Below are 288,358 nucleotides of genomic sequence, written 5' to 3' on the forward strand. Positions count from 1 at the left end.
GGTACTTAAGGGATAGACACAGTGTTTTTGTAAGGTGGTCAGATTTTATTTCTGTATAATTGTATCTGTGCTTTCATTTCCTCATTACCTTCCTCATAGACACTATGAGGATTCAGTGAGGTAATGCTTGCAAATTAACTAGCGCAGTGCTTGGTATGGTAAGCAGGCAATCGATGTTAATTGTTACTATCGAATTTTATGATATTTTAATGACCATATACTATGGCCAGCCACTTTTAGTTTTTAAAACCTGGGTTCCCCTTATTCAATAATATGGGATATGCTCCAGTCAGATGAACATTCCTAATACTCATGTCTGAACTTGTCTGTTTCATTCATGCAACAAATTCATTTAATGAGTATTATAGGAATTGAACTGGGTCCTGGGAATACAGCTCCCAGATAGGTAAGGTCTCTGCATTCGAAGAGCCCACAAACAGGGAAGACTAACAATAGACAGGTAATTACAATAAGGTGCCAGGAGATGTACAGGATCAATGGGGCAGCATAAAAGGGGGAGCCAACCTAGTCCAGGGGGCAGGTAGGTTTCCTGGAAGAAGTGATGGTAAGGCTGAGACCTGGGGGTAAGTAACAGTTAGCCAGACAGAGGGGGCAGAAGAAGGACAAAAGTGGAAAGATTACCAGAAGGAAACGTATGTGTAATACTAGGAGGGGAAAGAAAATGCTGTTTACTGAGGAACTGAACACAGTCCAGCATGAATGGAGAGGGGAGTAATAGAGAAGGCTGGAGACGTGGGCAGGCACCAGATATCAGAAAGCCTTGGGATTCATGTCAAGGAGTTTGGACTGTGTCCTGCAGTAGCTATGAAACTGTCAGTGGCATATCTTCATCCATCTAATATCATTCACCCTCTTTAACTACATTCTATATGGTTCAGCCCCATGCTTTTTCTGTTGTTGTTTTGGGTTTTTAGATTTTTTTTCTCTCTTTTTTTAAATTGAAGTGTAGTTGATTTACAGTGTTGTGTTTCAGGTGTACAGCAAAATGATTCACACACACACACACACACACGCATATATATATATTATTTTTCAGATTATTTTCCATTATAGTTTATTACAAGATATTGAATATAGTTCCCTATACTGTAGGTCCTTACTGTTCCTCTATTTTATATATAGTAGTGTGTATATGTTAATCCCAAACTCCTAATTTATCCCTCCCCTACTCTTTTCCCCTTCGGTAACTGTAAGTTTGTTTTCTGTGTCTGTGAGTCTATTTCTGTTTTGTAAATAATTTCATTTGTGTCATATTTTAGATTCCACATATAAGCGATATCATATGATATTTGTCTTTCTCTGTCTGGCTTACATCACTTAGTATGATAATCTCTAGGTCCAGCCCCATGATTTTGAAGCCCCTTTCCCATTAGTTCTCCAGCATAACCCTGCCCACTGTCCACATGCCCATGTGTTTGCTTATTTCCTTGACTGAAATGTCCCTCCTCAAAGTCTGCAATTCAGTTCAGGAAGCATTTGCTGAGTAACTGGTGTGTGCCAGGCATTGTGCTCCTTCATCCCTCCAATGTCTTTTCATCCATCCATTCATTTATTTATTCTATAAATATTTATTAAGCACCAACATATAGAGGGAGCCATGCTACGTTTAAATGACACTTCTTCAGTGAAGGCCCCCAGATGCCCTAGCTGGACTAATCTCTTCCACTTTTCTTCATCCTCTGAAATCCTAATATCGTAAATGCATCTCTCCTCTGGCTCTTGGTACTTTTGATACCACATTACAGCTAATTACCTCATGAGTCTGAGTAATGAGTCTTCATTACTCTACAAGATCTCCGTGCTATAGGGCAGGGGTCCCCAACCCCCGGGCAGTGGACCAGTAGCAAGCAGTCCACAGCCTGTTAGGAACTGGGTTGCACAGAAGGAGGTGAGTGGCGGGCGAGTGAGCCAAGCTTCACCTGCCGCTCCCCATCGCTCCCCATCGCTCCCCATCGCTCCCCACCGCTCACATTACCGCCTCAACCATCCCCCACTCCATCCCCGGTCGGTCTGTGGAAAAATTGTCTTCCACAAAACCGGTTCCTGGTGCCAAAAAGTTTGGGGAACACTGCTATAGGGGACAGAGTTCAGGTCCAATTTATCATTGTATTTTCCAGAGCTCATAACTTCACACTATGAGCTGCAGTGTTCATAATAAATACATAAATGAGTGAATACATTTTCTGGAAATGGATACGAATAACCTTATTTTGGTACTTTCTAATGACCCACATTGTCAAGCAGAGCAATTAAATTATTTGTTTCAAAGTGATTAAGCCTAAACCTAGTACAATTCCTCTAAAAAATTAGTTTCTTACAAGAGTCCAAGATTTACATAAATACCTCATAGGTGGATAATATTTTATTAAGGCTTACACGTCTCAAGTATTCAATACTTGAAACTGTATCACCTCTATGATCAGCGCTTATGCTTTTTGGATATTCTTATAATTACATTCAATCAGAAAAGAGGAAAACTAGAGTGGGCTTCTACCCGTTGATTGCTAAAAATAACATTCTTCCTCGCCTTAGCTTTTCAGTTTTAAAGCTCTCTGCATGGATTTACCGCTAGCATTTTTAGTGATTACTGCTGCATTTCCTAAGCACACCCGTTGTAATTCTGGCAGGTTCTGTTATTCACAGTGAATACTGGAGTTGAATCCTGATTGTCTCCCCGGTGAATGCTATAGTTGAGGCTTGATTCTCTCCAGTGTGTTAGTGCTCAGTTTGAATAAAAGGACAAGGAAAAAACACTTAGCCCTAAGGAATTTTAAAGTATCACTGTGGAATCTGTGCTGAAATTCCAAACAGTTTTGAACTAGAGACCCACGATACAGATCTTCAGATACATGGGCCATTTCAGCCAGTTTGTACTTATGAAGACTTGCTAATGCTGTCTGAGCTTTATTTGAAACTGTGTAAAAGGGTTTGAGGACTTTCCTTGTCAGCTGTCAGAGGACATTTCAGATAATCTACTAAAGCCAACATTCAGAGTGTTCTTCAGAGAGGAAGTCTGGGTTAGGGTGGTGGCTCAGCAAGGTACTGTGGACTTAGTTATGGGCTTGGGCAGCCTCAGTCATTCACCTGGTTGCCATACTCCATATTCTGTGATTGGACAATGTTCTTCCAGCTTGAGTAGTGATATCTCAAATAGCTGATATAACAGAGCTGTTGTGAATTGACAGGGAGGAGATTTTCACTTAGGAAATGACTCTTTGTGGGAATGTAAATTGGTGCAGCCACTATGGAGAATAGTATGGAGGTTCCTTGGAAAACTGAGAGTAGAGTTACCATATTATCCAGCAACCCCACTCCTGGGCATATACCCAGGAAAGATGAAAACTCTAGTTCAAAAAGATACACCTGCACCAGCAGCACTATTTACAATAGCCAAGACATGGAAGCAACCTAAATGTCCATCAACAGACGAATGGATAAAGAAGATGTGGTACATATATACAATGGAATATACTCAGCCATAAAAAAGAATGAAATAATGCCATTTGTGGCAATATGGCTGGACCTAGAGATTATCATACTAAGTGAAATAAGTCATACAAAGACAAATATCATATGATATCACTTATATGTGGAATCTAAAAAAATCATGCAAAGGAACTTATTTACAAAACAAAAGTAGACTCACAGACATAGAAAACAAACTTATGGTTACCAAAGGGAACAGGAGGGGGTGGGGGATAAATCAGGGATTTGGAATTAACAGATATACACTACTATATATAAAATAGATAAACAACAAGGACCTATAGTATAGCACATAGAACTGTATTCAATATCTTGTACTAACCTATAATAGAAAGGAAACTGAAGAAGAATATATATATGTATGTATAACTGAATCACTGTGATGTATACCTGAAACATTGTAAATCAACTGTACTTGAATAAAATTTTTTTTAATCTAAAAAATGACTCTTTGGAAATACTCCTGTGCTCCCATTTCTATTTAGTTACTTCCCACTCCTCACCCTGGTTAATAATCCTTGACCAGTTACCAGTTATTGAGTACCTACCTGTGTGCTAGGTACAATACATTCATTATCTAAGTTAATCCACAGGATTACTCTAAGTAAGCACTATTATTATCCTTACATTAAAGATAAGCAGATACTTTTAGAGAAAATAAGTAATAGCTATAATTTCATGCTCTTGGCCACTATACTGTACTCCTGCATTTTGCCAGTGTATATTCAGAGCATGCAGTACCTTTAAGACTAGCTGGTGCATAGCACAGGGAGATCAGCTCAGTTCTTTGTGACCACCTAGAGGGGTGGGATAGGGAGGGTGGGAGGGAGATGCAAGAGGGAGGGGCTATGGGGATATATGTATACATATAGCTGATTCACTTCGTTATACAGCAGAAACTTAGCACACCATTGTAAAGCAATTATACTCCAATAAAGATGTTAAAAAAAAAAAAGACTAGCTGGAACAGAGCTCAGTTGTGAAAGTTAATCTCTTGGGCACATTCTGGAAGCAAACCTCATACTCTGAGCCCCAAATGCAGAAGATTTTGGAACTCATCTTCCATGTAGGATAATTTTCTGCTATGTATGTATTTAGGAAGTTGGGTAGAATTATATATATAATAGAATTATATATATAATATAACATTATATTCTATATATAGAGAGAATATTAAGGAATTCTTTTAGTAATATATGTAATTTTTTTCAGAACCCTGTAGCATGCTGACAACATATGGTATTTTCTTATTCAGCCGGGAAAAATCTAGTAGTCAGGCAAGTAAACTGCTGGGTTCAAGAAATGACCTTCGCACAGTACAGCCACCTACCCCCAGCCTTCTCTGGGTCACTTATTGGAAATCACTGCCTCCCTTTCTCTCACACAATTGGTGGTACTTTGGGGTAAGAGGAAGATGAATATCAGCCTGGCATAAGCCAGGTCATTCGCCCCACAACCAAGGCCTCCTCTCCCCTCCCCCACACCATCATTCCCCTGCTTAAAGATGCTCAGAATCCTACTTGCTTAACTTTATCTGGTAAAGGCAACAGTGGTTAAAAGCATAGCTATCCAGGTAAGTGTTTTTGAGTATTCTGTTCATCATTATTAACTATTATTAGATGAGAAGGAAAAACTTTTAGATATGTTAAGCAGACTGTTGTGCATTTTGCCAGTTCAACTGTTGATTTTCTTATGTGTTTTCATCTTTTATCACAGAAATTTTATTGGTTTAATTTCTAATATTTTCTAAAAATATTCAAAGGGTCACTACTCTGGTTAAATTATGTTCTCTTTCCTGTAAGTACTTACGTTTACTGTTAGTACTGCTAGATAAATTTTTCTGGAAGTTAGATTGCCTGAGTATTTTTCTAAGAACTTGATGCATTTGAGTACAATAAAACTCTTATTTTGTTGGAGTATGAAAGGGCCAGTCTTTCCAGGAGTCTTATAATTGTGCCATGGAGTAGATAGACTCTCTGGGGAAAAAAGTCAGTATTCATACACACAAAGAAATTAGGTTGTCAATTTATCTTATTCTTAAACCTATCAACTTTCCATTTTACCCTTAAATGAGCAGACAAGGGATGCTTCACATACACTCCTGCCCCCAACACACACACACACGCACGTATGCTTATACACACATTCACAGTAATATTTAATTGTTGACTGTTTCTCTTGCTGCAGATGAAAGAATTAAGTTATACAAATGGACTTCATGTTCTTGACCACCAATCTGTGCTTTGAGGAATCCCATTACAGGATGGCTTTATATCATTGTAAAATTTTAACACAGTTGATAAGTTCCTTTTATAAAGCTACAGTTATAAGTTCCTTTTATTTCTTTAATTTGACATATCTCAGTCATGAGTTCATTTACAATTTTAATGTTGCTAAACACTAAGCACAGACTGTCAATCCTAGAAAAGGTGAAGTAAGCCATTCATTAAAGCAATTCATCATGATGAAGCCAGTGAAAGCTATATACTTTGTTTTTGTTTCTTTTTAATTGAAGTATAGTTGATTTCTCATGTTTCAGGTATCATGTACATCATGTGTCATGTACAGCAAAGTGATTCAGTTTTAGATATATATTTTTCAGATCCTTTTCCATTATAGGTTATTATAAGATATTGAATATAGGTCCCTGTGCTAAGTAGGTCCTTGTTCATCTGTTTTATATATAGTAGTGTGTACCTCTTAATCCGTACTTTATCCCCCCCACATTTGCCCTTTTGTAACCATAAGTTTGTTTTCTATATCTGTGAGTCTATTTCTGTTTTGTAAATAAGTTTCTTTGTATCATTGTTTTAGATTCCACAAATAAGTGATATCATATGATATTTGTCTTTCTCTGTCTGACTTACTTCACTTAGTATGATAATCTCTAGGTTCATCCATGTTGCTGCAAATGGCAATATTTAATTGTTTGTTTATGGCTGAGTAATATCCCATTGTATATATGTACCACATCTTCTTTGAAAGATCTATACTTTTGAGTTTTATCTCCTGCCAGGAATCACATTCACGAGAACAGAGGGGCTCCTCTTACCTTTAATGTCTGAGAATTGTGTCATTTTTCTTCTTCTGTTAATGGTGAAGCCATGCTAAAAGGACTTGAGATGAACTCTCAGTCACCATTAACCCCTTTCTTCCTGAACTTCCAGGTCAGGGAGCAATCTGAAGTTGCTTTTGACTCTCATGTTGAAGTCTTCCAAGCCCTGTCAGTTTTCCCAAACCATATTTTACAGTTGTCACAGCTGCCATCAATGGTGTGGCCTTTCTTTGTTTGGTTTCTCTGAAAGAGTAAACACGTAAAATCTTAGAATATGTAGGAGTCCTTATTTTTGTTATACTTCTTGGTAATAAATCTAGGATAAAGACAAGAGAAAATTCTATTAGATGGTGAAATGTTTTGTTTAACACTGTAATGCAGTTATCTAAAATTTTGTGCAATTAAGTCAGTCTGCTTTACATAATCTTTCCATATTTGTAGTCTTACTTAACATCTTTTAAATCGCAACCGTTGGAATCAGATAATATAAGATTGCTGTGCTACAAATGCTGGAAGCTTCTGCTAGGTTGCCTAAATTTTTCTTGCTTTGTATGTTTTCCAAATATAGTCACTTTTTTTTATGTTGCTCAGAAACACTTGTCCAGAATTTAGATGAAAAAAATAAACTTGTCAAAAAGTTAAATGTGGTATAAATCCATTTCCTTTCACTGTCCAAACTGAAAAGATTTTTAAAAAATTACCCAAAGTGGTGGTAAAAGTGTTTATCTAGTTTTGATCCCTTATGAAAAAGTTCATATTGTACCACTTAATGTAGCATTCAAATTTTTTAAATAAGAAAATATGCATATGAAAAATATCTGAAAAATTATTAAAATACAAACCTGTTAATTTTCTTTAAAACATTTCTGTAACTTTACATTAATGCACTAAATTTGTATATATCAATTTAAGGAAAGAAGAATACTAGAAAGAGATTTTATGGGTGTATAATGAGCCATTCTCCAATAGAAGTCCCCCTTGCATAGCTTTAAATGAAGAAACATTTGATGAACTTCACCCTTTCTTCCAACTAGTTCAGGAGCCAAGAACACCACTACCGTTTTATTGCTAGAATACACCGTTGGACAATCGTTCAGACTGGCCCAGTCACCATCGATGAGCCCTCTGTTCAGCTCTTTGTTTTCCAGCTGTACTCATAAAAAGTAAAGTCAATAGTTAAAGTTAAAATAGATGAAAGAGAAATTTAAGGGTAAGAGGTGAATGGCTTTGGAGCCCCAAATTGGCATCTGTTCAACTCCAGGCCTCCACAGTCCTCAAAGTAGGTGATGGCTAAGATGAAGAAGAAAAGAAGCTGGGTGACATATCTGATTCATGGACTAAAACTAAAAAGGATGGAGCAGCAAGGTACAGGAGAAAGGCTGCTAGGAACCTGTCAACACTAGCCAGAATTTAGGGGGATAATTTAATAGCAATTTAATAGCACTGAGAAATCATGCTCAAAACACAAAACACACATTCAGGCAAATCTGGAAAGTATGATTTTTGGCTGGTTGATTTTAAAAAGCCAAATCAGTGTCTGGATTTTGCTTTTATCAAAATCCTTATTAAGTCAAAGTATTAACCCAAGGTGTTATGATCCAGTTGGTACCACCACAGTCAAATCATTCTTGAGAGCATCTATATCTAAAACAGATTGAAAAGTTCAGGAAGCTACAACAATTCATTTCTACAGAGCTCATTTTGTTCTTTTATAAGAGTGATGAGAGGAAAACATTTTCAGCATCTTTGGCGGTCCCTTTCATTCTTAGTATTGGCCAGAATTAAATGAACTATGACAAATACCCCTTCACCCCTGGACCTAAAATTGAGGCCAACTGGACATTTAAGGTAGGATATCTTCCAGGGCTTTGGCTTACCTTGTACCCATTCTTTGGTGTAGATCTCCAAGTCAGCACCTTGAATGGAACTTTGAAGCCTGTAATTTTTCAGTGACCCACTACCATGGCCCCCTTCCTATCCCTTGTGTGTGTGTGTGTGTGTGTGTGTGTGTGTGTCAGAGAGAGAGAGAGACAGAGAGACAGAGAGACTGGAAAGAGATGAAATCAAATATCTTCTAAAGCAGCATTGTCCAATTGAAATATAATGCGAGTCACATATGTAATTTTAAATTGTCTAGTAGCCACATTTAAAAATAGAAACAGGTGAAATTAATATAAATATATTTCACATAACCCAATATATCAAAAATATTATCATTTCAACATGTAAGCAATATAAAAATTTATCAAAAAGATATGATTCATTATTTTTTGTTCTGTATCTTTGGAATCCAGTGTGTATCCTATACTTCCAACACATCTTAATTTGGATGAGGCACATGTGAACTGCTCAATAGCCACAAGTAGCCGGTGGCTATTGGATTGGACAGCCCGAATCTAAAACATGACTCCCTCCTAGCTCAATAGTATCCCCTTTGAAATGCCTAGCTTCTGACATTTCAGCTCTCAATCTGAGTATGTTTTTCTTCACAGAAGAAATCCATATGGATAATATCATAATCCAGGTTCCAATACAGACACACACACATGAACACACACAGGAACTCACATCCGAGCTTTAATGACCTATCCGGATTTCCTTCTAAATAAACCTGAAAAATGAAATATTTCCTCTCTCTAGGGCTTTCTGAAGCAGCATGGGTACCTGTTATCTTGCACATTAATGGGTTACCATATTTAGTGTTGTCAGAGCTGCTGACTCATGGCCCATGCTGCCGCGCTGCCCATGGTGCTTGTTTGACAACATGCCAATGACAGCTGCCTCCAGCTTCTGAAAGGCTGACCTTGTAACAGCATTCACATTCTTTTGGGTGGTTTTGCTGACATACTCTCAACTCAAAAACTGTTTTTAAAACAAAAGTATAATGAAGTATTGAGCTTCTAAAAACAATTGTATTTCAGTTCATTAAATTATCTGAGTGTGTCAAGCAGGGCAAACCACCAAGGAAATGAATACACAGAGGGAACCATCCTTGAAAGTAGACATTTGAGCTAGAGGCATATAATACTTGGGGACAGTGTTTTAAGATAACATGGGCATCCAAGTGAAACAAGGCTGTCACAGGATCTATTTTTCAACTTTCTCAAGAACCTTTATTAGCTCTGTATTACTGAGCTATTTGAAACTCTCTTTAATTTTTTCAAAATTAACTAATTTATCTCATTTCCCACCCTAAAAACTTTTTCCTCAAGTTCAGCTTCTAAACAAGTGGATACAATATGTTCTCCATTAATTAATAAATGCTAAGCTACTATCAAATTCTTAAAACGGGGATCAAATTAGCCAGTAACTACTAGATACAACTCTAGCCAGTGGATAAGATGATCCTTCATACCGTACTCATCTCTACATGTAAAACACAACATATACCTTTCAGCCAGCAGCCTGTACTGCTGGCCCTGCCTTCTGTTGGAGCAAAACTTTTGATTCTTTCCCTGGTGGCTAGGTCTGGAACTCCTGTGCATTATAAGTCTCAAGTTTCTCCTCGAACTGATTTCCCTGTTCCTTCTTTCTGTTGCCTATTATCCCAGAGTCTAATCTGAACTAACAGTAAAATTACCATGTGGTTCACATCTCACACAAAGTAGCCAAAGTCTGCTTTACTGATTTTAGTGAGTTTCCAGTAAATAAACAGAATGGAGTGTTCAGCTAATTGTTTTGGCACTTTGTAGCCACTAGAGGGCGATCAAGGCTCCTCTCTATACTCCCTTTCCACCCTTGCAAACCCAATGAGTGGTGACAGAGATGAGTCAAGGGCACAGTACATTGATCCATGAAATGGAGGGGAAATGAAATTATATCTTTGGAGAAATGCAAAATATGGTAGCCTGCAAACCCTGCCAACATGTTTTGTTTGATCTATCCATTTGTAAATTTGAAGATTTCTTGTAAAAATATGGATTGCCACCCTGGCCATGAAAATAGGAATATATGGCCATACTGGGTCCATGCTTGTACTTGGGACAACCAGAAGGAGCTGCTGTCTTTCACCGGGGCGCACACTCTTCATTTCAATTCCATCTCTAACTCGCTCTATTATTTTTCCAACATTGAGACCAAATGGCATGTGCCACTTATAATCAAGCTTGCATTGTTGATTTCTTGTTGTTAAGAGCTGTTTGGTTTTGGATGTTTTCTGTTCTACTCAGGTCAATATCAAAAATAATAAAAAGAAAAATAGACCAAGTGAACCTCTTATAATTATGAGGAAAATAAGATAGAGCATACGTCTTTGAAGAAGTAAAAAACATTTGTAGGGATAAAATATGCATGCAGAATGTGCCTGGGTCTCCTTGACTTATACCCACCTATTTCCCCCATTTACATCAGTTAGATGGGCGTATAAGCTTAGAGTTTTCCAACACTCAGAATCTCTGCCAAATTCCTGTTGGTGAGAGTGCAACATACATGTATGCACGTGTGTGTGCATACGCACCTCACCCTTTACTGAGGCAAATGCCCTCATTCCCACTTTTTTCCTTAGAGACCATTTCCTTGAATTCAGTTTTCTCCACAAAGTGGTAAAATCTGGAGGACTGAGATTTGGGCAAGAGTAAATGTTGTAGGAAAGACATTTCTCAAGCGTTTGTTCTAGGCCTCAGGCAAATGGTGCCCCTGTGACTCCTTGTAATCTGGCTTTTTGATCAGTGTAACCCACTGGTAATATCCGCTTCCCTCACACGACTGTGGCAGGTGGCAGATCAGGGATTGAGAGATCATGGGTCCCCGTCAAAATCCCATCTCTCACTTGTCATCACCAACTCTAACTACCAAGAAATCTCTCTCGTGATTGACTACATAAGGATTTGCAAAATCAGCCTACAAAGGGCAAACTATCAATCTCTGTACTCAACTTAGTTGGAAAATATATATATATGCATGTAGCTTGTACTCACAGAGGAAATGTAGAACTAAATTTAGATTGGTGTAGCATAAACAGATTGCAACAAACACAGTTGATATTCTGATTTACTCACATCATTGTTTTTTGATCTCAAAAAGAAGTGATAATATAAATGTTATAATCATAGTTAATACTTGTTGAGTTTACTGTGGGTCAGGCACTCTGCTAAGGGATCTCCTTTAATCCTTGGAACAGCTCTGGGTGGTGAAATCTGTTATTATTCCTATTTTAGAGGTGTGGAAAATGGGGCTTGGAGTGTGTAGGTAACTCAATCACTATTACATAAACATTAAATCAAAAGTGGGGTGAGATTTACCACCCCATTTATCACCACTCTGTCCAACCTCAGAGCCTTCACTCAACCACCTTCTTGTATTCCCTTCCTTTTAGGCCAATGGTTCTCAAAGCGAAGTCCCAAAGACATTTTCATGGGGCCCTTGAGGCCAAAACTATTTTAATAATAACCCTAACATATTTGCCATTTTGATTGTGCGAACATTTGCACTGATGATGAAAAAGTAATGGTGGATAAAATTGGTGTAATTGTATTACAAATCAAGGCAGTGGCACCAGACTGTACTGGTTAGTAATTATCTTCTTCACTGTCATGCAAAAACAGTAAAAAACAAAGCAGGCAACGATAACAACAACAAAAATTTTATTCCATCTTGAAACTCTGATGCACATCTTTTTAACATCCTGTGTGAGGCAATGGAAAGCGTAAAGTGCTCTGGAAATATATTGAGGGACGATGAGTGTCTGAGAGTAAGACTGTTTGCTGTGCAAACTGAACTACCCACGTCTTTCACAGAACAACCTGTTTTCTTGAAAGAACAACTGGCAGGCACTACGGTTACTCAGATGTGGTATTTGGTGATGATTTCCTTGAAAATGAATGAAGGGAGCCTGTCACAGCAGAGAAAACCAACAGTATTCTCTGACAATGATAAGATTCAAACTTTGAAGTAAAAATTAGAATTTTGGAAAGCTTACATCTGCCATTGTGAGCCTGACAGCTTCCCAATACCTCAAAGACTTTTCTGATGAGACTGATGGTGACATTAATGAATATGACTCTTTGTTATTGAGAGTGAAATGGGTCAACATTTGGAAGGTCTGCATAACTCAGTGAACCAATACTCCTCAAATGGCCAACTCATGATGTTGGAAAATCATGCATTAGTTAAAAAATCAATACAAATATGAGACAGATCATGAATTTTGGTGTAATGGACTATGCCAAGTTCATTGATGTGGTTTCAGATTCCACATGGCAACTCACCTTTAAGAAACAACACTTGTTGAGTTTCAGAGGCAAATCAAAGAAAAATATCCACAGTCATCTGAAAGTCTATGAAATACTCTACCTTTCTGAACTGCATATCTGTGTAAGTTTGGAGTTTCTTCATATTCTTCAACCAAAACAACATATTGCAATAGGTTAAGTGCAGAAGCAGAAATGAAAACCCAGCTATCTTCTTTCTATGAAGCCAGAAATTAAAGAGTTTTCCAAAAATGTAAAAGCACACCCTACTTCTCACTACATTTTTTGTTTTGGAAAACATTACTATTTTATTTTTAAAAAGATATCATTTAGGGCTTCCCTGGTGGCGCAGTGGTTGGGAGTCCGCCTGCCGATGCAGGTTCGTGCCCCGGTCCGGAAGGAGCCCACATGCCGCGGAGCGGCTGGGCCCGTGAGCCATGGCCGCTGAGCCTGCGCGTCCGGAGCCTGTGCTCCGCAGCGGGAGAGGCCACAGCAGTGAGAGGCCCGCGTACCGCAAAAAAAAAAAAAAAAAGATATCATTTATGTTACATTTAAAAGGTTTATCATTGTTATGTAAATACATTTATAAGTAAATATTTTTTTAAATTTCGAAGTCAATTTCTAATAAGGTAAATATTGATAGATATAACACACATAATCACAAGCTCTATGGGGCCTTCAGAACAAAAGGTTTGCATACCTATGATGTAGGGTATAATATATTTTTTTAACTCCAAAATGGCATGGAAATTACTGATAACAAATTAAATGTATATCTTTTATCTCCATTTTTTTAAAAGACACTCATCTTCTCTGATTCAGATGAAAATAAGTCAGGCTCTCAGTTGTCCTCAGGAGCTACTAGGGTATGGGACATATTCAAGGCCATCAGTCAAGGTCATAGTGCACCACTGAAAGTCAAGGCCCAAACTGGCTCCCAGAATCAGATCCTTCTGTCTCTTTATGATTTCCAGAAGAAACACTTCTTTGTCTAAGAAAACACTCTCCATATTTTGCACATAAATATTTTTTCTGGGGAAACAAGATACATGAGATGTATTACAAACAAAAAAACAAAGTTTGTCACTGAAATTGTGTCCAAATAGCTGCTATTATGCAGACATGCTTTTTAATGAGAGTGAGCTTTCTGGTTAGGTTTTATGTAATATATTAGAGAAGACTAATGTTTAAAAATGTGGAATTCTATCTGCTTAGTACAAAAATTTAAATCAAGATATTTGGAAGAGGTATGGTACTCTGCATGGAAACATTTACTCCCGTATTTATCCATCACTTCGTTAATGTTAAGAATGTAACTGGTTAAGATCCAGAAAATCTTTTTTTAATGTGGCTCCCTGACCCCATATCCAGTTTCATGACTTCTTTCCTTCCTTCCTCCTTCACTCCCTCTTTCCTTCCTTTCTTCTCTCCTTCCTTCCTTTCTTCTTTTCTATTTGCTTTGATCTTTACATCATGGTAAAATCAAACAGAGCATATCAAATCACAAGGCGTGATTAATCTCTAAGAAGTGTGCAGGACTTTAGCAAATGAATGAACATAAATTTGAAGCAGATATTGATGGTCACATATCACCAGGGAAATTTCAGTAGAATCTGTGATATACCAGCCTGTGGCTAATTAAAATTTTGTCTTTTTAAAAATAATTGGATAAATCTTTGACACATTCTGATTTAACACTCAAAGTTCAATTTAATTATCTTTTTGATCAATTTGGCAGGTGTACTGATATACAAGAGACAAAAGGCTGAGCTTGGGTAAATCTTTTTTCTCCTGGTCAGCAAAAAATCTGTTCATCTTCCCACCTTTCTTGGAATTCAGTTCAACATGCAGAGCTTAAAGTTTTAATGAGGTCACCACTAGGGGATAGATTTTGTATGTACTCAGTGTAGGTGCGTATTGTTCATAAAATGAGACAATTCAATTTAGTGATTGTGTAAGTTAATGAGACACTCACTGGTCTCACAGTTGTATTTTTTTAAGCTACAAAATGAAGTAATCACTCTCTCTAAAAGCATATTCTGAAAAAAAAATGGCTCCTGTTTTTCTGATATTTTGGGATACATGGGTTTTGTACAGTAGAGGTTTCTATAACAAAATAATCACTACTATAAAATAAAATGATCTACTGCCTTCTTCTGAAATATAACAGAAATGCGTTCTCTGTGGATGTGAGTGTATACAAAGCACATGAGTAAACTAAAGAAGGATTTGGTGACTTTAGATGCCCCATAACTTCATATGTCATATCCTTTAATTAGCAAGTTTGATAAAATAATTTCATAGCCAGAAAAGAGGAAGTATTCATGCTGAATATGTGTGGCTCACTAATAATAAAAAGGATACAAAAAATAAAACTTGAAATAAAATTATATATAGTTTATAGTCCCTCAATTTCATTAAAAATTATGTGTGTATGCATATATATGTATAGATAATGAGACATAATGTATAGATAATATAGTAAATGTAGAATACCTTCATAGGGATTGCCTCTGGGTAGTGGAATGTGGATGACATTAGTTTTCTTTATAATTTATTATATTTTCCACACTTCTTAAAAGTAGTTACTTTATTTTTTAAAAAAACTCTGTAAGTTTCCAGCCATCTCTGATTCATTTTTTATTAAACCTGCTTCTTCATAAATAGTGGCATATAGCTAATTACTTTTACATTTATTATTATTATTATTTTATTTATTTATTTATTTATTTATTTTCCCTGTGTTGGGTCTTCGTTTCTGTGCGAGGGCTTTCTCTAGCTGCGGCAAGCGGGGGCCACTCTTCATCGCGGTGCGCGGGCCTCTCACTATCGCAGCCTCTCTTGTTGTGGAGCACAGGCTCCAGACGCGCAGGCTCAGTAATTGTGGCACACGGGCCTAGTTGCTCCACGGCATGTGGGATCTTCCCAGACCAGAGCTCGAACCTGTGTCCCCTGCATTGTCAGGCAGATTCTCAACCACTGCACCACCAGGGAAGCCCTACATTTATTATTTTAAAAAAGAAAAAATGATGGACAATCAAGTGAGCTCTCCATGATTGAGCTCCTCTGTGAGGGACACTGCCCAGGTGCAGTGCAAATCATTAAACATATGGGGAGGATGTTCTTTTAAAATGCAAATATCATCTGGGTAAGCAACTGCCTTAGCCTACAGTGAGATGCAGCAGATAGAAACACAAAGGCATTCCCTCTGAAAAGCATGCTGTGCAAGGAACAGAGCTGAGAAATCCTTTATAAACCACCTTCTTCCTTCTCAGCACCTTTAAAACAGCCTGAACTGATGTTGACAAGCATATTTTTTTTTTCTTACGGGTTCCTGAATGTCGGCAGGCCTCTGGCTTTATGCTGGGAAAAAATTCCACATTCACTGCAGAATGTATATGTCCATTCCTCTGACAGCTATTTCATCCAAATAGTGTTGTTCTCTCCACTTTATCTTACTTTAACCTGAGTGATGAAGTATAATTTTTTTATCCCTGTCTGTTGGTGAAATATCAAGAGGAAAACAGGACACTCTGCTACTACCTTTCACTTGCTCAAATATCCTCTTGTGGTCTTGTTATATGTCCTAGGGGGTAGTAAAGTAGGTAACTGAGAGGTGAGGAAGGCAGTGACTCTACTTTCCCTGTGTAGGTATCTAGATTTTTAGAATTGTGAAGCACAGCCCATGTTTCTGCCATCATTGGGCTATATATAATCTGATGGACAGGGATTACACATGCACGTCTCCCTCTGAGATTAGATTCATTTCCCTGATTATTTGGCCAAAGACTTCAAAACTTCACAGAAATGAGGTGTCTGCACAGCAAGAAGCAGATGCAGCCAGTCTCAACAGTAATTCCCTTGGCGCCCAGAATTTCTGCTGGGATTCTGGTGATTCTGCCCTTCTGTGATTGGGTGGATCACACTGGATTGGAGCAGCTAGGCTATCCCAGTGCTACAGCCTCTTTATCCTCGGAGCCTGAAGCAACAATCCATGCCCTTAATAGGAAATATGTGCAGACATCCAAGACCTTCCTGGTTCTCAGACTGAACTCTGTGTCAACAAGAACAAATCTTTGGAACAAAGAGGGTGCCCAAGGATCCATCCCTGTGCACTAATTCTGTCTCCAGCTTTAAAACATCCAGAAAGGCCCATCTCCACAGTCTCCTCTCTGATTCTGACCTAATAACCTTGTGTCTGGGGTGATTCTGATTTTAGTCCAAGGGCCATGATCCCAAATCCACTTCACTGTAGCTTCCTGAGCTACTTTAATGTTCTTAGGCCAGTAACTAATAATCTGGTGAAATGATCTAATAAGTTTACACCACAACTCTGTGTAGGAAAGAGTGAGAAAACACTGACCTTCATGTTTGCTAACTGTTCCACCATCAATTGAACAAACATTTAGTGAGGAGAATTATTCATCATTAAAGATGATGTGCTAAAGACAATGAAGAAATAAACAAGACAGTCCCTGCCAAGTTGCATATATTCTTATACAGAGAAGAAAATGTATAGTGATTGTACATAGTAACATGTGCTACAGAGAAGGAACACAAAGCATGGTGTGCAGACACCAAGGTCCGGGTACGGAGGGGCTAAGAGTAGAGGTGGGAGATGCGGGAGGAGTTTGATGCAGTAGATAGAATTGGAGGAGCTTCCAGCGAGGAATTAGGCTTAACTTGTGTGGCGTCAGAGGTCTGGAGGAGACCAGTGGTAAAATTAGAGAATACTATTAGGACTGAGGGGACTCGAACCATCTGACCAGTGTTTCTTAGCCTCGGCATTGCTGTCACTTAGGACTGATAATTATTTTCTGACGGGAGCTGTCCTGTGCCTGTAAGATGTCCAGCAGCATCCCTGGCCTCTACCTACTAGATGCCAGTCTCACTTACCCTCCCTCCATCATCAGAAATGTCTCTATACATTGCCAACTGTCCCTGGGAGGTGGGGGCGAAATCATCCCTGGTTGAGAAGCACTGGTCTCAACCAATACCCTCATTTTACTAATGTGAAAATGGCAACCCAGTTAAGTATAAATGATTTGCCCAGCTAGTCAGTGGGAGAGACAAAAATAAAACCCAGGCTTCTGATCCTATTCAGCCTCCTTTCTATAACATCAGAAGGTGCTTCAAGGGCCTTTCAGATCTAAGTTTTTCCTCTTCCTCCAGCCTCATTGTTGTTAGGGATCTGACTGATGCTGTGTGTGTGAACAGGGGTAGCCAGAGTCCTGAGCTCGGCCTCAGCACTGGCATGACACCCTAGCATGCCACTGGGTTTTGGTTTTTTAATTTTATTGAAGTATAGTTGATTTACAATGTTGTGTTAATTTCTCCTATATAACAAAGTGATTCAGTTATACATATATATTCTTTTTCATATTCTTTTCCATTATGGTTTATCGCAGGATATTGAATATAGTTCCCTGTGCTATACAGTAAGACCTTGTTGTTTATCCATCCTATATATACTAGTTCCTAGCATGCCATTTGTGACTGTGGCAGCAAAGAGTCACTCGTAAAAATCAGGACCTATTTAAGTTGTTGGGAAATTATCTGAACAAGTAGTTATTGTTTCCCAAGTGACTTTGACCATTCTTAGCCAAATCCCTTAATAACTGCTACAACTCAAGCCAACTGACAGTGTAAAATACCAAAAAAGCCCCACATGCGTGCTTATGAGTGCAGTGCAACTCTCCATCTTTGCATTTTTCTGGGGCGCCCTTTGCAGATCTCTGGTCTTCATCATCTGTAACTGGTCCTCAGAACACTGAACCTGCCCCCTATGACTACAGTGATCTGAAAGTGGTCTCCATCCTAACCTCTGAAGTCTAGAAAGCTGGACTCATAACACTATAGTTTCCCAAGCATAACTAAAAGAGAAGAAAAGGCTACAGAAGAGATACTAGACAAACTCGTCTTCAATCCTCCTTTTCACAGTTAGGCAATCCTAGTTCTACCTAACAAGGCAAGTAGACATAATGCTCACTTGGGTTCTTCATTTTTTTCGGAGTGAATAAAGGCCTTTGAATTTTTCCCATTGTGAGGAAATTATTTTCAGTATGGTGCAAACTCATAGCGGTAAGAAAGAGGAAACTGGATCAAATGTTTATAAGAAAAGAGGACCACAAGGTATATTCATTCATTCATGCAATAAATATTACTGCCTATTTGTTAGGCATTGTTCCAAGCCTCAGGGGTACAATAGTGAACAAAGTTCCTGCCTTCGTGGAGCTTACATCCTAGCGTGAAGTGACAAACAATGAATAAATAATAAATAGTAGAAGTGCTATGTGGGTGAATATATATCAAGGTAAGCAAAAGAGAATGAGGGAGGAGTACTGTTTTAGGTGGGAAGATCAGTAAGGACATGAATGTGAATAAAAATGTGAATAGGGCTTCCCTGGTGGCGCAGTGGTTGAGAGTCCGCCTGCCGATGCAGGGGACACGGGTTCGTGCCCCGGTCCGGGAGGATTCCACATGCTGCGGAGCGGCTGGGCCCGTGAGCCATGGCCGCTGAGCCTGCGTGTCTGGAGCCTGTGCTCCGCAACAAGGAGAGGCCACAACAGTGAGAGGGCCGTGTACCGCAAAAAAAAAAAAAAACAACTGAATATTCACTCCAGTCTTATATTTGGTTTGCTCCCACATAACCTCGTTTGGGAGTGTATGTGCTTGATCAAGTCCCACTACCACCAATGATTATCAAGGCTTTATTTAAATTGATACCATTAATGTAAAGATTACTATCTTTTTTGGTGGTCCATTCTGTTTCTGTGTGCTCTACATTGAGGAGATTATCTTAATAAGAAAAAATCCAACCCCAGCAACTTCCATCCAAACTATAGGACTAAAATATGGCACCCCAGATGAACCAAATACTTCTTTCTCTTGTGGTACTCAGTGGTAAGGTATTGACTCCTAACTCCAATCCGGACACTGACCAAAAGCTCTTCAGGGAGCCAGATGAAAGGAGACAGAGTTTTATTTTATCTCATGACACTAAATTTTAACTTCACATCACACAGTCAAACTAGAATTTGATAGCTGATGTAGAATTAAATAAGTTAAAGAGAGAAAAGTATCATTTTCTCTTCCTAATCAATGTTCCCATGAGACTTCTGCTTTGCAAGTGTCCACTGGGCTGCTGGGAGAATACAGGGGAGGATGGATGCCTTTAATTCAGTGACAGTTTGGGAGGTGGCCACCCTCAGGCTCAAGACTAAAAAGAATTATGAATAATCAGTCTGCATCCTCTGAAGTGGTCTCAGGGGACAGAAGCCAAGAGGGGGAGGGATGGAGCTGCCTACCAGACAGCTGGTTTCGATCACTGCCTATGAGATACAGGCTGAGATGGGGGCCACTTCCTGGTCGAGAAGGAATAGCAAAAACGAAAGCTGGCTCATAATCAAGATATCATCCAAATGGCAACTTTCACTGCAGTCACAGATCCCAGTTAAGGGGTGAAACCTGAACCTCCCTGTGGGTCCTTTCACACAGCATCTCTATCTGAGCTCATCGCCCTCCTAGTCGATTGCAATCTGGGATGACCCAGGGACCTGAGCAAAAACCAAAAATGCAAAACGTGCTTTCTAAAATTGCCAGGCAGAGGAGCACAAGCAGCGGCCTGATCCTAAGAGGTGCCCAAACCTAAGGGATTTCTTGAGTGACTCTACATTGCCAGATATCGCTGGATGTAAGTTTATCTGTATGTGTTAAGATTTATCATATACATATCTAGTCATATAAAATTATATAAGATGGTGTAAGATTGCCATTTTTTTTCCTGTTGCTCTGACTTGGAGAGCTGCATTCGTGAGGGAGGGATAATATTTTTAACGTATAACTTATTCCCAGATGCATAGGTGAAATTTACCCAAACCCCAATTTTTAAAAAATTAATAGCATGTATGTTAAGAAACCAAAAAATATCTGAAAGTGCTACTGTTGTAATAATACATTTAATTCAAAGAATGCCAGTTGTATGCATGTCCCTAGAATCTAAGTACAGTGAAAGACTATTGGGTTCTAATGTGAGAGAACAAGTGTTAATTGTGTCGTGAAAATCTCTTTATGTCCTGTTAAATAAATATAATGCAATCATGAATATATCTGAGAACTTGGATTAGAGGCAGGGGGGAGTTATTGTATAGAATTTTCTCTATGAACCCAAGAGCCTAGGAGGCCTGAAGCCATGAAAGTTAAAAATAATTATGCCCTTGTTTTAGATAACCTGGGCCGAAGAAGACAGTTGGGAGAGGAAAGCAAAGAGTGGGTCTGGAGACAGAGGCCACCTCCCACCAGCCAGAGTCCCTTCCTTTTCTGGCTTTATTGCCATCAGACATCTTCTCTGCTTTATTTGCTGTGATCCCCCTTCTCCCCATTATCTTCCTTCTTCTGAACATGGGATTTCCTGACTTCACATTTCTGCTGCTTCAAGCCACCTAGCACGTGAGATAGTAACATCCAGCCTGTGTGTTGGTGAGAAGAAGAAAGGGGGGAAGGGAAGGGGAAGAAAGAAAGGTGGGAAAGACTAGCTGATGAGAGATGGTGGGTAAAGCATCTGGTCACTTTCATGCAGCAGGACTCATGGGCAAATTGCCGTGTGTGACCTGGAGCCTCTCCTTCCATTCTCATCTGTAAGTTTTCTCAGAAGGCAAAAGATTATAAAAATCATTCCACCTTGTTAGGAAACACCAACAGACCACATTCTGAACTAGTTACTCTCTACGTCATTGCTCTACAACATCATAAAGCGTGCAGATCATTCAATCGTATCAGGGTGCCTCTGCGGTAGCCTACACCTACATCTACCATTGGAGGGGATGCCAGTCTGAGGATTCTGCCTTCAACTGTAGTTTCCTTGGCTTTAGGAGAAATTATGGTGACACAATATTCCAGAAAATTACCAACTTGGGAAACAGAAGATTCCAGGTTTTCCCATTTCTGGGTTTTTAATCAACCAAAAACAAGAGGCAGTGTTAGCAGCCCAAGGTTCAAGGCTACTCTGTTACTAACCAGCTGCTTAATCTTGAACAGTCACTTTACCCCTCTGGTCCTCACCATCCTCCTCTGTAAAACAACTTCTGGCACAAATGTCTATTTTTTCAACATTTCTTAGAGTAAATGAAAACCAAAGTTCTGAGTTGAGTATTACAAATCGTTCTTAGTGGATGAATGGATTTGTAAAACACCATATGTTCTAGATCTGCCCATTCTGTTTCTGTAATAAACATGTAAGTGTGAGTTGCTTAGTTAAATAAAAGTGTATTTTCTCATTGCAGATAAGTGAGATTTACCAGTCCCTGGATGAAACGCTTGGAAAGTCTTTAAATGCCAGAGTTGACTGCCATTTCAAAGAAAAGAAAATAGATGGTTTTGAAAAGTTCATGCTGTTTCTTCATTGAATTTTAGGTGAGTGAGTCTGAGACAAGAAATTTAAGATGGACATTGAACTATTTCCCCTTAAAGTGTTTCTCTTCTTTGCATGAAAAGAAAATGGGGTTCAATATAACCAGCATTTTATACTTTTAATGAGGTGCCACATAGTGAAAGACTTAGTTTCTGTGCCTTTTGTTTATTTTTTTTTATTATCAGAAACCATCTTGAATGATGAGGTGTAAGATACAGAGATGACCTTGACATCTTTTGCTGATTTCTATTAAGCAGATGCGGTAATGCTTCATTCTATTCTACAGGTCATCAAGTTTTTAAATATATAACAGTATTTAACATCAAAGTAATAAGCCAAAATGAGCTAAGACTATGTTTTAATGACATAAATGAGAGAAAAATTTAATGGTGATAATGACAGTTTAATCATTACAGGTCTGGGTGTGAGATAAGGCTAACATTTCAGAGGCTGCCCACTGGGAGATCTCATATTGCTTAATTTAAGGTAGGGCATGGTTTAGGTTAGGTGTGGTTTTCAAACTGCTGTGCACAATTAAGCATGCACATGTGCTCACACACTAAGCTTTGTTTTCCTGATCATGAGATAGATGGATATATATTTTTTACATTACCATACATAATTACCCTTCCATGCTACAAGAGACATGAGCGTACAAATTGGTGCTTTACTATTAGTCTGCAGTACGCCACTGTCATTTCTCAGCAGAACAGAGAGGAATAGAGGAATTGAGTGGTGGTCTTATTGAGGAAATTGTGTGGCTTTTTCCACCTCCTCCTGAGTCCTGTTTTCAAAGTGTGGCTTTATTATCTACTTTAAAGAATGGTGATTTCCAGAACATCAGAATGTACCTCTGTTCACAGTTCTGAATAAAACAATGCAACTGGCAGAGCATTGACCACTGTCTAACTCTAATCCAAAAAGACAGTGATGATTCCTTTCTACCTTTTATTAACTTCAAAGTGAAGGTGGATTATTGTCTCATCATCTTAAGGGTGTGTAAATTTGGTTTATTGAGGTCATATGTGGAACTAAAATGGTGATTTCATTTATTTACAAGATATTTGTTGAATGTAATTCCTAGGAGCTAAACTTAATGCCCTTTAAAAATATCAGTAAATCAATTTGCCTAGTGTAACATTGCTCCGGAAGAGAAAATGAACATGGAAAACTTATTTTCTTAACTTACTTAACTCTCAGCTTTCCACTGTGCCGGTCTGTGCCTGTTTTGAACTTCACGTCCTCTCCTTGCCCTGCTCCTATTCTGCTGATTCCTTGGGAGCTGACCTCTAGAGGCTGGGTTTTCCAGCCCCCAGACCCACCCCCTGTTGCCTCTAGCTTCCCCCAGTGACCTTGAACTCTGAGCTCCAGTAATGTCACCTCTTCCCTCTGTCCCTTGAGACTTGTGGGTAGTGGTGTCTGTGGCTTCCTGCTGGTACTAACCTCCAGGTTGATTTGCTATCCTTAGTTTAGCTTCTCAATTCTTCCATCATCTGTATAACCATTTTCCTGTATTAAATTCCATCTGTTTTAAATATTTAGACTGTTTTCTCTTTCTTGGTTAGATCCTAACCGACCCATCAGTGCTTCATTAATTTCTCCCAAAATTATTAGAAGAAAAATGAACAGGGATTACTTGCTTCTCCCAAGGAAAATAAATGATTCTCAGGAAAGAAAATTTAAATTAAATGTAAAACTGGATATTTTTACACTGAAAAAAACTAACCTAATATATTTAAAGCCATATTCTAAGCTATACAATATTGCAGCATTAACTTGTTAGTGTTAACAGTCTTTGTCAATATTCCTATTTTGCGTATCAAATTAATGGGAAGATTTTTTAAATTCTCAGATATGCACCAAATATGAGTTTTACTTTTCTAATATTCGCATTTCACAAGCTTCTGTATGACCAATATAAGAACTTCATAGGGCATCAGTCTCATTCCTACATTCACATTTAAATCTCAGGCCTCAGATTTATTTTATTATGGATCTGATCACTGTCTTTCAGTAATGGTTGTTTGCTATTTGAAGATCCCTTATGGTCTGAACATTTCCCATGTCCCTTAATAAAAACTGAATATATTGGAAAGCAAAGTGATGAGGATGCCAAAGTCTGTCTTCTTTGACAGGCAAACAATTCACCACTGCCCCACAATCGCACTCACTCTAAAGGGCTTCCTGGATATTAAAGAGGCTTTGTACTTAATCATTTTGGCACTTCACTTGGTTATTTTTTACGCAAGTGCCTCGCTATTTTCATTTCCTTCTCATTTATTTATGTAGACATTTTCCTTTTCAATCTTTTCTCAGAGCTCATGACGACTGCTCATCTGCCCATTTTAATGTATTGTGGGTACACTCACAAGGACATGGTGTCCCTCCTACCAACAAATTTTCATCTGTTCAACCAATGTCAATGTTAAACCTGCAATGCCTAACTGAGAATCCTTTTAGACAATGTGAAAATGAGGTCATGAGCAGAATTTCTTGGACCCCTTCATAACCTAAAATTGGGAGACACAGGGATGTGTAGCTTAATGGTATGGTTTAAAATGCACTATATAACTGGTGTCCTCACATCTTCCTTAGTTTGGTACAACACTGAAAATTCTAATCATTCACATTTCTCTCTTTATGGAAATGAGGCTTTATAAAGTCATATTCAGAAAAAATAGTCTTGGGAAGAGAAATGCACCCATTAATAATTCATACTACATTACACATAAGTCGAATGAATTAGCAAGGAAGAAACTCCTGAGACAGTGATGCAAACACTCAGCTTCTGAGAGTTTGGTACACATGAGTGGGCAGAGACTACTGAAATCATCTCACTAACTTCGTAATACTGCCTGGTGGGTCAAGGGGAACACCCATCATAAAAGGTAACTCAGGCTGAACATACCTTAATGTCATATTGGAGGAGGGGATAGGAGAAGTGGAATTATTAGTCCTGAAACTAATGAGCAACATTATGAATAGATATTTTAAATCACTGGTGCCCAAAGAGTTGTAGAACGTGCTTTAACCAAGATATAGTCGTAGTACTTCTGCTGAACCACAGAATATGATGTTGGAAAAATCAAGTGCTATACATCTGTTAAGAGAAATCATCTGTTATCCTCATCTTTGTGTTACCAAGTCCAAGCTCTTACTGCTCCCTGCACAACAGGCCAATAAATTGAAAGACAAGTTATTGGGACAAGGAATAATGACTTTATTTGGAAAGCTGGCAGACCAAGAAGATGGTAGACTCGTGTCCCAAAGAACTATCTTGCCTGAGTTAGAATTCAGGCTTCTTTTATACTAAAAGGGGAGGCAGTAAAGTCAAACATTTCCTGGTTCTGGTCAGCCAGATGTGTTAATTTCTTCCTCCCTGCAGTCATTCACAGGTGAGCCTAGTCAGGATGTTTCCTGTGAGCCAAACAAAGGCATCTTAGCTTAACACTCATTACCTGGGAAGAAGAGTTCCCAGAAATGGGCCATTGTGTATAATTTAAGCTTATAGACAGCATCCTTTTAGTGATTAACTTGTAATAGTATACAAAAGTTCTTCCCTATTATATTTGCATCCCTGGAAACAAGCACAGTGCTTGGCACACTGTACATAATTTCTAAACAAACAATTGGTGAATAAGGACATAGGCACAAAGCAATTGCTGGTTAATGCTTACTGAGTTCCTACTTTACACCAAACACTGTTTTGTATGAACGTATACTTCATTTCATGTTTAAACAAATCTATAAGTAATATTATCATCTCCTTTCTTAAAGATGAGGAAACTAGGGCGCAGGAAGGTTAAATAACCTGCCTGAGGTTCAGTAAATTGGGGTGAAAATTCAAATCCAGGCAGTCTGGCTTAGAGCCTGAGCACTTAATTATTATGCTGCACTGTCTCTTGTGTAATATAGTCATCAAGTAACTTTAAAACACAGAAGTAACATTGTTTATTATCTTAAAATGTATGTCATTCTAGAATAAACCTGTATTAAGAAATCTTGCTTAAATCTCTAACAGCCTCACTTTGAACACAGATTCCCTCTTTTCAGTGTTCCTAGTCTCCTTTCCTTTTAAAACATGACTGCCTAAATCAACTTCCTAATTGACATTCAGATCTCATCATTTCCATTCTTTAATGGTTTGTCCTGATGTTAATATTTTAAAACCCTATTGCTCTTTCAAGCCATTTGCTTAATGGAAGAATGTATAATCTTGAGCAGCAAGTTACTTAAGCTCTCTGAGCTTCACATTCCCCACCTGAAAAGATATATCTAATTTGTTGTGAAGACTAGAAAATAATATCCATTAAACAACAAAGTACAGTTCCTCGTATGTAATAGGTACCCAGCAGAACAGCAGCTGATCTAGTTAACCTCACCCACTTCAATCTTGAAGCCACTGTTGGCTGCCCCATCAACTGCAGAGCAAAAGCTGCCTGCTGTATTCCTTAGCATGTCATAATAGAAGCACAACAGACCCCCTGAGTCTCAGCACCTGCCTTTGTTCCTCATCAGTTGACCTTTGCTAACATGGGGATGATCTGCCTTCTCTGAGCCTTGTTCTTTTTGCCTTCACTTTTGCTCATGCTGGTTCTTCTGCCTAGACGTTTCTCACATCCATACCCCCCTCTAAATCCCCCCTCACCCACAAGCACACATGCACTCTTCAAAGACTTGGAATATCTTAGTCATCTTTCAAGATCCACCACCTCTATTGCTATTATAGGTTCAGTGAAGTCATTGATGAACTCCTCCTGGCTCAACAGTTATCAGTCCTATCTCTGAATTCACATAGCCCTTTGGGCCATTTCTAGGAGATCAGCTCCTATTGTAGACAAGAGAAAGAAAAACCATCTCATTCAGTCACTCACAGTCTCATGTAATTCCTCATGTTATCTGTCCATCTTCCCTTTGTCAAGGACAAGTACCAAGTTTTTTGGTTAGTATTTGAAACTTCTTTACCAAGCTCAGAGTAGTCCCTTTTGGTTTTGAATGAAGCATGAGAAAAGTTTGAGTGTTTTTAGTGTGGTGAAGATTCTAATACTTCGCCCAGCCATTACAACAAAAGGGGAGCACTCCATCAGGGGAAAGGGGACCTTATAGGGAGGATCTGTACCATTCTGTGCCAAGCACCAAAACAGGTGCTCCACAAACATTATCATTTAATTTTCATAACAACCCTTCAAATTGCCTATTATTTCCCTTCTTATTTAGACAAAAACTAGGATTCCAAGAGTTAAGGTAAATTGTTAATGTCACATTTCTGGTAAGTGGCAGGACAAGAATGTTAAGTCATATCTTTCTACTGAAGCAAATGCCACTCTAAAAGAGCTTTTCAGTTTAATCCTATAAGAAGAATATGTTTGTAACATAATGCTACAATTTTCCATTTAGAATATTCCCTTAGGGTAAGCTATTTATAAGTCCACAAATCTTTTTTTCATGGCAAATAAGTTTATGTTTAGGTTGGTGCTAAAAATAGCACTATTTCTGTTCAACAAGAGTTTAAAAGATATAGCACCTTGCGGTTCTGACACCTATTTGTGCAAATACCTCATTTATTAATGTGAGCATCAGCCTGGAAATGATGTCTAAAGCTGTAGACTGATAGAATTTGGGGGCTAAATGTTATGTCGAATTACCACTAGAACTGGGGACTTTTAAAGGCAAGGATTTCTCTTCCTTTTTCCTCCTTCAGAATATTTATGAAATGAATATTTATAACTAATTACGAAAGGATTTGTATTGAATGCGAAATAAAAATTTCTCTAGACATAAAAACACTATTAGCACTTCTTAAGAGAGTACATAAACTTGTTCTGAATTTTTTTAAATCATATGATTCAAATACCATGTATAATATAAGAATTATAACTGATATGAAATAAAACTCCAAGTTTTCAAAAAATGAAAGACAAATATGATATCACTTATATGTGGAATCTAAAAAATTATACAAATGAACTTATTTACAAAACAGAAATAGATTCACAGACATAGAAAACAAACTTATGGTTACCAAAGGGCAAATGTGGGTAGGGATAAATTAGGAGTTTGGGATTAACATATACACACTACCATATATAAAATAGGTAGAGAACAAGGACATACGGTATAGCACAGGGAAATATATTCAGTATCTTACAATAACCTATAATGGAAAAGAATCTGAAAAAGAATATATATCTACACATATATATGTATATAACTGAATCACTTTGTTGTACACCTGAAACTAGCACAACATTGTAAATCAACTATACTTCAACCAAAAAAAAAAAAGCAATCCTCTGACTTCATTTTAATTGCAAAAATCAGTATCCAGAGAAGGGTTCCTTCTCTTTGTGAAAAATCCTAATGATTGTTATGCCACATTTTTATTCCTATAATGATCATTCATTTATTCATTTGTTCTTTAAATATATATTACACATCTCTTATGCTCTCTGACCCTGCACTAGGAACCTGGTAGCCTGAGACAAATAAGGTATAATTCTTCTGAGTAATATTCTAGTTAGACTTGCCACAGATTATGTCTTAGCACTGTAGAATTTCAGCATCATAGGGGATATTTTAGATTGTCTAACCTAGACCCTTGTTCTTGTCCGTTCAGGCTACAATAACATCATACCAGAGACTATGTAGTTTATTAAAGACAGAAATTTATTTCTCACAGTTCTGCCGTCTGAGAAGTACAAGATCAAGACACCAGCATGGTCAAATTCTGGTGAGGGCCTATTTCCTGCTTCATAGCAGGTGCTTTGTCTCCTGTCCTTATATGCAAATGGGGCTTAGGAGCTCTGTTAGGCCTTTTTTATAAAAGCACTAATCTCATTCACGAGGGCCCCACCCTCATGACCTAATCACCTCCTGAAGTCCCCACATCTAATACCATCACATTGGGCATTAGGATTTCAACATATGAACTTTGGGGGGACACAAACATTCAGACCACAGCAACCCCTTAATTTTACATTGAGGAAGTTGAGACCCAGAAAAGTTAAGTAATACCCCCAATATCAGCAGCAAAGCCACACCTAGGACCTATCTGAGTCTCTTACCACCTAGCTGCTCTCCTCCATGAAACAAACAAGCCAATATTCCTATATTCTTGATCTTATTTTCCCCCAAGAGAGGTTTCCACATGTAAGGAGAGAAGACTGAGGAAATAAGCTTGATTTGGGTTTTATTTATAATACATAGAAGTAGGGTTACTATTCATCAAGGACTTACTGAGAATTAACTAAGTATCAGGAGCTTTGCTAGGTGCTGAACATCTGGCTAAGCAAAACCAGAAATGTCTTCCTGGCCCACATCTTGCTTACTGTCTTGTGTGCATGTGTGTGAAACCGCAGCATAAAAGCCCTAAATTGCCCTTTAATAGGAATCTCAAAACAGTCCAACTGATGGTAGGCATAATGTGATGCCAAAAACTGGCAACTAAAGTGATTGTAACATATTCACAGTAAAACAATGCAGTCCATAAGTACATTATATATAAAAACAAAAAGATACTTTTCTGTGTCTTTGGCTTACTGCTGTTATATGGATAACTTAACATTCCAGAAGTGAAAAATAAGTTTTTAAAAATACGAGCATATGTACTGTGCTGATCTTTGAATAATATAAATATGTAATATCTTAGAAAAAATAAGAATTCTATTCGCATTTCCAGATTATGTCCCTGCCTACTGGGTTATCTTTTGTTGGTTGATTTTCCCAGAAGTTTGCAGAATGCTATTTACCTTTACATAAGTATGATTTGAAAAATTGTGATCATCACAAGAATGGATGGAACAGTGTTTCCCTGTCAAAACACTAAGGATTATGATGTTTACAAAAGTTAATAACAATGTGCTTTAATGCTAGTATATTCTTATGAGTGACTATTTATTGTTTTAGCTTGCATTTTAATCATCAGTTGATTTTTTTGTAGCTTTCAAAATCTGACTTTTAAATCTGTACAGCGTTTATTTTAGCAAAATCTTAAACTGTGAATCTGATATTTCCAAATCATCAAAGCAGTTGAATAAGGTAGTTCTCTATTCTGTCAATTCCTAACAATTCTGTAACCATGAGCTAGAAATTTTACTGTTTATGTATCTAATATGCTTTCAGACTCAGATAAACACTTGCCATAATCTTTCTTCCAATTCTAGGTGCATAGATAAGTAAGGTGGCTGTCTTTTTCTAAAAACATGTTTTATCATTATACCATTCCTTCCTAATATATATAAACAACTCCTAGAACCACATGGTTTCCTTTCTGAAGTTGAATTTCTTCCCAGAGTAGTAGCAGCCACAAAAGGCACATAGGGGGAGAAAAAAGCCTACCACTCTCCAGATAAGACTACATTCTTTTTTTTTTTATAGAAGTGTAGTTGATTTACAATGTGTTACTCTCTGCTGTACTGCAAAGTGACTCAGTTATACACATAGATCCATTCTTTCTTAGGTTCTTTTCCATTATGTTTTATCCCAGGATATTGAATATAGTTCCCTGTGCTATACAGTAGGATCTTGTTGTTTATCCATTCTAACTGTAATAGTTTGCATCTACTAACCCCAAACTCCCAGTCCATCCCTCTCCCTTGACAACCACAAGTCTGATCTCTAGGTCTGTGAGTCTGTCTCTGTTTCATAGATAGGTTCATTTGTGCCATACTTTAGATTCCACATATAAGTGATATCATATGGTATTTTCAGACAAGACTGCATTCTTACCATTCAGCCATAGCAAATGAGCCTCTCATGACCTCAGTTCAATAGGCCCCCTGATTTAGCACCCCCCCCACTTCAATTCATATACCTCCTACACGGCCGACAATGCCACCTTGAGTAATACAAAGCATGCCACCACCTCAAACCCTGCCACATTGCCACAATACTTTGAATTCTCTCTTGGCAAGAAACTTTTGCAGACATTAGTCACAATAATAAGATAACCCTAATATAAAAAGCTTCCTAGTTTCTCCTGGAGTCTCCCTTCCTACATTACAAGGAGTGAAAGGGCCTGAGAAGCAGGCTTTGTAAACCCCTGTCCGAAACTCAGTTCTTAACCGGAATTCCTCCAGCCAATAAAAAGGACTCTGAGATTTTCCATAGCATCCAGCTCTGAGGCTGTGGTGTGTAGGGCTGTCCCCTTGTAAGCATGAAGGCTTTTCAGGAAAATAGTATTAATCCACTTTCTGAAAGATAGTAAAGGCCCTCCTCGTATTTTGCCTTACATAATAACAAAGATAATCGTCTAGTTCAGCTCATGAGTGCCTTCTCATTAAAATACCCAGATCCCTTTCATACTCACATGTAGAGTCCATGCTTAATGTATACTTACTGCAATGAGCTGCGGTTGCCTGGTAACCAGTGCAGGTGTATCCGAGAGTCTGAAGAACATGAATGAATAACTGAACCATTGACATTAGTTTCAGCTGGGTGACCCACACCTTAATTCTGCACTAGCCATCCCAGACATTTCTGATGGGCTGGTGGAACAGTAGCTTTCTCAGAAGTAGCTCATTAAATCATGAAAGTGAGAATTAGCATTTAATGTAACGTTCCTTTCTGTGGTCTGATAGGGGTTGAGAGAATGACCATAGAAGCAAAGAAGCTGGATCCCAACATCTTTGATATAGTTTTTACAGGATACAGAATGAAATGTCTACTAGGGCTCACGCTCTCAAACAGCTTTTTCTGAATGCTTGTGATTCTGTTTGATCAGTTTTGGGAGGAAATTATTTCAGCATTTATTCCATTCTTTGATAATATTACCTTTTCCAAATTGAATTTTTTTCTTATACTTTTTATTTTTTCACCAGCTTTCCTGAGATATGATTGACAAATAAAAATTTTATATATTTAATATACAATATGATTTTTTAAAGATGTACAATATGATGGTTTAATATACATATGTATTGGGAAATGCTTACCACAATCTAGTTAATTAATACATCCATCACCTCACAGAGTTACTGTTTTTTTGTGTGTGTGGTGAGAACACTTAAGATCTGCTCTGTTGGAAACAGATTCACAGACGTAGAGAAGAGACTTATGGTTGCCAAGGGGGAGGGGGTTGAGAGGGGTGGGCTGGGAGTTTGGGATTATTCATCTTATAACTGAAAGTCCAAGTTGAATGTTTAAGGATTCATTTCTCCCCCTGTTGAAAGTCCATTGTTTTAAAAAGCAGCACAGAAGCAAAGGGAAAGTGGACTTTTAGCGGTTGGTGAAATTAACCCATAAGATAAAAAATACCTGATACATTTTGAAGAAAACACCAACAACAACTCAAAGGTCATCCACATAACACCATTCTGTTCCAACTGGGCTGCTTGCTTGTATGCCTGGGGACTTAAACCCCAGGGTAAAATACTGCCCCTTGAGTATTTTACTCAAGTAAATAGGAGAGGGGACATTCCATTTTTATGAAGACAGCAATTACTAAACAACTGAGTTGAAAGCAAAATTAGCATGAATTTTTAAGGGGAAAAATCAGACATCAAGGAAATGCTAGCGTTGGAAAGTGATTCTGCCGTCAGACCCCACCCTCACGTCCTGCTATTCCTTCACCTTCCTGTGCCCATGGAGAGGGAAATCTGAAGTACACCAGACAAGATGCACACTTCAGTGCTTAGAAAGAAGGATTTTTTTTTTTTTTTTTGCCATGGCTCACGGGCCCAGCCGCTCCACGAAATGTGGGATCTTCCCGGACCGGGGCATGAACCAGCGTCCCCTGCATCGGCAGGCGGACTCTCAACCATTGCACCACCAGGGAAGCCCGAAAAAGGGATGATTTTTTACTTAAATAGGAAAAATGTCACTAGTCATAACAAAGCCATTTGTGTGGGCTGTGTCCTATATGTAGACAGGATAAAATCATCTACCTCTGTTTCTGAAGAGGTGTACAAAGACCTGCTCACCTGACTCTAAAGCAATTGTTCTCAGCCAGGGGCCTGACGGTGTGGAGGGCTATTAGCATCTAGTGAGTGGAAGCCAGGATGCAGCCAAATGTGCTACAGTGCTCAGAACAGTCTCTTAAAGGAAAGAATTTATCTGCCCCCAAATGTCAATAATGCCAAGATTGAGAAATATTAAGGGCCACGGTACTGTGTACCAGGCTCCACATTAGGTACTTTCTGTATGTTATCTATTTAATATTCACCACCGTTCCACTAGCTAGATACTAGTATCATCCTCACTTTTAGATGATGAAATTGAGGCTCAGAAGGTTAAGAAAGTTGCTCAAGGCCATGCAGTCAGCAACGAGTGCACCCTGAATTCAAAGTAGACGAGATTCCAAAGATCTGCTCCTCTCAGCCCACTATGCTCCTCTGTTCAGAATACCTACATCAGCCGCCTTCTGTGCTCTGTGTAACTGCGTGTCCAGAGGCTCCCTATTAAAATGCATGTGTGTCATCTGGGCAGGCTGACAAGATGGTGAATCATGGCTATCCGTCCATCCCCACAGTCTACAGTGAATTGCCTGGGTGCTAGGGATGTGGACTGGACCAGAGGAGATGATGATGTTAAAAGGGGAGACAAAAGATTCCTGAAAAAGGAAATTTCACTTTAAAAAGCCTCTCTTTGGAAGATAACTTTGGTGGGGAAGATGGGATCCCAGGACAGAACTTGGGATATAGAAAAGGCCAACTGTGCACTGTAGATCTGACGGTATGAACTAGAGTATCTGAGGAAGCAAGCATCTCGTTCTAAAGGAGATGACAGGCTAATTGCTCCTGTTGTAGAAGCCCCCTGGCCTCCCCCTCAGTGAGTCTGAGCTACCAGAAGAGAAAGGGCAGCCGTTAGGCCGGGGCAGGGCAGCACCCCCAGGAAATGTCAATAATCACCAGACAGGAAGCAAACCATTCACGTTAGCCAGTACTTGGGGAAGAAAGAACCCCATCATCTGTAGCACGTGAAAAGAAAGCACAGTTGGGATTCACAACTCCCTCAACCTAGTCCTTCACACAATCTAGCATCTGCTGCTTTTCTGGCCGTCTGAGTCCTGTACTTTTTCAGGCTCTTCTTGGGCCTTAACTCACCACTCACTCAGCCTGTGCACCAGCCATACAGAATCATTCGCTGTTTCCTCATCCACCAAGTTTTTCTTTTCTCCCTGAGTCTCTTTTTTGAGTGAAGAGACCTTTCCCAGAAACTCCCTTTTTTAGTTTCCTAAGGCTGCTCTAACAAATTACCACCAATGAGGTGGCTTAAAACAACAGAACCTTATTCTCTCGTAGTTCTGGAGGAGAGAACACTGAAGCTGAGGTGCTGGCAGAGCCATGCTCCCTCTGGTCTCTAGGGAAGAATCCTTCCGGGCCTCTTCCTAACTTCTGGTGGCTTCAGCAATCATTGGAATTCCTTGGCTTGTAGTTGTGAGACTCCAACCTCTGCTTCTGTTTTCACATGGTCTTCTGTGTGTGTGTGTCTCTCCATCCTTTCCTCTTCTTTTTTTTTTTTTTAAGAGACAGAGACTGATCATTCATTTATTCAACAAGTATTTATTGAGCGTTTACTATATGACAGCACTCATATAGGAACTTGGGATAAATCATTGAACAAAATGGACACATATCCCTGATTTTGTTGAGTATTCCTTCTAGTGCTGTGTGTTGAAGACAAGATCAAATCTTACTTCAAGACAATCCTGGGCTTCCCAGTTTTGTTTTGATAAATTATTAATTTTGTTTAAATGAGTTTGTATTGTGTTTTATCATTTGGACCTAAAATGACCCTGCCTAACACAGGCAGTAATAGACTTAAAAAATATCTGTGTTGCATGACACGGTACTCTTCCTTCTTTACTAATTGTGCCTAGCTGAAATTTAAGAATATCCATCAATTTCCAAATTCAGACAGGTACGCAATTATTTATCCTTTGTTCCTTCAAAAAATATTTACTGAATAACTACTGGAGCTGGGATGAAATTGGTACACAGTTGACTAACTTCTCTGCAGAGCTTACAGTGTGTCAGATGACAGATATTACACTAATGAATACCAAAATATATTTATGTGTATATAACATTTCAAATCATGATATTGCCATGAGAAAAGTGTCATGAATGAAAAGAATAGTACGTCACAGAGTGCCAGCGGAGAGATTAGCATAGGCATGCTGATCAAGTAAGAACAGGTTAAGGAACACTTAAACCTGGTTTAGTGAACTTGACAGATGATTTTTTTTTCACAACTCACACACACACTGTATTTTATTTTTACAGGAGATAAATAAACTGACACCAAGCATTGTAAATGGATGACCACAACAAAAGCGACAATGATTGCAATTACCAAACACGAAACACACTCATACTATGTCATAATATTGACATTCAGTCCAGGAATCCTCCACTGTAACAGCTCCTTTACTTTGCATTGAATTGATTTGTATATTTTTTGTCTCTGAGTCCTTGTGGGATTTCTTTTTTTTATTCAAACAGAAAGTCACAAAAATTATAATCATCCTCATCAGTTCACTCAGTCCCATGTAATTAATTTTTTTCTTCATCTGGAACTTTTGTTAGCATTTTTATGAATTCATCAGTTTTCCATTAGACTTCTGAAAATGCTTATTCATTCAGTTCAACAGTATAGTCAGTTACCAGAAACCTATACTTGTCAGAGTCTTTTCCATGAATTCCTTGAAGATGAAACCCTTTCATAGGAACATTTTTGCGAAAACATCAGAGTACACCCAGAACTGTCTGTAAATGACAAAAGACTTAAAAATGACCACAGTTAAATATTTGATGAAAGTTAATAATAATGCAATTGACAAGGAAATTTATTTTTGAGTTATACATTTTTAAGTAATAACTAGAATTGTGACATAACATTATACCAGATCATATAAGATTTTTAGAAATTTCATGTAATGTCTGAAACATTTATATTAACATATTTCCATACAAATAACCCAAAGAAAGTTTAGTATTAGTTGTTTTTGGTTTGTTTGTATGTTGTTTTATACTGTAGGTTCATATTAATCATCAATTTTATACACATCAGTGTATACATGTCAATCCCAATCGCCCAATTCAGTACACGACCATCCCCACCCCACCGCGGTTTTCCCCCTTAGTGTCCATATATTTCTTATCTACATCTGTGTCTCAACTTATGCCCTGCAAACCGGTTCATCTGTACCATTTTTCTAGGTTCCACATACATGTGTTAATATACGATATTTGTTTTTCTTTTTCTGACTTCACTCTGTATGACAGTCTCTAGATCCATCCACGTCTCAACAAATGACTCAATTTCGTTCCTTTTTATGGCTGAGTAATATTCCATTGTATATATGTACCACATCTTCTTTATCCATTCGTCTGTTGATGGGCATTTAGGTTGCTTCCATGACCTGGCTATTGTAAATAGTGCTGCAATGAACACTAGGGAGCATTCTTTTTGAATTATGGTTTTCTCTGGGTATATGCCCAGTAGTGGGATTGCTGAATCATATGGTAATTCTATTTTTAGTTTTTTAAGGAACCTCCATACTGTTCTCCATAGTAGCTGTATCAATTTACATTCCCACCAACAGTGCAAGAGGGTTCCCTTTTCTCCACACCCTCTCCAGCATTTGTTGTTTGTAGATTTTCTGAGGATGCCCATTCTAACTGGTGTGAGGTGATACCTCATTGTAGTTTTGATTTGCATTTCTCTTAGTGGTGTAATTAGTGGTGTTGAGCTTTTCATGTGCCTCTTGGCCATCTGTATGTCTTCTTTGGAGAAATGTCTATCTAGGTCTTCTGCCCATTTTTGAATTGGGTTGTTTGTTTCTTTAATATTGAGCTGCATGAGCTGTTTATATATTTGGGAGATTAATCCTTTGTCCGTTGATTCATTTGCGAATATTTTCTCCCACTCTGAGGGTTGTCTTTTCATCTTGTTTATGGTTTCCTTTGCTGTGCAAAAGCTTTGAAGTTTCATTAGGTCCCATTTGTTTATTTTTGTTTTTATTTCCATTACTCTAGGAGGTGGATCAAAAAAGATCTTGCTGTGATTTATGTCAAACAGTGTTCTTCCTATTTTTTCCTCTAAGAGTTTTGTAGTGTCTGGTCTTACATTTAGGTCTCTAATCCATTTTGAGTTTATTTTTGTGTATGGTGTTAGGGAGTGTTCTAATTTCATTCTTTTATATGTAGCTGTCCAGTTTTCCCAGCATCACTTATTGAAGAGACTTTCTTTTCTCCATTATATATCTTTGCCTCCTTTGTCATAGATTAGTTGACCATAGGTGTGTGGGTTTATCTCTGGGCTTTCTATCTTGTTCCATTGATCTATGTTTCTGTTTTTGTGCCAGTGCTGTATTGTCTTGATTACTGTAGCTTTGTAATATAGTCTGAAGTCAGGGAGTCTGATTCCTCCAGCTCCGTTTTTTTCCCTCAGTACTGCTTTGGCTATTCCATACAAATTTTGAGATGATTTGTTCTAGTTCTATAAAAAATGCCATTGGTAATTGGATAGGGATTGAATTGAATCTGTAGATTGCATTGAATCTGTAGATTGCTTTGGGTAGTATAGTCATTTTCACAATGTAGATTCTTCCAATCCAAGGACATCGTATATCTCGCCATCTGTTGGTATCATCTTTAATTTCTTTCATCAGTGTCTTATAGTTTTCTGCATACAGGTCTTTTGTTTCCCTAGGTAGGTTTATTCCTAGCTATTTTATTCTTTTTGTTGCAATGGTAAATGAGAGTGTTTTCATATTTTCTCTTTCAGATTTTTCATCATTAGTGTATAGGAACGCAAGAGATTTCTGTGCATTAATTTTCTATCCTGCAATTTTACCAAATTCGTTCATTAGCTCTAGTAGTTTTCTGGTGGCATCTTTAGGATTCTCTATGTATAGTATCATGTCATCTGCAAACACTGACAGTTTTACTTCTTCTTTTCCAATTTGTATTCCTTTTATTTCTTTTTGTTCTCTGATTGCCGTGGCTAGGACTTCCAAAACTACGTTGAATAATAGTGGTGAGAGTAGACATCTTTGTCTTGTTCCTGATCTTAGAGGAAATGCTTTCAGCTTCTCATCATTGAGAATGATGTTTGCTGTGGGTTTGACATATATGGCCTTTATTATGTTGAGGTAGGTTCCCTCTATGCCCACTTTCTGGAGAGTTTTTATCATAAATGGGTGTTGAATTTTATGAAAAGCTTTTTCTGCATCTACTGAGATGATCATATGGTTTCTATTCTTCAATTTGTTAATATGGTGTATCACATTGATTGATTTGTGTATATTGAAGAATCCTTGCTTCCCTGGGATAACTCCCACCTGGTGATGGCGTATGATCCTTTTAATGTGTTGTTGGATTGTGTTTGCTACTATTTTGTTGAGGATTTTTGCATCTATATTCATCAGTGATATTGGTGTGTAATTTTCTTTTTTTGTAGCATCTTTGTATGGTTTTGGTATCAGGGTGATGGTGGCCCCATAGAATGAGTTTGGGAGTGTTCCTCCCTCTGCAATTGTTTGGAAGAGCTTGAGAAGGATGGGTGTTAGCTCTTCTCTTAATGTTTGATAGAATTCACCTGTGAAGCCATCTGCTCCTGGACTTTTGTGTGTTGGAAGATTTTTAATCACGGTTTCAATTTCATTACTCGTGATTGGTCTGTTCATATTTTCTGTTTTTTCCTGGTTCAGTCTTGGAAGGTTATACCTTTCTAAGAATTTGTCCATTTCTTCCAGGTTGTCCATTTGATAAGCATAGAGTTGCTTATAGTAGTCTCTTAGGATGCTTTGTATTTCTGCTGTGTCTGTTGTAACTTCTCCATTTTCATTTCTAATTTTATTGATTTGAGTCCTCTCCCTCTTTTTCTTGATGAGTCTGGCTAAAGGTTTATCAATTTTGTTTATCTTCTCAAAGAAGCAGCTTTTAGTTTTATTGATCTTTGCTGTTGTTTTCTTTGCTTTTATTTCTGCTCTGATCTTTATGATTTCTTTCCTTCTGCTAACTTTGGGTTTTGTTTGTTCTTTTTCTAGTTCCTTTAGGTGTAAGGTTAGATTGTTTACTTGAGTTTTTTCTTGTTTCTTGAGGTGGGCTTTTACAGCTATAAACTTCCCTCTTAGAACTGCTTTTGCTTCATCCCATAGGTTTTGGATCATCCTGTTTTCATTGTCATTTGTCTGTAGATATTTTTTGATTTCCTCTTTGATTTCTTCAGTGATCTCTTGGGTATTTAGTAATGTATTGTTTAGCCTCCATGTGTTTGTGTTTTTTACATTTTTTCCCCTGTAATTCATTTCTAATCTCATAACATTGTGGTCATAAAAGATGCTTGATATGATTTCAATTTTCTTAAATTTACTGAGGCTTGATTTGTGACCCAAGATGTGATCTATCCTGGAGAATGTTTCGTGCGCACTTGAGAAGAAAGTATAATCTGCTGCTTTTCGATGGAATGTCCTATAAATATCAATTAAATCTATCTGTTCTATTGTGTCATTTAAAGCTTGTGTTTCAATATTACTTTTCTGTTTGGATGATCTGTCCATTGGTGTAAGTGAGGTGTTAAAGTCCCCCACTATTATTATGTTACTGTCGATTTCCTCTTTTAAGGCTGTTAGCAGTTGCCTTATGTATTGAGGTGCTCCTATGTTGGGTTCATGTATAATTGTTATATCTTCTTGGATTGATCCCTTGATCATTATGTAGTGTCCTTCCTTGTCTCTTGTAACATTCTTTATTTTAAAGTCTATTTTATCTGCTATGTGTATTGCTACTCCAGCTTTCTTTTGGTTTCCATTTGCATGGAATATCTCTTTCCATCCCCTCACTTTCAGTCTGTATGTGTCCCTAGGTCTGAAGTGGGTCTCTTGTAGACAGCATATATATGGGTCTTTTTGTGTCCATTCAGCAAGCCTGTATCTTGGTTGGAGCATTTAATCCATTCATGTTTAAGGTAATTATCATTATGTATGTTCCTATTATCATTTTCTTAATTGTTTTGGGTTTGTTTTTGTAGGTCCTTTTCTCCTCTTGTTTTTCCTGCCTAGAGAAGTTCCTTTGGCATTTGTTGTAGAGCTGGTTTGGTGGTGCTGAATTCTCTTAGCTTTTGCTTGTCTGTAAAGCTTTTGATTTCTCTCTCAAATCTGAATGAGATCCTTGCCGGGTAGAGTAATCTTGGTTGTAGGTTCTTCCCTTCATCACTTTAAATATATCATGCCACTCCCTTCTGGCTTGTAGAGTTTCTGCTGAGAAATCAGCTGCTATCCTTCTGGGAGTTCCCTTGTATGTTATTTGTCAATTTTCCCTTACTGCTTTCAATAATTTTTCTTTGTCTTTAATTTTTGTCAGTTTGATTACTGTGTGTCTCAGTGTGTTTCTCCTTGGGTTTATTCTGCCTGGGACTCTCTGTGCTTCCTGGACTTGGGTGACTATTTCTTTTCCCATCTTAGTGAAATTTTCGACTATAATCTCTTCAAATATTTTCTCAGGTCCTTTCTCTCTCTCGTCTCCTTCTGGGATCCCTATAATGCAAATGTTGTTGCATTTAATGTTGTCCCAGAGGTCTCTTAGGCTGTCTTCATTTCTTTTCATTCTTTTTTCTTTATTCTGTTCCACCGCAGTGAATTCCACCATTCTGTCTTCCAGGTCACTTATCCTTTCTTCTGCCTCAGTTATTCTGCTATTGATTCCGTCTAGTGTAGTTTTCATTTCAGTTATTGTATTGTTCATCTCTGTTTGTTTGTTCTTTAGTTCGTCTAGGTCTTTGTTAAACATTTCTTGCATCTTCTCAATCTTTGCCTCCATTGTTTTTCTGAGGTCCTGGATCATCTTCACTATCCTTATTCTGAATTGTTTTTCTGGAAGGTTGCCTATCTCCACTTCATTTAGTTGTTTTTCTGACGTTTTATCTTGTTCCTTCATCTGGTACATAGCCCTCTGCCTTTTCATCTTGTCTATCTTTCTGTGAATGTTGTTTTCGTTCCACAAGCTGCAGGATTGTAGTTCTTCTTGTTTCTGCTCTCTGCCCTCTGGTGGATGAGGCTATCTAAGAGGCCTGATGGGAGGGACTGGTGGTGGTTGAGCTGACTGTTGCTCTGGTGGCAGAGCTCAGTAAAACTTTAATCCACTTGACTGTTGATGGGTGGGGCTAGGTTCCCTCCCTGTTGGTTGTTTGGCTTGAGGCAACCCAACACTGGAGCCTACCTGAGCTCTTTGTTGGGGCTAATGACAGGCTCTGGGAGGGCTCACGCCAAGGAGTGCTTCCCAGAACTTCTGCTGCCAGTCTCCTTGTCCCCATGGTGAACCACAGCCATCCCCCACCTCTGCAGGAGACCCTCCAGCACTAGCAGGTAGATCTGGTTCAGTCTCCCCTGGGGTCACTGCTACTTCCCCTGGGTCCCAATGTGCACACTACTTTGTGCCCTCCAAGAGTGGAGTCTCTGTTTCCCCCAGTCCAGTCAAAGTCCTGCAATCAATTCCCACTAGTCTTCGAAGTCTGATTCTCTAGGAATTCCTCCTCCGGACCCCCAGGTTGGGAACCCTGACATGGGGCTCAGAACCTTCATTCCAGTGGGTGGACTTCTGTGGTATAAGTGTTCTCCAGTCTGTGAGTCACCCACCCAGCAGTTATGGGATTTGATTTTACCGTGATTGCGCCCCTCCTACCATCTCATTGTGGCTTCTCCTTTGTCTTTGGATGTGGGGTATCTTTTTTGGTGAGTTCCAGTGTCTTCCTCTCAATGATTGTCTAGCAGCTAGTTATGATTCTGGTATTCTCGTAAGAAGGAGTGAGAGCATGTCCTTCTACTCCACCATCTTGGTTCCTCTCGACAGATCCCTCTCCTTTTCTTATAAGGATACCAGTCATTGGATTTCGGGCTCACCCACTCTGGTATGACCTCACCTTGGTCCTTAACTCATTACATCTGCAAAGACTCTATTTCCAAATAAGGTGACATTCTCAGTTTCTGGGTAAATGTGATATTTTGAGGGACACTACTTGTATAAGTCAGAGTTCTCACAGAGAAACAGAACCAACAGGATATATAAAGAGATTTATTATAAGGAATTGGCTGACACATTTATAGAGACTAAGTCCCCAGATCTGTAGTCCAAATGCCTGAAAACCAGGAAAGCCGATGGAGTAAGTTTTGTGCCCCAGCTTGAAGAGCATCAGGCAGAGAGAGAAGATTCTCTTTCTTTCTATTTAGGCCTCCAGCAGATTGCATGAGAATCACCCACACTGAGTAGGGCAATCCACTTCACTAAATCTACCCACTCAAATGTTAATCTCATCTAGAAACACCCTCACAGACACACCCAGAATAATGTTGAGTGAAATAGCTGAGCACTTCACAGCCCAGTCAATTTGATACACAAAATTAACCATCACACTACTCAGTCCACTACAGGCACGCCTTGGAGATATTGTGGGTTCAGTTCCAGACCACCACTCTAAAGCGAATAGCCCAATAAAGTGAGTCACATGAAGTTTTTGGTTTCCCGGTGCATATAAAAGTTATGTTTACACTGTACTATAGTCTGTTAAGTGTGCAATAGCATACTGCCTTTAAAAACCATGTACAAATCTTAATTGAAAAATACTTCGTTGCTAAATAATGCCAACCATCCTCTGAGCCTTCGTCAATTCATTGTAGTAACGTCCAAGATCACTGATCATGCACCACCATGGCAAATATAATAATAATGAAAAAGTTTGAAATGTTTCAAGAATTACCAAAATGTGACACAGAGACAAAAAGTGAACAAATGCTGTTGGAACAATAGCACCTGTAGACTTGTACAGTGTAGGGTTACCACACATTGAACAATTTGTGAAGACACAATAAAACGAGGTATGCCTGTACACTCCCCCCTGCAGATTTTCCTTCATATTTTGCTGGCATCACTGGCAAGGTTATTGCAATAGCAGTGATTGACTTAGACCTTTCTGTGGGACCTACAGTGTAGCCATGGATAACAGTCCTGCTAGCAAATAAAAATAGAAGAATGAATATTGGGTAAGTAAACAACAAATCTGTTACATTTCCACACACTTCCTTTTTGTGAAACAGATCCACCCCTATTAGTTTATGCTTCGTCTATCTCTCTGTATGTCAAGGCTAGCTTGACACACAGGGGCAGTCAGACTTCAGAAAAGGTAGATTCAGGGGTTCAGAGGTTATGCACAGGACTCTGTCTCTTTCCCCTTTCTCAGCTCTGTTTTCCTCTAGTGTTGGATTAATATTTAAGCAGGCTCTACCCATGCAATGATGAAGAAAGCCACTGGCACCTCCCAGCATATACAATCTACCCAACCATAGATCACAGAGAAAAGAGCTGAACACTGTTTCTCACATGACTTTGATTGGCTCTGTGTAGGTCACATAAATATCCCTCCTATACCTCTTATCTCCATTCGTGATTACTTCAGTATACCTGTGGATAATCCAATCAATACCTTCCTTATTTATATCTAGGAAAAATCCCTCCATTTGACCTCAGCCATCCACTTCTTAGATGACCACTGGAGCTAGTTACCCAGAAACTGAACCACTTCCACAATCAGTCTCTCTGAACACCATCTCCTACCCTTCTAGCTCTTTTGCTCTGATCCCCACATTTGGAATTCTTTGGGTTCATTGCAGGGTCTTTTGGTCCTAGTTCTTTCTCACTAACAAAAAAATTTCCTCCTGTCTTTACTTCCATCCTTTCTTGCCTAGATTCCATGGTCCAGCCCTTGCACCAACTGCGCTTTTACATACCTTCAACAGCATTGTACATATTCTCTCCCATCACATCCACCAGACAATAGCAGAGCCATGGATGAACCCACTCCCCTGACTTCCCAGACTTTCACCTATTGGTTGAGCCACACAACTGATCACACTGGTGTCATTCTAGACTCATGATCATCCCTTCACATGTGCATGCAGCCCTCCATGACTATCCTACTATTTCTACAGACAGCTCACTCTCCTCCTCTCAAGGACCAGCTCTTTTATCTCCACTTGCATCAAACCCTTTTTCCAGTCTTCATTCTGAGCTGGCAACCTTGCTTCTTAGAAGCAAGAAGATGGAAGCCATGAGACAGGAACTTCCTCTTTCTCTTCCCAAACTTACAAACGTACCTCCATCTGCACCTTCAGTTCCTTCTTCCCTCACATCATGGGGCCATTTCTCTCCACGTGTCCTCTGAATTCATCCCATTTACCTTCTTTAGGACTGAGTACATTAAATCAGTCATTTTCTCTCCCACATCATCAGTCTCTGCCTTTAGTGGACCACTTTCCTCAGCCTGTAAATATTTTCCACAATCTCCTATATTTGAAATATTCTCTTGATTTTATTTGTTTCAGTTGCTACCCTGCTTCTGCTCCCCAACAAATCCAACTTTCTCCCCCCAAAAATTTAGAGAGGTTGACCACTTCCTCATCCTCACCTTCCCCGAAAAATGTTCTTATTAAGATCATTATTATCTTCATATTCCAAAGCTATTGAATGCTTTTTCCATTCTCATCTTAACCTCTCAGAAGCTTTCAACTCAAGCTTTCAACCTGATTACTCCAGCTCTGTTTTTTTCACTCAAAGACCACCCCTTCCTTCCTGGAAAACCCCTGTCTTAAACTCCATTGAAACATAGTCACAAGGCTCCCCCTCTACCTCCCTGACCCACCCCTCTGCCTGGGGGAGGAATCTTGGGCCTGCTTCTCCAGGTATGGTCTCCTTTAACCAGGGCTTTAAAAAAATTGCTTTGTGCCTACAACTCCCACCTGTATATCTCCATCCAAGCCCTATCTTCAGGGTTCCAGGTGTATATAGACACAGCGTATGTGACACCACTGCTTCACTGTCTCAGAGGCACCTCGCATTCAACACTTCCCCTCACACATGCGTTGCCCCACTCTGCATTCCGTCCACTTGCTCCTGCATCTTAGTCAATGACACCTCCTTTTATTTCAGAATGTGGGGAGTTTTCCTTTACACTCTATTCTCACTCATCCTCCCACATTCAGTCTATGAATGACTCCCATCAGTTCTGTCTCCAGAATATACATGTTTCAAATGTGTCCATGTCTCAGTGTCCCCATTGTCAGCGTTTTAGTCCAGAATCATCAGTCGGTGCCCAGACTGGTTTCACTTTATCCACTCTTGCCCCTCTCCTATCCCTTCTCCACATCCTAGTCAGGGTGTTCTTTTAAAAATAAAATTATATTATGTGACTCTCATGTTTGGAGTCCTCCCAAAGCTTCCCACTGCGCTGAGAATAAATTACAGAACACCTGACGTGGCCCACAAAGCCCTGGTCCCTGCCAACCTTTTCACGCCCTGACCTTCCCCCCCCTTCCTTGAGAGCTCAGGCCATGCTGGTCTTCTGGTATTCCTGGAACATGTCAGGCTCTCTCTACCTTGGGGACCTCACCTATGCCTGAAACGCCTCCTTCTCATTCTTCATAGGCTTTGTCTCAAATGTTACTTGCTCAGAGAGGTCTGAGATAGCATGGGATCACCACAGAGAGGACATTCTTTCCTCTTACCTGATTCCAAGCATGGACATGAACTTAATCACTGTGGGACTTAATCACTCACTGTGAAGCTGAGAACCATTCTCAAAGCTTTCCTAAAGTCCTGATGATAACAGAGAGATATTATGAGCCCGATATTAGAATGAATCATCAGCACGGTTATTCCTTAGACTATGGCCACATCCTTCAAAAGGGGTCCCATCTTGCCTCCTTCCTCCTGGGTCACCATGTTTTAGAACCTGCTTCCCCTTCAGCTAGGAGTTCCCTTTGACCTAGACCTTGATCCCCAAGTCCAGAACTCCAACACTCATTTATCCCTGGATCTAGTTCCAAGACCCTTCCCCATTCCAGTTAATAACTCATTATTTTCTAGTTATACCACCCATAATGAACACAGCATTTATGAGCAGCTCAGTTTCTTTACCTTTGCCATTGTCTTCCAGGCTAGGCTATATATATCCAATAGGTCCAGAAAAAAAGAGCAATCTCAAAGATAGTCATGAAGTCTGTATGTGGAATATGGCTATATAGTTTAAAAAGTAAAAAATCCATTTTAAAATCAAGCTGTATATTGTATAACTGAATCACTTTGCTATACAGCAGAAATTAACACAACATTGTAAATCAACTATATGTCAATAAAATAAATTTTTAAAAAGATCAAGCTGTATAGAGGTAGATGCGAATAGGTAAATACAAAAATGTTAACTGTGGTTGGTGGGGTTGTAAGGGATTAGAAAATGTTTTTGCTTACTTTTATTTTTTTAATTCATCTACAGTGTTTACCAAAGATGTCATAAAACCTGAAATAGATCAAACAAATGTGTTTGTGTTTAATTCTTTGGATATTATTGCTACAAGTATGACAATATGGGTGGGCAATCCAAACCACAGGAGCTAACATGTAACTTAGGGTTTCTCTCTGCTTGATGTGTGTGTATAGGAGAATATAAACACATAATTGTGTCTTCACTGGGGTGTCAAGGGTCTTTACATGTGTAACGAATGTGAGTGGCTAATATTCTCCAAACACATTCATCTCTGATGAACAATGTAGAATGCTAGTGCCTTTCTGCTTTGTATTACTTATAAGCCATAATTTTGATATTAAGTCAGGAGGTCCTTCCTGAAGTCTCACCTGGCAAGAGCAGACTGTGGTGGCTTCCATAAAAAAGGGAGAACACCTGCTCACAATTATTTACATGCAGATATGCTTTCAAACGCTTAGATGCCTCCCTCATGGGCTTTTATGCCACCTCGCTTCCTGTGCATTGTTCACCGTTGTGTAATGAATGGTTTCTCCAGTTTTTCCATTTCACGTGTCACTGTGAGGCTCTAAAGGGAATGCAGTGTCCTGATGAAGAACTGACCAGTGTGAAGTATGAGCTGTGGATAGTCCCTCCCAGATGGGCTCCAGTGAATCCCTGGGTATCATATATGAAAACCTCTGAAATGTCAGGTGGATGACCCCTGCCGATGAGGTATTTGCCACCACAGTCACCCAGAAAGGTCCAAACTGTCCGATATCTATACTATGGGTCGATTTATATAAAATGTGTTTAACAACCCGATGAACCTTTTTCATTCATTCCAATCATGGAGTTCATTCAAGTACTTTTTTTTTGAATATTTGAATCTTATTTTATTTTTTTTAACAACAGGTTCTTATTAGTCATCCATTATATACACATCAGTGTATACATGTCAATCCCAATCTCCCAATTCATCCCACCCCCACCCCCACCCTCTGCCCCTTCCCCCTCTTGGTGTCCATACGTTTGTTCTCTACATCTGTGTCTCTATTTCTGCCCTACAAACCGGTACATCTGTACCATTTTTCTAGGTTCCACATACATGCGTTAATATACGATATTTGTTTTTCTTTTTCTGACTAACTTCACTCTGTATGACAGTCTCTAGATCCATCCACATCTCTACGAATGACCCAATTTCATTCCTTTTTATGGCTGAGTAATATTCCATTACATATATGTAACACATCTTCTTTATCCATTCGTCTGTCGATGGGCATTTAGGTTGCTTCCATGACCTGGCTATTGTAAACAGTGCTGCAATGAACATTGGGGTGCATGTGTCCTTTTGAATTATGGATTTCTCTGGGTATATGCCCAGTAGTGGGATTGCTGGGTCATATGGTAATTCTATTTTTAGTTTTTTAAGGAACCTCCATACTGTTTTCCATAGTGGCTCTATCAATTTACATTCCCACCAACAGTGCAAGAGGGTTCCCTTTTCTCCACACCCTCTCCAGCATTTGTTGTTTGTAGATTTTCTGAGGATGCCCATTCTAACTGGTGTGAGGTGATACCTCATTGTACTTTTGGTTTGCATTTCTCTAATAATTAGTGGTGTTGAAAAGCTTTTCATGTGCTTCTTGGCCAACTGTATGTCTTCTTTGGAGAAATGTCTATTTAGGTCTTCTGCCCATTTTTTGATTGGGTTGTTTGTTTTTTTAATATTCAGCTGCATGAGCTCTTTATGTATTTTGGAGATTAATCCTTTGTCCCTTGATTCGTTTGCAAATATTTGCTCCCATTCTGAGGGTTGTCTTTTCATGCTGCTTGTAGTTTCCTTTGCTTTGCAAAAGCGTTTAAGTATCACTAGTCCCATTTGTTTATTTTTGTTTTATTTCCATTACTCTAGGAGGTGGGTCAAAAAAGATCTTGCTGTGATTTATGTCAGAGTGTTCTTCTTATATTTTCCTCTAAGAGTTTTATAGTGTCCGGTCTTACATTTAGGTCTTTAATCCATCTGGAGTTTATTTTTGTGTATGGTTTTAGAGAGTGTTCTAATTTCATTCTTTGACATGTAGCTGTCCAGTTTTCCCAGCACCACTTATTGAAGAGACTGTCTTTTCTCCATTGTATATCCTTGCCTCCTTTGTCATAGATTAGTTGACCATAGGTGCGTGGGTTTATCTCTGAACTTTCTATCCTGTTCCATTCATATATATTTCTGTTTTTGTGCCAGTACCACAGTGTCTTGATTACTGTAGCTTTGTAGTATAGTCTGAAGTCAGGGAGCCTGATTCCTCCAGCTCCGTTTTTCATTCTCAAGATTGCTTTGGCTATTTGGGGTCTTTTGTTTTTCCAAACAAATTTTGAAATTTTTTGTTCTAGTTCTGTGAAAAATGCCAGTGGTAGTTTGATAGGGATTGCATTGAATCTGTAGATTGCTTTGGGTAGTAGAGTCATCTTCACAATATTGATTCTTCCAATCCAGGAACAAGGTATATCTCTCCATCTATGTGTATCATCTTTAATTTCTTTCATCAGTGTCTTATAATTTTCTGCATACAGGTCTTTTGTCTCCTTAGGTAGGTTTATTCCTAGATATTTTATTCTTTTTGTTGCAATGGTAAATGGGAGTGTTTTCTTGATTTCACTTTCAGATTTTTCATTATTAGTGTACAGGAATGCCAGAGATTTCTGTGCATTAATTTTGTATCCTGATACTTTACCAAATTCATTGATTAGCTCTAGTAGTTTTCTGGTAGCATCTTTAGGATTCTCTCTGTATAGTATCATGTCATCTGCAAACAGTGACAGCTTTATTTCTTCTTTTCCAAATTGGATTCCTTTTATTTCCTTTTCTTCTCTGATTGCTGTGGCTAAAACTTCCAAAACTATGTTGAATAAGAGTGGTGAGAGTGGGCAGCCTTGTCTTGTTCCTGATCTTAGTGGAAATGGTTTCAGTTTTTCACCATTGAGGACGATGTTGGCTGTGGGTTTGTCATATATGGCCTTTATTATGTTGAGGAAAGTTCCCTCTATGCCTACTTTCTGCAGGGTTTTTATCATAAATGGGTGTTGAATTTTGTCGAAAGCTTTTTCTGCATCTATTGAGATGATCATATGGTTTTTCTCCTTCAATTTGTTAATATGATGTATCACATTGATTGATTTGCATATATTGAAGAATCCTTGCATTCCTGGAATAAACCCCACTTGGTCATGGTGTATGATCCTTTTAATGTGCTGTTGGATTCTGTTTGCTAGTATTTTGTTGAGGATTTTTGCATCTATGTTGATTAGTGCTATTGGCCTGTAGTTTTCTTTCTTTGTGACATCCTTGTCTGATTTTGGTATCAGGGTGATGCTGGCCTCATAGAAAGTGTTTTGGAGTGTTCCTTCCTCTGAAATGTTTTGGAAGAGTTTGAGAAGGATGGGTGTTAGCTCTTCTCTAAATGTTTGATAGAAGTCACCTGTGAAGCCATCTGGTCCTGGAGTTTTGTTTGTTGGAAGATTTTTAATCAGAGTTTCAATTTCAGTGCTTGTGATTGGTCTCTTCATATTTTCTATTTCTTCCTGTTTCAGTCTTGAAAGGTTATACCTTTCTAAGAATTTGTCCATTTCTTCCAGGTTGTCCATTTTATTGGCATAGAGTTGCTTGTAGTACTCTCTTAGTATGCTCTGTATTTCTGTGGTGTCCATTGTAACTTCTCCCTTTTCATTTCTAATTTGATTGATATGAGTCTTCTTTTTCTTGATGAGTCTGGTTAAAGTTTTATCAATTTTGTTTATCTTCTCAAGGAACCAGCTTTTAGTTTTATTGATCTTTGCTATCGTTTTCTTTGTTTCTATCATTTACTTCTGCTCTGATCTTTATGATTTCTTTCCTTCTGCTAACTTTAGGTTTTGTTTGTTCTTCTTCCTCTAGTTCCTTTAGGTACAAGTTTAGATTGTTTATTTAAGATTTTTCTTGTTTCTTGAGGTAGACTTGTATTGCTATAAACTTCCCTCTTAGAACTGCTTTTGCTGCATCCATAGGTTTTGGATCATCGTATTTTCATTGTAATTTGCCTCTACGTATTGCTTGATTTTCTCTTTGATTTCTTCAGTGATCTCTTGGTTGTTTAGTGACGTATTGTTTAGTCTCCATGTGTTTGTGTTTTTACATTTTTTCCCTATAATTGATTTCTGATCTCATAGTGTTGTGGTTGGAAAACATGCTTGATATGATTTCAATTTTCTTCAATTTATTGAGGCTTGATATGTGACCCAAGATGTGATCTATCCTGGAGAATGTTCCATGTGCACTTGAGAAGAAAGTGTAATCTGCTGTTTTTGGATAGAATGTCCTATAAATATCAATTAAGTCTGTCTAGTCTATTGTGTCATTTAAAGCTTGTGTTTCCTTATTACTTTTCTGTTTGGATGATCTGTCCATTGGTGTAAGTGAGGTGTTAAAGTCCCCCACTATTATCGTGTTACTGTTGATTTCCTCTTTTATAGCTGTTAGCAGTTGCCTTATATATTAAGGTGCTCCTATGTTGGGTGCATATATATTTATAATTGTTATATCTTTTTTTTGGATTGATCCCTTGATCATTATGTAGTGTCCTTCCTTGTCTCGTGTAACATTCTTTATTTTAAAGTCTGTTTTTTCTGATATGAGAATTGCTACTCCAGCTTTCTTTTGATTTCCACTTGCATGGAATATCTTTTTCCATCCCCTCACTTTCAGTCTGTATGTGTCCCTAGGTCTGAAGTGGGTCTCTTGTAGGCAGCATATACATGCGTCTTGCTTTTGTATCTTTTGTATCCATTCAGCGAACCTGTGTCTTTTGGTTGGAGCATTTAATCCATTCACGCTTAAGTTAATAATCGATATGTATATTCCTGTTACCATTTTCTTAATTGTTATGGGTTTGTTTTTGTAGGTCCTTTTCTTCTGTGTGTTTCCCACTTAGAGAAGTTCCTTTAGAATTTGTTATAGAGCTGGTTTGGTGGTGCTGAATTCTCCTATCTTTGCTTGTCTGTAAATGTTTTGATTTCTCCCTCGAATCTGAATGAGATCCTTGCCAGTTAAAGTAATCTTGGTTGTAGATTCTTCCCTTTCATCACTTTAAATATATCATGCCACTCCCTTCTGGCCTGTAGAGTTTCTGCTGAGAAATCAGCCGTTAACCTTCTGGGAGTTCCCTTGTATGTTATTTGTCAATTTTCCCTTGTTGCTTTCAATAATTTTTTGTCTTTAATTTTTGTCAGTTTGATTACTATGTGTCTCAGCATGTTTCTCCTTGGGTTTATTCTGCCTGGGACTCTCTGCGCTTCCTGGACTTGGGTGGCTATTTCTTTTCCCATCTTAGTGAAGTTTTCGACTATAATCTCTTCAAATATTTTCTCAGGTCCTTTCTTTCCCTCTTCTCCTTCTGGGATCCCCAAAATGCGAATGTTCTTGCATTTAATGTTGTCCCAGAGGTCTCTTAGGCCATCTTCATTTATTTTCTTTCTTTTTCCTTTATTCTGTTCTGCAGCAGTGAATTCCACCATTCTGTCTTCCAGGTGACTTATCTGTTCTTCTGCCTCAGTTATTCTGCTATTAATTCCTTCTAGTGTATTTTTCATTGCATTTATTGCATTGTCCATGACTTTTTGTTTGTTCTTTAATTCTTCTAGGTTTTTGTTCTTTAATTCTTGTAGGTCTTTTTTAAACATTTCTTGCATCTTCTTGATCTTTGCCTCCATTCTTTTTCCAAAGTCCTGGATCATCTTCATTTTCATTATTCTGAATTCTTTTTCTGGAAGGTTGCCTATCTCCACTTCATTTAGTTTTTTTTCTTGGGTTTTACCTTGTTCCTTCATCTGGTAGAAAGTCCTCTGCCTTTTCATTTTGTCTATCTTTCTGTGAATGTGGTTTTCCTTCCACAGGCTGCAGGATTGTAGTTCTTGTTGCTTCTGCTGTCTGCCTTCTGGTGGATGAGGCTATCCTCAAGTACTTTTTTTTTTTTTTTTTTTTTTTTTTGGTACATGGGCCTCTCACTGTTGTGGCCTCTCCCATTGCAGAGCACAGGCTCCGGACACGCAGGCTCAGAGGCCATGGCTCACGGGCCTAGCAACTCCGCGGCATGTGGGATCTTCCCAGACCGGGGCACAAACCCGTATCCCCTGCATCGGCAGGCAGACTCTCAACCACTGCGCCACCAGGGAAGCCCTCAAGTACTTTTATAGCATGAAATTTCAGATTAATTTGTTACTCATCTCAGTTTATTCAATTTTCTCTATAGTGGTGTTTCTCTCATATTCTTTTTCTCTTACTTCCTAAGTAACTTTGCTATGTATTCTCTTGAACCACATTTGCTTTTCTTTTTATCTTTCCCCCCAAATCACCTTATATCCCTTTCCAAATCTGTCTGTGTTTTTCTAAAATAATTTACTCACTATAGTCTTGCCATAATTTTTCCCCCCTAACTTGCTTCATTTTCTCATCCCCTTTATTTTTATCATGGTTGTTATCAATAATTAACTTTTCCTCAGTGCCCACAAGGTACAGGACATTGCATTTGCTTCCTGGTCTCTCCATCTCATTACCTATGATATACAGACACACACGCTACTTGAGAGACAGTTCCTGTCCGCCCTCTCCCTGCACCTTGCCACCTATCACTTACTTAATTACTTGTCCTTTTCCAGGGGCACATTACAAGGGAAGGGAGAAACTCAGTAGCCTGTATCACTCCTACATCTATTCTTCATCACTGAATATGCTCTTCAAGTACATCTGGCATCCCTCCATAGAGCTTTAGAATGTCTGTGGGCTGATGTATTCCAAGTCCTAGGCACAAAGTAGAAGAATATGGGAAAGCACACCTAATATCCCAACAATGAGTGCTGTCCAAGCTTATGGCACCCTGAATGGGTGATTTTTGCCCCTAAATGTTCTGTTGAAACTGACCTAATTAAATTACCTGTGTACTCTCAAGTCTGTTAATTATATTTTTTCTCATATATTATATCAACAGCTATATTTTCCTTATCCATATTCTTATCTGCCCTTCTAGGTTGTAGGCCATGTATATTTCTGTGCCTACATCTAGTACACTATGTGCTCTTAGAAGACACTGAATATTTATTAAATTCGAATAAGTCATCTAATTTTAGAATAAGTCACATGGAAGAGATAGAGAAACTATAATCTCTGTGTACAGTGTATTCAGAAAAAGAAAATGAATTCTTTTAAGAGTGAGGTCTCAGGAGTCTGCCTGTTTCCTTGATTTCACAAGTAGACTTGATTTTCAGAAATGTCCTTCCCTTTTTCCTCTAGCCAGGAAATAAAATATCCTGTCAAATGGAGACCTCATCATGGCTGTGCAAGCACACCTGAACTTACAGCATATAGGATTGTCAAGGAGGGTGACCAGACACATATTTATTCCCCTTCCCCCTTGAGCCTCCTGACAATCTGCCACTCACACAATCACACAGCTCTTCTGCTCTCCAAACAGAATACAAGACCGTGAAAGAAGTCAATCCCCATCAAAGAGCACTGCCGAATTTTATATCAATTTGAATTCATAAACTTTATGAGTCCTCACAACTCTTTTGGAATCCTTTTCCAATTTGTTCTCCTCAGGACAGATTTTGGCCTGGGAGACTGTTTGCTTCTTCTCAGTATCCCCTCTGTTTTGCTTTCAGTAGAAGGTGGCTTTAGAGATACTGCCATGTGACTTGGCCCTGACAAAGAAAACCCAGCGTTACCCACCTCCAAATAACTCGCATTCCTGCCTTGGGCTCAGAGCACATTCATGGAGTTTCACAGTTAATACCTGGGAGGGAGCACCCCAGAGATGAAGTGCCATTTGGGTCAGCTTGGTGAAATTACAGAAAGCAAAGTGGACTTACAGAGAAACCCAGTTTCTGTTCTAGCACCAGAAGAATTCATGGAAGGACTTTGAACCAGCCCTTGCACCTTATTGAGCCTCAGTTTTCTCTTCTGTAAAAGGAAGTATTATACTTAATTTTATGTATGGATCCTTTCAATTCTAAAATTCTATGCTTAGACTTTCTAACTTAAACCCAATAATCTCCCCTCCCCCACAGGAATCTATTCTAAGGAAGTAACCCAAAATACAACCAAAAGTTTATATGCAAAGGTATATTGCTTATAACAGGAAACCTGGAAAAGACTAAAAATATATTTAACAATAAGGGATGGCTAAATAAATTCTGATACATCCAAATAGTAGGATTTTATGCAACTATTAAAAAATATTTTCAAAAAATATATAATACCATAGTGTGCTTATTTTACATGTCTTTCATTAAGCAAAAGAAAGCAATTTTCAAAATTATCCAAGATTTTTAACATATAAATTAAAGAAGTACAATACATCAAAATCTCAGTATTTGTTACTTCACATAGTTGAATTATATGTGTTTTAAGGTTATTTCATAAATCACATTTTTCAACTTCTCTACAGAGGACCTGTGATATTACCTTTTAGTGAGAAAACGGACAAGTATGGGTTTTTACTATTAAGTTTAAAAACCAAGGATGTTTTTCCCTAAGGAAAAATCCAGAATATAACTATATAATTATGAATGTTAGAGAGATGAAAAACAAACAAACAGAAATTTGGGAATAAATTTCCATAAGTGAGTAGGGCAAAATGATCCCAGGTTTACAGATAAGTTATCTGTAGAATATGTAGCCATCAATTTCACAGTGCTATTTAAAAACAGGTAATTTCTGTGATGAGTCAACTGTGGAAAAACACAAAGAAATCCTTGTTATTTATAGCAACATTATTACAATTCAAAAGAGGAGTGCATGTTTTGAAAACATCTTAAGGGTAAAATCGAATATCTTAATATTGAGCTATCTAAATTGAAATGGCTTTCAATAGCCTTGTTCTTTCATAAGAAATTTTCATGAATAGAATAGATACTAATCCGATTAATATTTTTTAGGTCAGCTGCTCAAAGCAGCCCAGGAAACTCTGTTCTTGCAAGAACTGTTCAGTAGATCACAATCTTTTTTTTTTGTGGCTGTTAAGAAGTTTTCTTATTTGATTTAAACCAGTGCCCTAACAATAAAGCACTTTGTGGTATTATAAAATAAATAACAGTTTTAAAATATGACCTGAAAAAAATTACCTTTGCAGGGGTTCAAATTGTTTTGTCTTGTTTTAATTTCATTGACATTAGCAGTCAGTTTTTTGTAGCCATGCTGTTTAATTCAAGCTCGTGACCTCTGAGCCTATGTTGTTACCTTGAGTTTGTGGGAAATTAGGTGCCCTCCCGTCTGAAGAGAGAGCAGTGAAGCAAATAACCTTGTAAGCTCCCTCCCGTGTCTCTGGGTCCAGGGCTTGGCAAATCAACTTCCTGGTGGACAGTATTCTGAAGCATGATGTCACAAAAACTGTTTCTCCCTAGGTGATTAAATTCTTCATATGAAATTAAGTGGGTCACACCAGCACAGGTTATGTTACAAATTTTGTTCACACTGAGCGAGAAGTTAATCTTAACATTTGCAAAAGGGGATTTAAAACTTTGTGAAACCAAGTATACTGACATCTTAAGAAAGACAATCAAACCAGTCTGCTTTAGCCCCTGACAAAGGATGTTTGCTAATCATATTAAATGCTCTAGTAGCAGTCTACATTAACTACATAAACGATATGCTCTTAAATTTACAAAGTGAAGAACAATCAGATACATAACCAATCCGTAGGAGAAAAAAAAGGCACACAGTAGAGACTCCCAAAGAAATAAATGCAAGCAGTGAGTTTCTGTTCAGCCAGCCACACATGAGAATAGTTATGAATTATTCAAATTGTGGTCCTATTAGCTTTTCCTTCATCAGCTGTCCTGAAGAGGATTAGGGGGTGCTGATTTTCCAATGTAGGTGCTTCTTGACTCTTTGCATGTTCTGCCTCACTTATGTGCTTTATAGAATTGTGTCGTCATGAGTCGCAACACTTAAGGATTTTTCAGAGTTGTAGCAGTGCCAAAGCTATTTTAATAATCTCTACGGATTCATTGTAGGGCTTTTTTTAAAAATAATGTTAGAGATATCTTGCAGTGTGCAACATTCATTTTATTCTTTCTGACAACTTCCTGCAATGAAAGATTTTTCTCTCCCACGGGTCTTTCTTAACCCCTGGCTGCTTCTTTGCACTATAAGTCTTCAAAGGGATTTTGATGCTAATTTTCCAATGCAGTTGGCTTTGGTGTCAGGTAATTTCCTGAGTTAGATGACTGTGGAGAAAAACACCTAAAAGGCTGTATTGGTGGGCAGTTTACAGCCCTTGTTACAGATCAAGGTGATCTTTTTTTTTTAATTGAAATATAGTTGATTTACAGTGTTGTGTTAATTACTGCTGTAAGGGTGATCTTTTGAAGGCTACTGTCAATCCAACATTGGTAAATTGTTTAAAATGCAATCTATGTATGTAGTTTCTAATCTGAAGCTCTTTATGATAAAAGTTCTTTATACCCCATTTTAATTTGAAAAAAAACACTAATAAATAACATATAGACCATTTCTTGAGAATCCAAGTAACAAAATGAACTGCTTTCCTTAATGTGTTTTTCTTTCATATTTAAAAGAAAATTTTAATTGATTACCAAGTTTAACATTCTTCCCACAGTCCGTTTTGCACTGAGAATATGTATAACCTTTTTTTTTTAACATCTTTATTGGAGTATAATTTCTTTACAATAACAACCTTTTGACTGGTTATCCCTCTCTAGCTGGTTTGGAGGTGGGAGCAAGCAACCCTAGATATTTGCCTGAAATGGTCTCTGTATTCATGCTGTGTCCTTATCCAAACTTATACTATGAAGCAAATGATTGATAATGTGTATCTGATTGAAAATGACAGTTTTATCAGCAAGAGAAAGTCAGGTGTCAATGCACTTTCTCATTGTCCCTCTTGTTAAAAATCATAAACATTAGGCCTCCCTGGTGGCGCAGTGGTTGAGAGTCCGCCTGCCGATGCAGGGGATACGGGTTCGTGCCCCGGTCTGGGAGGATCCCATATGCCGCGGAGCGGCTGGGCCCGTGAGCCATGGCCGCTGGGCCTGCGCGTCCGGAGCCTGTGCTCCGCAACGGGAAGGGCCACAGCAGTGAGAGGCCCGCATACCGCAAAAAGAAAAAAAAAAAAAATCATAAACATTTTTACCAAATAGTACAAGCAATGATTTATTGAGCATTTAGTTTCTTTCCAAGCTCACTGCTTGGTGCTTCCCTTGAACTATCTTATTTAATATTTTTTCATAACTCTTTAAAGTAGGAAGTTTACAGAAGAGTAATCCAGGTTTAGAGAGGTTAGATAATCTCTCCAAGATCCCAAACTAGCACGGGCGGGAAGGAGCTGGGTTTCACACCCACATCTGGGTAAGTCCACGATTGATCTTCTTAAGATCTCTGAGCTCCTACTGTCCACATCCTTTTTTGGTATAGAATATTAAGGAAAAACCTGTGCAGACCTCTTAAGGGTTTAACCACAAGAGGGAAAGCTTTGAACACAGTTCTGGAGGAGCTGAGGTTTCCTCCACGGCACTAAGATAAAATATTCATTTCCTGCTGTATCCATTTAAGAAATAGCAACTGAACAAAATGAAAAGACAACCTATGGACTGGGAGAAAATATTTGCAAACAATATGACCGACAAGGGATTGATTTCCAAAATATGCAAACAGCTCATACAACTCAATAACAACAACAACGAAAGCCAATCAAAAAATGGGCAGAAAACCTAAATAGACATTTCTCCAAAGAAGACATGCAGATACAGGTGGCTAATAGGCATATGAAAAAATGCTCAATATTGCTAATTATTAGAGAAATGAAAATCAAAACTACAATGAGGTACCACCTCACAACAGTCAGAATGGCCATCATCAAAAAGTCTACAAATAATAAATGCTGGAGAGGATGTGGAGAAAAGGGAAACCTCCTGCACTGTTGGTGGGAATGTAAATTTGTGCAGCCACTACGGAGGACAGGATGGAGGTTCCTTAAAAAACTAAAAATAGAGCTACCATATGATCCAGCAGTCCCACTCCTGGGCATATATCTGAAGAAAACTCTACTTCAAAAAGATACAAAAAGTATCTTGAAGTAGAAAAAACTCTACTTCAAAAAGATATGAACCCCAATGTTCATAGCAGCACTATTTACAATAGCCAAAACATGGGAACAAACTAAATGTCCATAGACAGATGAATGGATAAAGAAGATGTGGTACATATACAATGGAACATTACTCAGCCATAAAAAAAGAATGAAATAATGCCATTTGCAGCAACATGGATGGACCTAGAGATTATCATACTAAGTGAAATAAGTCAGAAAAAGAAAGACAAATATACCATATGATATCACTTATATGTGGAATCTAAAATATGACACAAATGAACTTATTGACAAAACAGAAACAGACTCACAGACACAGAAAACAAACTTATGGTTGCAAAGAGGAAAGGGTGTGGGGGAGGGATAAATTAGGAGTTTGGAATTAGCAAATACAAACTACTATATTTAAAATAGATAAACATAGATAAACAACAAAGTCCTACTGTATAGCCCAGGGAACTATATTCAGTATCCTGCAATAAGCCATAATGGAAAAGAATATGAAAAAGAATATATATATTTATATAGATATATTTATTATTTATGCATATTAAAAACTGAATCACCTTGCTGTACACCAGAAACTAACACAACATTGTAAATCAACTATAATTTTAAAAAAAAAGAAAATAAGAAATAGCCCCTGAGCCCTCCGTTGGGCCAAAACTGTTGCTGATTACTTGGTGTAGAAAGATGAGTAAGACATCTCCCTTCCTAGGAGAGTCCATATCTAAAGAGAGAAGTTAGGTATATAAACACATTATTATGAAATATGAGCTAAATTGGGGAAGTAAGCAAGACTGTGGAAGCAGCAGGATGGCAGTGCAAGTCCTGAAGGACAAAGCAGTTGCTGGCTGGAGGACAGAGCCCCATGGTGGGAGGGAGGAACAGCGGCTGAAATAAGGTGAAGCCCCAGTCACACAGGACTCCTCCCATCAGCTGTCCTAAAGTATTGGGAAGAAAATGGAGGTGATTCCTTAAATCTTAATTATGTAGCCATTGGTTTGGGGATTCCAGGATTGTTCAGAGTTGATATTGTCCCAACACCTAGATCTCTATTTTTAATATAGAGCCCCCAGATATAGTTTGGTTGATTCTAGTAGGTGGATTAGGCTCAAAGATTCAAATCTACGAGCATTTTAAATACAACTGAAATCTAATCTGTTTAAGTAACAGTTAAACACAGGGTTTTGATGAAAAGAAAATGAAGAATTTTACCTCCCACCTCTGAGCTGTGATTAGAAGTTTGCCCTAGAAAAATACTTTGAGACTAGACCTTCATATAATGATGTAATGTTTTTCAGTGTCTGTGTTTATTGAGTCATTTCATGTATTTTTAAAAATATTTTTAAAGATGCAGTGAGATTAATGCTGCATTTCCAGTGAGTTAGTAACTGGCACTTCAAAATATTTGGTCAGCAGAAGTAGTAGATAATGATCAGTATTTCAAGGGATTAGTGGCAACTTAAAAGTGCACATAGGTATTTCACTAGTTAGTTTAAATGTCCTGGGAGCCCGTTTATTCCTACATCTCTGTTATTCATTTTTCTTTTTCTTTTTTCCTTGTTCATGAAGTTGAGTCAGCAACTGAAACATATTCAAATTAGACTTGTCATACAGGGAAAAAAAAAACTGACTTTGTCAGGGTGGGTGGAGGGGAAAAAAGCAACTTTTTGTCAGTCTTTTGTATTTCAGCAGCTGGATTCATTGCTACCATGGTAACGGACCACATGATGAGGTGTATTAGATTGCTGTGTGTTGAGCACAAGGGGAAGAATGAACACAGCGTTTTATTGAAGTTAAAGGTTACTTTGGAGTTTCTTCTGTGGAAATGTGTAAGGTCAAATACTCTAGCTTTCAGCATATGTAGTACTTTAGAGGAAGAATTAGGGGCATGTTGCTGCATTTAACTACAAAACCAGGTAAGGTTCAGTTGAATCTATGAAACTGACCTCCTCTTACTTCTTCTGTTGCAGTGGCATAACTTGCCGGGTGGAATTTCACTGTCACCCACCCCCCACATGGGCACAGGACAAATTTCTCCTGTCTCCATACCCCAACTCCCCCACCTCCGATTTCATCTGTTTTTAATTTGAAAGTCTGAAACATTGTGAATTTGTATAGTTCTATGGTATTACGGGTGAGGGTGTGCATGCAAGTCAAAGAAAGAAAACTGGAAAGGAAGTCATAAGAATGCAATAATTCGCATCTTTGGATCAATATAAACCTGAGAAAAGTGTTTCCTTGTTTTCTTCTTTGAAAACGGTCCACTTTTCTTAGAGGACACCTTATTAGTGGCATGGATCCAAAGCTGCTTGTCTCATATTAAATGAAGCCGTAGGACCAAGTTCTCCAGCATGTTGTTCAGTGTATTTATTCTATCTGGGCTTCCATTCCTCTTTCTTTCTATTACTACCAACCTTATCCAACACGAAGTGTTCGGTTTTAATCTGTAATTTTTACAACGTATTTTATTTCCATTAATATTCCATTCTTTCAGACACTGTGGTCGTATGTGTCTTAGGGGGTTTGAAAATAGAAGTAAATACAATACGGGGTAGTAGAAAATGAACTCTTTTGCTTAGAGGCTGGTAAGAGCCTAATGTAAACAATTCAGTGTGGCTCCGTGAAGCATCAGTTCCCAGAGCACAGGCGACTCCACATTGCGTTGTTTACGTATCACCCTAGCAGCTTGCTTCAAAAGGGAAGGCTTTGGTATGTGCGGAGCAAGTTAAAGAAGGAGAAAATTTATGAATAAGTTGTTTTGATTTCTTGTTCCTGCTTTCTGCTGATGTTTGATGTTTAGCTTTCTCATAAGACATTAGAATTTACTTTCATTTTTTAGTTAAGGGCTAACCTAGGCAACTTTTCTCGTCCTTGAACAAAGTTGTCTTGGCAGCTTCAGAGACAAAACCTAACTAAACACTAGCAGAACCCACCGTTATTCAAGGGTATTCACTGCCCAGTATTCACTGGAGTGTTTTCTTATAGGAGAGGCCTTGAAAAGTACTTTTGAAAAATACTTTCTTAGCTAAAAGCAATTTATTTGCCACTAATTGGCACCTATTAGGATAAAAGCCAATAAATTATCCCAAGGTTAGTCCTATACCACTCTTTCTTCAAAAAGGGACACTTAGATTTTTTAAATTCGTTAATGCTCTGTGATTTTCATTGCTATTTTCTTAGTCTCTCTAGTTTTCATACATTCAGGCCATCTTCTAAATTTGAGCAGGGAGTCATAATTATTCAAAACAATTTTTTGCCATGATTTCAAATAAGGGGAAGTATTTTCATGGTAACAAATATCAAAAGCATTATAATAGCACATTTGTAACATTTGTAAAATGTCCATGCTTGTATCCAAATTCATTCTTTCTTTTTTCCCTTTGTTGCTTTGAATAGAGAACAAACTATGAGCATGTCCTCCAAAATATTTTCACAAGCCCAAGTTGTTATTACTTAAAAATAGGAAATTACCAAGAATTGGTGAAAGATGGTACCTGGTTAAATATTTTAAATTGTGAAATTCTCACAAGGTATTGGCAGTACCTGAGGTAGAAAGAGGGAGAGAGAGAGAAAGGCACAGAGAGACACAGAGAGAAGACACAAGCAAAGAAAAATAGACAAAAGGTAAAGCTAAAAGTGTGAATGATCTCTTAACCAAGCTTTCTTCTTTCTCTCAGTATTGGAATGGGTTAAACCTCTATATACAAAAAAAGAGAGAAAGTATAGTGTGGCTGAGGTGAAGTTAGCAAAAAATACTAGCATTCCACTTTTCCATGTTTCAAGTATGTGGTAAGGCATGAATAGTTCCTTTCTATTAATTGAAATGAAAACAAATTCCTATAGCTGAATATGTTTCAGTCCTTCCTGTTTTGGGCTAAGATATCAGCTAGCTTAGGCATTAAAGCTAGAAATGTATAAAAATCAATATATACCCAATTTTTGTGATTTTTATACACTTGACACTAGGCCATATGCACATGTCCATTTTTAAGGTTATCATAACTGAGAGGTCCATAAGATGGAAGCTCCTTTTAAATTTTATTTTTTAATAAGAATTGTATGTATTTAAGGTATACAACATGATTTGATATACATGTATGTAGTGAAATGATAACTACAGTCAAGCTAATTAACATATCTTCTGCTCAAATAGTTACCATTTTGTGTGTATGATGAGAGTACCTGAAATCTATTAACAAATTTGTGTTATACAGTATACAGAATTATTAACTCTAGTCACCAAGCTGTACGTTAGATCTCTAGACTAGTTCATCCTACATAAGTGCAACTTCATACCCTTTGACCAACATCTCCCTGTTTCCCTCACCCCATATCCCCTGGTAGCCATCATTCTAACCTCTGCTTCTATGTATTGACCTTGTTTAGATTCCACATATAAGTGAGATCATACAGTAGTTTTCTTTCTGTGTCTGCCTTATTTCATTAGTATAGTGTCTTCCAGATTCATCTGTTTTGTTGCAAATGGCAGGATCTTACTCATTTTTAAGGCTGAAGAGTATTCCATTGTAAGTATATGCCACAATTTCTTTATCTATTCATCTGCTGACAGACACTTAGATTGTTTCCATATCTTGGTTATCGCGATTAATGCTACAATGAACGTGGGAGCACAGATATCTCTTTCCGTACTGATTTAATTTCCTTTGGGTATATACTCAGAAGAGGGATTGCTGTATTATACGGTAGCTCTATTTTGAGTTTTTATAGAAACCTCCACACTGTTTTCCATAATGGCTGTATGGAGTACTTTATAGTCTTAAGAAGCGAAATGACTTTTGATGTTCTTGCTTTAAATTAGAAATTTTGCAAAGATGTGTTGATCGAATCATTTTTGTCAACTCTTGTTTAAATCATGCTTTATTGTTAATTTTGAATGACTGGGAGTATTTCTTAACATTTTAACTCCAATTTCTAGAGTTCCCTAGCCTTGCAGACAAATAGCTAATTATCTGCAAACATTTACCTCTATTAAGGAGATAGATGTTCAAGAGTCATGATAAAGAAGAATCATATTGACTATTATAGCCTCTTCAACAAAACTAATGATAATTTTTCCACCCCAAGGCAATGTTTCTGAAATAGATGAAGATCAAGCCAATGAATGATGACTCAATATCAGCTAGATATTCTACTTTTAGGTGTTGCTATTTTTAAACCTATGACTTCATTAAAGTGGATTTTATTATTGACAACCATGTGGTTTTTTGTTTGAAAAAATTGGACTCTTAAAATATTCTTAAATATTTCAAATGAAAAAAAGAGTAATTGTATCACGATCATGATCATGATGGTGATTATAATGGCAATAATGGTTAATTCAGAGAGAAAGACAGACTTCATTAGAAAGCTGTAAGCTCCATATGTAGTCAAAGGCCAATGTTTTTTAGAAAGAAATGGAAAATTTCTAATAGGTGGTATGATTTTCAGATATTTCCTCCCAACTTTCATTAATTCCATTAATAGCATTTACAAATCACTAACAGTAAATGCTTGTTATGTTCTTCAGAGTTCATTATAAAAGATGTTGACTTTGTTCAATAAGCAATAGAGGCTTCCATCAATAAAGATTAAACTCACCAATAATTGTACAATGTGTAGGCCAGTATCTGATAGGAAAAGAGTAAGTGCATTGGTAGGAATGAACAATTTGCTACATTTTTAATATATAAAATGGTACAATCAACTGGTTTCACTTTCATGATAATATTAGCTTGATACATTTTAGAGTGATATTATTATTATTATTCCCCTCTACCTGGCACTTACATTATAAAATATTTGCTCTTGACACCATATAAATATCTTAATTATCTTTTAAATTTTTAATTATTTGTTTTAAATAACAATGATATTTCATGTCTGAAACTTACTAATTTGGGTTTGTTTGGGGAAAAATTATACTTAGAAAAGCCACTTGCTTCTACCTACCCTCACATGAAAAAAATATTAGCAGATGGATTAGTAATTCCAATATAAAATGTGGATCCATCAAAGTAGTAGAAGAAAATATAGAACTTAAGATAGAGCAGTATGCCTTCAAAGGCAGAAACCATAAAGGAATGGTTATATGAAAACTTATTACTTCTGGAAATTGCTATAAGCAAAACTACAAGTCAAATAGCAAACTAGAATCAATATTTGCAACATACATGAAAGAGAAAAGGTGAGTATCTGTAATATATAATGAAATCTCATAAGTCAATAAGAAAGAGAACAGCACTAATTTTCCCCCTTGCAAAACCTTCTTTATTTCCCAATTCCACTTTACTGCAAAATTCCTCAAAAGACTTGTCTATTATCTCTATTTTATTTCCTATCCTCATATTCCCTCTTATATTCACTCCATTCAGGCTTTATAACTTTGGCAAAGTAATCAATCTTCATGTTTCCAGGTCCAATGATAATTTTTCAGTTTCATCGTGTTAACTGCCAGCAGTGTTTGACACAGTTGATCATTTCCTCTTTCTTGAAATATTTCTTCACTTGGCTTTAAGGGCATCATATCTCTTTGATTTTCCTTCTACCTCATAGACCATTCGTTCAGAGCCTCCACTGTTGATTTCTCCTCCTCAGCATTTATTGGAGTCTACCAAGGCTTAATGCCCAGCTCTCTTTTTTTTTTTTAACATCTTTATTGGAGTATAATTGCTTTACAATGGTGTGTTAGTTTCTGCTTTATAACAAAGTGAATCAGTTATACATATACATATGTTCCCATATATCTTCCCTCTTGCATCTCCCTCCCTCCCACCCTCCCTATCCCACCCCTCTAGGTGGTCACAAAGCACCAAGCTGATCTCCCTGTGCTTTGTGGCTGCTTCCCACTAGCTATATATTTTACATTTGGTAGTGTATATATGTCCATGCCACTCTCTCACTTTGTCACAGCTTACCCTTCCCCCTCCCCATATCCTCAAGTCCATACTCTAGTAGGTCTGTGTCTTTATTCCCATCTTACACCTAGGTTCTTCATGACCTTTTTTTTTTTTCTTAGATTCCATATATATGTGTTAGCATATGGTATTTGTTTTTCTCTTTCTGACTTACTTCACTCTGTATGACAGACTCTAGGTCCATACACCTCACTACAAATAACTCAATTTCGTTTCTTTTTATGGCTGAGTAATATTCCATTGTATATATGTGCCACATCTTCTTTATCCATTCATCTGTCGATGGACAGTTAGGTTGCTTCCATGTCCTGGCTATGCACTAATTTTTTAAGACCTTTTTTTAGTGCAGTTTTAGTTTTGCAACAAAATTGAGGGGGGCAGTACAAAGATTTCCCATATACTCTCTGTCCCCACACCTGCATGACCTCCCTCATTATCAGCACCAGTCACCAGAATGGTACAAAATTTTTTACCAAAGATGAACCTACATTGACACATAATAATCACCCAAAGTTCATAGTTTACCTTAGGGTTCACTCTTGGTGATGTACATTATATGGGTTTGGATAAAGGTATAATGATATATATATATATATATATATATATCCATTATTATAACATCATATAGAGTATTTTCACTGCTCTAAAAATCCTCTGTGCTCTGCCTAGTTATCTCTTCTCCCCACACACACAAACCCCTCCCCCATCTTATCGTGGCAACAACTGATCTTTTTACTGTTGCTATAGTTTTACCTTTTCCAGTATGTCAGGTGGTTAGAATCATACAGTATATAGCCTTTTCATATTGGTTTCTTTCACTTTATAATATGCATTTAAGTTTCCTCCATGTCTTTTCATGGCTTGATAGCTCATTTTTTTAGCACTGAATAATATTCCATTGTCTGGATGTACCACAGTTTATCCGTTCACCTACTGAAGGACATTTTGGTTGCTTCCAATTTTCAGTAATTGTAAATAAAACTGTTCTAAACATCTATGTGCAGGTTTTTGTGTGGAAATAAGTTTTCCACAAGCTTTTTGGGGGTAAATAACAAGGAGTGCAATTACTAGAATATATGGTAAGAGTATGTTTAGTTTTGTAAGAAACCACCAAATTGTCTTTCAAAGTGGCTATACCATTCTGAATTCCCACCAGCAATGAATGAGAGTTCCCGTTGCTCCACATCTCACCAGCACTTAGTGTTGTCAGTATTCTGGACTTTGGCCATTCTAATAGGTGTGTAGTGATATCTCATTGTTTTAATTTGCATTTCCCTAATGACATATGATGTAGACATTTTCCATATGCCTGTTTGACATCTGCATATCTTTTTTGGTGAGGTGTCTGTTTAGGTCATTGGCTCATATTTTAACCAGATTGTTTCCTTGTTGTTAAGTTTTAAGAGTTATTTGTATATTTTGAGTAACAGTCCTTTATCAGATGTGTCTTTTGCAAATATTGTCTTCCAGTCTCTGGCTTGGTCTTCTCATTCTCTTGATATTGTCTTTCACTGAGCAGCGTTTTTAATTTTAATGAAGTTCAGCTTATCAATTATTTCTTTCATGGATCATGTCTTTGGTGTTGTATTCACTATTATTTTTAAAATACCTACAAGTTAAACAAACAAATACCATTTTAATCTTTAGCAAATATTTTTAAAAGAGAGAAGCAAGAGGAGAAGAGAGGGTGATAACACCCAGTGTTAGGAACGGGTGGAAAATGCTGCTATTGAGAGTATGAATTGACACATTGGGGAGGGGGTCAGCCTAGAAATGTGTAGCAAAGTCTTTAAAAATTATACACCCTTGGACCCAACAATTCTACTACTAGGAAAATATCCTAACAAAATAAATGGTCAAGCATATATACAGGATTTTTCATTGTTGTGATGTTTATGAGTATAAACAAGGGCAGTCATTATGAAAAAAAAAATCTGAGAAATGTAACAAACATGCTAGCTTATGTTTCTGCTCTGATAGCTCTAAAGCTGTAAGAAGTCATAGACATGGCTCTGTGCTTACCTAAAGCCAAACCTGCTCCACTGCTCCTCTTTTTAGTTAGAACATGTATAGGCAGCATGTTGTAGAGAAAAGGGTCTTGACTTAAGAGTCAGAATGCCTGGGTCCTGCTGTGGACTAGCTGAGATAATCTAAGTATACAAATATAAGGCATTATTCAAATGCTAATGTTAGAGAGTAGAAACGTTTATGAATCCCTTTATCCACATATATGCATTTGTCTTCACAACTGATGTTTTAAATTAAAAGTCCCCTATCAAATTGGGGGAGAGAGGGTACATTTTTATAATTGCACTGTAACAAAGTGCCAGATGGTGAAATCTGGAATGGCTTGACTTTGATAGAAAACAGCATAATATTTTGAATAGGATATACTTCCCAATTGTTACTGTTTGAATTTCATTTAAAAGAAATTTCTGCTCATATGAGGATGGCAGATGATAATTGATGTCAACTGTAGCCTAGCATTTAGGTGTAGTGGAGATGGCAGAAATCTAGAGGAGTGTTGTTCAATGGAAACTTCTGTGGTGTTAGAAATGTTCTGTGTCTACACTGTCCAGTATGGTAACTACTAGCCACATGTGGCTGCTGATCACTCAAAATAACACTAGCGTGACTAAGGAACTATATTTCTCATTTTATTTAATGCTAAGTAATTTAAATTAAATAGCCACATTTGACAAGTGCTTTCCTTTTGGACAGTGCAGCTCTAGAATTAAGCACAACAAATCTGTGAGGATTTTTAATGTAATTATTTAATTTTTTATTTAATTTAAGGTATGGATTCATTTCAAGCATCTATGATGAATTAGTGTGACATAGGATGAAAAGGTGAACATTCTTTATGAAATTTCCCTTCCATTCAAAGAAATACTGATCAGAGAGATTCTTTGATTCTGGAGCCTGTTAAGTCCAAGGTTTCCCATAGAAGTCTTGGTCTCAAATATTCCTTAGCCTTGCTCACTCAAGAATTCTAATGTTCATTCATTTTCTCATTGATTAAAAAAAACCACTTAGGTTGAATTTATATGTGTCAGTGTGTAAGAAAAAATGCACTATTTTCCCTTATTCTCACACTACTACCACACTCACAACACTTCTTACCAATGACACGTCTTACCTCATGTGCCCGATGCACAGTGAGGCCAAACAAATCGAAACGTTAGAGTTTGGAGCAGAGAAAGTTTTATTGCAGGGCCAAGCAAGGAGACGGGTGGCTTGTGCCCAAAAGAAAACCCGAACTCTTGAAAGGGTGTCAGCAAAGCACTTTTAAAGGCAAGGGAGGGGCGAGGTTGGTTGTTGCAGACTTCTTGGTGGAGGAATCCTTTGTTCTTGTAGCTGTCCATGTAGGTCAGGTCACGATGTTCCTGTAAACGTCCAACAAAACAAATGTTATTCTCTGTTCTGCAACTTTTTATCTGTATATGAATGGACTCTTAAAGGTCAGAGCCATGAGAATAGGCTATCCTGTGGATTTCAGGCTATAGGCAACATTCTTTTACGAAAGGTGCAGAGCCAGCATGACTAAGCACAGGTCAACAACGCACAAAAGCTAAAGCAAAAAGAACGGATCTAATATGGGGTCAGATTTGTTCTTCACTATTACATGCTGACACCAGATGTATGGATTTTCCACACCAAGCGATTATGACTAACTGCCTGGAGTCAGTGTCAGATCCCTCAGGGTAAGGGCTGAGTTACACAGACTGCCCCCACTCCCACTTCACATGCCAGTTGCAAGTCCAGGTTGTCACCTGTGCTTCTCACAGACTGGCTACAAATTGGGAGGTTCCCACAACCGCCTCATCAGTTTCAATTGTTTGCTAGATCAGCCCACAGAACTCAGGAAGACACTTATGTTTACTGGTTTATTGTATAATATTGTATAATATTATTGTATAGTAAAGAATATGATAAAGGATACAGTTGACCAGCAGATGAAGAGATACATGGGTGAGCTCCAAGAGGGTCCCAAGCACAGGCACTTCTGTTGGAGTTGGGATACAGCAGCTTCCCAGCACATGGATGTGTTCACCAACCCAGAAGTTCTTCAAACCCCATGCTTTTGGGATTTTTATGGAAGCTTCATCATGTAGGCACAGTCATTCATTAGCTCAATCTCCAGTTCCTCTCCTGGAGGATAGGGGTGGGGCTAAAAGTTCCAAGCTTCTAGTCATGGCTTGGTCTTTCTGATGACCAGCCTCCATCCCAGAGCTACCCAGGAACCCACCAAGAGTCACCTCATTAAAACAAATCTCCTATCATCTAAAAAATTCCAAAGGACTTAGGAGCTTGGCATCAGGAATCAGGAACAAAAACCAAATATTAGCACAAAAGATGCTCCTAGTGTTCTTATCACTTAGGAAATTACAAGGATTTTAGGAGCTCTGTGCCAGCAACTGAGGGCAGAGACCAAAATATTTTTTTCTATTATTTTAAAATCAGACACTGTACTTGACATTGAAAAGATAATGTCTCTCCAGAGTCCCTAGATGAAGAGTTTCCTTGGAATATGATTAGGAGGCATATGATACAGAACAGATATTATGGAGGAGGGGTGAGAAAGTGCTTTGTGAAGAAGGAAGCACTGGGATAAACTTTTAAAGTAATATGCATTAAATAGGAGGCTGGGGAAAGGAGAATTTATAGAGAGGGAACAGTATAGAAAAATCAGAAATGAGAATCAGAAATCTCTGGAAATATAAGCTAGTCATGAAGATGTAATGAGGATAGAATTCAGAAAGATGTTCAGGCATCACCAGATCATCATCATCATCACCACCATCATCACCACCACCACCATCACCATCACCATCACCATCACCACCACCATTATCATCATCACCACCATTGTCATCACATCATCTTCACAATCACAATAACCACGTACTGGACACTTAGCATTAGGCCAATCACTTTTCGTGCATTATTTTATTTGATTCTCACCACAACCTATGAAGCAAATATCGTCCTCATTTATTGATAAGAAAACTGCATCACCAGTAAGTAGCAAGCTGGGACCTCAGGCCAAAGGCAGCCCTGTTAAGCCATGCTGAGTCTCCACCTCTGCTGAGTGTTATCTCTCTTCTATGGAATTTAAATGGTTTTATCCTGAATAATCTGGTTAACCATATACATTTAAGGAAATTCATACCGGCAGCAGCACAGAAAATAGACTAGAAGGAAGACATACTTGATGGATGGAAATAAGTGAAGAAGTTGTTAATGCTACAATCCAGAGCAAGGATAAGAGAGGTTCTGAGCTAAGGAAGTAGAAGTGGAACTTGAAAAGGAGATTGTTTGGCTCCTTTGTCAGGTGTTGTGTCAGGTGTCTGTCTTTACAGTAAGTCAGGTAGAGAACATCTGACTTATTTTTTTAAGCCTCCCTGAAAAGTGTCAATTCCTGTGTGCAGCACTAGAGCAAGATTCTTGTGGCCAAGGAAACAGCATATTTTATAATATGTAAGTTGTCCTAACAAGATTAGCCTGCATAAATCATTCTGTTGGAGGCAAGTGTCACTACATCATCTATGCTGTTGAATGTGTGGCTCATCACAATATTATGTGAAGATGTAAGATAACTAAGGTGGGAACTTTATATTTATGAAATTTTCCCTTTCATAAAAATCTTATTGTTTTTTGATATTGACAAAGAGTGATTTTTTTTTCTTTCCAACATCCAAGAATTTTTAAAATACATAATTAAAGCTCATTTAGAAAGGTCAAAGGACAGTTCCCTTTATCATTGTGAAAACAGTCTTCAACTTGAATTTCTGATTTGGGTAATTATTAGTCTCCTGCCTTTGCCCCATTTGGGTAGTTTTTTTTTTTTCTTTTGGCAGCGTATCCAAGTTCATCTATGGGTGGAAGATAGTAGAAGCTGGTACTTCCAGCATCAGAGATCCACGTTTCCCAAGAAATTAATTTTGATTTCTTCCAAAGTCTTACGATTCTGGTAAAATGCAGAAAAAGAAGGTGGAGGAGATGGAGTGTTGTCTTGGAGATAAAGAGCTAGGGGGAGGAGGAGAGGGTATTGCTGAAGGGGATGCACAGTAGCCTGACATTAAGGAGGACTTTGGTGGTAACTGCCAGCCAGAGGAGGTAAGGAGGGAATAGCAGCCATTTGGCCAATGGGCTGACCATGGAATTCTTTGCAGTATTTTGGATGACAGTGGGAAACCCAAACATACTAGAAGACACACAGGAGCACATTATATGAGAGTTCTGTGAGTTCTCTGATATAATAAAATAGAATACTTTCTAAGCACCAGATACTGTTCTAAATGTTTTTTGTTTAACATTTAATTTTAATTTATCCTCATTTAGAGAACAATACCTAGCACATAGAAATCACCAAATATATATAAGTACTTATTGTCTTTCCTTAATAACCACAATAACCCCATGAATCAGGTACTTTAATCATCTTTATTTTACAGATGAAGAAATTAAGTCTGAGAGGTTAAGTAATCTCTCCAAGGGCATACAGTTGATGAGAGAGAACGCTATAGTTAGTGTGGTTCAACTACTATGCCATCTTGCCTTAACCTATGTAAAAGCTATCATATGTAAAGAGATAATACTTGTAAAGTGCTTACAAAGTATCTGATACTTGGTAAATTCCTAAAGATGTTAGCAATTATTATTATGTAATAAGATTTAGAAAATGTTCTGGTATTTATATTGTTCTATACAACACTGCTCAGAAATAGTAACATTTTTAGGGCAGCTTTGGATTTTTCTTATGTAAGTTTAAGTAAAGCTTTATTTATGAGCATGCCCATTATAAATTGGAGGAATCCTCTTTCTACCCAAATACTATCCATCTGTTTGACTGACACAGTTGAAGTTTTCACCTCAAAGAATGTGCCTCATAGAAATGTTCCATATACACATCTATGTAGCTCTGACCTTTTGACATAGAGTGATTAATGAGAGCAAGTGAAATCCCCTTCCACGCTTGGTATTTCAATAATATGTCAATTTGTTCATTGCCATCTTGTTAGGAATTAAATGCTCTGACATTTGCATAGCCTAAGGGAGCTAGTGAACCATTGACAGCCAGGAAGAGGAATCAGGCCAGAGGCTGGAAAGACGTAGTCACAGGGGATGGATTGGTAACAGAGTCCTCAAGGTCATGCAGTGGTTCCAGGCAGAACCCAACCAGCCCCTAGAACAAAGTCAGGTGCAAACTTGGGTTCTGATCTCTTTTCCCAATAATATGGGTTAATTGGGGGTAGGTGGATTGTCATCCTCTGTACCGAAAGAATGTTACGGAAGATAAGGTGATGTGAAATCTATCTGAAGTAGAATGTCAACAGATGCAGAATTACAGATACTTATACATCACAGACACAGGTGGTGCAGGAACAACAGCCCTGTTGTGCTGGAATTCCTGGAGAGAATGATGCTGCTCTGGCTGGTACATGAGAAATGAGCAGCAGATGAGGCAAAGGAGGCTTGAGGACACCACAGCTCAGGACGGTAGACATGTGGGGACCTTAGAGGGATTCAGGAGACTGCAGAAGAGAGAGGGCAAGGTGGAGCCTCAAGCTGCGTGACTTTATCTTTATCTGTGACCTCAGAGTGTTGGTGCTAATGATGTCATTGGGCGAGTGTGCCAGGCTGCCGACCCCAATAAGAGGATGACAAAGGAGACCAGCAGACCTCCCACCTCTCTGCTACTAGGGAAGGGTGGCCTGGGGGGATGGGGTGGGAAAATCTTTCTGGATGTTTGTCTTCTACTTTGGCACCCCAATCCCAGTTGACTACTTCTCCATGAGCTTAAATGGCAGTAGTTTCTTTCAACTATTGAGGAGTATGTTGATAATGCTAGTGATCCATAGGGTCTCCAAAGCAATCTCTGTGAATGTTACATGTAGTTTATTATCTGGAAAAGTAACAGGCTCTTATTAACCATAATAGCTAATATTTTGTATTGTGATTTACTGTTTGCAAAGTATTTTGATTGCATTGTATTTGAATCTCCTAATCATCCTGCAAGGAAGATGATGTCATCATTTCTTTTTGAAAGAGGAGGAGAATCAAGCTCAGTGTATGTCTTGCAGGCACTGAGTTAGCAAGCAAAGCATAGATCTTTTTTAAAATTTTTTTATTGAATTATAGTTGATTTACAATGTTGTGTTAGTTTCAAGTGTACAGCAAAATGATTCAGTTATACACACACACGCTTGTATATATATTCTTTTTCAGATTCTTTTCCATTATAGGTTATTACAAGGTACTGAATATAGTTCCCTGTGCTATACAGTTGGTCCTTGTTGTTTATCTCTTTTATATATAGCAGTGTCTATCTGTTAATCACAAACTCCTAATTTATCCCTCCCCCCTTCCCCTTTGGTAACCATAAGATTGTTTTCTATGTCTGTGAGTCTGTTTCTGTTTTATAAACAAGTTCATTTGTATTATTTTTTTAGATTCCACATATAAATGATATCATATGATATTTGTCTTTCTCTGTCTGACTTACTTCACTTAGTATGATAAACCCTAAGTCCATCCATGTTGCTGCAAATGGCATTATTTCATTCTTTTTTATGGCTGAGTAATGTTCCATTGTGTGTGTGTGTGTGTCACATCTTATGTACCCATCTGTCAGTGAACACTTAGGTTGCTTCCATGTCTTGGCTATTGTAAATAGTGCTGCCATGAACATTAGGGTGCATGTATCTTTTTGAATTAGAGTTTCTGTCTTTTCCAGATATATGCCCAGGATTGGGATTGCTGGACCATATTGCAACTCTATTTTTAGTTTTTTAAGGAACCTCCATACTGTTCTCCATAGGGGCAGCACCAATTTACATTCCCCCCAACAGTGTAAGAGGGGTCCCTTTTCTTCACACCCTATCAGCATTTATTATTTGTAGACTTTTTGACAATGGCCACTCTGACCATTGTGAGGTGATATCTCATTGTAGTTTTGATTTGCATTTCTCTAATAAGTAGCTGTTTGAGCATATTTTCATGTGCAAAGAAAGCATAGGACCTTAATTTACTGATCTAGTAAGGCATGCTGCTTCGCTCAGAACCCGTCTCATCTTTAAAAGTAAAAATTTCCTCAGCTATTTGCTTTTAGAAACTTGCTATTATAAATGGAGAGCTCTTGAATTTGTTCAGATTATTCAGATTAAATCCTCTTTTTCATCATCTTTCAAGTTTATGTACACAGTAGGTATTTAATAAGTGTTAACTGCCTGATTAATGTCTCTTTGAATTCCTCAAAAGTAATCATTCTGATTCTCACACATCTGATGAAAAGATTATTTGGGAATGGAAGAGAGTAGTCAGCAATTACAATTCCCAATATGGGAAACTAATATGAAAAAAATATGTAAAGCAATTCTTTTGAATTTAAGAAAATGATCTAACCTCTAACATCTAAATGAGAAGATTTAAAATAACTCAAATGGCCCAAACCAAAAGGCAACAAGGCAGATACTTTATGCCTACATAAAACCTATAAAAGAACGTTATTGTGAGACCCCTAAACTACTCTCGCTCATATTCACGCAACAGCCAAACAGCCTACAATTTCATCTTCCTGATGCAACATCCTGCTGTATTCCTAGGTATGTGTTTTGTCTTCATGTTACTCACCATCTATCTTCTTTACAGCCCTCATTTACCCAACATTGCCCTTGAGTTTAACCATCTTTCTTATCTACCAGAGATATCAAAAATACTCTTTCCCTGTCTAATTCTCTGTGGGAACCAATGATTAATGTCTGGGCAGGAGAAATGAAGCCAGAGTGTATGATTGTCAGCAACAGTTTTTTTCAATTTGGCTAAACTGAAGTTACTTAGTGAATATCGCTGCTTTTTAGGTTTCCTTCTGCTTGTACTTCTCCTTAAAATGTAAAAAACAGCCATTCTAAATTGCAACATTTATCACCTTTGGTATTTAAAATTGTATTAAAATAATCCTTTGGGTTTAAATGTTCTCTTCTGACAGTAATGCTAGGACCTGAGACTCTTGTTTAGGATTAAGGTGAGGCAAGAAAAGAATATTAAAATGAAGGATGGCTTTTCTTACCAGCTATTAAATATATTATAAAGCTATAATTATAATTAATTTGAACTATAATTAAAGAGGGTGTTGATATAGACAAAATCCTGGAGTATAAACAAATACTAACATATGTATTAATATATGCTAGATGAGGCAGCACATAGCAATAGGGAAGATCATTATTTTTATTATGCAGTAAATCTTATGGAGAAGGAAAAGGTCTTCATTCATACTGCAAAATAAATTCCAAACAGATTAGACTTAATACTTATAATAATAATTCAAATTATAGAAATTAGAAGAAAATATTGAAGAATATTAAAAAGAGCTTTATTGAGATATAATTGATAGTAAACTACACTGTTCAAAGTATACAAATTAAGTTTTGGCATAATGTGTATCTCTTTTAAGCCATCTCTGGAATCAAGATGGTAAACATTTCTATCATCCCCAAAAGTTTCTTCATACCCTCTTGGTAATGCCACCCTCCCAGCCCTCTCCTATTTTTAAGCAACCACAGATCTGCTTTTGGTCACTATAGATTAGTTTGCATTTTGTAGAGTTTTATATGTGGAATCATACGGTGCATACTATTTTCTTCTGGTTTCTTTCACTCACCATAATTATTTTCAGGTTCAACCATGTTGCTGAATATACCAATAATGTATTCATTTTTATTGCTTTGTTTATTTACTGTTTATCCATTCACCTGTTGATGGACGTTGGTGTTGTTTCCAGTTTTTTTTAATATGTAGTTAATATACAATATTAGTTTCACGTGTACAACATAGTGATTCAATAATTTGCTAGATTATACTCCATTTAAAGTTATAAAATATTGGCTATATCCCCTGTGCTGTACAATACATCCTTGTATCTTATTTATCTTATACATAGTAGTTTGTACTTCTTAATCCTCTACCCCTATAATGACCCTCCCCCATCCCTCTCCCCACCGATAACCACTGGTTTGTTCTCTATCTCTGTGAGTCTGTTTCTGTTTTGTTATATTCATCCAGTTTTTGACTATTGCAAATAAAGCCACTATGAACATCCTTTAAATGGATATCTATTTTCTTTCCTTTTGAGTAAGTACCTAGAGGAATTTTAAATGATCTATAAAAGGGAAAGGTTTTATAAGTATAAAAATGAAGATTCATAATAGAAAAAAGTTATATTTGACAATAACATTTTAAATTTTTGCATATCAAAAAATGTCATTAAAATGACAGGTTAAATAATAGTCAAGGAAAATATACAGGTAATTCTAACCTTAAGTATAAGATTCCTTTCTATAGGCAAGGCATGGAAAATTGTATATCTGATGTATCAGTTAATCCTCACAACAGTCCTAAGAGGTAGACAACATTATCTCAGTATAAGACAGCCCACCTTCCCTGGTGGCGCGGTGTTTGAGAGTCCACCTGCCGATGCAGGGGACACAGGTTCTTGCCCCGGTCTGGAAAGATCCACATGCCGTGGAGCGGCTGGGCCCGTGAGCCATGGCCGCTGAGCCTGTGCGTCTGGAGCTTGTGCTCCGCAACGTGAGAGGCCACAGCAGTGAGAGGCCCGCGTACCACAAAAAAAAAAAAAAAAAAAAAGACAGCCCAGAATTGCCTCCCTGTGTAGAAATGGGGCATATATTATATGCAGACAGTATACCTGTCAGGGAAAGTTCAGTGTCCTAATGTAGAAGAGTATATATAAAACGTAATAGAAATAATTCATAAAATGGAAATGTCTGATATTCATATGTGAGATAATAGGTCAATAACCTTAATCTGTAAAGAACTTGGGTAAAATATGTATGAAGACACTAAGACAGAGGTAAAATGGGGACGGGACATAAATAGGTAGTTTGCAACCAAGTGAAAGTAAAAATATATGAAAAATACTAAACTTCACTTTTGATTGAAGAGATTAAAAGTAAGGTAAGGCTGTAACCCCTTTCAAATTAGCAAATATTTTTAGATATTTTGTTGTTGGTTCGTTTTGCTTTACTCTGAAAGTGGTAATATGTAATGTTAGTGAAGTTGGAAGCCCTTCTCATACTTTACTGGTAGAAGTACAAATTAATACAAATATTCTGGAAAAATTTGACAGTATCAGTAAGTATCAATGACTTTGAAAATAATTACACCCTTTGATAAAAATTTCATTCTTGGAATCACCCAAAGAAATAATCTGAAAGGGATACAAAGATTTATGTGCAGACATCTTCCTTTTTAGAATTATTTATAGCAGTGAAAAAATTGGAAACAACCAAAAGTCCTATAACAGGAAAATGAATAGCTAAAGTCATTCCATAGTTAAGAAATCCTATGCAAATCCTATAGCATAAACTATTGGTAGGAGTGGAAATTACTACAAATTTTCTGGAAAGCAGTTCAATAATATTTTTAATTGACTTCTGAGCATTGACCTGGTAATTCTACTTTTAGAGAATTTGAAGTGGAAATGCTTTTGCACAAAAATTTATAAACAAGGATATTAATCACTGAATTATTTTAAATAATGAAATTTTTAAAAACTAAATACCCAACAATGGATAAATTAAATAAATTATTTAATAAATTTAAGAAGTCATTTAATAAATTAAATTATGATACATCCATGTGATGGAAACCATTTAAAAATGTGTTATAGGGCTTCCCTAGTAGTGCAGTGGTTAAGAATCTGCCTGCCAATGCAGGGGACACGGGTTCGAGCCCTGGTCCAGGAAGATCCCACAGGCCGCAGAGCAACTAAGCCTGTGCGCCACAACTACTGAGCCTGCTCTCTAGAACCCGTGAGCTACAACTACTGAACCCATGTGCCACAACTACTGAAGCCCGTGCATGTAGAGCCCGTGCACCACAGCAAAGACCAGCCCCCACTCACCACAAGTAGAGAAAGCCCGCACTCAGCAACGAAGACCCAACACAGCCAAATAAATAAATAAATAAATAAATAAAATATATTAAAAATAAAATAAAACGTGCTATAGAAGTGTTTAGGAAGAGAGAATTTAGTTTTTATAAAACACCATCTACCATCTAATCCTGATATTGAAATTAAAAAGGAAAGAAAGAAAGAGAGAGAGAAGGAGGAAGGGAGGGAGGAAGAAAATCAAAATGTTAGTAATGATTAATCTATGGGTAATAGATTAATTTTTCTTCTTTACTTTCTTGTATCTTCTAAATTTCCTTCAGTGGATAGGTACTACTTTTGCAATGCTGTGATATAAATTGGGTTATAAAGGCAGAATTTGAAATTTAATACTCAATGTGAATGCAACTTTGTCTAGAAAAGAGACAAGAAGGATATCAACAAAGCATTAATGGGATGGTTTTTATTTTCTTTTGCATAATTTTTGAAATTTTTCTAAATAGTAAGGATTCAGGGAAAAAAATATTTTGAGAGGGAGAGGGAAAAACAAGGCCCTCCCTAATTTGTGAAAAGTAATGCAAAAGAACAGAAGGGAATTATAATAGACTCCTCCTGCTGCAGGAGCGAGAAATACCAACCACTCCAACCAGGTTAAACGGAGGAATAGGCAGATGTCAATAAAAAGAGTCCAGGTACACTTAGCTTGAGACTTGTTTAGAGCCAAAGACACAGAGGATCTCCCCAAAGCTCCAGCTTTCCCTCTTTCCAGGCTCTGCTTGTTTCTGCTTAGCCCTATTCCCCATGAGTCCTACTCAAACATTATAACCAGCTCGTGTGGCTCCACTAACTCTTGGACAAGGGCTTTCCAAGCAGCAGGTAGAATGGCTGCTGGGCCAGCAGCCCCAAATCACGTACCACCCTCTTTGCATCCCCCGCAGGGAATTTTTCTCAGTAACGCAACCAAGGTCCCAGCAAGTAAGTGGCCGAGGCTGGCTTGGGTTGTGCTCATAGTCCTGAATGGTCACCCTGTCCGGGGTTGTGGGGTATTCTGACCTGGTTCAGTCAAGTCAGTCCCACAGCATCACATGGAGTGATTCCAAGAGAGGGTACAGGAGAAAAGAAGGAAAGGAAATGTTGGAAGGACAGTCTGACAGATGTCAGTGGCAGAAACAAATAGGTACCATACCAGACATTTGACAAAATTACCTCATTCAACCCTCACGGAATTACATAAGGTAAGTTTTCTTCTTGAGATTTCAAAGAAGGAAATTGAGAGTAAGGAAAACTTGTTATTTGCCCAAGAACATACAGTGGAGAGAATTGAACTAAGATATGTCTCACACCACAGCCAAACCTCCCCTCCAAAATGTTGTAAGCTCCTCCGGCTGCTTCATCTGCAATCAAGGGCCACAGAGAGACAGTCTGTGTTTCATATGTAAGAAATGGCAAAACAAAGGCTATTATCCCTTCCAAATTATACATCTAAGTAACCAGTTGTCCTATCTCCCCTGAGAGCACTGCTTTGAGAAGAGTATGTCAGATCATGTGCCTTCTGTAAAATGTTGGATATTTTCTGTACATTAAATTTGGGTGTAGTATTCAAATCTATTAAAAGAATTACACACTCAAATTTCTAAATTTTTTGAAAAAGCTTAGGCACATTCTGTGTTTAGCATTCAAAGAGTATTTTCAACAGCATACTAGGTACTCTTAAAGATATAAAAGTTAACACAACCTAAATGAGGACACAAAGAAAAGACAGGAGAAATTCAAGGTGGGGAGACATAAATAGCCACCTGGAATAATGGTCTTTGCGGGTCTGGCAGTTCCCCAACCAAAGCAGACAATCTAAAAGGAACCTAAGTTTATTTATACCTGCTGAGGATTTACTCTACCTAGTGATTAAGCCTCCAGACACACTAGATAAGTTTAGTAAAGCTTTAAGGCCTCAAGGTTTGCATTTCCTTAACTTTCCTATTTCCTGTCCTTGGTTCTGCATGAAAAAACTCATCTCCCCACAGTTCCAAGAAACAATTCCAAAAATAAATGTAGTCATTTGCTTGAGCCAGGACGTTATGTCCCCATTTTTCTTTCCAAAGCCTACAGGACATACAAGTCACTCTTAAAGTCTGTCCACTAGCACAGCAGATGCAAGCTCCACATTTGCTCCCCAAGTAGAGTCTGTGTTTGGCAAAGCTGCATGTTGTAGAAAATGCCCATGAGGAAACTACTAGAAGAGTAACTTATAGTAAAAAGCACTAAAAAAAAAACCCTTAGGGTTTGTTTAGCACAATTTATGTAGTACTTCATTCAGAAGAAGTAAAATTCCATTCATTAAGCAATGTATGTAAAAGTGATTTGAACACTAAGCATTAAAGCAATACACTATTGCTGGGGATTCTGAAGTGAGTATGACCAGCCTGTACTTTGCTCAGTCTGGAGCTAATTCCTTCCAGAGCCATATGTCAACTGAAAAAAAATGCACAACCTAAAAGTTGAGAATTACGTTTTATTTAGCAGACAAAACTGAGGACTTAAGAGGACTTATTTCTCAGATAGCTCTGAGGGACTGATCCGAAGAGGTAAGAGAGGAACCAAGATATGTAGGAGTTTTGACAACAAAAACCAGGGAGTCGGAACATCAAAAGATAACTGTAAATTAAAGAAAACCAGATATCTCAAGTTAAGGAATTTAGCATGTTATATGTATGGGAAAATGCAAGTGTCTGAGCTCACTGAAATCCTTCCTTTGATACGCTATCTGGGGCCAGTATCCTGTGCTTCTCATCCTGAGTCTCTTCAGTGTCCATCATTGGGGCTGGCTGCAGCAGCTGTTGGTGGGCATCCTGTTTCCACCCTCAGTTTCCTCAGAGCTTACCGTCGGGACAGCTGTAATGTGATGGCTTGATGGCTGCAACATCCTTTGTTTACTGAGATGGGAGGCAACATTTTTCACTGACACATAGAGGATGAGTAGTATTGCCTTGTGGCCCCTTCTTGACAAAACTAAGGTAGTGTGATGAAGTAGGAAGAGCACAGACCTTGCGGTCAGATTTAGCTTCAAAGGTAATGTTCACACAATAACTAGCTCTGGGACCTCTCTGAGTCTACATGCCCTCATTTGGATAAGCCAGTTGTCATCTGGGACCTCCTATCCTCTTGGGGGAATCAGATCAAGTTGGTGGGAACCAATGTGTAAGTCTAACCCCTACCCACCAGCTTTGGGGATTCTTGGGGGTTAGTACCCCCAAACCTGTTGTTTGTCTGGTTCCAACAGTAGGCTGCTGTGTTCTCTTTTTCCCCTTTATCAGATTGTGAGCGCCTCCTCACCAGTGTCCACCAGAGAATCCACTCACACTGAGTGTCTAGTAACTTCACTGCAGGTTTGGGGTTGGCAAGGACTGGTAGGCCTGGGCAGCGGGGCGGAAGCACATGACCTTTTTCATCTCTGCAGCAACCTCTGTCTTACTTTTCCCTTCTTTCATCCCTCACATAGGCCTCCAGGTTGTTTCCTAGAAACTGCAAATATTTTCCCTCTCACTATGCAAAAAGATTTAGCTCTCTTTTGTCCCTGTTCCAAACTTTCATTCTCAAATATATCAAGCTGCTTGCAGAACAAATGGCCTCCTCAGAAGATAGTCAAGGTTATACATAGACAAAAGGGAGTTTTCCGTTACCTTTTTAAAATAGTAATACCTATTTTGCTCCTTTCCAAGATTTGTTTTAATTTTTGATATAAGGATGTAAAATACTTTGCACATAGTAAATGCATAATAAATGATGATGATGATGATGATGATGTTTCTGTATTAGGTAGCCAGTGTTTGTAGTAACTGTACTTCTCTGGATATCACATATCACAATTATAGTAATTATTTTTGCCATCATATTTTAATGTCCATCTCCCCCATAAGATTATAAATTCCCTGAGGGCAGAAACGATTTCTGTCTTGTTTCCCACTGTGTCCCAGTGCCTCACACAGGGCCTGGCCCACATAGTTAACTCTTCACTGCATTCATGGATAGATGAATGAATAAATGGAAAAATGTTATGTGTGGAGGACTTTTCTCTTTCTTTAGAGTTAGTGACATTACAAGAAGTGACAGAGCAGGTGAGGGATGGAGAAGGCATGTAAGATGTTCTCGGAATGTTGTGAGCTCTCTAAGAGTTTGGAAAATTTAGCAGAGACTCCATTGTTTCTCTCTGCATTTTCTGCTCTCCCCACAGCATATTAGTCTCCTTCCTATTCTTATTGGCTTTATTAGTCTCCCTAAAGCTGAAAAACAGACAAAATATTTCTCAACCTCCATTTTGCCTCAGTCACACAAACCATGATCATTAGGTTTTTCAGACTAGTCTGGGAAAACCTATCTTCCCCATAATTTATGTGAAATAGTTGGGTTTTTTCCTTAATATTTTTCCGTGGCAGATCATTTGCTTTTTAGCTACCTTGTGGGATCACCTGATAATCTAACTTTAATGTTCCAGCATTTTCTGAACAGGAAAATGGGTTCTGTGCTGTAATGAAGCTTTTAAATTAACTTTAGGAACATAACTCATTCCTCTACTGCCAAGTTGCCTCTATCCACAGTGACAGCACATTGCAAAGCAGAGACGCTGGATTTACAGTCACCCTCCTCTGTGGGCCTTCTTTTCTCATCTGAAAATGAGGAGTCTGGCCTAAGGAAATGGATTTCAAACAGTAGCGCAGGATGGAGCCTGAGTGGGCTGGGATCTGCCCTCCTTCTCCTGCCAGAGCAACTCCCTATTATCTGTTTTAAATGCTTGGCTCCAGTTGAGGAATTAATTTGAAGAAAAGAGTCCATGGCAAAAATAAAAATCAACAAGCTGGGGAACAGACTCTTCTATAATCCAAAGTGAAGAAAATTAAATCACCCACTAAATATTTTCTGAGTCTGAAGTGCTATGTTAGTAGGACTGTCAGATTAAAAGAAAGGATATGCAGTTAACTTTCAACTTCGGATAATAATAAATAATTTTTTCATATGTGTATGTCCTATGGAATATTTGAGACATATGTGTGTGTATATATATATATATATATATATATATATATATATATATATATGTATGTATCTTTAAATTTATTTGCTAAATCTGGCAACCTTATATACTAGGCTTATAACACCATTCAAGAATGGGGGGTGAGCATGATACATTAAGAACACAAAGGCTTTATAAATAAAGTTGACTATTTTTGCTGTTTATGTATTATTATTTTTTGTTGTTTTTTTCTTTTTTTCTAATTTTTATTTTATATTGGAGTATAGGGTTTACCTCCTAATTTAGCCCTCCCCCACCCACCACCTTTCCCCTTTGGTAACCATAAGTTTGCTTTCTAAGTCTGTGAGTCTGTTTCTGTTTTGTAAATATGTTCATTTGTATCATTTTTTGATTCCACATATAATTGATATCATATGATATTTGTCTTTCTCTTTCTGACTTACTTCACTTAGTATGATAATCTCTAGGCCCATCCATGTTGCTGCAAATAGCATTATTTCATTCTTTTTTATGGCTGAGTGATATTCCATTGTATCTATGTACCACATCTTCTTTATCCATTCCTCTGTCGATGGACACTTAGGTTGCTTCCATGTCTTGGCTATTGTAAATAGTGCTGCAATTATTATTATTAGTAGTAGTAGTAGTAGTAGTAGTAGTAGTAGTAGTAGTAGTTAGTATGGCTCTTGAAAATTCATTGCATTACTTCATTGCCTCGCCTCATGCTGGAGCACACACTCTGGCAATTCCACTTGCCAGCCAGTTGGCCTGGCTTCTCCTAAGTCTAACTTTTAAAGTGTTCTGTTTACAAAAGTCTCTAAAGCAATGCATGAGAAACTAGCCACTTTCTCACCTTCATCTCTGCCTCATTTTATTATATCATACAGGGTCCTCACCCCACCCCACTCCCAAGGCTACTTCCTATGACCTTACTACTCCTGGAATTTCTTTCTCATTTAAAAATTGAAATCAATGGGAAATAGTGTTCAGTATACAGAATTAACTTAACAGCAAATATACCTAGGGGACATCTATGCCATGGAGTTGGAAATTCTGGTTCAGTGCCCTGCATGTGGACAGCGCTCATAAGCTCTAATGGTGTAGTACTATAGTTGTACTCAGATTGGCTGTTAACACTGGTAAAATTTATACTTACAAGAGAGCAAAACCACGTTAAATTCTAAAATGTTACTTTCCCTAATGAACATTTGCACACAGAACTTACATGTGTGTACACTATCATTTGTTTCCATGTGTTAGAGACTTCATTTCTAAAAACTGGAGGAGGATCTTTTCAAATAAATTGTATGTAAGCCATAATTAATGTGAATACATACATCCAGGCAAAACATTGTAAGATATACATTTCCATTTGGTTTTATAGTAAGCAGTTGTCACCAAGTGAGGAATTGAATTGCGTTCCATAGCCATTGTGTCATGGATCTTCAAATGAAGTCACAGTTAAAGGGAGAAGAATGAAATATTATGTAGACAGAATTGAACTCCAGGTTCTAAAACCACTAGGCTGGACAGAGAAGATGGAGACAGCTTTATAAGGGTAAAAATCTGAGTATTCTGAAATTAAAGGCTTCGTTTCAATGCCTTGAATTTCTTGGGATTAAAAAACATTTGCTGTATCCCTGAAACTAACACAACATTGTAAATCAACTATACTTCAGTTTAAAAAAAAAAAGAAATGCAAAAAAAGAATTTGCCCACATGCTCCTGAGTTATTCATTGCACATTTACAATAAGAATAATATTATGAACTTTCAAAAATATTCATAGTACATTTTTGCGAAAAACACAGCAGATCAACCACATTGCTTGAATATAGGTCTTGTTTGAAAGTAGTGATAGAAAATTCAGTAGTAAATTTTGAAAAATTAAAAATAATCTGGTTTTAGAAATGACAAAATTTGGAAAAATGATTCTCTACTTGTTCCTCCTATAATTTGATATTCCTACTTTGCCAAACATCCTCAGTTTTGTCAAGAAGGGCGTAAATTACCACAGTTGACATGTCTCACTTTCTTTGGCTTGGGAAGAAATTAGCTCTATTCAAAACTGGGGAGTAGAAAAAATTAAATTTGTATTCATTTTAAACAGTTGTATAGTGAAAGTATTAGTATTTGAAGACTATTTGGCTTCTTTGAAAATATTAAGAGTTATCCAAAATTGACCATTTGGGGCTTAGCTGAAATAGGACTGTATGTTTTTTAAGACTATCTTACTCATCAAAGCACTAGCATTTATTAGGGAGATTGAGTCAGATTGTACCTATGAAAGTTATCTAAGTTCACAACCACGAACAGCATACAGTTTAAAATTTTAAATGATCTATGTGTGCAAAATTATTTTGTGAAATAACCATGAAACTTCACTTACTTAGGTGAGTTTTTAATTATTTCTTCTAAGATGGTCTGTTGTTCTTCACCCTGTCTCCCCAACTCTTAAAAATATACTTGAAGCCATCAGAGCAGAAGTGAATGATTTTTTTCATTTTATTTCTAAGCAGTTTCTCTTAGCAACAACTGACACATCAGTGTCACTGTCCTCCCTCTTACAGAACGTGTACTAAAGGCTACTCAGAGAGGAAGCCTCACAGTTCTTAGAAATAGCTCTCAGCTGTGAGTTCCACTGCCAGTGCTTCTAGGTCAAATCCTCCAAAGCTTTTTAGTCTTTCCCCATCCTCAGTTCATCCTGTGTACTTACTTTAGGGTTAATATTCTGTAATCACTGCTTGCATTATTTAACTCCTGTGCACAAGAATCTTCCCATGGCTCCTTTTTTTCTCCTCTATGAAGTGTAAGCCCCCTGAATGGCCTGCAGTCAGTGTAACTCTCCCTGCTTTCATTTATTCTAGGCACTAGTGGTACTGTTACTGAACCAAACTTAGTCCGCTTGCCTATGAGCAGTAAAACCAATCTACTGTCACCGGGTTGTGGTGAAGGAAAGTGCAGCATTTATTGCAGGTGCCAAACAAGGAGTGTGGGTAGCTAATGCTCAAAAAAAAAAAAAAAAAAAAAAAAACCCAAACTCCCCGATGGGTTTCAGGGAAGAATTTTTAAAGGCAAGGTGAGGAAGGGGAGTCACAGGGTGTATGATCAACTCGTGCACAGTTCTCTGATTGGTTGATGGTGAGGTAACAGGGTGGTGTGTCATGCGTTAACATTATCAGTTCTCAAGTTCTAGCCAGTCTGGGGGCTATGTGCTCATGGTCATTTTGTAGTTAACTTCTTCCATTTGATGAGGGTTTTTTTGGTGTCCGTAAAACAACTCAGGAATATGCATCAGATACTGTTATCTTTGTACTTCAGGGAGGAACTAAAGATTCTATGACTGCCATATGGCTGATTTACTGTTTAAATTGTTACCAGTTCTCCTGGTCCTACTGCTCTTTTTTTCACCACATGTTCACATCCTTTCAATTATTAATTCTTGAGCCTGGCTTCTGTGACTCAGGGGAGGCCTGGGACACTACAGCTTTTCTACAAACAAGAGACAGGCAGAGAATATGATGGGAGGGGTCTGTCCTGGGAAGGCCCAATGGAGACCTGCGTGGTTACAGTACAAATGAACATCACGGATATGGTGTATGCCTTCACGACACTGATCGTCTTATGAGTGATACAGACACCAAAAACAATTTCATAAAATATTTTATGACTATAATTGTGATAACTGTTACACAAGTAAATTAGGAGGGCATTATGAAAGAGTTAGCTAGGGTGTATTAGAGAAATTAGGAAAGGGTACCCTGGTGTAGTGTTGCACATGGGAGCTGGCCAGGATTGGGTCTGAGAGGGGTTAGGATATGCAAGGGGAAGAGAAGAGAGAATATTCCAGGGAAAGGAATCAACCGAAAGGAAGGCCCAGAGGTCTGTGTGACTACAGTGCAGAGAGTGGGCAAAGCAACATGGGCTTAGGATGAACCTAGGAGCCAGATTGCTCAGGACCTACAAAGCCACTTAAAGGCTTTGGATTTAAACTGAAGTCAGTAGGAAGTCCATCCTGCATTTACTTGCCATTTTCCAAAATGCATCTTAGTTTACTACAGAGGCCATTAGACACAACAGGTGTGTCTACTAGATGAGCTCATGTAATCCCGAGCTATCATAATAGAAGCACAACATCTAAACCAAGGAAGGTGCACAGTACAGGCTTGGCTAGTGAGGAGGGTAACCCAGACCTCAGAAATGAAACAGCGCGGTGTATCTGTTTCTTTCAAAACAAAGGTGTCCATACTGATTGTTTGCCATTCAAAATGTATGGATTACTAACAATCCAGACTACCAAGAAAACCACGCTAAGCCTGGACACCTTTTTGATGTTGAGTCTGTCACCCTCCTTTAGCTCCTCTCTCTCCTGTTCCCTCTTTATTCTCTCCTTCTAGCTGCTGTCCTGGTCTGCCGAATCCCTCCCCTCTACTGTTAGGAGTCTACTGTGTCTGTGGGGGGAAAACATTTGACAGTAAGAACTGCTGATCTAATAATAGTGCCCTTATATCTAGGGTTTTGTGCAGTGTTCACAGTCCTGGGCGGGTCCTGGTTCCGAGAGCCCAGAGCCGTGAGTGGCACATTAATGAAGGATTAGTGCAAGATGCTATGCCAGAGAAAGTTTTCCTGATCAAGTTTCCAAATAACTCCTGACAAGTTTTGCACATAAAAGCTGCATAATTAGCTTGAACTTTTTGAACTAAAAAATGCCTGCCTCTGATTCTGTGGGATTAGGATATAGCAGCCTCTTTTTAAAAAATAAACACGGTTTCATACTTCTAAGGGACATATTTAAAAACTAAAAATGACCGTTAATTTCTTCCTTTCCGTTTGGAGGTGAGAGGTGCAGTTCTCTTTTTATTGGTCACCATCACGAAGAGTCTTCCCTCTACATGCCTCCATAAAATACTGGCATAATCCTAAAGTTTGGATGAATAAAGGCACATAAAACTTGAAAAAGCTCTGTCATTTCAAGGTCTCATTAGCTTGGCTGCTTTGCAGACTATTAATGGACCTTAGGGAACAATAACTCAATTTCAAAACATTTTCAGACAAATGGAGCCACAGGGCAATGACTTGCTGGCTTGGAAGGACTTCTGTGACACCCACTTGTGAACTTCAAGGTTCTCATCCTTCACTCCCCCTCCCTGCCGTAACACCCCCTATTCATTTCTTGATAGGAGTTCTCTAGAGAGTTTTTACACTCAAGGGACTGGCTCAAAGAAGTATATCTGTAAAGCAGAAGAGAGAAAAAGTGTCACGACCTTGTGAAGGCAGTTGTGCTGAAACGCATCTCTAACCAGGACCCAAGAATTTTACATTTTTGACTTTGCTACTTCACTGTGCAGCCTTGGACCACTATCATTTGACTTCTGACTGAGTGTTACTGTTCTCACCAAGTGACACCACAAAGTGGAGAAACGGTAGTACAGACATATATTGCAAATGGGAAGGTCATGAGGAGGAACTTCTTGGTCTGAATCCTTGATTTACACACTGTTTTTGTTTGCCCCTGACATGTTGTGCAGGCTCTGACTTCTTTGCTTTGAAATGGTCTGACTTTATGTAACTTTCTAAGTGACAGAACTGATGCACTGCACGTTTCAAGCCTAATAATGTAACAGCTCACAGCTGGAAGGGAGCATCTCTGAGATGGATTTCTATGCTATGTGAGCTCAAAGGATACTGTTGGTCACATGTAGTAAACTTCCTAAGTCCCAAAATCCCTTTCAAAAGCTTTTTGGAGCTTTTTAAAAGGACAGTTTTTTAGTAGTTATTTCTCTCAGTGCCTAATCATTTCCAGGTAGTAGTTTAGGTTCATTAAGTCTTTGAAGCCACTAAGGTGCTTTTAAATGCATCACTGCTCCCGTGCATTGAATGACAGTGAAATGGTGGGGCCTGGTCCTTGTGCCCAGAACATCAGGAAATGGCTTGAGTGCCCTTCGGCAAAAGCCTTTGTTCAAAAAGAACTGCTTGTTCACTCCAGGATACTGAGCCCGCTGCTCATTACCCTTTGCTACGTTCTCACAAGGGTCAGGGAGACTTGTTTCCATAAATGCAGACACTGAAGCGTGAATCTGGAACACTTGCTTTCAGTGTTCACAGATTCACAGGGTGGACACAGTGATGCATCACAAGAGTAACGTTTATAACCTCAAAAGTGTGTCCACCGTGGTGTTAATGCTATTTCGCTAAAAACGTTTTGTTCAGTTCTTACTTTGCATCACTGACTGTTTCTAGTGCTGTGTCTGTGCAGTAGGGGGTACTTTGAAGTATGGGCATAGTGAGTCAGAGAAGCACAGTGTGTGTGTGTGTGTGTGTGTGTGTGTGTGTGTGTGTTTTATTTGTTCCTTTTACAAGCACTAACTTGGGGGATTATGATTCAAAAATTAACTGTGTTTTCTGGTTCTCTGGGCAGGTCTGTTTTCTACATAATTATATTGTATATCACTTTGTCCTTTATATTATCATAAGAACAACATAACATAATAAAAGGATGTGCTCTTTTAATTAGGTTAATGTAACTCATTGTGGTACTGACTTGGGGATCATAAAGTTCCCAGTAGCAGGCATCTCATTTTCACAGCCTTTGGTTAACTAGCTACTTTCATGTTTCAGAATATTCTGTTATAAGCAGGGTATTCTCTCATCCAGATGAGTTTTGATATGTGGTAGATTGGGGGTTCCAATGATTCTCCTATTGTGATAGTCTTATGTATGACTGTGTATTTTAATAATCTGAAAATATTCTTTGTTTAGTAAAATATTTACCTCTATTAAGTTTGACCATATTAATTAAGCAATCAGAGCTAATTTGATGTATTAATATAGATGGGATCAAAGTGTAACCTGGTTAATTACAATCAGGAAGCCCTTGAGATTGAAAGGGCTTGTGTCCATGGATTCCCCCACTAACCCTCTGGAGTGGACTATTCCTAGAATGTAGCTAATATAGTGACTCCTATGTAAGCCATCTAGATGCGTTCAAGAATTACTGAGGGCAAATTACTCAAATTTAAGTTTGTGTTTTATGATGGCATTTAGCAAATGCTCAATAAATCTTGGTCCACAGGATGTGGCAGTAGGATGAAGAGACTAAAAGCTAGTAATGAAAGTCAATCAGATAAACCTAAGTTTAAATTTCAGCTCTTCAAAATCTCTAAGCCTCTCTTTCCTCATCTGTAAAATGGGGATAATAATGCCTCCAGACTTGAGGATTAAAGAAGATCATGAAAATTAGGAATTAACACAAGTAGGGCTCAATAAATGAATAAATGATACTTCAGAGCTTGTGGAGTCTAAGGTGGAACAGGGAGGGAGAACAGCATGGTGTCTGGGTATATGGCCTCTAGAGAGATTCCTGAAGTACAAATCCTGGTTCTGCGGCTACCAGCTATGTGACCTTATGGAAGTTTTTTAATCTTTCTCAACTGTGTTAGGTCCTTATGGCTGCTGTAACAAATTTTCACAAATTGGGTGGCTTAATTGAAATAACACAAGTGTACTACCTTACAGTCCTGGAGGCCCAGGAGTCCAAAACAGGTCTGACTGTTTAAAATCGAGATGTCAGCAGGTTACTTCCTGTCTGGAAAGGAAGAAGCCATTTCCTTGCCTTTTCCAGCTTCTAGAGTCTGCCTACATTCCTTGGTTTGTGAGCCTTTCCTCTGTCTTCAAAGTGGCTCTCCTTTCCATTAAAGGACTCATAATTCCATTGACCTCACCCAGACACTGCAGGATAACCTCTCCATCTCAAGATCCTTAATCAAATCTGCAAAGTGCCTTTTGCCATAAAGTAACATATTCACAAATTCTGGGGATTAGGATGTGGGCATCCTTGAGGGGCCATTATTCTATCTACCTCCTCAGCCTTGCTTTTCCCATCTATAAAAAAGGGTAGGGACTTCCCTGATGGCGCAGTAGTTAAGAATCTGCCTGCCAATGCAGGGGACACAGGTTTGAGCCCTGGTCCAGGAAGATCCCACATGCCACAGAGCAACTAAGCCCGTGCACCACAACAACTGAGCCTATATTCTAGAGCCGGCAAGCCACAACTACTGAGCCCGTGTGCTGCAACTAATGAAGCCCACGTGCCTAGAGCCTGTGCTCCTCAACAAGAGAAGCCACCACAATGAGAAGCCTGCCACCATAACAAAGAATAGCCCCCGCTCACTGCAACTAGAGAAAGCCCACGCACAGCAAAGAAGGCACAATGCAGCCATAAATAAATAAATAAATAAATAAAACAGGGTCATATAATATGACCTATCTCAGAGTTACGATAAAAAATAAATCAGATAATTCATGGAAAATGCTAAGTTCAGAGCCTACCCACACATAGTAAGCACTTAATAAATGTTGACTATTATTGTTATTATTATCAATGAATGAATCTCAGAGTCCCTTCCTGCTACATAACCCAGGCATTCATGCCTCTGCTTCAACAAGATGATTCAGAGGCCCTGCCTGATTCCAGACAAAAAAAGAAGGCGCCTTCCCACCAGCTATTCTTCCCCACTGAGATTCTTGGCCACTACCAGCTTAGAGCCATGGCTCTCTCAAGAAACAGAGATTTCTTGCAGACGTTCCTTAATTTCAAATAAAATTCTCTTCAACAGAAGAGACATAACTAAGAGCATTATAATTCACAGAAACAGATCCAGAAGCAAGAAATAAGGGCTGCCTCTGTTTCTTCTCTTTCCATTCTGTACTCCTGTCGTACCAGTCAAGCCTCATCTCAGGGAAAGGACCCCGGTGTTCAAAATGCCATTGTTTGCTCCTGGGGATCTTGCAGCCATAACTTTTGGCTGTTCCTACACTCTGTCTGTTTCTTCTCCATGTGGCCTATTTAATGTTGGCCTGCACCTTCATTAACCCCATATACTTGGCTGTGCTTTTATTGGATAGCAATCATCAAAGTCCCTACAATGTCACTGCTGTTTTCTGAGTTGTTTTGTATTATATCAGCCTGGGATAGTCTCCATTGAGAGAATTTGAGTGGGGAAAGGAAAAAATAGCATGATATTCATTAATTAAATCAATTACTTAACAATGAACCCATAGTTAGCCTCTGTTCCACTTTTTACCGACACATTAAACTAGATTGAAAAGTTGTTGAATGTGGGTTCCCTTAAGTTCTCATTTTAAATGAAAACAAAATAGTTCTTCCTGCCATCTAGAATTCTTGAGACTTACCCTTTAAAAATACTTTGTTCTGCCACAAATGAATTTTCAGAGACATCTAGCAGAATGAGTAGGGAGGAAAGGGATATTTTTTTAATTTAGTAAACATTCCCTATGATCTGTTCATACCCTTCATGGACTCTACTTGAAACTCCGTTTTCTTCTTATGCTTTGTTATTGGTTCTGAATCCACATGTACATAGTGATGGTCAGATTGACATTCTCCCACCTATCTTAGCCCTCTTCTACCATTTTCCCTCCCACCTTCCTTATCTCAAAAGAAAGTTTTTTTCATGTGGCCTCTGAAGTATGCCATCCAAACCTGACCTCCCCAGAAAACATCCAAGAGCCATGGTTATTTCCTCTTCCCAGTCAATCAAAATTGCCATTGCCTCATTGCGTTTATCTTAATACACAACCAGGCATTAAGAAGAAAGCAACTAAATTAATTAAGGTGAATTTTCTGATTCTCCCAAGGAAATTTCCTTTTTTTTTTTTTTGCAGTATGTGGGCCTCTCACCGTTGTGGCCTCTCCCGCTGCGGAGCACAGCTCCGGACGCGCAGGCTCAGCGGCCACGGCTCATGGGCCCAGCCGCTCCGCAGCATGTGGGATCCTCCTGGACCGGGGCACGAACCCATGTCCCCTGCATTGGCAGGCGGACTCTCAGCCACTGCGCCACCAGGGAAGCCTGAAGTTTCCTTTTTTAGGTCATAAAACTAATGTTTTTCTTTCTTTTTCCCCCCAACTTTATTGAGATATAATTGACAAATAAAATTATAATATATATAAAGTATACAGCATGATGATTTTTTTTAATAAATTTATTTACTCTTTATTTACCTTTGGCTGCATTGGGTGTTCGTTGCTGCGCATGGACTTTCTCTAGTTGCGGTGAGTGGGGGCTACTCTTCGTTGCAGTGCGCAGGCTTCTCATTGTGGTGGCTTCTCTTGTTGCGGAGCATGGGCTCTAGGTGCGCAGGCTTCAGTAGTTGTGGCACACGGCCTCAGTAGTTGTGGCGTGCAGGCTCTAGAGTGCAGGCTCAGTACTTGTGGCTCACGGGCTTAGTTGCTCCAAGGCACGTGGGATCTTCCCAGACCAGGGCTTGAACCCATATCCCCTGTATTGGTAGGCGGCTTCTTAACCACTGCGCCACCAGGGAAGTCCCACAGCATGATGATTTCACACTGTGAAATGACTCCCACAATCAAGTTAATTAACACATCCGTCACCTCACGTATTTACTTTTTTTTGATGAAAACACTTAAGATCTACTCTCTTAATAAATTTCAAGTTTAAAACAGAATATTATTAACTACAGTCACCATGTTGTACATTAGATCCTTAGAACTTATGCATCATATAACTTTGTTTTCTTTTCCCACTGTTCCTGCCTTGGTCTTTCTTTCTCAAGCTAAGGACTGCCTGTTTTGTTGGTGGGAATCATATTCCCTAATACACATAGAAATGCAGAAAGTGATTAAAGGAGCAGAGTTAAGGAAAGGAAAAGATAAGGGCAAGAAGGGAAGTCTGGGTCAGAGAAAGAGGGGATCAAATGAAAAGAGGAGAGATGGAAGAAAACGATGGGGGGATGAAGAGGATACAGGCATTTGATTATGCGCAAGACTCTTTCCTTAGCAAAACTGTGGCATCGCACAGCCCATTAACTCCATCCTGCCCAGCTCCCCTTGGCATCCACTAATGTATATCCTCAGTTATGCTTTAGTCCATTGCAGTGTGTGTATGTGTGGGCAACGTCCCACCACCACTACCCGCAGGAAAAAAAGAGCCGTTCCCTTGAATCTTATTTCATACAATTCCATTTTGATCTTTCTTAAGAAGCCCAGTGTACTCTATAGTCAGAGATGTCTGGTTTTAAGCCCTAAATTGCTCACCTGGACAATTACTTAATCTCTCTGAAGCTCAGCTTCCACATCAGTAAGATGGGAAGCGTAAACACACCAACATTATGGTGTCCTTCATAGTGCTTGGTACCTAGTATGCTTTTTTGTAAAATAGTTAATTGTTTGATACAGTATTGTGGAAATTATTATTATTATTATTACTATTACTATTTCTTCTCCCAGAAAAAGTCTGATTTTCTCGTCCTCTTACAGAAAACAATTTACTTACCCGCCTCTCCCTTTTCCACCTCTCCAAACTCAACACTCCCCAACCCTAAAAAAATAAGAAATGGAAACTTTAAAGCATGCATGCCTCGCTGGTTTACATCTGGATGCTCAGTGCTCTGCCCTACACTTTTCTTCTCACTTTCCTTTTTCCAATTCTCCTCACGGAAATCGCACTCCTACAAGTCCAGATAACAACTAGCCCATGGTCAGTGGCAGCCCCAGTTGCATTTTGTTTCCTCAGCACATTAGACACGGACAAGAGAGGACCTATTTCTTTCTCCTACTCTTTAAGATCTTCCAAAACAAAAGGTGAGTTAGAATCCTTTCAAGCACCAGGAGTCATGCCGGTAATGGCCTAAAGCACTCTGCATTTCCAGATGTGAGTTTCTGTCTGGCACTTGAGTACTGACTTTGTATATCTGGCACCTTGGTTTCTACCACTTGAGGAGCTCATCACTGTCTTCTCCGCATCATCATGGCTCCACCTTGACTTCTTTCATGTTTTCCTCACCTGAGGAGGGCACCACGAGCCTCTTGCCCTCTCCCCTGGGCAGTTGCTCTGTGGATGCATCCATTGGCTGCTCCCTTTAACTGATGGTTAGTGTTCCCTATAAAATAAAGCTACCTTTGATTCTCATTAAATCCTGGCTTTCTTCCCCTAAACCAGCCCATGCAAGCACTTATAATTCCTTTATTTATGTATCCAGGGACATGAGCATTTTGGTGGAGTAAGGATCCACATCTTTTATCAAGTTATTGAAAGGGGCTAAAACTTAAAAGAAATTATGTACTGGATACCATTGCATTGCTTAATCAGCTAATACCTCTTCACTGAGAAGCTAAATTAACTCAGTCACTTGAAAAAAATTTTGAATTGCATCTTTAAATTTTTCCAAATTATTTTCCTTACATAAATGTGTGTGTGTGTGTGTGTGTATATATATATATATGTATACACACACACACACACACACACACATATATATATATATACACACACACATTTTTACATATGCAAGCAAAATATATATACTATATATACAATTGTATATAATATATATATATATAATATACAGTATCATCCCACTATAATGAGATAAGTCAGGCTTAAAAATCCAAAACTCAAAAACTTGGGGTCTGGACTTCCCTGGTGGTGCAGTGGTTGAGAATCCGCCTGCCAGTGCAGGGGACACGGGTTCAAGCCCTGGTCCAGTAAGATCCCACATGCCGCAGAGCAACTAAGCCCATGCGCCACAACTACTGAGCCTACACTCTAGAGCCCGTGAGCCACAACTACTGAGCCCACGTGCCACAATTACTGAAGCCCACACTACTAGAGCCCGTGCTCTGCAACAAGAGAAGCCACCACAGTGAGAAGCCCACACGCCTCAACAAAGGGTTGCCCCTGCTCGCCCCAGCTAGAGAAAGCCCATGCGCAGCAGTGAAGACCCAATGCAGCCAAAAATAAAAATTAATTAATTAATTATTTTTAAAAAAATACATTAAAAAAAACTTGGGGTGTTATTATTGCAAGATTAATGAAAAATTATCTTGTAATTATGGGGGGAGGGGAATTTTCATTTTTCATTTATTAGATATGTAGGGAAAAGAAACAGACCTATGTTTATGAACAGTGATATCCCACACTGAATGGAGAAGGTTCCAAACTGTCAGAAGGCGGTCATTTCCTAACAAACACCTGACCCCCAAAAGTTAAGAATTTGGCAATCCCAGCAGGAGAACAGGGAAGACTCTTGCTCCAGTGTTAAGGTCAGCCACGGTTCCCCCATGACCAAGTGGGCCTATACACGTAACACTATTGCTCTTGAGAAATACAGGTGCACACACACAACCATTGTCCCAAAGGCACATCAAACTGGATGAAACATGGTTCTCTAAAATAATCTTAGGTCCTATTGCAGTGCTAAAGGCAGCAGTATAGACAACCCCCTCCCTGTGGTTGTTTCCCCTAGGGATCTTTGAGGTCCTTTTGATGAAGCTCTTAGGCAGGGCTCCCGAGTCCTTCAGAGACTTTCTAATAACTTTGAACCTCACGTGACAGAGTCCAAATTTTTATCATCTTCCTTCCAAAAGGCTCCCTTTTCCCATACCAAGTTGCTCCCAGCCCTGTTCTGCAATCTTTAAACCCTGACTAATAGGAGGTGATGCCAGCTCCTCTTGACCAGAAGTCCTAGCCTCGTACCAAGCCAAATGAAGTCAAACAAAACCAAATGACCTTAAATATCTTGTACCCTCTGACCCCAGAACGGCAGGTTCCTTCCTGACTTGAAAGTACCACTGACAGTAGTTCTTTCCAGCTAAAAATGGTTTTCTCACTTTTTAATGGCATTTTCTCTTTCTTAAAGTTTGCCTCATTACATACCCATATCAATGTACATATCTGTTTATGTCTATTTATGTTCCCTGAAGAATTAATTATCTTCTCCCTGGGCTCAAAGTACATTTTAAAGTGGGTCTTACAAGCTAGAGAAACATATTACAAAGCAACATAAGAATTCCAACCTAATGTTGTGCAAATAAGTTCAATGATCAAACTCAACTGGCATCATATTTCTAGTTCAAATCTGGGTAGGTATCAGGAGTGCCTATGGTTCATTTTTAAAGCGTAAATGCTCCACCTCAGCCCCAGATTCAGTAGATCCAGGTAGTATTTGTATTTTTTGTAAAGTCTCCAGGTTGGTGTGACGGGCAACCACAGCTGAGAATCACTATGGTGGACACTTCTGAGGAAAGATCAAATCCCTGATAATAAGTCCAGCTGGTCATGACACTAAAATAGTGACCTCATGCCCCTCAACCCCCAAAAACAAAACTGAAGTTCCAAAAGCAGAAGACGATGTTCAAAGTAAAAGGCAAAGCCAGAAACCCATCATAGCCATTTATTTTAGTGACAGCGTTTTCCTGCTTTCAGGAGCTCATCTAGATAAAAGACTAAGAGATAAAAGCAAATGCAATTATATTTTGCCTCAGGAAAGAGCTCTGAATACTTTTTTATTATATTGCCAGAGATTAGGACAAGAATGTAAATCTGAGAAAGTCCTACTAGAGGCTTCTTTCATTAACAGAAATGGAAACAGGTATTTATACGCCACCAATAAATCAATTAAAGGAGGAAAGGAGCTTGAAATGGCCTTCATTGCACTTATTAACTTTGGGGATTACAGCAGTTGGTGATGGCTAGACCCTGCATCTTCCTGTCATCCACCTGGAGCAAATGGACGGAAATAAAGCCTGGGAAGAGCCTCATCACACTAAACATGAAATCTGCAAGTCTTGTGTTTGCTAAAGTGGAGCAGAAGCAAAGCAAGCCAGAGTTTTCTAAAAACATTGTCGGCTTTTGTGGATTTAAAATGTGAGAGTGTGAATCAGTGTGTGAGTTGGTGTGTTTATATGTGTCTGGGTTTACATAAATCCTGACACTGGGAATTATTTTAATCTCTATGATAATTTCCAGTACAACGATGTTTTAAAATGGGAGGATTCCATTAAGAAGTAACATTCCAAGGAATTTCTCAGTGACATTTGAGAGGGTTGTGGACCCTTCCTCTCTAGGCTCCTTTTGGACTGTTAATCACCAACTTCTGTCAACTTCTTTTCAGTTTATCAGTTTCAGAAAATCTTCATTTGTGTTGAACAGTGGCAGCTGGAATAAGATTACTGGCAATTAGAATCCAAACTAGCCGAGGAATTTCAAAATTAAAGGCAAAAAAAATGGATTCAATTTCCTGCCCTGCCAGACAATACTTTGTTTTGGGGGCAGCCACTTCACCTGTGTAGTGTCAAGTTCTTCAGCTAGAATTTGAGAGTAATAATATCTCTTCAACTTCCTCACCAGGTTATAGGGAAAAGGATTTTATAATCTTCAGAAAGTTATACAAATGGAAGACACCATTAGTTTAAGCTTCTACCTTTAAAATGTCTTATATGTCATGTGTAATAGAAATGTCTGTTTATTACTGATGATGTTGGATTAAAGACGTGTCGTGAAGGTTGTGATATTTCAGTGTGAACTTCTCACTATGCCAAAGTAAAATGTACTTTTCTTCCAACACCCTGTGCCTCACATTTGGATTTTATTCTTTATTTCTTGCTGGTTCCCACACTGTTCTACTCTGTTATTTCTTCCCTCCCCCCTATATAGGGGCTAAGAGGTGGAGCCCTCCCTATCCAGCTTTCAGCCTCTTTTAATGACTGTGCTGGAAGAAGGGTGACTTGGTAACCTCACCTCCTACAAACTCATTGTGCCATGAGTTCAGCAGAATGTTTTTTAATATATGTGAAGTGCTGATGGCAAGTGAAAGCTGAGGTCCTCTCCTCTGCTGTTCTCCACGTGACCTGCCAATCACCAAGTCCTATCAGATGTGTCCTAAAATCTCTCTCAAGTCAGTCCTTTAGCATAAGACATATTGGTTTCACTCCTGAATCACGGAAGTATCCAGCTAACTGGACTCCCATTACTCATGGGTTTCTATCCCCTACCCTCCTGCCTACCCAAATCTTTTCTCCACTCGACATGCTGGAGCAATCTTGCCAAAACCTAAATCTATGTACATCAATTCCCTGCTAAAACCTTGGGTGGTACCCAGCCTCCCGTAGGAAAGTCCTATTGTCTGTCTAGACTTGACAAATAAGGCTTTCTAGATCAGATGCCTGTTCACCTCTCACTTGCACTCAGCAATACTGAAGTATTCCCAGTTGCCAAATGCACCATATACTCTTTCTCAAGCTCCATGCTTTTTTTTAGTGATTCTTTCTGACTGTAATTGCCATCTCTCCACCCTCTTCTATCTGGAACATTCCTATTCATCCTTTAAAACTCTGCTCCAGAGTCACCCTTTCTTTGATGTCTCTTTTGAATCTTCCCAGATATAAACTACTATATCTAGCAGTACATACTTTCATTATTGTACATATTACATCAAATTATAATTATTTGTTAGAATAATTTGTTTCCCCTTCTGGACTGTGAGCTTCTTAAGGGCAAGGATCATGTCTTACTCATCTTTGGATCTCAAGAAGCTAACAGTGGTCTGACCAATTATAGCTATATTATAAATATTTCTTAAGTGAATGAAAGGATGGATTCTCATAAGTGAAAACAATACACACCCTGTGTAATCTGTGGGACTGAGTGCTAGTAAAAGAAACATCTGATGGGGCTCATCCCTTATTTATCATTGTTAGTTCTTTTTATACTTTTGACATTTCTGCAATCTTCTGGTAAAACTCTAAGGTAAGCATCTCATCTACATGAAGGAGCAACAGACACTGACCAAATCAGGCCTGTTGGTGAGCCATGCACCTTGTGATATTAGTAGTGTCATAGATGGGTTATTTTCCCCTTCACCTCCTCCATTTGACTCTGAGCAGCTGTCCTTATACTGAAATTCATGAAAAGTCAAGCTTCTTGACAATTTCAGAAGTGAAGTTGCTCTCTGTAAAGCTCTTCCTCCTTCCTCTACTGAAATTTTTGCTCTTCTTTCTTTCTAAAATGATGAGAATATAGTCAGGCATTGTGTATCTCAAGACCCACTGATCAGAGTTAAATTGGAAACTAAGGAACCCACAGTGGTGCTTTTTGCCTATTTGATTCATGAGCTCACTGTGTCCATGAGTCCCTCTGTGGAATCAGTGTAAGCTGGAAACTGGCATGCCTCCATTTTTACTATTATGACTGTAATCGATGGGGAATAAATGAATATTCTCCATTTTATCTAAAGGCACCGCTTCCCAGAAAACTCTGGGGGAAAAATGAGAGGTGTGCTATTTTTCCTTATATATTCGTAATCATTTTCCAGGCTTTCCATTATTTTACACCACTGAGTTTTTCTTTCTTTTCCTCATAAGGTACACATTTTACTTAGAAGTGAGAATTAATACCTATTGTGTAACTAATGATTGTTCTGTTATGAGCTAATTAACCAAAACAGTGATGAATAGACCAAAAGGTGACATCAATATAGTTTGCATGTATTTCAACCTCTGTTTCATAAGATAAGATTTTACTGTAAAATTCATGGTTCCAGATTATTTTAAAAATATAAATTGGTTTCTCTCATTTCAAATCATTAATCTCTGAAACTAATACAATTGGAATTTCACTCTTCTATGAGTCAGTTTTTGAAAATATAATTGAAAGTCCATTTTGGGGAAGGAAAACTTATTTTTCTTTTCTCTCTCTTTCCTCTTTTTTTTCTGTTTTATTCTTTTGTTCAATAAATAGTAACTGGACATAGTATCTGTTGACTGGATTTGGCTAGACACTGTGAAGAATTTAAAATTTTCAGTTACTGCCCCTAAAAACCTTACAGAGACAAGCAAAAAGTTAACTAAAAGAAGAGATGTCACAGCCAGTACCAAGTGAGTAGTAAGGGCAGTAACTCTGCAAGTTCACAAGCCAGTCTTTACCTCCCTGACATTTTCTTTCTTTTTTTTTTAACATCTTTATTGGAGTATAATTGCTTTACAGTGGTGTATTAGTTTCTGCTTTATAACAAAGTAAATCAGCTATACGTATACATATATCCCCATATCTCCTCCCTCTTGTGTCTCCCTCCCACCCCTCTAGGTGGACACAAAGCACCGAGCTGATCTCCCTGTGCTATGCGGCTGCTTCCCACTAGCTATCTGTTTTACATTTGGTAGTGTATATACGTCCATGCCACTCTCTCACTTCATCCCATCTTACCCTTCCCCCTCACCTGCTCCCTGACATTTTCAATCAGAGCTTTCCAGCCTGCCATCCTTTGTGATTTATTTTTAATGGTTCTTCTCATCTCAATCCAACATATAGACAGATGCAGGAACATATCCTGGTTCTATCCCCTATCTCTATACTGCTTCAGCTCTACTTCTGAGCTCTTGAAATAAAAATTGGAAGCTCTCCCCAGACTAGTTAGTGAATGTCAGATTATTATCTGCCCACTTCCTCTGGAGGAAAGGAGATGGGTTACGTGATTCAGGAAGGGTGTGTTTTTCTCCTGATCTCTATATATCAGCCATACCTGCACATTTAAAATCTCATAAAAAGAAAGTATTGGACTGTGTTCAGCACTGCATCATTACCAAGTTGAGGAAGCTTCATTAACAACTCTGTGTTTTTCCAGTTATTATTGAAGCCTGACCTTGGTTATATTACCACCCATTGTGAATGGATACACACTCTTAACTCTGTAAACTGAGGCTGTTCCATGCCCTTCTTTCCTTTCCTAGCAGTAGGCAAGTAATCCTTAACTCATAGAAACAACTGGAGAGGCTGTTTGACCAGTTTGTCTGACATCACATTTTGTTTCTCCACCAATTTTCTTCTTTTAGTCCCCAGTGAGTCATCATCTTTTGAGCAGTCTTCTGCAAGCACAGTGGGCCCTCCATATCTGTGGGGTCCACACTGAGGACTCAACCAACTCCCCATCAAAGGCAGATCCAGGGGACCAAATGTACAACACTGTTTTATATAAGGGACTTGAGCATGTGAAGATTTTGGTATTGGGGAAGCAGGGGAGAGGCTGGAACCAATCCCCTGTGGATACCAAGGGAGGATTGTAGTTCCCTTAAATGTACCCCCAAGTAGTCAACCTCTCTCACATTCACATATCTTTCTTTACACTTCTACGCTATAGTTGCCTCATTGTGTTTTCATTGCTTTTATGCTTCTGTATCTCACTATTAGAGTGTAAGCACCTTGAGGGCAGGAACTGTGACTTCATCACTGTTGTATACCCAGAGCTTAGTTGGGTTCCTGGAGTGTAGAAGGCACTCAATAAACATTTGTTAAGTGAATGCTCAGCATTGAGAAAGAGGCATAACAGACTATGGAGATTCAGAGGACAGTAACCAAATCATCATAGATAGTGCAGGAAAATTTCAGAGGAAGATACAGCTAAACTGAGACCTGAAGGATAACTGCAACTTATCCATTCATAGGCTGAGGGCAATCCAGACAAAAATAATAACAATAACATGAGCAAAATTCATATTTGAGAAAGAACAGGGTCCATTGAAAGCCAAAAAGATCAGCTGCGCCTTCTGTTTACCATGCTTGAATCAAAACATATACATATGTATGTAAGTGTATGTATATATGTGTGTGGGAGAGAGAAAACCTTAGTTTTTAAAAGCTTAATTTGCTATAACAAAAAAGCAACTCCATCAACCTATAAAACACGTATATTTAGCCCCAAACCCTCTATCGGGCTAAACAACATTTCCATTAACTTTCTCATTATTTTCTTTTTCCTTAAGTCAAATTTAGTTTTTTAATTTTTTTTAATTCTCTATTTTAACTGTTGGTGTTTTCATAGTATTTTTCAAGTAGTTCTGTTGTAGACGATAGTATGGTTAAGTAGAGAGAGGTGAACCTAACCACTTTGCCTGAAATTATTATATATAGAAAAACAGTTGCAGGTTCCCAACACTTAAATTAGAAATGAACATTTAGGAAATGACCTGCTTCTAAATTGAGGTTTTGGGTGCACACAGGACAAGCTGTAACAGAATGTAGTGGAAAGCAGACTGGTCTTGGAGTACACACGTCTATGCCATTTCCTTTACTATGTCCATGAGACTCTCAATCTCATCATTTCTTGAATGGGATCTGTAATATCTGCTCTATATTGTTCGTAGGTATTCCCAAAATTTAAAGAGGAACTCTATGTGAACTGCATCACCTAACAGATGGTAGAGGGTTGTATTCCATTATAGCACAAAGTGATCTGCTATTGTAGTTATTTGTACATTAGAAAATAAAAATTTTACACCCCCTTCCACAACTACAACATTATATATGGAAAATATGTACAACCATTTAAGTTAGTCAAAGTAAAGCTATTCTTTTTACAGACACAGTTTTAAGTAGTTGGTGTCTACGTCTGTGGCATGACCACAGCAAGTGTGTTTATGTAGAAATGGTTTGCCTTGTTAACATGAGGCTAATACACATTGTAACCATTTTGTCTCATAGAATGATTGAAGATAGTGGGAAAAGAGGAAATACCATGGCAGAAAGAAGACAGCTGTTTGCAGAGATGAGTAAGTATGGAACTTTGAAGGAACACCCTTGAATACTCATGGAAGGCTGGAAACAATGACTTAATCCTTATGACATTTGTACTTTTCCCTAAAATCTTAAAGTCTTTACATAAAATGTATGTTTAGGCGTTTTTGCCTCCTCTTGGGTAAGAATTAAATTAGACAGTGAATCATCATAATTTGTTACTAAGACTTTATATGAAAGAAAAAGGTTCATGAACCTGAATGTATATATACATACACAGATGCTTAATAAACACTATTTAGTGTTGGCATTAATACAATCCACTAAACTTCAAAGTCTGTGTTCATTTCCCTGTACTACCACAGGGTCTGGCACATTGCAGGTAATAGATAAAAATTTTGAAATGAATCATTGAATGTCTTACCCACAAAATGATATCGTATGTTCATATGGGAAAGAGGAGTCAGGCGTGATTACCAGACCAAGCTATAAGCTGTCATTTGAACTTCATGCAACGGGGGACAAGCTGTCCTACAAACTAGTTTCTAAAAAGTGAAAAGGAAAACAAAGGTTTAAAAGAGCTTGGAGGTGACCTGCTATGCAAGGAAAACCAAACTAAGACTATATTTACTGACTCCAATGGAGAACTCATTAAATAAAGATTGTTGGTTTATGTAAATGCAAGGTTGCTGTGTAAGTAATTGGGTGGTAGTATCTCCTTCTAGACCATTTTTCTTATTCATAAGGAAGAAGAACTTAACATTGGGGGAAAAACACACATCTCAAATTAAATGTTATAAAGAAAAAAGTACGATTCTCTTATGGACTTTTTATCTCTCCTTCCCTGCAGAAGGAATGAGGATGAGCAGAAGTGAGTCGTAAGCCTTTTACTCCGGGAAGGCAAGAGGCAAAATTAGGCTCTACTGAAGATTGAAACTGATTGGCCAGAATGAGGGTCAGAGCAGATAAAGGAAAGCCCCAGATAATAAGACTCACATTTTCCTTTATCATTTCCCAATAATCTGGAGGCACCAAGGCAGTGTTAGAACTAACAAAGAGGAAAGAAAATTAAAATTGATGTGGAGAATCTCAATCATGCTCCTTGCTTTTTCCACTTTTAGAAACATGTCTAAAGTGCCTGTGACAGTTTCAGCCATGACCTTCCAATTTCCATGTCTGATACTGTAGCCTCACTTCTGGCCTGACCAGTCATCTGGAACTGTGACCTTTGTTGATACAAATCTAACAGAGGAAGGAACCTAGTTACTGCCTGGCCATCTAAACAAAATCCAAAGCAGCACAGGTATCCTCTTGTATCATAGATTCTTAGATTGAAGAGGCAAGAGCTATGTATATCATGGGCCAGTGTTTTGTCAGAAAAAGAAAAAAACTATTAATTTTTATCATAGAAAAGCAATAAAGTCTTAGAGGAAATCTTTAAATTTATCATTGTCACATTAAAGACCGTATTAGCCAACAGAGTGTAAGAATTTTAAAAGTGTGCTTATGTTGTGATATTATAAAATTTATCTGAATTTAAGTACATAATCCCAGCTCCTTCTACACCTGGTGCAGTGTCTGGCACGGACAAACACATATGTAACAAATGTCTTTTGAATTAAAGTTGTCCAACTCAAAGAAAGATCAACATAAGTTTTATAGCCATAGAAACAGAAAAGCTCTAAATTTTTCAAATGAGAGAGACTTAGGAAAATTGTGCATTCACTTCCCAAATTGTAACTTAACCTTCTCATAGAAGCTTCTCAGGGAGGTCATACAGTTTATTAAATCATTTTGAGTTCTCCTGATTAGTGATCAAAATAGTTAAGCAAGCCACACAGATATGTATCTTTCTTCCTTTCTTCCTCTCTTCAAAAGCAAGTAAACACATCTGACCTTAACAATTCATTAGTGAGCATCCTGTTCAGATTAACACTAAATAGGACACACGTCCACAGTAAGTGGGATTCTGCCAGATAAAGCAGTTGGCTGATTTCACCAGGAGAAATTGATTTTGATAGACTGTCAGACAAAAGAGAAATGTAATCTCATTGAGAATGTGTTAAATATTTGAAAAATACATGGGTTACCCCACTTCTATCAGCAGGACACCAAAGAAACACAAGGAAACTATTATCAGAGAAGACTGACATAGAAACTTAGAAAGTAACTTCTTCCAGGAATCTATGATGTCTAGATAGGGAGCTGAAAAAGAAGGAAGAACTTGTAAATCTGGTCAGCTAAGAATTACCTAGAAGTAGTTCTTTTTAAACATGAAAGGAAAGTGCCCAAGAGCTTCTTGGTTTTGGAAATTGCAAATGTCACAGGAAAAAAAAAAGGGAGTTAAGAAGGCAGGGAAGACTTTTTTCATTACTATTGTGAGAGGGGAGAGAGATGGAACTCAGCTCTGCTGGAACCAAAGACAGGAGGGTTTCTAAGCACTAGGGTGAGCTAGAGCAGAAGTACTGGAGGATACCAGAGGGGAAGTCGGTCAACTGTGTTTACTCATTGTCACAATGAGGAAGTTAGGCTCCTACCCTCCAACAGAGACTAGGAGATCTCCTTCAATGATTTCATTTCCAAAGAATGGCTCCCAGTCCTTGAGAAAGATATTCCTGGGTTGTAAAACTGGCAAAAGTCTGGGAGGTTTACATCTTTAAAGGGGCAGACAAAGAATTTACAAAGGAAAGTTTTGTAGAAAAGTACGTGCTCTAAGAAAAGGCAGATCAAAGACCTAGAGTCAGGAAGAAACCTGTCTAAAGTTTAGTCAAGCTGAGGGGAACCGTACAAAAGCAAAAGAGCAGAGAACACAGAAAACAGGGTGATGAGCACATCAGTGTATACATGTCAATCCCAATCTCCCAATTCATCACACCACCACCCCACTCCCGCCGCTTTACCCCCTTGGTGTCCATACGTTTGTTCTCTACATCTGTGTATCAATTTCTGCCCTGCAAACCGTTTCATCTGTACCATTTTCTAGGTTCCACATATATGCATTAATATACGATATTTGTTTTTCTCTTTCTGACTTACTTCACTCTGTATGACAGTCTCTAGATGCATGCACGTCTCTACAAATGACCGAATTTCATTCCTTTTTATGGCTGAGTAATATTCCATTGTATATATGTACTACATCTTCTTTATCCATTCGTCTGTTGATGGGCATTTAGGTTGCTTGCATAACCTGGCTATTGTAAATAGTGCTGCAATGAACATTGGGATGCATGTGTCTTTTTGAATTATGGTTTTCTCTGGGTATATGCCCAGTAGTGGGATTGCTGGGTCATATGGTAATTCAATTTTTAGTTTTTTAAGGAACCTCCATACTGTTCTTCATAGTAGCTGTATCAATTTACATTCCCACCAACAGTGCAAGAGGGTTCTCTTTTCTCCACACCCTCTCCAACATTTGTTGTTTGTAGATTTTCTGATGATACCATTCTAACTGGTGTGAGGTGATACCTCACTGTAGTTTTGATTTGCATTCTCTAATAATTAATGATGTTGAGCAGCTTTTCATGTGCCTCATGGAGATCTGTATGTCTTCTTTGGAGAAATATCTATTTAGGTCTTCTGCCATTTTTGGATTGGGTTGTTTTTTTAATATTGAGCGGCATGAGCTGTTTATGTATTTTGGAGATTAATCCTTTGTCCATTCATTCATTTGCAAATATTTTCTCCCATTCTGAGGGTTGTCTTTTTGTCTTGTTTATGGTTTCCTTTGCTGTGCAAAAGCTTTGAAGTTTCATTAGGTCCCATTTGTTTATATTTGTTTCTATTTCCATTACTCTAGGAGATGGATCAAAAAAGATCTTGCTGTGATTTATGTCAAAGAGTGTTCTTCCTATGTTTTCCTCTAAGAGGTTTTTAGTGCCCGGTCTTCCATTTAGGTCTCTAATCCATTTTGAGTTTATTTTTGTGTATGGTGTTAAGGAGTGTTCTAATTTCATTCTTTTACATGTAGCTGTCCAGTTTTCCCAGCATCACTTATTGAAGACACTGTCTTTTCTCCATTGTATATCCTTGCCTCCTTTGTCATAGATTAGTTGACCAAAGGAGCGTGGGTTTATCTCTGGGCTTTCTATCCTGTTCCATTGATCCATATTTCTGTTTTGGTATCAGTACCATATTGTCTTGATTACTGTAGTTTTGTAATATAGTCTGAACTCAGAGCATCTGATTCCTCCAGCTCCGTTTTTTTTCCCTCAACACTGCTTTGGCTATTCAGGGTCTTTTGTGTCTCCATATAAATTTTAAGATTTTCTGTTCTAGTTCTGTAAAAAATGCCATTGGTAATTTGATAGGGATTGCATTGAATCTGTAGATTGCTTTGGGTAGTAGAGTCATTTTCACAATATTGATTCTTCCAATTCAAGAACATGGTATATCTCTCCATCTGTTTGTATCATCTTTAATTTCTTTCATCAGTGTCTTATAGTTTTTTGCATACAGGTCTTTAGTCTCCCTAGGTAGGTTTATTCCTAGATATTTCATTCTTTTTGTTGCAGTGGTAAATGGGAGTGTTTCCTTAATTTCCCTTTCAGATTATTCATCATTAGTGTATGGGAATGCAAGAGATTTCTGTGCATTAATTTTGTATCCTGCTACTTTACCAAATTCATTGATTAGCTCTAGTAGTTTTCTGGTGGCATCTTTAGGATTCTCTATGTATAGTATCATGTCATCTGCAAACAGTGAAAGTTTTACTTCTTCTTTTCTGATTTGGATTCCTTTTATTTTTTTTCTTCTTCTCTGATTGCTGTGGCTAGGACTTCCAAAACTATGTTGAATAATAGTGGTGAGAGTGGACATCCTTGTCTTGTTCCTGATCTTAGAGGAAATGATTTCAGTTTTTCACCATTGAGAATGATGTTTGCTGTGGGTTTGTCATATATGGCCTTTATTATGTTGAGGTAGGTTCTCTCTATGCCCACTTTCTGGAGAGTTTTTGTCATAAATCGGTGTTGAATTTTGTCAAAAGCCTTTTCTGCATCTATTGAGATGATCATGTGGTTTTTATTCTTCAATTTGTTAATATGGTGTATCACACTGATTGATTTGCGTATATTGAAGAATCCTTTCATCCCTGGGATAAATCCCACTTGATCCTGCTGTATGATCCTTTTAATGTGTATTTGGATTCTGTTTGCTGGTATTTTGTTGAGGATTTTTCTATCTGTATTCATAGTGATATTTGTCTGTAATTTTCTTTTTTTGTAGTATCTTTGTCTGGTTTTGGTATCAGGGTGATGGTAACCTCATAGAATGAGTTTCGGATTGTTCCTTCCCCTGCAGTTTTTTGGAAGAGTTTGAGAAGGATGGGTGTTAGCTCCTCTTTAAGTGTTTGATAGAATTCACCTGTGAAGCCATCTGGTCCTGGACTTTTGTTTGTAGGAAGATTTTTAATCACGGTTTCAATTTCATTACTTGTGGTTGGTCTGTTCATATTTTCTATTTCTTCCTGGTTCAGTCATGCAAGGTTATACCTTTGTAAGAATTTGTCCATTTCTTCCAGGTTGTCCCTTTTATTGGCATAGTGTTGCTTGTAGTAATCTCTTAACATGCTTTGTATTTCTGCAGTGTCTGTTGTAACTTTAATTTTAATTTTAATTATTTGAGTCCTCTCCCTCTTTTTCTTGATCAGTCTGACTAATGCTTTATCAATTGTGTTTATCTTCTCAAAGAACCGGCTTTTAGTTGTATTGATCTTTGCTATTGTTTTCTTTGTTTCTATTTCATTTATTTCTGCTCTGATCTTGAGGATTTCTTTCCTTCTGCTAACTTTGTGTTTTGTTTGTTCTTCTTTCTCTAGTTCCTTTAGGTGTAACGTTAGATTGTTTATTTGAGATTTTTCTTGTTTCTTGAGGTAGGCTTGTATAGCTATAAACTTCTCTCTTAGAACTGCTTTTGCTGCATCCCATAGGTTTTGGATCATCGTGTTTTCATTGTCATTTGTCTCTAGGTATTTTTTAATTTCCTCTCTGATTTCTTCTGTGATCTCTTGGTTATTTAGTAATGTATTGTTTAGCCTCCGTTTGTTTGTCTTTTTTACGTTTCTTTCCCTGTAATTGATTTCTAATCTCATAACATTGTGGTCAGAAAAGATGCTTGATATGATTTCAATTTTCTTAACTTTACTGAGGCTTGAATTGTGACCCTAGATATGATCTATCCTGCAGAATGTTCTGTGTGCACTTGAGAAGAAAGTATAATCTGCTGTTTGGGGTGGAATATCCTATAAATATCAATTAAATCTATCTGGTCTATTGTGTCCTTTAAAGCTTGTGTTTCCTTATTAATTTTCTGTTGGATGATCTGTCCATTGGTGTAAGTGAGGTGTTAAAGTCCCCCACTATTATTGTGTGACTGTCGATTTCCTCTTTTAGAGCTGTTAGCAGTTGCCTTATGTATTGAGGTGCTTCTATGTTGGGTGCATATATATTTACAATTGTTATATCTTCTTCTTGGATTTATCCCTTAATTATTATATAGTGTCCTTCCTTACCTCTTGTAACATTCTTTATTTTAAAGTATATTTTATCTGATATGAGTAATGCTACTCCAGCTTTCTTTTGATTTCCACTTGCGTAGAATGTCTTTATCCATCCCCTCACTTTCACTCTGTATGTGTCCCTAGGTCTGAAGTGGGTCTCTTGTAGACAGCATATATATGGGTCTTGTTTTTGCATCCATTCAGCAAGCCTATGTCTTTTGGTTGGAGCATTTAATCCATTCACGTTTAAGGTAATTATCGATATGTTTGTTCCTATTACCATTTTCTTAATCGTTTTGGGTTTGTTTTTGTAGGTCCTTTTCATCTCTTGTGTTTCCCACTTAGAGAAGTTCCTTTAGCATTTGTTGTAAAGCTGGTTTGTTGGTGCTGAAGTCTCTTAGCTTTTGCTTGTCTGTAAAGCTTTTGATTTCTCCATCGAATCTGAATGAGATCCTTGCCGGGTAGAGTAATCTTGGTTGTACGTTCTTTTCTTTCATCACTTTAAGTATATCGTGCCTCTCCCTTCTGGCTTGTAGAGTTTCTGCTGAGAAATCAGCTGTTAACCTTTTGCGAGTTCCCTTGTATGTTATTTGTCATTTTTCCCTTGCTGCTTTCAATAATATTTCTTTGTCTTTAATTTTTGCCAGTTTGAGTACTATGTGTCTCAGTGTGTTTCTCCTTGGGTTTATCCTGTATGGGACTCTTTGTGCTTCCTGGACTTGGGTGGCTATTTCCTTTTCCATGTTAGGGAAATTTTCGACTATAGTCTCTTCGAATATTTCCTCTGGTCCTTTCTCTCTCTCTTCTCCTTCTGGGACCCCTATAACATGAATGTTGTTGTGTTTGATGTTGTCCCAGAGGTCTCTTAGGCTGTCTTCATTTCTTTTCATTCTTTTTCTTTTTTCTGTTCTGCAGCAGTGAATTCCACCATTCTGTCTACCAGGTCACTTATCCATTCTTCTGCCTCAGTTACTCTGCTATTGATTCCTTCTAGTGTATTTTTCATTTCAGTTACTGTATTGTTCATCTCTGTTTGTTTGTTCTTTAATTCTTCTGGATCTTTGTTAAACAGTTCTTGCATCTTCTCTATCTTTGCCTGCATTATTTTTCCTAGGTCCTGGATCATCTTCAATATCATTATTCTGAATTCTCTTTCTGGAAGATTACCTATCTCAGTTTCATTTATTTGTTTTTCTAGAGTTTTATCTTGTTCCTTCATGTGGTACATAGCCCTCTGCCTTTTCATCTTGTCTATCTTTCTTTGATTGTGATTTTGTTCCACACGCTGCAGGATTGTACTTCTTCATGCTTCTGCTGTCTTCCCTCAGGTAACAATTGATAAGGAGAACAATTGATAAGAAATTTTGGCAAATTCATGTGACTGTGGCACATACATGTGTTAAACATCTACTCGGAGCTCATAACCACAAGCAGCAGAAGCAAAAACAAAAAGACAAAGAAACAAAGTTAGGAGTAGCATGGACTCGCAAATAAGCCAAAAAATAAAACTAAACCAAAAAAAAAAAAAACTGTGTGGCCACATACTTTGATTAAAAGCAATTTGGGGTAAGTTGCCCTAAACCAAAATTTCCCCTCAGTATAATGCCCTAATTATCAGTTTGCTTAGTACTTTAGATTAAAACTGAAAAGTAGTTTTCATTTAAATGTAAATGTCATTCTCACCTTGGCCTTTTCAGCCATCAAGTAAGTTTATCAGGTCAAATAATTTTATCCAACTGTTTTTTAGCAGAATAAATTGTTTGTTCTTGGAATCAAGCTCCCTTTCTTCTCTGTTTTTCTGCTCTGAGAGTACATTTACTCTGCTTTGTATGACACTTACTTACAAAGAGTTTACAAAGGAAAGTTTTCTGTGTCACTCATTCACATGAACTTCTCCTTAGGGATGGACGCTGGACCTTTCCCTTCAAACCCATCCAGCTTAGATGCTGAATCAGTGTTGGTTTAAAAGCCTTGGAGCACAGGATAAGTAGGTTTTAATGGGAGGGAAATGATTGGAAAACACTCTTTCAGAACATGGAAGGCTGCCTAACAAGATGAGGAAGGTCCTGGGGAGAAAGCAGAGTGATACCAGTGGGCTCTGAGTGGAGGAGGGACCAGAAACCAAAGGCAGGCAAATGGAGGTGCTCAAAAAACACTGTTGAGTAGTTCAAAGGCAGACCATCCTTCTTCAGAATATTGGCAGCAGTCAGCATGTGCATAGTTGGAATGGCACCTGAAGCATGATTTTGCAATGCACACTATGAGTTTTAGGAGAACTGATTTCAAAAATTGAAGGAAATGACGTTAATGATCCCATTCCCATGAGCCATGGTGGATACAGTGACTATTTTCACTTTTATCTTCATTTCTCGTGCTCTTCAGCACTTTGGGGATGTCAACACCATGGGTCACCATCCTGGAAATTCTTCCTTATGTCACCACCGCAGTCCAGTCTCCTGTTTTTTCTGACCACTCTACTTCTCTTTTTCTGTCTCTTAGTAGCCTCCAGACCCCCTGAAATCAGATTTTAACCAAAGTTTTGTTCTTGACCAATTCTCTCCCTATACAGTTTGACTTTCTCTCAAGGCTTCACAGTTACTGTTATAGCTCTCAACTGTTCAAGGAGTCCTTCAAAACCACATCCCATGTTCTCAGGAACCAGCTTATCCAGAATAGTCAGCATGTAAAGTCAGTGTCCCTTCCAGACTTGGCTTCTCACTGTCGAATCTTCTGCTGATGAAGCACCTTGAGATAGGCTCACCATTAGCTCCATTAACTCCCCATCATAACAAAGCAATGTCCCACCAAGGCTTCCACTTCCCAGTATTTCCAAAGCCACACAGTCCTTGAACAGCTACCAAGGGCACTGTTCAGAAGTGGGGAGCAAGTTTCTAGCCCCAAATTTTTGCCTCATTTTGTTATCTAGAATGTGGAATAGCCCTACTTGTGCACACAGTCTCCTCTTGGGAAATATTCCCAGTCCTGGCTCAATTAAGGCACATCGGTACATTTTATATGTTTATTAATAATTCCTGGAATATAGTCCATATTAAGGAGTTCCATATCCATATATCCAACTGACACTGGATATCTCCACTCGGACACCCCACAAGCAACTCAAACTCTGTAAGCCCAAAACTAAACCCTTCATCTACCCACACCTACAGACCTGTTCCCCCTTCTTGGTACCTTAGCTCAATGAGGGCCACCCCATCCCACTGAGTTGTCTAAGGTAGAAAGTTGAGCATTACTTTTGACCCCAAAACTCCTTTGCCTGCTCTCTCTCCCTCTCTTTCTCTCTTTTTGTCTCTCTCTCTCACACACATATACACACACACACATCCAGTCAATCATCAAGCATGAAAAAGAGTTTAGACACAGAGTTCATAGGCTTCATCTTTATTCTATAAATATTTGTTGGGTGAGTTTGAAAAATGAGTAAGAAATTTAAGAATCTGAGTGATTTTATATAAGGTTTTATAAATGAGCTATGAAAACATATAAGGCAAAACATATATGAACAAAGCTAAAGCCAAAAATTAGATAAGACAGGTTGGTTGGTTGGCTGGCTGGATGGATGAATGGGTGGATGGATGGATGGATGGGTGGAAGGAATGAAAGAAGGCAGGAGGAAGGAAGGGACGGAGGGAGGAGAAAAAATCTTGAAAAGAAGAGCTAAAGAAAGGAAAAACAGGATTTGCAGAAGGTAACAATGTGATCAGTCAGAATTTCTGAACTTGTATCTTTGCTTTCCTCTCTATCATTTTTTTCCAGCTATGACCTGAGTGTGAGAGGTTTGAGGAGATGTTGCAAGAGCATCAACTTGCCTTAAATGAATTAGCTTTAAATTTTTCTTATGAAAAGTTTTAAATATATACAGAAGTAGAGAAAATACTATTCATCTCTACCCTTAATTATTTACCCCCAGCCCCCACCATATAATTATGAAACAAATCTAATCTATTATTTAGATGAGTCAAGTCTCCATGTTTTAAAGAATTATAGCCCAGTGATATAATAATAATGGAAAAGACACTATAAATTTGAGAAATAATTAAGAGGACATTGCAAAAAAATAAGGAAGTGCTGTACTATTTTTTATTAAAAAGGAAGAATTAGTTTCTTGAGAGTATAGAGTGTGAATTTGATGTAGGTTTCAAGATAAAATGGATTTTTTTTCAGAACATGGACAAAATATAGTGGTAATCCTAGACATTTCAACATGCTAAGAATAAGGATTACTCTATTGACCTCATTTCCTTATTCATTTATCCAAATTCCATCTTTTTTATAAATGAATTAAGTCAGCTAATTTCCCTTTTTAATAAGGTTACTAGACTGCTAGCTCAGGAAAATACCATAGGATAAAAATGAACCTTAATTTCAGCAAGATACTAACAAAAGTCTCTTAGGTTGTGCATGCGTTGGAAAAACGTGAGCTGGATCTTCGTACAATTAGGTAGCGATTGTGACCATGTTGTGACCATGTCTGGAGGAATAAGTAAGGGATCCATCAACTTGGGGGACAGCCTCCAGTTGTATTCTGGAAGACTCTGTGGCCCTGGTCAGGTCTTAGATTTTAGGCAACGACTTGGACACAGAAGACATGAGACTACTCTCAAGGTAGGCTATGAATTTATAGACTTTCAAGAAGAGACCACACATGTCAAACTGAACTAAGTCCATGGTTTATTGGGCCAGAGACAAAGAAATTTATTTTAAACAAGGTGGGTAGATGGAGCAAGAACCTGCCCACCCTGTCTCAGTACAGCTTTTTTGGGTTCCAGAATCCATGATGGATCCCATGTTTGCCACTTATATGGTCCATGTGAGGCAATGGGCCGTTGTATCTGAAAAGCTAAATTTCACTGCTCGCCACATCCCTTTTAATATTCAGGGCTTACATCCTCAACCAGGAAGAACTTTCACAAACTGGAGACATTGACAGACCTCCAGACCCCTTCCTGAGGCTTGAACAAAACAGAGGGTCAGTTGAGTCCACATGGTGATGGGCAGAGGAGAGCAGTCAGTACACTCCTGACCCTAAGCATCATCTCTATGTCCCTCTTTATTGCATCCTGGAGAGTGGCACCTTTGCCAAATGCCCCCTAGGACCTCTATGAGATGGAGGAGCAGAGGAGCCCGGGTTTCTCTTCTCAGAGGATGAGGTCTTGCTGGAACTAAGAAATTTAATCGTGTACTGCATCACAGTCATTTTATACCTGGAGCTTAAATCATTATTTTTGAAGAACTTACATAAATCATCTATGTCTCTAATGTCTTCTTTTAAAGGATTATTTACAGAGATTGAGATTCTCTTGATTATTGAGCCAAACTCAGCATCACTAAAAGTACATCTTCATCCAGGGGTAAAAGATGTAGCGTTCATGTATTTCTGATGGTCTCTGTGTCTCTGGTTATCCAGCATCCTAGAGAGTTCATTTCCCACATGAACCTCTCAGATTTACAGAGGACATGAAACTGGGAAGGCCCTTTGAAATGCCAGTGACAAAATCAAAAATTTTTTAAATATCAGGAAGGTAGAAGCATGAGCTAAAAAGTAAAAGAAACTGAGATTAAATATGAAGTCCTACCTTTAGCCCCAAATAAGCATTTAACTAGAAAATAGAAAAGACCTAACTTAATAAAAATGCATATGATTTTTAGAAGCTAGCTTTTTTAATGAACTGCTAGCTTAATAAGAGCCAGAAGAATGAGCTATCTATGAAAAAGTTGCATCAATAAATGTCCTCATCAATGGTGGTAACTATTGTATTCTATATATTCCATACAGGTGAGGCAATAGCTGTGGCATTTGGGTTAATTTTGTATATCTCATTTCAAGGAGGTATTAGCCAGCCATAGAACAGGATAACTTGAATGTTTAAGGGTCTGGTCTCCAAACCGTGTCTGATGATAATGAGAATAATAGCAACATCCATGTATTGAAGCCCATTATGTTCCATGCTCTGTGGTAGACGTTGTGTTGATACTTGAAATGGCTTTGGAGTTGGACATCTTCAACCTAAGAAGGTCAAGGATAAGCTACCTCCCCATCTAAACTTTAAACTCTGTGATGACAGAGACCTTTGTACATGATGTCCAGATGGTAATGAAGATGCTAATGATGATCATGATAGCTGCTTCCCAGTCTTTGCAGAATAAATTAATCAAGTTTATAATAGGGAGAAAAGATTATATGGCTCCAGAAGGGAAACCAGATCAAACAGATTGAAGTTATAAGGAGGCAAATTAAAGCCCAAACATAAAAAAGAAATTTCTATCACTTATTAGTGCTCAGAAATGACATCTGAAACGTTATAAGGAGGTCTGTCTGCTATTAAGCGCTCACTAGGTACCAGCCACAGAGGTTACCAGCTGGTAAAGTTGATACTATTATCCTCATTTTATATGTGAAGAAATCGGATGGCAAGTAAAAACTTGTCAAAGTTCACACAACAAGGAAGAGAAAGATTAAGAGTTACTGACTTTAAAGCTCATATATTTTCACTAAATTATAATCATCCCTATCATTGGAAATAATCTTACATGGACATTGGATAAATGTCCATCTACTGAGAACATGTTTAGGCAAATTCCTGCGTTGGGTGAGGGTAAGTCCTCCCTCTTTGATCCTTCGAGCACTCAGTATCAATGAGTCTGTTTGTCAAGTAATAAATTCTCATAAGAATGAATGTTTAATGATCTGCCTCATAACACCATAGAGTAATAGAAGTATTGATAGTATTTTTTATGAATCTAAAGAGATCAGTTGGAGGTGAGGGAATGGTAAATGCTCTCAGTGAGGGACACTTGCTAATTGATCCCAAGTTTCATTAAGAAAGCACTTAATTGGCCTCCTAATATAATTGCTTCTAGGCTGGTTCATTTACTGGCTGCCCTAACTCTTCTAAAGCATTTCTGTAGCACATTTACTGGTAAAAAGAAGGTTCAATACATGTCAAAATATAGCCATGTGCCTTAATATCTGTTATGAACCATAAACGTGCACTTGAAGAAAGCCAAATAGTTAGAAGTAGAGAAGAACAGACATTTGTTGAAAGTCTACTGTGTCCTAGAAATTAGCCCATTCAGAGGAGGATGGGAGGATGGCCAGGAACTCAGGTGTCGATTTAACAAGCAGCCCATCTGCAGGGGATGGTTAGGAGACCGGCCCAAGCCCGGCAGAGGTTCGGGAGTAGAGAGCAGTGGGAAATATTGTGGGGTGGGGCACGTAGGATAGAAAGAGCCTGCAGAGGGGCTTGGATTCTGAGCTGAACATTCAGCCCTGGTGCTGCAGGCATCAGAAGCCATGCTGGATTCTTGAGTAGAGTGGATGAGGAAAGTAGTTCAAGAATGTGGGGAACACGCTATGTTAGGGAGGAACTGGAAGCCACAGTGTCAGAAATAGCAGGGGTTGTTTTTAGAAAGGAGTCTCCTCTGAGGTTGACAGGAAGTATTGCAAGATAGACAGGAGTAATAATGATGCACTTACTGTGTGCCAGGCAGTGTTCCCAGTGCTGTAGGTTACAGGCACTCATTTATCCTTTTAGCAATCCTATGAAATAAGTAGTAATATTGTTGTCAGTCCCATCTTCCAGGTGAGAAAATTGAGGCTTCTAAAAACAATCGGCCTGAAGTCACCAAGAAAAGATGACCAACATTCAGCCTGTGCTCACCTCACAGCCATGCTCTAATGACCAATCACAGTGCACTTAAAATGATTATTTGATGATGTTACTATCTGGTATCATCTAACTGTTTTAAGTCACAGCTTGAGCAGACTGTTCTCAGAAGCAGTAGACACCACAGGGCTGAGTTTGTGTTCCTTGGCCCATGAACATGGTCAATAACCTGATCTCCACGCTGGATACACGTGCTGCCTCCCCGCAGAACCTGAGGAATATGGGACAGACCTTTTCAAGTCTTAAAGTTAAACTTATATTCTAATAACGATAAAGATCAAATTAAGTGTATAGTTTAGATCTGCAGTTGTTTTATTTATAAACATTATCACTTTCTTTCCACACGCATGGCACACCACATGTGTACGTTTTTCTCCTCCCAGGGGCTCAAGATCTGGATCGCATCCGACTCTCCACCTACAGAACAGCATGCAAGCTGAGGTTTGTTCAGAAGAAATGCAATTGTAAGTATGCCAGTTGTTTGGACTAATTACCCTCATGAATCCTATAGTTTACATTTGTTACTTAGTTTATTAAAAGTCGGCTTTCTTGCAAGTATTGATAAAAATATGTTTATACAACAGTAAATGGAGTATTATGATACACAAATGGTAGAAAGACTATTCCCAAGTAATTCTGAAGGCTTAATGACTCAACTGCTAAAGTATTGGAATGGATGAGCCTCTGGATATGTATATAATCCTGCCCTTGGAATGGTTTAAATCCAGATGGATGGTTTTCTTCTTTTCTCTAGCTTTGGTATTATAAATGCAGTGCCATCAAAATCGTTTCAAAGATTTTAGAAAATATCAAACATTAAGTCCTCCTTATATTTCCTTTACAAATATAGGAAAATGTCTACAAGCTCCTGGAAAACATTTAAGTTACTTCCTGAAACTACAAAAATTAGCCCTTTATATCAGAGTATTAACTACTTTTGCCTACATCAGACAATAACAAGAGAAGAGACAATACTTAAAGAAACAAAGAAACTTGCTTCAACTTTTTCCCAAATTTTAACACGTAAGCAGCAATCTAGCTCACTCTTCACAGTGAGCAAGTTCACATTCCTTGCCAGGTCAATGCTTCCATCAGATTATCACATCCATTTTCTCTTGGAAAATATATTGCTTCAAAGTTCATTTATATGAGCTTACTCTTTCCTTTTTTGAAAACTGACTGCTATAAAAAATTAATAACTGTTCTCATTCTCTAATTAGTATCAGGTGAATTTAAAAAATGAAAACCGTAAAGTTCTCCTGCATACATAGACATAGTTCTTGAATATGTGGCAGGGGGACTAGGCACTTGGTGAACGTAGAAACCAGCCGTGTCCACACCTCTACCCTCCCAGAGTCTCTGGCAGATGCTTCTTGGGGCTCTGGGCAGACCCCGCCCCCCAGCCGCAGGCTCCTGGGTTTACAGCTAATCATGACTGTGGAGGTGGGCAGGGCACGGCTGCTCCTCAAGTTACAGCTTATTCTCTAGCCCCAGTAGCTAGAAATGGGGCAGGACAAGAAGGGAGAAACAACTTAGGTGGGTCAAATATCAAAGATGTGTGTTGACTCCTCACAGGAAGCTAAACCAGTCCCCCAAAATGCAGTGAGAAGAACAGTACAGATGTGGGAAGGAATCTGGGGTTGTACTTGCAGTCCTGGGTGTTGAGAAGTCATAAAAGCCCTTTCGGGGACTGGTGTTAAAGGACAAGGAAAATGCTCCCACAGAAGAAAACCTTTCCTTCTCCCCTCAACCCCATCACCCATATTTAAACAAAAGGAAGAATTTCTGTGTTTTCAGCAATGAAAAAGTGATGGGATCCTCCCACTTTCCTTCCTCATTACCACTCCAGTGGCCCTCAATATAGAGGGAGTTCTGTCCCCTTAAAGCTTTGCCACGCAGAGCCTTCCTTAGACTATTTTCAGTAGAGATGGGGAATTTTAAAAAGGCATTACAAAATGGTAAGGATGAACAAATTAATTAAAAGGAAAAGAAAGGAAGGAAGGAAGGAAAGAAGAGAGGAAGGAAAGAAAGATCAAAGGAAGAAGGGGACTTCCCTGGTGGCGCAGTGGTTGGGAGTCCGCCTGCCGATGCAGGGGACACGGGTTCGTGCCCCGGTCCAGGAGGATCCCACATGCCGCGGAGCGGCTGGGCCCGTGAGCCATGGCCGCTGAGCCTGCGTGTCCAGAGGCTGTGCTCCACAACGGGAGAGGCCACAGCAGTGAGAGGCCACAGCAGTGAGAGGCCCGCATACCACAAAAAAAAAAAAAAAAAAGAGGAAGAAGGGGAAAGGAAAAGAAAAGAAAAAAACCCACATTGATTCAGCAACCCTGCAGCCAACGTTACAAAGGGCTCACACTGTTTGCCCTAACTGGGTCCAGCAACCCACAGGCCACTTCCCATTCCTCCTACTCTCTGATAAAGCCCCTTTCTCATTCTTGGGCACCTTGTTTTCCATTACCTGTTCTTCTCTGGCCCTCATCCTTATTCTATATCCAGAATTATGTCATAGTCTCATTCACCCTCTTGGAAAACAGTGGAGAAAACAGTGACCTTCTTGGAAAGCAGCGTTGATCCATCCTTGTCTAGCTGCCCCTCAGTGCATCCGTTCATTTACCCCTTAATTTAGGAAGCTTATCGTGAGTTCCTACTATAGGTTTGCACTGCACTAGGTACCAAGGATAGAACAGTGGTGAATAAGACGTGATCCCTGCCTTAACCTTGTCCAAAGTCTAATTCGATAGGTGAATTTTTAAACAGACGTATAAATCAGTGTGGAAGTATAATGCTAGGAATGAGGACCTAGAGTGTGGGACCACCAAGAAGGCAGTGCCCTGACCTGGGTGTGAGGGCTGCTGACAGGAGTTTCCTGGAAAGGGCGGAGCCTTAAAGAATTAGTAGGCATTAGGGAAGTGTTATTTGCTTTACAATGTACCTCATAAATATCATACGTTTTTAGAAGGAGGAAAGATATTACATTCTATACAAACGACAAAAGTAAGGCTCAAGGCAGAAGAATAAGCATATGTTGCGTGCTCTGCTAAAATTAAGTTTCATTTTAAAGCCGTTTCTACCTTGATCAGAAGGTTTAAATGCAAGTACTATATGTGTTTGCTGAGTTTTCCTTCCTGACAAAAAATGTAGCAGTTGTGATGTTGAGGTACTTGCAAAATGCTAACACAGTTGAGCCTGGTTTATCTTCATCACAGTTGAAGTCTTCCTTTTAGGAAGATAACCAGAAGCACTGGTGGTTGTGACATATTAGTCAACATTGAATATACACCCCTGTATTAGAGAAGGATAATTTCTGTCTGCAATAAAACCTAACCCACAAAAAATTATGGTACCTAATAATGGAGTTTTACTCTGCAATAAAAGATAAGAAAAAAATCCAGAAAGTGTGCTTGTAAGTGCACTGTTTTATTGAAAACTCTTACATTGTATTTACTTCATGGAAATCAATAGACCTTAACTGAGAACAGGTTGTTTATTTTTAGGCCCAGACCTTATTTACAGGTGAAATTTATTTTGTATATTAACAAAAGTAAGCTTTAAAACTATATAATGGAAGAAAAAACATAAAAACTGACACTTGTAAGGTTATCACCTAGAAAAAATAAACATTGCCTGGGTATAGCATGGAATGTATAGATTTTTAGGAGATTTCTTTTTTGTCTAAATTCAAAGATCAAAAGAGTTAGTTAATTCCCCATATTTTCTTCCCCACAAGGCTTGCCTACTCTGTTTCTAGAATATTGATTCCTATCACTGACATTCATGTTCATTTCGTTTAATACAATTCCTGACGGATGCTGAGAATACTCGTTGTCAGTGTTCTAAAAAACTCTAAAGGAGAGGCCAGAAGACCATGGCCTGTGGATTGAATGTGGCCCAGCATCTAATTTTGTATAGACTGTGAACTAAGAATAGTTTTCACAGATGAGTATTTGTAACCTATTTGATAATAGGGAACACTAACTTGTGACCCCAATTAAGCAAAATGCTATCTCCCCAAAATAATTCTATTCTTTTCATAGGTAGGTGTGCATTTTTTTAAAATTGGGCTCAGTTATTATATTTTTAATTTCATAAGTAAGAATGTTGTGGAAACTCGTTTTCTCTACATAGTGTCTACACAGTACTACTATATAATATGGTGGTGTCTCTTGGTCCACAAAAAAACATTTACCAACCTCTGCTAGAAAAGAAAAGTTGTAAGAAGCCCATCTTTAGCAGACTCACTGTTACAGAGAACTAGTGGTTACCAGGGGGAGAGGGAAGTGGGGAGGGGCAATATAGGGCTGGGGGGTAAGAGGTACAAACTATTATGCGTGAAACAAGCTACAAGGACATATTGTACAACATGGGGAATATAACCAATATTTTATAATAACTATAAATGGATTGTAACTTTTAAAAATTGTGAATCGCTATATTGTATACCTATAACTTATATAATATTGTCAGCAACTACAAGTATTTTTTAAAAGCCCATCTTTTTTTTTTTCCTGAGGCAAAAGATTCTTCATTTCTTCAATTATTCTCCATAGGCTCTATTTTCCGAATCAGCTTTTCCCTCTACCATTCATCTTTGTACCCTGTCTTGCCTTCCCTCCCCTGTCATGGCTAGCACATCCTCTAACAAAATAAAGGAATGAATGTGTCTAAAAACTAGGGGACAAAATGTGGCTATTCTATTTTCTAGGAGGAATGGGACAGAAGGGAGAATACAATAATATTCCCAATACTCCTTCCTAATCAGCAGCCTTCTCTTTAGCTTCCAGGTGTCCTGGTGACTTTCCACAAAATAAAAACCCTATATACCGTTTATAAGCATGTATGGAAATGGCAACATCTCAGCCTTTATTTTGAACAAATAACCGTCTTCTACTAGAACATTATTTCCTCAGTCAGCACTGACATGGTAAATGACCCAGATACCCTGTGATGTCAGCAGATCTTTTTTCAGAAATTACTTTGCAGTGAACAAAATGCAGCCGTAAGTTCGTGAACAACAAAAGGCAACAAGAGAAATCAATCAGAAATCTCTAATCCCTCCTGTCTAATAGTGAGGGAAAAAAAATAAGGAGGCAAGAGGATCCTCTCCCCCGCACCCACGGCAGGTGTTGCACCATCTTTAGTTCTTCTGGTTACAGTCTGAATTTTCTTTCTATCACACATATCAATTCAAATTGAATTAAAATTTTGTTTAAAAGAAAGAGAGGACAAAACGTATACGTCTGCATCTGGCTTTCTCAAAATATCTTTCCTCTAGTAAATGAAACATTTTTTAAAAGTATCCTTCATTCAGATATAATTTAAAGTCAGAACACATGCTTTTGTCTGTAACATCTCTAAACTTCTTTCAGGATTTCTTGTGAACCACACACACAAAAAAAAATGCAGTTATCTATTTACCTAAATATTTCTCTAACACTGCAAAATTAACCCAAGTGAATACTCTCTATGTACTAGGTCCTGAATAAATGCTCTCCTATGAATGAAAGAATATGCCCCACTAGATTCATTCTTCACCAGCCAAGTGACTAGTCTTATACTGCAAAAGTAGCCTGCATTAACAAATGCTAATACCCCACTCATTTTTCTTCAAGGTAGTGTACCAGCATATTCCTCATCTCTGCCTCATTTTTAAGTGTGTGGATTTCTGGCTGCCTGTGTCAGTTTTCTATCTTTGCATAACAAATGACCACACGCTTAGCAGCTGAAAACAACACACGTTTATTATTACCCTGTTTCTGTAGGTAGAAACCCAAGCAGCATGGCTGGATTCTCAGCTCAGAGTCTCATGGATGGACATCAAAATGCTGGCTGGGTCTGTGGTTCTTATCTGGGGCTCCAGGGCCTCTTCCAAGTGAACTGGCTGTTGGCAGAATTCCTTATGGTTGAAGGACTGAGGTCCTCATTTTCTGCTGACAGTCAGCTGGGGACAACTCTCAGTTCCTAGAGGCCACTCACATTCCTTGCCACATGGCTCCCCACAGGCTGTTCAGAGTTTAAATGTCTGCTTCTTCTTCCTTGTGTTTCTCTGACTGCCTCCTCTGTGACCAGCCAGAAAAATACTCTCTGCTTTTAAAGGACCCATGTGATTAGGTCAGGCCCACCCAGATCCTCTCCCTGTCTTAAAGCCAACTGGTTTGGGACCTCAATTACATCTGTAAAATTCCCCACAGCAGTACCTGGATTAGTGTTTGATTGAATAACTGAGACAAGGTATGTGCACTCCGGGTGCCAGGAACCTTGGGGTGGGGTGAGGCGGGGCATCCTAGGATTTTGCCTACTACAATGCCCAGAGTTTAAAGTCAGAACACAGGCAAGAGAAGTAGCTCCCCCCCAAAGAGATGTGTTTAAAAGAGAAAGATAGAAGGACTCTCTCCACTCAAGGAGTCAGAAGGGAGAGCAGGAAGGTTCACAGTTAGGGAAATAAGTGACAGATGTCAAACCCTTGGAGCACAAGTATCTTTGTATTGTTCCAAATGTGTTGGACACACATTTTCATTCCTGACGTCGAATCATTCTAGACACTTGTTTAGGATAAAGACAAGTGGATCATGCTAGAATACAATGTTCCCCAAAATTCCCTGTGGGGAATTTGGTGGTGGCAGCAGAACATAAACAAACCCATTAAAGATGCCCGTGCACCAGGCGGTGGAAACACTGCTCCCCTCTGGGCATGCTGGACCGACAGCAAAAATGTCTCCCCTTAATCAGGGCAAACTTCTGGTAGAGAAAAGCTATGATTTTAAAGCCCTGATGCTTGAGATACAAGTTTAATTAAAGCTACTTCTTCCCTTTAATTGCCTTTATTTTGAAGATCTTAAAGATCAGGGTTGTGTTTTCTTGTTAGAATTGTTTTTTTATAGAGTGCTTGAAGCTTTGTCTGCTCAGGCTGCTACCACTGCATGTACAGCCTGCGAAGTAAGCCGACACCTGTAGCCTTGTTTCCAGGCGTCTGGATGTAACATGCATCATCTTCCTTCCCTCTCTCTTGCTTCTGCTTTATGCCAGGAAGCTGTGCTAACTAAGCATTTTTACTCTCACAATTTAGGAAGGAGCATCATCTTAAGTGCTCCAGTCAGTTGGGAAAGAGTGGCGTGTAGAGAGGAGTGACTTTCAAGCTTCTCCAACCCCATCTAAAGAGGGCCAGAGCAAGAAGCAATGAATGACCTTCCCTTAGCGTTCTGCTAAGCTCTGTTCCTGGGAGCCTGCAGGGTCGGCCCAGAGCCAATCAGCAGAGCGGTGAAGGGATACCCAGGGGGTGCTCTCCCACTGTCTGGCTCCCAGGAGCCCTGGGCTCTGGCGAACACTGAGAGAAAACAAAAGACAGTAGGGAGGACAGGAATGGAAGAATGGCCTCTCCCACATAACCACACCTGTTATCCTGCTGGAAAGTCAATCATGATGCCACCTTGATTTACTCCTCAGTGAAGCTTTGTTGGCATTTTGTCCTTGTTATTAACAATCACACATTTATTCATTCATTCAACAAATGTGCACTGAGATGTGCTAGGTTCCAAGCATTATGCTTAGACCATGGTGGAGGGAAAGTAGGGTAATATTCCTTAGTGTACAAATTTAGTATTAGTATAACCTCAAGTTTAGAATCTAATGATGTGTCCTGTTTATTCAAAGCTTCTGATTGTGTTAATATCGAATAGTAGATACACCCAAACACTTTGCTATAATAAATATATCTAGCCTGTCGGTCCCCTGAGAGAATTGTCATTTTCTGAAGAAAAAAAATTACTTATAAGTTTGGTGGTTAAAAGAAACCAAGTATATCTATAGCTACTGAAATGGATTAAGTCTGTAGCTATTTTGATTCCTTCATGGTGTTGGGCTAGGACTTTTGCTTTATCTCCTTTTCTATCAGGAATTGTAAAGTTGTTTGTTGCAGGTGAGGAGAGCATAGATGCCAAGTAGGTTCCCTTGGAAAAACACCAGATAAAATCATATAACTGAGAACTCCACTTCTAACTTACCAATATTAGCCGACTGCCGTGGTAAACAGTCAACTGCCCCACGATGTCTGTCAAGACCTGTCGTCAAGAGGAAAGCATGTGGACCACTAGGGCTGCTGCAAAGCTAATAATAATGGCACCAGCCCTTAATTAACTTAGTTTCTCAGAAAAATAATGAACTTCAATGTAAGATCAAGTACGATTCATTTTAACTTTCAAATTCAACACTGATGAATAAGATGGTGATGTTAGGGGCTTCCCTGGTGGCTCAGTGGTTGAGAGTCCGCCTGCCGATGCAGGGGACATGGGTTCATGCCCCTGGGAAGATCCCACATGCTGCGGAGCGGCTGGGCCTGTGGGCCATGGCCGCTGGGCCGGCACATCGGGAGCCTGTGCTCCACAACGGGAGAGGCCCCAACAGTGAGAGGCCCACGTACCACAAAAGAAAAAAAAAAGAGATGAGAAAAATTTGTATGGCCTAATAGAATCAGAATCTACTTCAAACATGGTCATAATCATTTTCTTCTCGTTTATTATTCCGGGAGAGTTCAATCAGGGATGGGTGGGACTTAATTAGAATCAGTGCTTTAGCGCATGTTTCCCCAGAAAGCAGACTCCACAACAAGACTTGTGTGGAAGTAGCTCATTTGGAGAGTGAACCCAGAGCAGAACAAGAAAGGAAAGTCAAAAGGCAATTCTGGCGCTTCTAAGGAAGCTTGTGAAATGCACCCCAGAACTGTCCATCCAGAGCTGACAAGGAGGAGGCACTAGTCCAGCTGCTCTGTCCTGCACTGGCCAAGGGCAGCCTACAGGACTTAACGCCCCCGAGCTTCTGGGTTGCATACGTGCGCCTGGCAGGCAGTGTCTGGTATTTGTGCTGAGACGTTCTCGGAGGTGCGTGGCGGGAGCCTGAGGCCAAGTGATGTCTGGTTGCACCTACACTGAGCCGGTCAAAGTCTAAGTTGTGATGGTCACTCCTGCAGGGGCTGGAGAAAAGAAGTGCCCTTTTCCATCTGTCCTAACATTTCTTAGGACAGATGAAAAAGGGCAGAAATTGGAGACTTTCTGTAAAAAGCTAATTCAAAGTCAATAAAAGCCCAAAATAGGGCAGTAGAATGTAGGATAGAGTTAGGGCCCATTGAAGAAACCTATGCAGAGTTATCCAGTGAAATCTAAAATGACTACCCAGAGGGAAGATAAGATACTAGATATTCTTGCTTCTAAGGCTATTAAGTATATTCTGAACAAAGTTGAACACTGACGGTGAGAAATTAATCATTGTTCAGATATTTCTTTTCATTTACCTTCTCTTATTATTTTTACAATCCTTGGTACAATACTTTGAAAACTAATAGGCTTAATAAATGCTTATTCAATTGAACATAGTTAAATTTAATTTACTGACATCTATTGAGCCAACAATTATTATACCTCATTTTGAATAATCACGCAAGTCTGCAAACACAATTTAAGGAAAACTGAATACTTTTTCCTGATAGGCAGTGGATGTACTGCCAGGGCCTTTGAGGACCAGCATCATAATCAGTTTGATTTTACACCAAAAATATGTTGTAGACCTTTTCATCCACCTTAACCAGGAAATTAAAGTGAAAATAAAATGTTATGTTTGTAAGAAATGATGCTTCTCCCCAAAGATCCTTAACAAATAGAACTATCTTGGTGATAAAGGCACATGTTGAGAGCAAGGAAGATGTTGAGTTTGGAACATAAAATAATTTGGTGAGCTACTCAGATGTTGTTTAGATTCATATATATATATATGTTTTGTTTTTTCTTTTTTGCGGTACGAGGCCCTCTCCCTGTTGTGGCCTCTCCCGTTGCGGAGCTCAGGCTCCAGACGCGCAGGCTCTGCGGCCATGGCTCACGGGCCCAGCCACTCCGCGGCATGTGGGATCTTCCCAGACCTGGTCACGAACCCGTGTCCCCTGCATCGGCAGGAGGACTCTCAACCACTGTGCCACCAGGGAAGCCCTAGATTCATATTTTAGAAAGGTATATAGCTCATGGCTCACTAATGGAGATCAAGTCTGAAAACTGTCATTTGCTGACATTTTCTTTCTGAACTCAGTGTTTGGTTAATGTGAGTGATGACTAATATCTTCAGTGTAAATCACATCAAAATGCATTTGTTAACCCTGGTGAAGCATACCACTTAACTGAGTTCCTAACAGCTTTTTTAAACACAACTTTGTCATGATCAAAGACCTGAATAAGGGCATAAAGTATATACTTGAAAAATCTTAACTGGCTAATTTGCACGTGGCTTTCTCCACCACAATGTTCTTGGGATTCTCATGATATTTTTTAAATAAATTTGTCTGACTCAAACAAACATCAGTTTCCTCTTCTTCCTGTCTCTCATCTAACTCCATCCTTTAAGTCAAGGGTCCCCAACCCCCGGGGCCTGTTAGGAACCAGGCTGCACAGCAGGAGGTGACAGTGGGCAAGCAAGGGAAGCTTCATCAGCCTCTCCCCATCGCTCCCTATCGCTCTCATTACCACCTGAGCCATCCCTCCCCACACCCCCGTCCGTGGAAGAATTGTCTTCCACAAAACCAGTCCCTGGTGCCAAAAAGGTTGGGGGCTGCTACCTTAAGTCTTGCTCCATAGCAGTGGTTCTCAGACTTCCTTCTCTTTCAAAATCACCTAAGGAGTTACTGAGACCTAGGGATGCCCTGGCTGAACTCCAGACACATGGAATCAGAGGCCACGATCTGAGATCCACTCACTGCTCTAAAGATCACCTCTGATTTTCACTCCAGGACTGGTTGGCTGTAGCTGGGGATCTGAATTAGCTGACATGGTAGTTGGGAAATGAAATTAAGCATTAAATTTTGCAGGATGCAAATTCTCAATCTCTCTGTTTACTTACTGAAAAATTAGAGAAGTCTTATATAATGGGCAACAGGAAACGTTTCAAAGGTATAGACCCTGCTTTCCAGTGAACCCAGCACAAACTCCACTGGCCCAGTCAGGTCAGTACAAGATCCGATTACACCATGATCACTCACTCCTCTCTGCCTTTGGCCCCTCGACCCTCTTCCTGCTGGAGTATCCTCCCCGCCTCATCTCCATGTATTCATATCCTGCTGTGATTCAGGAACCATCTTGAACTCTACCTTCTCCTCCTCTAAAACCTTTCCAAAGTCTCCAGCCCACAACGGCATCCTTGTATGTTGAGCTCCGGTAGTTTTTTTTTTTTTTAATCTGCTCTATGAATATGGACTTTTGATTACATAGTGTCTCGAACAGGGCTTCAGTTAGGCCTTCTGAATGTGTCTCTCCCATGGGAATCGTAAGCTCTTTCAGGGTCAGACTTTTCTATTGTGTTAAATCACCTACCACATCAAACATGTAATGCATTGTAGAATCTTTAAAATTTCCAGTTGGATCTAACTCCTTTCAAAAATATTATGGAATCTCATTTCTTGCTTCCTTTCCCAACTCTGTATGTATAAGCATATGGCAGTCTTTCTCCATATGTTTATGCCCGTATGTGCAATAGATGTATGGTAAATAGTGATACGCTGCAATTTTTTTCTCATGAGTTGATGCTCCCTGAATTTCAAGGTAAGTATTTGATCTGCAAGTGAACTAAACTAGGCATCACTGTTACAATCTCTCATGGGGGGGTGGGTTATAACATCACATCTGTTAAGAGGAAAACAAACCTGAAATTATAGAAAAAAAGCTTGCATTAAGGGACAAATATTTTTATAACTGACAGAGTGGAGCAAAGAATTGAAAGAATTGGGAGGGGATTTTTATAATTCTATCTGAATACGACAGTAAATTTTCTCTCAAAAATAAGAGTAATGCCTAAAATGTATATAGTGCTTTACATTTTTACTAAACGTTTTCCATTTTTGTTATTCCCAGGACACCTATAAAATAAGAAAGGTGGATATTATTATTCCTATTGTACAAATGAAGAAAGACTTGACTCCAAATCTACTATCTTTAAGTCTATTTTTCTTCTGTATAAGAGAAAATAGATTGTTGTTGCATGCTCAAAGCACTTGTTTGCTAAATATCTCTATTCTTCACCACTTACAAGTTCTGTATGATCAGGGACCTGCCTGTCTTGTTCATGCTAATTCTAGAACTGAGAACAATGCTGCCACATAATAAGGGCTGAATAAGTACTTAATGTATGAATGAAGTTTTAGTCTTTGGAATGGAAGGCTAAGAAAGAAGGCTTGTTAGTGGCTTGGGGTAATGAGTTTGAAGAGGATTCTGAAGTCATTCCTGGCACTCACAAGGGGATACGTTCCTCTCCCCACCTCCTCACACCCCACCCTGTGGCGGCCTGACCCACACGTGAAGCTCCTTAAAAGCATTTTGACTTAAAGTCTACTTGGCATTTAGAATACTGAATGAAATTTGCTATTTGAGAGCTGTCATAGGAAGAAGACAATGCTTTAATGTGTGCTCATCTTTTAGTGCTAAAAGCATCCGAATTTACTGGACAACTAAAAGAATGAATGTCCATAATTAACTTTTCTACAAGCCTACAAACATATTTTCAGGATCTGCTATGTGAATGAACACAATTTGGCACTCCAAACCCACAGTATAAACTACTCAGAAATACCACCTGAACTTGGTTCTCATACTCTGAAGAGTGTGGTTACAAGGGAAAATTCCTGCTGGGAATTTTCCTGAAGGTCAGGAAACTTTGGTCCAGGGAGGGAAGAGTTGGATGAGTTTTCAGGAGAAACAACCTATCTGGTTTGCAGTGGGATTTGATGAGTAAATCAACAGCAGAACTCACCCTGCTCTTACCTGCATGTCTCAGAGGTGGAAAAACAAGTCATAACAAAGCCTCAGATAACGGTCACCGTCACTTTAAGTATCGGTGGCAAGGGTGGGTGAGGGTTGAGAGGGCATGTGTATGGGCATGTACACATATATACACACAAACACACCGTCTACACACTAGAGGGTATGCATATTCCCAATGGCATATCGACAGATTATGTTCAATTCCCAGCCTAACTAAGAGTTGTGAGTTCAAGTTTTATTCAGGGAGTTACAGAGGACTATAGTCCGGGAGATAGGTCTAAGGAGCTGCTCTGAAGGGTAGCGGGGATATATGGGGTAACAGGGATAAATTCATATATATATGAATTTTTTGGCTGGGAAGTACATGATGTCAAACATACATCTTGGTAAAAGATTACTGCTAGGCACAAAGAACAGGTATCTCAAGTTAATGATTTTCGTGTTTTTCTGTGTATAGGAAGATGCAAGAATCTGGGGTCATTGAAATTCTTCCTGAGATGTGTATCTTAACTATCTAGGTGCCCATTTATACAAAGCACAGAATGCCTCATCCTGTTTTTTCATCCCTCAGGGTGCACTGTCAGTGGCTGATTGCAGTGGGTTGCGACTTAACCTTTGTAAAGCTGGATGATGAGTAATAAACATTCTTTGTTCTTTTTTTGTTCACAAATGTGTATAGACATAATTATATAAATCATTCTTAAACTGCATAAATTGATAGTGACCAACTTCTTGTGATGTACCTCACAACCTATTAGAACGTAGGAGGCTGTCTTGATGCCGAAGGACTGAGAACTTCTGCCTTAGAGCAGTGCTTCTCATACTCTAATGTGAATACAAGCTCCCTGGGGATGTTGTTAAAATGCAGATTCTGATTCTCTAGTCTGGGGTGGGGACCTGAGAGTCTGCATCTCTAACAAGCCTAGTGTCTTGGGATTCCAAGTATGGTCCTGGACCAGCAGCTGCAGCATCACCAGGGAGCTATTTTACAGCCTTGTAGGTGAGTCCAGTGTGCAGCCATGGTTGAGAACCACCACTCCAAAGTGAATGAGATGAAGTCACTAGATGATGGTTATTGACCCTCCCCAGCTGCAAGCCCTCTGAGAGCCTTCTAAAGGTTTATAAGTCAGTGATTGTCAAGAGTCACCTGGAGAGCTTTGTCAAAACCCTTTCCCACCCTGCTAAATTTTGGAATCAGTAAGTGGTAGAATCTGGAATTGGGAATTTTGAGGGGCCCTGTTTCATGAAGTGTCTTTTGATTTTCCTATCCTATCTGTACCCTCTCTTCCAGATTTTACCCTACTTATATGATTCTCCTACTTCTCATAAAGTTTATGACCTCGGTCATTTCTATCTGGTATAAATGAGTTTGGCATTTTTGCACTTATCTCAGGGATACTTGGATATAAGTCATCTATATCTATGAAATAAAGAGTCCATCTCTTGTTAATAGAGTGTAAGACATCAGCAAACAGATAAGAAACATCGCTTGAGATCAACAAACTCTTCTCTGCCCACATACAAACATTTCCTCCCACCCCCCCATCCTGCCTCTGACCCAGCCATTTTCTTCCTGATATTTCCTGAATTTAAGGCAAACTATTGAAGATCTGTCTATTTCTATTTATTTATAAAGATGGACCATGACATGTTAATAATAAATGTCTGAAATTAACATATTATTTTTAAGATTCTGTGAAGTACTAAATATTGCTTTTAAGAATACATTTTGTCAGGACTTCCCTGGTGATCCAGTGGTTAAGACTTTGCCTTCCAGTGCAGGGGGTGCAGGTTCAATCTCTGGTTGGGGAGCTAGGATCCCACATGCCTCGGGGACAAAAAAAACAAAACAAAAAGCAGAAGCAATATTGTAACAAATTCAAAAAAGACTCTAAAAATGGTCCACATCAAAAAAAAATCTTTTAAAAAAAGAATACATTTTGTCTATTCTTGATATGGTTAATGTTATCTGAATAATTTCATTATGCAAACTGATGTCTTATGTAATATATTAGTATAAAAAGTATGTAGTTTTATAGATGGGGAAACCCCACTTCTTATCACCTGTGCATGATAGTAGGTGCTCTGTGATGGACATTTAAAGCTTGATGGATATTTAGTAAAGTGTTCACAGTGCCATCTAGTGTTACGTGGTCATCATTGCATGACCTAAATAAATTCCTCGTTTTCTAAAATGACTTGATAGCTCAACAATAAGTAACATACTCATACAACTGTCAGACCTTTAAAACAGACCTCTTAATAACTTCCTAATGACTCTCAACTTAGCTCATTTCTTTATGTTCCTATTTAATTAAGCAAAAGTCTTGTGATACTTACCTTTTTCAATAATCATTAATAGGTATTGAATGCTTGTTATGCACTAAGCACTATGTGAAGTGCTTTACATGGATTATCTCATTTGCTTCCCACAATAACCCTGTAATGGAAAAGCTGTTATTGTCCACATTTTACAGATGAGGAAACTGAAACTTAAGGACATTAAGTGGCTTGCTCAGGTCATAATGGATAGCCAGTAGGGAAACCAGGTGGAAACCCAATCAACCACCCAGGAACTTGTACTACTCTGTGCTGTGATCTGAACCTCTCAAAGTAGTTACCAGTGAAATAAAGCTTCCAAGAAATCTTTATGAAAGCAGGCCTTCCTTACCAGGTCTCTGTTAACAAATACAGTGAAAGCAATTCAAACTCCACTAACGCAGAATATTTGACAACCAAACTGAATAGGTATCTGCTTTTGTGGCGGGGATGGTGTTTGTGCTTCTCTGATATCACCTACATAATATATGCTCAAAATTGTATGTTAATTAGTTTATTGAATTTGGAGGACTGGGCTAAAACTTAAATTTGGATTCATAATAAATCTTGTAAATTAATAATAGCATAGCATGGCTGCAGATCAGAGTGTTTAATTATTTTAACACAAAATATTATGTGCCAAGCCCTGTGGTCAGCACTTGTGTATACCTTTTCTCTTTTATCTTCACTACAACTCCCTCTGGGTGGCATTAGCTTTCTCATTTCTAAAAAGGGAATAATAAACTGTATAGAGGTGAAATAACTTGCCCACAGTTTTACAGTTATTAGTGGAGCCAGGAGTGAAACCTCAGTCTTTGTGATGGCAAAATCTGTATCATTTCCACTCTGCCACTCCTAGAAAATAATGTGCATAATTATAGTTGTCTGCATACCTGCCACCCCCTATGTAAAAATGCCACAGTCTCTTACTTGGACTAGAGCAATAGTCTCCAGCGATTTCTGCATGTGTGCCTGTCCATCTCTGTTCCTTTTTTCCCTCAATGTCAGAAATGATATTTTTTAAGCTGCATTACTGACCATGTCACTCTGCTGTTCAAAACCCATGTCTTAGCATAAAGACCAAAATCCTTATAGCAGTTACAGTGCTCCTCCACCTTATCTTGTCCTTCAAGCCCCTTCACGACCATATCGTAATCCCGTTTTGTACGTGGCACCCTGTCTGTCACAGTAAGTCATGATTTCTGATTATCTGTTTGGGCGATAGTGAGGCATGCCTGTATCCCCACCAGACTGTTAGTCCATGAGGCAGGAACCACACCTGTATGGTTTACCATCGAGTCCCCAGGACCTACCACAGTGCCCAGCACATAATTATGAAAACTAGTTGTTTTTAAGTCACTTATAACTATCTATTCTCACAGCCAGAATTAGTATTTTATTTTTCCTTATATTGAGACCTTAGATATGTAAAGACACAAATACAGAACAGATTTATTTTTAATAACTTTCATATGATTTTCAGATGCTTAACTTGTCTGTAATCCTCGGCCATTATTATTTCCTATGGTATACGCCTTATTCCAAGCATTTTACCGGCATCATCCCATTTAACCTTCATAGTCATCATCGGAGGGTAAGGACTGTTATCAGCCCCACTTTTCTAAGATGAAGATCCAGAGAAGTCAAGTAATTTGACTGTTGATATATCTAAGATTCAATCCAAGGCTTGTGTGATTGTTCATGACTATGCCTTGTTGTGTCATTAGCAATTGAATGCATCCTTAGAAGACCCTGTTTCACTGTTGTCATTTCCTTGTCATGCACTCACTTAGCCAACAAGTATTCATTAAGCTCCTATGATGTGTGAGGCCCTGTGACAGTGCTAGGGGTGTGAACAATTATCATGACAGTCTCTTTCTGTGGCATGTGCGATGTAGAGGTGGAAACAGGTGACCAGCTGGTGGAAACAGATGACCAGCTGGTCTGTACAGAGAGTTCATAAATACTGTGATGAGGAAGAACAGGATTCTAAGGTGACACATAGGAGGGATACAAAACCTAGAGGCAGGGGATCCAGAAGACATCCTTGAAGAAATGGTACTGACACTAAGTTACAGTGGATGAGACATAGATACGAAGTAAATGAGGCCAGATCAAAAAGAACTTTGCAAGACATGTTTAAGAGTTTGGATTTCAAATTAATGGGAAGTTATTAAAGGACTTTCAGCAGCGTACAAGTGACATGTCAGATTTGCAGTTCAGAAATATCACTCTGACTGCAATGTGTAGGAAGAATTGGAATGGAGAAAGAATAAAGACAAAAGAACTGATTCAGTCAACCAATAAGAGATAATGAAGACAGCAGTGGATGATGGAATTGGGTGATGCAAATAAGGGTCCATGGAAATGGAGGCATTAAAGTGACATTTAAGAGATATATTCATAGGACTTGGTCACTGAGAACACGTGGGATGTGAGGACCCAGGGATGAAATGCAGATTCTGGCTGGACCAGGGGGAGGGACGGGGGCTAGCGCCATTCACTAGAGAAGGGAACCCCAGAGAAAGTGGGTTTGGAAGAGAAGAGGTGAGTATAGGCTGGACACGCAGAGGCTAAATTGCCTAAGGAACCTCCCTCTGGGTCTGTTGGCCACTCCCGTGAACCTGTGTTATTCCACTTGTGGGAATCCTGAGGGCCTCCCCGTGCTCTACAACGTCTCCTCAGGAGAGACCTAGCCATCCAGACTATCTCCCTCCACCAGCAGCCATTTCCTGCCTTGTAGCCAACTCCCTCCTGTGCTCAAGTTCACAGTCCATATTCCTCTTCTCCAATGCCTGTTTCATGTGATCCATAGCCAGGATCCAGATCAGAATAGGTCAGTAGCCCACTTCCTATGGTTACCTGGGCACAGATACCAATCAGGATGATGGGGGAGATCTCATCATAACTGCTCTCTTTGTATCCTGTACCCAGACATCCCCAAGGACTAGATCCAGAGGATTTGTAGATCAAACATATAGGGAATAATTATAGGAATACCAGCTATTTCCCTCAAGAAAGTTTAATTAATAAATAAATTCAACTTGTAATGCCATCTCCCTAGGAGTACCTCACTTGCTAAATTGAAAAATTGGATAAATAACATTAAGGAATACAAAGAACATCCTTGTTATGTGATATACAGAGAAGGTTGCAAAATTGGAATCACATCTGAATTCATCCAACTCTAATAAATATTTAAGTAATTCAGTTGGAAAGTGATTTGTATTCCTCTGCTCCAAACCAGAGATATGCCAAAAAAGTTTTCTTTTGACATGATTCACATTATTCACTTGTTCATGTATAATGTATTGTACCCATGTACCAGGCACTACCACTTTTGATTTCATGCATTTTTCCATTTAATGAACACAATCCCCACTTTATAGACGAGGAAAGTGAGGCTCTAAGTCAAGGCTAAAAGGGTATGCACTCATAGTAGACGAGCTAGATGTGGACCTAGGTCTTTGGATTCCAAGTCTGGTGTTAATTTCAACTTCAAGTCCAGGATCTCAATAGATGTTAGTTTTGTTTTTCAAATATAGTATCAGAAGTGAGCAAAGAGATAGGAGACTAAAACTTGAAAGTTGTTGGTGGAAAAGCCTATGTGGTGTGTATAGTTCTCAGAAATTAAAACATAAGGATATACTTCATTGAGAAAATCAACATGTTTATTTTCAAACACCAAAGTATAATGAAAAGTGAACCTTAAATTTGGTGAAAATGTGGAGAATCTGGAACTCTCACACTCCTGATGGGAGTGTAAAACACTACCACTACTTTGAAAAACACTTTGGAAGTTTCATAATTAAACATACACCTACCATACAACCTAGCCACTTCGTTTCTAAGTATTTACCAAAAGAAATGGAAGTATATGTCTATACAAAGATTTGTACATGATTGTTCATAGCAGCTTTATTCATAATAACCAATAACTGGAGCAACACAAATGTCTGTCAACAGGTGAGTTGATAACCAAATGGTGGCATATCCATTTAACAGAATACCATTCAGCAGTAAAAAAAAAGGAACAAACTATTATCATGCAACAACATAGATGATTCTCAAAATAGTTACACTACATAAAAGAATACAGACCAAAAAAAGAGTACATATGGTATGATTCCAGCCATATAGAATTCTAGAAAATCGTGATGGAAAGCAGATCTGTGGTTGCCTGGGGTGGGGAGCAGGATGGATCAGAAGGTGCACGAGGAGACCTTTGGGCTTGATACACGTGTCCATCGTCTTGATTGTGGTGATGTTATCTGGGAATGTCATAACAAGACCTCGGGGTGAACAGGAAAGAAATAGAAATGGATTTCTTGACTATCCTAGTGAAAGTAACCATGACTTAAGTTACATGAGCTTACTAACAATGGAACCAAGAAACTGTTCTTGATCAGGTGAGTTAAGTGATCTCTGCCTTAGTTCTACTGCTGCATTGTAAAGATAACTTTTCCTTTTCCCCCGCCTGCCTTCCTGCTTACTTTAACTTTCCCTTTTTTCTTATTTCAAACGTCATACTACTAAAAATACGTAAATAAATGAAAATATTTTAAATACTCAAATGCAGTTTTGATAGCCTTTCAAACACTAGAATTTAAGTGTTGGTTCTCTCTTTTCTTTGTAAGGGGTCAGGGTGTACAAGTGGGAAAATGCTTTAAAGCCACATAGACTTGTTAATTTTAATCACAAGTACTATATACTTCAGAGTTGCTAAGAAACTAGATCTTAAAAGTTCTCGCCACAAAAAAGAACTGATAATTATGGAACATGATGTGTTAGCTAACGCTATGGTGGTAATCATACTGCAATATAGAAATGTATCAAATCAATATAGAAATGTATCAGATCAACACCTGAAACATACACAGTGTTATATACCAATTATATCTCAATATTTTAAAAACCCAACTAGACCTGGATACAAATGCCAGGTGACTTCCCTTGGACCTTTGCATTTGCCAGTTAACTTCCTTTATCCTCACATGTAAGTATTTCAAGGGTCTATTGTGAAGAATAGAAATAACTCTCTACTGTGATGTTCAGAAAATCATTTGTTTGCTGTTACACATTGTACATCAGCTCTTTGAGATCCTGCACTATGTGCCTTTACTGATGTCAACTCCTATAGTAGTGGAACACATACTGAACCCTATGAGGCACCTTGACAAAACAGGACAGATGGTACATGTATAATAATGAATTTACCTTTCCATGCACTCTGGTCTGACGTGTCCACTCTGCTTTCATTGTATGTAGTGCACCTGGTGGACATTTGGAACGTCATAGAAGCTTTGAGGGAAAATGGTCTGAACAATGTGGACCCAAACATAGAACTCAACGTGGCCCGATTGGAGGCTGTGCTCTCCACCATTTTTTACCAGCTCAACAAAAGGATGCCAACCACTCACCAAATTCAGGTGGAGCAGTCCATCAGCCTCCTGCTAAACTTCCTGCTGGCAGCCTTTGATCCGTAAGCTCCCTCTGAATATCTGTGACTCACTACATGTTCGGTCTCCCCTTCCTCTTGTGCTTCTTGGTCTTTATACCAAAGAATTTTCTAGAGTAACCAACTGCTTCTTTTTTTCTTGGTCAGATACTTATCTCAATAAAGTTTCTATGTGTTTAATATAAATTTTAAATGCTTTGGAAATGACTTAGAGAGTAAAATAGCTCCATAGGAAGTGGAGGACAATTGTATTTTATGTGCTGACCTTTATTTAACTCATCCCACACTTCCTAGAAGCTATGGATGCTTGGAAGCGTTGCGTGATAGGCCCGTGAAGCGATTTAATGAACCATGATGTGGGAGGATGTTTTTAACGCTCTCCTTTGCAAATTGTCTAAGACAGTGCTTCTGAGGTGTCATAGCAAGACCCCAGAGCAAACAGATGTTGAAAAGGGTTCCTTCCTTGACCAGCCTAGTAAAAGTAGCTGTGACTTGCATTAAATGGACTGGTCAATAACGTACCATGTAAAACAACGTGATGCCATCCACGCACCACGACTGAAACTCAGCCTCATTATCTTATAACTTCCCCTCGCAGACTCAGGGAATTTCAGAACTGTCTGAGATCTTAAAGACCATTCTTCCAAACCTCTCATTTTACAGATGAAGGACCCGAAGCACAGAGAGATTGTCACTTGTCCAGTGACAATCGGCAGGTCCAGTGGCTCTCAGCATGATAGTGGCAGAGTGGGTGGGGATTTAGAGATTCAGCTTCGATTTTTTTTCCAAGGCACATGTGGCAGCCCTGTGAAATGTAAAACCTCCCCTGAATCCCACTATCAGCCGAAAATTTCAAAGGGGCGTTTGCTGATGGCCCCTAGGCTAGATACAGGATCAGCACCTCCAATTTCACCCCTGGTTTTGAATATTAAGAAGGAAAATTGCTAGCTTGATCTTTCAACAATGCCATTTTAAGAATCTCAGAAGATTGTGCTTAGTCTCGTTGTCTAGCCAATGTTTAGGAATATTTAAACCCAGCACTGGAGATGTTCCAGCCAGGCTAATGTTATTATGCCACTGACAAAAGTCACCAGCTGTCATTTTGCAACCTAGCGTGGTGACAGAATTGTACGTGCTCAGTTTGACCAGTATACATTATTGTCTCCATGTTAATATTTTGAGAAATTCTGAAGTTGAAATAAACAAGCAGTCCAGCCTGATAGATTCCATGCTTAGTCTGTGCAGCCTTCAGAAGTGATGTACTGCTTTGGGCTAATCACTGTGGTAGCCAAGCGACAGGGCTGGAAGAGGAAGATGTGGTTCCACATGACAGGGGGCAGAGTGGAACCAAGCCGTGGAATTTCTATAACAGCGTTTCTGTCGTGTCCCCTTAGCAAGAGCATGGCAGCTTTCAGACCTGTTACTGAAGTCTTCAGGAGCTCTATTTGTTGTAACAATAGAAAATGTAAATAGAGAGAATTTCCTGCTACATCTTGGGGTATTTCTAGAGGATTCATAAGGAATCAAAGCTAAAACATAATTTGGACCAACTCTGTAAATACAGAAATGGGGCCAAATTAACAATAAGGATGGGGTATTTTGTGAAACAGATGGGGCTTAACCTAATAGATTTTTCACTTTTGTTTGGAAATATTGGGAAGAGCATTTCAAAAAACAGAGCTGTAAATGTTCTCTAAATAGCTATGATAATGTAGCTGAATCATTGCAAGACTGTTGGATGCTAAGCTTAAGGATTATACCAAGGTAGAGTAGTTCCCTTTTCTCCACACCCTCTCCAGCATTTATTGTTTCTAGATTTTTTGATGTATGGCCATTCTGACCAGTGTGAGATGATATCTCATTGTAGTTTTGATTTGCATTTCTCTAATGATTAATGACGTTGAGCATTCTTTCATGTGTTTGTTGGCAATCTGTATATCTTCTGTGGAGAAATGTCTATTTAGGTCTTCTGCCCATTTTTGGATTGGGTTGTTTGTTTTTTTGTTATTGAGCTGTGTGAGCTGCTTGTAAATCTAGGAGATTAATCCTTTGTCAGTTGCTTCATTTGCAAATATTTTCTCCCATTCTGAGGGTTGTCTTTTGGTCTTGTTTATGGTTTCCTTTGCTGTGCAAAAGCTTGCACTGTTTGTGGGAATGTAAACTGATACAGCCACTATGGAGAACAGTATGGAGGTTCCTTAAAAAACTAAAAATAGAACTACCATATGACCCAGCAATCCCACTACTGGGCATACACCCTGAGAAAACCATAATTCAAAAAGAGTCATGTACCAACATGTTCATTGCAGCCCTATTTACAATAGCCAGGACATGGAAGCAACCTAAGTGTCCATCATCGGATGAATGGATAAAGAAGATGTTGCACATATATACAATGGAATATTACTCAGCCATAAAAAGAAACGAAATTGAGATATTTGTAGTGAGGTGTATGGACCTAGAGTCTGTCATACAGAGTGAAGTAAGTCAGAAAGAGAAAAACAAATACCGTATGCTAACACATATATATGGAATCTAAAAGAAAAAAAAAAGGTCATGAAGAACCTAGGCATAAGATGGGAATAAAGACACAGACCTACTAGAGAATGGACTTGAGGATATGGGGAGGGGGAAGGGTAAGCTGTGACAAAGTGAAAGAATGGCATGGACATATTTACACTACCAAACGTAAAATAGATAGCTAGTGGGAAGCAGCCGCATAGCACAGGGAGATGAGCTCGGTGGTTTGTGACCACCTAGAGGGGTGGGATAGGGAGGGTGGGAGGGAGGGAGACGCAAGAGGGAAGAGATATACGTATAACTGATTCACCTTGTTATAAAGCAGAAACTGACACACCATTGTAAAGCAATTATACTGCAATAGGAAGGCCCCTGATGTATTCTTTCAGTAATCTCATTGTAGTAGATTTAGAAACACATCCACCCAAAGAAATCTCATTGTAGAGATTCACAGACACATCCACATAGAGACCCCAGTCTGCAGATGCTTCTGCCTGCTCTCCTTTGGCAGAGCAAATGAATACAGGCAGTTCTACTGCAAAACAAATTTTCTGTCTGATGGATTTTGAAATTTTAGACAATGTGAGAGGTGAGCCGTCAGGAAGTCCCAGTACCTGAAAATACAATTTAGAAGTGAATATAAGAATAGAAACAAGAATAAAAGGACTGTTCAATTCTCTCTCTTATAATAGTAAACTTCTAATTATCCAGTTGAGATCCAGTATGGAAATCTGATGTCACTTCCTACTACCTATCCCATAATACCCAAATATTTATTTTTTATTTTTTATTGAAGTATAGTTGACTTACAATGTTGTGTTAATTTCTGCTGTATAGCAAAGTGATTCAGTTATACATATATATATATATATATATACATTCCTTTTACATATTCTTTTCCATTATGGTTTATCATAGGATGCTGAACATAGTTCCCTGTGCTATACAGTAGGACCTTGTTGTTTATCCATTCTATATATAATAGCTTACATCTGCTAATCCCAACCTCCCACTCCATCCCCCTCCCAACCCCCTCCCCCTTGGCAACCACAAGTCTGTTCTCTATGTCCATGAGTCTGTTTCTGTTTGTAGATAGGTTCATTTGTGTCATATTTTAGATTCCACATATAAATGATATCATATGGTATTTGTCTTTCTCCTTCTGACTTACTTCACTTAGTATGATAATCTCTAGTTGTATCCATGTTGCTGCAAATGGCATTAATTCGCAGAACGCAAGTATTTAAGGGAGCCTTCTGTATTTTGGTAGACATGAATGAGCCTGATACTGGTAGATCAATGAAGTGCTGTTGCTATTACAAAATCACTGAAACATTTAGGAGATATTCCCCTCATTTGCTGTATTTTAAATGGACATACTAAAAGAAAAAGAGAGGAAAAATCCAAAATAAAAGAGTTAGAGATGCCTTAACAACCTGGACTCTAAAGAGGTAATGTAAAAAAAAAAAAAAAATTTAAAGGAAAGACAGTAATTTAAACCCATGAAGAATAAGAACTTGCATTCAAAGAAATATGTTCATTAGTTTGCTTGTGCCTTAAAGTTCACCAGCCCCAGCCAGTTGAACTCTGCCAAGAAACAGTGACCTGAAATGAGGATCAAGGTCCACTTGACTTGGATGCACCCCTGAGAACCAGGCTCACTTTCCCACAACATAGTTCCCCAAGAGTAGCACCCTTCTGTTCCTCTCCCCGCCAGAATCCCTGGATCTCAGTTCTTACACAGGCATCCTTGCCGCAGGCTGTGGTCAGTTTCCCGGTTGTGAGGTTTCTCTGCTCTTTGGCCAAGTCAGCCTCAAGATACAGTACATCACTACATACATAGGATGATTCGTAGACTGTCAAGACCTAGCATTTGCCTCCAATGGCCTATGCCATGCTTGCCATCCTGTCACTGAATAGGCAGTCCCTTCAGTCTAGAAGGTTTCTGTCTTGATCACTTTCCTTCTAAAAATGGATACTTGGGGGCTTCCCTGATGGCGCAGTGGTTGAGAATCTGCCTGCTAATGCAGGGGACACAGGTTCGAACCCTGGTCTGGGAGGATCCCACATGCCGTGGAGCAACTAGGCCCGTGAGCCACAACTACTGAGCCTGCGCGTCTGGAGCCTGTGCTCCGCAACAAGAGAGGCCGCGATAGTGAGAGAGCCGCGCACCGCAATGAAGAGTGGACCCCGCTTGCCACAACTGGAGAAAGCCCTCGCACGGAAATGAAGACCCAACTCAGCAAAACTAAATAAATTTATTAATAAACTCCTACCCCCAATATCTTCTTTAAAAAAAAAAAAAAGGATACTTGGGAGGGATATCACCCAGTGGGCTATTAACCAACCAACTTCTAAGCAGACCCTTTCTACAGCCAGAAGCTTTCTTCTCTAAGTGTCTCTAGGGAAATGGAGGGGTGTGCCTGGGAAGCATGGGAAAGGAGGTCTCAGAAGAAGGGAGCAGGGCTGAGAGGGAAGAAGAATACGAGGAAATGACCAGAGCCTTAAGTCAGTCTCCTCCTCTTCTCTCTTTCCTTCCGTGTCCCCCAGGAACTGGCCTGCCTTGCCTCCTTCCCTGTTTGGTGGCAGAAGCATTCCCCTGAGGCTCTCTCTTTCAGAAGCCACTAACTCGGCAGCCCTTTTCCTCTCACTTCTTGTCCATATCCCAGTGGGGGTGAAAATCTCTTTGAAGTGTTCTAAGGACTTTTACTGTTATTACTTTTTAGGGAATTGAAAGTAACAACAACAACAAAATGGTGGAAAGGTACAAGATGAAAATAATTCTTTAAAAAAAAAAAAAAAAACAGGGCTTCCCTGGTGGCGCAGTGGTTGAGAGTCCGCCTGCCAATGCAGGGGATGCGGGTTCGTGCCCCAGTCCGGGAAGATCCCACATGCCGCGGAGCGGCTGGGCCCGTGAGCCATGGCAGCTGAGCCTGCGCGTCCGGAGCCTGTGCTCCGCAATGGGAGAGGCCACAACAGTGAGAGGCCCACATACTGCAAAAAAAATTAAAATTAATAAAAAATAAAAAAATAAAATAAAAATTAAAAAACAAAACATATATACCTTTATTGAGGTATATTGAGGTATAATTCTTCAAAGTTGATCATGTATGGCCTTTTGGAGAGGTGGGGTCATAGACGCTGATACACTGTGAAGCCCTTCAGCTCTCATGGCCAAGCTGCTCACCCTCTGCCAGCTCCCACAGTTCCTTGAACATGACTCTGATAGTCTCTTGAGATGCCTGTCTCTCTGCTTATCTGACTGGCCCCCACAAGCAACTTTCAAGTGGGACCATGTCTTTTTCTTTATATGTACAGCACCTGAGCCAATACCCAGCTCATAATGAATCCATGAGTGAATGAATAAATGAATGAAAATCAAAGGTAGACTTAGCTCTAATCACACTAATTTCTTTTCATTCTTTTTCTGAGATTAAGCCCTCCTTAATCTCCAATCTTTTACTAAATCTAGTGGGTCTAAGTTTGCTCTGTCACCTAGATTCATACCCTCTGTTTTCACTTCTCCTCCACAGAGAAGATCACTAGATGTCCATGGTTACTAATGTGGGCGATCCCATTTTCACAACAGACTTTAATGTGCTTCTCTTTACTCTCTTCCTGCTTTCCCGGGAAACACTAACATCAACTTTTGTCAGTTGACTTAATCTCATTTCAATTCAGGAGCCTCCCTTATTGGCACAGTTCCTCATAAAGTAGATTATATGACAGGGGCCTCACTTTTAGCAAATATTATTTCCACATATATTCGAAAACTTGAAGTAGGACAATGATATATATTAAACAGTGGTTTTCATATTTTTGGAGGTCCATTCTTTTTTTCTTTTCTTTTTTAATGTAGAGTCAGATTTTTTTTTAACATCTTTACTGGAGTATAATTGCTTTACAATGGTGTGTTAGTTTCTGCTTTATAACAAAGTGAATCAGCTATACGTATACATATATACCCATATCTCCTCCCTCTTGCGTCTCCCTCCCTCCCACCCTCCCTATCCCACCCCTCTAGGTGGTCACAAAGCACCGAGCTCATCTCCCTGTGCTATGCGGCTGCTTCCCACTAGCTATCTGTTTTCCGTTTGGTAGTGTATATATGTCCATGCCACTCTCTCACTTTGTCACAGCTTACTCTTCCCCCTCCCTGTGTCCTCAAGTCCATTCTCTACGTCAGTTCTTAATGCGAATTCTCTAATGATGTTAATAATATTATAATTATGCTAAAATGTACTCAGCATTTACTGTGTGCCAATAATCTTACTGGTTTGGCGTTACATTATTATAATTTTTCAGGTTGAGTAAGTGATGAAGCTGAGACATAAAAAGGTTAGATAATTTGCAGGTCATACAGTTTCCTACTAGGTGAGGTAAGTGGGGAAAAATCCTTTTGTTTCAGGCATCAGTTTAAATTCAGCTCTATTCATGCTTTCTGTTTCATCTTTTTATATGAGAATTAATGTGCTTTTTCCCCCAGACTTACCCTGCTTATTACAGGATATTATTATTATGCTCACATTCCTAACCTTTCCAGTTTGTGATCTTTAGACATATTTGACAGAGTGTATGTGAAAGAGCTATTTGGACTTAATAAGTTTTACACTGTAGATTTACAGTCAGTTTTATGACAGCCATCCAGAGCTCCAAATCCATTGTATAATAGTCTTTCATAGAGAACACAAAATTCTGGAATTTTCCTCTTTGTTTGACATCTTGAACCTTGCTGAGCCATTTGAATATCCTTTCCCACTGCTGAGCCCCCGACATGATGAAAGGTACCACAGCACTATTTCAGATGCATGGATATGAAATAATCCTGGAACTCTGCCAAAATCCTTCTGCCTTTTGAGTTGTAAAAACGATTCTGATGTTCAATGCAATATGCACTGCAAAATACACCAACAAAATTTGTTGTTTACATGTGAGGCTCTATGGATGGGTGAGAATGAAGGAAAAAGAGAAGAGTCACACGAAACCAAATGTTCTTCTCTTGGCGTTTTATTATGTATGTGCCTCCATCTTTAAAATGTACTTGGCTTGGTGATTTTTTTCTTAGCACATCTTAAATCCAACATGTCCACATTCTCTACTCACTAACATTTTGTGCTGGTGGGAAATACCTTGTTCCAAGATTCCTACATGTTGCTAAAAGGGAAGCTCTTTCCAAAGAATTTTCATGGTTTTAGATAAATTGAACATCCGTAATGTCACTCGTCTTCCTGTCAGATGTACTTTGGATGAGTGGCAGGTGGGATTTCATGGGAGAGAGGGAGACATGTCAACAGATTTGGCCCCTTCCATTCTCCATTCTAGACAAACTCCTGGCAAACTCACCTGGCCCGGTGCTATGAGGAATTATTTTCCCGGATGTTTTGCTAACATTATGGGGAGCCCAAAGTGGTGCCAGGGCCAAATAAGGGATTTAGTTCTATGTGTTCACATGTTAACTTTAGTCTCCCCAAAACAAGAGTAATTATGTCTGTGATCCCTTCTAAATTCAACTCACATGACTGCACCATCTAATATTAAGGGCCATTAAGTTAACCTTTGTAGTTTTCCTCAAAACTTAGTATTGCTCAGTATAAAACTTAAGTGGTAAATCAGAACATTTCACTTGTGCATTCATTAATTTAACTAACATGTATTAAGAACTCACTATGTTCTAGGTGCTACGATAGACTGGGGATGATAGTTGAGTAAGACATGGACTCTGCCCTTAAAATGTGTTGTATTAAAATTAACTAGTTTTGACTCCTTCTCCCAAGTAGATGATGGGCAAATTTGCAGGGTAGGAGCCACGTCTTATTCATCTTTATATGCCCCACTTCTGAGGTATTGCTAATAAATATTTATTGAGTTAATAAATGTGTGTTCCATATGAACAAAATAATTCCCAGAGGAGAAACGTGTTATGACAGAGGCATGTTGTGGAAGACAGAGGAGGAAGCAATTCTCCCAGTGAGTTTTTTTTATTAGTTTCTGCTTTATAACAAAGTGAATCAGTCATACATATACATCTGTTCCCACATCCCTTCCCTCCTGCGTCTCCCTCCCTCCCACCCTCCCCATCCCACCCCTCCAGGAGGTCACAATCTCCCAGTGAATTAAGCCACCAAAGTGTGTGAGAAACCCAAGTGTGAGTGCTGGGCCTTTGCTTATCATAAATGCTTTCCGAATGCTTTGGTAAAATATGTTGGTAAGAGGAGAACTCCTGGTTTTAGTATTCTTAAATAGAGAAATAATTCCTTGAGCCTGTTCAAAAAAGAATCGGTCAGGATTCATTCTCACTTTCAGGGACTTGATATTTGTCCTGGGGTTCTGTAATTTCAAACAGGGAACTCTCTTGGGAACTTGGAGAAATTTCATATTCTGTTTCTGTTGACCTGAAGCAAATAGACTACCAGTTATTTCTCCAGAAAGGGGAGAATAAAGGGTTTATTTGGGATCAACAAGGAATTTCTATTCGGGGTCTGCAACCCTGGAGAGTCCCCACAGGGCAAGGCAAGGGGAGCACTTTTATAGAGGGGGAAAGGAAGTTGGGAGGGCTGTAGTAAACAAAGAGTCCATGGCTTTTCATTGGCTGAGTCCTTGCCAGGAAAGGAGTCTTTCTTCTTCCGGTTGAGCTCTGTTATCATCGCAGGGCTTAGAGCGCCCCCTGCTGGCCTCCTGACTATTTAATTGAGGTTTCTGTTTATTAAATTTTTACAGTTCCAACTTCAGCCTACCATCCCAGACCTATTAGTATATATTTGTTCTTTTTCCTTCTTGTCAAAAGTAGATTTTCCTTCCCAGACAACTTTTCCCTAAAAGTAGTATCTTAGTTAAAAGAAGTCAGTTTGTCTCTTTGTATAGTCATGGAAAAAGCCCAGCATAAAGCAGTTACTCATTTTCTGTGATAATGAGTCAAACTTTGAAGTAATGCATGTTTTTAAGACAGACGCTCTACCAATCTCCATATATATATATATATATATATATATATATATATATATATATATATATATATATATATATTTAACCAAAGGGTAAGTGCTTTCCTTTTCCCATTTTAAATCAGGTATCCTGTAGGAAAATTTGAAATTTTTCAGAATGAGCAAACAAGGTATAAGGGGAAATAAACAATTCAAAGAAACATTGATTAGTGAAGCAATTTTAGTTTCTACCTTTGATAATTTGCTGGTTCTCTTAAATATCCTTTTAGGTGTTAATTAAATATCAAGATAACAATTTAATTAGGTATTTTTGATGTCAACAGGAGAGTAAAATTTGCAAAGGCAAAAGCTTCAGGATAATTGGATTAAAAAAATCTATTTCATGATGCAAAAAAACAAATAGTGAGGGGGAAGTGAGTAAAATATGTATATGCCTTTTGTTCTCTCTCTACATTGAAAGAGAAAATATTAAAATAAGTAAAATTTTGTTTTATTTTAAAAGTAAAATTATTCTTTTAATAAAAATGATAGGCTGGTAGTAAACTTATTTTTAAAGCTTTTACTGTACCTTTTACACTAGCCGCTTTCATTCACAAATAAAAGCTTATGTGGTCATGTCATTGATCACTGATTCTAAGGCCCACTCTGGTCCTAAAAGTCAATGATTCTAATGGCTACACTGTATGCTGTATCCAGTATACACTGTACACTGCAGACAATACTCTCAAACACATTTGGCTCTGTTGCCACTTTCTTTTTTTTAATTTTTTTTTATTGAAGTATAGTTGATTTACAATGTTGTGTTAGTTTCTGGTGTACAGCAAAGTGATTCAGTTTTATATATATATTTCTTTTTCATATTCTTTTCCATATGTTTTATTACAAGATACTGAATATAGTTCCCTGTGCTATACAGTAGGTCCTTGTTGTTTATCTATTTTATATATAGTAGTTTGTATCTGCTAATCCCAAACTCCTGATGTACCCCTCCCCTTTGGTAACCCTAAGTTTGTTTTCTCTGTCTGTGAGTCTGTTTCTGCTTTGTAAATAAGTTCCTTAGTATCATTTTTTTAGGTTCTCTTTCTGACTTACTTCACTTAGTATGATGATCTCTAGGTCCATCCATGTTGCTGGAAATGGCATTATTTCATTCTTTTTTGTGACTGAGTAATATTCCATTGTATCTATGTACCATATCTTCTTTATCCATTCCTCTGTCAACAGACATTTATGTTGACTCCATGTCTTGGCTATTGTGAATAGTGCTGCTATGAACATTGGGGTGCATGTATCTTTTCAAATTAGAGTTTTTCTGGATATATGTCCAGGAGAGGGATTGCTGGATCATATGGCATCTGTTGTTTCTTGAGGTGGCAATCTGAACTACACATGAAATTGAAGGTGTGCTGTGGCCGTAGCTTTTCATAAAAGCAAGACAAGTGTGTAGACTTTTTCTAGTGCTCCTCTTGGAGCACCATTTGCCCTGCAGCATTAGGGACAATCTACGTTTTTCATCCTCAGCACACTCTGGTGGGTCTACTTCCTGAACTGTGCCAACATTCCATATGTGCCATTTAACCACTTTACTCCTAGAGGCATTGCATGTACAGAACTCACTTTGGAACAATATGCCGCTTTCCTGCTCGTTTGCCCAAGACTCCTAGGAGCTTCCTGTTATCCATCCTCAAGAGCTTGACTTTTCACTCCTTAGATACTTAAGAGATTTCACTGACTGTTCATGAGTCAAACTGCCCCGACTAAGGAAGATTCCTAATGAGAATAGCTCTTCTGTTCTCCATTCGGGATGTACCACCTTCTCCCTAATTTTTGCTTCCGGTGTCAATGCCAATTCTTTTTTCACAACAAAATAGGGACCCTGATCCCAAGGTGACTTTGTTTAAGTAATGGTCTTTGGTGTGGAAACTTGTCAAAGACCTTGAGAAAATCTTTCTCTTTCCACCCCTTTTCTTCATCCTGTTATATCTACTGAAAATGTTCTTTAAAAAGATCCCTTTGTATTTAACTCTTTGGTGCCTCCATTCTCCATAGCCAAGTCCACCATCTCCACTCATTCATTCACCTCCTTAAAGGTTTATCCAGTGCCAGGGCTGAGCAAGGTCTGAACTCACCTGGTACTGGCGTGCTTCCCACGGTGTACATTCCTGCATACCCCTGAATCCTTCTTTGTGACAGGGGTCACATTTGCAATCTGACGTAGTAGCTTACATACCAATAAATTCCAGTGGCCTAATTTCACCCTTCAGTTCCTGCAAAACTCTCATTGAGCCGCCCTCCACTGGGTGATTTATCTAGATTTATTATGTCAATTTGGCAAAATAGCTCTGATACAACCACTCTTGGGTTTAATAGCAGTAATCTTGCATTTCCAGCAACAATACAGCACTGTCATCTCCCTAGGACCTTCTGCATTAAAAGCTAAGGTTTAAGAATTCACCCGTGAGCTATCATCATTTCATCCTCTGGAGAGCTCTCTGTCCCAACATCATCTGTGGTCTGTCCTCTTTCTTGAGTTAAATTGCCCTCTCTGAGTAACATTGACATATATACACTACCAAATGTAAAATGGATGGCTAGTGGGAAGCTGCTGCATAGAACAGGGAGATCAACTTGATGCTTTGTGACCACCTAGAGGGATGGGATAGGAAGGGTGGGGGGGAGGCTCACGAGGGAGGGGATATGGGGATATATGTATACATATAGCTGATTCACTTTGTTATACAGCAGAAACTGACACAACATTGTAAAGCAATTATACTCCAATAAAGATGTGGGAAAAAATATGGAAATTAATCCTGAAATTAACCTCAGACCATTTCAAAACACTGGGTTTTACAGATCTTGAAGTACTCTAAAGTAAATGTTGAAAATGTAAGCTGCATAAAAAATAAAAATAAATTGTTCTCTCTGACTCATTGAAAGAAACTTGCATTTGCTCTTGAGGTCTCACATATAATACTCTTCAATTTCTCTGCATTTTGAAGATTACTTTATCACTATATTACTCCTATTCTTCCACACTTTGTAGACTCTCCTGTTATTACTTGAGCCATGTTTCAGCTTAGGAAGAGAAGCTAATTACTTCCTAAAATAAAGTTATTGATACTTCCAGTTATCCGTGCAATTGGGAATGCAGGGGATATGGAATAATTTTGAATGAGGTGGTTTTTACAAAATCATTGCATTTTTATTACAGCTACCTGCCCTAAAATTAGTGAACCACTTAATCAAAATTCTAGGGCACCTATTATAATGATTAATAGTCATCAATTAATATAAGGAACTTATTGTTCACTAACGCTGTGTGAGACAAAGGGTGAGGCACTGGGAATTCAGCTAATTGAGAGGACATAGTTTTTGCCCCCAAGGATCTCACAGTGTGGAGTCAAAATACATGCAGACACGTAAATAAACAAATCAAGGTCATTCAGTGATAGGTGAGTGACAGATGCCAAATAATAGGTAAAAGTAAAGGGAAGAGTGATTCCACATCAGGGGAAGAACTGTTTTCGGAGCAGAGTGAATGATGATATTGAGCTGAGACTCCATGAATGGGTGGGAGAGTCCTGAGCAGAGCATAGGGGGAAGGGCATTGACAGGGCACTGTGGTGTGGAGTGCAACAGAAATGGTAGCAGATGAGCCTAGAGAAAACAGATAAGGTTAGAACTATATCCTGCGGGCAAACGGAGGCAACAGGGTTTTAAATAATGAAGTACCATCATCCCTCGGTATCTGCAGGGGTTTGGTTCCAGGACCGCCTACTGATACCAAAACCTGGGGATGCTCAAGTCTCCTACAGACAACCCCTATATCCACCCACGGTTGCTTAAATCCGCAGATGCAGAACCGCGAATACAGGGCTCTGACTGTAACATGGTCAGATCTGTGATATGAGTGTGCAAGCAGAGAGATCATTTAAGAAGTTATTACAGGGCTTCCCTGGTGGTGCATTGGTTAAGGGTCTGCCTGCCAATGCAGGGGACACAGGTTCAAGCCCTGGTCCGGGAGGATCCCACATGCCTTGGAGCAACTGAGCCCGTGTGCTACAGCTGCTGAGCCTGCACTCTGGAGCCTGCGAGCCACAACTACTGAGCCCACATGCCACAACTACTGAAGGCTGCACACCTGGAGCCCATGCTCTGCAACAAGAGAAGCCACTGCAATGAGAAGCCTGCATACTGCACGGAAGAGTAGCCCCCGCTCTCTGCAACTAGAGAAAGCTCCCGTGCAGCAATGAAGGCCCAACGCAGACAAAAATAAAATAAATAAATTTATTTTTTTAAAAAAGAAGTTATTACAGTGTTAAAGCAAGAGCTGATAGAAGCCATGGCAGTCGGAAGGGAAAGAAGGAAGTGAGTTTAATATACAGTGAAGTGGGTATATCTGAGTACCTCAAACATTTATTTGGGTGGTAGTGAATTAAGGAAGAGCAAAAAATCAAGGGTGACCTCTTGCCCAGAATTCATTTCTGGGTAACTAGGTACATGGTGATTCTGACAACCCGAAGAGGGACTGTAGGAGGAAGAGCAGGTTAGTAGTTAAGTTGGTCAGAGTATTATGAGATGGCTTTGAAAGATAATGAGTTCTACTTTGAATATACTTGGTTTGATGCAGGATATCCAAGTGAAGATTTCTAATATGTAATTATGTAAGTCTGGTGCTTAGGCTTAGAAATATAAACAGGAGAGTCACTAGCATATAAGACTGGGTCAGTTTTGCATTCTGGCTAGCTGCCTTCTAGGTACTATGCTAAGAATGACAGCAACAAAGATGAGTAACAAATGATTCCTCTCTGGAGTCTAGTAAGGAACAAAGACACAATAATTTATTATGTCTTATTCTTCTAATATGTCAGATATCTGAATCTTATTCATATAAATTACTTATTCTATATACTAAACCCTTGTCAGTACAGACTCTACTTACCTTTCAGCTACATTATTATTTTAAATAACTCTTTTGATCATTCTTAAGAGTAGCAACCACCAAAGAAATGAATTACTAATATGATACACTGTCTGGTTCCAAGAATATAATAAGCAGTTTATTCCAGCTGGAAGAATCATTTAGCAGAAATATTCTACTTCTTATAGAATGCCTTCTATATCACATTTTGTGTAGGACAAGTTAGTTATACCTCTTGAATCAATGAAGATTTGGCTGCTCTCATGTCATTTAGGTAGGAGAACTATTCAAAAGAGCTCTTACTTTTGCTCCTTTAGAATACCAACTCCCTTTGAAAAGTAAATGTATCACTTTTAAGGACAGTTGGCTTGTGGGTAGGAAATGATTGTTGAAAAAAAAAGTGTGATGAAAAAGTCTCCATACTAACCCTAACCCTTTTAAAATTCAGAAATTACCTGACACACACAACTTAAGATTTTTCTGAAGCCTTGTTTCAATAAATTATAGAAACTGTGGCATCATCATACATAAAATTATTTTATGAAACCCAAAATGAAAAGAATGTTCTGTAATTTTCATCCCCAGGTAAATAGCACATATTTCTTTGGCTACCAGTCTATGCTTTGAGCAAGAGGCATAGACAAAGAATAACTTAAAAGTTCTGCAATCTCTTGAAAAAAGGAAACATCGAATAGAAGAGTTTTTCAGAAACGTGTTGAACTGTATTCATAACCTTTTTTAAAAGGGATATGTTCACATAATGCATGCAGCTCTGTTGTCCTATGGTTTCTACAGAACAGAAAATGTCAAACTGTGTTATTGGACGTTCTTCACATGACATCTCTTTTTTTCTATCATCACTAAACAGGGAAGGCCATGGTAAAATTTCAGTATTTGCTGTCAAAATGGCTTTAGCCACATTGTGTGGAGGAAAGATCATGGACAAATTAAGATGTAAGTTATTCTCTGCATCTCTGTTTGCTTACCCCTCCCGTATACCACGTTTTCCTCTACCCCATTCCTGCCAGGTCCCCCTGACCATTTGTGACTTTCCTCATTCTATGAGAGTTGTTTGAAATATAATCTTTGTTGATCCTTGGATTTTGTCATAGAAATGTTTTCATATTAGATTAATGTCAATGAAATGAATGTTTTCCTTCTACGTATGGATTATTATTTTTTATAACCTGTTGAGGATCACCAGTTAGACTGTTCATGATACTAAAGTAAGATATACATTCTTTCACATTCATTGTACCGAAGAACTGCCTCACAGGCATAAGTCCATCACTGTAGGGAGATGAAGACCACGTTGGGCAACCTTCCATTTCTCGATCATCTCAAGCCAAAGTTCCAAGCATATCTCCTCATTCTTCTCCACCAATGCTGTTCAAATCATTGGGCACTCCAAAGTTTCCAAAGTAGACATTGCCAGGGTGTAGGCATAGGAATTATGTACAGAAACTATAAACTGAGAATTAACTGATGCCAATAAATACATGATAGCTAGAGTGTTGAGTGATTATGGGCCTTTTGTGTACATTTTGTCACTAAATGTAGTAGTTTTTTAACCGACAAAACAGTGAGAGTTTTCTGATTTGTTTGCGTGTTTTAGGTAAAGAAGCTGAGACATAGTTAACCACAGATGGTACCAGGAATTGAACCCTGACTTTTTCCCTGTACACCAGTGGTTTTTAAATTTTAGTATATATGGAGTCACCTGGAGGGCTTTTTTTAAAAAAAAATGGATTTCTGGGTCTCATTTCCAGAATTTCTGATTCAGTAGGCCTAGAGTGGGTGTATAGCAGGCAAGAATTTTCATTTCTAACTAGTTTAAAATCATGTATGGGTGGCTGTTCTGAAGAAAAGTTGCCATGTAACCCTCTCCCTTCCCCTAAGTATTATGAGTCTGAGTTATAATGCCATATGACAAAGAGCACTGTCATGGGAATTGGGAGTCCCAGGTTGCAGGCCCAGCTGTGTGACTAATTTGCTGATTATTCTGTGGAAGTCACTTCACTTCTTTAGACCTCAACTTCCTTCTCCATCCTAAATTTGGGGATTTTGTTAGGTACCTGTAGGGTCCCTGCTGGCTGCAGGCCTCCATGACTCATGGCCTTTAGGCTCTTTTGTCACCTGCTGCCTGTCAGTTGCTGAATGTAATCTCTTGCTCTTGATGCACCAACAGAGGAAGAATAAGGAAAGATAATGGGGTCGGGGTGGGGGGGACCTTTATTCCTTTGGAATTTCCCCAGACATGTTCCAAGAAGAGTTATGTCATTGGAGCAGTAGATAAGGGGAACGCCACATAACCACACATCTTCCCTCACTCCCAGGAACTTCCTTTCATGGACCAGCCAAGCGCAGTCACGTTTCAGAGAAGCCCAAGCAGACCCTACAAGGTCCAGTTTAGTCTCTCTTCAGTTAGCCTGAAAGATGTAAAACTTTAAAGACATCTACCTCAGTACTTGATTGAGGATAACAGCTAAATTAGAAGGTGGCAGAAACAATGTCCTTTTAAAAAAAATAACTTAGAGTAATCCCTAAAGCATTTCCTTCAGGGTTAGGCTGGGAAGAGAAAGTGTAGCAAAATGAACCAGGGCAGAAGAAGAAACTCCTGAGGGCCTTGCCTACTGACCTCACATCACCATTGGCCACTTATGCTGAGGACAGTAGGTAAAGGTTTTTTTCAAAGTCTTAAGAAACATTTCCAAATACTTATTCAATGTTAGATACCTGGAGAAAAGGGTCCCTTAATAAAATAAATTTGAGGCAAACTGAGAAAACCAGTTTTCTGCGCTTCAGAACTCCTCAGAACATTTCACTAACCAGGTTCATGCTGTGCCATCAAGGACCCAGGTGCTTTCCATCTTTCCACTCAGCTCTCCTCTGTGTCAGATTTTATCCTTCTCCTGAAGGTAAAAGGGGGTACAGCAATTTCAGGAGTCACACCCACTCCAGAGGCCCCCAGCCCTTACATCTCATGGCCAGGGTGGCATCACAGACCAATGACTACATCAACCACTGCTGACAGGAAAGGAATGCCCATGATGGTCAGGGAGTCTTCCAGTCATTCTCACCTCCTGGGCTGAGAAGGGCCCCTGCTTTCCCATAGCCCGGGAAGAAATTTGGGGCCAATAAAGCTGAAGGGAATTGTTGTTAGGTAAGCAACAAACGACATCAGCACAGTTACAAAATTCAAGATTTAACTAAGTGTTCGAGCAGATCTTTACCACTTGTCAAATCCCTCAAATTTCGCCCGCAAGTCTGGGATTTCAAAGCAAACAGTGTAACTGCTCCAGTGCTGTTTTCTCACCCCATCCCATCATTCACTAAATACCCACGATCAGTGAGCAAAGCATGCATGCTTTCCAGTGGCCAAAGTCAATCCTCTGCAGCTCAGTGAAAGAAGTCACAAATGCAGGAGTCCCATTGGAAAGAAACTGTCACAAATTCTGTAGAGTAACAGACTGTGTGATCACGACATTTCATGGTACCTTCTGGCAGAGCAGCAGACCTGAACGTGCCCCAGTTCTCTGAATGAGGAGTCACATATAGTTAATCCCAGAAAGGTAGTTTTAATGGTTTCCAGGTAAGTCAGTTGAAAGCAATTTGGCCAAAAACAATTTAGCTAAAAGCAGTTTGGTTGGAAGAACCTCTCCAAAATGTTAATCAGAAATGAGTATCCTTAGTCACCAATATTACAGTGATTCAATGAACAAGTTGAATTGTTCAAACAGAATGAACAATGTTCATTGGCTGAATGAAGAAATATGGGCAAATCCACCCACAGACAGCCATGGTTGACTCTTTTTTTTTTGACTTTTTTTTTAATAGATCTTTATTGGAGTATAATTGCTTCACAATACTGTGTTAGTTTCTGTTGTACAAAAAAGTGAATCAGCCATATGCATACATATGTCCCCATATCCCCTCCCTCTTGAGCCTCCTTCCCACCCTCCCTATCCCACCCCTCTAGGTCGTCGCAAAGCACCGAGCTGATCTCCCTGTGCTATGCTGCTGCTTCCCACTAGCTATCTATTTTACATTTGGTAGTGTATATATGTCCATGCCACTCTCTCACTTTGTCCCAGCTTACCCATCCACAGCAAGCATCATACTCAATGGTGAAAAACTGAAAGCATTTCCACTAAGATCAGGAACAAGACAAGGATGTCCACTCTCACAACTCTTAGTCAACATAGTTTTGAAAGTCCTAGCCGCAGCAATTAGAAGAAAAAGAAATAAAAGGAATACAAATTTGAAAAGAAGTAAAACTGTCACTGTTTGCAGATGACATGATACTATACATAGAAAATCCTAAAGATGCCACCAGAAAACTACTAGAACTAATCAGTGAATTTGGTAAGGTTGCAGGATACAAAATTAATGCACAGAAATCTCTGGCATTCCTATACATCAACAGTGAAAAATCAGAAAGAGAAATTAAGAAAACACTCCCATTTACCATGGTTGACTTTTGGTAAGTGGAATTGTGGGTTTTCTTTAGTCTTCTTTTGCTGGCTTGCATTTAATCATAAAACAGGTGGAGTAATTATTTTATAATAAGCATTGCTTTTATAATAAGAAAAATAAAATGAAAGGATATGGAATGTCTTGGGATTTCCCTTCTTTAAATTCTAATTCACTTTAAACCAATATGCCAACTGCGCTTGTTTGGCAGTTTTTCTATTTTTGTGCATAGGAATGAAAGAGCTTTAGTTCATTCCAACTAGCCCCTTCATGTTGGAGAACACAGGGCAAGAATAGTTCGCTGAAAATAACTTAGAAATTTTAAAAAGCAAAAAAGTAGAAACAGAAGAAATTTTAAAGCTGAGTTTTAAAAGCTGCTTTAAATGCATTAAAAGGGTCAACAACCCCCATGTTGCATCCCAATTTCCAGTACTCGGGTCCACCAGGAACCAATATGCAGGGTGTTCATCAGGTACCCCAGGCAGCAGAGAGTGTGAGGGCACTCCCTGCAGGCATGGGACATAACTACCTATACATAAACAGACATAATATAATATATTCTGTTTCTGTCCAACTGGTTTTGGTCTGATTATAGGCTGTTAAGGATCTTAAGGAATTCTGAATCCAGTGCAATAAGCCTGGAAAGTCAGGAGCTAATCTAAAGCTTCTGGAGCGGGCTTGTTTATAGCAAACACCTTGTATTTCCAGAGTTTCTATTACTGAACATGTTGTTCGGCCTCCAAGCTTACCTCCAGGGTAATATTTCTAACTTGCTGGCCTGCCTTTCATTCTTCAGTACCTCCTTCATTACTGATTGTTCTTTATACTTGGCCTAGAAGTCCCCTTTATAAGGAAATCTTCCCTCACTCACTCCTCCCTCTAGGAACCCTCTCTCTGAGCTCCTACTGCACCCTGTACACCCTACCGCTCCTGTACTCACACCACCTTGTCACCGTACATGATGTCGTGTCATCCAGGATGCAAGTACATCTCTGTCATCCCCAATAGACTGGGACCTCCCAGAGGGCAAGAACTATGTCCTGATTTTTCTGTATAACCATTGCTTAGCACAATTTCATGTCTATTAGGTGCCAAGTTAATTTTAGTTGAATAAATCAATGAATGTAAGTTCTTCTGAAGTATCATTGTTAAGGTGCTGCAGGAAACACAAAGGTAATTTAGACTATGATTTGGAACCTTATAGAACAGTCCTATCAGGGAGGCAAAGTCTAAACATACAAGGTAAATGGCAGAAAAGTGTGATATAAAATTAATAATAAAAACAGATAACATTTCTGTACCATATACTAGGTGCCAAGTATGCATCTGTATGCTTTTCATCTAGTAACTAGCTTAATCCTTGAAACAGCCCTCTATATTATATAGATACACATATATTTCATGTTATAAGCATATTACATATATATGTGTGTATATATATATATATGTGTATATATATAAGTGTGTGTGTGTATATATATATAATATATATATATATATATATATTAAAAAAACAGAGGGCCCAAGATTAAGGTACAAACACATATCATGTTGAGAGCTTCCTCAGAGTCCCCTCATTTCTTTTTAAAAACCTGAGTGGTCATTAACAGCCACTTCCCTTTAATCCCAGGGACTTAGCCCTAGTTTGGCTATTGCTTAGTAGAACTTTATCAGTACAAATGAATTTAATATTAGCTTCAAGTTTGTGAAAGGTCACTGTTGGTACCCCTTCTGCTTTTACTCAAGTTAGAGATGTTGTTTAAATTATTTCAGTGGGAGATTTGAAAAGCCTAAGCTACTTTTCAAAATGTGCCCTGGCCTAGAAAATCCAAATCTAGAAGTTCATCAGGATGGCCAAATTATAGTTAACCACCTGGTCCCCAAACAAACGACATGGCAGCTTTAATGAGAAAGTACACTTACTTCTTCAAGGTTTCTTTTTCCTCCTTTTGATTGGAATTCTTGAGTTTCTATATTTGGAATTATACCAAAGTTTTGTTTTTGGTTTTTTGGGTTTTCTTTTTGCTGCTGGCAACTTCTTTTTTTGACTAGTTATAATGAAACATGAGAGATGAAATTCACTAAGTAAACAATATTGTAAAAGTGAATGAGAACAACATTAATTTTTGTTGCTCATGTAGAATTCCTGTAGCTTCGTAACTGATTAACTATTTCAAACACAGTAGAAACCCTTTGTAAGTAGACTATTTAAAGAAAATGAGAGCCAATTCACATCCTCAAAACATAATCCAATAAAAGCCTACAATATGCTTAACATCTGGCTTCGGTGTAAAACAATGCCCCCAGATTACATTTTGACCTTGAAAAATTAAGTCCAAAATGAGCAGAGGTAGCATATTGACTTTACAACAGTTTATCCCAGCAGCTGTGCTGGCCTAGTTACAATCTAGCATGGTGACAAACCATATAATAGCCAACTCTTTCCTTCCAATAGTGATCTCCACAGAGGAATTATAGAGTACCTTGGGAAATCATGCCAGTAATATTCATTAAGTGCCCACAGTGGCAGAAACTGAAGAAAAGAGGTTCAGTGAAGCCAGTGGCTCTGCTGAGAATAATCTGGAACCCTGACTTTACCTCACTGATCATCGGCAAGGCCAGGCTTCCTCTTGACTGCATGAGGCAAAAGACCCTTCCCCATAAATCAATTGCCTTCCACCCAGAACACTATGATTTATAGGAAGTTTTCTGCTTCTGTGGGAAGTTAATCAAGTGTTTTCATTGCATCCTATCCCCATTATGTCTTTCATTTTTCAATATCTTAAACCCAAACCCAAACGTTTTAGTGACATTATAGACAGGTAAATAGCTAGCTTGCTAGATACACACACACCCTAACATTGTCGTAATATTTTCATTGTGTATTTCAAAAGAGGTCAGCATATTTCTCACATGTACAAAAATTCCTCCCGTTGAGTTATATATGAGTTGATAATTGATTGCAAATGAAAAATGTGATGTTCTCTGTCTTATCAAAATATGCTAATTTTATCCAAATTACTAGTTAATGCTGTATGCCAGAATCATCTACAGAAAGACACCAGAAAAAACACCATGCCAGGAATATCTCAGCATAAAAACTAGCTTTCATATTATTCTTTCATAATAAATTATATATTTAGTTTCTGCCACATTTTTTGTTATTTGCAGTGTATATGTTGAACTAAAACAGTGGGGAATCTTTATGTGATGAATAAAGATCTTTCCTTTTCTATCCATCAGATATTTTCTCAATGATTTCTGACTCCAGTGGGGTGATGGTTTATGGACGGTACGATCAGTTCCTGCGGGAAGTTCTCAAACTACCCACAGCAGTGTTTGAAGGGCCTTCATTTGGTTACACAGAACAGTCAGCTAGATCCTGTTTCTCTCAACAGGTAGGAGAAAACTTGTTTAAGGAAGTATCTCTCAGTGGCTGCTGTCCTGTGTGTCACTCCAAGTCGCTACTTCTTCATGGTAACTTGTAGTGTATCTTCCAGCTTCTGACAAATGACTTCTGAGTCAGTAACTGAACTCAACACATTTGGATGTTAATAATAGGTGGTGTTTCCTGACCATGAACCAGGCATCATGCTAAATTCTTTATTTGCATTGTCTAATTTAACCCCTACAACAACGTTATACCCTCGGAAACATTATTACCACCACACTATCAAAAGGGTTGAATTGTTACTCAGCCTCACATGAAACACGAGCTGACCCAGCACCGAGCTTCACCAACGTTTAGTAAAAGAGACAGAAAGGAATCACAGCACATGCCCCATGCCGTCTGGGAGGCCCTAAATCTTCCACTACATTGGGGCTCAGAGCAACATGTTTTAACTGGGGGTGGTACAAGTCAGCCAAGGGAAGCAGCTTGGTTTGGGGGACTCTCCGTGTTTATATCTCTCCAGTCATGTGGAAAATCTACATGTCTAGAACTATTCTTCAGCACAGCATAGTGGAGATTTAGAAATCCATAAACTGAAGATTTGTTTACAATTTTTAAAAATCCGAACTAACCAAGTATGTTCTCTAAAAAGATCCCTTAAATAAGAAATCAGTGCTTAGTAGCCACTGAAAAGCTGCATTTATCTCCAGCTAGTAAACCTCATCTGTCTATCTATCTGTCTGTTTACTTGGTGATCTAAGAGGTCAAAGGTGGTGCCTCGGGCATCCCTGTAGGGCATGGATTTATATAGAATTATAAATGTATCCATACACTCAATAAGAGAAGGGATGGCTTGATACTTTAAGTATTACTTTAAGTATCAAACTCTACTCCCACTGTTGGGGGTGGGGGGGTGGGCAGGAGGATGGGGTCTCACCCAGGAAGGCTTTCTGACATTTCCCACACCCTCATCCCCAGGCTGGCTTAGATACCTGGCCTCTGTCCCCAGCTAAAGCATACTCCTCTTTGGAGTTCCCTTTCCCTTTCGAGTTGGTGACCTCAGAATGGATCCATTCACCTAAGCCTCCTTCTATACAACTTCTTCACCCAGAACTTCTCATCAATCACCAAGTCCTACTGATTTCACCTTCTAGAATTTTCTCAGATCTCTCTCCTCATCATCCTCGATTGCCTGGCCTATTGTATTAAACCCCAAACTGATCTCTCTGCCCCTGGATTTACTTGTTTGTACATTTGTTGATTTTAGGTAGTGCATTGTAGAATCCTCAGGAAATATACTAATGCCTCAGGATATATCTCATTAAAAGTCAGCCAGAATAATGGGACTTTTTTAATCTAATAGAATTTATATATTCCAAAAAATTATATAGGATGTTGCCATTGCTCAAAATTCCTTTTGAAATATCCTAGAGACTGCCCATTATATAATCTTTTATATACCCTCGATGAGAAATTTATGTATGTGGAAATCATAGTAGCATATTTTGACTTCCAGCAGTGATTTTTAGCCAGTATGATGAATGGTCAAAATAGATAAAATCATGTGAAGTACAAAAAGAGGCAGCACTAATAAAAATAATAAGACCAGTTTATTTTTGTGCTTCATAAACTGGCTATAGCAGCAGTTCGAATGATGAAATTCCAAAATTGTTTTAATTGCTTCATTGCAAAGCCACCCCAAGTGATTGTTTTGAAACACAGTATTATTTTAGACATATGAATTGTAGTAGCTTTTGAAAAAATACTGTCTCATTACTTATACTTTACATAATTTATCGTTTAATAATAATGCTAATAACCCTATAAGAAGCTTATTTAGTATTATGAGGTAAAGCTAAAACTGTAAATATCTGCCAATAAGAAAACATTAATAGAAGGGTACCAAAACAGTTGTTTTGTGAATTACAAGGACAAGTGTAAGGTTTAAGCCTTGAAAAGGCACTGTAGCTCTTCAGGGCTGATTTCTTATCTAAAAATATAAAACTATCCCATCCACCTTGATATCCTAATTCAAAAATTTAAATAAAGTAGTGATTTTTGCATGTAAATTTTTTGTCATTCATACTACGAAAATATCATATATTAATATAACTTCTTATTTTTTCATTTTGAAAGAAACTTATAGGTAAAATACATTTCTTTTCTGCATCAGAAAATCCCAGGATAATGACACAGAATCCGACTGAATTTTAAGAAAAGATACATAAAGAAAGTAGAGAAGAGAATTTTTTTTTTTTATTTAGAGTGTTCTTTTCTAACAGGGAAGGATAGCTCCCTCCGAACAGGCTTCACTCCTAATCTTGTATAGCAGAACCATTCACATTAACCACAAAATATTTAGTCCTTATGGAAGTTGAGGAGCTTTGAAAGGGAAGCTGTTCTACAAGTTTAGAAGACTGATACGGGAATTGTCGAGTGTGCTGTGATGTACTATTGGGTAAAATTTTATGGAGAATGTCTACTCTCCATCTTCCCTCATCATTTTCATACTGTCCCTTATGTATGAAAATGATCCCCTCAGAATTGTTTTTCTCCTTGTGATAATATTGACTCAGCCTCAGTGGAGATAATCCAGTCCTATGTAGGCTTAAATATAAAAAGCAATTAATGTTTTAAATTCAGAACTAGTTTCAAGCTCTGTTTCTTTATGTATTAGAGGTTAATTGAATGTCTTGTTTCTTCTATCTCAAATGATATTTACATAGCAGGTAAATTAAGATAATTCTTGGTTCTAAATTTTTATGGGTTTTTTGATGCAGAAAAAAGTCACCTTGAATGGTTTCTTGGACACACTCATGTCAGATCCTCCCCCGCAGTGCCTGGTCTGGCTGCCCCTTCTGCATCGACTGGCAAATGTAGAAAATGGTGAGTAGTTACTACTGAGGCAATTTTTTTAGCCTTTTTTATAAAATGAAGTATAATTGATTTAAAATGTTTCATTAGTTTCATGTGTACAGCAAAGTGATTCAGGTGTACATATATATATATATATATATATATATATATATATATGCAATAAAATATATATTATTTTCCCTTATAGGTTATTACAAAATATTGAGTATAATTCCCTGTGGTATACAATAGGTCCTTGTTGGTTATCTATTTTAAACATGGGAATGTGTATATGTTAATATACATATAAATAACATATATGTATATGTTAATCCCAAACTCCTAAGGCAATTTTTTCATTACCAAAATTAGGCCATCAAATCTGTAGTTATTAAGCCAAGGTCATTGTTTTAGGGAGGCCTATTTAGTAGTTCTGAATTTTAATAGAACTAACCTGTCTCCCTCATCAGTAAGGCCTTATAGGTGCACTGCACCATTAGGACTGTCCGTTCTAAAAATTTATTAAATCTCACAGTCTACCTCTCAGTTACAAGTCAGGTGTGGCTTAAAAACTTACTGTAACAGAAAGAGAACCTCAGTAAGGAATGTGACATTTTCTAGTATTTGTTTTAGGTATGAACTTCTACTGTTGGTATACCTGGCATTGACTATTTCTTCCTAGGCACTCCATCAGGAATAGATGGAGGAGATAGAAAAAAATTGGATGGTTGCACCTTGCTAATCTTTAGTCATATGCTCCAAATTGTAAGCTTTCAATGGTTGTAGTTATGTAAAAGAAATGAGTAATGTAACTTCTGTCACGTGCTTTTGTTTTTATAAAAGCAAGTATTTCTATGTTAAAAGTAATTACTCTTGGCATATCCAAACTTAAATATAAAATACAGTTCAGAGCAAGGTTTAAAGAAATTTAAACATGGAACAATTCATTGCCTCCATCTGATCTTTAGATGTTCTTATTTACTGTTTAATTTAACTCTGGGAATTCTCTAGCCTTAAATAGAAAATAATTTATCTCCTATCTCTTACTAGAATCTTAACTTCTACACATCTCTTTAATATACATTGTGGTTAAAGTTAGCTTATTTTATTTTATTTTTGCGGTATGCGGGCCTCTCACTGTTGTGGCGCACAGGCTCCGGACGCGCAGGCTCAGCGGCCATGGCTCACGGGCCCAGCCGCTCCACGGCATGTGGGATCTTCCCAGACCGGGGCACGAACCCGTGTCCCTTGCATCGGCAGGCGGGCCCTCAACCACTGTGCCACCGGGGAAGCCCAAAGTTAGCTTATTTTAAATTCCCATTTAGAACATCTGGCATCTGCCCTAATTATCTCCCTTAGTTAAAGTTATAAATCTATCCTGTTCTGCTCATGGAGAAGATTTAAAGATGAACTTACTATTTTCTCTGTAAGCACTACCAATCATAGACTTTTTTTTATGCATCTTATTCATCTGCTAGAGCAAAGAGCAATCAAGGTCCAGATCATGCAGGATGAGTTCATATTACTGTTTTGCAGTTTAAGAACTAGTCATTTTCCAATTATAAAGTTGTCATTTCATGGCTTCTCTCTCAGCATTTCCTGTTGCAGGAAATGAGTTCCTTAGGCCCTGTCCCAGAACAGTTGTCCCTAGATTCAAGTCTCACTTCAGCCTTTCCCAGGAGGCAGAAAAAGGGGATATGATGCTGGCTCAGAAGACAGTGTGTTCAAAACTGGTTATGTCTTTGTTTTTACAATTTACTTTTCATCTTTATTTATTTTTATTTGCATTATTTTCCCTGGCTGGTTAGCCAGAGAGAAAGTTTACCAAAAATATGAATTGTTCTTGTTGTTGTTGATATCTTTAGCTCATAACATGCAGTTACTTGGATTCAAATCTCAAATATTTTATCTTGCCTGCTTTATTATTCAAATTTTCTGCCAAAGGAAGTTGTGTCTCTTGAACTATCTGACTTAGAACTGTATTCAGACAACTTATTCATCTCTTTGGGCCCTATCCATCTGCCTCTCGGGAAATTAAAAATAAAAAATCTGTTAAACGAAAGCAGTGTCACTCATTAAATAAGCCCATTAGCTACTCCATTTTTTAAAAAGTAACTCAATTCTCCCATCCAGTTTTTCTACTCTTCTTCCATTTGCCTTTCTTTCTTCTTCCTCTCCTTTTCCATTTCTCTCATATTTGCTCTCAACCCACTGGACAATCAGCTGTGTTCATCCATTGTGCCTCTGAGTCTTCTGTGAGCTGTGCTGATCTCCTGGAGACAGAGAGCATCTGGGGGAAAGGCGAGCCAGTTTGGGTAATTTATAGTCTTGTAGTATAAGGGACGGGAGTAAGAAGCGCAAATGGAATTACAGAGATTTGCCCTTAAAAGAACCCCTATCCTCCATCCCCTTCTGTTTCTCCCACCTCCACACACATGCTGGAAAAGGGTAGTGAGAGTCTAGGAATAAACTTAATGCTTCTCTCGGCGAAAACTGACAATCATCGGAAATTATGGCGCACAGCAGAAAAATGGAATTCTTGTCGGACTGTATTTTTCCTTCTTCTGGCTCATACTTTTGTTTTCTTGTTTTTTTCTTCATTAACTTGCCCCTCAGTCTTCCATCCAGTTGAGTGTTCGTACTGCCACAGTGAGAGTATGATGGGATTTCGCTACCGATGCCAACAGTGTCACAATTACCAGCTCTGTCAGGACTGCTTCTGGAGGGGACATGCCGGTGGTTCCCATAGCAACCAGCACCAAATGAAAGAGTACACGTCCTGGGTAAGGCATGGTCCAGGCAATACTTACAGTTGGATGTGTGAGTGTCGTCCAGAATGCAAGGGAACGGCAAACACGGTGACTGAATCAAGCGACACACTTACCTTCTCCTCTCACGTTCCCTCCTTCCCCTCCCACTCCCCATCTTACTGGGACCTCTTACTTATTGTGTCTGAACCCAGTGTAGCTTCCTAAGGCTTAAAATATAGGAAGACTCAAATGATATTACTTCTTGGAATACAGATAATTCAGTATCGATTTAGGTAACAACCAAGCAGCAAGCACCTTCTGGAACATAATCTCATTTTCACAGTAAGTTAAGGGTCTTTTCAAGTTTGGGGGTGGTTTGTGGGAATTGCCTAAAAATGATTGTTCATTAGATTCTGGAGTTGTCTTAACTTCATGACTGGAACATGAAGGAAAGCCCTGTGAGCCTGTGGGCTTAAGGATGCTGTTTCATTCTATGTTTTTAGAGGAAGGGGAGATATTAAAAAATCATCTTTTCATGAGTAGTGCAAGTGACTAACTTGCTGGAGGTGACCTGAGATACTAACCTGCTAAAGGTGACCTGTCCATGTGATGAAAGTGTTCCCAGGAGCACAGGACACTGAGCCTATGGGAGGAATTTGACTCCGTGAGCTTGCTGTTCAGGTGGTTTACAGTTTGCTGACCTCTGTCTCAGTTCAACTCAAAGACCAGATCCAGTGATGTTGTTCTGGTGCTTCTGTGAAAGTATTGCTCTGTGTACAGATTATTTTTCATGGAATGTGCCATCAGCCCTGCCAACTCCTCTTGGAACAATTGTATCACAAGAAAATGCAGACTTTTTTTTTTTTTTTTTGCGGTACGCGGGCCTCTCACTGTTGTGGCCTCTCCCGTTGCGGAGCACAGGCTCCGGACGTGCAGGCTCAGCGGCCATGGCTCACGGGCCCAGCCGCTCCATGGCATGTGGGATCTTCCCGGACCGGGGCACGAACCCGTGTCCCCTGCATCGGCAGGCGGACTCTCAACCACTGCGCCACCAGGGAAGCCCCCAGACTTTTTAAAAGCATTTTTTCTATATTTTAATGTGTCTCAAATCAACCTATAGTCTTTACTTCAAGAGTAATTCATTTTATTTTTAAAAAGGTCTTCAGATATGCATTTTAATTGAAGTATAGTTTATTTACAATGTTGTGTTAGTTTCAGGTATACAGCAAAGTGATTCAGTTATACATATATGTATAATACATATAATATATTTATTCTTTTTCAGATTCTTTCCCATATAGGTTATTACAAAATATTGAGTATAGTTCCCTGTGCTATACAGTAGGTCTTTGTTGTTTATCTATTTTATATATAGTAGTGTGTATATGTTAATCCCAAATTCTTAATTTATCCCTCCCTGCCCACCTTTCCCCTTTGGTAACCATAGTTTATTTTCTATGTCTGTGAGTGTGTTTCTGTTTTGTAAATAAGTTCATTTGTATCATTTTTTTTAGATTCCACATAGAATTGATATCATATGATATTTGTCTTTCTCTGTCTGACTTACTTCACTTAGTATGATAATCCCCAGGTCCATCCATGTTACTGCAAATGGCATTATTTCATTCTTCTTTATGGCTGAGTAGTGAGAATATACATTTTAAATCAGAATGTTCTTTCTAGGAATTATTATTGGGAACTGATATTCAGTGCAAATATATTAATGGTTTAGCACATGTCAGATTCTGAGTTCAAGTAAGAGTTCTTCACTAAGGCATTGTATACTGAGGGCTTGATGCCAGTTCAAATGCCACCCATCACTACTGGCTATATCACATGCTGAGAATAGATATACTAGCCAGATCATGAAATACAATTTAGTATAGAACGCTGGAGGAAATACTTTCTGTTTTCTTATTGTCAGCGTATTACCAATTTTCAAATATGTTCTATTCCAAGTCCTAGAGGGTTGGTGATTCTAGACTAATTGTTTGTAATTGTTGTTTTATGTAAATGCTAAAGTCAGATAAGGAGCCTTTTCTTAGGGGTTTTGAACTCTGCAATTATATGGCAGGACAATGTCTTTACAGAGTAGGATCAGACTCCTCACGAGGACAAAGGAGCCCCAACGTTTATGGGGTGAAGAGCTGTTGTTACTGCTGTTCTAAGTCTTCTAAACATTACACCTCCTAGCAAAAGCCAAAGAGGGACTTCTTGGACAATGTTCCCATTACTTAGCTTTTAAAAATGAGGACAAAAGTCACTTCGTTATGTTGCCAGTTATGGACTCTATGTGTCAAAGAAAGTGACAAAATGATAAATCGCTTCTCACAGAAAGGAAAAATTAGGGTAAAGATTTATTATATGTAGTAGACTATTTTTGATAATCTTGCCTGTGAAATTTTAAAATAAACATTCCACTGGTCCAAATGAAAAAGAGGTAGCATGATGCTCTGGAAAGAACATAAATTCTAGAGACTCAGATTGAAGTTCCACTTTTCCTTCTAACAGGATGTATCCAGCCACACCTGAAACATCTTGCCCCTGGATTCCCTCAAAACCTCCTACCCACCTCCTTACTTCCATTCCCATCCCCTCTCAAACCTTTTTCTGTTTTTAAAGAGAAGCAATCCTTCTAGAATCAGGTCACCTCTGAGATTTAACCTGTTCATTGTCTCCCTCTGCATTTGAGATAAAGACCACAGTCTTGGACGCGGAATATAAGACTTCAGTGGTCTCCCTCCTGCTTTCCTCTCCAGAACAGGGTCTCCTGTTCTTCCTCCATCTGGAATTACCTTCCAGTCCCCTGAGTTTTGTCAGAAGAACCCCTGCTGTTCATTAAGTCCCAGCTCAGACGTCCTGAGTACAATGACTGTTTCCGTTTATCACAGCATTTGCTGACACTGTGCAGCCCGAGGCAGTTATTCTGATGGCTAATTCCAAGCATTCTGGTCCCAGCAAAGAGCAAAGTCCTTGACTTAGAGTAGATTATCAAAGAAGATTTCCTGAATGAATGAATGGATACCTACTATGAAAGCAAATCATCTGATGAAATGTTACATAAATGTTGATTGTTATCACTTGAACCTTTCTTCTTCCTTCCAGAAATCACCTGCTAAGAAGCTCACCAATGCATTAAGCAAGTCTCTGAGCTGTGCTTCCAGCCGTGAACCTTTGCACCCCATGTTCCCTGACCAGCCTGAGAAACCACTCAACTTGGCCCACATCGTGTGAGTATCTCTACCCTCCAGACTGAGAGACAGCTTTCTTCACTGATGCGTGTGCAGATCCATACAAAGACAATTAATTTCCTATTAGTTGTCAGGGACCAAGTTTTAAATTTTATTGTCTTAAAAAAAAAGAGTGAAAGTCATGTTATTATAATTTTTTTCATGGAGAGGTATACAGTACTTCTGCCCAGATGTACAAGTATGCCACACTATATAATTTACCTTGAAGTGGAAAATATTCAAAAATTTTATAATTGTAAAATAACGATGTTATTGGAGTTCACACAATTGGACGTTAATAATCAACGGAATTACCGTGGTCAGGAAATTATAAAGCACACCGTACCTTAACGTCATGTGTGCTTTGAGTCCCAAATAGAGAAACCCTCGGTTTCCTTTCTCTGCACAGCCAGTCATCTTAAAGATGCCAGCAAACCTAGGAATCATTGCTGTTGTTGTTGTTTTATCCCAAGTTACATAACTTTAGAAGATTCATGGCCTGTGCAAGGGAGGGTTGAAGAGGGGGTATTGGAGGGGAAATTCATCCAAAGTATGTGTGAGTTTGGGGGGCAAAGGGAATTGGGCCAAGGAATGGTGCCACCACCCACCCCTTCCACATCCCAAAAGCCTTATGTCGGGGGATGTCTCTCAGGCCTGGCTGGCTCAGAAAACAGAGGAGGCTTAGGTAGAAGAAAGTATTTCTTTCTTGGTGTTATCTTGGGCTCAGAAGAAGAAAGAAGTTCATTACCTACTTTGGGGCACAATTAGGAGTTACGCAGTCACAAGTGCCTCAGGAAGCCTCTAGAACAGGCTTTCCCCCTCCTTCTGAGCTGCCTATCATTGTGCATACTTCAGCACTACCACCTGCCCCTCAGGGCCTGTGTTTGCCTGTTGACCTCGAGAGATTGGCTGATGGGACACATGGGTGTTAGGAATCCACCAAGGTAAGGTTCACGCTTCAGGCAGATGAGAACATAACCCATTAGAGGCACTGTGGTGCATCTCAGAGCCTTAGGAAAGCAGCCACTCTTTCCCCGAACGGACATAAACAGATCCCATCAAACCACTGTGCTGCAGCATGTCTGTGGACTTTGTATAAATCCCACAGGGCTTTGTTTGGTTTACTCTGGGTGTGCGCTGAGGGTTCATTGCCCCCAGCAATCCACACAAGTCTGGAAGCATCCACAAACTAATGTAAACTGATTCTGTAGAATGTGGTTGACTTATTTTTTGAAATTTTGCTCCCAAAAATAAGCCTTAGCGTAAACCAGGGGTAAAGAAATCTGGGAAGTGTCCCAAAGGACCAATCACTTGCAGAAAGCGAGCTCATACGAGCTGTTCTCCTAAAGTCTTGACTTACTTCCCCATAGCCAGGGACGATCACTTAGTTGCTTGCGAATGAACAAAACATAAGTGAGAGTAGGTCTGGGCTCTCTGAGCTTGGCCACGGAGTCACTGTCTACCAGCCCCCTTAGGGGTTCCCCCCCAAGAGAACAGCGTTCAATCCGAGATGATGGGTGTGGGGAAGGTAGGGAGAGGGTGGGGGTAAACAGCCTGTCTCTAAGAGCTTTGCAGCAAAACAGAGTTAGGATGGGGCCTTGCACTTGGAGACAGAATTAAAAAGCGAGGCCAGAGACTTCCCTGGTGGTGCAGTGGTTAAGAATCCATCTGCCAATGCAGGAAACATGGGTTTGAGCCCTGGTCCAGGAAGATCCCACCTGCTGTGGAGCAAATAAACAGCCAAAAATAACTAAATTTTAAAAAAAAAATGAGAAAGAAGTGAGGCCATGCCACACAATTTGGGTTCCATGGAGAGTTTCAGGATTCTCCTAAAATTCTACACGAAATGTGCCTTTTTCTGTTAAAAATTCCACGGTTAACCAGATTCTTAAAATAGTCCTTGAATCAAAACACTGATCTGTACTCATGGATAATATATTTTTCCAGGGTGAATGTCAGTTTGGTTTTTTTGTTGTTTTTTTTTTTGTTTTTTTTTGCCGTACGCGGGCCTCTCACTGTTGTGGCCTCTCCCGTTGTAGAGCACAGGCTCCGGACGCACAGGCTCAGCGGCCATGGCTCATGGGCCCAGCCGCTCCGCGGCATGTGGGATCTTCCCGGACTGGGGCACGAACCCATGTCCCCTGCATCGGCAGGCAGATCCTCAACCACTGTGCCACCAAGGAAGTCCCATGAATGTCAGTTTTAAAAGACAAATTATACAAAATATTTAATTGTTGAAATAACATGCAAGAAATTCTGGATGCAGAGTGGCCAATCTCTATTAGAACAGATTTTTTACTATTTTTCAGCTTTAGACATTTATCTATTTGTTATTCTGATGTTATTGCCCTGAACAGATATTTATGTTCCTTTTTTTTTTTTTTTGGATGGGGATATCTAAGACTTCTAATCTTAAAGTATGCTGTTCATTTAGCTATTCTAAATTATCATAGGCACATAAAAGCCACTTAAGTAGTAGAATTTTGGTGTTTTGGCATTTGTTCTTAGTTATTATATTGCTTGTAAATGTTACCATGATTAACTGTCTCTATTCTATTCAATTTTTTGCTGCCAAAAGGGATACTTGGTAAGTCAGTAGTCTTTAGTGTGCTTATAAAGACTTATAAGTGGTTATGAGACACAAAACAGCTGAGAGATATGAGGCTAGCTTAAAACTAATTCTGCCTTTAAGCTGAGCACTTTCAGTTTATGAAAAGAATGCCAATTTTATAAAAATGTCCTTTGCAGACATCTTGTCCAGAAAGAAAACTTTGCACTAGGCCTCTGTGACTTTATCTTCTGGAGCTGTTTCTTTTTCATAAGACTAAATATGTTTAAAATTCCCAATGTGACCTATTTATTAGATAAGGTAACTTGCCATTTGATTGTGGAGGAAATAGGTCCCTTTGAAAACTGCTCTTTGGTGCCAAGGTTAGCCATTCTGTGTCCCAAGTTCAACATTTTCATGATGAACGTTAAATGTGAAGCCATTTACTAAGGAACTGCAATTTCAGCTTTGCGGTGACCAGGTTCAATAGAGTAAATTTACCAGACTAGTTAAAAAGCATTCCAAATCCACTTGTTTTCTCATTTCCTAGAGATAGAGCAAGAGGGGAACATTAATAAAAAGACAAAAGAAAACCAGAAATGTTGTCAAGTTGATTTTTTCCCACTTTTTTCAAAGTTAAAATGAAGATATTTCATTCTGCCTACTGTTTTAAAATCTGATGCACCAAAATTCACAGAGCACACTTGTTTAAAATTAGCATCCTTCTTATAAAGTGAAAATGTCCTGCTCAAAGGAGAATTAGCTTTAAACTAGTCTCATGTATCATGCACATCCTAGATAAGTAATATAAAACACTAAGCTAGTTTTCAGAACTTCGGCTAATATGTTCAGAGTAGATTAAATACTGAACCTGCTATTTTGACCTCACCCAACAAAGAATGTGTCTTTAAAAAAATCTGAGAACACAGTTTAGCTGAGAACCAAAAGTGTCAATGAATTTTTGCATGTAGTGTTGACATTTTATAACCTGCCTTGCATCATGTCCATTCCCATAAATACATTGCGACAAACAAGTCTACCTTTTTTGTGGAATCTCTTCATTGTAGAATCCAAACTAACTCTGGTTTCCTAAGATAAAAGCTAAACCTTTACAACTTTTGGCTCTTAGTCAAGTTGACACAAATAGATTCTATAGGCTACTGTATTCATGTCTCATCTTTAAAAAATCCTGCACTGTCAAACTCGTATATAGAACTACAGTCAAACTAAAATTTCCTGACTCAGAACGCTGCCGTGCCCCATCATCCATCTTCTGAACTGTAAACTCCACCTCATTCTACTGAGGAACATCTTACAGTGAACCTAAAATAAGACTAAAAACAGCTTGGAGATGAGATGGGGATCTTAGCTCTATCATTTTACCTGAACTAAGACATCAGTTATAGGAATGAAAATTGAGACAGTGGAGGACAGACGTGATGCAGTTGGTGTTTAAGGTTGTGGGAATATTGAACCCTATTTTCCTTCTCTAATCATATGAAAAAAAGTGAAGTTTTGGGGATGCCTTGCACGATATGTCCTATCATATAGATCATCCAGATAACTGAAAGTCAGTAAATCCCTGTGGTGCTTAATTGTGTCTTCACTTAGAGCAAAGAGCGAAGAAGGCATGATACGATTTTGCAGCTGGGTCCTTACAGGCCCGGGTATCCGGGAAGAGGGCCATTGTCATGGGGAACACAGGAAGTTTCCAAAGCCTCAGGAATCTTCCTCTTTCCAAGAGGATGTAGATTCTGATTATCATCCAGTTTTCTGAGCTTCTCTCTTTAGAAGTTAGTAGGCTGCCTCAAAATCCTCCTTCTATCTGAGAATATGACTCAGTGAAACACCAAGGCTCAAAGCTCATGAATAAACATTCCTGTGGTTTCCGGAGATCTTCCCCGCAATGCTTAAATAGACATTCTATCTTCTCAAGGAAATGTAACTTCCCAAAACACTTCAAGAATTGAATTGGAAAATGTAAAATTCTGTGCTGATCCTGGGTAAGATAAGAACTCTGATCTTACCAGCTCCTTTCCTTGAGGGATCGGACAGTTGTCAACTTGTGACTTTTATTTGTTTTAACTTTCCATCCATTTTCCATTTAACTGTACTTCGTTTTAGGCCACCCAGACCTGTAACCAGCATAAATGACAGCATGTTCTCCCACTCCGTCCCCTCCTCAGGAAGTCCTTTTATTACCAGGAGGTAAGTTCCAACCCTATTATAAAATAAACCTTCCCTTTGGTAATGAGCCTTGATTTTGTGGCAAGAAAAATATTCTCGTTCAAGCCAAATGTGGAAGATTACTGTTAGAAACTAGTTTGTAAATATCTGTCACAAGTTGTTAATTTCATTCATTTGGATGCGTTTGAAGAGGGCTAGGATGGCTTTGGGAATGAATGTCACATCTGGAAACTTGCATTTACAATCTATCCACAGTAAGAATGCAGGGTATATTTAAGTTTTACTACTGACACACATGCATTCTGGCTCATTGAGAAAGTCACTTTTATAGCACTTGGAATGGCCCATTTAAGCTGGGGAATTGGAATTTCAAGATGCAACGGGGAATTACGATGGACAGTCTGAAACATCTCATAATACCTCCAGATATAAAAGAATCTTCTTCTTAGTGAACTCTAGAGTTCCTGAGGCTAGAGGCTCAAGACCAAATTTGGAAATATATAGTTTCTACATAAGTAATTCATGGATAAGAACAAGAACTTTAAAAAAAAGAGGGTGGATGCATGTTTCATCTTTTTGCACAAAGATCCACTGCCCTATAAGCAAACAGGTGAAGCAGGTACTTCTCCTAAAACTAGCACAATGAATAGGCAGGGGTCAAGAGGTACTCCAAGTCATTTGATCAAATATCACAAATAAAGCACCAGAGAATTATTTTAAGGAATACATGGAGAAGACTCACAGGAAGGCAGAAACAAAGGTAAGGACAATTGGAGTGAGTAATTGAATGTAAGATTTCAAATGCCTTTCAGTAGGAAACAAATGGCCTCATGTTTCAAAAACAAACATAATCAATCTTTTCCCGAAGAGTTGCTGAGGTACCAATTTCCCTGTAATATCCTGGTATGTTCTAGTGAAGATTTGCAGACAGTGAGACTCAGAACACTGCTGATTTTTTCTCCAAGTTCCTGGATTTGTCCATCAGCAGGAGCCTGAGATGAAGGTGTTCCCCATAATTGTAATCAGTGGAATAAACAGAAAAAGAATGTGGTGTTTCCCACTATAAATTAAGCAAGTCTGTCACAAATAGAAATCGGAAGGCAATTGAACTGCATAACACCCACAGTGAAATCCTATGGTTGAAGCCCAGTTTATTCCTTTTAGCACTCCTTTTCAGAGCCACCAGCAGATTAAACCACATTTTCTAAGACAAAATCATAAACTGTAAAGTCTATTAGAAACGTGGGCCTGTGCCTCTATCTTGGGACGATCTGGCGTGATGTTAACAAAGATATGCTTTTATTAGGAAGCTCTGCATTCTGCAAATGTCAAGAAGAGATAGACCCCATCCTTACTGAAGGTCATTTTATATCATTTCAGCTTGGACGGTGCTTTATGATGGATGCGTCTAGATGGATAACATGGCTTCTTCTACTCTAAAATATTCCTATAATATTTTGAGCTGTTCTGGTTCCTCCAGGGGGCATGGTGCCCCCAAATATGATCATTTCCCTTTCTTCCCATTTTCAGTCCTTCTGGAATGTTCCCTCTGAACCTCAAGCACGTTGTTTAAAGTTTGCAGTTCTTCCTATCGTCACGGAGGTTGGCCTCTGGTTTCTGTTTGAAGGGTGCCGTTCAATAAAGCTGTGTACACTGAACGTCTTTCCTCTCTGCGTGGGCCTTGCTCTGTCCATGGGAGCTTTTAACGGGGTCTCATTGTTTGCATCCCTCAGGTTACCTGAGGGGATAAGTGCATCCAGCCCTGTGGCTGAGGAGCATTCGCTCATAAAGCTGTATGTAAATCAGCTTGACCACAGCGCACGGTCAGTATCCCAGCCTGAAGCACTAATCGTAGTAGTAGTTCCCTAGCTAGACCGCTACTCCTACTTCATCACTAAAATCCTCTTGTAGTATGCTTTGGTGGAGATACACGTCTTCTGGGGTTTCATGAGATTCCATTGAGAATTTCCAACTTGAGCTGGACTGCTCAGCTCTTTTTCTCTTTTCCACTTTTCCACTTCTTTTATTGATTTTATGTCTTCATGCCAGTATGTATGAGATGAGTAAATGTGAAGAGTACCATGTTGGATCTCCTTCTTTGGACGACTCTCTGCTTTGGTACAGTTTGCAAGACCCCAGATGGCGATTCCTTAGACTCTTGCATTAAAGAGCTTCTTGGAGTGATTTTAGCACTAACCGGGTGAGATCAGGACAACATCACATGGTTGGACCATGTTACAGTAAAAGACTTGAGGACTTACATCCTTCTATCCTCCTGGGCTTGGGCCATTTTCCCCCAGCGAGGGCAGTCTGATTCCTATTAAAGTAGCAATTTCAAAACCAATTTCATGCTCTTAGTGTTTAATTTCTACCAGTTGATAATGCTGGTGGTGATCCCCTGTTTATTTCTTAGCTATGTCCATACGCTAAGGTTGATGGAAACCATCATGCCCAATGTAGGCATAAGTTAAAGGCCCTAATCTTCCTACAGTTGGAACTTAACCAAAGAAATAGGACCTAGAGCTCTGCCCTCACTCCTACCCCACCCCAATGGCCCCTGTTAAAATCAGATAAAAACTAAAACCTAAACAAGCCAAGAGTGGTGCTGGTCAGTGTTGAGGCTGCATTAAAAAAGTAAGGAAGTTTGCCGTGCAGATACTTTATTTAGCCTGAGTTTTTTGGTCTTTGGTATTGTGACAGATCTTACAAAGATAAAGCAGAATGAGGATGAATTGAAATCACTACTCCAGAATCCTTGCTACAAACTCCTGGCATTCCTCACATAGAGTCCTTTGCAAGCATACACTTTGATCTTCAAAAGGCACTAGGGCCTGTCTTTGAAGTCTTTTGACATCCTGGTAACCTAACTCACACAGATTTATGAGGGTATACTACCACCATCTGCCCCATCCCCTGTTTTGATATCCGTTTCTTGCTGTATCCTTGAGTCACTTTTCCCTTAACTTAAAAGAGGGAATTCTCAAAGGCACTCTCCCTTAACCCTTTGAAGTCTTCCTGTGTGTGTGTGTGTGTGTGTGTGTGTGTACTCAGTGCTGATGAGCAGTTAGGAACAGTGTGGGTCAAATGACACAATTCATGGACAAATTCACTTCATTCATTTTCTTGATCATAACTATATCCCTAAACCTAGATGGTTTTCTTATAAATGCATGAATTTACAGGAAAAGAACAACTAGATCAATGGAAATTTATCGTTACCACTAGGAAAAGAACACCAATATACGATGTATGATTGGGCGGCCAACATTAAGCTTATGAAAGATAGCCTGCCATTATGGCAAATATTATTGCAAGAGCTGACCACAAAGCCCTTCTCCCCCTCGCTGCCCACAGCATTATGCCTTTGAGTTTCTGCTGTTGGCATCAGGCCCCCTTTGTAAAATCTTAATTATCTTGCCAAAATCCTCACCTCGTTTACGTGAAAGAGCTAACCAGTCCTTTCTATTTGGAAAATATTTCATTAGTTATGGCTATTATGGCCATTTCTTCATTAGCTACAATAAGGACATTCTAAAAATTTGAATGGCTAGATACTTTTACCTCCAGTTTTAGAAATTTCTCTTAAAGATTTTACAGATATTTTTATAAATGCAGCCTCTAAAGTCTTAACCACTCACAGAAAGAATCACTTTGGCTATTATATCTAGCCAGAACTGATCACTCTCCCAAATATTAGAACATTGCTTATGATTCATAGAGTGTGTTGAACACAATCTAATATGCTATTTTCTGGTTTGCCTGAAAAGCATTTGGTAAATTACTAATACTGTATTAGGTCCAGGGGTGCATATGGGGAAGATACACTGCCTTCCCCACGCACCTTCCAAATCCTGATTCTTCCCAATAGAACAGCCTTTGTGAGTTATTTCTGTTGGTTGACTGGTTGATCAGTTGGTTGATTTGTTTGGGTTTTCAACCACAGAAAGGCTAATTCATGCGTCTTTTTCAGTTTTTTCAAATACTTCGCTTTCCCGAAGAGTCTTTACCTAATAACTCAGATTTTTAATCTGACATATAATGTTCAAACTAAGTTTTAAACATTTGTGTTTTGGTAATCAAAAGTGAATAGAAATAAAGTTGAGGTACTGAATTCAGACTTTGCTTCTGAAAATCAGTTTTCTCCATGCTCAATATTTTCTAAGATTAAAGCCCATCCCTTTTCAGTCAGGAAAGAAGGTCAATTTATAAATCAGCTTCATAAAATAGATGCATTTATAAATCAACCTCAACTGAAGATTTCTTCATTCTTTTCACACTTTCTGGGCATGTTGTATGAAATTTGAAATAAACACTCTCTGCAAGTAATTATTTATCCATGTAGCCCCAGAGCTCCACTAACATGCTAGATTTTTTTCAAACCTGAATTAAACCGGTCTTCGCACTCAACTCTATTTCCTATACTAAAATGTTAGTGTGTAATTAGATCTGTTGTCACCTCTTCTTCACTTTGATAACCTTTATTCTCTTGCTAGAATTGCTTTAGTTGCTGCCTGTGTGTGCTCTCTATCCAGCAAACTTTTCTAGAGCATCTCTTGGCAAAAACACAATTGATACAGCTTGATACTATCTGGGGGACAACATAGTAAATGTAGTGAATCAAATATGATCTAAGAATTATTATTTCTTCCACGGTACCTGCTTAAGGAAGTTTGACTTTCATGCCAGCCTGAATTGATGACAACTAATTTTCCCACTGAGACACTAAGCTATTTTTTAATGCTTGTTTGCTGATTTGCATGTGGCAGATATTTTATGTTTCCGATCAAAGATGTTGAAAGCTCGAAAATGAAAGGGGAAAAAGAGTTTTTCAAGAAATTATCTCTTGGTAAAACTGACTTGTGGACTCTTCTTTATTTAAAACTGATTTATTTAAATTAGTTTGATGACCTTGGTACAGATTGTGTTAATTACATTGAGAAGCAAAATGTTATTCCCAATTGACAGTCAGCTAAGGAGGGAGCCAAGTTTACAAGTCATTCTTCACAAAGCCCAAACACCAACAAGTTTATCAATCATTTAAGAATCAATAAAAAAGTAAATCTCTCTTCTTAATTTGCCATGATTCAAATATCATTTTCCATTTAACCATTGTGATGATAATTATGCCACATTACATAATTTGTTTTTATTATGTTATTGCTCTATGCAGGACTTTTATTTAAAACCTTTTATTTTCCTGTTCAATAAAAGAAAAAAATATTTGGCCAGAGCTAATATAATAACACAGCATAAGCAGAAGTGGTTTTTAAAACTATACGGCAGGTTTAAGCAAAAATCCAGGGAGCATTTTTGTGTGATTTTGTTACCTTAGAGTACCCCCAAAATGTTTGCACTTAAGCAAAATCCTGGCATCAATTGTCATCCTCCAAGACGAAAGGGTGAATTTAAATAAATAAATATGAAATATTTTGAAATTGTTCTAATCTTCCAGAACGCATTATGCCAGTGTGTGTGTGTGTGTGTGTGTGTGTGTGAAAATTTTTGGAAGAAGGCCATTTATCTTTACATATGCTATCTTCCAGAGTATAAAAAGGAATTGGTGAGAAAATAAGAGAATTTTTTTTTAGAAAAGAATAATCTAAAGGAATATTTCCAGCCTCTTTTCTTTCAGCAGAACACATGAAATTCAAATTTCACCTTGTCATACCCTCCAGGGTATGATTGTCACCACACCCAGTAATGAAAATATGTGTGCTGAAGGAGGTGTTTATACATTGGCAGGGCCTGGTGAAAAGAAAATATCGACAATAAGAAAAAGAGACGTGTATACACACAATTTTAGGGATGGTAGCATTGCTTCTCCTTGGCACTCAGATTAGAAAAGATTTATCACCCACAGTCAAGAGGAGCCCCAGGTAGTTAGCAGTTTCCGAGGTTAAAAGGAGGAATGCAGTTAAATTTGAAGATGGGTCATGCAGAAGATGGAGAAGTTTCCAGAGCTAGAGCTGCAGGAAAGCCATTGGCATGTTTGGATGCACTGACATGCTGAAAGCAATCACTTCTTGATAAGGCCCTAGGTTCCAGTGTTGCCTGATCCCAAAGCCCACAACGAATTGGAAATATCACCAAACTTCTCCAAGCAAACTGCCAGAGCTACAAAATGAAAGTTTAAACATCCAAATTATTCTATAAAATATCATGAGGTTACCTTGCTTTGAAATTATCATAAATTACCTGATGTCACTACCTTTGCAACAACTCAGGAGAAAATTTTTTTCACTTTGCTTCCCTTCCTCAAGCTCCTTGGGAGCTGCAGAAGAAATTCTGGTGAAGATACTTCATGTGAACAGTCTTTATAGACCCAAGTTTTAAGTGAAACCTGCCTCCTGGTCTGCTCTCTAAGTTCTTGATCCATTTCATTTAGAAAGAGTACTTTTTTTTTCTTGTTTTCATCATTGCACTTGGCTTCTTCTATACATGGTCATGTTTTCTGCTTCCCAGAAATAAATGATTAGGAGGAGAATTCAAGGCTAGTTCTAAGTAGTACAGAAACTATGTGGACACTGAGTACCAAAAGTCAGAAATGCTCTTGGCACTAGATGCTAACAGCTTTAGCAAAATGAGATAAATGGTTTATTTCCACAAACTCATAAATGCAGAGAATATCATCCCCATATATTCCAAGAACTGGTTTTCCCAAGGATGCATATGGGAAAGGAAAGGAACATGAAAGGATTTAAATGATGCCTTCAAACCAGCACTGGCAAGGGCCAAGGCAAAGAAAATGACAATGAAAGGACAAGACGTGTATATGGAGACATCTGCTCATCCCTTTGCGGAAAGAAGGGACTTGGAAAGAGCAGGGGAGACAGGCAAGTGGCGTAGAGGAAGGAGAGAAGGACCCAGAGAATTGGAGAGAAAGAAAGAATGAGCCACCAGAGGAAAATCTGGGCAACTGCTCACTCCCTGCTACCAACCCTGCACCATGCTGATGTCAGCAGTGTTCCTCCAGTGCCAGTGCTCTGGAGTAAGTGATGGGACACACGTCTGCAGCTCTATTGACACATCACCTTCCTCCCATAAGACATCACCAGAGTAACTTATAACAAGCATATCCTCGTGGTTGATCCTCCGTGTTTCCTTTTTTTTTCTTCTTGCCACATTCATCATCACAGGTTGTAACTGTATAATTATTAGGCCTTTGATTTAAGGAAATAACATAATTTCTGGGATTCAAGGGGAAAAGTAGCATATGTAACAAGGCAGAGAAATGGTTTCATTTGGAGGGAAGAATTCTTAATATTTCACACAGTGTTTTGAGTGGTTTTAGAGGGATCTGAAATCAGTTCTATAGTGGGTAGATCTATCTTGTATTATCAAAAAAAAAAGTTGGGGGAGGTGATTGGGCAGCAGTGAGACCATAGTTACTGGATAATGAGCTGTACTTCAGGAGACAAGGTTTGGAATGCTGCCTTGGTGGGATGGTGGGAAAACATCAACTCCAATGGCTTAAGATCCTTATTTGCTCGTGATGGGCAGGTTTCACAGTCTTTGAAGGTGCAGATCAATATGTTTTAAAAAAAAATTAACTTCATCAGGAAAGCAAATTCTCCTAGAACATTAATTTCATTTTTAAAGTCAATTTGGTTTGTGTGCAGCTGTACTTTTTGAGTAATGGGTGCATTCCTGAAAAGCTGAGTAAAGTCATAATATTCAACAAACATTAATGCCTACTCTATACTAGATGTTTGCTTTATAGATCAAATTTGATTTTAAATTTACCAGAAGCCTCACTATTTAAGGAATCTTGTAGTATATACTATTATAAAACAAGAATTCCAGTTATACTGTGCATAATTCTAATGTGATATTCATTTATAAGTTGCTATATTTTGTGCTTTGTGGCCTGAAAAAGTGGTACTTTGTAGTAAAACTTTTAAAGTTTTTAAGATTTTTAACTGCTTTATTAACCATTCTTATATAGATAGATAGATATAGATTTATAACTTCTTGAAAAGTTATGGAAGTTTGTGGTAAAAATCTAATAATTTCAATGCAAGTAATTAAAAACTTGGTATTCAAACAAAGTCAGACACTTAATTTTTGTGTTCTCCATGAAGGGAGAAAGGGATAGTTTTAAGTACACCAGTGTTGCAGGGCAAATTTTTAACCTACAAAAGAACAAACTCTCTTTAAGCACATTACAAGTACAGTTATAATACTAAGAATCAATATCATATTTCCCAATGAACATGCCTATTCATTATAGTTATAAATTCATTTATATTATATAAATTTTGGGTGCCTTTGGCTTGGCCACACTTTATTATTATTTATATTTCTATTTTCCTTTAATAAAACTACATTAAACTTTTTAATTTTTCATTAAAATTGCCAATTAAAGTGAGTGTTCTTCCTAATAAATCTAAAAGGATAAGAATTTGCCCTATTAATTGGACTCTTCTTCACCAGTTATAGACACAAGGAGTATGAATATATGTTTATAAGGCTCAAAGGTTTATTTCTCTGTTTCTCTGAAAGTTTTCTTCACAGCTTCACAGCCAAGGTCAGGTGACTTGTGCCTAAGTAGCAAAACACTTTTAATATGACACCAATCTCTAGGTAATTTTCAATTCTCTGTTCAACACAGGAAGTCGTAGAATAGAGGGCAGGCTGGAGAAATAAGCTTCTTGTTTGGGATCTGAAGGCTGGCAGGACTTAGTGAACTATTGGACTGTTTACAGGATAGTCTGTCATGAATGCTGAATGAATTGTCATTGTGTCTGGGCATATGCAATCTATTTGTTTAGCAAATAGCAGAGGTCAAATCTGGGATCATAGTGGCTTGTGTAATTGTAATTGTGGTTCTCAGGCCAGGTTGCTACTCCTAGTTCAACTATGTGGAAATCTGAAAACATCTTGAACATTTCAAAGTAATGAAAGAGCTGTCCAAATGGAGCTTGGAAGTAGTCTTGGGAGTTTCTGTTGCCAGTTTCTATTCTTGAATGCATTGCCGAGTTTACGCTCTTCTTGGCTTTCCCATCTTATTAACCAGCTCTCCTCCCAAGGACAGTGAAGTCGAGCAGAGCAAACTGCTGGCTAGGGCTGCTCCAGCTTTGCTGAAGGGCAAAGGGTAAGTTAAAGCCAGAGTGTGCTGGAACCCTGAGTTAACTAAACTAAAAATGCTGATTTCTTGTGTCAAAGATGCTTTGTGTTTGAAAGACCATCTTTGATTTAGTCAAAGCAGCTCTGTTATAACCCCATTAACAGCACCAAGTAGTTATTTTGAGTAGACACATCTGTGTTGTTACTCACTTTCCCTGATTTCCTTTTCTTTTTTTAAAATGACTAAGCTTCAGGTTTGATTTTCCAAAGGATAATCTTTGCTTGCAACCTATTTCAGTGTATTTACTGTACAAATGAATTTCTTGGCCTCAGTGGTTTGAAGAATGCAATTCTGTTTTCTTAAAAGTTACTTGACCTAAGTGGAAATCTATTTTTAAAGAGAGTGACATGGCATTGTGAATTTCATTGCTTGGATTTTGCTTGTGTTTTTTCATAGAATATCGCTTAGTTTTCCTTTACTTGCTTGGTTTTCTAGATGCCTTTTCTACCACAAACTCACTCCTATCTGCCCTGCTTATTTCTGTCCACCTGTCCTAACAGCACCCTTTCTTTCCTCCTGCCCTGTTTCAGGATACAATACAGTCTGAATGTGGCAGACAGGCTAGCTGATGAACATGTTCTCATCGGGTTGTATGTCAACATGCTCCGGAACAGCCCATCATGGTTAGTGCAGGTTTGGCTGCTTGACTGTCCTGCGAGAGGGGAACAGTCTGATCTCTTGACAAGCAGTCTCAGCAAAGGGCAAAGTCACTGGATGCCAGAGGTGTCACTAAAGCATTTTTTTAACTGATCCAATTAAAATGTCTTGTGGTATTACTTTAGACACTGCCCATTAATGTACCATAGAATTCACTTTTTTGTTTATATCTTAGTTAAAGGGACAACTCATGTAAGCAGGTGCTGTGCTAAATATTAGCATCTAGGGAGATGCAAGACTCTGGGTCCCACCGGTCAGTTCTGTGTTACGTGTGCCATGTCAAATTACTACATGACAGTAATGCAGGAATTTGTCTTATTCCAAGGACTTGTGTGTTTATACTGATTTGGAGAACAGTCCTGCATTCCCTTAAGATAGAAGTGAAGAAGAGGAAAAGTGATAGGATGGGATTATACCATGGAAATCATTTCATCAGCAATGATAACAGCGGGAGAAATTGTCTTTCAACTCTTCTCTTACAAATGTTTCAGGGTAGCCATCCTGATACAGCCTACTTTCAAGTCCCACAATATTCAAAGCTTACTTTCCAATGTGTTAAATCTGTGAATTCAGATAGCCTTATGTAATAGAATAAAGGCATTCCTAGAGTTTTTCCCTTTCCATTTTAGTTGTGACATAGGAGATTCCTCCCATTGGTTCAAGTTAGTTAATAAAAAATATACATTTTCAATTTGAATGAAAATAAATGCACAAACTATAATTATCATGTTTCACCCTAGTTTAGACAACTGTTTTACAAATATGTTTAGCAAACCAGTTCCTTAGAAATATTCGATTTTACTTAATAACCCTAATACATTTTCTCTGAACTGAGAGCCTATGGATTTTTTTGCCGTTGTAACTATTAAGTAAGCCAATGGGTTAAATTGCCTTTAAAATTGGTCCCCTTTCTTCTACTGTGTCACAGAAAGCATCCCTCAAACATCTGGCATTCATCGCCCTCACCACTTGGTATTGTTAACCACTTCTTTGTTTCTAGAACTTTCCTCCCTTGATGCCTTAGAACTATTTTTTGCAATATTAGTACATGAGATGACTTTAGGTGATACACTGATGAACATTTATTTGTTTTAATAATATTTATCTTAATTTGAATTTTTAAAAATATATGTATATAACCAGTGTACTGGTTTAATTTTATACTATATGCTACTCTTTCAGGAGATAAAAATTCACTCTTCAGCTAAGCCCATCTCTTTGTTCAAATATTCCCAGCTTGTAGATCGAACAGTTCCTCTTCTTTCTTACATCTCAGCCTCTCAAAACTACAAGTGGAGTGATGGTTTTCATCTTACTCCCAGTGAATTTGGGGGGGGGGGTTAATTTAGTATTTAGTTCTATTGTTTCAGCTACCATATAACATTGGGGAACCAAATCCACTCTTCTTTGACCTTTTCTTAATTAAAGTTGTAACAGAGAAATCTCCAAAGAGGAAAGCGCAGAGTTTGTCACTCCCAGCCCTTTTCCCTCCTCAAGTGGTTAATCATATTGACTTGATGGTCACTTAAGACTATAAAACTGTCTCAGTAGAGACACCTTACATCGACTTGATGAAAGGTAGATGTGACTTGTATTTTGAAAACAAAGCAGAATTTAAGACTGATCAATGAAGCTGACTCGGTTTTAAAAGCTACTGCCCTCCATAATTCTCATCACTTTTTTCAATCCTTAAAAAATTCCAACTTCTCTTTTCTCATTTTGTTCCTTCCCTTCCCTTTCTGTTTAATTAGATCCTAACCATTCCCCACACCTGCCAGGATTCTGTAAGCAATGCCATGATGTCTCCCCTCCTTTATCATCATTATAGCTCTGATGCTTAACCGTCATTCAACTGTGATGAGATCTATAATGGTAGTAATCACAAGAGCCACCATTTTTAAAGCATTTGCCTCATGATAAGCACTGTGTTTAAAACTTTATTTACATAATTTCCCCTGGTCCTTAGATAAGCCGGTAAATATTCTCATCCCCATTTTATCGATTATCAAAGGTATCAGTTTAGAGAGTTTACATGACTCTCCCACAGGCACATAGCTACTACACAGTGGGGCCAGGATTTCAACTTTTATCTACCTGATCCCAAGGTCATAACCACTGTGATACATTGCATCTTATAAAACCTACATAAATGCATGCCCTCCAGAAAGCTCTTCGGGACATTCCACAACTGCATCCACCACATCTCTATTTACTGAAATTGCATATCCCATTGTACTATTTGTATTTCATTTTAACAAATATTTTGAGCACATACTAGTAATAGAAATAGTGGTTGTTCATAAATTACCAATTATGTATTTAGTTCTGTGCCTTGTGATTTCTCATTTTAGTTGTAAGCTTCAAAAAGACAAAAATTTTCTCTTCAACCTCTTGGACCTCATCACAGCAGCCAGAATATGAATAATAAATTTTACATTTATGAAGTGCTTCAAAAATGACAAAGCCCTTTCCCACACATTATTTAATCTGCTTGTCAAAGCCCTGTAGGTTTGGATATTATTATTGCCATTTCACTGATAAGAAAATGCCGGTTACAAGACATTAAGTGACTTATCTAAGGTCACCTGCCAGCAAGGTCTTCTGATATTGAGTCTCATCTGTTTTCCACCTCATACCTCGGCCTTCCTGTCTGTGCACCATGAGATGGTCTATAAAGAGGAACCTAATAGTTGTTCTTGCTTGAAAGGTGTGTTTTTGTGAGTATTCACATATGCTCCTAATTCACTCAGTGTAGGGGCCTTTTCCCCTATATCAACTGCTTAGCACAATGGGAAACTGACTCATCTGTAAAGAGTCTGCTGTGAAATTAAAGATATTCTTATGTGCCCTTGCTGGTTCTGATGTCAGATAAGCCAAATAAATAAACTGTAGATCAAGGGAGAAGTCCTACTGTCTTCCTAATTCCTAAGTGAAGTTTTAAAAGCCTTAATGGTTTTCAAGCACCTTCTTCACTGGGGGAGGAGAGATCTCAGAGTTATACAGTGAGGGCTTTTTCTGGCCTCTCCTAAAGCTTATCAGGTGCCCAGGCTTGCTAGTGGTTTATAGGACAGATGGTGGCAGGCAGACCAAAGGAGGTTGCAAACCAGCCCAGAACTTCCAACTCTAACCATAATTTTAAGCCTTGATACTTACCAGTCAGAAGCTTCTGGCACATTTCTCTCAACTCTGAAAAGGCCCCTGTGTAAGAGAGGGAAGCAGTACAGTGAAAGGGTACAGTCTATACTTTGACATCATGATTGATCGCTGTCACTTTGTTAGACCCCTGATCTCATATAATTAGGTTGATATCTGTCCTGCTTATGTTTTTCTCAAGTACAAGAAATGGGACATTTTGACGCCTATTTCCAGGTTTCACATATGAGGTCTAAGTTGTTACTTGCTCACTTGCTTCCTTTAATAGAGTCCTATGGCACTTAGTTCACAGCCCAGACCCATCACCGGGGCTGCAAGCCTGTGTGTGATCTAGCCCTCGCGTACCCCTCTCCCAGCCTCAGCTCTCATGGGGTTCTCCCACTCAACCCCAATATTTAGTCACATCAGCTTTTCATCAGTTCCTAAAAAAAATTCCTAAAACTGCCTCAAAGACCATGATACTAGTTCTTCCCCTATGTCTAGAACATTCTTCCCCATTTTCCTCCTGCCCTTTCCTTCCACACATACATGAACTGGCTCCTTCTCTGGCTTCCAGACTCTGATTAAAGGCACCTACCTACTCAGGTAGGTCTCCCATATTAGTCTGATCATGGGATACTATTTATTTCATTCTTGTCATAACTGTTATCATTGGTTCCTTGGTTGGTTGGTTCACTCCTACCTTCCTCTTATGGGGCAGACCTTCTTGGACTTGTTTAGCACCATCTCTTTGGCACCTAGCACAGTGCCTGGCACACAGTAAGTGCCCAATAAATGCCCATTGATGTTGGAGAATATTGATAGTGCTACAGATATAAAATTCCCTCTCACCCTAAACAAAATTGTTTGGAGTACTCAGAAAATCTTTTTTACTAGAAAAATACTTTTTGCTATTAAAAAAATCACCTATTATAAATTAGCCCTGAAATTGAACATTTAGTGTAAGAGTATAAAATAGGTGAAAAAGTAAAGTATTAAACTTGACGTAGGTAGAAGTGATAAATGTGGATAAAGACGAGAAGCAGCAGTTCACTGATGTGACAAAAGCAACTAATAAGGGGCAAAAAAAAAAAAAAACTAAAAGTGATGTTGGGCAAAAGAATTTTTTTTTAATTTTTTAATGTTCTCTGACCTTTTCCACTTTGTATCAGTTCACTATGGCTACTGTAACAAAGTACAACAGACTGCATGGCTTGAACAACAGAAGTTTATTTTCTCACTGTTCTGGAGGCTAGAAGTCTAAGACCATGGAGCCTGCAGGGCTGCTTCTGCTGAGGCCTCTCTCCTTGGCCTGCAGATGGCTGCCTTCTTGCTATGTCCTCACATGACCTTTTCTCTGTGCACATACATCCTTGGTGTCTCTTCCTCTTCTATAAGGACACCAGTCATATTGGATTAGGCCCCCACCCTTATGACCTCATTTAACCTTAATTACCTCTTTAAATTCCCATCTCCAAACACAGCCACATTCTAAGGCACTGGGGATTAGGGCTTCAACACGTGAATGTGAGGAGAGACAATTCAGTCCATAGCATGCTTCTACACTGAATCCACTGAATTGTATGCCTTTAATATTTTTAATGTGTAGGCTAAGATTTGACTGACTCTTTTCAGTAAATTTTGTGATTTTGAAAAGTATAAGTTTATTGCAAGCTGCAGAAAGGAAAAAGAAATTATTATCCACACATATTGAAAAGTATCTTCTTTTATGAGTTTTCTTTTCCTTATTAACACTACTCCTTTTCTTCTGTAAAATGTTTAGGACCTTCAGTTATAGAACTAGACTTCTGAGAAAAACATTTCCTTAGAATCCTAAAAATGTAAACCTTCTGAAGAATGTCAGAAGTGAGCCAACCTTTATTTGTTCTTTTGTCCAACTTATTCTTGGGTAGCTCCTGCTATGTTCTAAGCACTGTGCGAAACACTCAAGTTCCAAGGGTGAAGAGATTGAACCATTCTGTCCTCAAAGAAGTTACAGTTTCGTGAAGGATAAAGACAAGTAAAAAGGGCAATTAAATGCAAGGAGAAGAATGCAACATCATTTATAAAGTAGTCTTGCTTTTTTTTTTTTTTTTTTTTAGCAACAGAGATGCAGACATAGAGAACGGACTTGTGGACATGGGGGGAAGGGGAGGTGGGATGAATTGGGAGATTAGGATTGACATATATACACTGCCATGTGTAAAATAGAAAGCTAGTGGGAACCTGCTGTATAGCACAGGGAGCTCAGCTCGGTGCTCTGTGGTGACCTAGGTGGGAGGGAATTGGTGGGGGGAGAGGTCCAAGAGGGAGGCTATATATGTATACATATAGCTGATTCATTTTGTTGTACAGCAGAAACTAACACAACATTGTAAAGCAGCTATACCCCAATTTAAAAAAAAAAAAGCAAAGAGATAACAGCTATAGCAAGGGCAGCAAAGTGCAGAGGGCTATAGAATATATAAGGAGCAATGGACCCGAATTTGGAGGTCGGACATGAGGGCAGGAAATGGAAGCCAAAGCCAATACCAGAATGAGGAGGAATTAGCCAAGCAGAAGTGGGTGGAGGAGACAGAGAGACCATTCAGGACAGAGAGAATATGGTTCATTTGAGGAAATTAAGTGTGTTAAGGCCACGGGGGTAAAGGATGGAGCTAGACTATGCAGGACACTATAAGTCTTACTTAGGAATTTGAAAAATGAGAATCTATTAAGAATTTTATCCATAAGAATGTTACAGCCAACTTCACTTTTAAAAGATCGATGACTTGAGGACAGGAAATGAATTGGAGGAAAGAATAACTCTCAAATCAGAGTGACCTATTGAGAGGACTTTACACTCATTCAGGATGAGATGATGGTGGCCTGGGCCACATTGGTGACAGCTGGAATGGAAGGAAATGGAGGAATTTGTGAATTTGTAGAGGTAGAAGGCATGGCCTTGGTGGACGATTGTAACATAGTGGGTTATCAAAGTCAGGGTGTTGATAAAGGAGTTTGAAGGCACCTCTATAGAGAAGCCATTGTTATGGTAAGTTGTTTTATTATTATTATTATCCATGAAGATTCCTATGGCATTTTGCTCTCAACCAACTGTGAAAGACAGGACATACCCTGAGAAAGTCATCCTCCACTTAAGTAATAACTAATAATGCCTTCTCAGGCAGTAATCCTCCTAATAGCTATTTGCATTTTAATAAAAGAGTAGTGACACTTAATGACCTTAAAAAGTAATCTCTAAAGTTCCTGTCACCATTCAGACAAATGGAAAAAATATGAAGGAAAAATGAAGAAGTATTTCTGGTGACCTTTAGATCACATTATTATTTGTGTATTTTTTTGTTTTTTTGTGTTTTTTTAAACATAGGTGAATTTCTTCATGACTCCAGTGTAAACAAATACATTTTTTTTACATTTATTCTGATTTTTTTTTTTTTTTTTTTTGGCCACGCAGCTTGTAGGATTTTAGTTCCCCAACCAGGGATTGAACCCCAGCCCTCAGCAGTAAGAGCACGGAGTCCTAACCCCTGGACTGCCAGGGAACCAGGCCTGCAGAGAAACCAGAGAAACGTGAACAAACCTTGAGTTCCCAGAAATCCCTGCTAAATCACAATTTAGGAAGCCCTAGCTCAGCTGGGGCCACTTGAGTTCCCTAGATGCCATTTTGAAATCACTAGCAACAGACGCTGGCCATGTATTTAAGGCAGAAAGTGGAGAGCTTTCAATGTAATAGATTTCCCTATTCTGAAATGCAGTCTACACAGCAGACCCTTTTAAATTCGTCATGGTCTTGTAATAAGATTACTGATTATAAAGTCTGGAAATGAATAGGCAGGGATGGAGACAATGTTGGAATTGGTATTTCTTTAATGATTTAGGGAATTATGGGCCATTCATTTTCGACTATTTGTAATTGAAGTCTTGAACTAATGGAATTTATTAGGGGAACGCCTCATTCACCCTTGTATAATGCGAACGTACTGAAATGGCGCATGTGGACTTATAAATCGTTTGTGTGCACAAAAGGGCAATACATCACTCCACCCCTCATTCACTCGGTGCTGGAGGAAGGAGAGGCAGGGGAAGTATGAGTTATAGCTTACTAGATGAAACCCCATAACTTCCCTTCTTACATTTCCAGGAGGCTTTTGTTTTTATATAACCTTCATATTATTTATACTTGCTGGTCATTCATGATAAAAGGCACTTTTATCATGAGGTTTTTTATCAAGGTTTTTTTATTATTTATTTATCAAAACACTCACAAATGTTTTTGACAAAGTCACTTTCAGGCATTCAACCAGATCATCGTCCTGGGCTTGGAGCTTTGGGCCTTGTTGTCTGCACAAGCTGTGTTGAGTTAGGCATATGGTCTCTAATACACCAGCCAGAAAATGACCAATGTGTTAAAATCAAATTAAATTGTTTCTTTTTTGGGTGGTTTTATGTTTAAAGTAAGGACAGTGTAAACTTTCACTTTCTCATTGAAGCTATAACAAGAAATTCAGTTATTATTTTTAACCACTGCAAAAGGCAGACGTATTTTATAACACATCTGCTTTTCTTTTTATTTATTTATTTATTTTTGGCTGCGTTGGGTCTTCGTTGCTGTGCCCGGGCTTTCTCTAGTTGCAGTGAGCAGGGGCTACTCTTCGTTGCAGTGTGCGGGCTTCTCATTGCAGTGGCTTCTCATTGCGGAGCACAGGCTCTAGGTGTGCAGGCTCAGTAGTTGTGGCTCACGGGCTCTAGAGTGCAGGCTCAGTAGTTGGGGCGCATGGGCTTAGTTGTTCTGCGGCATGTGGGATCTTCCGGGACCAGGGCTCAAACCCATGTCCCCTGCATTGGCAAGCGGATTCCTAACCACTGCACCACCAGGGAAGTCCCAACACATCTGCTTTAAACATCTGTTTTAAAGCATCCATTGTCCAGAACTAATTCGGCCTTTTGCTAGTAAAAGTAGTTTCTTATTCTAACTTTAAATTTGTATGCTGGTTGAAATCTCAATCCACTGGGATTAATACTACACATAGGTGAGCCCTGAATCCTAGAATATCTGTTTTAAGGGAATTTGTGTGAAAATATCACAATGCTATATGGATATGAAAAATGATGTCTTTTATATGGCTTACATTTGGGGTTCATTTCATGTGTTTAATTTTCCATTTTATTTTCAAGATCTTCTAGATCCTTGCTACTCAAAGTGTTGTCCTTGGACCAGCAATGCCAACGTATCTTGAGAGCTTGTTGGAAATGCAGATTCTGGGGTCCCATCCTACCCCACCCACCCCCACTCCAGAATCAGAGACTGCATTTTCACAAGATCCCTACGTGATATGTATACACACTAAAGTTTGAGAAGCCCTGCTCTAGATAGCCGTTGGATTGTAGATGACATTTTAAAGGAGCCAAGAATCATTAATGAATACGAACAGGTTACTCAAGAGGCAAAACAATAATAAAATTGTATTACCTAATATTTTTGAGCATTTAATGTGTTCTAGGCATCATACCAGCTTGATGTTTTTTACATGCATTGTCTCATTTAGGCAGCAGGAAAGTGAAGACTTTTTCTGAGGATGAAGAAGTGACTTGGTAAATGGAGAAATTCAGGAATATTCTAGGTAGGATACGGTAACTTAGAGAAAAAGGCTAAATCTAGTGGAAGAATTCAGGATAAGAACAGGTACAGTTTACATATGTGAGGAATATAGACTAGCGCATAGATAAGGGAAACAGGAATATCTTCCAAATGACCAGAAAAAAATGTTACAGTAACGGATTCCACCAAGCAGAGAAGAGCTACTTGGAAGTGACATAGCTAATATGCTGAAAGCGCATAATGATTTTCATTCATCTTCTCACTTTAGAACAAAGGTTGAAAGACTATGTTGCATGTTTACTTTTTATGTAAGTGTACAAATAAATAATATAAATGTATATTACTTTATGTGGATCTAAGTCTTTCAGTGGATAATTTTTACAACCTTAACATTGGCATAGAGGTGTGTCATTTTTAATGTATAACCATGAGTATTGATTTTTTTCTTTAAGGAACAGGCTTAGATATAAGCCAGTGGAGGAGAATATAAGTATATTTGGGGATTGAGAGGAACTGGTTTCTAATCTTGATCCTGGCCTGATACTCACCATAGTAACTGATAAACTAAACTATGACCAACTAGTCTATTAACAGGATTAGCGTTCCTGGTATGTTTCACAGAATTTTTTTTTTAGTGGCACCCAAAACTTAGTCTTACGTGAAGGGCTTTCTGAAATATCAACTCTCTAGGAGAGTTGAAAATGCTTCTATTTGCATTAGTTTTTTTAAGGGGTCAGATTATTCTTATTCTAATAGGAAAAATTTTTATAAATTTATAGGAGACACTAAATGATTCCCACTCATGTCATTAGAAGCCACTACCATAATTCTACTTCTCTGGAAGTAAATATAAAATGGCAAGTTACCTGGGTAGTAGTATTGTAGATGAGAATTATATTCATTATGTATTGCTGCATAACGAATTACCCAAAAGTTCAGCAGCTTAAAACAACAAACACCATGAGGAATCCATGTTTGGCTCAGGACTTTCTCGAGGTTGTAATCAAGCTGTGGGTGGGCTGTGATCTCATCTAAAGGCTCTACCGAAGGGGATCCAGTCACGTGGTTACTGGCTGGCTTCAGTTCCTCCTCACATGGGCCTTTCCACAGAGCCGCCTGTGACATGGCATCCAGCTTCCCACAGGGCAAGCAATCCAGAAGGGCTCGAGAGAGAGAAAACATGCCCAAGACAGAAGCCAGGGTCTTTTTATAACCTAATCTTGGAAGTTACCTTCCATTACTTCTGCCGCATTCTATTCATTAGAATTAAGTCTGTTAAGTCCAGCCATACTACAATAAATGAAGAGGATTACACACAGGAGTGGGGGATCACTGGAGGCTGACCACAATTTGTTTCTTCTTCCTTCTTGCTTTCATATTGTCTAACATGTTGGTTTCAGACATGTATTACTTTGTCATAAGGAAATTAAATTGTTAAAGACAATACAACTAAATTAAAGAGAAAGTATTCTTTCATCAGAAATGTTGATCAGGAAAGTCATTCCTCTTTGGAGATTTCTTTGTAAGGTAGGATTTATTAAGGACCTTCCTGGCCACATATTAGATCATATCATGAATCCAAGTCTGATGTCATTAACCTAACAGGATTTTGTATAGATCTCAAAGTTTTTGCACTGAAAAATTGAAATAGCCAACCCACTCCAGGTGGTAGTATGAATATTTCCATCTTTCTCAGTTGCCTGACGGACTCCTTCTTGCTCTGTTCTCAATAGTATGCTTGAGAGCTCCACCCGGCTTGATGAAGAGCACCGGCTGATCGCCAGATATGCGGCACGACTGGCAGCAGAGTCCACTTCGTCTGTAAGTACTCTGAACGAGAGGGTGTCACGTTGATTGTTACCCTAATAGCTGACGCCACAACAGCAGAGCTGAGTAGTTGCTACTGTGCCGTTTGCAAGACCTAAAAACGATCTGGCCTTCCACTGCTTCCATTTTCCCTTTCCAGCTATCATTCTGGTCTAGCATGAATCAGAGCTCGAGGTATTCCTGTTACAGTAGTGCTGAACCAGACCAATATACCCAATTTCTCTGGATAATTCCTAGTCAATTAATATAAAGAACAAGCAATGATTCAAATCCACAACTGGCTCAGATAAGTTTCTACTTTTATCAATATATCAAAAAATATATATCAAAAGTTGTTTCTACTTTTCTCAATATAGCAAGAAAGAGAAAATTATGTCATAAAATCAAAAGAAAACTCTGCATCACATGTCAAAGGTCCCATATGCCAGACTTAGCTATAGAAGACCATTTAGGATATAAAATATAGGACCTCACACTTCTTCATTAGCAACACAAATTGTTTCTTTGTTAAAAGAAATGCTAATTAAAAATGATAGAAAAGCTTTATGAAAGTCAGACCTTTACCAAGTTTAAACCTTTTCCTATGGTTAGTTTTCTAGAAATGAAAAATCAGGCTGAGTTTCACCATGTCTTTGGGCTTAGGGAATGGGTGTTATTTTTTAAAGCTTGGCATTCTTTGGTAGAAAGATTAGTTGTAATTTTTTTAAATTTGTTTTAAAAGCAATAAAGACTGACATTGAGGAATTTCTATAATGTATGGTAGAGCAAAGAAAGCAAGGCACAGGGAAGTCTACATAATCTGACCCTGCTTTTACAAAACAATATCAAATAAGCCCTTGACTAAATACACATACACATAAATACATATATAAATATGGTATATGAGGTATATATACATATATATTCTTATATAATCATATTCTTATATATATGTGATTATGTAAGAATGAAGAGGGACTTCCCTGGTAGCACAGTGGTTAAGAATCCACCTGCCAATGCAGGGGACACGGGTTCGAGCCCTGATCTGAAAAGATCCCACATGCCGTGGAGCAACTAAGCCCATGTGCCACAACTACTGAGCCTGTGCTCTAGAGCCCACATGCCACAACTACTGAAGCCCGCGCGCCTAGAGCCCATGCTCCGCAACAAGAGAAGCCACCGCAATGAGAAGCCCACGCACTGCAACGAAGAGTAGCCTGCTTGCCTCAACTAGAGAAAGGCCGAGCGCAGCAACGATGACCCAACGCAGACAAAAATAAATAAATAAATAAGTAAATAACTTTATTAAGAAAAACAAAAGAATGGGGAAAGTTATAACCGTGTATACACCAGTTGTTAAAGCTGGTTGCAATCCATCAGTGTAAAATTACATATATGAGTAAAGAAATGCTAAAAGTATGTTGACCAAAAGAAGAAAAGAAAGTCATATTACCTATGACTTTAAAACTATACAATTTTTAATTGCATATTACAGTGGTTAAACAGTAACTCTAGAGAAAGAAATACTTCAGCAGTGATATATTTTTTTAACCCCACCTTTACTGAAAGAATAGTTGCGATGGGAACAGCATGGCAAGAATGAACTAGTCCCCCAAAGACTTCAAGTCAGAAAGCTAAAAACCAGTTTTTCCCATGTTTTGTATATTTCCTGCCAAAGGATTCTATTCTGCTTTCCACTGCATAGATGTGCTCCAGAGCCCCCAAAAAGCTGGTCCTTAGGAGAGGAATGGCCATTTAATTTTACGTGTTTGCTTTTTTTTTTTTTTTTGATAGAAATAGTTTTTTCTTTCTTGTGCATATCTCACGACTCCTGTCTTTTCAAACACAGGTTGGTTCCCCTTCCCAGTACTAAATAGTATAAACCACATATTTTCCAGCAGCCAGCACAGCAGAGGAGTGCCCCTGACATCTCCTTCACCATTGATGCAAATAAGCAACAAAGGCAGCTGATCGCAGAACTAGAAAACAAGAACAGGTAAGGCTTTGGGGACATACTGGCTTTTTCAATCAAAGTACACATTCATTAATAACCTGTAGTCATGCTTTTAAATATCCAGGTTTTTTCACCCTGTAGGCATATAAATATAAGGGAAGACATCTAGAGTCAATGATGCTGGCTTCTGAAAAGCTAATCTTTAAATTTTAGATCATCAGAGACTTCACGAGGGAAAAAATAATTTTATATATATATATATAATTTCTGAGATGTCGATGCAATTAACGTAGTCTCCCTAGACAGTCTGATTTCCCTTTTTCTGACACACTTATTTTCGTTAAGGAGCTGTCTAAGGCAGAAGGGCGCTCCTGGGTGCTAGGAAGAAAGTATCTCAGCCACCCAGAGACAAGCAGAAGGCTCGCCAGGGAGGGGTCCTGTGAGCATCCCCAGCTAAAGAGGCATCTGGAGTGACCACCCAGTTGTTCAAGCCAAACATTTCCACACCTAATCCATCACTAGGTTGTCTCTTTATTCAGCACAGATTGATTCACCGTCTGGTCCCGTGGCAGTTCCCAAAAACCGTGCACCTCATGTCCTCCATTACCACTCAATCCAGCCTGTCATTTCGTATCATGTTCTTTCTTGTTCAGAACGCACTGATGATTTTCCACCCACTTTGAATAAAACCCACCGCTCTTACCACAGTCTGCAGGTCCTACCTGACCTGATTCCAGCCTCTCTTGCCAGCCACAGCCCGCCTGGCTCATTACACTCCTGCTTCTTTCTTTCTTTACAGCCTTTAAAGTATCGGTTGTTTTCGCAGCTTAGAAAGCTCTTCCTCAGGGTCTCTGCAGAGATGGCTCCTTCCCATCACCCAGATCTCAGCTCAAATGCCACCTCCTAAAAGATCACCTCTCTGATCTCTCCCACTACCTCCTATTCCAGGAACCACTCTCTGTAACATCTGTGTGTGTGTGAGTGTGCGTGTGTGTGTGTGTGTGTGTGTGTGTATGACATCTCTCTGAAAAAAAGTTGCATTTAAGTGTTTGTTTCCTTTTTATTGTCTGTCTTCCCTGACTGATATGGAAGTTCTTTGAAAACAGAGGCCATGACAAATGGCCGCTGAGTTCCAGAACCATGCCTGGTACATTGTAACAGTGTAGAAACTCAGTCAATATATACTGAGTGAGAAAGTAATAAATATCTGAGTCAGATCTCAAACTCAATGATGAGTAAGCCTCATATAAGAACAACTTGTACATTCTGTGTTTCTTAGAACAACACCAACCTGTCTTCTTAATCTCATCTTTAAACACTGATGTCCCTTCTGAGATCAAACTGGTAAAGGAGGAGGCTGTGATTATTGTTGCATGCCTGTAGAGTTTGACCTGAAAATTTTGGGATAAATGGTCATGCTATTCTTTAAAATTCTATAGAAAAAAAAATTAAAAGGAAGATACAAACTCACTTGGCACATTTTCATATTCTTAGAAAGAAAAAAAAGACTGAAGTGAAAATTTACAAGCCCACAAATATCTTGGTTGCAGTTTTAATCTACTCTCCCACCTCTCCAAAGCACTTTGTTTTCCCTTCCGATTCTCTGCTTCCACTCAGCATGGGGATAGCACACTTGAGGGGAAATCGGGACTTCCTTTAAGGAAACACCCCAGGGATATCTACCTCCATGTGGGATTCCAGAATCAGCAAGAAACCCCATGAATGTGCTGGCTGTACCATGCTACCACTCTTACTGCTTGTTTCTAGGGCATTTGGGGATTGCAACCTCTGAATACATGTTTTTAAGATGAGAGGGAATAAAGGAATGGAAATGAGAAGAGATGGCAGAAAGAGAGCTTCATCCTTTCCCTGAGTTCTTTCCCCACCCCGTGCCTGAAGAGCATCTAGTTCATCCTGAACTCATCTCTGTAAGCCAACGGCCTCATGCCTTCCAAAGACCCCAGAACCACATCCCAGAAGCTTATCCAGGTCACAGTTCCTGCACCACGGAAATTCACCCAGGGATCCCATGGTCTCCAAAGTGACAGTTAACCCAATAATCAGATCTCTGGGCTTCAAGGAGGGATAGAATTCCTCACTTTACTCCATGACTACCCTAGGTAGTCATTTAGACATTTCAGAAATGATCTTTAGAAGATAATGCTTTCTTAGAGCATCCTTAGAGGAGCCAGTTAGAGTTAGTATTAGGAGTAGCTGGACTCTTCAGATTACGCTGTGGAAGTCACAGCCTGCCTAGGCTAGACCTGTCCAAGCAAGTACCAAAGACTGAGGGAGTCGAACACATATGGGCTTTGGGGCAAACCCGCCTGAATTCAAATGACTGGTGCCACCTACGTATTGAAATTGGGCAAGACTTTTAACTGGTATGTGCTAGATTCCCTCATTCATAAAACAGATAATAGCAGTACCAATAGAACTATTGGTACTATACTAGTCTATATACAACAAAACTGTTATGAGGATTAAATAAGACTAAAGAAGACAGCACAGTCCCTGGGTGTAGTCTAAGCACTTCATGCTCCTTACCTATCTTACCTTTCTTCTCATCTGATCAGAGCTGCTTCTCTCTTTTTCTTCCTTGGGCTAAATGGCTGTGTCATGGTTCTGTCCTGGGAACCAACAAGGAGAACTAGTGGAAGTCACAGAATGTCAGGATGTTAGCCCTCAAGATCTTGGAAATCTCAGTTCACTGATTTTCAGGCTGAGCTCTCTGGGAGTTCGAGGGCCCTGTAGGGGTGTGTGAAGAGGAAGAAGAGCTAGTAGCCCAGGGCACCCCCCTTTCTTTAACCAGAGAAGTTCCTTCTTAACTGTGTGACATGTTGGGTTTCCATGGAAGATTTCTTTTAAAGAAAATTTTCCACTATAGAACACCAAGGGGGACAAAAAAAAAAGTTGAGAGCCACTGAATTATGGTCCAAGCTCCTCACCATACCCATGAGAGGTGTAGTGACTCACTGGTATGAGTCACTTGATTCTGGCATGTTTGTGAAGCAGGAGGTTGTAAATCAGCCTCTCAGATGGAAAGCCACCCATCCCCCTTGCTCACCAAGTTCACCTTCCATTCTTGGTGCTTCGTTCTGTCTTATGGGCTCTTCTGCATTTTGCTGGATGGGAGACTTACCCCTCCCCCAAGAACCTGTGACTTCTAACCTTGCTTAATAGCTTCTAACTCACTTAGGGATCATTTGTCTTACATCGGTCACCCATCCCTTATGGCTGGCCTAATGTTTACCCCAATGCAGGGCAGCCCAGGCCCCAGCATCAATAATAGACTGACATGTCTCACCCCTGACAGAGGTCACACCAATAGCACTCTTATGTCACAGACTCAATTACAGTGAATCCTTTTAAAAGCACTTTCCTTCATAAGGCTACCCTTATTCAGATACATTGTTAAGGCTGAAAATATTAAGGAAAAGAGAAAGAATTTTGCCTACCTGGGGGCTTCTCAGATAAATTCAGTGAGAAGAATTTCATTCCTGGTGAGAGAATGGGGTTATTTAGTTTTGCAAAATGAGCACCATTTATCCTTATTTTTTCCAAGCATCTCTTACTTGGTAGCTGCAGGTACTTTATGGTGTCAGACTGAGATCATAAATAAGAGGACGATTCATTTTTGTCTCTTAAGCAGTGCGCTTTGCAAAGCTGAACACATAACCACAGCATTATATTACTGACTAGAGAGAGTACTAGGTCCTGGGGAGAACACTCAGCTTGAAGGCTCCAATGACATATTGCAGAGTCTTCCTAGTTTGGATGTACTGGAGGTGAAGGCAGTATCCCCTCACCCAGAGCACCCAACTGTTGCAGGAAGGGGCAACAATGTTCCAGGGCCGGAGAGTGGGCTCTTGTCTAACACTCAGAAATGAATTGTCCAAGGAGACACATATTGACAAAGCAAAGAGTTTATTGGGAACGAACAGGCACCCGGGGGGAGAGCAGCAGGGTAAGGGAACACAGAACTGCTCTGCCACGTGGCTCGCAGTCTCAGGGTTTATGGTAATGGGGTTAGTTTCCGGGTTGTCTCTGGCCAATCATCTTGCTTGGCCCATATTTGGTCTGACTCAGGGTCCTTCCTGGTGGTGTGCGCATCTCTCATCCAAGATGGATTCCAGCACAAAGGATTCTGGGAGGTTGGTCGTCTCCTCCCTGTCTTGGCCCCTCCTGAATTCTCCTGGTTAGTTTTTAGTGGCAGCACCATGTTCCTTATCAGAACCTCCTGTTGTGAGACAACTCAGGCAAGCAGTTATCAGTTATCATCGTACCTGGCCAAGGCGGGAGGTTTCAGTCAATGGTTCCCTAACCCAACTAGCTACAGCCAACACCTCGTAAACACAGTCGGTTAGTGAGGGTTGGTTCTGCTCCAACACATAGGATGACCCCTTCTTTCTTTGTTCTGGTGGCTCTGATCTACTCAGATGTTAGATCCTGGGCATCCTGGAAGTTAACTGACCTGGGTTTCTTACCTTCCTCCTCTCTCCCAAGAGAAATCTTACAGGAGATCCAGAGACTGCGGCTAGAGCATGAACAAGCTTCTCAGCCCACTCCAGAGAAGGCACAGCAAAACCCCACTCTGCTGGCAGAGCTCCGCCTCCTCAGGTAAGAAAAGGAGCCCAAGGCGTCTCAGGAAATACAGGTGTCTGAGATCATCAATAAAGTCTAACAGTGTCCACCAGAAAACGGTCCTCAGCCACCATAGCTGCTAACGTCTGTTTGCTTTTTTTTTAATAGCACACATCTAATTGCTAGAATTTGGAGGTTTGGGAAAGAGGCTGTTTATTTATTTATTTATTTTCTTTGACACAGAGAAAAGGAAACAGTGTTCTTTAGATCCGAAACAAAATGTTTCACTGGAAAACAGAATTTTTTTATAGTGCACTCTCTTTTTTTAATTAAAGTATAGTTGATGTACAATATTATATAAGTTACAGGTATACAACATAGTGATGCCCAATTTTTTAAAGTTATACCTCATTTATAGTTTTTATAAAATATTGGCTGTATTCTCTGTTGTACACTATATCCTTATAGCTTATTTTATACATAACAGTTTGTGCCTGTTAATGTCCTACCCCTATGTTGCCACTCCCCCCTTCCCTTTCCCCATTGGTAACCACTTGTTTGTTATCTATATCTGTCTTACTGGAAAAAAATTTGAACTCAACTCTTTTTAGTTATTTGCACTATCAACAATAGGTTTATGATAAAAGTAATCAACAAAACAAACATGTAAACAACTAAAGAATCATCACAGTTTTTTAAATTTAAAAATTTACCTGTGACCCATAAATTATCTCTAAATCTTGGTCCCTAATAGCTTTGCATACAGATTTTCATACCTTCTTGTTCTACAAATGAATTTAAAGGCCTGGTGTTACCTAGTCTGTCATCATGAAATATTTGAGTTGGGAAGGACCTAAGAAGGTCATTTGGTTCAAGCCGTGAATTTCAGGGCACTTCTCAGAGTCAGACCGGTAGAGTAGTAAGACGTGGATGAGGACTGTGACTGTGTGCAAAAGGAGAGTCACACCATGGGCTCCAATCAGACTTAACTACCATACCTTGAATATGGCACTTACCCAAACCTGTCTGTGTAATAAACAACACAAACATAAACTCAAAGACATTCCCTCATGAAAATGTCATATGGATATTTCACAAGTCACTTGTAGTTAGCAAGTATAACATTCTTTCCATCTTTCAGTTTGGATGCCAAGTATATTTCAGGTAAATCTAACGCTGAGGCATAATTTTTATAATAAGTACAGATGCCTCTTCTCAGAAACTCTCGTCAGAGTTAGAGTGCCACTTACTTCCTCCATACAAGGAGACTAAATTAAGCAGATTCTGTATGGCTATATTTGGATTTTACCAAGCCCCTATTGATTGTAGTCATGGATGTTTCTGGGGGTTCCACTCTAAACCTGCCCTTTGGCCATATTAGCATCTGAGCACTCAGCACATCTGGCCAGGGGGCAGGCCCTGCCTCTCAGCTGGGATCCAGTCTCCCCAGGTTTGTGCACCTGGCTAGAGGGGCAAACCCACCAAAGGCCTGAGTTATGGAAAGGAGACCTATAGAACTTGCAGCTTGTGGAGGCTGCTTGATGTGAAGAGATCACATCATACTTTGGAAGAACAAAATAATTTAATGGAAGAAACAGAAATTCTTCCTTTTCAACATATGGGATTTCTGGTCCTACTTTCACAGAGATGTAATAGAAATTCTTGCACATTCCACTACCATCACACAGAAGGGATGAAAATGAAAAGAAGGAAAAAGTGATGTTTTACATCCTCCTCCTCAAAGGCAAATGAAAGTAAAATCACTGCTTGAAAGCATCTTTTGCCAAATCGGATCGTGTAGGCCCTCCAGACTCACAAGTTAAGAAAGTTAAGTCTAGTGTACACAGAAATATAACTGAATAAACCAACTTAGAAATAGAATAGTCATTCATCTACACCTCAGGGCACCCTGTCTCTGCCTGGAATGTTCTTTATACCTCTTTACTGGCCGTCCCATTCTCTAGTGGAAGGGTGGTGACTAGGAATTTTCATAAACATTTTCACTGGTTCCCCCCAGTTAGCATTTGCTTTCCAAAGTATTTGGTTCCGTTAGGATGATACCATCTGGGAAGGCATCTTTATGTACCTGGTTCACTGATGATGACTTTTCCAACTGATATTTCTTCCCTCCTTGATGTTGCTGTCTTGGAACAGGCCAATAATTCTAACCATCCTCTGGCCCTGACTCGTGGGCATTCCCATGACCCCAGCCTAGCTCAAAGCTACACTAAGGAGTCTGGCTCTATGGGGAACTTCTAGACTTTCGGCCCTCACTGTCAGCTGGTGGCCCATACATAAGGCTTGAGGCTTGAGACACCTAAATCCTAGCTGATTCACTTACCTGCCTCCATATTCTCCACATTTCTTCTGCCTGGAAGAAGAAGTACACTCCCTTGAAGTATATTTCTTTAGATGCTTATGAACCATTTATACTGTGCTAAGCACTTTTTAACCATTTGGGGATTTCAAAGATACCCTGACATCCCAGGTTAAGAAAACCTGCTCTGGGTGTTTTATCTTTTAGTCATTTCAGACTTTCAAAGAGTTCCAAAACAATGACCTCTTGCCAATTACTTTGGCCTTGAGTTCCCATTGAGGGGTGACCATGTGAAGCCGCCAAAGGAACTCCTTATTGTAGCTTTGACAGAGGTCTTCTCCACCTGTTACATCCTTTCTGGGCCTCTTACTGAGAAGCCAACAGGAGAAATTTCTCTAGTAGGGGAATGGGGGCAGCAAGATCAGAGCTTTGCTTTTCATGAACACATAGTTTATTTTTATCTTAAGGGCATCATGACCTTTCTAAATGATCATATTTCCCTTTTTACTTCAGCCACAAGAAAGTGGAAAGCCAGGTTTGCAACCAAGATCTGGCAACTGAATAGGATTATAGGATAGGCATTTCTGTGTGCTAATCTGACACTTTCTATGCACTAAGCTCTACATACACTGTTCCATACAGTAGCTGTAAAAAAAAATCCTGGGAGCTGGACATTACTATTATAGTCTTTTTATGGATAAAGGAACTGAGATTCACAGAAGTTAAATAACTTGCCCAAGATCCTGCACAATGAGCATCACAGGTATATTCTATCTCTTTTCCTTGGGTCTTAACTATCTCCTGCCTGTACTATTATAATAAACACTTTTCTGATTCCCAGCCTCTGGTCCATCTACACTGCTATCAGATTTATCATCCTCCATTGTATTGTTCATTTAGTTCATTCATCTTGAGGATATTGCTATCAATCCTACAATAGGAAGCCATTAGAGGATGAGTTACGTATCAAGTTAACACAGTGGATTAGATTGTCAAGTCAGATTCACATGATCTTACCCTAGTATTGAGCTTTACTCATAATTTCAAGAATACAGACAATCAAGAGCCACAGATGAAGCAGAGAAAGGGCTGGAACATTCCACGTGGTTCCCTAGGTCTTTCCTTCCCATATTGGATGGAGTATCTGAGGGAAATTTTGCAAGGTGATCTAGTGAGCCTTCCCACTGCAGAACCATTAAAAGACAGCTAAAGAACTATGTTTGCAAAGACAATACCATGTTCTGTAATGAAGAAAACATTAATGAAAACTGCAGAAGCAACTTGACACTACAAATCTTAAGAAAAACAAGTATAAATTTTCATATCTATCCCTTGCCTAAAAAATAAGCATTATATTATACACATGGCATTCTTTTCAAAGTATATAAAATTATTCTTCGAGAAAACTTATTAATATAAAGAGACTTTTTTTGTTTTACCAATTAAAAATGGAATCATAATCTCTGATGCAAGTCTGTGGTTTCCAGACTTGAATTTCATTAGACCAGCTTAATTTTTTTTATTATTTTGGGGAAACAACATAAAGTTGAGTACTTTTTGTTTTACCATATAATGACATTTTTAAACTACCATCATCTGTTATTGCAAGTTTCATGAATGACTATATTTTTCAACTTTTTATTTTGAAAAAAATTTTAAGCCTACAGAAGTGTTGTAAGAATATCGCAATGAATTTCCTTCTACGCTTCACCTAGAGATTGCAAACATTTTGCCACACCCTTCTGCATCTCCCTATATATGTTCATATATGTAAATTAGTACGCATTTTTGATGAGCCATCTGACAGTAAATTGCAGACATTATAACACTTTACCCCTAAATACTTATGTATATATTTTCTAAGAAAAAAGAAGACAGTCTCTTGTATAACCATGGTACCATCATCAAATTCAGGAAAGTTAATATTGTTATTTATTATTATCTAATATACAGTTCATATTAAAATGTTGCCTATTGTCCCAACACTGTCCTAAAGAAAGTAGGTTTTAACACACACACACAAAGCTAGAAATAATCTGACAGAATAAAAGGCATTTGTTCAGACATGAATATTTTTAGCTCTATGAAAATAAAATCACTCCTTAGTCCTTGTTTTCTCATTTTTCCTTGGAACAGTAGAGGCTACACCACAGATGTGTTACCCACATTTGGTAACCACTGGTATAAACACTTATAGAGAAGACATTATTAAATGAATGGGTTTTTTTAAATGTAATGCAATCAAATGCATGAAAGAGTAAATGTCATGTTTTGAAAGAGTACTACTGTAAGATAAATGTACAAGGTTTTTTTCAATGTTGGTTAATTATAGATCACTATAAGCTAACTTTTTCTGATAGTTTTTGGATGCTTCTCTTAATATTTCTTACCTATAATATTAGAAGTTTGCTTCAACCTTCTTCTCAAAGTGCTCTTATGATCAAAAGGCCAAAATTTATAGAACAGTATCTAGAAGAGAACTGGAAATAAATCAGAAACATTATCTACTCTTCTGCCAAGCCCTTCTGAGGATGTAGTTGGAACACCATGTGCAGACAAGGTCAAAGAAAAAACAGCTAATGGGTTTGTCATTGAAGAATATTTTCGAATTGGGCAAGACTTTCAAAATTAGAATGCTACAGACCAGGAAGACCAAAGACTAAAATAAGATAACATTAAAGTCTATAAAATTATGATGTTCCTTGTCCTCGGGATTCAGAAAAGAGGCAATTGTAAAGAAAATCAAAGGAAAGATTGCTCTGGAATAAGCTTTAAATGGCAATAAAAGCCAAAAATATAAATATTTTCAAAAAGAGTGATGTGTTTATAAGTTTTAAATTCATAATTCATTATAGAGAAGGCCTATATGAAAGCAAATTAAAAATGTCTCCTTTATATCCATAACCTGTCCTCCCACAAAATATCTTTTAATTGGATGAGTCATTGACCTAACTCAGTGTGACATTTTTATATTGTCAGTTTTTCATTTCAGAGTCCCTGCTATAGCTCCACTTAATATTGTGTCTGTGCCATTGAGATTAGGCATACTTATTCATACATTAACACATACATGGTTAAAGCATCCACACACTTTTTAAAATATAATTTCCAATATTTCAAAATCAGACAGAAGCCTTTGGGGCAAGGAAAAAATGTATATATTACTTTTTCACTAATGGTCATGAAATAATAGATTTGAAATAGATTTGGAAAATATACTTATACTTCAGAAATGTGAATCATTAATATTCGTGTCCTTCATTGTTTTCATTCTTGCTGACAGCTGATAGAAGTTCTGCAAAACAAACCAAAATTAAGCAAACACAAACCTTGTAGATTGTTAGAACAATTGTATAGGAACTCCTTTTTGTCTGACCTCACTCTATGCGGCCAAACCCAAGCCAGAATGTTTATATCGACTATAAAATCTATACCATGAATATTTCTCCTCTGAAAGGCACCACATTGCATACTAAGAATTGAAGAGATTAAAAATGTACTTTTCTAAATCTGATTTCCAGATACTAAGGTAATCAGTGTTTTCTGTGAGATTTACAAAAGGGTCCTTGGGTTTGGAGGATCTGAGGGATTGGCCTTTTTCAGTGACAGTTTGGTTTTTGTTTATTATCTCAAGGGGACCCAATGGCACAGCACAGGGTCCATGACATAATAAGCATTCAGAAAAGATTTCATTAAATAGTTAATTCAGGGTAGATGGGGGTAAATATCCAATAAGAGTTTAATTTTGTTTTAGTATGACTTTTAACAAATAAACATACACCCAAGCTATAATTGTTCATTCATTTGACATTTCCCTGCCTGGTAACCTATGTCAAAGACCCAGAGATGCCCTTTTTCTAGTGTTCCACAAGACTGCCAAATGTGATTAGCTCAGTGAATTGCATGCTGTTTCTGATGACAACTGCTTCTTTCTTAGACAGCGCAAGGATGAGCTGGAACAGAGAATGTCTGCTCTCCAGGAGAGCCGGAGAGAGCTAATGGTCCAGTTAGAAGGTCTCATGAAGCTACTAAAGGTAAGATGTTTCAAATAAATGTTTCCTAGACCTACAACTATGGCATTTGTAAAAAAAAATTTCTAATTAAAAAAATAAAAGAAATTTGCACATAATGTGCAATGGTTTTTTCAATTACTATATGTGATTTCCTCCAAAATGTGGTTTCAAACTCAGTTTTAATACCTTTTCTTAGGCACATCAAATGATAGCAGTCAATTATAGGGCTCATTCTTATCCATTTCCTGGAACCAGACTACTGAGGACCTTCATGGCACAACTTATTTCCAGTTGGCTCATTTACAGTTCCTTTTGTCCTTGGAAGTAATAAAACTGAATTTATTTAGAAATATTTTACATTTCATAGCCTTCAGAAATTCTGACTAATCTAAACAGAAGCTAATATCTAATTCAGAAAATGAAGATACAGCCATTAAATAATTTTGGTGATTATAGTTTTATTAAGAGGAGTAACTGTTAATTTCAGTAAATGTTGTCAAATCTGTGTGGCTTTACAGCAAGTCACATAACTTCTCTGGGTTTCAAATGCAAATTGTAAATGGGCATATCTCCTTAACTTTTCTGCAGGTAGAGCATTTAATAAGATGATCTATAGAAGTCCTCTGCAGAGTGTTATAATAATAATTCTCATTGGGAAGTGGCATTCTTTCTTTCATAAATCTTATTCCCTTCTTCAGTATGCACTAAATTGCATTTCAACCCAAAAGTAGACTAATTGTGGCCTCATGTCCATGATTGCCCCAGCAGAGGTTTCAGTGCTCTGTTGTCATCCTGCCTAATGTAAATAAGCATGAACCAGTATGGACTGGAACTGTGACATGCCAAAGGCAGGAACTAAAACTTCTGATAAAAGGACATAAGCAAAGTCTCTGGGACAACTCACTTGTGAGACAAGATGTCCTGCCTTTCAGTCCTTGGATCTCCCACATCCCTGACACCCCATCATTTATTGTTTCTGTATTGTTTTCTTTCTTTCTTTCTTTCCCTTCCTTTCCTTCCCTTTCCTTTTCTTACTATCCTTTCTCTCTCCCTTCCTTCCTTTCTTTATTTATTTTTTAATTAAAAAAATTAAATAGTTAACAAATATTTGTTGGAACCTACTGTGTCCCAGGCACTGATATAAGTGTAACAATTTTCTTTTGTTTTCTTTATTCTTTTATATTCCTTAGTCGACTTTTCCTGCTATCAGTGTCAGGAATGCTTTATCTTTACTAAACAAAATTTACTTTTCATTGTATTAGACATATAAAGTGCAGAATTCAGTTTTTGTTGTACTATCTATGTTTAGACAGGACTAGATAACTAATAACCTCTTGCTGTTTCTGCCCTATTATCTCATTTGATGATATAAAAAAGCTCTTTCTGGTTTTTGTTTTTCCAAATCTACCAAATGAAGTGGGCCCATCCCATCTTTCCCTTCACTGAACGACAGGAACCTGAAAACAACCCCCTGGTTCTACTTCTGTAGCTTCTGTAACTGTAGCAATGAGATAGGAGTCCATTTACCACCAGCTATCTTGGCATCAACATAGCCTAATTAAGCATAGTCTATGGTATCAGGATATACCAATAGCAGGATAGAGAGAGAAATCATGTTGAAGGATGGTTGGATGCATGGAGGAAAGAGATGGGTCTGTAGTCTCAAATATCTAAATAGACTTGGAACTAAAGTCACCAGGAGAAGAGGCTTGACCTGCCATCAAAGCCACATTGAGGTTTCCCCCACCTTCATTCCTTCACACTGTATACCTGCTCTTATTGGAACCCTGGGTAATCTAACTATTATTGATTCGATCTTTCTGTAGGAAGAAGAATTGAAGCAGGGAGTAAGTTATGTCCCCTACTGCAGGTCTTAACTAACAGTGGAGGGGCCTGCCGTCCTGCCGTTTTTCTCATTGCTTTCGCCTCTAATGTATGTTCATGCTTCAGTTTGGAAAGAGAAAAAAAATTATACTAATTTGCTTCCTTTTCAATGTAGTGCTTGATTGGAGACATATAAAATTTAGCATTTTTTATAACTATTACTACCGTCAACATCAAAAGAAGAGCTATTATGTCCTTTAGAACAGGGAACACGCTTTAACTCATTGGAAACTTTTTAGATCTCCAGGGGTCTAAGTTTCAAACCAGTCTCATGCTCTTCTGGCTTGTTGATCAGACCCTTCTCTTCATAGAAAGACACTCACCACAATCACTAACATTACACTAGGTAGAATCCACAGCACTCAGAAGCTAACCTCAACATCCTCTCATGCTGTGAATATTCAGTTCAGTTTCCATTTTACTGAAAAGATGTGGAACTTCTTTTTGTAAAAACCAACCAATTACATCTCCTTTCATTGCATAATGTTTAAGCCCTGCTCCCCGCTGCTCACCGTTAGGTGCTCAGTCTAATAAGAGAAAGACTGTACTCCGTAACTGTTCACTTCCCAAACCAGAATCCCTACCATTGGTTGACAGTCATCTCCAAAGAATAGGTAACTTTCAGCCTTTCTTGTACCACCAAGCACCTTTCTGCTGTGGGAGTTCACAAGGTGTTACATACATCTTCCCTGGAAATAGGAGCCTTGTGACTGTCTAACTGTAGCCTGAACTGAAGCCCCCTGTCTGGCCATGTAGCCAGATGCAGAAGCCAGCAGAGGGAGCAGCGTACTCAAAATACAATAATAATAAAACAAAAGCAAAATAAAAGCAGCTTTCGTTTCAAGTGCATGTACCAAGCTGTGTATAACAATATATCCCACTTACTGGTCTTATCAAAAAGTTTTATGTTATTTCCATGGATCCATTAGAACCACAGCCTATCTGATTTCAACGTACCTTTTCATTCTTCTGTATTCTCTTTCCTATTATTCACTGTGCGTGTTTGTGTATAACAAAAAATGTTTGCAAAATGCTGGACACATTTTTACCCTTCATTCCCAAGGTCTGTAAAAAAGGAAAGTGTAAAACAAATCTGTAATGTCAGACAATAAAGACAATGTATTACATTATTTGTATTTTGTGAAAAAAATTACTTCACTAAACTGAAGTCAAATTTTAATGAGAGACAGTCCCCCTGGGTAAAAGACACACATTTGCTGCCTGTATTATTGCCCATAAATGCATACATGGGGTATTGCTATTGTACGTACAACACACTTAGATCATGGTAATGAAAAATGCCATCTCATGGTGCTTCTCTGCAAACAGCCTCTTTTCTTTCCTGTCTCTTACTCAGTGTGTGCATAGAAAAAGGAAATAAGGCTCACATATAACCTTCCTTCTCCTAGTGGAGAGAGTAGGCAACCATCCTGCAGCCAGTCAACCCTGCTTTAGCCATTTCCCTCGGGGACCCTCTCTCTACCATTTCCAAGGCAGCACATTCTTGAAAGGCTCAGTGGACCAGGAAGTTTATAAACAGATGAACGCATAGAGCCAAACCATGGCAGCGCCCATAAGAGCATCACTGCCTTCTTTCCCTCCAGCTCCTCCCCACTGGGCCCTCAACAGCTGCGGCATCTTTGAAAGTCAGCCAGCAGTGGGTACCGCTGCCTAGGTACTTAAGGACCATTATTGGCAACACCCAGATGTCAGCAATGCATTGTCTGGGTGGGGAGAGTGTTTGCGGGTCTTACTCATTTCTTTGCTTACATAGTCAAGCCTCTTTTCAAAAAGGACCCAAGGCAGCTTACAACTAGAGACATAAACAGTGACTTCATAAAGTGGAAATAGAAAAATCGAAAACTAAAGAAGATGCAAATATGCTAATCATAAGGGACAAGGGTGTCACTATGAGCTTTCTAGCTGTGAGGCAAAAAAAAGGAAAACATAATTGGTGGTTTTATCAGAACAGAAATGCCAGTTCTCAAGGGACCAAAATTTCTGTTGGCATAAAATATAAAATGAAGTTTTCACTCAGAGCTTTATAGAAGTAGTGAATAATAAAACAGACACACGCAGTAGATTTCGTGTGGCTGATTCTTATACTGACCTTCAGTGAAAATTAAAGACAGAACCCCATATGTCCCAATCCTGCAGAGGCAGTTCTACAAGGAAATAAACAAATGCCATCCAAATTTATAGACTTCTCATGGTATAACATGATCTAAGGAGAGAATTTAGAAGTTTTAGTCCAGCATCTGCTTCTAAATTCTGTTTTTATTTATGAGCCTTTCCCCTTTGGCGACATTCTCTTTGTAAAATCAGATTTAAGACACCACACACAACAAATTGTGCTTGATTTAATAACCTCTACTTGCTTTATCATAAGTCTGTGTGGTTCAATGTATTTTATTATACTGGTATATATAGTTCCTACTTATGCTGTTTCTTGTTAGAAGTAATGCATGAATTTATTCCCCTTGAGGAGAGAACATGAATTTTTTTTTAAAATGGTGCCTGTAATATAATATGATGATTATGGTATCATAAGCAATAAATTTTTTTTACAAACTTGAATCGAAATTATCCTACCCTCTTTCTTCTTTGTGTATTTGTAAGACTTATTGAAGGAACCATAAAAAGAACACTCATAAAAAGTTTAATAACAAAGGCGGCTGGGATATAATAACAGTGGCAGCATGTTCCGGAGTTGCTGGTATCCTTCCAGGGCCAAATGCTATGACCTGGTCTAAAACCAAGTATCCTTTCTGACCTTGAGTTCAGAAGGTAGGGTCTCAATAATAATTTTCTAAGAAACATTACTGGAGCTAGACCTGAGTTATGGTGGTCCCAGCTCCTCACTTACAACTATAAGATCTTGAATAAGTCAATTAACTTCCTAGCAATTTATTTCAAACATACTGATAATACATGGCTCACAGGGCTGTTGTATAGACTTTAAAAGATAACAAATGTGGAACCACTTTGTGAAATACGATATGCAAGTCAGATATAAGCATAAATGTAAGTATATATGTATACATATACACAAGAGAATGTATAAACTTTTCTAATTTGACCCACATTTTACACGCATGCGCACATACACACACTCGTTTCTCTTCCTTACATTAACTTGTTAGTTAATTGTCTCAATCAAGGGAAGAAAGTCACACATCATTTCAAATTCCATCTCCTGCACCCATTCTCTTCTCTATTTACTACTGGATGGCCCATTTAACTCGGGAAATCATAGTCATTCAGGTTTCTACTTCTTCCAAATATATTATGGAACATGAACAGGCCAGCAATGGCAGATTTTAACAGTTTAGGTTCACCTTCCATTATTTCTCCTGCTCATCCTCTCTTATGGGTATTCTATGGAGTAGTGAAGCGATCAAAAATGAGGGGACGTGGGGATCATTCACATCATAAATAATCAACTGCAATATTAGGACTAACATCTGTGTTCAAAAACATACCTTCCCAGCCTCTGTCTCTCTCTCTCTTTCTCTCTCTCTCTCATACTTCTTTTAAATTAGTAGTTGTTTAATTAATTCTAGAAAAGTAAAAATTGCTTCTGTGCTTAAAAGCCTTAGAAAATGACGCTTGAGTTCACGATAAAGACTAAGCCCCTTTTATGACACTGGAGGCCCCCAAACCTGGCTCCACCCCTTCTCAGCCTCATCCCACTCCACTCCCCACAGAGAACCTGCTGCATCAACCCCACTGGCCTTCCCAGTGTGTCTTCAGTACCCCTCACACTCCCCATGCCTTGCCCTTGATACTCCAAGCCCTGGAATGCTCTTCTCTCCCCGCCCAGTACTTGCTCTTTTCTGCCTGGAAATTTCTGCTATAAGACCCAAGGCAAATGGTGCCTCCTGTCTGACCAATCAGAATTAGTCACCTCATCTGTATCCCCACAAGAAGCCCTATGATGATAGTCAGTCAGTGTGTACTGGAAGAAAGGATGAAAAGAGGGTTGAATGCAGCTAAACAGGCTGCTACGTAAAACCAGGCCTGACTACACTGCATTCTCCCCCAAACCTGAGAGGCTGACTTTCGGGGAGTGGGGTACCTGGGTGGGGGAGGGTCCATAGTACCACCTCCTCCTGTCTCAGGGTCATCTGCTCTGCCATTTCTCCAGACAGTGCTGGTTCCACAATTAGACATTTGGCACTTTTCTTGAAGCATCCCTCCTTTCTGGTGCTGAGTGGAAACCCAAATACTTCCTGGAAAAATATCAGAAAATTTATGGATCTTGTCAGACTTTTTAAAAATTGATACAACAGCAGGTTGAGTGGACTCAGAGAATGGAGGGTAGAAATGAATTTTTCATTTATTCTCTAGGAAGAGAACAATTTTAAATTTGCCAAGTATGATGTATGTTTTCCTTCTTCCATAAATCACCTCTCTTCTCGGGAATCTGAGATCTATATATTGATCTGCATGGACCATTGTCCCTTAAGTCTTTGCTCCATTAATCACCGGATAATTTCCAGGAAAGGATGTTCACAGAGATTATTCATTCTAACTCTTCTAAAGTTGTTAGCCGACAACCATGCTTCATGACCAGACCAGAGGCCACCATTCTCTAGGGCCACACCTGTGAAAATGAAACTCTGTGACATCTTCACTAATCTACCCCAAAGCCAAGAGGCAACTGCCGTTCCCTAGTGGTCCTGCAAGAACAGCAGAAAGGAAGAACAGAGATGGTGTTCCCAGCAATAAGTCTACTATGCATCAAACTGACCAGTGTCCTGACAAAAGGTGATGGGGCCCTGATCACCCAGGGAGCCAGGGTTCTACCCCCAAGTCTGGGTAAAGACTAGTCATGACTGGGGAGTTACAAGTTGTAGGAAAGATGCAGTTAATCTTTACTTCAGCGTAGAATCTTCCACCTAAATTCTTCATATAATCAGACTGCTTGAAATTGCACCAGTTGGAGATTCATTTAGGAGATGGTAGCTATTAGCCATTCACACATTGGTGTAATTTAGACTCCATCAATTGTTTTTCCCTTAACATGTAACCACAGTCCATTATTTTTCTCTTAACACAAGACCACTGATGGGAGTTTTGAAGCCAGGAAACAGGCAGAAAGGAGTTGGAAAAGTTGCCTTTGGAGACAAGGTGTTAAGCAAGAAGAGGTGGGGCTGGTGTGGTACCCAAAGGGGAGGGGGGAACCCCACAAGCACCCTATGCTGCAGAGCCTGGTGGCACAGGTATGAGCAGGGCTGGCGTATACTACAGCACCAGCACAGCCATCAGATATTGAAAAGCAGGCCCACAGCCCCATATCTGAAATCACTGGGTCCAGAGATGCTCCAGAACTCAGAATCTTTGAGGTTTTAGAAATGCAGTACAGTGTAGACACCACATAAGTAGCCTCACATTAATTATGAAACAACATGTGTTGCCCATTGGATTTCACATTTGCAGATAAGAGACTGTGGACCTGTATTTCTGTACTGGCTGATAGCCAGCCTGAAGGCTCTTGCTCCACCCTGGGCACTCCATGACCCAGTAACTAGAAGGTACTGCCTGGCCCAGCAGAAAGCCCTAGGCCACTGCTCCACCACCACTCCCTAGTGAGTCTGTGTCCTACGCCTTATGAGTCTTCAGGTTGTTAGTGAAAGTATGTTATGAAACATAGATGGAAATACGTGATGGTTGGTCACAGTGCCAACAATTCTGAGGAGCAGCTGTGGTGCCCTGGGAAAGCCCTGGCCTTGTAGCCTAAAATCTGGGGATCCATTTTATCTCTGTCCTTCACTAGTTCAGAGATCTTGGGTAATTATCACCTCTGATCCTAGCTTGCTAACCTGGAAAATGAGAGTAATAATACCTCGTATGGTTGTTGAGAGGATTAAGTGAAGTAGATGGAATTAAAATGCTTTCTAGACTGCCAATTGCTATTCAGATATAAGCTACTATCATTCCTAGCACTGATTAGTGGGAGAATAAAACAAAACTAGGTATGTAAATGTGCTTTAGAGACTGTAAATTACATACAAAAATGGAGTCTTATCATTATTGTGAATCTCCTATCGCAGAAGAGGATCTGGCTTCCAGGGTTGAGAAGGTAAGCCACCCTGTGTAGCCAAGAGGAGCCTTCTTCCTTCAACCCCTCTGTCCAACTTCCCATCATCACCAGTCCCTCCTCCCAGCTGCACCTGGTTCCTTGGTAAAAAGATCAGATGAGAAAGGGCAAAGAGCTCTGCTGAGGACCCTGTCTTGAAAAGGATGTGCAGGACGGGTTGCCAGAGAGAGGTACTTGATCTCAGGGTACCTAACCAACACCTGTCTCCTTTGAAGGATCCGTCACCAGCCATAGCCCATCCAGGTCCCCCCACCCCAAGGCAGGCAGACCACCTGGGCTCAGGCCCCAGCTCGGACACTCTAGCTCCATCTCCTGGGCAATTCTTTTCACCTCTCTGAGCGTTGTGGTCCATAACCATACATTTAGCATAATGGGACCTACTTCAATGGGTCAGGGAGAGAAACCCATGAGGATGTACATGAGAACCTTGTGCACATGGCAAAGCACGACTCAAACATGAAGTCACTTATTGATGTGGGAAGCAAGGAAATGCCCAGGTACCTCAGAAGCAGAGGTTTCGTGGTAATGACATTGAGCTGCCCAAGTTTGCTAGGGGAAACCAGACCCATCCTGGAGCAGGCTGGGGCAAGGGGCTGCAAAGCATCACAAGCAGGCAAACTTCTCTTCCTTGGGCCCGACAGGCCACTCCAAGGTACTGTTGTGAGTGAGAGTGGAATCCTCAGCGCCTCGAGCATCACATGAGTTATTTTCTGTTTTGCTTCATTTTTAATTCGGGATTTTTCTCAATTTATAGATTTGACTTTTATGTGTGATGCTGAGCCCTGGAAAGCTAACAGCATGGCATTTTACAGGATTGATGTTGTGTGTTTTAACTGCAAGCAGCTGAACCCACAGCAAAGACCTAAATCGAATATTCCAGAGCACGGCTCTGGTGGTGCATGTCTGGGGTTTGAATGGGGTGATGATGAATCTCTGGGCCTTGCTGTGGAAGAGTCCTCACTCTCCCTGGCCAGACCCAGTGGACTGGAGTGGAATTTATGTGAATACCTAATCTGTTGTATATACACTTCTTACATTTTCTTATTCGTGCTGACTTTACTTCCTTTGTAAACTAATTATTAAAACAGAAAATGTTTCCAAGAGACCTCATTGTAGAACCAAGGCTGCGAAATTCAAGGTTTGACAGCCTCAGAATTATTTCATGCCAAGGGCTGGAATGAGGAGATAAATGGCTTTGAAGTTGTTTTCTCCTTTTTTCTTTACTCATTTTAAAATCCCACTGTTCTTGCCTTTTTCATAGGCGAAGAGGACAATTCCTACAGGAAACATTACCCAAAAATTAGAAACCAGGATTTCTTTTTTCTCTTCCCCATTTGAATCCCTGAATCACAGAGCAATTCGACAAAGACAACTTTTACTGTAAAACAGGGATTAAACAATTTACACTTCATCTGATTATTTGAGACTTAACATATGCAATATGGCATGACATGATTGAAACTATAAACTATCCTCTACAGATGATGCCAGGACAAGACGGGTTGAAAGTTTAGGAAGAATGTAAACCACATCCATCCCAAACAGTCTCCAAGTTTATATTTAAAATGTTCTCCTAATGTCTTTTTATTCTATATAGAGCTTCCTTCAAGGAGAACGTAAACACACCTTGTAATTATCACTGCTTAACAGTAGCTTCATTACATGGGCAAACATCTATATTACAGAACAATTAATGCAGTACTAATATTCTTAGCTTTCAGTTTGTAACCAAAACTTCAGATCATGTACAGTAAGGTCCTAAATTATCTGCACCTGCAACTCAGGTTGAGAATTACCATCTTAATTACCTAGGATTTTCACCTACTTTGGAATTTCATTGTCACTGTCTTTAACATTTGACTGAGGCACTGGGAAGGGCATTTGGCATCTTCTTGCGAAAACAATTAATGACTTGCATTGTCTCTCCAGACCCAGGGGGCAGGCTCTCCCCGCTCCTCCCCCAGCCACACCATCAGCAGGCCCATCCCCATGCCTGTCCGGTCAGCTTCCGCCTGCTCCACCCCGACCCACACGCCTCAGGACTCTCTCACAGGGGTAGGGGGAGACGTACAGGAGGCGTTTGCACAAAGTAAGTGGCTTTATTTGTGTGTGTGTGTTCTGCTTTGCTGTTGCAAAGAAGTCGCCAAGGATTGCATGATCTAGAGTTATCAGAGCCTCACCGTGGATGTTCTAGGGTATTCCACGGTTTGTGTCAGAGCCGGGCCTGCAAGACATTTTAGAAACTCCCTACACTGTTCTTCCCTTCACCATCTTATCTTCTTTTGGCTTCTCTTGCCCTGCCCTGTTTTTTTATGAGCCTTTGCTCATTAAGGGAAGGGAAATCCTTTCAGCAATATTCCAGGAAATTTTATAAATGTAATCCATTTTAAAATTCCGAAAGATATTTCCTCCTTTCTTCTCTTTACATTAAAGCAAACTCAAGATTGAGAGTAAACAATCCCAGCTCTTTAGCACTGAGGCTACCAAGAAGGATACTTAGTCATTTTCCAGATGGCTTAAAGAGTTGAATCATTGCCTCTGTGTTATGGGGCTGCGAGGCTAGCCCTCCATAGTCAATAGAAGAGGACAAAGAGGGATGTGAGATGACAAACAGCAACAAACAGCATTCTCCCACCACTGCCTCTTCTGCTTATGTACTGTGGAGTGTCAGGGTGGGAGTGGGGTCCCAAAGTAAGTGATCTTATTCATTTGGAAATATTTTAACACTTTATAAAACTTTTTCTTGTCATCACCTTTTAAATTTGTAGAAAATTAGAAAAAAATAAATCCTCCTGCCAACCCTCAGCCTGCCAATCTCATTCCTAGAAGTAAACACTATTAACAGCTTGGCCCTTCTCAACGTTTCACTTTTATATAAATATCTATGTTTAAGTGTGCTTTTATGGACATAGACTCTTCTTTTTTCACACAAATTCAATCATGCATTGCATTTTGGTCTGCAATTTGCATCTCCCTTGAATTAGCGGTATATTGTGGATATCCTCCCAGGTCCTCACATGTAGATCTAAGGAAAAGAGTGACATATCGGACTACTAGTTTTAAGACAAAAAGAAACATAAACAGTTAAAAGACAAAAGAATAGACTTGAGGAAACATTTCCAGCATATGTAGCAATCAAGTTTCATAATTTCAGTTATACTTTAAAGCACACACAGCTCAGTCAGAAAAAGACACTCCTAAAACAAAAATAGGTGAAGGATAGGAACCAACAGAAAAACAAATAGCCAATAAAGATGTCCAATCTCACAAATAGTTGTAGAAATAAAAATTTTAATCAAAATCACCTTTTACCTAGCAGATTCAAAAAAAATTGTTTAACATCAATAATATCCAGGGAGACTGAGGAAAAAGATGCTCTCATCTGCTGTTTATAGGGGATAAAAGCTTACATTTTGAAGGGAGAGCATGATGTACTTTCTGTTCTGAGGGAAAAAGGAAGATCCATTACAGGGCGTTTTCTCCTGAAAAATAAAATGATTAAAGTTGTACAAGTATAATTTAAGTTATGCAAAATAATTTCCTTTTTTTAATTTTTAGAGGGAAAAGTGTCCTTTCCCTAAATCTTAAAGAAATTCACAGTATATTAAATCAATTTGAGTTTCCTGTAATAATTATTGTTTTATCTAACTACTTTGATTTCTTAAATTTACATGTGTTTATTATTTTACTTATTTAGTTTTACTTACTAAGAAATCACAATGAAATGTGACCTATCTAAGCAGCCCCAGCTCATCCTGCATAAATTCATCTGTAAGTCAGGTATTTGGAATCTTAAGTCTTTTTTCCAAAGACATTATGAATTTGGCCCTCTGCTCTACATCCACCTTGCCCCACTCCCAGTCCAGCCCACAAATACCCTTTTAACCCTTAGTGGGATGGAAGCCTCATAATAATCTTCCTCTACCATAGAGAAACATGGTCTAAGTTCCAGTTCAGGGTACCAGACATATATCTTCTGCCCACGTCTTGGCAGCAGGAGCAAGAATCCTCACTCCTTTTACAAACTCTAGGGACATACAGTGCACAGGGTTCCCACTCCCAAGGGGTACCTGAAATGATAGGGGGAGCTCAGGGAGCCCTGATGGGAGACAGAGGCTATGGTGATGGAGATCAGAATCTGATGTGCTCAGCCACCAGGTAAGGGCTGAAACAGTAGCAGCTGCTGGGAAGGCACAGCTCTCATGGCAAAACCAGACTTTTCATCTGTGAGGTGATTCTGAAGAAGGATGACCACACATGCTGGCTTACCTGGGATCATCCCAGTTTGTGCCAGGTCACCCAGTCTTGTTATTAATACCACCCCTTTCTCTTGTAAAATTGTCCCAATTTGGACAATAAAGTATATGAATCCCCATCAGCTGCCATGTCTTCTTATATCAAAGGCCACTGGCCTAAGCACAATGTATTTTTTTCAGGAAATGAACCAAAGTCTTAGACGTTTTCTTGCTTTAGGATATCAATGGAAATGATAAACAGCATAAAAATTTGGGGAAAAGGAAAGCTTTGATTTTTTTTCATTATCATTCTTTCTTAAGGTTCAAGAAGGAATTTAAGGAATGACTTACTAGTAGCAGCGGATTCGATCACTAACACCATGTCCTCTCTCGTGAAAGAGTTGAATTCCGGTGAGTCCCTGGTCCCCTCTCATTTGTCTTCTCATTGCAGAAGGACCCATAACTTCTGTTAGAGAGCTGCTCATTGTCAAGTATAAAAAGATTTTTTAAAGGTCTGTGTGATAGTTTGTTGGATATTAGATTTTTTTTAGTACCGTTTCTACTTTGCTAATGAGAAGATCATGAATACATGCTCAATGCACAAAGTTTGAAAAATGCAGAAAAGAATAAATATTAAAATTGACTTGTAAATACAGAATCCCAAGTTAGCCACTGTTAAATATATCATGACCCAAAGTGACATGATGCTAAAGTTATTTTATAGGGTCAAATGTCTTATTTACTAATTTAGACTTGTTCATTTGGAATGCATGGCTATTTGAAAGGAGCAAAACTGAAATTTACCTTTGCAATATCGCTAAAGAAAGATCTGCAAAGAAAATAAATAGCATAAAATTGCAGCACTCTTCATCCTAATACTACTACACAGAGTTTTAAAAACTTTAACAGCGTGAATATGCAAATAAATATCTTAACAGTTACTAATACATCTCATCTATTCCTTAAAGCCCTCCTAGCAAGATATCTGTTTGAAAGGACTGTGGTCATATAATTGAGATTACAACAACTATAAGAAAGAAAACTTTAATGTTAAAAAAAATCTGGATTTGGGCTTCCCTGGTGGCGCAGTGGTTGAGAGTCCGCCTGCCGATGCAGGGGACGTGGGTTCGTGCCCCGGTCTGTCTGGGAAGATCCCACATGCCGCAGAGCGGCTGGGCCCGTGAGCCATGGCCGCTGAACCTGCGCGTCCGGAGCCTGTGCGCCGCAATGGGAGAGGCCACAACAGTGAGAGGCGTATCGCAAAAAAGAAAAAAAAAAATCTGGATTTAAATTTCGTAAAACCTCTATAATTAGAATTAATGAAAATTGTTGTTATTATTTTAGATTAAGATTACCAAATAGGATAAAAATGACAGTAGTTAATACATCATGATTAATGGCATGTAATCACTGCCCTAGCAAATGATGACTAAAAAATGTTATTCTCATTGTAGGCGTTTCAAGGACTATTAGTTTATACTCTTATAATTTTTTGAAATATTAAGTGAATGTAATATTTTAGGTCTGTGTTTCCTAAATTAAAGTAATATTAAGCAAAAGTAACAACAGTTTTAATAAAGACTTTTATAGAGGGAAAAAACAGATGGCTTCAAGAATTAAGTCAGTTATTAAGACAAAGATTCCTTATATTATTGAGATAAAAAGACAATACTGTATACTAACTGATTTTGTGGTAATTCATGTCAGTATCAATTCTCATTTTGAGAAAAAACGAACACATACTTGACTTAGTACAATAACTGGTCAGTGTTTTAATCAGCATAGGTTGGTTAATGTTAAGCCTAGCCCTTTATTTGCCAATCAATCATAAAAAAATCTAGGTCATTCTTCACTTCTTCAATTGTACCTAATAGAGGCGGGGAGTGAAACTGAGAGTAACGTGGATTCTGAATTTGCACGGACTCAGTTTGAAGATCTGGTCCCATCACCAACCTCTGAAAAGGCTTTTCTAGCGCAAATCCATGCCCGAAAACCCGGGTACCTTCACAGTGGAGCTACCCCAAGTGCCATGCGTGGCGACGTGTAAGTATCTTCTGCTTGGGGGTATTTTCTCAGTAACAGAACACTCTGCAGGGAGCATAGGAAAATGAAAACATGGTTGCTTACGTCTTTATTTTGGAAAGGAATGATTCAGTTTCCTTTTCTGCCAGAAAAGGTAGAAGGGTGCTACATTTCAATTTGTCGTTGTGACTTTTCCCCCTAACAATTTCCAGAGTATCATAACAAAAACCAACCAGTACTTATTGAGAGCCTGGCTTGCCCAAGGCACTGTGCTAATTGGATACAAAATAGTGTCAAAAATCTCTCCCACCCTCCCAGGGCTCATAGACTAGTTCAGGAGATAAATCATCCTATCTCCTGAATTTACTAGATTTGCTCTTAAAGGACCTGGTGATACTAGAGACGTCTCTGTTCAAAGTGGGTGTAAACAGCATCATATACGCACTTGTGATTAAAATAACTAAATGTACAAAGTCTCATTATAAAGAAGTCCAATTCGCTTGAATTATTGAATATGTATAAACCTAACCTTCAAAAGACATTTTGCAAAGATTTTTCACCCAGTTAGTCTTCTGTAGCTTGACAGGAGCCAGTAGAATCACTCACGTAGCCACTAGAATTTCTGTGACGTTGGATCAGCTCAAAGCAGTCAGGCAGAGAAAACCAAAGCTGAGAAACAAAGGCAAAAAGCTAGGACAGAACTGCAGAGCCAAGCTTGGGAGGGAAAAGGGTAAAATGAAGGAAGTGAAGTAAGCGGAGTACTAAGAAATGTGGGCAGGGGCTCACCCAAATTCTGGAAAAGAGAATTGATGAACAGTTCAAAAAAAAAACTACAGAAGGGTGATGGTGCTTAATGTGAGAAGAACTGCAGATGAGTCTATAAAAATAAACTGTCTGTTTTAAAGACCCAGAGAAGAAACTAACCAGAGGCCTTTCTGGTGTTTTGGCTCTCCATCCAAGCAGTGAGTAAAAGGCCAGTAATAATGGGGAATTATAAATAGACATGGTTTGAAAGCCAGCTGTGAAAAGGCAGAGCATAAGATCAAAACAAAACAGTTATAATTTTACGTAGCAGGAAGCTGCTGCTTTTAACTTCAGTTTGCTTTCTTGTTCTTTCCTCTATAATTTAGAATTATTTGATTTATTTGTTATTCAAACTGGTGAATTAATTATCAGTTTAGTCTGATAAATACAAATCCATTTGATTTTTTTATAATTAAGCATTTACATGGTGGTTACCTAAAATTTTCTTGATCCAATCCTAAGGTCCAAAACTGTAACTAAGGCCACTCCATCTGCTGTCCCTGGTACACTGGTGGCAGGACCAGCTACAAACATGGCTGTGGGGCTTGGGAAGGGAAAGTTCATAGAGGCCTCGCAGACCTATTTAGGCTGACCCCAAACCTCTAAAAATAACGAGGACATGTCGTACAGATATAAATAAACATGAATATTGGCATTTAAGTTCCAACCCAGAAACTTCTACTTGACCACTCTTTTCATTTTAGGGGATATTTTAATATCTGTACTATCTAAACATGTACTGTGTTTTAGCCTGAGAATATTTTAGTCATATGCTTTAGGTTGTGAATTTATGTTCAGTCCCAGGAACAGCTTTATATATACTGGGATGAATAGATGGAGAGAGTCACACATTTAGTGAATGATATCATTCTTATCTATTTATTTCATAGTGGAATTGGACAATTTAAATGGATTTCTTAAGTTCAGAGCTAGTATAAATTTTGAAGATCAAGAGCTATGGGTTAGAGTATTAGCCTTCCTGACATCGATTAGCTGATCGATGAGAGTGACTTGACTCTACCACAGGAATAAAGCACATGGGTGCACGTGCCTATGTACATGCATAACACAAAGAGGGTTAAATTATGAACAAATGTCCTAATCATTATTTCGCTAGAGGGCTTACTTCCCTTATAGAAAGTGTTCTTGGATTCCATTTTTTTTAAGCCCCCAAATTGGAAAAATTATGTCCTCTCAAAGGATAAGCCTACCCTTTTTAGGAATGACAGACATTTAAAGGTCAGCTCGTTCCTGTTAACCCTAGGAAAACATAGAGGACAGTGATCACCAGATTGCCATAGAAAAATTGTCTGTGAGAACACCTTGATCATATATTTCTCCAAACTTCCAAAGCTTTTTAAAAGTTTTTTTCATTATGTCAAAGAAGAGACAGAATTGAAGTGAATTGAAGCAAAGAAGTGAATTGAAGGACTAAATAAATATGTGCCCAGAACTACAGCTAGCACAGGAATTCCACTCATACTCTCCTTTAAGATTTGCTCTGAAACTCCCACTGTGGTTGATTCCCAGGGTTACAGAAGATGGGGACCCATATGTGCGGCCAGAGGATGAGAACTATGAAGATGACTCTGTCCGGCAGCTGGAGAATGAGCTGAAGATGGAGGAATACCTGAAACAGAAGCTACAGGACGAAGCCTACCAGGTACCAAGAGCTGGCCCACATCCTTTATCACTCCTGCCCCAGCCCCTCAGTAGCTGGGTCTTTTCCATTACTCCAAAATTCGGTGCCTTCTCCTTCCTTCCACACTCCCTTTCTGGAATATTCTGACTGAACTCCTTAGTCCATGAATTCCAGACAGGAAAAATGTTAAATACTTCTTATAGCTGTCACTCACCATGAATTCCTATGAATTCTGAGTTGGAAAGTAAAAGAGGCCTTCCACATTAGTGGAAACATGGTGACTAACAGTCCATGATCCTCCAAAATCATTAGGAAAATGCTTTTTAAGAAAAGATACAGTCGGCCCTCCATATCCACAGATTCAGAATCTGTGGATACTGAGGTTCAACTCTAAGGGACTTGAGAATCTGTGGATGTTGGTATCTGCTGTGTGGGGATGTCCTGAAACTAATCCCCCATGGATACTGTAGGATGACTGTCAGGAACAAGGCTCAAGGAAACTGACTAAACATAAATATACCTCCTCCCTTGAATCATTTGTCCTCAGCTTCCCTCACTGCCTGCCTTATATCAAATGTCAAGAAGATAAAGAGTGACAAACCTCACCAAGAAATGTTAGGGGAACTGTAGGCCCACATTCAGCAGGGTGTGGTTGGGCAGATTGTCATATGTACTGGAGCTTATTAATCCATCTGAGAAGTCACTGGACATAACACATGCAATTGGAAATAAGTGTTATTAGCCACTCATCCTTAAGGGGGTGCATTTTCCCCATGGAGATTGTTCTACTGTCATGTTTGTTTTTCTTGTATGTTTCCCTTCTCTGTGTCTTGTTGGGGTTCTGGGAGTTCAGGGGTATTTGGCTCGTTGAGACCTGCTGCGTCCCAGACCCCGGGGGTTATTTTATCATGTCAGGCTTTCTGTCTGATGGCCAGACAAGCTTTTTCCACTGTCTTAGATTGGCAGTAGCCCTCTCTTTCTCTATTAGTGAAGGAAAGAGAAGCAGAGAAAATAAATTATCTTCTCCTTCTCATATATTTATAGATTGTTTGGAAATATCTTCCCAAGAAGAATAGAGCAAGAGGGAAGCCCACCAACCCCATCTTGACAATATAACACAGAAGCTTTGCCTCTCTGGAATGTTCCATTAGCCTTTTCAGTTTAACAGCCACATTTCAGAAGCAACTACAATGTAGGCCTAGATAAACAAAACAAACAGTTACCAGATACGTAAAGCCGTACTTTACCGCTACAGAAACAAAGTTGCCTTGAGTGCAGACCATGGAGGACGTTCTTGCTTTGCGACTTCTATGGCCTATCCGTGGAAGGAAGTTAATCTGGATGAAGCTCCAAGGTGTCTGTGGGAACTCTGAGGGATAGCATTCCTACTCGTATCTCATTTGGCTCTGCTGCATAGAGGGAGAGAGAAAGGTGGTGAAATAATCAATATTCCTGTTCATGCTGTTAGAGGTGCCTGTTAGACCTCCCTATTTGAGCCCATATCAGTTTCTGGATTTTGGTGACCACAGTAAATGAAATTCTAGATTTTTTTTAAAAGAGAGTCATTTCATATAAGATATTAGATTTTTATTTATTTTAATGACTTAGGACTTTAACCTGATGTGACCAAAATGAAGGGAAATTCTATTAATAGCATCAGCTCCAATTGGAGTTCGTGCCGTCTCTGGTAGATGTTAAGCTCCTTCTCTCTCTCCTTTCCTTTCCACACCCAGTGACTTCAAGGGAAAGACAAAGAAAAGGGCTGAGAGATAATAGGCCTGTGTGTCCCCACTCAAGATATATGCCCTGGAGAAGGTCGAAGTGGTTTTCCTTGACTGCTCTATGAGCGTATGGTTATTGGATGGGCCAGAAAGTTACTTTCATTCCTTGGACTGTCTCTCTCTTTCTTTCTCTCTCTCTGTCTTTCTGCATGGCTTCCAACCAAATAATTCACCAGCTTGACTACATCACAGACATGACATGTCACCTTTCTTGTTTGTGTCCTTTGTCACCCACAGGTCAGCTTGCAAGGTTGAATGCAATATCCTTTTATCACTCTCCTCTCAAGTAAGTATCCTCTTATTTAGGAGGAAACATGGCCACTGTACACTGAATTCTGATAACTTGTAACCTATATTCACAATCACTCTCTCTTAGGTTTTCTCTATGATAAAATATCCTCCTTCCCCGTCTATGAAGCATTTCATTATAATCCAGTGGAGATTTGTCAGGCAACCTTGGGAGTTGACTTTTTACTCTATTAATTAGGAAAGTTGGCACAGAAATTTCAATAATACCAAAGATGCCCCAGAAATTCATAGCTGTGAAGCCATAACACTGATCCATAACCGCATCCAAGTTTTCAGCCTCTCTAGCACTTGAGAGAGAAAAGTCCAGGCTTGCTCAGCACTTGCAGAGATGAGTCAGCTCCTTAGTCCTGCTGTATTCAGGGCCCAAAAGATCAAAGTGTGTACCTTAACTAGTGAAAGCAAAAGCATGTGTTATTAAAGAAAACAAAAGAAGCAAAAACAGAGAGGAAAGCTTCTACAGCCTTATGGTTTTAGAACAGCTGATTCAAATCCATTGTGGAATTCAGCAAGATATAATTTAATTTCAGATATCATTTCTGTGGCATGTGGTCCCCCAGCTTTAAGGATCTACCTAAATACATGGGAAATCCTCAGTAATTTTTTTAATGTAAAGAGAATAGCCCTCGATTGGCAGGATCACTTCACTATAGTAGTCTGAAGCTTAGGCCCTGGACTCGAATAGACTGATTTCAAATATGAGTTCCATCAAATCTTAGCAGCATAATCTTTGACAAACTACTAGACTTCTCTGAGCCTCTGTTCCCTCTGTACAACATATATCACAATACCTACCTCATGGAGGAGTTGTACTCACTGAGATATAGCTTTTAAAGAGCTTAACATAGTGGCAGACGCACTATCATTTTATTCTGAGCACACACATACATGCCTAGCACTATGCTCCGTGCTTTACAAGCAATTCAGTCCCTGGGAGTGACTATAATTATTATATGAGTGTATGAGAGACCCCAGGACTCAGAACTAGCTTGCTTGCTCTAATTGTGTAAATACGGCTGGGACTCAGCTTCATGCAATGATTTGATATACCTTCAGCTACACTGTCCCATGAGACTTAATGGCTTCTCTGGCTCCAGCCAATGGCCATTTAGATGTCCCACTTCAAACCTAATACACCTCTTATGGTCATCTGGATGCACGGTCCCAAGGACTTGTATCCACTTTAGTTCTACTGTCTTTTCCCACCCATGGAATAGTGCAGTTGATAGGAAACTCAACTCTGGCTGCTAAATTGAAAAAGCGATATATATCTCCTAAATGACATATCAATTAGTAAAGAATACATTCTAGTTCAAGCACTACTGACCTCCTGTCTTGGTCCTCAGGTTAAGATTAAGCAAGTAAAAATTAAAGTGTAATTGATATTATGAAATATATTTTTTGAGCTGTGAGGCCCTCTTGGTATAAAAGGGAGGATCTTATTGAGTGCATTTTAGTCTGCCTCCCTTGGATTTGAGAATGCTACCCCACATGTTCTCCTGATTCATGATGACTGCAGTGAAAAATTCCCAGGAGCTGTTTCTGAAAATATTCAGTCCAGTTATAACAAATCTAGTCCCAAAGGAGCAAGCCTTTTCCTTTCATAGCATTTTCTTTCTCTGAGCTCCAGCAATTTGATCATTTTTGTTCTGCACATTATTTAAACATCAGTAGGTAGTTCTTAGAAAAATATACTTTTCTAAAAGCCTAATGAAATGCCCTTGACATAAACCCAGATAAAAAGTGGTATTTGGTTCTTGTCCATAAACGCCAGAGATTTCAGTACTCTGAAAGTTCTTGGGCCCTTTTTAAATCTTCTGTTGCCAGTTTGGCAGTGAATAGTTAAAACAGTTGTGGCCTCTGCTGCTTACTGCATCCTTACCTACCTAGCTGGCATCCCACAGAACTCTAAATATAAACCAGCCTGTCACTAAATCAGCAAATCAGACAAAATTCATTTAAGACTGGGTAGAACACTGTAGGAACTAGTAGCTTTTCATCTTTGCACCTAGTTTTACCCTACTGTAATTTTTCTTGGTGTAGCCAAGAAATACAGCTGAAATTGTAGAACAATTCATCTGTTGAAATCTATTTGTTTGGACTTTCTGGCTACACTACAAGACCAGAAATTATCCCAAAGTATATGCATCTCTTCTGCAAGGGTCCTAAAGCCGATTTCAGCAGCTCAGAGTCAATTAGGCATCCACCAGGCAGAGCCCTACATGACTAAAGGGCAAAAAGTGAAACATCAGAGACATGGAAGACCCATCCTCTGCCCAAGAAGAGCCTTAGGCCTCTCTGAAGATAAATAGGCACTCACCAATACACTAACAAGAGTGAATAGAGTGAAACCTGACTTATTGCTTTTCAACTAGCCACATTAGAAGAAACAGTACACAGAAAGGTTAGCACTCAATTAGAGTCCACAAAAATCCCATTCTAGCCCATTCGGATCTTGGGTTGGTCCCTTTTCCATCCTTCTGGCCACATGGTACTCTGCGTGCCTTGACCGGCCACATCCTAACTTCAGAAATTGGAGGGTTGGAAGAACAAAGTGGATTTTTTTTTAATTAGCATGGCATTCTGATGGTGAGTCAGTGCTCTCATCTCCTTGTCCAAAGGACAGCACAAATATTTCTGTTTACGTTGTTTAACCCTCCAAACGCCTCAGGTACCAACTAGGCAAGAGACTCAGCATGGAGGATTCTTGTCCTCTCTTCTTTCAGAAAGTGCGGTAGCCCACAGTGTCCCAGGACGTTCATTCCTGATTGTCAGAGGAAGAAAGTAGAGGGTGTGTGTGTGTGTGTGTGTGTCTGTGTGTGTGTGTGTGTGTGTGTTGGGGGGGAAGGGGTGATGCTAAGCTTCATAACCCTAATTTAGAGAGCAGTTACCATCTTTAAAAAAAATTACACATTGCTTATTCCCAGGCAAGCTATAGTCAGACAGATGAAAGTAACATGAGAACTGGTGATGGACAGAGCTGCACCCACCCCTACAGAGGAGAAGACGGCAGCCTGGCAGCAGCCTCACCTCACAGAAGAGAGGACCCACTACACGCAGCAGCTCCCGACAGACCCCTGCCCCTAAAGACGTGTTCTGCTGGCTATAGCGCAGCTAACTTTTTGTTCTCAGATTTGTAGTTCATAGATGTGTGTTTTGAGAAGGAAAAAAAAAAAAAAGACTTCTGTTCAAAGCTAACTTATCAGCTACATCTTCTGTAACATGTCTCATGCCTCAAAATGAAAACACAGGCTGAAATCCTGCGCTGCTGTTACTCACAACGGCAGTATTAACAAGCATCTTAAACCTTTGCACATGATATTGACCCTGGTCAGTTTACAACGATAATATTAGTACTGTTTATAGCTAGGAGTTTGATTTCTGAATTCTCTGAGATTTTAGAAAAGCAATTGATTACATACACTGTACATTTTTTTTTTTCCACAGCATTTGGAGAAAAACAACCACTTGCAATTACTCACTAAGCCCGAAAGATTTGGTTCCTGAGGGTACAGACTCAGAGCCCTAAAGCCAAGAAGGGCCCTTGGCCTGCATGGTCTGCACTTGTCTCCAAGTCTCTTGAGAGCAGAGGCTTGCACCAAACACACCAGGAGAATCCAGTCTTTGGGGCTTCTTTGCATCTTGGGGTTGTTTTCTTTCAAGATACTCTAACCAGTCAGCCATAGAGTTTAGTGTAAATATTTTTTTCCAAATAGAGATCGTATTCCCCCCCAAAAAAACAGGCAACATTCAAATTATATAGAATCTAGTTTTTAAAATCAGCACAGATCTTCTTAAAAACTGTGAACTCTGTTTTGAAATACTCATTACTAAAGCTGTTTATAAACCACAGGTGCCATAAGATCCCCCCAATGGACTCAAGTTATCTCTGCTCTTCCACGGGCTGGTTCCTCTCGGTTTAGCTTTAGGGAGCATGTTTCTAACAGCACCGCTCATCCGCAAGTTCCTCTATCAGGTCGTTTGGACGCCTTTCAGCTTTAAATGTACAGGCTTAAAGTGCGCTTGCAAACGTTCGCCCTTCTTTTCTTTCTGAATGTGTATTGCCTTAGCTGGCTACCTGGTGTTCTGCATGCAGCCTCCTCTGGTCACGTGAGAGGAAACAGGCTCTTCTAAGTGGAGTTGGGATTTTGCACTCCGTGAAAAGCTAATGTGCAAAAGAACTGACAAGGAAGGGAGAATGAATGTCTCTGTCGATGGTCCTTTCTGAGGGCCCTCTTTGGGGAGCGCTAAAGACCTCCCTTAGAGATTCTGGGGAAATGAAAAAATAATCTACTCGTTTCAAGATTTGATGAAATAAACATCCTACAACATAGTAGATACATTATCCTTAAATTGGCAGCTTCCCTGGATTCCTGTTTCTCCTTTAAGAGAAAGAAGAGAACATCATTTTAGAACAGTGGTTCTCACAGTGTGGTCCCTGGACCAGCAGCGTCAGTATCACCTGGAAATTTATTAGAAATGCAGATTCTTAGGCCCTAACCCAGGCCTAAGGAATCAGACATTCTGGGGCTGGGGCCCAGCAATCTGTGTTTGAATAAACCCTCCAGGTGATTCTGATGCATGCCGAAGTTGGAGAACCACTGCTTTAGAATAAAGTTGTGTAATAAAATCTCTGAAAAGGCCTTATTCAGAATAAGCAAGAAAGATTCTGAGTCAAGCCTCAAAGCTTCAGCTATTCGGTTTTGCTTCCAGGGCTGGCAAAAACCTGCCACCTCCCAGAGTCGGTAGCTGGTGGGTGCCCAGCTGAGAAGAGACATCCTGACATCTTCCAGCTTCCTCGCCAGAGAGCTCTAAGATGTTCATGTCTCTGCACTGGGTCAGAAACCACCTCCTTGGCTGCCCTGTGGAACAAAATCACTTGCCTTGGGGATAGTAAAGCTCTTGGTTAGCTTTAGCAAGGAGCCCAGTCTGCCCACTGATGCACTTAATCGTATTTCCCTCGGGAGAACCAGCCTGACAAATGTCCCTGAGAACAGGCTGACACCAAAGGGACACAACTGCACAGTTCTCAGATTTCTTTGCACAGATGGATTTTATTGCGGATTTTGTTGGTATATCCTAATGTTCATCTCTTTTCCACTGCCCATCCTCTGTGAACCCGTGCCTCTCTAGATGGAGCAGGTGGCCACTGGTGCCTCATACTCAGTACTTAAAACCACTACATCCCAGCTACCTACATGGCTGTCAGCTCTCAATCATAGCCGGGCAGTTCCTGAACTCAGAACCCTGACCCTGCAGGTGGCATTCAGCCACCAACTGGACCGAGCTGAGAGATGTTGTCATTTTGTGTTTCTCCATCAAAACGTTTGTCTAAGGTTTGAACTGTTCTGCCAATAACCTTCCCCCGTCATAGCATTCATTGCCAACTCCATCACACGGTTGTCGAAACCATCGTACAAAGCCATTGCAAGGACTCTGGAAACTGCTGCCAATGACCAATTCCTGACTAACCAGCCACCTTTTCTTTCTCTTAGCTCCACGTCAGCAATGAGACCAGACTCAAGCACCCCTGTCCTGTAACCGAGACAAAATGGCGTGTGTTGTTCTGGGTTTTTGTGGTTTGCGGTGGGTTTCTTTCCTTGGCTCTCCAAATCTACTTTTGGGGCCTGTTCTAAGTGCAAACCCAGCAGGTGCCACCTGTCCTGTCCGTTAGATCCAATTCCGTCTGGCGGGGGTTGTTTCTTTCTTGTTCCACGATGAATTGCACATCCACCTCCATTAGAGATGTTGGCCTATTAATGAGCACTGGTCTAACACAGCCAACCCTCCCCCACGGGGCCATGTAATGGAGGGAGAGAGGAGGGTGAAATCTACTGTAGGGGATTCAGGAATCAGTTGTGGTTGGTCAGGACGGAAGTTGGGGTAAATTTGGTTGGTCAGAGGGAGATGTGCTGGAGATGGTGAAAAATGGATTCTCGAGTGATCTACTATAAGGCAGGGAAGGTTCATTTGTTAGTAGTAATGTGAACTGAACTACATAAGAGTGTGGCCTTTGTTGTGATATACTATGTATTTTCTTATATGCATGAGCCAGACTGTTGCATCATAATTTAGCACTGACGTCTGCTTTTATTTTGATCATCTTTGTCCACCCTTATTAGTTCTTGGCTGTTAACTGTAGGTAGACGTAAATCCGGCAGCCTTTGGTTGCTGCAATCACCTTGGTTCAATTCCGCTCAAGGAGCCACAAACAAGAACTCCACCGTGTCCTCAGAAGAAAGGGCATTTTTACCTTTGAACCAAAAAGAGGGGGAACAAATCAGAAGTATCACATCCTGAGGCTAATTAACTATAAGACATTTTTAATTATGACTACTGTAATTTGACACCATTTGAAATAACCAGTTCAGAGACACTAAAGATTTCACAACATTCATTGGTATGTAACAAAACTACTATTGTATGGGTTTTTTGTATTGCTGTTAAGTATTGTTTTGTGTGTATGTGTGTGTGTTGGAACCTCCTGGGGACATGTTATATTTTGAAGTGATTAAACTATTTAATTGTGTGTCTATATTTTGGAATGGAATTATTTCTTCATTAAAAAATCTTTTTAAAAACACTATAGCCTGTGTATTTTGTTCCTTTGTTTCAGTGAATTTCCTAAAGCAACATGAGGTTAGTCTGTTCTAAGGAGAAAGAGGACAAGTCAGTATTTGCAGCATGAAGCATGGACCACCCATTGAGGATCAAGCAATTGAAGCCAAATACCTCACCTTTTCCTGCCTTTGGGGATGCAGGGTTTTTTTTAATGAGATACTATTCTGCTGCTCAGGGAAAGCCCTGTTGTAATTAACATAAATCCATACACCCTCGCCTTTCTTCTCTTCCTCTTCTTTCTTCTTTCTTTTCTCCCCCAAATTCCAAATACTGGGAAAAAATAACTAACATTTGTGTAATCCTTTACAACTTTAGAAGAAACTGCTTTATTTACATTTAATCCTCACAATACCCATTTGAGGAGTGCTTAGTCTTCCAGAAGTATAACCTAGGGAGCTGCCTTTGTTCTGAAAATATCTGCAGACAAGGCTGAGATGGAAAGAAGACTAGGCATGCCATCAAACAAGAAACAGAGGGAAAACACAAGATATTTCCCACTTCTGAGAAGAAGCTGCACTTTTCGGAGGAGTTTCTGAAATTAGGCTTCTCCCTCTATCCAGGGCTATGAAGACTTCACCTCACCCCTGCTAGATCTGGCATTGGTCAAGACTAAGATTCATCCAAGGAGTTGTGCTCAATTCCTTGGCTTTGGTTTAAGTCCTACTGCTGTCTTCTGGTTGCCCTAGCAACACATAATAAAGTTTACGAATTTTTTGTTCTAAACATTATCTGAGCTAGTAAAGGAGAACTGGGAGGCAATAGAAAGGTGAAAAGAGATTTTCAGTATCAAATTTTTTTCTAAGACATCAGATCCTGAAGCAAGACTGTGATATACACCAAGAACCAGCACAACCCAAAACATTCCCCTAAGACTTCACTGGCATAGTCAGGAGTAATGGGGCAGGTCTGGTTGTCCAACACTGGAGCAGCTTAGGGCAAGAACCTTGTCCCGGTTTGTAGCCAACTTGGGAACAATGGTCCTCCGAAAAACAAAACCCTTTATAGTCCTTTTAAAAATGCTGGCTTTGGGGAGTTAGTGCATGAGAAAAGAGTAATGTTTCCCCTCTACTGCAAAGAGAGCCGAGAAGCCTCTTTGTTGTAGAAGGATTCAAATATTTTAACAGGATAATAAGAAGAGTATAATTTTACCAGAAAACCTAAACTAAAGAAAAGATACTGAAAACCGCATGTAAAACATAACTTCCTACTTCTCACTGTCCACTACAAACGAGCATACTTGTTCAACAACAAAGACACATTTTTCCCGCCATTGTACAGGGTACAGTACATTGTACAGTACTGTACAGTACAGGTACTGTACATTGTACAGTACGTACAGGGTCTCTGTACGTACTGTAAACATTAAGTGGTGTAAGAGACAGTCTTCAATTTTCTTTTTTTCTAAAAAAGCACAAAGTCAGGAGGTGGAGAAAAGGGAACCCTCATACACTGTTGGTGAGAATGTAAACTGGTGCAACCACTATGGAAAACATTAAGGAGGTTCCTTAAAAAACCAGAACTACCATAGGACCCAGCAATTCCACTCCTGGGCATATAGCTAAAAAAACCAAAAACATTAATTCAAAAAGATACATGCACCCCAAAGTTCATAGCAGTACTATTTACAATAGCCAAGATATGGAAGCCACCTGAGTGTCCATCAACATATGAATGGATAAAGATGTGGTATATATCTATCTATATATATATAATGGAATACTACTCAGCCATAAGAAAGAATGAAATTTTGCCATTGGCAGCAACATGGATGGACTTGGCATTGTGCCAAGAGAGATAAGTCAGACAAAGACAAATACTGTATGATATCACTTACATGTGAAACCTAGAAAATACAACAATCTAGTGAATATAACAAAAAAGAAGCAGACTCGCAAATATAGAGAACAAACTAGTAGTTACCAGTGAGGAGTGGGGGGAGGGCAATGTGGAGGTGTGGGAGGTACAGAATTTGGGGTATAAAATAGGCTACAAGATATACTGTGCAACACAGGGAATAGAGCCAATGTTTTGTAATAACTGTAAATGGAGTATAACCTTTAAAAACAAATTTTTAAGGGCAAAGTTGTTTTTCATATTACTACTTAGCATAAAGCTAAATTGCAAATCTGTGATGGTGAGTAGTATAAAACTAACAGAATTTATTCCAACACTGTAGCCTCATCCTGGCCTGGCCTGATGAAAGGATTAAGCTTTGTAAATAATTGCTTGGTTACTTGTCTTACCAGACACCACGCTGGTGGTGAGCAGGGTCCGCATTCATGTAGAACATCACCGAACCCAATGCCTCGTACAAAGTAGCTGAGCAATAAATATAGAAGATATTGAAAAATAAGGAAGACACACCATTCCTCAGGCTACTCTCCTAAATATCAGTAGTCACAGCCAGGACTTTTAATGGAAGCTTTGGAAGAGGTGAAAGTCTATCTGGAATAGACTCTGGTAAGCACCGGAAGTAGGAAGCTGTGGGGCACGCCTGTGCTCCACAGCCAGATGGAAGTGATGCTGGTTCTGAGAAGTGGAGGCGCTGATTTGTATGCTGATCTCCGGGCTGCAAAAGACCTGATAACAGAGCCAGGACTCCTCTCAGAAAGTGAGTCAGCAGTTTGCCTGAGACTGACCCAGTTTTGCACTGAAAGCCAAGAGTCCTGAGAAATGTCTCAGTCCCAGTCAAATCAGAGGGACTGATCGCCCAAGAAAGCAAGCAAAGAGACACTCCAGCATCAGGCAGGAATAAGTCTCAGGTGACTTCTGCATCGTAAAGCAAGTAAGATATTCTCCTACAGTGGGACATTTAGAGAACAGAAAATGCTTATTCTACCATGAAGGTATCTTTCTAGTCAAAATTTTAATGTTTAGCAGGACTGCATTCTGATGCCCCTCCAGGATGACATTAACTGCAGAATTCACTAAAATGAGAACATCCGTGGGTTTATTCACTTTGGGGGTTTCTGAAATGAGAAAACCTATGGATAAGACTTGTTCAAACATCTAGATGCTGAGGAGAATCTGCAAAAGTCAAGTTGAATTTTGGCATAGCTGATAGTGAGCTGCTTTTTTTTTTTTAAGGCAGTGATTGACTTTGTGAATCCACATATTCTTGAGGCTACCTCAGAAATTTTGACCAGGTCATTAACTTGCCCTCCCATTTCTTTGAAAAGAGGACATTTTTCAGTTCATCTAAGAGCAGAATCAAATTCTTTAGACATGAGATCAGAGGGAGGGGCCTAAGGTAGCCCTGTTTTCGCCATTTCTTTGTTCTATCCTTTCTCTCCACTGTAATCTCAATGGGGTGTTGGAACAGACTCTGGAAATAACCATATAAGCTTGGACTCTACAGAGGAAACTGCAACCTGCCTCTTAGAGATTTTTCCATTTATTGAATCAAATACATTCTGTAAAAGCTTGTGTTCTCCATTTAAAAAGCACCACTTCATGATGTAAAAAATAAATAAATAAAATAAAATAAAAAGCACCACTTCATAGGTATAACTGAATCACTTTGCTGTACGCCAGAAACTAACAAACACAACATTATAAATCAACTGTAGTTCGATTAAAAAATAATAATAATAAATAATGATAAAAAGCACCACCTCAATATTTCTGGAATAGCTACTAACATATAGTAGGATTTGTATATCATTATAGAACGTCCCTATAGTGTAATTTCCAGAAGAAACTTGTTCTAACATATTTTCTTTTAAATTCTCTAAATAATTGAAAGTTTGAAATATGTAATAAGCAAATTCTGGTGACCCAAAGAAACTATAGAACACACCACAAATTACATGAAAGGTCCCTACCACTTCCTGGGAGAGATGCTTCAGCAGTTGCCTCAAGTTCACCTCTGACTGAAATTTCATCCTTACCAGAATTACTCATTCAGTTCAATAGCAATTGCCAATAAAGAAATCTGGGGCTGTAGACTTACACAAGTATAAATCAGTCTTATATCAGTTTTACTTAGCTTTATGTTCCAAATAGTGTGTATTCTTTGAATGCAATATATATACATATATATGTATATATATTAAAAATCTTGATATTTTTGTATCAGTAGCAATATTCTCCTAATACATGCATCAATACATACCCATTCATTATAGCAACCAAAGGCCATTGTTATCACAGTGCTGACATGGGTGGGACCCACTGTTTTCCTTGTTTGTAAATCATCAACAGATCTGACCCTTTGGGGTTTTTTTGTTTTAATTCCACTCTTTTTGGCTAAAAGAGAGCATTTACAAATACAAGGAGGAGGGCTTGATGTTTATATTTCAATGTTAGACTGGTGATTAGAAAATATTACTAAGATCTGTAAATTACCCACAGATTGACATGGGAGCTATTGGATTGTGGAAGGACAATACATGACAAGTCCTCCCTGACTGGAAGGTGATGGGAAAGCTTGAATTAAAACATGAGAAATGCCAGGAAAGAGGAAAATATGTGCTGGAATAATCATGTTTATTCTCTCTGAAAACGTATATTCCTTGTGAGTTATTTGTAACCATAACCTAAATCCTTGTATTTCCCACGAATCAGCACTTACTGAACAAACATAAGAGGATAAGTGACTAGCATTCCCCCTCTAGGAACATCTGCTTCCAAAGGAAGTTTGGCAGAGTCTACAAGTGACGTCAGACTGCCAGGCACAAAGATTACAATCTGGTTAATTCTTGCCCTGGTATTCCTACCTCTGGGGGAGCCTGGTCTAAATCCACGAAAGCCAGAGCTTGAAATGGATTACTGTACATTCTCACTGGAAAACAAACAAAAGGTTGGAAGCCGGAAGTGCTCAGAACTAGCATTTCACTGAGTCTCTTAAATATTTATACTCAACATCCCACAAAATACACATTTGTAAAGATGTTTGGGAAAATAAAATAAAATTCCAAAGAGAAACATTTCCAGTCATGCTGTTTACCATCTACAAATATTTGCTGAATAACTCCCTTGAAGTGTGAGAAGCCACCAGACTTTTTATGGCCCAAAGCAGGTCCACGTTATTCACAGAATAGTTATACTTCAGACACCTCGTTGGCTAACTGGGATTTCACAGGATCCTATAGTTACTCTCTGTTCACCAGCTTTGACTGAGTCTTCAGAAATTTGGTTAAGAAAGGATTTTGAGTGAGCTACCTGGGCCAGGAATTCCAACAACCACTTTTGAATGAGATGACTCATTACCACCGTGAACATTTTTAATATGGATGGAAGGAGAGAACATTTGGGTTTGGTTGTCACCTACAAAACAGTGGCTTAAGGAAAAGTAACTCCTTTGAAATTAAGGTTTCACGGATAAGACAGACTTTACCCAAAGTTAATTCAAAACAGAATTAAGCAAAACACTTCACTGAAGTCAAGTGAAAATCAGTCTTAAAGGCCAAAAACAAAGAGGGAGGAGGGGGCGGATAGAGAGGAATGCAGCCTGTGTCATTGCTCGGATCCACAGGAAGAAGTGATGATGCTCCCAGCATTTGTTCTTTTCCTAGGTCAGAACTGGGTGAGTTGAAGAACCAGGATCTACCTTACAGATCTTTCTCTGGATGACATATAATCATTTTATTGTATTCCAACTGTTGAATTACTATGTTTTGGTGTCAACATTTCATGAAGTCAGGTGATACACTGAAAAATAACGTGGTTCTGGGAATCAAGAGAACAGGATGGTAGGCTGCGGTATTTGATCCTATGCAGGTCGCTTAACGTCTCATTCCCAACCAAATTCTCATTGAGGGTACGGATGCCTATTTTCATTTCTTTACAGATTTATTGTGTGATCAAATAGAGTCATATTATAAAATATAAATATAATCACATAGTAATTTATAGTAATATGAATGAAAAGCATTATGAAAAACACATCAGTTCTGGCAGTTTATCTTAATTTTTTACATTCCGAGAACTTACTGTGATCAATTCCCTTCACCTCTTCTAAGAAGTCAAGGGCACTGGTTCATTTCAACAAATGACGATATTCTTCAACTGATCACCATAGAAAAACGGGTCTATTCTGCAGACACCAATTAACAGGTAGCGTCCCTTGCCTACTGGCAAGTTACCGGCCCCGCCCCCTCACTCTCCCTCTCAGTCCTCACTCAGTCAAGCAGTTAGGGTAAAGGTTACAGAATTGCAGCAGTTTCCTCTAACGTTCGAGATTAGGTTACCTTGACTTCCCATAAACCGGGGACCCAATGTCACTGTTAACCAAGAAGCTAAAGTAAACTGCACAGTGATTACACTCCCCCTCCTCCTGTGATTTGACAGGAACTGCCCAACTAGAACAACAAAAAAAAGAGAGAGAGAGAGAGAGCGTGCACACACAGGAAAATCTGACCCAATGGCAAAGGAATGTTGTCCCCCTCCTCCAAGTTAACACAAATGTGTATCTCGTTATGAAAGAATGGCCCAGAATGGTTAGCAGGTAAGGAGCCTGCTGACCTGTCACTCACCAGCCGTGAAGTTTCAACAGGAATTCAAAGGACATCTGAGTAGAAATGATAGAGGGTTTTTTGTTTTTGTTTTTTTCAGAGTGAGGTATTGAAAGCTGGCTCCCATTCCATGGCTATGGGCCTTCCTTTAAATACAAACAGCAGCAAGAGCTGAGAACGACTGCCATTCTTGAATGCCAAATAAACACAAAATGACAAGCACAGATTTTTGGCTTTCTATTAAAGTTTGGTTTTTTCAACAACCCTTTTTGTTGCCTCTGAAGACAATGGTCTCAGTGTTTCTGAGCCAGATCCTGGAACTCTGAGCAGAGCCCTCCTTGCCGCACCCAACCCAGTTCACTCCGCAGGCAGGGCTAGTGTCCCCTTTGGGTTTGACAGCGAGCCATCTCTCCCCTCCTGGCCCACTGCTGCAGAAGGATTTGTTTATTGAAACGAAAGAGGAGTGGTATCTGAAACTTGGAATTTGCAGACCAGAGGCCCAGGGTAGTTTGATGAGGGAGGTGCTCAGTGGTTTCTACTTGTTTGGGAAACAGTAGCTTAATCGTGAGTTCTGCAATGGGCTCAGTTGGAGACAGTTGAGGATTTATCCACTTCGTTAGTTCATTGCAGGTTTAACTTTTTTTTAATTGGTGTTTATCATTTGGGCTTTATGTCATTTAGGGGTAGCAATGGTTGACTAAAGTAGATGGAACCAGTGGATTTTTTACTCTCTTTCCCATCCAGCAGTTAAAACAGCCTCCAACTTCCCTTCCATGGCTGAGTAAATGCTTCAGGTATTTACACAGGTATGTATCTCAGTGCAGACATGTTGGCCACCCAAATAAGAAGCTGTCAAGTCATGTATGTCACCTCCTTCCCAAACATTGCCATTTTTTGAGGCTCCACATCAGGATTTCAAAGTTGTGTAGTAGAAACACTTGAATACTGAGGTCACTTATTTCTTACTCTTTCCTTATAATCTCACAAAGGATTCTCTTTGCTGATTTTTAACCTCAAAGGGGAGAACTGGATTCAAAATGGCCCACTAATATTTTACTTATTATTATTTCTATAACATAGTTAATTTCTCATTCTCATTATTTGCTTAGATAAGTTTACCAAGTTATTAAGAGAAATGATTTCAGCATAAACAGTGACACATGTTACAAGGATTCTATCGCCTCCAAATCTGTGACAATAATAAAATAATAGACTCATAGACATAGAAAACAAACTTATGGTTACCAAAGAGGAAATGGGGGGCAGAGGGATAAATTAGGTTGGGAGTAACAGGAAAAAGAAATAATACAGTGTTTGTAAACCACTTGGTAGAGCTGGACATAGTATTGTCTTATTGAAGCTCAAAAAGAACACATTTATTCTTCTTCAAGTTCAAACAGCTATTTTGTGCCAAATTATAGCTCCTTCTCTTTCACAGTATGAGAGTTGAATCACCATAACAATTATCTGAAGAGGTCATTCTCAGCATGCCTTCTATTTATGTATTCATTCATTCATTCATTCATTCATTCACTTTTTTACTTATTTGCTTATTTATTCACTTATTTATATTAGGAGCAATTTTTTTCTCTCTTACTTGCACTATCAGTCTTAGAAAACTTGATAAAACAGTCTAACACTTAAAGTATAAGAAACAGTAATGCAGCCATTTCTCAAGGATGTTGTGAAGGATAGCTAACAAAAATTAATAAGACACTTAGCAACAACATTGTTCTAAGCAATTTTACAGACATCCATAGCTTGTTTCAATGGAATATATCTGTCCTTCTCATATTAATCTATTTCCAAACCAAATTTCACTAGCTCTAAGGAAGCTAAATGCATTCTAAAGAAGGCACTCTTTATAATTCTACCAATTCATTCAGCATTTGTGGTAGAATCATAATAATTCACTTCACATATGCAAAGAATTCTATGCATCAAAATTACATTGAATTTTTTTTTTAAAAAAACAGCGTTCTACATAACTAAAACTCAGTTCGCTATATCCTTAAATGAAGGATTCATTAGGGAGATCGTTTACTATCAGAAGTTCTTAATATCCATACATTAATTCATGAAGACAAAGAGAGAAAATAGAAGCTGCTGTTATTAAAAGATATGCATTCTCTGACTATACATTCTATACTTTTTCTGTGCAAACCCAAACTAAACTCTGGATCTGATGGATTAAAAGAAAGCTGTAGTTTCTACATGAATCTGATGAACTATGGACCAGAAGTTTCATAGACAACCAGATACTTCTGCTGTGTATGCTTTACAAATACTCTATTAATTGTTCCCCAGACAGTATTTTCTGAACAAAAGAAAACAGCAGGCCCCAAACCATAGCCATGAGCTAGGATTCCTCAGCTTTCAATGTGTTCAGAGGCCTGAGCAAGAACAAGTGATTACTTGTAGATAAACTTCACATTGTACAATACTCCAGTTTTCCAAACAAAATGTCAGGATAGGATGAGAGAAAAAAAAATCTGAATTTTTGCTAGACTTGTCATCACTGGTGATACAGGTTTAATACATATTTGGGCCTAGAAAACTTTAATAAGTCAACAAAATTTTCCTTAGGCATGGCCTGTAATTAACAGGAGGGTGGGGTGACAACGCAGAACTCAAGCCCGGACGTCAACAATCTGAAGGAGGAAAAAACTGATGAGACCATAATTTTTTTTTTTTTTTTTTTTTTTTTTTTTTTAGAATTCTTCTTTTCCTAAACACTTTCTTTCAGACTCAGCCTAATTTTGTTCATTTCTGGGACTCTGACTTTTGCACTTACTAAAGAAAATATAAAAATGCAAACAAAGAATAAAGTACACTTTTGAGGAGAACAGCATTCACTTAGGAATGCTAGAAATATCACTGAAGTATCATTTTGAGGTGAAAAAATACCCTAGAAAGTCAACATGTAGCTCTTCCAAAATCGTTCCCACAGATCTAATGTGTAAATCCAGTTTATTTGTGTTGTTTGTATGATTAGTGTTCATGCAAAAAAGGAAAATAAGAGCCCTATACAACTAACCTCTTTTTTTCCACAATAGCCTAAATTCTAGTAAAATTAAACTTGACTGTAAATAGTTTCAAAAACCAAGGGAGGGGAAGGGTGATGATGAACACAAACTTCCCAAAGTTCCCTGCTGCACACTTGTATTTGATGCCACCAACAGTTTCCTATTGTCTTTCTTCCTTTCTTTTCTTAGAAACTCTCATTAGAAATCCCTACATGTCCCATCCCCCCAGCCCCCTTGGTCTATGCACCCAACCTGTGGGTACCATCAGTACCATCATCTTTGAAGTGAGCCTCTGCTTTTGCTCTGGGTTGCTGTATCAAGTACTACCAGTTAATGAACTTTTTTAGGCAAAAATATGGGAGAAACTGATAGAGGCTTTGATTTTTTTTTCTTTAGTTAAATAAGACAAAATTTTTCTCTCTGGATAGCCATATAAGAGACTTAAACTGATTAAGACTATGCTCTTTTAATTACATTTCCTTCCCTAAACACCACCCCTAGCAAAACACTCTCAAATCTTAATCTCAAAATCTCTTGTGTTCCCTAACCTAGCAAGTTGTAGTCTTGTTCCCAGAGGGGAGGTTCTCATCTCGGGGCAGAAAGGATTCAGAGATGTGATGGGGAGGCCAAGAAAGTAAAGTGAAATTTAAGCAATACTACACTCAAGGGGAGAGCAGGCTGTCTCAGGTGAGTAGCTGCGCTGTCTTTGGCAAGCCAGTCATGTGGGGTGTAGAAACGAAGGGGCAGAATATTCATCAGGGAGGCAGGGTTTGGGATCCTATTCCCTGATTTTCATCCCAGCTCCACCTTCCCGAGGGGAAGAGGGATTTTTGTCCTTATTTAATCTTGATGGGAAGTGTCATGGCATTGGTGCATGATGGGAACTTCTTACCTGTGAGGCTAATTTTATTTAATGAGAGCATAATGAGCAAAAAGTTACATTCAGATGCCAGAGATTCCCACCTTTTCCCACCTTTCTTTTCTTCCTCCAGGACACTTATCAACGCAAAACGTGTGGTTTCCTGTCAGTCTAGAGGTTCCTGCTTTTCTTTGTCTGCCCAAGGACACCTGCTGTTTACAAGATGCGTGGTTTCCTGCCATCTGGCCAGTACCCCCCTTTCTCTGCTCATATCTAACTACCTGCTTCCTTTAACATTCCCCCCAAACTCAAGAAGTCTGGACCATTAAAATCTTCTAAGGGGCAAAGGGTCAACAATCCATCTGCTGTAACTGCTTCAAGGTGAGCATGGGCATTGTCCCTACCAGTGGGTCCAGATCTCATTGACACCTGTCAGAGATAGGGGTCTTGGAGTTGTTTACAGTGGTGGAGATGGAGAGTGGAGGGTACAAGAAAGCAGCAACATTCTCCAGTGGGTGTTGATGGCCCTCCTCTTCAAGTGGGGTGGGTTGAAATCCCAGATGTAGTATCATCTGAAGTTGGAGGTTTGGGGTTTTTTTTGTTGTGCTTTGTTTTTGTTTTTGTTTTTGAAGTCATGGGGTTTTTTTCCCTTGGCACCTCAGGTTTTGATACAGCAGATCTAACAGGCAGAAACTGGAGTATATCTGACTATACTCATGTTTTGCTGTTAACCCCATCATGTCCCCCAAGGGAGCAGAGAGTCCTGAAAGACTTAGGTCTTCTGGGGAGGCGTGGCTTCAGGGGCAGATCCAACAGTCATATGAGTCAGTAACTTCTGCATTGGCGTTCATGGTGTCGGATAGCGGATATCTGTAAGCTGGAGCTTTAACAATGTGAATAACCAGGAGGATCGTTAGGGAGGGTGTGGTTAAAGGAGACATGACTTCACGAGAAGCAAAAAAACAGAGAAATGAAGAGTTTACTGGAAAGAGAAGGTATTGACGCCTGGAAGGGAAATTATTAGCCTCTTTTAAGATGATTTTTATAGAAGGAAAACTTGTGGAGCTGGGGTCCAGGATCCAAGAGGAACTTACCCACCACATCCAGAGGCAGCAGAGAAGCAGCCAAAAATCAGGGAGCTCGAGGAGCCCAAAGGCAAGAGATTTGGAACTTGCATTTATGATGGTGCTATTTAAAGTATCCTTTAAGAGAGATTGGTTCAGGATGGTGGAGTAGAAGGACGTGCACTCACTCCCTCTTGAGAGAGCACCAGAATCACAACTAACTGCTGAATAGTCATCGAGAAGAAGACACTGGAACTCACCAAAAAAGATAGCCCACATCCAAAGACAAAGGAGAAACCACAATGAGATGATAAGAGAGGTGCAATCACAATAATATCAAATCCCATAACCACTGGGTGGGTGACTCACAAACTGGAGAACAATTATACCACAGAAGTCGACCCACTGGAGTGAAGGTTCTAAGCCCCACATCAGGCTTCCCAAACTGGCAACAGGAGGAGGAATTCCCAGAGACTCAGACTTTGAGGGCTAGTGGAATTTGATTGCAGGGCTTCAACAGGACAGGGGGAAACAGAATCCACTCTTGGAGGGTATACACAAAGTAGCTGGCACATCAGGACCCAGGGGGAAGGAGCAGTGACCCCATAGGAGACTGAACCAGACCTACCTGCTAGTGATAGAGGGTCTCCTGCAGAGGTGGGGGGGTGGCTGTGGCTCACCACAGGGACAAGGGCACTGGCAGCAGAAGTTCTGGGAAGTACTGCTTGACATGAGCCCTCCCGGAGTCCGCCATTAACCCCACCAAAGAGCCTGTAGCCTCCAGTGCTGGGTCACTTCAGGCAAAACAACCAACAGGGAGGGAACTCAGCCCCACCCATCAGCAGACAAGTGGATTAAAGTTTTACTGAGCTCTGCCCACCAGAGCAGCACCCAGCTCTACCCACCACCAGTCTCTCCCATCAGAGAGCTTGCAGAAGCCTCTTAGATAGCCTCATCCACCAGAGGGGAGACAGCAGAAGCAAAAACTACAATCCTGCAGCCTGTGGAACAAAAACCACATTCACAGGAAGATAGACAAAATGAAAAGGCAGAGGACTATGTACCAGATGAAGGAACAAGATAAAACACCAGAAAAACAACAAAATGAAGTGGAGATAGGCAGCCTTCCAGAAAAAGAATTCAGAATAATGATAGTGAAGATAATCCAGGACCTTGGAAAAAGAATGGAGACAAAGATCGAGAAGATGCAAGAAATGTTTAACAAAGACCTAGAAGAATTAAAGAACAAACACCTAGAAGAATTAAAGAACAAACAAACAGAGATGAACAATACAATAACTGAAATGAAAACTATACTAGAAGGAATCAATAGCAGAATAACAGAGGCAGAAGAACGGATAAGTGACCTGGAAGACAGAATGGTGGAATTCACTGTCATAGAATAGAATAAAGATAAAAGAATGAAAAGAAATGAAGACAGCCTAAGAGACCTCTGGGACAATATTAAATGCACTAACGTTCTCATTATAGGGGTCCCAGAAGGAGAAGAGAGAGAGAAAGGACCCGAGAAAATATTTGAAGAGATTATAGTCGAAAACTTCCCTAACAAGGGAAAGGAAATAGCCACCCAAGTCCCAGAAGCACAGAGAGTCCCAGGCAGGATAAACCCAAGGAGAAACATGCCGAGACACATAGTAATCAAACTGACAAAAAATAAAGACAAAGAAAAATTATTAAAAGAAACAATGGGTCTTCCCTGGTGGCGCAGTGGTTGAGAGTCTGCCTGCTGATGCAGGGGACACAGGTTCGTGCCCCAGTCTGGGAAGATCCCGCATGCCGCAGAGTGGCTGAGCCCATGAGCCATGGCTGTTGAGCCTGCGCATCCGGAGCCTGTGCTCTGCAACAGGAGAGGCCACAACAGTGAGAGGCCCGCGTACTGCAAAAAAAAAAAAAAAGAAAGAAACAAGGAAAAAATGACAAATAACATACAAGTGAACTGCCATAGGGTTAACAGCTGATTTCTCAGCAGAAACTCTACAAGACAGAGGGAGTGGCATGATATATTTAAAGTGATGAAAGGGAGGAACCGACAACCAAGATTACTCTACCCGGCAAGGATCTCATTCAGATTCAACAGAGAAATCAAAAGCTTTACAGACAAGCAAAAGCTAAGAGAATTCAGCACCAACAAACCAGCTCTACAACAAATGCTAAAGGAACTTCTCTAGGAGGAAACACAGGAGAAAAAAAGGACCTACAAAAACAAACACAAAATAATTAAGAAAACGGCAATAGGAACATACATATCGATAATTACCTTAAATGTGAATGGATTAAATGCTCCAACCAAAAGACACAGGCTTGCTGAATGGATACAAAAACAAGACCCGTATATATGCTGTCTACGAGACACCCACTTCAGACCTAGGGACACATACAGACTGAAAGTGAGGGGATGGAAAAAGATATTCCATACAAATGGAAATCAAAAGAAATCTGAAGTAGCAATACTCATATCAGATAAAATACACTTTAAAATAAAGACTGTTACAAGGAAGGACATTGCATAATGATCAAGGGATCAATCCAAGAAGCAGATATAACAATTATAAATATATATGCACCCAACATAGGAGCACCTCAATACATAAGGCAACTGCTAACAGCTCTAAAAGAGGAAATCGACAGTCACACAATAATAGAGGGGGACTTTAACACCTCACTTACACCAATGGACAGATCATCCAACAGAAAATTAATAAGGAAAAACAAGCTTTAAAGGACACAATAGACCAGATAGATTTAATTGATATTTATAGGACATTCCATACAAAAACAGCAGATTACACTTACTTCTCTAGTGCACATGGAACATTCTCCAGAATAGATTACATCTTGGGAAACAAATCAAGCTTGGTAATATGAAGAAAATTGAAATCATATCAAGCATCTTTTCCAACCACAATGCTATGAGATCAGAAATCAGTTACAGGGAAAAAAACATAAAAAACACAAACACGTGGAGGCTAAACAGTACATTACTAAATAACCAAGAGATCACTAAAGAAATCAAAGAGGAAATCAAAAAATACCTAGAGACACATGACACTGAAAACATGATGATACAAAACCTATGGGGTGCAGCAAAAGCAGTTCTAAGAGAGAAGTATATAGCAATACAATCCTACCTCAACAAACAAGAAAAATCTCAACTAAACAATCTAAACTAACACCTAAAGGAGCTAGAGAAGAAGAACTAACAAAACCCAAAGTTAGTGGAAGGAAAGAAATCATAAAGACCAGAGCAGAAATAAATGAAATAGAAACAAAGAAAACAATAGCAAAGATCAGTAAAACTAAAAGCTGGTTCTTTGAGAAGATAAACAAAATTGGTAAACTTTTAGCCAGACTCATGAAGAATAAGAGGGAGAGGACTCAAATCAATAAAATTAGAAATGAAAAGGGAGAAGTTACAATGGACACTGCAGAAATACAAAGCATCTTAAGAGACTACAAGCAACTCTATGCCAATAAAAGGGACAACCTGGAAGAAATGGACAAATTCTTACAAAGGTATAACCTTCCATGACTGAACCAGGAAGAAATAGAAAATATGAACAGACCAATCACAAGTAATGAAATTGAAACTGTGATTAAAAATCTTCCAACACACGAAAGTCCAGGCCTAGATGGCTTCACTTGTGAATTCCATAAAATATTTAGAGAAGAGCTAACACCCATCCTTCTCAAACTCTTCCAAAAAATTGCAGAGGAAGGAACACACCCAAACTCATTCTACGAGGCCACCATCACCCTGATACCAAAACCAAAGATGCTACAAAAAAAGAAAATTACAGACCAATATCACTGATGAATATAGATGCAAAAATCTTCAACAAAAGACTAGCAGACAGAATCCAACAAGACATTAAAAGGATCATACACCATGATCAAGTGGGGTTTATCCCAGGAATGCAAGGATTCTTCAATATGTGCAAATCAATCAATGTGATACACCATATTAACAAACTGAAGACTGGAAACCATATGTTCATCTCAATAGTTGAAGAAAAAGCTTTTAACAAAATTCAACACCCATTTATGATAAAAACTCTCCAGAAAGAGGGCTTAGAGGGAATCTACCTCAACGTAATAAAGGCCATATACAACAAACCCACAGCAAACATCATTCTCAATGGTGAAAAACTGAAAGCCTTTCATCTAAGATCAGGAAAAGACAAGGATGTCCACTCTCACCACTATTCAACATAATTTTGGAAGTCCTAGCCACAGCAGTCAGAGAAGAAAAAGAAATAAAAGGAATCCAAATCAGAAAAGAAGAAGTAAAACTGTCACTGTTTGCAGATGACATGAAAATATACATAAATAATCTGAAATATGTCACCAGAAAACTACTAGAGGGGATATATGTATACCTATAGCTGCTTCAATTTGTTGTACAGCAGAAAGTAACACAACGTTGTAAAGCAATTATTCTCCAATAAAGATGTTAAAAAAAAAAGAAAAAAGAAAACTACTAGAGCTAATCAATGAATTTGGTAAAGTTGCAGGATACAAAATTAATGAACAGAAATCTCTTGCATTCCTATACACTAACAACAAAAGATCAGAAAGAGAAATTAAGGAAATAATCCCATTCACCATAGCAACAAAAAGAATAAAATATCTAGGAATAAACCTACCTAAGGAGGTAAAAAATCTGTACTTAAAAAACTATAAGACACTGATGAAAGAAATCAAAGATGACACAAACAGATGGAGAGATATACCTTGTTCTTGGATTGGAAGAATCGATATTGTGAAAATGACTCTACTACCCAAAGCAATCTACAGATTCAGTGCAATCCCTATCAAGCTACCAATGGCATTTTTCACAGAACTAGAACAAAAACAATCTTAAATTTGTATGGAGACACAAAAGACCCCAAATAACCAAAGCAATCTTGAGGGAAAAAAATGGAGTTGGAAGAACCACACTCCCTGACTTCAGAGTATACTACAAAGCTACTGTAATCAAGACAATATGGTACTGGCACAACAATAGAAATATAGATCAATGGAACAGGATAGAAAGCCCAGGGATAAACCCACGCACCTATGGTCAACTAATCTATGACAAAGGAGGAAAGGATATACAATAGAGGAAAGACAGTCTCTTCAATAAGTGGTGCTGGGAAAAATGGAAAGCTACATGTGAAAGAATGAAATTAGAACACTTCCTAACACTATACACAAAAATAAACTCAAAATGGATTAAAGACCTAAATGTAAGACCGGACACTATAAAACTCTTCAAGGAAAACATAGGAAGAACTTTCTGACATAAATCACAGCAAGACCTTTTTTGACCCACCTCCTAGAGTAATGGAAATAAAAACAAACATAAACAAATGATACCTAATTAAACTTAAAAGCCTTTGCACAGCAAAGGAAACTACAAGCAAGACAAAAAAGACAACCCTCAGAATGGGAGAAAATATTTGCAAACAAACCAATGGACAAAGGATTAATCTCCAAAAACAGCTCATGAAGCTCAATATTAAAAAAAAAAAGCTAATCAAAAAATGGGCAGAAGACCTAAATAGACATTTCTCCAAAGAAGACATACAGATGACCAAGAAGCACATGAAAAGCTGCTCAACATCACTAATTACTAGAGAAATCAAAATCAAAACTACAATGAGGTATCACCTCACACCTGTCTGAATGGCCATCATCAAAAAATCTGCAAACAATAAATGCTGGAGAGGGTGTGGAGAAAAGGGAACCCTCTTGCACTGTTGGTGGGAATGTAAATTGATACAGTCACTATGGAGAACAGTATGGAGGTTCCTTAAAAAACTAAAAATAGAATTACCATATTACCCAGCAATTCCACTACTGGGCATATACCCAGAGAAAGCCATAATTCAAAAAGACACATACACCCCAGTGTTCATTGCAGCACTATTTACAATAGCCAGGTCATGGAAGCAACCTAAATGCCTATTGACAGACAAATGGATCAAGAAGATGTGGTACATATATACAATGGAATATTAGTCAGCCATAAAAAGGAACAAAATTGGGTCATTTGTAGAGACGTGGATGGATGTAGGGACTGTCATACAGAGTGAAGTAAGTCAGAAAGAGAAAAACAAATACCATATATCAACGCATATTTGTGGAATCTAGAAAAATGGCACAGATGAACCAGTTTGCAGGGCAGAAACAGAGACAGAGATGTAGAGAACAAACACGAAGACACTAGGGACACCAAGAGGGGGAAGCGGTGGGTGGCGGTAGTGGTGGTGTGATGAATTGGGAGATTGGGATTGACATATATACACTAATATGTATAAAATAGATAACTAATAAGAACCTGCTGCATATAAATAAATAAATAAAATAAAAAAATTTTTTAATGATATTTATAGGAGTGACACACTTTGTCTTCCCTGGAATTCCCTCATCTCAGACCTGTGGATCTATGAGTTTTTTAATTTAGGAGGGGAATATGTGAGGCTGGACTGTCTGTGTCCTGTATAATACAGAGTCCAGCCAAAAGCATTCTTTGGTTTTGGTTTTCAGGGAGAGTAAGAGTTGCCCCCAGCTCTTACTGAGAGGCCGAGAGAAAAATCCGTTCCCAATAATGGGCTGGGGCATTCAGGCATGACAAGAAACTTGTGAGTTATAAGGGTCTTTCCCCAGGCGTAATTTAAAGGAGTGGTGAAATGTTTTAGTTTTGGCCTTCTTTCTACCCCAACAATAGAGCAGGTTTCAGCAAGGGGCCCCGCCTAAGAAGTCAGAACAGAGTAAGTGGCTCCCATGTCCACTAGAAACTGGACAAGCTTACCTGCCACATCACTGGTCACCCGAGATTCCTCCTGTGTGATGATGACTGTCTTCTCAGGAGCCTTGGGAGGTCTCAGGTCCTGTCAGTCAACCACTGCCATTGCTGGCGTGGAGGAATTTCCTCGCTCCCTTTGGAGCTGGGGGCATTCCCTCATGCAGAGTGGGCATGGCATTTTGGGTATAGGCGGGGACCTGCTTCCTGAGCATTCCCTGTTCCAGTGTCTAGGGCTCCCACAGCTAAAACAGGGTCTCTTTCCTGGCAGGGGCCTTCCGGGAGCACTTTTGGCGTGACCAAGAGCTGGGTTAGGTTTTGTCACGACGGCTGCCAAAAGCCTGACTTGCCAATGTGCCTTTCTTAAGTCACGCTGTTCCTTTCTTTCCTCCTCAGTCTGGTCTCTATTGTTAACCACACTGAAGGCCATGTCAATAAGCAGGTTCAGGGACTTCCCTGGTGGTGCAGTGGTTAAGAATCTGCCTGCCAATGCAGGGGACACGGGTTCGATTCCTGGTGCGGGAAGATCCCACATGCCGTGGAGCAACTCAGCCTGTGTGCCATGACTACTGAGCCCACGTGCCACAACTACTGAAGCCCGTGCACATACAGCCCATGCTCCACAACAAGAAAAGCCACCGCAATGAGAAGCCCACTCACTGCAACGAAGAGTAGCCCCCGCTCACTGCAACCAGAGAAAGCAACGAACACTCAACACAGCCAATAATAAATTAAAAAAAAAAGAAATCTGTTAGCCTTAAAAAAGAAAAAAAGAAGGTTGAGAGGGGTTTGGGGCCCGATGGCAAGTTTTGAAGCCTCTGAAAAATGTCAGGGGCCGACTGGCTAATGAAGTGGATTGCAAATACAATGTGTTCCCCGAAAGTGTTTGAGTCTACATTCATATATTTTCTGAGGGCATCTACCAATCAGGCCTGAAATAGGGCTGGATTTTCATCTTGGCCTTGGGTGATCTCTTTAACCTTATCAGAGTCAACAGGTTTAATTAGGCATCACAATGAGGCAAAGTGATACCCTTCTAGTAATACCAGGCTGACTTGGCTGATAGTCCCAACTGGGATCCCTTAGAGACACTGGCGTCACGCACACAGGGTATCGATGAGGTTGGGCAACGTGTAACCCATCAGCATATGTTTGAGTTTGTGCCCAAATACAGGTCTTTTCCTCAGTGATGGGAAAGGACAATATATAGGTCCTTCCAGGTAAGTTCAAAGGAGAGAGTCGGTCCCTGGAATTCTTCAGTGAACCAGCTAGGGTCCTCCAAGAATCAGCCTAAGTGAGTGCAACACTGATTGGGGTCAGACAAAGAAAAGGCGTGTGGACTATGGTAATTCCCTGAGGCCCACCTACTACTTCCTGAAGGGGCCAAAAAGCTCTGGCTGCACTTCAGTATGGAAGGGTAAAGAGGCTTATAGGGTGGGGGAGGGGCTGAAGGTGGCGAAAGAGTGCTGGGGCTTGGGTCGTCTGTCTGGGGCTCCTGTTCCTCCAGGGATGCCGCGAGAAAGGGCTTTTGTATAGCCTGAATGCGTCCCAGCTGGCAAGGTTCCCTAACATAGGACTTGCATAGCTCTGGGTTCTTTCTTAGGGCCATAAAAGCCCGAACATAATGAATTTCTGTCCATTTTTCCTGCCTTTTGCAGAAGACGTCTAACTGTATGATGGTATCACAGTTGAGGTCTCCATTTTCTGGCCCACCTTGTCGTCCTCAAGTTTATATTGGGACCAGGCTGTGTTACAAAAGAAAGCCAGCTTTTTTTCATTTTAAAGAATCTAGAGAAAACTTGTCCCAGTGACTCAGAATGCACCCAAGGGGTAAGCCTTGGGCTGGAGAAGGTGTTTCCCATTGTTCCTTCACAGAGAGGGTGTTCCTGTAACAGAGAGGAGCCCTAGCATTTAGGAGGTCCCACGTGGTCTCCCTAAGATGGGACTGGTTCCGGGCATCCCTGTCCACCTGGTCCCATCGACCCTAGTCATAGTGGGGGTCAGCTAGTCCCCCATGGGTCAGTCTTGCTGGCCCCCGCTCTCTATCCTGGCATCTGCGTTACCTAGGATGAGTGACTTTCCTGAAGCCTTCTCTATAGATTCTGTGGCCACAGATTTATCCCTGTGTTCCCAGGTATGTTTCCCTGCAGCAGACATCCTCATGGTTCCAGAACCTATTTAAGTCCCAGCTTTTTTCTCTAAAAGAGTATTAAGTTTCTGAACACAGGCACAGCCCATTAAGGGAAATAGTTTGTGAAAAAGCCTCTTTTTCCTTCCCTTTTCTGGGTGGTGCCCCCCTCGCCCAGTGCCTCCTTCCCCCTACCCTTTCCCACACCCACTCGTCCAGTGGTTGGCGGGGCCAGGGGTTGGTGGGAGAGGATACGGCACCATGTCTGCCCTTGGTGGGTACAGAGGGCCCAGCGACTCTGCAAGGACACTGCCAATCCTATGACCCCGGGCAGGCAAGCACTGCTAACGCGGGTCGCTGCCCTGGCATGAATCCCCGGCTACCCCACCCTGACAGGGTAAGGCAAGGGAGGACGCTCAGCAGCCCGTGGAGGGGGCGGGCCAAATGCTGGGCGGCGAAGAATGGCAGCTCTGACGCAGTCCCACCGCTATGGGCCCCGAAGGCGCGGCCTGGGACTGTGCCCCTTCCCAACATGTGGGATCCGCACACAGACCACCCAAGGCAAGCGGGGGCTCCTGAAGGGGTCGCACTGGCCGCAGCCATCTCGAACTCTCTCTAGGTAAGGCTGCATTTTATATTTCCATGCAATTGGACGTGATGACAGTTAATTAAATGGTGGATAGGGCAAACCTAGAGGGCAAAGCTCCTATGGTTCGGGTCCCCAGCTGCCTGTAAGAATGGCTGGAAACTTGTCCTGACATGACCTTGAACATACGTAACAGTGAAAAGAGGAAGACCTAGCGGTGAGGTTGGAAGATGCCTGGCAGGTTTCTTTTCCCCCACTTCCGGCAGAGTAAGGCCGAAAGTAAGAGTGGAAGGTAAGAGTGAGAGAGACCAAGAAAGCCTCGGAGAGACACAGCGAGGGTCACGGGAAGGCAGGCAGCACCTCTCACGTGCCAGGCAGGACAGAGGCTGAGGCTTACTGAATTCTCCTGGCTACTGCTCGCCAAAATGTTCCTGGAGGGTAGGTCCTTGTCTCTTGTCACGGAAAGAATTCAGAGACAGAGAAGTCAAGACGGTGAAGCAAGGATTTATTTAAGCAATAGGCTCTCTCACAAAGGGGGAGCAGGCAGTCTCAGGTGAGTAGCTGCGCTGAGTGTCTTTGGCAAAGCCAGTCATGTGGGGTGTAGAAACGAAGGGGCAGAATAGCCATTGGGGAGGGAGGGTTTGGCCTTCGTATTCCCTGATTTTCATTCCAGCTCCACCTTCCCAAGGAGAGGAGGGCTTTTCGTCCTGATTTAGTCTTGATGGGAAGCGTCATGGCGCTCGTGCATTATGGGAACTTGTTATCTGTAAGGCTAATTTTTTTAAATTTAATTTTATTTATTTTTATACAGGTTTTGATTAGTTATCTATTTTAGTTTATCTATTAGTTATCTATTTTATACATATTAGTGTATGTATGTCAATCCTAGTCTCCCAGTTCATCCCACCGCACCCCACCTCCCACCTCCCCCACCTCCCCCTTCCCTCCCCCACCTCCCCCCTCCCCCCCCACCACTTTACCACCTTGGCGTCCATACATTTGTTCTCTACATCTGTGTCTCTATTTCTGCCTCTGCAAGACTAATTTGATTGTAATGAGAGCATAATGAGCAAAAGGTTACATTCAGATGCAAGAGATTCCCACCTTTTCCCACCTTTCTTTGCTTCTAGGACACTTACCATCCCAAAATGTGTGGTTTCCTGTCAGTCTGGAGGTTCCTGCTTTTCTTTAACTGCCCAAGGATCCCCCACTGTTTATAAGAGATGTGGTTTCCTTCCACCTGGCCAGTGCCCCCCTTTCTCTGCTCATATCTAACTACCTGCCTGTTTTAACAGTCTCTCTATTGCAGAGAGATTCTTACACCCTAGTTTCCTAGGACTTCTTCACCTGCAGAAAGCATTCCTTTGATCAGAATTTGGGTTCAGCTACAAGCTGGCTCCACATTCCCAAATCCCTGGTGCTTTGCTTTACAGCTGCCCAAGCTGGTCCCACTGCCTAGAGTAAGAAGCAAGGATGTTAAAGCAAATTCTGGCCCTGTTTGCAGCAGGGAGAGTGTTTTCTGGCATCTCACACTGGAACCTTGAAAGCATCTCCCTATAGGGAAATATATCTACACACACAATAAACTAAGACTTGAAATGTTTAAAGAGAATTGGGAACTCTAAGGGTTTTTTTTAAAGAAAATATTGTTCCCCAAAATGGGCTACAGTTAACTTTGGTAATTAAGCAATGGTTTAGATCTTGATTCTGCTCTTCTTATTCAGTATCCTCCTCTGAGCACTTGTTTTGTACAGTTAACTTCAGTGCTGATCTTTGATCTTAGCTTCCTTCTAAACTTTCCTGGACCCTCTCTAACTTGACCTGTCCCTTTAGTCCCAACGAACTCTCCTGCCCTCCATGCTACCACTTCTCACCTCACAGACACCCAAATATACCAGAACACAATATGCTCTGCCTTAATGTCCCTCCACTCCTGGTGGGGGGGCGAGTGTTGTGTGATACATACTGCCCATCACTCATGACCCTTCCGGATGCAAGAAGACCTTGCCTCATACAACAAAGAGAAGATGTGCTTTTGCACTTAGAAGAACCTATAACCACAGAGGAGTGACTAGTCCAGGAGGAACAGCCAGCCTGTCTCTGTATAGTAATGAACAGGAACATTTCTGGAAGTTGCTCCAGGCACTGCATAGGCTTTTCTGCCTCACCCTATGCACCCACCCATTCTCTGTGCTATTATGAGCACCATAGGTCACCAAATTTACCCTGGAAAACCCACTGAGAGGTTTTTCAAGTTAAAAGGAAAAACTCCAAATTCATTTTCTGGAAACAGGTTCAAGATAGAAACCGTTCTGTGCTGTGTACAAGAGAGCTGCAAACTGTCGATATGGACAGAGAACGGCCAACAGGAAAAGTATTTTTAAAAAATGACAAACCACTTGTGGAAGTTTTGGCATGATTTCCTCCAATGACTGATAATTATTTAAGAAGAAAATACTAGAAATAGTACTAACAAAAATAGTACTAACCAAAAGCCTGGTAGCAATAAATTCTTGATCATTATCTGTGAATGGGATGACCAGCCCCTGGATAATGAAATCTAATACTTCTGTTAGAATGGGGATTTTTTTTAAGTCCTAATTACACTTTAGTCTAGAATGATTCTAGCCTTACAACGCATCTCTCTTCTTAGAGAAAAACACATGAATGTGTGGTCACGGGAGGAGAACTTTGACCTGGAAAGGGTATTTAGTCACTCTCCCAGACAAGCTGTTGATTTCCAAATAAAAATTGGCAAAAGAGAGAGCCATCTGGGATAAATGTTATCCACATTGTTGGTGTCTCACTGTTGGAAGTGTAGTTTAGTTTTTTACCACAAAAAATATGATATTATGCAGCTAATAGAAACTACTTCTCAATAAATCACAGATATTTAAGGGACCCAAGATGAGTGTATTAGTTTTACAGGTTTCAAAAATCTAAAACATCATTTTTTAAATGAGCATTTGGTGCAACTATCTACTTACCAGCTTTTAAAGTTTTCTAGAAAATGCATCCTCTGTTCCCAGATCCCATGATGCCTTATGCAATGGAGACCATCAGAAAACGTAACAAGGAGTTAAGAGATCTGGGTTCTAGTCATCACTCTACCATTAACTTACTACGGGATGTTGCACAAGACATTTAATATTCCCCACTATATTAGTTAAGATAACACTAGCTGTGTAACAAAACACAAAAATGTCATTGGTGATAAAAGATTGTTTCTTGCCCTGAGGACAGTTCACTGCAGATATTCCTGGTCAGCAGGCAGCTTTCTTTCCCATAATGATTCAGGGGTCCTAAAACTCCCCCATTCATGAGGACAGCAAAGTCCTCTGCTTCATGCTAGTGGAAAGGGAAAGACAATATGGAAAAGTCCCACCCCCTTTGTAATAGTCTGGCCTACAAGTGACACATCCCACCTCCCTCTCATTCCAACATCAAGAACTAGTCATTTGCCCATGCCTGTCTGCAAGGACAGAGGCCAAAGACTGAAAAATACGGTCCAGCCAGGGAGAGCATGAATTTTGCATGCACAGCTATAAACATTTCTGCCACATCAAACCTCTATTTATTCGTCTGTGAAATGATAATAATAATAGCTGACCTGCCACCCCACAGAGATATGGTAGAGGAAACAGTAACAAATGTTAACATGCTTTGAAAAGGGCTCAAGAGAATCAGAGCCCCACAAGATATTATTTTCCCTCCTATCTACCAACTTATTTGTGCTTTCTAGTATTGGAATCCATCTTCAACAGATAGTGTTGTAAGAACACACATCTCTGCATCTCTGTGTCCACCATTCTCACCTTCTAGCAGCTTTTGACAAAGCCTTACCCCTGAGCCCATGAAACGATATACTTTCTTAGCTTCCACATCATGGCATTCTCCTGGCCTTCCCACTTTCTCACTGCCCCTTCTCAGCCCACTTTGCTGAGTTCTCACGCTCTACCCAAAGGTTTCTTACTGCAACACCTCAGGACTCTGTCCTAAACCTTATCTCTCACTATGCTCACTCTCTAGACAATTTTATCCTTTCCTATGGTTCTATGCTGAGGATCCTGAAATGGTATCTTGAGTCCAAGCTGCTCTTCTGAGATTCAGACTCCCACATACCACAGCCTCCACGACAGTTCCATCTGAAAGCTCCATACATAGCTCAGACTTCACATGGTCAAAACAGAACTCCTGATTTTCCCTCCCTACACCTGTTGCTTTGCTAATCTTCCTTTATATAACTTTCCCATCTTAGCAAATGGCATCAATTGCTCAAATTCAAAACCTTAGAATCATTTTTACTCCTTTCTTTCCCTCACTTCACATTGATATATCCTGTTGGCTTTACCATAGCCTCCCCCAAAAAAGTCTTCTTTCTGTCCACTTCTATCTACCTGCTGTTTCCCTAATACCAACAACTATCTTATCTCACCCTGATTGCTGTAGAAATTTCTTAACTAGGTTAGCTAATTCCACACTTGCCCCCTACAACCCATTCTCATCCAAGAAGCAAGACTCACCTTTTTAAGATGTACTACATTTTAGCAGATCTCTGAAGCCCTCACTTTTTAAACACAACTTACATATAAAGGAAAAATCATACCACTTAGACTGACATGATACTTTCTTATTACATCAGTTGTAAGTACATTTCTTATGTCAGACATGTTAAAATTTGAAAAAAAAGTAATGGCAACTGGCTGATTTTTTATCTACTCACTCACCCTTCACCCTCTGATAAAGCATAAAGCCAACAAAGGGAGCAAATAAAATTATACATAATTCACTGCTTTAGTAATACTTTGTGATAGGGAATATCGTGGCACACAAGTTATCTGTTGTTAAGAAATAAACCAAATTCCAGCAGAACTCTGATTGTGCACCCACCACTGTAAGCCTGTGGGTGCAGGGAGTGGGGGGAGGGGAGTTTAATAGACACCATGAAAATATTGAAGGGGTGCAGAAGACTTATAGTATAGATGAAATCATCCCCAGGAAGAAAAAAATCCAATAGTAAACACTGACCACAGGTTAGAACTTGGTAATTAATAACACCAGCTACAGAGCTTGTAGGTGGTGGGACTAGAAGCAGAAGTCTCTGAGAAGCATTGCTCAGGGGAAGAAGATGTAATCCTTGGAAATATAGCAGTGAAGGAAAAGAAGGAAGTAAGAAAGGAAGATTAAATACTTTTTATTAAATCAAATAAAATAGCAAAGGAAACAATAGAGAAACAAAACACAGCCACCCCTTGCCTTCCTGACACCATCAACAACACTATAAGAGCAACACAGAAGAGGGCAGAACAGAGAATTATCAAGCTAAGAGCACTGACCACAAAATGCATAGGAATGGAAAAAGCAGACCACATCCAGGCAAAACTATTATAAAAATTCAGAAAATGTGAATTAAGGCATTTCAGTTGATAAGAATTCTCCCCCCAAAATCAACCATAATGCCAAAGAAACTTTAAACAACACTCAAACTGAATTGAGTATTTTCACATAAACATTTGTAACTGTGAAGAAATACCTTGAATCAGAAATACAAAAACTAAGAACAGAAATGGAAGGAGTGAGGGAGACGTGAAATAAGAGTTGATTGAACTCGGGAAGGAAACAGAAGAAAAAAAGACAAAAATCATATAAGAAATGAAGATAAATCATCAGGTACTCAAGAGAAGATTCAAATGAAAATTTAGGAAAAGAAAGAAAACAACCAAGAGAAAAAAAAACTGAGATAAAGAAGTAAAAATGAAATCTAAATGGATAAACACAAAGAGATTCAGTCTAACACGACTTTGTTAAAAGTAAAATACAGAGAGAAAATCAGAGAAAAGTGACTTGTCACATGCAAGGGACCCCAATGAGATTAACAGCTGACTTCTCTTCAGAAAAGATGGAGACCAGAAACAGTAGGATAAATAATCAAAGTTCTGAAAGAAACTGTAGATCAAGAGTCTTATATCTAGCAAAACTATTTTTCAAAAATAAAGATGAAATAAAGATATTCCCAGATAAACAAAAACTAAGAGAATTCATTTATCTTTACAAGAGAAATAGAATGGCATCAAACCTCTCAAAAACAAAGTAAGGCAACAGCAGACCAGTATTTTCAAAAAACTTAAGGAATGAGGGTATAAATCAAAAGTATTACAGCCATTCAATGGAAAAGGAAGATGTGGTATATATATACAATGGAATATTAATCAGCCATAAAAAAGAGCAAAATAGGGCCTCCCTGGTGGTGCAGTGGTTGAGAGTCCGCCTGCCGATGCAGGGGATGCGGGTTCGTGCCCCGGTCCGGGAGGATCCCATATGCCGCGGAGCGGCTGGGCCCGTGAGCCATGGCTGCTGAGCCTGCGCGTCCGGAGCCTGTGCTCCGCAACGGGAGAGGCCACAGCGGTGAGAGGCCCGCGTACCGCACAAAAAAAAAAAAAAAAAAAAAGAGCAAAATAATGCCATTTGCAGCAACGCAGATGGACCTAGAGATTATACTAAGTGAACTAAGTCAGAAGAGAAAGACAAATACCATATGATATCACTTATATGTGGAATCTAAAATATGACACAAATGAACATATCTACGAAACAGAAACAGAGTCATGACATAGAGAACAGACTTGTGGTTGCCAGAGGGGTGGGGGATGGATTGGAAGTTTGGGGTTGGCAGATGCAAACTATTATATATAGAATGGATAAACAACAAGGTCCTACTGAATAGGACAGGGAACTACACTCATTATACTGAGATAAACCATAACGGGAAAGAATATGAAAAAGAATGTATAACTGAATCACTTTGCTATACAGCAGAAATTAACACAACATTGCAAATCAACTATACTTCAATAAAATAATTTTTTTTTAAAAAGAGAGATATGATAACTAGTTACAATATGTGATCTTCTGCTGTGTCCTGGGCCAGAGGGGAGAAATCTATAAAGGACATTATTGGGTCAATTGACAAAGTTAGAATACAGATGGTAGGTGAGACTAAAATATTGTATTAATATCAAATTTACTCAACTTGCTAATTGCACTGTTGTCTTATATTCTTATTAAGAAATACACACTAAAGTTTTTAGGGGTAAAGCACCATGATACATGCAACTTTCTCTAAAATGGCTCAGAAATATTACATATACTATATGTTTTATGTATATATGTGTGTGTGTTTTGTGCATTTTCTATGAGGTTGTGGGGGGAGGGGAGAGACAGACAGACAGACAGAGGAGGCAAACAGTAATGCAAATGAGACCAAATGTTAACATAGCTATATCTGCAAAAGTGGTACATGGGTGTCCTGTGTACTATTCCTTATCCCCCACCTTTTTTTTTTTTGGTTTTATAGAGAATAATAAAACAAAATAATTGATATACCTATGTGCTATTCTTATTCTTGCAACTTTTTTATAAATTGAAATTATTTCCAATTTAAAAGTAATTTATGTATAAAGAAATATCTTAGAAATTGTGAAATAAGACAAATCAAATTATATCACTCCCATTTCAAACCCTCAAAGAGCTTCCCAGCGCCCTGAGAACACAAGTCAAGGTGCTCTCCCTAACACCTGCGTGATGCATGCCTGACTACACGCCCCACCCAATCTCCGCCTCTCCTGCCCCAACCCAGCACCAGCCATACTCATCTTCTCTCTTCCGTTCTGAACTCTTTCCGGTTTCGAGGCTTTTCACATTTAGGCGGCTGCTGTTTATACTGATCCAGAATCCCTTTCCCCTCGGGGTAAACCCCACCCACCCACCATCAGTCCACGGGGTTCAGAGGGATCAGCACTGCCCACACCCTGAACTCCAGGTGGGCTGTGAGCTGCTGAGGGCGCCCCTGAGAATGACGCCAATACACGGAAAGCAAAGGTGCCAGGTAAAAGCAGGACCAAATCCTGACTGCATCCTTTGAGGCTTTGACTCCAGCCTGTCCTGAAATGAGATCTACCCCTGGACTTTCTTCTCACACAGCCAAAAACTCCCTTCTGCTTGCACTAGTTTGAGTGTGAGTTCCTGGATGTGCTGTTCCCTTTGCCCAGAATGCGCTTCCCTTCTCTCTCTGTAAGACTGGCTCCTTTCCTCCCTCGGTCTCAGTTTAGATGTCACCTCCTCTGAGACGCCTTTCCTGAATATCCTACTTAAAGGTCTCCCATTTCAGATCTGTTTTTCCATTTCTTAGCCCTCTGGTTTTTGTTTTTGTTTTTGTTTTGTTTTTCCTCATCACACTTAACACAACTTGCATCATTTCACTTATTTGTTTACTTCTTTCCAAAATTGTCCCCCATTTGAGTAAAGGCAGGGGATAAGGTGGTCTCAGGCTCCATTGCACCCACGGGGCCTGGGATGTTGCCTTATCATAGTAGCCACCCACTGTTGATTAAATAAATGCATACTTCTTTTTTCTTAGTTGCACTAAGTATTGAATACTGAATAATCTATGTCACTTAAGAGAGGAAAAAACATGAATTGGCACATGATTTTTAGGCCTAGAAACTATTTTACTACATTAAAAACTCCTCAAGGAGTGTTTTATTGCATTTTCATTTTCTGCTTACCCCAAATATCTTGCATGGGCACTTACCCATAGCATGTGTACAATTATGTGATTTTTTTGCTCCCAATTATAATGCCAATTAAGTAACAAATGAGCCAGGCAGTACTGAACTGACAATGATACACCCAAAACTGTAATTCTTCCTTTCAGAAGCTACTGTAAGACTCCAATGGGACCGGGTAGACATTGGGGGAAGAAAATTTTCCAGGGAAGTGGATTAGAGCACTGTAAATGTTTATTGAATGAATCATAAGTCTCTGTAGCTAAACAAATTCCAGAAAGGAAAAGACAGAGAGAGACAGATGAAGACAGAGAGAGATAGAGAACTCTAAAACCCTCAGTCACTGGGACAGATGAGTAGAACTTAGCAACCACACCATAAGCTCTGACGTCAGTTCTGCTTCCGACACGATGTTTCCAGGTCCCATGAGTAAACTTTCAATAATCTATGAAAACATTACTTAGCCCCCGTCTCCTCTTCCTTCCACTCTCCTCCAGCTCCTAATGAGGCTGGCCACGGATCTGAGTGGGAGGAGGATCAAGTGCTATCGTGCTGCGGCCACAAGATCTAAGTCAGGACATAAAATGTGGATCCCCCTATGTCTTGGTCAAGTCATGTAATCTACCAAGAGTCTGTTTCCTCTCATTCATAAAGAATGGATAAGAACACCCACTGGATGTAACTCACAAACTGTTTCTATATATTGAATAATATACTAGTAAAATACTCCATAAATTATGTAAATATTATCAAAATTCAGTTACTAAACATAATCTATTTTTATGATTATTGATACAAATCTCCACTCAGAGTTTTAGAGTTCCACAAAGATGAAATCTCTATAATGATTTAGTTCTTTATGGGCACCTAAGAGCTGTTGAAAAAAAAATATATGATCCAACTATTAGTGATGAAAGCACTTTCAGAAAAGAGTTCCTGATATTCCCTAAACCTAAAGAAAACCTTCAGCTGCATTATTTGTTTCTTTCTGATAGTAATAATAGTATATAATAACAATGTAAACTAGTAATCCTAGTGAATCTTTTGTTTTGCTACTAGGTTTTAAGCTTCTACAGCCTTGCCTTCAAGTTACATAAGAGATCCAATGTCTCCTTATTATGAAAAATTAGGTCCTTAGCGCCTTGCTAAGAGCCCTAGGCCATTTTCTACCCATATTCCAAGGGTCTGAAATAGCATTTTCTAGGCACAAAGGAGAATCTTTCTTGAAGATAAACCCTTCTAAATGCTCTTGTGTCACCCACCTTGGGTCACATCTGAGTATCCAGGCCATAGAAGACATCTGATTAAAAGTTGCATTAAAGATGAAGCCTAGAATTATTTTAATAAAATTTCACGGTTATCCAAAAGCTGTAAAAAATTTTTGTTTTAACTGTAAAAATTTTTCTCAGTCTCTTAGTTAGCTGTTCTCTCTTGATCATAGGAAGCAAAAACCTCATACCATTTCATTCATTTATACACTCATTTGTTCATTTATTTATTCAACCATTCATCATATATTTATTGATATCACAGACAATGTTTAAGCTTTGGGAATATAAAATTGAACAAGAAACAGCCTTTGTGAAGTATATATTCATACAGACATATCAACAAATAATTGTAAGTTATTGGGGCTTTAATAAAAATATGTATCAAGAGGTAAGGAAGCTCAGAAGAAAAAGTGGCATTTTTTTTTTCTGCAGAAGTTGGAAGAGATTTCACAAAGTGATGAAATAAGACAGGTATTCACAAAGATTAGAAGATAGGGAGAAAATAGGGAGAAAATCATTAATTATAAATTACATAACTAAATGTATTGATATATAGAAAGGATTTAGACCACTGATTGGTACAGTAAGTGCTACTGAGATGATAGCTAATATTAGTGTTAGCATCACCATCATCATTGTCTAAACAATAGGAACCATCAGGATGCTCACCAGCTCCGGTCTTTCTTAGTTGTGATTTTCTGTGCTGACATCACTCTCACCTTCAACAGGTTCAAGTTCCAAAAGTTCTATTTAATAAAAATCCAGCAACACCAAGGTAAAGCATGAATACTAACCACCTAGCCTACTCCAGTCTGGTGTGCTTTCTTTATCCAGCTAAAAACAATGGGCCATAAATACAAACTTTGTAATAAGGGAAGGGAATAGATAGAAGAGATTAAGGTCAAAACTCTATATTTAATTTATAAACAAAGGCATTGGAGAATAGAGGGGAAAGGTAAGGGGGCTCACTTTTCTTAGAACAAAGTCAATGTGCTTAAGAGTTTCATCGTAGGACATTGAACGGCACTAGCAACGGAATGTGAGATACTGGCTGTTGATTAGTCAGTGTAGGGTAAGCTCTGCTGCAAAACCAACAAGGATGATCTCTCAGTGGGTTAACACTCAGCAAGTCTTCCATGAGTCTAGAGGCTCTTTGGGACCACTCCCTTCGAAGTGCTATTTGGGGACCCAGTCTAATTCCCCCTTATAGCTATGCCATCTGGAACACAGGGCTTCCAGGTCACCACGATAGGGGAGAGAGAACCAGAGAGTGACACACCTGTTAATAAATGCTTTGACAGAAGTGACCCACATCAATTCTGCTTCTACTCACAACTCATTCACCATAACTAGCCACATGACCTTATTTAACTATGTGAGTATTAGAGAATTTGTGAGAGTATGTGGGTATTTGGAGAATGGAGTTTCTGCACAATTTTGGCTCAGCTATAATTTAATTTTTATTTTTTGCAGGGGTAGAGTTTGGGGAGAATGCTTTTGCTGTTTTTTTTCCCTTATGAATAGTTTTCTACTAGTTAGATACACTTTTCTCAGTAGACTGAAAAATCATAGATCTTTTTTCTTAACTGTGCTCCCTAGGACTTAGTACCACTGCTGACAATAATAGGTGTTGAATAAATAAATAGATAGATAGATTCTTTAGATAAAGCCAGTATAGATTATCCATGTTGTTGCCAAAAGTGTATCCAGAAGTCAGCTGCCAGAACTTTATTCTGGTGATTAAACTGATTTTATTAGTAATATGTAGTTAATTCATTTCATTATTTGAGGAGTTACCTGCGGGAACAGTAATCAAATTGACTCAATTATTTCATTGTTTACAAAAACAAGCCAGTACTACAGGTCTCTCCAGTATGCATTCAACTACTTAACCCATCACTTGCCATTTTATCCACATAAGGGTTTTCCTTTCTCTTTCTTAGTGCCTCATTAAAGCTTCCTTCTGCCCTCGAGATGTTTTATAAGGAAAAAAGAAATAAAGCTTACATTATTTTTTCCATATATTACTATCTTGGTTTATTGTTTTCTGCTTGTATAAAATTTTAATTCATATTAAAGGAAAATATTTAATTCAGCTGTTCTTAAGAGAAAAATAGCATTCTTCCACTTCAAATATTTTCTTTGTCAAAATATTCCTTACATATTTTAGTTGTTATTTAATTTCTTATTTCTCCAATGGAGAAAAGCTTGAAAGCCACTGTTCTTTGTATCTTCACCTTCTTTCTTTTACAGACCTTGTAAGTGATGTCATTGCATTCACCTATGCCTTTACAACCTTTAAACAGCATCTTAGTTGACAAAGAAAAACAATGCTTCTCTTAATTCTAACAAAGAAATATTGGGCCTGGCCAAGCACAGCACCAGGCATATAATATTTATTCAAATATGTTCAAGTTCTAATTCTCCAAACTCTCCAGAAATGATACCCAACCAGAGATTCTGAAAAATCACGATTGATGTAAATGAAGTCCATTCATTATCCTTATCCTTAATTCACCAAATTATATGCCCAGATTGGTCACCATCATCTCCATAAAAATGACAATTGATTTGAAATCCTAATGGAAATACACATATCTATTTCAAAATTCCGTGAAAGCATTTCTCTTAGAAACATAGTCAATAAATGCTGTTGGTGAACAGCTCCCTTCAATAAAATCAGTATGTTGCAATTAATTCAGGTCTTGAGTTCCTCTACCCAACAGTAATAGTGAAATCTTGATAACTCATAATGCTTGGGTATTCTCCATAGCCAGGATCCTCTAGACCAACAGTCATCAAATAGGCTATCAGAATAGACTAGCGTATAATGACCAAGCATGAGGTATGCTGTAGTGTGTTTGCTGAAAACAATAAAATATCAACATTTTTAAATTATTTTCTTTTTTTAAATGTGATACTGGTGAACTCAAGCATGTCCTTATGTCTTTCTCATTCATTTACTTTGAATATATGAGAACTGTGCATAACTGCAGTTTATCCTGAATAGTAGTCCACAGTTTAACACGATGCCAGTAAATGTTAATAGTTGTAGCAATTATACACTATGGTGTGTGAAAAAAATACTGAGAATTTCTTCAACATCTGGGTATTTCCAAGACATTCACATCCTTGACATTCACATATTTCACATATGTGAATGTCAAGGATATTACAACAGAGAAAAGGTTGGGAATTACTGTTCTGGGTAAGCCTTGGTGAATATTCCTGAAACTCATTTTCTGCTACATTTGGTCTAAAGCAAATATAATTTTCCTCTTGGCTATAATTCTGTGGTATAAAGTTTCCATATTCAGATACTAAATTCACATCTAAAATATCAAGTTGATAACTTGGTAGTGTTTCTCCTCTACTGAAACCATTTTTTAAAATAATTTAAGTTATTTCACTAAAGTACATCCCACTCACCCCCTTGAAACTAAGTAACTCTGTGCTCTCTACCAGCAGCTCAAATATTTGCATCCACTTCAAAGAACAAACAGAAAAAGAGACAGTATTTCAGTTCAAATATATCAGTTGAATGACTTTAAGAAATATTATCCCAAATGCTCATTTATGACTGTTATGTCATCAAATTGAAACCACAGAGGCATTGTGAAAATAACTGACATACATAGCACTTTTTTATGATTATGACACCATTATGCAGAAGTTCTAGGAATTCAAAGAGTTTGTCTTTTTTAAAAAAATCTCACAATGATATTCCTTAAGCCAGCAATAAACTCTCAAAGACAGCTAATATTGTGCAAGATCCCTTAGCAAGCTCCTGTAACTGACAAATATAGTTTGGCCATATATTTAAAATACTGGTCTCCGTTTGTTCATAGCAACATACTTCCAGTCCATGGGTCTGAGAAAATGGATAATTTAATATGAAATATATGACCTGCAACTCATGTGCATTTCTCTAAAGAGTCCCAAACTGCTTTCAAACAATGAGTCTGTGTGTGAAAAAAACATTTAAGCAATTTTAAATTGTCCTAAAGCAAAAAAGACTCTAGTTGTAAGTAAGTATTTTATAGATAGTGTTTAAATAAAAGTCAGCTGAAGAATAAAAAAGAAATCCCATCACATCTGAAACTACTTATATCGCCTATTCAATAAACAAAAACACATAAACCAATGTAAAATTTATTTGAGTTGAAATAAAGAATATTTCCAAGGAAGAGTATTCATCCAGAGTGAATACATATAGAAAAGCTCTATTCCTCAAAAGATATATGTGTTTATAATGCCAAACTTGACCAGAATCCTTAAGTTTAAAGTTATTTCATGAAAGTTTTCTAACAAATTTGCTTGGGACAAAAATATTGGCTTATAAAAAATGCCCAAGGATTATTTAAAAATCACTTTAGAAAAACCAGTAAAGATGTTAAGTGAAAAATTTACCCCAAATCCTTTTCCTCTGACAAAATATATTCTTAAATCATTTTTGTGAGTTTCCAACATATTTTCACAGTAGAAAACTGTCTCTATTTTTCTGCCCAAAATATTCATAAATTATAACAACTTATTTCTGTTTTATGACCATTCAAAACTTAAATAGAATTAATCACATTCAAAAGTGGGGGAACGGGCTTCCCTGGTGGCGCAGTGGTTGAGAATCTGCCTGCTACTGCAGGGGACACGGGTTCGAGCCCTGGTCTGGGAGGATCCCACGTGCCGCGGAGCAACTAGGCCCGTGAGCCACAACTACTGAGCCTGCGCCTCTCGAGCCTGTGCTCCACAACAAGAGAGGCCGCCATAGTGAGAGGTCCGCACACCGCGATGAAGAGTGGCCCCCGCTTGCCACAACTAGAGAAAACCCTTGCACAGAAACGAAGACGCAACACAGCAAAAATAAATAAATTAATTAATAAACTCCTACCCCCAACATCTTCTTTAAAAAAAAAAAAGTGGGGGAACATGTAGTAGTTTAAAAGAATGAATAACAAATGTAATTTGTTAGAGGTATCGACATTAAAATTTTAATGACAGTTATGCTAATTGTGCCATAAAACTTCACACAGGATGAATATAAGAGCAATCATCCCAAGCACTGGTCTTTTTTTTTTTTTTTTTTTTTTTTTTTAATTTATTTTATTTATTTATTTATTTTTTTTAATTAGTTTCTGCTTTATAACAAAGTGAATCAGTCATACATATACATCTGTTCCCACATCCCTTCCCTCATGCATCTCCCTCCCTCCCACCCTCCCCATCCCACCCCTCCAGGCGGTCACAAAGCACCGAGCTTATCTCCCTGTGCTCTGCGACTGCTTCCCACTATCTATCTACCTTACGTTTGGTAGTGTATATATGTCCATGCCTCTCTTTCGCTTTGTCACAGCTTACCCTTCCCCCTCCCCATATCCTCAAGTCCATTCTCAAGTAGGTCTGTGTCTTTATTCCCGTTTTGCCCCTAGGTCCTTCATGACTTTTTTTTTTTTTAATTCCGTATATATGTGTTAGCATACGGTATTTGTCTTTCTCTTTCTGACTTACTTCACTCTGTATGACAGACTCTAGGTCTATCCACCTCATTACAAATAGCTCAGTTTCGTTTCTTTTTATGGCTGAGTAATATTCCATTGTATATATGTGCCACATCTTCTTTATCCATTCATCTGATGATGGACACTTAGGTTGTTTCCAGCTCCGGGCTATTGTGAATAGAGCTGCAATGAACATTTTGGTACATGTCTCTTTTGGAATTATGGTTTTCTCAGGGTATATGCCTAGTAGTGGGATTGCTGGGTCATATGGTAGTTCTATTTTTAGTTTTTTAAGGAACCTCCATACTGTTCTCCATAGTGGCTGTACCAATTCACATTCCCACCAGCAGTGCAAGAGTGTTCCCTTTTTTCCACACCCTCTCCAGCATTTATTGTTTCTAGATTTCTTGATGATGGCCATTCTGACTGGTGCCAAGCACTGGTCTTAAATATACAAGGCAAGGGCTTCCCTGGTGGCGCAGTGGTTGAGAGTCCGCCTGCCGATGCAGGGGACACAGGTTTGTGCCCCGGTCCGGGAAGATCCCAGGTGCCGCGGAGCGGCTGGGTCTGTGAGCCATGGCCGCTGAGCCTGCGCGTCCAGAGCCTGTGCTCCACAACGGGAGAGGCCACAACAGTGAGAGGCCCGCGTACCGAAAAAAAAAAAAAAAAAAAAAACCAAGGCAACACAGAATAGAATAGATATTTTGATGTTAATTTTAGCAAGAATTTTATCTAGTTTTTATATTTGGACCTTTGCACCACCTAGAATCCCCCTCCCAGCCAGCTGTTTCCAGGGAGGATGTGACAGCCAAGTTCTCTCTTTTTTTTTAATTTATTAATTTGACTGCATCGGGTCTTAGTTGCAGCATGCAGGATCTTTCGTTGCAGCGCACGGGCCGCAGAGCGCACGCGTTAACTGTGGCACGTGGGCTTAGTTGCCCCATGGCATGTGGGATCTTAGTCCCCCGACCAGGGATCGAACCTGCGTCCCCTGCATTGGAAGGCATATTCTTAACCACTGGACCACCAGGGAAGTCCAGCCAAGTTCTCTTATCCATGTAACCTCCAGGATTTGGTGTGAAGCTCCTTATGCCTATCTCATTGCAGCACTCATCATGATGAAACATAATTTCCTCTTCACTTGTCAATATATAACACTAGCTGAAAGGTTCTTGATGTCAGTGACCACATAGTATTATGTTATTATGTATTTCATGCTGTTATCGCCTAAAATATGCTCAATAAATAATTGTCAATTACTGCTAAATAGATGACCCCCAAAATACAAAGTAAGGACTGGTGCTTGAAAATCATATAAACAATTTGTTTTAGTGTCAGGAACACATACTTTTCACTTGAAAATATAGTTCTGCCGGGCTTCCCTGGTGGTGCAGTGGTTGAGAATCTGCCTGCTAATTCAGGGGACATGGGTTCGAGCCCTGGTCTGGGAAGATCCCATATGCCACGGAGCAACTAGGCCCGTGAGCCAGAACTACTGAGCCTGCGCGTCTGGAGCTTGTGATCCGCAACAAGAGAGGCCACAACAGTGAGAGGCCTGCACACCGTGATGAAAAGTGGCCCCTGCTTGCCACAACTGGAGAAAGCCCTTGCACAGAAGTGAAGACCCAACATAGCCAAAAATAAAAATAAATTAATTAAAAGGAGGCTCAACATTAAAAAATATATATATATATATATATATATATATATATATATATATATTTCTGCCACCACACATCCAATTTGGATGCTGGGCTAAAGGCTTGGGGAAAACAATATTATTTTGAGACCATTCTACCCTTTTAAACAAGCTATATAATAGTTCTCATGAAATCTGCTTATAAACCCCCCATTTCTATGTTGCCTTAGTTGAAAATAGTCACAACCTAAAATTATGCCTGTTCTTCCTAAACAACATTTTATTTTTCAGCCTGGGTTCCTCTCAGTGGCTATTCTAAAACTCTGTCATTCTTCTTGAGTTCTCTACTAATGCCCAAATCATCTTCAGGAGATGACCTCAACTCCTTCTTGAATTTAACCTTCTTCAACTCTTCCCAATCCCCATCATCCCCTCAAATTTTCTTCATGTGATTACTCCCTTATCTCCTTTCCTCCAGTCAAAGATGAAAAGACATCCCACCTCCTGTACTTGTTTCTGGATATAAGCTCAATATACAAAAGTCAATTACTTTCTTATATACCAACAATGAATAAGTGGAATTTGAAATTAAAAACATATCTCCATTTATATTAACACCTCCAAAAATGAAATACAAAATAGGTACAAATTTAACAAAATATGTACAAGATCCATATAAGGAAAACTACAAAACTCTGATGAACAAAATCAAGGAATAACTAAATAAATGGAAAGATAGTCCATGTTCATGGATAAGAAGGCTAAATATTGTCAAGGTGTCAGTTCTTCCCATCTCGATCTATAGATTCAAGGCAAGGCCAATCAAAATCCCAGCAAGTTATTTTGTGGATATAGACAAACTGATTCTGAAGTTTATATGGAGAGGAAAGAGAATCAGAATAGACAACACAATACTGAAGAACAGAACAAAGTTGGAGGCTCAACACTACTCAACTTCAAGACTTAGTATAGGGCTTCCCTGGTGGGACAGTGGTTAAGAATCCGCCTGCCAATGCAGAGGACATGGGTTTGAGCCCTGGTCCAGGAAGATCTCACATGCCACGGAGCAACTAAGCCTGTGCACCACAGCTATTGAGCCTGCACTCTAGACCCCAGGAGTCACAACTACAGAGCCTGCGTGCCATAACTACTGAAGCCAGGGTGCCTAGAGCCCATGCTCCACAACAAGAGAAGCCACCACAATGAGAAGCCTGTGCACCACAACAAAGAGTAGCCCCTGCTCGCCACAACTAGAGAAAGCCTGCATGCAGCAATGAAGACCCAACACAGCCAAAAATAAAATAAAATTAATTTTTTTAAAAACATTAAAAAAAAGACTTAGTATAAAGCTACAGTAATCAAGACAATGTGGTATTTGTGAAAGAATAGACAAACAGATCAACGCAAAAGAATTGAAAGCCCAGAAATAGGACCACGTAGAGTCAACTGATCTTTGACAAAGCAGTAAAAGCAATATAGTGGAGAACAGATAGTTTTTTCAACAAATTGGACTGGAACAACTGGATATCCACATACCAAAAAGAAAAAAACCAAAAGACTCGACACAGTTCTTATATCATTTTCACAAAAATTATTTATAAATATATCATAGACCTGATGCAAAATGCAAATGTAAAGCACAAGACTATAAAACTCCTAGAAGATAACATAGGAGAAAATCTATATGACTTTACGTATTGTGATGGCTTTTTTAGTTATAATACCAAAGGCACAATCCATAAAAGAAATAATAAGCTGAATTTCATTAAAATTAAAAACTGCTCTGTGAAAGACAGTGTCAAGAGAATGAAAACACAAACACTGACTGCGAGAAAATATTTGCAGAAGGTGCATCTAATAAAGGACTGTTATCTAAAATATGCAAAGAAGTCTTAAAATTAAACAGAAAGAAACCTAAGAACCCAATTAAAAAATGAGGCAAAGACTTTGACACTTCACCAAAGAATGTGTACAGGTGAAAAATAAGCATGAAAAGATGCTCTACATCATATGCCATCAGAGAAATGTAAATTAAAAGGACAATGAGATACCACTACACACCTATTGGAATGGACAAAATCTGGAACTCTTGACAACACCAAATCCTGAAGAGTATATGGAGCAACAGGAACTCTCATTCATTGCTGGTGGGAATGCAAAATGATACAGCCATTTTGGAAGATGGTTTGGTGGTTTCTTACAAAACTAAACATACTCTTACCATATGATCCAGCAATTGCACTTCTTGGTATTTACTCAACGAGTTGAAAACTTATGTCCATACAGAAACCTGCACACAGATGTTTACAGCAGCTTTATTCATAATTGCCAAAACTTGGAAGCAACCAAGATGTCCTTCAGTAAATAAACTGGTACATTCAGACAAAGGATATTATTCAGTGCTAAAAAGAAACGAGTTATCAAACCATGAAAAGACATGAAGAAAACTTAAATGCATATTAGTAAGTGAAAGAAGCCAATCTGAAAAAGGCTACATACATATTGCATGATTCCCACTATACAACGTTCTGGAAAAGGCAAACCTCTGGAGACAGTAAAAAGATCAGTGGTTGCCAGGGATTTTGTGGAGCAGAGAGGAGGAAGAAGGATAAATCAGTGGAGCACAGAGGATTTTTAGAGCAGCGAAAATACTCTGTATGGTACTATATGTACAGTACTCTGTAGGATACTATAATGATGGATACTTGTCATTAGACATTTGTCCAAACCCATAGAATATATAACACAAAGAGTGAACCCTAATGTAAACTATGGACTTAGAGTGATCATGATGTGTAGATATAGGTCCATCAGCTGTAACACCTTGTACTCCTTGAGCCTATAACCCCACCTCTGGTGGGGGATGTTGATATTGGGAATGGCTATGCATGCATGCATGGGGGCGGGGTAATCCCTGTACCTTCTTAATTTTCCTGTGAGCCTAAAACTGCTCTTAAAAAAAATTGTTTTTATCCTTTCTCAGTTCCACTTATTCCTCTAAATACTACTCATTTCTTTCCTTCCTTTTACAAGAAAACTCAGAAAGTGTCAACACTTCTGTGTTCAATTTCTCTTCTCGAATCCACTCTTACTGCTCTTGTCAAGGTCACCAGTGACTTGGACTTGCTGAATCCAATGCTCAATTTGCAGTCCTCCCTTTACCCCCCACCCCTCCCAGGGTCTGGCACAGCTGATGACTCCCTCTTCTCTGACACTTGCTTCCCTTGGCTTCACATCACTCTTTCCTGGTTTTCCTTCTCCCTCTCTGGCTGCTCCATCAGTCTGCTTTGCTGGTTCCTGCTCCTTTTTCTAACGTATAAACACTGGAGTGCCCCAGGGCTCTGTCCTTCGCCCTCTTTGTCTACCTCACTTCTCTGGGGATTTCATGAAGTCTCAGTCAGTCTTGGCTTTAAACCGCATCTATATGTTGATTTAATCCCCAAATTCACAGATGTAGTTAGGACCATAAAAAAAAATTGTTTTTATTTTTAAAAATAGGAGGGGGGACTCATAAAGGGTTTTTATTTACAAGCATGAAGATAAAAGGTAACTTAAAGTTCATAAAGTCCAAACCCTACAATCTATAGCCAAGGAAAGGGAGATCCAGAGGGAGTAAGAAACTTGTCCAAGGTGAGAAAAGATTCCAACATTAGGAAAATTTTGCAGGCAAAAGCATTGCTCTCATTTTTCCAAGGGGGAAAAAAAACATATGTGTAAAAGGATGTGTTCAGGAACAGGCAAAAAAGTCTGGTTTGACATCATTTTGCATAGACATGTATAGATTAAGTAACTTTCTGAATATTTTGTACCAAAAATAGATTTAGCTGGAAATGTCCAGGTAACTGGAGGCTTGTAAATTTTTTTTCTTCAATCATCTAAATGATTGCCCTAATTCTCTGCTTCACTTTAATACATGGACACCACTATACAGTACAAATTTAAAATGCTACACCTTTTAGACAGACACCTCCATCTTTAGAACCTATTAATATTTACTTCAATATTAAGTCTCTGGAGCCTAATCAGGTGGCAGAGGGGGGGCCAAAAAGGAACATATTTGAATGTTACAGACCCACCAGCAAACTAAACCTAGAAAACCTTCTATAAAATTTGTGACTTGACTCTGAAGGGCAAATCTGACCTGCAGAGCTAATAACTTGCAGTCAGCTCACTTGCCTGTTCTTATTATCTTAACACATCAGGAAATTTCCCAAAATTGCCATACAGGTCATTTATTCATTCAGTCACATTTGCCAAGAAATAGCATGCCTATAAAAAGAGCAAGAGAAAATATCGTCCATCTCCTATCCATCCCCTCCGCAAACATCCAGAATAGATTATATTCCCTTATTTTTCATGTCATTGAATAACAGTACTGGTGCATTTTAAACAGTAAAGAGCAGCATTTAACCATCTCTGGGATGGTGGGGCTACTTTGCTTCTGACATCTCTGTCAGTGTATTTTAATAAAAAAGTGATCAATGTTTAGTGTCTTTTCATCTGAAAGTGAATGCCTTGAGGGCTTTTATTCATGTTCTTTTTTTTTTTTTTTTTTGCGGTACGCGGGCCTCTCACTGCTGTGGCCTCTCCCGTTGCAGAGCACAGGCTCCAGACGCTCAGGCTCAGCGGCCATGGCTCACGGGCCCAGCCACTCCACGGCATGTGGGATCCTCCCGGACCGGGGCACAAACCCGTGTCCCCTGCATCGGCAGGCAGACTCTCAACCACTGCGCCACCAGGGAAGCTCATTCATGTGCATTTTATTCCTGAAACATTTCAAGCCTACAGACCAGAATAGAACAGACTCCTGTATCCCTACTACCAAGATTAAGCATGTTAACTTCTTACATATTCGCTTCAACTTCTGTATCTATCCATCCATGTACCTCAGCCACTCACTCTTATTTCCTCTTCTTCCACAGAAGTAGACACCATTGCAAGGTCTATGTGTATCATCCCCATGAATGAGGAGAAGAAGAAAATAGAAGAGAAGGAGCTGGAAGAGGGAGAACAGGAGGGAAGGAGGAGATAGTGCAAAAAGAAGAGGAGGAGGAGGAGGAGGTATTTTAATGTTTTTCAGATGTGTTACCATGAGCACATATTACTTTTGCACTAGGAAAAAAAATCATTGTGAAAGTAGAAATTAAAACTACAATATTGTCTTATTTCAAGAAGTAAAGGTGGAAAATATTCTGGAAAGATCGTGTTCTATCACAGTTTGGAAAAGGATGTGTGGACAGACCTGGTTTGTTCTACCTGAGCAGGGCATGTACAGAGGCAGGGCTACTCCCACCATCCCTGAATGTGTGTCATTCCTCCATTGGTGGTGGCTGGAACCAGCACTCCCCTCCATCCTCTCAACATCCAGGTGAGTGAACTCCTGGCATCACTCTGTTATGAAGCACACCGTCTACATCAATACTACATTGCTATAATTCATTACAGGCCACTGTTCCTTCAATTAGGAAAATAGGACACTGTTGGCAACCATGGTGAGAGTAGTTTTTTAAAATTGGTGGGGAGGAAAGATAGTCTTGTCAACAAATGGTGTTGGAACAATCAGACAATCACAGGCAAAAGAGTAAAAAGGACCTTGGCCTAAATTTCACACCTTATAAAAACTTTAAATAACTCATGGATCTAAATATGAAATGCAAAACCTAGAACTTTTCGATAAAAACGTAAGAGGAAAACTTCATGATGTGGAGTTAGGAGGAGAGTTCTTAGGCATGACACCAAAGACATGATCCCTAAGAGAATAAAATCCATAAATTGGACTTCATCAAAATTAAAACTTTTGCATTGATGAAAAGATAAGCCATGGGCTTCCCTGGTGGTGCAGTGGTTGAGAGTCCGCCTGCCGATGCAGGGGACACGGGTTCGTGCCCCAGTCCGGGAAGATCCCACATGCCTCGCGGAGCAGCTGGGCCCATGAGCCATGGCCGCTGAGCCTGCGTGTCCGGGGCCTGTGCTCCACAGCGGGAGAGGCCACAACAGTGAGAGGCCCGCATACTGCAAAAAACAAAAAAAGATAAGCCACAAATCATGTACCTCACAGTGGACTTGTATTCAGAATGTGTAAAGAAATCTCTAAACTCAGCAGTAAATAAACAATCCAGTTAGAAAATAGACGAAAGATGAACGGATATTTTACCAGGCATATATAAATGGCAAGTAAGGACATGAAAAAATCCTCAATATCTTTAGCCATTAGGGAAATGCAAATTAAAGCTACAGGGAGATACCTCTACACACCTACTAGAATGGCTAAAATTTAAAAAATACTTATTATACCGACAATTTTTGTTACTTCTTGTGAGTCAAACTATTTCATTTGTTTATTTATTTATTTTGGCTGCATTGAGTCTTCATGGCTGCGTGCGGGCTTTCTCTAGTCGTGGTGAGTAGGGGTTTCTCTTGTTGAAGAGCATGGGCTCTAGGTGCATGGGCTTCAGTAGTTGTGGCACATGGGCTCAGTAGCTGTGGCACATGGGCTCAGTAGCTGTGGCTTGTGGGCTCTAGAGCGCAGGCTCAGTAGTTGTGGCGCACGGGCTTAGTTGCTCCACGGCGTGTGGGATCTTCCCAGACCAGGGTTCAAACCCATGTCCCCTGAATTGGCAGGTGGATTCTTAACCATTGCACCACCAGGGTGAGTCAAACTATTTCAAAATACAAAGTTATTTTATAAAAAGTGGTGAGATTGCAGGGTTGATCAGGCAAACGGAGGTGAGGAAGTGGAGTCAGTGAGTGAACATCATTCTGGAAAAGTATCTGACCAGCTACCTCCATGGAACACAGCCCTGCAGAGTGGAACATTGGCAGGCAAACACAGAGGTAGAAGAGTAGCAGCCCGAACAGCAGAGCACAGTCTTCAAGTACATGAACCCCAGCTTCTTCAGGCTGACACAGACTCAAAAGCTTAAAAGCTCTATGATCTTAAGAAACAAATCTGTGCCTCAGTATCCTCATCTGAAAACAGGAAAAGCCATAGCATCCATTTTGAGGGATCATTTTGAGAATTAAATGGAAAACATTACACATATAACATGATAAGTGTTCAGTCCACTTTAACTTTTTAATTGTTATTATAATTCACCTAAATTTTGCCTAAAATTGGCAATTCTCAAAGTATCTTAATTCATTTATTTTCTCTTCTCCTACCCTATATTGTCAAAAACCTTCTCTTACTACATTTCAATCCCTGTTCCCACCTGCCTTCTCTGTGAAGACTGCTATTCTATATAATTTGTGCTTTTTAATGATTTTGATGTTTTCATTCAAAATTTAAGTATTTTTAATTTTTTCAAATGTAATGATCTAAAATGGATCTTTTGGGACTTCCCTGGTGGTCCAGTGGTTAAGACTTTGCCTTCAACTGCAAGGGGTGCAGGTTCGATCCCTGGTTGGGGAGCTAAGATCCCACATGCCTCATGGCCAAAAAACCAAAACATAGAACAGAAGCAATATTGTAACAAATTCAGTAAAGACTTTAAAAAATGGTCCACATAAAAAAAACTTGAAAAAATAAAGTAAAATGGATCTTTTAAAAATAAGTGCAATTTAAAAAAGAATTTTATTTTATTTTTATTTTTTTAAACATCTTTATTGGAGTATAATTGGAGTATAATTTACAATGGTGCATTAGTTTCTGCTGTATAACAAAGTGAATCAGCTATACATATACCTAACCCCATATCTCCTCCCTCTTGCATCTGCCTCCCACCCTCCCTATCCCACCCCTCTAGGTGGACACAAAGCACCAAGCTCTTCTCCCTGTGCTATGTGGCTACTTCCCACTAGCTATCTATTTTACATTTGGTGGTGTATATATGTCCATGCCACGCTCTCACTTCATCCCAGCTTACCCTTCCCTCTCCCCGTGTCCTCAAGTCCGTTCACTATGTCTGTGTCTTTACTCCTGTCCTGCCCCTAGGTTCTTCAGAACCTTTTTTTTTTTTTTAGATTCCATATATATGTGTTAGCATATGGTATTTGTTTTTCTCTTTCTGACTTACTTCACTCTGTATGACAGTCTCTAGGTCCATCCACCTCACTACAAATAACTCAATTTCATTTCTTTTTATGGCTGAGCAATATTCCATTGTATATATGTGTCACATCTTCTTTAACCATTCATCTGTCAATGGACACTTAAGTTGCTTCCATGTCCTGGCTATTGTAAAATAGAGCTGCAATGAACATTGTGGTGCATGACTCTTCTTAAATTATGGCTTTCTCAGGGTATATGCCCAGTAGTGGGGTTGCTGTGTCGTATGGTAGTTCTATTTGTAGTTTTTTGAGGAACCTCCATACTGTTCTCCATAGTGGCTATATCAATTTACATTCTCACCAACAGTGCAAGAGGGTTCCCTTTTCTCCATACCCTCTACAGCATTTATTGTTTGTAGATTTTTGGATAATGGCCATTCTGACTGGGGTGAGGTGAGACCTCATTGTAGTTTTGATTTGCATTTCTCTAATGATTAGTGATGTTGAGCATCCTTTCATGTGTTTCTTCGTAGTCTGTATATCTTCTTTGGAGAAACATCTATTTAGGTCTTCTGCCCATTTTTGGATTGGGTTGCTTGTCTTTTTGATATTGAGCTGCATGAGCTGCTTGTATATTTTGGAGATTAGTCCTTTGTCAGTTGCTTCATTTGCAAATATTTTCTCCCATTCTGAGGGTTGTCTTTTCGCCTTGTTTATGGTTTCCTTTAAAGTGCAAAAGCTTTAAAGTTTCATTAGGTATCATTTGTTTATTTTTGTTTTTATTTCCATTTCCCTAGGAGGTGGGTCAAAAAGGATTTTGCTCTGACTTATGTCATAGAGTGTTCTGCCCATGTTTTACTCTAAGAGTTTTATAGTGTCTGGCCTTACATTTCGGTCTTTAATCCATTTTGAGTTTATGTTTGTGCATGATGTTAGGTAGTGTTCTAATTTCATTCTTTTACATGTAGCTGTCCAGTTTTCCCAGCACCACTTATTGAAGAGGCTATCTTTTCTCCATTGTATATTCTTGCCTCCTTTATCAAAGATAAGGTGACCATATATGCGTGGATTTACCTCTGGGCTTTCTTTCCTGTTCCATTGATCTATATTTCTATTTTTGTGCTAGTACCATACTGTCTTGATTCCTGTAGCTTTGTAATATAGTCTGAAGTCAGGGACCTTGATTCCTTCAGCTCCATTTTTCTTTCTCAAGACTGCTTTCACTATTTGGGGTCTTTTGTGTTTCCATACAAATTGTGAAATTTTTTGTTCTAGTTCTGTGGAAAATGCCACTGGTAGTTTGATAGGGATTGTATTGAATATGTAGATTGCTTTGGGTAATACGGTCATTTTCACAATGTTGATTCTTCCAATCCAAGAACATGGTATATCTCTCCATCTGTTGGCATCATCTTTAATTTCTTTCATCAGTGTCTTATAGTTTTCTGCATACAGGTCTTTTGTCTCCTTAGGTAGGTTTATTCCTAGATATTTTATTCTTTTTGTTGCAGTGGTAAATAGGAGTGTTTCCTTAATTTGTCTTTCAGATTTTTCATCATTAGTGTATAGGAATGCAAGAGATTGCTGTGCATTAATTTTGTATCCTGCTACTTTACCAAATTCATTGATTAGCTCTAGTAGTTTTCTGGTAGCATCTTTAGGATTCTCTATGTATAGTATCATGTCATCTGTAAACAGTGACAGTTTTACTTCTTTTCCAATTTGGATTCCTTTTATTTCTTTTTCTTCTCTGATTGCTGTAGCAAAAACTTCCAAAACTATGTTGAATAAATGTGGTGAGAGTGAGCAACCTTGTCTTATTCCTGATCTTAGTGTAAATGGTTTCTGTTTTTCACCATTGAGAATGATGTTGGCTGTGGATTTGTCATATATGGTCTTTATTATGTTGAGGTAAGTTCCCTCTATGCCTACTTTCTGGAGGCTTTTTATCATAAATCATTGTTGAATTTTGTCAAAAGTTATTTGTGCATCTGTTGAGATGATCATATGGTTTTTCTCCTTCAATTTGTTAATATGGTTTATCACATTGATTGATTTGTGTATATTGAAGAATCCTTGCATTCCTGGGATAAACCCCACTTGATCATGCTGTATGATCCTTTTAATGTGCTTTGGATTCTGTTTGCTAGTATTTTGTTGAGGATTTTTGCATCTATTTTCATCAGAGATATTGGCCTGTTGTTTTCTTTTTTTTGTGGCATCTTTGACTGGTTTTGGTATCAGGATGGTGGTGGCCTTGTAGAATGAGTTTGGGAGTGTCCCACCCTCTGCTATATTTTGGAAGAGCTTGAGAAGGATAGGTGTTTTCTCTTCTCTAAATATTTGATTGAATTCGCCTGTGAAGCCATCTGGTCCTGAGCTTTTGTTTGTTGGAAGATTTTAAATCACAGTTTCAATTTCAGTGCTTGTGATTGGTCTGTTTATATTTTCTGTTTTTCCTGGTTCAGTCTCAGAAGGCTGTGCTTTTCTAAAAATGTGTCCATTTCTTCCAGGTTGTCCATTTTTTGGCATATAGTTGCTTGTAGTAATCTCTCATGATCCTTTGTATTGCTGCAGTGTCAGTTGTTACTTTTCCTTTTTCATTTCTAATTCTATTGATCTGAGTCTTCTCCCTTTTTTCTTGGTGAGTCTAGCTAATGGTTTATCAATTTTGTTTATCTTCTCAAAGAACCAGCTTTTAGTTTTATTGATCTTAGCTATTGTTTTCTTTGTTTCTGTTTCATTTATTTCTGCTCTGATCTTTATGAATCTTTCCTTCTACTAACTTTGGGTTTTGTTTGTTCTTCTTTCTCTAGTTCCTTTAGGTGTAAGGTTAAATTGTTTATTTGAGATTTTCCTTGTTTCTTGAGGTAGGATTGTATTGCTATAAACTTCCCTCTTAGAACTGCTTTTGCTGCATCCCATAGGTTTTGGGTCATCGTGTTTTCATTGTCATTTGTTTCTAGGTATTTTTTTATTTCCTCTTTGACTTCTTCAGTGATCTCTTGGTTGTTTAGTAGCATATTGTTTAGCCTCCATGTGTTTGTGTTTTTTATGCTTTTTCTCTGTAACTGATTTCTAATCTCATAGCATTGTGATCAGAAAAGATACTTGATATGATTTCAATTTTCTTAAATTAACCAAGGCTTTATTTGTGACCCAAGATATGATCTATCCTGGAGAATGTTCCATGAGCACTTGAGAAGAAAGTGTATTGTGTTGTTTTTGGATGGAATGTCCTATAAATATCAATTAAGTCCATCTTGTTTAATGTATCATTTAAAGCTTGTGTTTCCTTATTTATTTTCATTTTGCATGATCTGTCCATTGGTGAAAGTGGGATGTTAAAGTCCCCTACTACAATTGTGTTACTGTCAATTTCCCCTTTTATGGCTCTTAGCTTTTGCCTTATGTATTGAGGTGCTCCTATGCTGGGTGCATAAATATTTACAATTGTTATATCTTCTTCTTGGATTTATCCCTTGATCATTACGTAGTTTCCTTTTTTGTCTCTTGTAATAGTCTTTATGTTGAAGTCTATTTTGTCTGATATGAGAATTGCTACTCTACTTTTTCTTTTCCAATTCTCTGCACCAGTGATTTGATTTTATTTTATTTTTATTAGTTTCTGCTTTATAACAAAGTGAATCAGTCATACATATACATCTGTTCCCACATCCCTTCCCTCATGCATCTCCCTCCCTCCCACCCTCCCCATCCCACCCCTCCAGGTGGTCACAAAGCACCGAGCTGATCTCCCTGTGCTCTGCGGCTGCTTCCCACTATCTATCTCCCTTACGTTTGGTAGTGTATATATGTCCATGCCTCTCTTTCGCTTTGTCACAGCTTACCCTTCCCCCTCCCCATATCCTCAAGTCCATTCTCAAGTAGGTCTGTGTCTTTATTCCCGTTTTACCCCTAGGTTCTTCATGACATTTTTTTTTAATTCCGTATATATGTGTTAGCATACGGTATTTGTCTTTCTCTTTCTGACTTACTTCACTCTGTATGACAGACTCTAGGTCTATCCACCTCATTACAAATAGCTCAGTTTCGTTTCTTTTTATGGCTGAGTAATATTCCATTGTATATATATGCCACATCTTCTTTATCCATTCATCTGATGATGGACACTTAGGTTGTTTCCAGCTCCGGGCTATTGTGAATAGAGCTGCAATGAACATTTTGGTACATGTCTCTTTTTGAATTATGGTTTTCTCAGGGTATATGCCTAGTAGTGGGATTGCTGGGTCATATGGTAGTTCTATTTTTAGTTTTTTAAGGAACCTCCATACTGTTCTCCATAGTGGCTGTACCAATTCACATTCCCACCAGCAGTGCAAGAGTGTTCCCTTTTCTCCACACCCTCTCCAGCATTTATTGTTTCTAGATTTCTTGATGATGGCCATTCTGACTGGTGTGAGATGATATCTCATTGTAGTTTTGATTTGCATTTCTCTAATGATTAATGATGTTGAGCATTCTTTCATGTGTTTGTTGGCAGTCTGTATATCTTCTTTGGAGAAATGCCTATTTAAGTCTTCTGCCCATTTTTGGATTGGGTTGTTTGTTTTTTTGCTATTGAGCTGCATGAGCTGTTTATGAATTTTGGAGATTAATCCTTTGTCAGTTGCTTCATTTGCAAATAATTTCTCCCATTCTGAGGGTTGTCTTTTGGTCTTGTTTATGGTTTCCTTTGCTGTGCAAAAGCTTTGAAGTTTCATTAGGTCCCATTTGTTTATCTTTGTTTTTATTTCCATTTCTCTAGGCGGTGGGTCCAAAAGGATCTTGCTGTGATTTATGTCATAGAGTGTTCTACCTATGTTTTCCTCTAAGAGTTTGATAGTTTCTGGCCTTACATTTAAGTCTTTAATCCATTTTGAGCTTATTTTTGTGTATGGTGTTAGGGAATGATCTAATCTCAAACTTTTACATGTCCCTGTGCAGTTTTCCCAGCACCACTTATTGAAGAGGCTGTCCTTTCTCCACTGTACATTCCTGCCTCCTTTATCAAAGATAAGTTGGCCATATGTGTGTGGGTTTATCTCTGGGCTTTCTATCCTGATCCACTGATCTATCTTTCTGTTTTTATGCCAGTACCACACTGTCTTAATTACTGTAGCTTTGTAGTATAGTCTGAAGTCAGGGAGCCTGATTCCTCCAGCTCCGTTTTTCGTTCTCAAGATTGCTTTGGCTATTTGGGGTCTTTTGTTTTTCCAAACAAATTTTGAAATTTTTTGTTCTAGTTCTGTGAAAAATGCCCGTGGTAGTTTGATAGGGATTGCATTGAATCTGTAGATTGCTTTGGGTAGTAGAGTCATTTTCACAATATTGATTCTTCCAATCCAGGAGCATGGTATATCTCTCCATCTATTTGTATCATCTTTAATTTCTTTCATCAGTGTCTTATAATTTTCTGCATACAGGTCTTTTGTCTCCTTAGGTAGGTTTATTCCTAGATATTTTATTCTTTTTGTTGCAATGGTAAATGGGAGTGTTTTCTTGATTTCATTTTCAGATTTTTCATCATTAGTGTACAGGAATGCCAGAGATTTCTGTACATTAATTTTGTATCCTGCTACCTTACCAAATTCATTGATTAGCTCTAGTAGTTTTTCGGTAGCATCTTTAGGATTCTCTATGTATAGTATCATGTCAGCTGCAAACAGTGACAGCTTTACTTCTTCTTTTCCAATTTGGATTCCTTTTATTTCCTTTTCTTCTCTGATTGCTATGGCTTAAACTTCCAAAACTATGTTGAATAAGAGTGGTGAGAGTGGGCAGCCTTGTCTTGTTCCTGATCTTAGTGGAAATGGTTTCAGTTTTTCACCATTGAGGATGATGTTGGCTGTGGGTTTGTCATATATGGCCTTTATGATGTTGAGGAAAGTTCCCTCTATGCCTACTTTCTGCAGGGTTTTTATCATAAATGGGTGTTGAATTTTGTCGAAAGCTTTCTCTGCATCTATTGAGATGATCATATGGTTTTTCTCCTTCAACTTGTTAATATGGTGTATCACGTTGATTGATTTGCGTATATTGAAGAATCCTTGCATTCCTGGAATAAACCCCACTTGATCATGGTGTATGATCCTTTTAATGTGCTGTTGGATTCTGTTTGTTAGTATTTTGTTGAGGATTTTTGCATCTATGTTCATCAGTGATATTGGCCTGTGCACCAGTGATTTTAATAAAAATGTGCTTCTGAGAGAAAATAACTGAGCTCGCTGGTCTGCAGTCCTTCAAACAAAGCAGTCTGGTGTGTAGCTGGGGCCAGCATCACCACAGCAGAGGGCGTCTTGCTCTCAGTGCAGTTCAGCGACTCCCCATTTCTGGGCAAAGACACCCTTGTCCTGTGTCCTTTTAAGAGGGGTGTACCCACTGAGCCAGAGGCCAGACTCCGTTTTTCATGAGATGGTCTCACTTTGAACTTCATTTTCTTCTCGTCAGGGTCATGCACAACAGCCTGCCTGCTGATGCTCTGCTTCATGGCAGATGTCTTGCCGCAGCCAGCGTGCTGACACACGAACGGGCGCTACTGCTCATAGAACGGGAGGATATGGCTCTGGAGTTTGAACACGGTGGTTTAGGTGTAGCCGCAGCCTTCCCTGGGGCACCAACACACATCCCTCTCTGGGGCATGAATTTTCATGTGCTGCTTCAGGAAATCCTTACGTTTAAATATTTTCTGGCACACGACACATGTTATATCCTCTTTATGGGTTTCTCTCACATGTTCCAGAAGCTCTGTCCATGCTTTTGCCACAAAAGAATATTCTTTTTGACATATATAGCCCTCATGGACCTTCCCGTGTCACTTCAGACTGCTGGGGGAAGCAAAGTTTTTCCCACATCCTTTGTGGATACACCTGAACAGCGAGCGGTTCGTTGGTGTGCTGGCACTGATGGATTTTCAGCTGCTGATGCTTCTTAAAGGTCTTCTTACCACCTTAAAACTGCATACATATTGTTTTTGCTGGTTTTCATGTTTGCTTTCAAAATATTTCTTCAAGTTTGATTTTGTGTTGAATTATTGATCACAGCCACTAGCTGTGCAAACAAAGGGCTTTTCTCCGGTGTGAACAGGGCATGGTGGCTGAGGTCATAGTCCCTGACAAAGGCCTTGGCACACCCTTCATGGTCACAAACAAACGGTCTCTCCCCTGTGTGCTGGCACAAGTGCACGTCTAGTTTCCAGGCCTGGTTGTAATTGGCACTGCAGTCGGGGAAGGAGCAGATGAACCTCTGAGGGGGCTCCGGGAGCGCCAGGGCTATGCTTTCTCTGGCCACGAGGACCACAACAGCAATGGTCAGGGACGACACTGCCTCAGCAACCGAGTCAGGGTGGCTCCAGGGTGCCTGGTGCCACACACTCAGCCACGTGCTGAGCAACGTGCTGTGAACCGATGCTGACCATCTGGTCCAGGAGATCCTACACATGACCCCACTGCACTTCCGGGAGTGTGGCCCTGGCGGAGTGGGGCCAGGCTGGAGTGCCCACTCCAGCTTTCTTTTGATTTCCATTTGCATGGAATATCTTTTTCCATCCCCTCACTTTCAGTCTGTATGTGTCCCTAGGTCTGAAGTGGGTCTCTTGTAGACAGCATATGTATGGGTCTTGTTTTGTATCCATTCAGCCAGTCTTTGTCTTTTGGTTGGAGCATTTAATCCATTTGCATTTAAGGTAGTTATCGATATGTATGTTCCTATTACCATTTCTTAATTGTTTTGGGTTTGTTATTGTAGGTCTTTTCCTTCTCTGTGTTTCCTGCCTAGAGAAGTTCCTTTAGCATTTGTTGTAGAGCTGGTTTGGTGGTGCTGAATTCTCTTAGCTTTTGCTTATTTGTGAACTTTTAAATTTCTCTGTCAAATCTGAATGGGATCCTTGCCGGCTAGAGTAATCTTGGTTGTAGCTTTTTCCCTTTCATCACTTTAAATATGTCTTGCCACTCCCTTCTGGCTTGCAGAGTTTCTGCTGAAAGATCAGCTGTTAACCTTATGGGGATTCCCTTGTATGTTAATTGTTGCTTTTCCCTTGCTGCTTTTAATATTTTTTCTTTGTATTTAATTTTTGATAGTTTGATTAATATGTGTCTTGGCATGTTTCTCCTTGGATTTATCCTGTATGGGACTCTGTGCGCTTCCCAGACTTGACTGACATTTCCTTACCCATATTAGGGAAGTTTTCAATGATAATCTCTTCAAATATTTTCTCAGTCCCTTTCTTTTTCTCTTCTTCTTCTGGGACCCCTATATTTCAAATGTTGGTGCGTTTAATGTTGTACCAGAGGTCTCTGAGATTGTCTTCAATTCTTTTCATTCTTTTTTCTTTATTCTGCTCTGCAGTAGTTATTTCCAATGTTTTATCTTCCAGGTCACTTATCCGTTCTTCTGCCTCAGTTATTCTGCTCTTGATTCCTTCTAGAGAATTTTTTATTTCATTTATTGTGCTGTTCATCATTGTTTGTTTGCTCTGTAGTTCTTCTAGGTCCTTGTGAAATGTTTCTTGTGTTTTCTGCTTCCAAGATTTTGGGTCATCTTCACTATCATTACTCTGAATTCTTTTTCAGGTAGACTGCCTATTTCCTCTTCATTTGTTTGGTCTGGTGGGTTTTTACCTTGCTCCTTCAACTGCTGTGTATTTCTCTGTCTTCTCAGTTTGCTGAACTGTGTTTGGCGTCTCCGTTTTGCAGGCTGCAGGTTTGTAGTTCCTGTTGTATTTCGTGTCTGCTCCCAGTAGCTAAGGTTGGTTCAGTGGGTTGTGTAGGCTTCCTGGTGGAGGGGACTGGTGCCTGTGTTCTGGTGGATGCAGCTGGATCTTTTCTTTCTGGTGGGCAGGACCACGTCCAGTGGTGTGTTTTGGGGTGTCTGTGACCTTATTATGATTTTACGCAGCCTCTCTGCTAATGGGTGAGGCTGTGTTCCTGTCTTGCTAGTTGTTTGGCATAGGGTGTCCAGCACTGTAGCTTGCTGGTTGTTGAGTGGACCTGGGTCTTAGCGTTGAGGTGGAGATCTCTGGGAGAGCTTTTGCCATTTGATATTACGTGGGGCCAGGAGGTCTCTGGTGGACCAATGTCCTGAACTCAGCTCTCCCACCTCAGAGGCTCAGGCCTGACACCTGGCCAGAGCACTGAGACCCTGTCAGCCACACGGCTCAGAAGGAAAGGGAGGAAAGAAAGAAAGAAAGAAAGAAAGAAAGAAAGAAAGAAAGAAAGAAAGAAAGAAAGAAAGAAAGAAAGAAAGAGGGAGGGAGGGAGGGAGGAAGGAAAGGAAGGAAGGAAGGAAGGAAGGAAGGAAGGAAGGAAGGAAGAAATATAAATTAAATAAAATAAAGTTATTAAAATAGAAAATATTACAAAGAATAAAAAATTAAAAAGTAATTTAAAAAAGAGCAAAAGAAAGAAGAGAGCAACCAAACCAAAAAACAAACCCACCAATGATAACAAGTGCTAAAAGCTATACAAAAAGAAAAAAAATGGACAGACAGAACCCTTGGCAAATGGCAAAAGCAAAGCTATACAGACAAAATCACACAAAGAAGCATACACATACACACTCACAAAAAGAGAAAAAGGAAAATATGTATATATATAAAGATAAAAAAGG

The 288,358-nt window shown here is 39.1% G+C and overlaps 1 protein-coding gene and 1 pseudogene across 2 annotated transcripts; one reads left to right on the forward strand and one right to left on the reverse strand.

Annotated features, from left to right (window-relative positions):
• Positions 1–22,072: 22,072 nt before the first annotated feature.
• DTNA (dystrobrevin alpha) lies at positions 22,073–226,233 on the forward strand. Its single transcript, XM_081253018.1, has 23 exons — positions 22,073–22,161; positions 103,683–103,750; positions 118,283–118,363; positions 138,269–138,482; positions 153,712–153,797; positions 160,560–160,714; positions 163,488–163,593; positions 166,180–166,346; positions 169,419–169,543; positions 174,216–174,299; positions 176,012–176,101; positions 183,295–183,372; positions 183,936–184,028; positions 194,530–194,617; positions 196,501–196,598; positions 201,063–201,176; positions 207,395–207,491; positions 209,297–209,317; positions 217,387–217,546; positions 220,014–220,103; positions 221,567–221,735; positions 224,049–224,181; positions 226,179–226,233. Exons 2-23 carry the CDS (start codon positions 103,684–103,686, stop codon positions 226,194–226,196), a joined length of 2,334 nt encoding a protein of 777 aa, XP_081109144.1. The 5' UTR covers positions 22,073–22,161; position 103,683; the 3' UTR covers positions 226,197–226,233.
• Positions 226,234–284,939: 58,706 nt separating this feature from the next.
• Positions 284,940–286,192, reverse strand: LOC308626736 (transcription factor IIIA-like; annotated as a pseudogene). Its single transcript has one exon. The product of its transcript is annotated as a transcription factor IIIA-like (transcript).
• Positions 286,193–288,358: the final 2,166 nt, after the last annotated feature.

The sequence above is a fragment of the Mesoplodon bidens genome (genome assembly GCF_964165515.1).
Source record: "Mesoplodon bidens genome assembly, chromosome: 13".
Lineage (NCBI taxonomy): Eukaryota > Metazoa > Chordata > Mammalia > Artiodactyla > Ziphiidae > Mesoplodon > Mesoplodon bidens.

Excerpts from the sequence above, each read along its gene's own strand:
- DTNA (XM_081253018.1), top strand. The coding sequence starts at position 103,684 with ATGATTGAAGATAGTGGGAAAAGAGGAAATACCATGGCAGAAAGAAGA. Across the intron at positions 160,715-163,487 it reads GATCCTGTTTCTCTCAACAG|AAAAAAGTCACCTTGAATGG; the intron begins GTAGGAGAAAAC and ends TTTTTGATGCAG. Across the intron at positions 183,373-183,935 it reads GCTTTGCTGAAGGGCAAAGG|GATACAATACAGTCTGAATG; the intron begins GTAAGTTAAAGC and ends GCCCTGTTTCAG.